This window comes from Mixophyes fleayi, chromosome 3 (assembly GCF_038048845.1).
Source record: "Mixophyes fleayi isolate aMixFle1 chromosome 3, aMixFle1.hap1, whole genome shotgun sequence".
Lineage (NCBI taxonomy): Eukaryota > Metazoa > Chordata > Amphibia > Anura > Limnodynastidae > Mixophyes > Mixophyes fleayi.
In genome coordinates this window covers 26510963-26799320 of record NC_134404.1, presented here as the reverse complement: position 1 = coordinate 26799320, position 288358 = coordinate 26510963, and the positions used below count along the sequence as shown (strand labels likewise).

Below are 288358 nucleotides of genomic sequence, written 5' to 3'. Positions count from 1 at the left end.
AATAAACATCTATGTGTGCTGGAGGAAGAAGGGATCCAATGCATTGGCTTGAAATGACTGGGTCCTGACTGGATGGCTTCCAACTTATCAAATCAGGAGCCCGTTTTTATTAAAAGATTGTGCTGAATCATTCCTTCCTTTAAAGCACATATAGCATACTTGCCCAATTTCCTGTAAAGTCCGGGAGACTCCCGAATTCCGGGTAGGTCTCCTGGACTGAATTGGTAGCTATTTTGAGACAAGTGAGGAGATGTATTTTTCAATGCAATTTTGTTGATGGCCTTGTATGTTAGTAGAAGAATTTTATATTGGATTTGTTGAAAATAGGCAGCCAATGTAGAGACTGACAGAGTGACTCAGCAGACGAAAAACGATTTGAAAGGAAAATCAATCTAACCGCTATCTGGGATCTCAGAGAGGACAAGAAATGAAAGTTGCCAAGTATGACATAGCTTTTATTGCAATTAACCTGAAGATATCGTGCTGATCGTACCACAATTAATGTAAATTATAGGAATTCCATTGATAGATTCAAAATATAGATTTAAAATATACTAGTGTGGGAAATGAGGGTGTAAAATTTAATGTGGAAAACCCTGTTAAACAGCATTGATGCCAGCGGCACCCCAGGGGGGGGGGGGACCCCCCAAGACTGGTTCACTATATGCTTGGGGTGGCTGGCGCCTTCCCCCGGGACCAGCCACTTTACAGTTTGAGTCTGTAGATAGTTTCTGATCATTTCTATCTGCACTGTTCACAGCACTCTCTTCCCTGATGTGTGTCTCCGCCCTTTCTCCTCTGATTTTTGTCCTCACCGTTTACTCTCCCACTGCCAGCATGTCTCATGTGTGCAGCAGCAGGATACAAGATACAGCACTGGATGAAGAAGGTAAGTGTGGGGTCGGGGGCAGTTTATCATGTATGTGTGTCACTATGTCACAATGAAGTGAAGGAGCTTTTAATGTAAGTGGTGGGGTTTAATGTATAAGTGCAATAGATCCATTGAAAACATAGCCTGCAGCAATTTGGTTTTGTTTTGATCTACATAAAACAGCTAATATTTATACTTATATATGTACATTCCAATTAAAAGTTATGACTAGAGAGCTATTGTAGTGAACCTGTATTAAAAATGGATTCTGGCTTGGAGGGACTTTTAATATAAGTGTGAGATATTAATTTAATAGCAAGGTGAGAGTGTGAGCTTTTAATTTATTGGTGGGGTGATGGTGGGGGATTAATAGTGGGGTTATGGCAGGTCTATTAATTTAGGGTGGGATGATGGGACTGTTCATTTAATGCTGGGGTGGTATGGGTGCTATTAATTGAATGTGTGGCTGAGTTTGGGAAGAAGAGGAGCTATTTCTTAAAAGTGAATGCTAGTTATTTACTGTTTATTTATTACATGTAAATACTATTAATTTAATGTTGGGGTTGTTTGGGGGTAAATGGGTCTTTATAATTAAAGGTGCCATTAATTTAATGTTTAGGTTGGCTGCTGGGAGTTCTAATTATCAAATGTGGTTGCTTTTGATTTGATATCGGGCTGCTTTGGGGAAGGGAGGCATACTGTGTTCGCTCATTGCTTGGATTTCTTTTTCATGTACCTGTCCTTTTCCCAAACAAGGACTCAACATTCAAGGATCCAGACAAGCACAACTGAGCTTAGGACACAAGCAGCAGCAACAAGTATTGAAAGCAGCAAGTACAGGTAACAGAGAGCAGGACAGTCTGCCAACTGTCCTGATTCTGGTGGGTCAGTCCAGATTTTGGGGACTGACACACTCAGTCAGGACTTTGTCCCAACTGTAGGGACAGTTGGGAGGTATGTCCCGCTTCCCACAGCTCTGCTTGTGAAGCTGGAGCTGCATGCACCTAACAGTAGTGCACACAGCATTGTCCATGTATATGATGGGGTTATCAAGAGTTGGAGAGCAGACAAGCACGGTCTAAAATTTAGCCACAGCCCCATACATGCTGGTCATGCCCACTGGCATGGAATCACCTCTATAGATATCCTCCATTGCCCCTGGATGATGCCACTGTAGTTGAATCTTGCAAAATATGGATCCTTTGTTTTCCTCTAAGAATACAACGGCAGATAAGTAGCCACTTCCCGCTCAGGATTGATGATCGTTTCCAGACTCCTCTTAATGTGGCTTTTGTGAGAGAAAAAAAAGAGTCTAAAGCTAAATGAAAGCAAAATGGGGTTTGGCAACTCCTCAAAACATAAATGTGTGTTAAATGTCAAACTGTCAAGCCTCCTATATCGGATGCATAGCTGATGCGTTACAAAAATAATTTACAGAGTCTGGGTCTGATTCATCAGGGCAAGTATCTGTCATCCGGTAAAACAGCCTTTTCTGTGCGATAAGTGGGGTGACCTTGGTGGGGAAGGGGCATGTGACCGTAGGCAATGTACAGTGTGGGCGTGCCACAGTAAAGCGCACTCAACCACGACAGTGACACACTACTGTACTGTCATGGAAACCCTGTACAATATAGATAAATCCTGCATTTGTTTATCTTTCATTTTGCGGCGGGTGATCTTCCGTTGAAGATCTAAATGCGGTCATTCCTTATGGGTCTTTTTTTGTTGCCAAGCCTGTTCCAGTGGAATATTTTGGGGTCTTTTGGACTGAAGAAAGAAGATTTTTTTCTTGGACAATTGGAATATAATTTATTTTGAGGTTTAATTGTTTTGAACTACTCCTGGACCTGGAATGTTTTTTTTGAACAGATATTGGACCTTGGATATATTTTGGTTTGCTTTGTGTTATGGTTTCAAGCCTTATTGGATTGAAAGCTTGCAAGATTGGATTCCATACAGACGAAGACATCAGATGGTTAGTGTATGGGTTATGATTTTTAATAAATGGATGCGGTTATATCAAGGGTTGTTTGTTTTATTTAGGCGGTTTTATTATTTTTATTAAAGTAATATGGTAATAAAGAGGGTATTGTGTTTTTTACATTTTACTTTGTGGTACTACAGGTTACAGTGGGCCCTGGGTGCCAGGACATGGTGGTACTTGTGGTTCTCGAAGTGCCACAATGCCATAGCTGCCATAGGTATGCAGGTGCTTGTAGTTCTACAAGCACCACCATGCTCATACTGCTAATGGCAGTTTGGGATGGCTGGGGCTTGTAGTTCCACCAACTAAAATGGTGTTTTTCACTTAATCTGATATTACACTCGCTGGGGTTGGTTTGTCTTTATGGCAGGCTGACCCCTGCTGTATGTCCCCCTGCAATAGTCCAAACTCCCCGGTTAGTTGGCCTAGTGCTGGTTTTAAGTAAAATTGGGGGGACCCCATGCTTTTTTTCCACCCAACTTTGCCGCAACCAGCACTAGCCTGGCAGCGCTAGGGTTAATACTGTTTAGAGGGGGGACACAGTAAAGAGCCGGTGGTTCAGGAGGTTGTAATGCCACCTGATCCACCGACTCAGCAGGCGCGGACAGGTACGTACGTACCTGCAGCGCCTATGTACTATAGAAGCCCTGTGCCCGAGTTCAACAGGCCATGAATATTGTGATCCGTGGCTTGATGAATTCAGGCACATGCAAAACCAAAATACAGGCGACATATTCTGAGTGCAGATTGCACTCTGATTACATGCCCTAAAGAATCTGGTCCTTTATGCCTTATATTTGTTATATAATCTGGCCATATGCTAACCATTGGCTATATAATGTAAGAAACTCACATTTTGGGTCTGATTCATTAAGGCACGTAAATTCCGATATATAACGTATTTGCATTAAAAATAGTGCTGTGCATGTCCAGAACCAGACCATACGCCAGTGAACACAGTAACATCCATTTAATCTTCTAGTGCGAAGGACCCTTACTACAGCCTACGATTTAATGGACAGGAAAGGAACAAGCCATATGCACATACTCAATGTATAGTAAGGGCGTGCCAAGATCGAGCTCACACAGTGAATCAAGTGATATATCAGTTTTTTCTATTTTGATTTTATACTGTCAGTGTAGGTACCGATCACATTTATTATATGGACACCAGTTTACTTGCTTACACTGAAAGAACCACTGTAGTTACATAGTGCATTTGCACTCAGGGCATACAAATTCCCTTGCTTCTTCTAAGGGTGCCTCGGCAGCTATTTAAAGCTTGCCTGCTCTGGGTTTCCATCAAAGAACTCGGTTTGTGTATAGTAGATGATCCCTTTTGCATTCTGCTACTTGTTAAAGTTAAGTATTGTAACTGATAAATGAAAGTGGGAGTATGAATTAGAGATTTGTGCTGACCCCCGTGTTTTGGTTCTAAAACTTCTCCGGGTTTTGATTTTTGTTCTGGTTTTGGATTTACTTAAAAATTATGAAAAATAGGAAAATTTATGTGATTTTTAGATGATCCTACTATTAATTACTGTTTATTAATTAATTTGTATTAATTACTATTTATAGCATTATCATTCTTTTACAGTCATTTAAAGTCTATTTTCTAATTATCTCTTCAACTGTCCAAATTTTTACGTATTTTGGCATTGGCTACAGTGAGCTGGCATGCTGATATTAGTGAGAGAGCCGCAGCACAAATACATGAAGTTTTCAAAGAAACAATCCCTATGAAAAATAATGGCACAGATAATTTATCTATATGCGGTCACTTAAAGCTGAAAATGACATTCTAGAGTTTTTCCAACTGATTGAACCAAGTAGTAAGAATAAGAGGTCATTAGATGGACAGCGGCATCAGTAGATATCAGTAGATATTTAGACAAGTAGATAGACAAAGGTGGGCTGCACCCAGAAGAAAAATGTTGAAACACTATGCACACAATACATTTAGAACATTAGAGGGCATTCATCATAGACAGTGAAGCTACAGTAAGAAGTGCTTGAATTGTTTGGCAGAGTTACAAAACCTTCATTAACACAAAAGAGAGTGCCCCGTGGCATATGGATCTTTCATGATATATAAATTACTGTAATAAACTCTCATTATGTTTGTGTAGACAGTTGTGTTGGCAATTTAGTTGGAAAAATGCATCCATCCACGGGAGACAAAGAAGACCGGAAAAAAAATTGATCATGGCTCAGAAATGCAGATTGATCCGATTGAATAATTAATCCATTGAATAACCCTAAATCACTTTCTACTTGCATCTTGTTAAAGGGAAGTTTTCTTCTGGCTCTAATAGCTTTAGGGGACGCTGAAGCAGGATATGTGTCATGTACGAATTGAGCCGACAGCTTGCTCACAAGGAGCTGCTTGAAGATTTGTGTCAGTTAGAAAGAAAGACATTACATATGACATATGACTTTTTTTTGTCAAAATATCCGTAGTTAAGTGGACAGCGGCATCAGTAAAAAATTTTCGACACGTATATTTAATTATAGGCAAAAATGGGCTGCACCCAGAATAAAATGTTAAAAGAACATGAACACTATATTTTGAAGTTAGGCAGCATGCCTCATGGAAAGTGAAGAGGCAATATGAACAACAGGTCCTTAGAGGGACAGTAGGGGCATTAGTAGATGATTTTACACAAGATGATAGACCGAGGACATAATGTAAAATAGTGTAAAATGTTGAAAATGACATGCACAAGATTGATTTTTCTTGCAAATCGTTATTCTTCTGTTGAATCACTCTGTATGTCTCTACACTGGTTGCCTGTTTTCTACCGAATCCAATATAAAATAATTTTACTAACCTACAAGGCCATCAACAAAGCTGCACCAACATACATCTCCTCTCTTGTCTCAAAATATCTCCCAACTCGGAAACTCCGTTCTGCACAAGATCTGCGTCTCTCATCCACACTCATTACATCCTCCCTGTCACGGGCACTAGGAGTTTTACCCAGAATTCGCCAGGTGTAGCTACACTCACCAGAGGTGCGGACCTCTGGGTAGTGTGGGGAATCAGTGGAACCATACAATAGAATAGAGGAAAGGAATGTCAATAGTATAAATGCTGAGTCTTGGCACCGTGGAACTGTGATGGTACAGCAGGAACACAGAACAACAGCAGGTCAGCAGCCAGGAGACTGAGCGCTATAACCAGCAGGGAGGCTAAGCCCTCCCTACCTTAAATACTGATAAGGACTAATCAGGAGCAAATCCATTAACAAAGAATGAACCCCAGCTGTGAAATGACTGAATTGCGCAAGCGCCCGAGCAACAGCTTGCCGTGTCGTAGCGCTAACTACATAAATACTTACACACGCGCCCACTATGTTTACCTGCCGGGACGCGTGAGGGGCTGGGGAACGGATAGGGGTGGAAGTGATGTCCCGGTCGTCATGACGACAGCCGAGACGAGGGGCAGTGAGAAGAAGCGAGCTGCAGCGGCTCGTGACATTGAGAGGGAATGACAGGAATGCAGCTACACATTAAGTAATGCACAATAACTGAAATGAAGAAAAAATGGAGCAGGAATCCTTCTGCTATAAAAGGCTCAAATAAGAGCACAAAAATAAGGAACAAAAACTACTCTGCTACAGCGTTACAATTACAAATAGTTTCAGGAGGGAAAAGAGGGAGAAGGGAGATTAGGTGATTGGGTAGAAGGAGAGGCAAGGGTAATAGAAGAGGATTTTAACCTTCGAGTGACACTAATACCTTCAGCTACTGTGGACAGACAGTTCATTAGAAAACACAATGTGCAAAGAGATCAACAGATGAACAAACCTTCCTGTAGCACAACATTTTCAACCTCAATGACTGCTTCCGTTGTCCAGTGACATAACTATCACACTGTTGTTCCTCTTAGACCAATTGGATCCTACTCTTTTTTTTTTACTGTGGAATGAGGTAAAATGTTTGATAGACACAATAACTAAGGTTAATAAGGCTTATTAAAATATTTTTTTCTCTTCAGTTATGACTTTCTCTGAAATTTTCCCTGCGTTAGTATTTGTAATCAGACTATCATGCATCATGTCTTACAACCTTTCTCTGTGACCACTGTGCCTGCCCCTGATTGCCATGCTTTTTTCTTTCTCAAGTTAATTACATGGGAATGTATTTTACTTAGGCTGTACTGTTTATTGTTCCATGGTTGGAATGTATTTACATGTATTTTTGACCAGTGAACTGGAGTTACTGGTTGTGTTTGTAGACCAACCTGTTCCATCTGTACACATTTAATTGAAGATACAGATAAGGTCCCTCAGAATTCTTTGTCTCGTTTAGCTAAAAAAAACTATAAGACCTGTATTACAGGACCTTTTGAAACAAAGTATAATTATTCCTATATTATCACATGGTAACACATCTAGGCCTTCTTTTAAATAACAGACAAGTATACTTATGTGTTTGCGCAATACATAAGAGTTGTTAGCAAAGATGGACTTCCTGTGTTTCCTGTTGTTTCCAAATCCAGCACTATTCAATTTCTAACCTGTATACAATCTAAGTTTACCTATTCCACAATGATTGTGCTTTGTAAGCTAGCAAAGCTGATTTTTTTGTTGCTCAGAAAGAAAGAAAGGCCTTTTGGGTTAAAACATCAGCTCTGTTTAACTATTTGGGCATTATACAGGACATTACTTTTCAACAGCGGAATGCTACCTCTCTGCTGAAAGAAAATAAGCCATTCTCAAGGTTCCAAAACTCATGACTATCTCCCAGATAAGATTTTTTTGTGATATGGAAGCATATTAGTACGAATTTTAAATTCTGTTTCCAATGTCAGACACTTTCAGGCTAAGACTCATACGAACAGCAATGAATCTCTCCCTTGGAACATATTCATCAAATAGGCACTTTTTTTGCACCTGCTCTGAGTCTTCAAGAGTACTTTAAAATGTTCACTCTTTGCTGTTATAATGCATGGAGATAAACATCTCCCTGTTTCTCTATTGCATGTTGCATAACTCCCCTCAATTCAGTAGGCTCTGGTTTCAGATTTTGTCTCAGAGCTGTTGCTGCTGCTGCAAGTGTTGTGGAATCCTCATCAATCTTATTCTGGGTTCACTACTCACTGTAGCTGTCCCATACTTGGTGGTCATTCTTATGTTAAATACAATAACATAACACATGTCCAACATCTGACTGACCAACCACAAAATTGTTTACAATCTTCTGCAAATATGGTTCTCACCAGTGTCCTGCAACTCTTATCTGTATCTATAGAGTTAGAGCTACGTAATTAAATGCAAACCGAATTGTCTATGCCAGTGATGGGCAATAGACAGCCGTAGGACTGCACGTGACCCTCTAAGCCTTCACCTGCAGCACACAGCTCCTTAGCGGTTTATTGCCAAATTTGTTTGTTATAGCATGTAACACTTCTTTAAAATGTCTGCTAATATGTTGCTACAGATATGTGTCTCTTTTACTAAATATATTGATTTAAATTATTATCTTTTATTTATAAGGAGCCACAAAAGGTCCGTAGCACTATATATATTTACAGTAGTATACAATAAACAGACAGCAACGATACATATCACATTCATATTACATGTAAAATAAAATAATACAAAGACCAAACATCTGATAATAATAATAATGATAATAATAATAATGATAATAATAATAATAATAATAATAATAATAATAATAATAATAATAAACAATCTGCTGATTAAAACATGTTGGTTGGTTTATAATATACTGCACTGCAGCCATTTACCCTCTGTCTAATTGGCTGTCACAAGAGCAAATCTGTAAACATTTGCAATGATTATCTGTATACATTTGGGAAGCACTTGTGCTCCAGTTCTAGAAGCTTAATATATTCTGCTTTTGCTATTATTAAATGCATTGCACATCTATAAAAACACATAATGTGGTTTCCAAAGGGAATCCCTTAGCTGACTCCACTGCCAAAACTGCTACTCTGTCTACATCAGGTCATGCAGAGTTATTTTACAACCACTGTTTCCTTTTGTCACAATAAAGGTCCCTGCTAGACTTCAAAATTAAGCTTTTTATTGGTCTATTTATCAAACAGTGAAAAGTGCAAAATCTGGTGAAAATGGAAGTTTTCACCCCATTTCGGGCTTTATAATACAGGAGCACACTTGATACCCTAAAGATATAGTAATCACAATAACAAACATTTGCATATTAAATTCTGTAATATCAATCTATAATGTAATATCTGAGATAAACATGAAGGGCCTGAATCATTAAGGAGAGCAAAGCATAAAAAGGAGTAACTTTGCACCTGGGCAAAACCATGTTGCACTGGAGGGGGAGGTAAATTTAAAATGTGGGGACAGATTTATAGTTGGGATAAGGCATGATCAACTTTAAATTTCAGTGTAAAAATAAAGATATCAAGTATTTATGTGCTAGATGAAAAAACAGCCAGTATTTAACTGATGTGCAAAATAATAAACTAATTTGAACCCATTGTAACATGGTATGTCCTGGAGAACATTTACTCCTTTTTTTGCCTTACTTTCATTAATGAATCAGGCCTGAAGTCCTGGGTGAACATTTTAAGCAATTATTGTTTGCTTAGCATTTTGAGAACTGTGACTGCCTTCATCCCACACAATAATTTATAGGTGTTTAAATTAGTTTAGTTTTCAGCTAGGTCCTACCAGCATAATCTATAACCTGTATGCAGTTGAACCTGAGAGAGGTGTGTGCTCATGCTATAGAAATGAATTATTGCCGCGGTATATGGACATTTAGGGGCATATTCAATTGTTTGGCGTGACCGCCGAAAAACGAGCGCTCTAAAAGTATTACCGTTAATACGGTAATTACTCGCTGAATTTCAGCGCGCAGCTCCCTGTAATCCTGTAACTATTTTGAACATTGAATTTGTTAGTTTCAGCGTTTGGACTCAATTCCCTCTGATTGTGTCATGGCAATAGATATATTTAGGGAAACAACATCTCCTATCGCACAAATCTTGCAAGTTTCCAGCCCCTCAGTATTAAAGCCAATTTAATACGCCAGTTACAGATATGTTTGGAAAAGATGATGGAGGGTCAATAAGGGCAACTGTTGCAGACTTTAGGAAAGTCATGGTTTAGAAGAGTCACAGGCATTCAGTTGCAGGGTAAACATAATGACTTGAAAATATGTTGCAAATGTGGTGATTTTCTTCTTTCTCCGGATTTCACGTGTGAAAATAAACCAAAAATAGAGAATATAGTGTAACCTGCACCAGAAATACACCCTAATTGATTTAAACTGACAACACATCAAATTCAGTAAACAAGTGATCTAAACCCCACTTTCAAACAAAATATAATGGGTCTAGTATATTTCTAAAATAATAGCAAGAGTATAATTTCTTATGATTAATGATGCTCAGGCTCGGTTTTCTGAAACATCCCCTATCCGAGAACCGAGTTGAGTCAGCTCAGTACTTTCCCACATCATCGGAAATAAAAAAATTGAGGCAAAACTTTATAGGTGCATCGTTGGATTTTGCGGGTTTTGGATTCTAAAATGAACCCCCTCCCTGAAGATCCGGCAATATTTCTCAGACAGACACAGGAGGGGTAGCAGCATTCTTGGCAGTCACCAGTGCCGTTGCTCAGCGCCATTGGTCACACAGAAACAGGAGGGGTGGCAGTGTCCTTGTCAGTCTCCAGTGCCATTGCTCTGTGCCATTACTCACACAGAAACAGGAGTTGTGCAGTGTTCTTGTCAGACTCCTGTGCTGTTGCTCCACGCCATTGGTCACACAGAAACAGGAGGTGTGGCAATGTTCTTGTCAGTCTCAAGTGTCATTGCTCAATGCCATTGGTTACACAGAAACAGGAGGGGTGGCAGTGTTCTTGTCATTCTCCAGTGACATTGCTCTATGCCATTGCTCACACAGAACAGGAAGAGTGGAAGTGTTCTTGTCAATCTCCAGTGCCATTATTCACACAGAAGCAGGAGGAGTGGCAGTGTTCTTTTTATTCTCCAGTGCCATTTCTCACACAGAAACAGGAGGGGTGGCAGTGTTCTTGTCACTCTCCAGTCTCCAATGACATTGCTAAATGCCATTGCTCACACAGAAACAGGGGAAGCAGTGTTCTTGTCACTCTCCAGCCACATTACTGAGTGCCATTGCTCACAAAGAAACAAACAGTGTTCTTGTCACTCTCTAGTCTCCTGTCACATTGCTGAGTGTCATTTCTCACACAGTGCTATTGCTCTGTGCCATCAATATGGATCCTGATCAATCCACAGAAGAGCAGAAGCACCATATAGCTGCTGGCACCAGTCATGATGATACTAGTCCCTCTACTGCATGTACTAAAGCCTATGCTAAAGTGCATAGTGGGTTTTAGTCAGGGAAACTAAAATCCAAAAAAGAAGCTTTTACATTTTTTTTAAAAAAAAAAACATTGCTAATAAAGAGAAAGTTAACTGTAGAAAAACATACAATTGCTAACATGCCATTTTACACACGCAGTGGCAAGGAAAGAATCAGGCCTTCGCTTTTCTGTATGAGTGCTAATCAGGGCCTGATTAAGGGTCAGAGCCACCATAGGCTAATACACTAGTTGCTGCCCCCACCCCACCAATGTGTGTGTAAATGTAAAAAGATATAGATATAGATATAGATATATTATAGAAAAATTATAATATCTAATAGCGCTCCACTTCTAACTGCTGCTTGATAGGTCACAATAGGAATTCACACTAATCCCAAAAAATCCCACAAATAGCAACAAATGCTGACAATGTGAAACCCTTCAAGCACTGTTATAATCTCTTTACAGAATTATAGAGAAATATACTTATTTTTGTTTATGATGATGTTCTCAAAATCCTTGATTCTTAACGATACTCTTCTCATATATCATGTGCATGAAAAAAGAGAAATCACAATAGTGCAATATAGTTTGAACATATAAACATATGTAACAAAATCCCACATATAATTCTTTGATGCTTTAAATCCCACACATTATTTTCAGCTTATCGCCCCCTAGTGTTGGGCTACTCACTGGAAGTCTATGGAAAATAGGGACCTTAATATCATTTTCTTTCCTTTTCTTCTTTTCTTTACAATCGTCCTCCATACATTATGATGTGCTCATCATATCATGAAAGGAAAAAAATAAAGTGCATCTAGTGTGCCACTTTGGATTTGCAACAGGATGAGGGGGATATTTTTGTAGCTGACGACAGCGGTAATGGAGATGTTGATAATGATGATGTTGTTTGTGTAAGTCCTGCATCAGTGGAAGCAGTTCTTACCAGTGATATGAAGAAGGCCATTGTCATGCCTAAACATAAGACCAGAAAATACACTTCTTATGTGTGAAATTATTTTTACCAAACTCCTGACAACAGTTGTCTAGCCATATGTATAGTTTGTAAAGCTACAGTCAGTAGAGGTAGGGACCTTAACCATGTAGGAATCTCATTCATGTTACACCAATTGAAGAGAGTTCATGGCAAGCTTTTGGGAAAATGAGAAACTTATGCTAAAAAAATAACAACAAACAGTCCAGCATCAGCTAGCTCCCTTCTCTCAGCTAGATCGCAGCACCTGCAATCTACACTTACAAAACCTTCCTCATCAATATCCTCACTAGTGAACGGAGTTAGTCCTGCATCCAAGTTGATAAGGCTAGAAAACTATTATCCAGGATTCCTAGAAAGAATTCTTAAACGTTAGGCCCGCTGCTGCTGCTGGGGGTGGATCTTCATTCCAGATGCAGACCAAGAAGAAGACTGCTAGTAGTTTACAACATTTCACTGTTAAACAATCGGTTACAAGAGGAAGCAAGTATGACAGCTGTCATCCAGTCGCAAAGCAGATCACAGATGCCATGGCGACTAAGCTAGTATTAGATCTGTGTCCAAAATCCACAATTAATGCAGCTGGTTTTAGACAGTTAGTTGAAGTATTCTGTCCCCTTTACCAAATTCCATTGCAACACCATTTTACTAGAAAAACAATTCCTCACCTCTAGAAGATTTTAAAAAAAATTATTTATTGTGCTACAAAATGCCATTCTATCCACTGTATACTTAACCACAGATATGTGGACAAGCAGAACTGGGCAAACTAAAGATTATATGACTGTGACAGCCCACTGGATTGGTGAATTGCCTTCAGCTGCAGGAACAGCAGCAGAATCTAATAAACAACGCCAGATTTTTCAGCGGCAGGCTACTCTGAGTATCACCGGCTTCACTAAGAGGCATACCGCTGACATCCTGTAAGAAAAACTAAGGAATGTCATTGCAACATGGAAATTCCCACTTGGATTCTCCTCAGGATATGTCATTATTGATAATGCCACCAATATTGTGAGAACATTACAGCAGGGTAAATTCCATCACATTCCATGTTTTGCTCAATCAACTTGGTGGTACAGAGATTCTTTGAAAAAGGACAGTGACATGCAGGAGATGCTGTCTGTGTCCGGAAACATTTCGGGACATTTTTAGCATTCTGCAACAGTATTTAGGAGATTGCAGCAGCTACAAGAACAATTTAGTTTGCCCTACCACCAACTAAAGAAGGAGATGGTAACAAGGTGGAATTCCACTCTTCATATGTTTCATAGGATGGACGAATAGCGAAAAGCCATCCACACGCAATCCATGACATTGGGTATGGTGTGGGAATGTATTTTAGTCCAGTGCAGTGGAGAATACTTTCTGTGTTGTGCAAGGTGCTGAAACCATTCAAAGTAGTCACCTATGAAGTGAATTCAGACACTGCTAGCTTAAGCCAAGTGATTCCCTTAATTAGACTTGTGGAAAAGCAGCTTGAGAAATTAAAGAAGGAGATGAAACAAAGCTATCACGCTAAATATGTCGGACTTGTAGATCAAGTATTTTATTCGCTTTGCTAGGATCCAAGAGTTATTAAGGTCTTGAAATTGGATCATTACATTTTGGCGATTGGTCTTGATTCTAGGTTTAAGAGCTATGTCTTCTCTTTATATCCAACTGACCCAGATCTCAAGAGATGCAATGAGCTCCTGATGAGCAGTTTGACAGCTCAAGTGTTACACGATACGACAACGTCTCCTCTTGCTGTTTCTCAGGCAACTAGTGGTAGGAAAAAACGTAAGCTTTTCCTAGAGACCCAGGGATGATGCAGATGAGTCAGCAGTACATTTTGACATTTGGTCTGGTCTAAAAGAATTGACCAAAGCCGTAACACCTCTGCCGTAATTCCACCTGGTTCTACTATCAACATCCAAAGGATGGTGGAGGATTATTTTAATGACAGTGTGCAAATATACACGTCAGGCAGTCCCTTTACATACTGGGAGGAAAAAAAGGCAAATAGGAGACCCATGTACAAACTCACTTTGCAATACCTAAGCTGCCCACCCTCCAATATGTACTCAGATAGAGTTTTCAGCACAACCGAGAACCTTTTCAGTGATTGGTGTGGGAGTATACTTCTGAAAAATTTGGAAAAGATGATGCTTATCAAAATGAACTACAAATTCGACAAGAAAGGTTTTTACAGGCAATTACATCAAGGTACAAAGATTTCTGTTATGGTGGATTCCAGCGGGGATGAAATAATATTGTGTGAGAATGATGTACACACTGATGAGGGTGAGGATGAGGCTGAGGATGATGACAACATCTTGCTACAGTAGAGTTCATTGACAGCACTGTTAGCTTAGCTGCCTTAAGCCCATTGGTAGCTTATTTTGTTGTGGTCCAAACAAACCAAGCACTTCAGCCACAAAAGTGTCAATACTTGTCGCTGAAGTGCTTGGTTTGTTAAACTGTACATGTCCATTTTAACATATTTCCAAGGACAATTACATCTTGCACTGTTTGACATTTAGGCCTTGGTCTATCATCTTCTGTAACAGTCGACAATTCAGGTGTCAACAGTATTAGTAGGTCACCAATTCACATGGTGGAGAGTATGATTAGGTAAACTATTCAAATGTGGACTGTATTATTATAGGGCTAGGTATATGGTTATACAGTTCTAGTACAGGGACAAAAACCAATCAAGGCTATATAATGGCATGAGAAGTGAAAAGTAATTAAACAGAAATTGAATAGACATGGCAGAAACATAAGAGGCAAAACAGTAGCAAAAACACAATATCAAACATTAAAGAGATGAAAGCAAAAAATCAAGAAAAGGTATATCTACATGACTGGATGTCAGTTGAGAATAACTGGACAAAGAGAAAACATAGGATCAGACAAATGAATGTCCATCCAGGAATCAGTTCAGGGTGGAGCAAGAATCTCCAATTACATATCAGCGTCTGTAATAAATGCCTGAGCATCATTCACTGTCATGAAATCTTATTGATCCTTGCTATGTTATTCATATTATCTCTCATTGGACAGATTAGATACACCCTCTCAAACCCAATGGAAGATATGTCTCCTGTGATTTGCAATAGCTTAGGCAGATTACTGGGCAAGAATGGTAGCAAGGCTGGGACTTTATTAGTTTCTGGAAAACCCTTGAGGTGAAGATTATTTCTCCATGATCAATTTTCCAAATCATCCAATTTATTTAACATTTGTTGTTGAGTTTTGAGTAAGGAGACAATGACACTCTTCTGCTGTTCCAGTTCATGCAGATTTTCTCCTCTGTGTAATTAACCTGTACTTGCTAAGCATTTTGAGAGACTATGTAACTGCTTATTCATCAGCAATCAACCACACTCACAAGATCAGATAGTAAATATATCAAGCTGTGAGTTTCCAGCGGGTTTGAAAAGTGGAGATGTTGGTCTTTAGCAGCCAATCAGATTCTAGTTAGCAGGTATTTAGCATTCTACAAAATGATAGTTAGTATCTGATTAGCTACTATAGGCAACATCTCCACTTTTCAAACCCCCAGGAAACACGCAGATTGATACATTCACCCCCTGGTCTTTTATATCCTGGATAGCTGCCATGAGCATGGTCACTTTCTAATGCATAAACGGTTTCGTAGTTTCCTTAATTGCTCAGATGGGTTCTTTGGATGTAGACTGAGAAGTTACTAGATTTTCTTCCAAAACATTATAAAAGTCTAGGATGTCTAGGATGATTGGACTCAGAAAGAGACAATAATTTACTTGGAGTATTACTTTACAGATAGGTGCTGTCACGATCTGACTCCGGCTGCTCTGCACATCTTCCATGTGGATGCTGCTTGCCTCCTGCAGCTCCTGTCTGCCAAGAACTATGTTGGACTTTGCCATTATATGTATCCAGCTTGCAGTATCACTGTTCTACCAAAGGAGCCACTGTGATGCTTGAATTCTTCTGGTAACTGCTAGAGCTAAGCTCGTTACTCTGAGTTGCTTAATACCTGTTTCTAGGCTTTAAAAGACTGTCTGTCCCAGCAGTCTTTGCTAGTTTATCTGTTGCCATTGCCTCTGCTGGTTTTTCTGTGTGTTATCCTTGATTGATCTCTTGGTATTGACCTCTGCTTGTTCCTCCATTTTGGCACCACTCCCTGTGACCCCTGACTCGGCATTGTTGTGACTTAACACTTGCTTCTTCCTGGTATTGTGGTGGACCGTCTGGCTTTGAATCCTGTCTTGTTTGAATCTTCTGTGTCACTGTGTCTGCTGTGCATTGCTCCCTGCTATCTGACTCCCATGTCCGATCCAGTCTTCTGGTTGTCTGCCCACCTAAAATCCCGAGTACTCCGCCCTGCAGACCACTACACTTTCTGTGTCCATGACTCCTCCGGTGCCTCGTGTCTTATGAGTAACCTGAGTCCTGACATCTGTGACTCATCCGATTCCTCATGTCTCCTGAGTAACCTGAATCCTGACATCCGTGATTCCTCCGGTGTCTCCTGTCCCCTGAGTACCGGAGTCCTCACATACGTGACTCATCCGGTGCCTCGTGTCTCCTGAGTAACCTGAGCCCTGACATCTGTGAGTCATCTGGTATCTTGTGTCTCCTGAGTTTCCTGAATCTTGACACCCGTGACTCTACCGGTGCCTCAGGCCTTCTGAGTACCACAAATTATCCGGTACCTCATGCCTCTTAAGTTGTCCAGGTATCTTGACAACCATGATTTAACCTGCTTCTTCAGCCTCAGAATCAGACTTGTCATCCGGCCTCTCAGCACTGACTCTTTGAACTATAATATTGTCCATTCTCTGCATCTTTGACTTACTGAGTTATCTTTGCTATTACTGCTATACGCTGCTGACTTGCACTTACCACTTTACCATTTATTGCATCCTGAAAACTGTGAAACCTGTATTAAATAGAAACCACTTTGTTCTGCTTATGCTCTCTCAGTGGTCTTTATATTGGGGATCCTGACAGGTGCACTGAGTGTGTAGAGGTAAAGCAGAATATTACCTCCGACTGAGCAGGTGCGTTGTGGGTTCTCTGGAGTGCTGTTCTAGAGATAGAACACTGTTTCAGTTATTTTGGTCTTGTGAAGCCTCAGCCATGGACATCATTCCAAGGTCTTGAAAAGGGAGAAAGACAGGGAAGATCTTCAGACACCCAGTAGATACTGGTAGCCACATGGCACAGATACACCGCAATGTCACAAGACAAAGGTTCTGAGGGGAAGGAGAGCAGGCGGCAGGGTCTTCTCAAGGTCGATATAGTAGGTGTTGGGCTCCTTTGTTGGAGCAGAAGGACCTCTGTCCATTCATGAGCACTTTGGTGACCCATGCTTAGTCAAATAAGATCCTGAATTGGAAGGACCGGAGCTCCTGTGAAGAACATCCGGCCATCTTGGCTCAAGCCATACCTCCCCAAAATTTGAATCTTTTTATATGTTGTTATGCTTCCTTAAGGCTGCTGACTTCTCAATTAAAACTACACATAATTATAATTATTATATATGGACTTCTGGGGAAATTACCTTTCTTTAACACCTGAACACTTGTTTAGAGCAGAACCGCCATGATAATATGAAACCCCTACTGGTCTGGTGTTTGGGCACTCACTTACTTGGGAACCATGATATCTGGAGGTAACCCACTCACTGTTGCCTTCCTCTACTGCTCTGGCTATGGTGTGGTTGGGCAACCATGACCAGACCTCTTCAATACATCCCAAAAGCCATGGACTCTTCCTCACTTGGTATAACAGTTACTCAACCAGAGTACTTCATCTAGCTCTTCCTGTGGGGATTCCTTTCCTCCAGAGCAGCCTGCTGCTTAGTTGCACTCTTGGGTTTGGGGTATTTTGCAAGGTGCCTCCCTTGCAGGGGACATCCTCCCCTAATTTAACTCCTTCTAGCCAGCTGCCTCTGCAGCAACGCCTCTCACAGTATGGGGGTCATTACAAGGTGGCTCTACACAGATCCATCTCTCACATCACATGTGGCTTCTAGCCACTCACCCCTTCCAAGAGTTTCTCTCTCCATCCATGCTTATCATCCAGGTAAACTTTTCCAAACACTTATAATAATAATAATAATAATAATAATAATATTATTATTATTATTTCATCACTGTTGTTAGGGTCTCTTTCCCTCTTCTCTATGGGCAGCTCCCATACACTTAGCCACGTTCACAACTTCAACACTGGTACCCCTTGTTTTAAAACTCTACCTCTCTCTCTATGGGGCTTGTACATAATTGGGGCGTGTAACCCTTTCTATCACACACCTTCTCAGGGGCACTTAATAAATTGGGCTCTTTGTGTATTTACACTTACTGGGGACTATGAAACTGCATCTTTATAGACTTTGATCGGTGAATTGTAGACGTTAATGAAAAGGTGGATTTTAAGGAAAGGTTTAAAGCTTTGCAGGCAGGCAGCTATCTGACAGTGCATGTGAGGGGTGGCACAGGAGAAATCTTGGAGGTGGAAATGGGAGGTAGTTACCAGAGACAAGCTGGGAGATGGATAGGATTGGAGATGTAGGAGGGGTGAGGGAGCTTTGTAGGTGAGTGTGAGGACTTTGAATTGGATTTTTTAAGGGACAGGTAGAGGGGGCTAGGTTAGGGGGGTTTGGCAGAGAGGCGAAGCAGAAGTGGATCAGGCAGAGAGGAAATTCAATGTAAGCATATTTGAAGAAAAAGGTACCAGTGGAGAGGGAGAGGTTAAAAATGTGTGTGAGGAGGATCCAGGAGTTGGGGGAGTAAGAGCAAAGGTGGTCAGAGGGAATGAGATCCAGTTGGCAAGAAAAGGAGAATGACCATGTACTTTGAAAGTGGTGTTCAGAGAATGAGATGGGCGTGTAAGACTAGAGGTGGGAGAAGACGAGGTCAAGTGAGTGAACAAGACATCAAAATGAATGGAGTAGAGGAGACAGATGTGATGGATATTGAAGGATGAGAAAGAAAAAGAGAGCTTAGGGAGAATCACACAGAATGTCACAAGTTGACTTCAGCCTTCTGCCATTGTCTGAGTTTTGGAGGGATGATAGTGAATCAGGAAACCCCTCTCAGATGATTATAGACCAAAGGAATAATTTTGACCTGTGCCATGGTTACATTCTGGAAAACCTCAGATTCTGTGGATGCAGCCATTCCTCTCCAATTGCGGAGGTCATAATGAAGTAAGGAGGGTCTACTTAATTGGGCACCAATTGCCTGAGATTCAACCAGGGTGTCGATCTTGTGATTTGTTAGTTAGGCCCAGGGTTGGCACAGTGGTTGGGCCTTAATCAAACTGATAGTCCAACTGAACCTACCCGTTCACTGATGGGCTCTCTATAACAGTCTGCTGTGATATGCTTGTGTATTCAGGCATTAAGACACCCCCAGATAGCAGCAAAGCGAGTTTGGAATGAGACAGTGCTGGGTCTACATGTTCAAGGCATGACAGCTGGTGGCATGTGCAAAAACAGGGAGTTGGAGAGCCATAATATGACTCATTTTGTTTCTTAGGTGCTCCGGGAACAATGGTGCAGGAGACACTCAAATATGAGTGCGGAGGACCCTGATGTTTTAGGATGTTAGATGGGTCTATTCAGGAGCTCCATAGGATGCATGTGATCCTTAGATCCCTTCCCCAAGATATCTGGGTGACAGGCGAATAGCAAATCAGAGTGTAACTGAATAATTTTTATTTGTTGCCAGTTTATCAATCTCAACAGTTTCTCCATGCAGTGAAAGATCTTGCCCAGGGTGTGATCCAGGAAGCTACACACCCACTTGTAAACTGGTCACCAGATTAAATTTTCTAGTTGCCATAACAACCTGGTAACCAAATTTTGTCAAGCCCTGATATATATCTTGTGATGTTTCTCTTTATAATGAAATTTCATTAGATTTGTACTAGACTTTTTATTTTAGCCTTTCTATATATGTCCACCATTCCTGGATGGAGGAATGGTGGACAGGTTAGCAGTGTAATCATTTTTATGGCTCCATGTTATGTAAATGTTAATAGTTTTGTTAAAATAATATAATTGCAATATAATACATGCATAAACACTCGTAATTATAGCTGTGAAATATATTGTTTTCTTTAATAGTTTCTGATGTCACTTGCAATCGAAGATAACAATGTCTTTCCCTATTGTGTTTATTTTACCTCATCTATAGTTAAAAAATAATATTATAGTAGTTTTATACCTAACTTTATGAGCATATATTTACAATAATATATTCATAATAATAATAATTGTAATAATATAGCAATTTGGTCTATTTTCTAATTACAATACCATGCCTATTGTAAGATACACTGTTCAGTAGAGTTCATCTAATATATAGTTGAAACCAAATCAATTCTCTAGTCTCCACTGGAGTGGACACTCTCTGCAAATGGGCAGACTACATAACTACATAACTATGATGACATCGGTAGGTTTGAAAATGTACAATGTGAAAAAATGATTGGGGAGAATTCTATGGATCAAGCAAACTGCATTTCAAATAAAACAACATTTTTTAACTCTTTAAAATTCATCCAATACTAGATGTTATATTTGGGTGTAATTATGCATTACACTATTTACTATTGCAAAATATAGCATTGAAGCCTAAATGCTTATGCTAATTAATATAAATGATATTAAAAATAACTGTATTATTTTGTTTAATACAGCTTGGTGTTATATAAAGAGCATGCTACATAGTCTCTTTGCAACTATACAATACACCACAATATTGTAAGACATAATAAAATCTAGAAAACGCAAGGTCAGGTCACATAGATAACAGATAAGATATAAGTGTGTTAGCTGTAAATGACATGCTTGGAAAACATTAACAGGTTAATTCTACCTGTTATAATGACTAATGTTAAACACACATTTTTGAGTACACTTGTAGGCTAATAAGGATTTGTGACGGTATTCACTTTATCTTTGACCAAGAGGACATCCTGCATCATTTAAGAAATAACTTCTGACCCTATTCATTGAAAATAGTAAATTTTTGTCAATTGGAACTACGTTACATTTCATTGTGAATAATTAAAACTGCTGTCAAATTTGACAAGAGACATCAGATGGACATCATTCTGCAATCCCCAATGTACAGAAAATGATAAAGAGAGAAGAAAATTAGTATACATACATACATACATACATATATATATATATATATATATATATATATATATATATATATATATATATGTATATATATATATATATATATATATATATATATATATTCCATAGACAAAAAAACCTTACGCTTTTACATGTACAATTAAGGTTCCTTATACACAATCTAAAGTGTAAGAAAACGATTGAAACTCATCAAGTCAAACTGCAAAAAGCAATGAAATTACGACGATTAAGCCAGAAACCTTAAAGGCGTGTTCCTTGCGCAATACAGACATGGTATGCCATCACATCCTGCGGTTAGCTGCAGATTCAGCACTATCATGGAGTGAGATTGCTGTCACTCACAAAATGCTGGAGCTGCTAATTCACAGATGGAGCTGTTAACTCAAAGAGGGACATGTCCAGATAACTCACATCTACTCTCCGCTGTTATTACCACTGAGTTTGATCAGTAAAAGTACCACAAAGCACTTTTGAATAAATTAACTGATGTCACTGAGGGGCGGGAGGTTTTCAATGGATTCTCTAACAGCTGTATCAGGGAGAGATTAAACTCTCAATTGAGAGCAGTGCCTGGGCTAATAGTACTACATGGTGCCCCTCCCATATCCCCAAAACAATAACCAGTACCCCTGTGGCTAGAAAATGTGGGTAATTTCTTCAGCTCAGAGATGAAAATCCCTTAGCCAGAGACTCAGCCATGTTTGTGCTCTCAAGTGAAGCCAGTCTGAGTATACCCAACACAAACCTCTAAACTGACATGTGCAACGTTATGAATTCCCCTATCTTTAAAATGGGCCATATTTTACCAAATTGTAAAAAAACCTATAACTTTCTCAAAATTTTAAACCCTCAAATGCACTCCTCAGCCCTAATAGCTTTCTTATAAAACAAACGGTGACATTTGCAAAACAGGAAGTGGAAAAAACGGCGACATTTGGAATTTTAGATTATTCCTAATTTGTCCTTTTGTATTCTTTTTTTTCTGAGATTTGGCTTGCGGCACCTATGGACGGTTCTTCACTCGCATGCCAAATTTCAGTTAAATAGCTTTAATACTTTTTAAAATGTAGCCCCTCAAACACCATGACCCCCCTCTCACAGATTTCTAATGGCAGAATGCTGTTTATTAGACGCAAACTTAATATAAGGGCACGACTGTGCCCTTATAATAAATATATATATAAATATATATATATATATATATAAATATATATATATATATATATATATATATATATATATATATTATATATATATATATATATATATATATCTATATACAGGGTGAGTCAAAAGTCGCAGTACACCCTTTTATTTCAAAAACTCTACAGGAATTTGGGAAACCTGAATACTCCAGTAAGGTATGGGTGATGTGGTCTATCTTTTACGGTATGTACCAAACATGGGCGCCATCTTAAAATCGGCCAATCGGCCCAATTCCTGTAGAGTTTTTGAAACAAAAGGGTGTACTGCGACTTTTGACTCACCCTGTATATATATATATATTGTCGAAGTCATATAATTGGATGAACGAAAGTATATTGGTTAATATTGTTTTGCCGTGCGATTGTGATCCATACGCCACGTAACACGTGGCATGGTGCGATCGCACGGTAAAATGCGCACGCACACGCACTATAACATTTAGTTTCACATATATAGTTATAGATTCCATTCCAATGTGATTTATGAGCTGACAGTATTTGGTTTATTATTATTTTATATATTATGATTATATGCACACTTTAGTGTTATTTAAGGTTCAGGTCATAATAAATGTGTTATGTCTGATATCATACTAATCCCCTTTACATTTTGTGACTGTCTGGTTCACTCTGCGAAGGGATCGCAGAGTGCATACGCAAGTTATTAATGTTAAGGAATTATGGACTATTAGGATTAGTAATCTTGGCGGGAAGATCAGAGCTCATTCCCTGGAGAGATGACCCCCTCCTTTGGATTCCTTAGATTGAATCAGCCTATGACCTGTTTACCCTGGAACCACCCTTGTCTGGACCTATAGAAGCAAGCTACGTCATCTCTATTGTTCACTGTGTAACACTGACTGCATATATAATCATAGCTGCACCACCACCAGCCTCAGTCTTCACTGATCACAGTATTCAAGGGTGAATCACTGTCCAGGGGTGCCCGTGGTTAGCGCAGCGAGCGCATGCGATAGCAGAGGTATGTATGTATCTTTTGGTATTGGCTGTACTGTACTGTATCATAATATAATAATGTATTGAATTGTTGACTATTTACATCTGCTAAAATAAATCACTGTGTGCATTAGAAACACAAAACAATCGCCTATGCAATGCTCATTTGAAAATGATAGAATTACTTTAATAATATATATATATATATATATATATATATATATATATATATATCTATATATAGATATAGATATATATATATATATATCCGTCTTTGTATCATTGCTTGTGTTGTTCTCTCTCTCTCTCTCTCTCTCTATATATATATATATATATATATATATATATATATATATATATCTATAATACAAAAGCCTAGCGGCGTGTGTTAGTCTGTGTGTGGAAAAAAACAAAACAAGCTGCAGCGCCACCTGCTGGGCGGAGTTATACACTGACCTACTAAATTCTTAGCATTATCTAATATATAAAAGTAAAAGCCTAGCGGCGTGTGTTAGTGTGTGTGTGTGTGGAAAAAAACATTTTCTCAGAAAGGGCTCATCCAATTAACCTGAAATTTGGTATACTGACATTATTTGACAAAAAAATTTGAATAGTGAAGTCAGTTAACTTCCATCATCCCCCCTTCCCCCTGTGGGAGGGGTAGTAAAGGCTAAATTTACGAGTTGAGGGCTCAAACTCATCTTCGTGAGGTAATTTTGCCTCATGAACACACATTAAAAAGGGCGCTTGCGTCGGGAAGTAACGCTCTTCCCCTGAGGAGGCCTGGGCTAGGCCCAAATGCATGACAAGAGCCTTTTTAAGACCTTAGGTAGCTTGATTTGACTAGAATGCATAAGTATCATGCACTGGTTAACTTGTATATATATATATATATGTATCTTTTATATATATATATATATATATATATATATACATACATATTTATTATAGTATTTATGTTGTATATATACAGAATAAAAGTGACATTCCCTATCCTTGCTGATGGGCTTATTTACATTGCATGCACTGCAATTGACCTAAATCTACAGGTAGTGTAAGATACGCCGAAAGTTAAATAAAGGAGTGATTACTTAGTGAATCATTAGTAACAATTTCAATGAACAATCTCTACTTTATTAGATCAATAAAAATATCCAATTCAACAAATGGACCTGCACATATTAAAGTCTATCCAACAGTTAGTGGACTATCGCATTCATTTAAGGGGACATTATTATTGTAAAAATTTTAAATATATATGCTTATTAAGTGTACAATTATAGTTGAAAGACAACAATACATAGATGGAGGAGAGCTAAGTCATATGGTTATCTGCACATTTGAGTGAACTGGATGTGGATATATGCCTAATTTACTGGTCTTAATGTGTGCCTCTATGCAATGGACCTGACTGGGTGTGGACTTCTTAAATTTGAACCAGATTGGATGGAACGTGTACACTATGAACTACACTTGAACACCAGTTTTATTTCAGAAGTGCAATGTAAACGTGACCCTCTTTACTTTTTCTGTATGCTGCATCGCTGAATGCAGAGAACAATTATGTCAGACTAAAGGACACACCACATTTTCAGACACAGTTTAACTTTGCCTTATTATACCCCAACTGTTATTCATATCTTTCATCTTGAATGGCTTAAGTTTTTACCTTAAATGTGGCTGCTTTCCTAAGACTATTTCTTGCTCTTTTTTTACTAGTAATTTTAGTAATTTACTTGGCTAACTTTGCATCAGCTCCCAAGTATTTAAATATGTGTAATTTTTCTATTTTCCATCCAGAAGTGAGTACTGTATTTCTCTATATTTCATCCTTGTCAATGCAAAAGGACCCTTTCAATTTGTTATTCATATCAATTGTTAAAAAGTTAGATATTTTGTCTGCCGACATTGTGCATAGAGTATCATTACTTATGATTTTATTAGCTATAGACTCAGGGCCCTCTTAAGAACCTCTTGGGCCCCCGGGCACGGCAGTGCACCGGGCCCCTATATATACAAAAAAAAAAAAAATGATTATATATATGGGCCCTGCAGCCCAGGGGGGCCCTCCGGAGGCAGAAAAAAAAAAACCCTGCAAAAAAAGAAGAAAATACTTACCGTGCTGTCAGCTGGCGATCCGGCTCCCTCCCTGGTCTCCTCCTCCGTCGCGCTGGCAGTGCATGTCGGGCATGATGTCATCACACCCGCCCGACATCCATTCCAAATGGTGGGGCCTATGAATTTAAGATGGAGTGATTGGTCCTTTACTTTAATGTTGGGGTGGTTTGGGAGCTATTAATTGATTATGGGGTTGTTTGGGGAAAATGAGGTCTATTTTATTAAATGTGATTATGAATTATTTAATGCCTGAGATTGTTATGGGAATTTGTTATATTTATTAAACGTAAATGCTATTTAATTTATTGCAGGGGCTGTTTGGAGGGAGGGAAATAGGTTTATTTATGAAATGTTTATGCTATTTATTGTCGGGGTTAGTTGGAGGGAAATAGATTTATTTATCAAATGTGAATACTATCATTTTAATATTTTGGGTGGACGGAGACCCAATTATAAAACGTTAAAATGTGGGTGCTATTAATATAACACTGGGACTAGTTGGAGTTTTCGAAATTGTATGTTCCCATTTTTTTAACAAATAGGGCCTCTAATATTCCAGGATCCAGACAACCAGCAAATGAGCTAAAGTAACTAACAGCCACAAGTGGTTAAAGTGACAAGAACAGGTAGGAGAGAGCAGGACAGTCCACCAACTGTTCTGAATCTTGTTCAACAGTCCTGAATATGGGTGACTGTTTCACTTAGGACAGTTGGGAGGCATGTCCCGCTTCACTGTGTACTGCTCGTGAAGACAGAACTGGGTGCACCTAACAGTAGTGCACACAGTATTGCCTGTGTATTTGTCTAAAATGATAACCATGCTACATCATAGGGGGTTACCCTGTCTAAATTGCAGAGGCCCCCAGATCCTTAATCCAGCTCTGGGCCTAGGCATAAAAATAAAAATGGATTAAGCAACACTAAAATAGCCTCTTTTTATATAGATAAATATATATTGTGCCAAAAACCACCCTTTAAGGATGGGCCGCTACTTATGGGCCAGTGCTGTGTGCTTGTCCCCCGAGCTAAAGTCTGCCAGCCCTCCCCTGAGTGGGATCCCCTGCCATAGTGGCAAACCGCCCCTAGGCTTATCAGCAGTGGGCTGAATTCCCTAGGGGGATTGGGCCTGCAAAAAAATGTGGTCCTTCCTACGTGTAACTAGCCCCATGCTACAATGCACTGCGCTTTACCCAGACCGCTGGTGCAATGGGTGTGGAGTAATTGTACCAAAAATACATAGGATAAACCATTTGCCAAAGGTGCACTAGAGGTCACAACATGCCCAGATCTAAGCAACTCACAGCCTGGATTTTCTGAAATCAAAACCATTTTGGGCAAAATTATACTGAGCAGTCATATATAGACAAGTATTGCTCCCTCTTCTGCAGGTGTTTGGTAGGTGCCATTTGTTCCCTGTTTTTGTGCTCTGTATTAAATAGCAATAACAATCTACCTATCACGTTTCTTAGGGAATAAACATATTTTATAAGCAGTGCATGTTAGCTCTTTATATTCACTGACAAAGGAAAATAAATGTCTCTTCCCTAGAGCATCATGTCAGTTTTATTATTACCACAGTCATTTGCTTTCATCCTCTATTTATTAATGTTTATTTGAGAAAGAATACAGTGACATTTTAAAACATGTAAAAAAAAATCTGTGTTATAAGGGTTCATTTAGAAAAAGAATCTGCTGCACTGAAAACTGCTTAGTGACATCATGTACCGATTTGATTTCAAGTTACACCTTATTTTGTCACATACAGTGATACAAAATGGCAGCATCTGTGAAACAGAAATATTTATACAGCCAAATTACTTACAGTCAAGACACTGCATAAATTCTTTTTTTGGTGGTAATATGTATCTAGATGTATGCTGAAGCACATTCACTTGTGGAAATGATGGTATTTACAGAGAGGCAAGGATTTGTCACTTGGAGGAGTTGGGACATCTCTTCCTAGCCACAGTGGTGCACCTAGTTGTTCAGAGTAATGCAGAAATGAAATTTAATTTTGCAGAATATTAATTTGAGGTGTAGGGATGCAATAGGCACAGTTTTAGGAATGTTCCTTGCTGATTGGAGGGGAGCACAGCCATTTCCACTCTTCAAAAAGAACTTATTGTACCAGCTTGGGTTTTGTACTATATGTCATTCCTAGCCATAGTACAATAAGGGCATATTAATGCTTCTTACGTACTATGTAGAGTAGGAAGCAATGCAGATACACCCATAGGAGGCATCTCTGTTGTGGGTGAGTGCGAGTGTGCCCCCACCTCAGAAAATCAAAGCAACCATAGTGCTGACAGGTTAATATTGGCAAGATTGAGGAGTCAAAAAGTATAGCCCCCCCCCCAAAAAAAAATTACCAGAAGCAGTACTATGGTTTGCCAGAAAGGGCTGGTGAAATTATAGCAGGGAAATCCACGAGGAGGGATCCCCCATGCTTACAGAGACAAACAAAAAGCATAATTTTGAGTATCGTGCACTACAGTTATCAGCATGCCAAGGCCACCATTAAATGGTGGGCATGTTGGTGCCTGTAATACTACTACAGCAGCATACCCATGGTTGCCAGGGAATCATCATCATCAGCTATTTATATAGCGCCACTAATTCCGCAGTGCTGTACAGAGAGCGCATTCACATCAGTCACTCTCTTGGACCTTACAGCCTAAATTCCCTAACATACACACACACAGACCAAGAGGGACTAAGGCAGGGTTTCCCAAACCCTGTCCTCAGGGCTCCCCAACAGTGCAGGTTTTCCATATCTCCTTGCTGGAGCACAGGTGTAGTCATTACTGACTGACACATTGTAACAGATCCACAGGTGGTCCTAATTATGTTAGATGTGATTCAGAAAACCTGCACTGTTGGGGAGCCCTGAGGACTGGGTTTGGGAAACCCTGGACTAAGGTCAATTTTACTATCAGCCATTAACCTGATTAAGCACCCAGAGGAAACCCACGCAAACAGAGGGAGAACATATAAGCTTCACACAGACAAATGCCATGGTCTGGAATTGTTGAACCACAAGTGTCAGCATATCTTAGCACCCAGGTCCCGTTGGGATCTGTAGTGTTCCAAGGAACAATGGAAATAAAACACACACACACACATACACACACACTGTAAAAATATTTTGCTCGGTCAGGATAATTGGCTGATATTAAAATTGACCTTAGTCTCTCTTGGTCTGTGGAATTAATGGCACTATATAAATAGCTGATGATGATGATTCCCTGGCAACCATGGGTATGCTGCTGCAGTAGTATTACAGTCACCAGCATGCCCACCACCATTTAATGGTGGCCTTGGCATGCTGATAACTGTAGTGCACGACACTCAAAATTATGCTTTCTGGTTGTCTCTGTAAGCAAAAAATATTTTAATTTAAATAAATAGACCATCTGACTGGACTGCTTATTGAGGAAGCATTGATGAGTTAAGATAAGCTGCTTGTTATCTATCTGTACACACATCATCTTTTCTTATATGGTGTGAAAGTTTATATTTATTCTATTACACCATAGGCTTGACTTTTTTCTGTTTGCCTTTTCCTTGTTTAAGTTTTTTTTCCATGTGTCCAATTACGGAAAAGAATCAACTAAGGGGTATATTTACTAAACTGCAGGTTTGAAAAAGTAGAGATGTTGCCTATAGCAACCAATCAGATTCTAGCTTTCATTTATTTAGTGCATTCTAAAACATGACAGCTAGAATCTGATTGGTTGCTATAGGCAACATCTCCACTTTTTCAAACCCGCAGTTTAGTAAATATAATCCTAAGACTCAAAGAGTTTTCAGATAAGACTGTTCATCTCATTACTTGGTACGCTGCTAATTTGCACTTTGTTTATCTGAACACTTACAGGGCCTGAGTCATTAAGGAACGCATTTGCTGGTTTTGTGCATATTGTTTGCAAAAATCACACTGCCCATGCTCAGAAACAGGCGATACACAACAAAACGCAGCCAGGTCCAAGTCAGCTTCGAGCACAAATGACACTTACTACAGCCAAAAATTTAGGGGGGGTGAACAGGGTGGAGAATGGGCAGATTCACATAGCAAATACACAATAAGGGCGTTCCATGCAGCCACGTCCAAGTCAAACTCAGGCACACACAGAAGTGCGCTGGTTTTCTACCATATATCTCTTACTCCAACTGGGTGGGCAGTTTAAGTTCCGAATACTAGTGCTGGCGGCTGAGTGTGCATGCGAAAACATATGTTTGCAATAAGGAGCAACTGTAAAAATGTATTTTATGTACTGTAGACATTAAGGACAGCCTAATAAATGTTCCTTCAAGGGAACAAAGAGATATAATTATTATTGTTATATTTTTAAAATTTCAATATATAATTAGGGATGTGCACCGGCGACTTTTGAGGTCTCGTGTTTTGTGTTTTGGATCCGGATTTTCGTTATTTTTGAGGTTCGGATTTGTCTCGCAAAACACTTGACGAAAGGTCTCGGTTCGGATTTAAGGTATTGGATTCGGATTTTTTTTGAAAAAAACATAAAAAGTTTAAAAATCAAGTTTTTGGGCTTATTTTCACTCCTAGGCTATTATTAACCTCAATAACATTCAATAACAAGCATTTCCACTAATTTACAGTGTATTCTGAACACCTCACAATATAGTTATTAGTCCAAAACGTTGCAACAAGGTATCTTTCTGGACTGCGTAGAGGAGTGGGTCACCACAATATATATTAAAAACCCTGAACTTTTATGATTCGCACCAATAATTGTACCTGGACTGCGTAGAGGAGTGGGTCACCACAATATCTTAAAAACCCTGAACTTTTATGATTCGCACCAATAATTGTACCTGGACTGCGTAGAGGAGTGGGTCACCACAATATCTTAAAAACCCTGAACTTTTATGATTCGCACCAATAATTGTACCTGGACTGCGTAGAGGAGTGGGTCACCACAATATCTTAAAAACCCTGAACTTTTATGATTCCCACCAATAATTGTACCTGGACTGCGTAGAGGAGTGGGTCACCACAATATCTTAAAAACCCTGAACTTTTATGATTCGCACCAATAATTGTACCTGGACTGCGTAGAGGAGTGGGTCACCACAATATATTAAAAACCCTGAACTTTTATGATTCGCACCAATAATTGTACCTGGACTGCGTAGAGGAGTGGGTCACCACAATATATTAAAAACCCTGAACTTTTATGATTCGCACCAATAATTGTACCTGGACTGCGTAGAGGAGTGGGTCACCACAAGATATATTAAAAACCCTGAACTTTTATGATTCGCACCAATAAATGTACCTGGACTGCGTAGAGGAGTGGGTCACCACAATATATTAAAAACCCTGAACTTTTATGAATCGCACCAATAAATGTACCTGGACTGCGTAGAGGAGTGGGTCACCACAATATATATAATAAGAAAACCATCAACTTGTTTGATTCGCACCAATAAATGTACCTGGACTGCGTAGAGGAGTGGGTCACCACAATATATTAAAAACCCTGAACTTTTATGAATCGCACCAATAAATGTACCTGGACTGCGTAGAGGAGTGGGTCACCACAAGATATATTAAAAACCCTGAACTTTTATGATTCGCACCAATAAATGTACCTGGACTGCGTAGAGGAGTGGGTCACCACAATATATTAAAAACCCTGAACTTTTATGAATCGCACCAATAAATGTACCTGGACTGCGTAGAGGAGTGGGTCACCACAAGATATATTAAAAACCCTGAACTTTTATGATTCGCACCAATAAATGTACCTGGACTGCGTAGAGGAGTGGGCACTGGGCACCACAATAAAATATATAAAAAACCTTCAACAGGTCTGCATTACACTACACATACGGCTGCTCCTCCATCCTCTCCATCATATACATGTTGGAGTTTTAGCGTGTGACAACCTCTTGTTTTTGATAATGTCAGTGCATTTGGAATATTTTTCAATTTGCCCCACACCACTGAATGTACTTTATCTATGATACGCATCTATCTATCTTGACTGCGTAGTGTGGTGGCCCCGGTACACAATTTGGTACCGAGGCCACAATATAATTAAAAAACCCTCCACGTGTCAGAATTCCACCAAACAAGTATCTGGACTGCGTAGTGGGGTGGCCCCGGTACCCAATTTGATACCGGGGCCACAATAAAATAAATACACCCTCCACGTGTCAGAATTCCACCAAACAAGTATCTGGACTGCGTAGTGGGGTGGCCCCGGTACCCAATTTGATACCGGGGCCACAATAAAATAAATACACCCTCCACGTGTCAGAATTCCACCAAACAAGTATCTGGACTGCGTAGTGGGGTGGCCCCGGTACCCAATTTGATACCGGGGCCACAATACCTCCTCCAAACATGCTACAGACAATTCGTCATTGAGATCCCATCAAGTATGTTAAAGACAGACAGGGTCCAAGTGTTATTAGTTGACTTTGTAAACAAAAAAACTGTCCCTGTTGCACATAGTCGTGCAATGAAGACTGACTTTTTCATTTAAAGGCACGATCTTTCAAGTGTAGTGTTTGTAAGTCTAAGTCATATTATACTTTTGGTAAAATTGGTTTTTTTTGTTCCTCTTTATGGTAATTAATTAGTAATAGAATTAAAGTAGGAAATAGAATTAAATAGAATTAAAGTAGGAAATAGAGTGGTATAGAGTTGTAGTGTGGTATAGATAGAGTGGTCCACACAATATAATAATAAAACCCTCAACTGGTCTGAATTCCACCAAACAAGTATCTTGACTGCGTAGTGTGGTGGCCCCGGTACACAATTTGGTACCGAGGCCACAATATAATTTAAAAACCCTCCACGTGTCGGAATTCCACCAAACAAGTATCTGGACTGCATAGTGGGGTGGCCCCGGTACCCAATTTGATACCGGGGCCACAATACCTCCTCCAAACATGCTACAGACAATTCGTCATTGACAGACCCCAGACAGACAGGGTCGTAGTGTTATTGTTTGACTTTGTAAACCCAAAAAAATGTCCCTGTTGCACTTGCACATAGTCGTGCAATGAAGACTGACTTTTTCATTTAAAGGCACGATCTTTCAAGTGTAGTGTTTGTAAGTCTAAGTCATATTATACTTTTGGTAAAATTGTTTTTTTTTGTTCCTCTTTATGGTAATTAATTAGTAATAGAATTAAAGTAGGAAATAGAATTAAATAGAATTAAAGTAGGAAATAGAGTGGTATAGAGTTGTAGTGTGGTATAGATAGAGTGGTCCACACAATATAATAATAAAACCCTCAACTGGTCTGAATTCCACCAAACAAGTATCTTGACTGCGTAGTGTGGTGGCCCCGGTACACAATTTGGTACCGAGGCCACAATATAATTTAAAAACCCTCCACGTGTCGGAATTCCACCAAACAAGTATCTGGACTGCATAGTGGGGTGGCCCCGGTACCCAATTTGATACCGGGGCCACAATACCTCCTCCAAACATGCTACAGACAATTCGTCATTGACAGACCCCAGACAGACAGGGTCGTAGTGTTATTGTTTGACTTTGTAAACCCAAAAAAATGTCCCTGTTGCACTTGCACATAGTCGTGCAATGAAGACTGACTTTTTCATTTAAAGGCACGATCTTTAAAGTGTCAGAAAGAGAGAGAAGACACAGGAGAGGAGAGTTGTAGCTGGGGACCTGGGGTGGAAGCTCCCAGGCTCCCCCAGCATTGCCTGGAAGTCTGAGCGTGGTGACTGAGCCAGGGCAAGGAATGTGTGCCCTGGATGAGGGGGAGAACTCCATGCCACTATAGTGAACCCAAGAGAGAGGGGGACACTGCACATGGAAGAGGCCCTGGAGTGAGGGCTGCTACAAGAGGCATGGTAGCTGTAGTGTCAGATCCTGAGGCTGAGAGTACACAGAGTGACGTGTCAGAGCACAGGAGACATTATCCCCGCAGAGGAGGGATGAGCTGCAGTTGAGAGGTCTGTTGTTGAAATAGGACATGCACACTTTAACAAACCAATCATTTCAGCGACAGGGCCTACCAAACAACTTTGACTGAAATGATTGGTTTGTTTGGGCCCCCACACCAAAAAAGCTATTCATCTCTCCCTGTACAGACTAAACAGGCTCTACTGAGGCAAGATGTCGTCCTCATCCTCAACCTCTGATTCCTCTCCCCCTACAGTGTGTACTTCCTCCTCATCACACATTATCAATTCGTCCCCGCTGGACTCCACAACCACAGGTCCCTCTGTAGTATCTGGAGGGCAGTGCTGTACTTCATTGAGGAATTGATTATTCATTTTTATAAACATCATTTTTTCAACGTTGTGAGGAATCAACCTCCTTCGCCGCTCACTGACCAGGTTCCCCGCTGCACTAAAAACTCTTTCCGAGTACAGACTGGAGGGGGGACAACTCAGGTAAAATAGAGCCAGTTTGTACAGGGGCTTCCAAACTGCCTTTTTTTCCTGCCAGTAACAATATGGACTGTCTGACATGTCTACTTGGATGGTGTCAGCAAAGTAATCATCCACAATTTTTTCTATTGTCACAGCATCCAATGCAGCGAGAGTAGACATGTCTGCAATGGTTGGCAGGTCCTTCAGTCCGGACCAGATGTTATCAGCATCCCCGCCAGTGCCTCTTTTGGGAAAACTGAGCTTTTTCCTCGCAGCCATAGATGTGGAAGAAAATGAGGGTGGAGCTGTTGGCATGTCACGGTCCTCTTCAGAGGACAATCTCCTGACCAGCAGGTCTTTGCACCGCTGTAGACTTGTGTCCGCCGGAAACAGAGACACAACATACGCTTTAAACCGAGGATCGAGCACGGTGGCCAGAATGTATTCCTCTGACTTTAAAAGAGTGACCACCCTCGGATCCTGGCAAAGCGTACGAAGGGCTACATCCACAAGAGCTACATGCTTGCTGTAATCGCAATGGCTTACCAGCTCCTCCCTCACTTTCTCCAGCTGCTTCTGCAACAGCCTGATCAGGGGAATGACCTGACTCAAGCTGGCAGTGTCGGAACTGACTTCTCGTGTGGCAAGTTCAAATGGCTGCAGAACCTTGCACAACACGGAAATCAGTCTCCACTGCGCTTGACTCAGGCGCATCCCCACTCCTTTGCCTATGTCGTAGGTGGCTGTGTAGGCCTGAATGGCCTTTTGCTGCTCCTCCATCCTCTGCAGCATATAGAGGGTGGAGTTCCAGCGCGTCACAACCTCTTGTTTGAGGTGATGGCAGGGCAGGTTCAAGCTTTTTTGATGTGCCTCTAGTCTGCGGTAGGCACTGGCTGAATGCCGAAAGTGTCCAGCAATTTTGCGGGCCACCGCAAGCATCTCCTGCACACCCCTGTCACTCTTGAGGTAATGCTGCACCACCAAATTAATGGTGTGGGCAAAACATGGGACGTGCTGGAAATTGCCCATATTTAATGCCCGCACAATGTTACTGGCATTGTCTGACACCACAAATCCCCATGAGAGTCTAAGTGGGGTAAGCCACTGGGAGATAATTTCCCTCATTTTCTCTAATATGTTGTCAGCGTTGTGCCTCTTATTAAAGCCTGTAATGCACAATGTTGCCTGCCTTTGCATGAGCAGCCATTTTGTAGATGCTGCTACTGATGCAGCTGTTGCTGTTGCTGCGGAAGGGGATGCATCTACCCAGTGGGCTGTCACAGTCATATAGTCCTTCGTTTGCCCAGAACCACTTGTCCACATGTCCGTGGTTAAGTGGACAGTGGGTACAACCGCATTTTTAAGAGCACTGAGGACACTTGATCGTACTTCTCTGTACATTTTTGGTATCGCCTGCCTAGTGAAGTGGAATCTCGAGGGGATTTGGTACCGGTGACACAATACCTCCATCAACCCTCTAAATCCCACTCCACTGATGGCGGACACCGGGCGCACGTCTAACACCAACATTGCAGTTACAGCCGCAGTTATACGCTTTGCAATAGGGTGACTACTATCGTATTTGGTGGTCATGGCAAACGACTGTTGGACGGTCAATTGTTTGGTGAAAGACTTAGCGGTCTTACGACTTCCCCTCTGGGAAGATGACCGACTAACAGCAGCAACAGCAGCAGTGGCAGTAGTAGGCGTACCGCTGCAGGATTCCTCGGATGAATCCCGTATTGAGGAGGACTCAGTCTGGCTGCTGACTTGGGCTGCAGGACTGAATCTGATGGAGATTGTGGAGGAAGTTGACGAGGAGGGTGTTGCTGGTGTGTATCCAACTGGACCACGGGATTTAGGTGTCCCTGTACCGATGAGGGTCCTAGCCCCAGTTCCTGAACTAACCACTGAACTATGAAGGTTATTCAGGTGACGTATAAGGGAGGATGTTCCTAGGTGGGCAAGATCCTTACCCCTGCTTATTTGAGCTTTACATAAGCTACATATTGCCATACATTGGTTGTCTGGATTTGGATAAAAATAACTCCAGACCGAAGAGGTGCATTTTTTGGTCTTCTGACCAGGCATGACGATGGGCTTTTTCATCCCATGGACATCAGCTGTTTCCCCCCCTGGTGCCTCATTTACAATAACCACATCACCATCCTCATCATCAAGTTCCTCCACAGCGCCAGCTACATCATCAATAGCCTCCTCCCGAGCCACCTCTTCCCGTACAGTGATGGGAAGGTCAGGCTTGACAACCACCAACACCCTTGGACTCGCCTTGGGGATTTGTGATAATTTCTCTTTAGAAGGCAGAGTTGTTTGCTGTTTTGTTGCTGACAGCATAACTCTCTTCAATTTTTTGTAGGGGGGGGGAGGAGGAGGAGGGCTAAGATCCGTGGGTGAAGCTGAACCACTAGTCATGAACACGGGCCAGGGCCTAAGCCGTTCCTTGCCACTCCGTGTCGTAAATGGCATATTGGCAACTTTACGTTTCTCCTCAGATGATTTAAAGTTTCTCTTTTTGCTACATTTTCTTAACTTGGGCTTTTTGGATTTTACATGCCCGGTACTACGAGATTGGGCATCGGGCTTGGAAGACGACGTTGATGGCATTTCATCGTCTATGTCATGACTAGTGGCAGCAGCTTCAGCATTAGGAGGAAGTGGGTCTTGATCTTTCCCTACTTTATCCTCCAAATTTTTGGTCTCCATTATATGTAGCACAAGATACTGCAGAATGTGTGAACTTGGTAATATTGCAGTACCAATGGACTTATACTGCTGGATTGGTTTTGCAAATTTGGTTATAATTATTATATATATTTTTTTTTTTTAATTTTTTATTTTTTTTTACTTTTTTTTTATTTTTAAAAAACTTGGGAATAGTGGGGAAATAACTATGCCCTTAGAAGCACAGAGCACAGGACACAGCACCACTGGACTGAACAGGACACGGCACAGGACCCAGCAGCACTACGGAACTCAGCAGGACAGAGCACAGGACACAGCACCACTGGACTGATACTGCAGAATGTGTAAACTTTGTAATATTGCAGTACCACTGGACTTTTACTGCTGAATGTGTGAACTTGGTAATATTGCAGTACCAATGGGCTTATACTGCAGGATTGGTTGTGAAAATTTTGTGGTAATTAAAAAATATTAAAGTAGTTTTTGGTATTTTTTAAAAAAACTTTTTTTTATTTTTTTAAACACAGGGGAATATTGGGGAAATAACTATGCCCTTAGAAGCACAGAGCACAGGACACAGCACCACTGGACTGAACAGGACACAGCACAGGACCCAGCAGCACCACTGACCTCAGAAGGACAGAGCACAGCACACAGCACCACTGGACTGATACTGCAGAACACAGCACAGCACAGCACAGCACAGCACTAAACAGCACAGCACTAAACAGCACAGCACAGCACAGCACTAAACAGCACAGAACTAAACAGCACAGAACTAAACAGCACAGAACTAAACAGCACAGAACTAAACAGCACAGAGGACCACCTAACACACCCTCCCTCTACCCTGATCAATGCCCGAGTGAAGATGGCGGCGACTAGCGGGGAATTTATAGGATCCGAGTATCGCGAGATCCGACAACGGGATTATGAGTCAGAGCCTCAGTTTCACTTTTGAATTTGGCGCCAATACCCGGATCTGTCTCGGATCCGACTCGGATCCGCAACGTTCGGGTGGGCTCGGATTTCAGAAATCCGAGCGCGCTCATCCCTATGTAGGGATGTGCACCGGCGACTTTTGAGGTCTCGTGTTTTGTGTTTTGGATCCGGATTTTCGTTATTTTTGAGGTTCGGATTTGTCTCGCAAAACACTTGACGAAAGGTCTCGGTTCGGATTTAAGGTATTGGATTCGGATTTTTTTTGAAAAAAACATAAAAAGTTTAAAAATCAAGTTTTTGGGCTTATTTTCACTCCTAGGCTATTATTAACCTCAATAACATTCAATAACAAGCATTTCCACTAATTTACAGTGTATTCTGAACACCTCACAATATAGTTATTAGTCCAAAACGTTGCAACAAGGTATCTTTCTGGACTGCGTAGAGGAGTGGGTCACCACAATATATATTAAAAACCCTGAACTTTTATGATTCGCACCAATAATTGTACCTGGACTGCGTAGAGGAGTGGGTCACCACAATATCTTAAAAACCCTGAACTTTTATGATTCGCACCAATAATTGTACCTGGACTGCGTAGAGGAGTGGGTCACCACAATATCTTAAAAACCCTGAACTTTTATGATTCGCACCAATAATTGTACCTGGACTGCGTAGAGGAGTGGGTCACCACAATATCTTAAAAACCCTGAACTTTTATGATTCCCACCAATAATTGTACCTGGACTGCGTAGAGGAGTGGGTCACCACAATATCTTAAAAACCCTGAACTTTTATGATTCGCACCAATAATTGTACCTGGACTGCGTAGAGGAGTGGGTCACCACAATATATTAAAAACCCTGAACTTTTATGATTCGCACCAATAATTGTACCTGGACTGCGTAGAGGAGTGGGTCACCACAATATATTAAAAACCCTGAACTTTTATGATTCGCACCAATAATTGTACCTGGACTGCGTAGAGGAGTGGGTCACCACAAGATATATTAAAAACCCTGAACTTTTATGATTCGCACCAATAAATGTACCTGGACTGCGTAGAGGAGTGGGTCACCACAATATATTAAAAACCCTGAACTTTTATGAATCGCACCAATAAATGTACCTGGACTGCGTAGAGGAGTGGGTCACCACAATATATATAATAAGAAAACCATCAACTTGTTTGATTCGCACCAATAAATGTACCTGGACTGCGTAGAGGAGTGGGTCACCACAATATATTAAAAACCCTGAACTTTTATGAATCGCACCAATAAATGTACCTGGACTGCGTAGAGGAGTGGGTCACCACAATATCTTAAAAACCCTGAACTTTTATGATTCGCACCAATAATTGTACCTGGACTGCGTAGAGGAGTGGGTCACCACAATATCTTAAAAACCCTGAACTTTTATGATTCCCACCAATAATTGTACCTGGACTGCGTAGAGGAGTGGGTCACCACAATATCTTAAAAACCCTGAACTTTTATGATTCGCACCAATAATTGTACCTGGACTGCGTAGAGGAGTGGGTCACCACAATATATTAAAAACCCTGAACTTTTATGATTCGCACCAATAATTGTACCTGGACTGCGTAGAGGAGTGGGTCACCACAATATATTAAAAACCCTGAACTTTTATGATTCGCACCAATAATTGTACCTGGACTGCGTAGAGGAGTGGGTCACCACAAGATATATTAAAAACCCTGAACTTTTATGATTCGCACCAATAAATGTACCTGGACTGCGTAGAGGAGTGGGTCACCACAATATATTAAAAACCCTGAACTTTTATGAATCGCACCAATAAATGTACCTGGACTGCGTAGAGGAGTGTGTCACCACAATATATATAATAAGAAAACCATCAACTTGTTTGATTCGCACCAATAAATGTACCTGGACTGCGTAGAGGAGTGGGTCACCACAATATATTAAAAACCCTGAACTTTTATGAATCGCACCAATAAATGTACCTGGACTGCGTAGAGGAGTGGGTCACCACAAGATATATTAAAAACCCTGAACTTTTATGATTCGCACCAATAAATGTACCTGGACTGCGTAGAGGAGTGGGTCACCACAATATATTAAAAACCCTGAACTTTTATGAATCGCACCAATAAATGTACCTTGACTGCGTAGAGGAGTGGGTCACCACAAGATATATTAAAAACCCTGAACTTTTATGATTCGCACCAATAAATGTACCTGGACTGCGTAGAGGAGTGGGCACTGGGCACCACAATAAAATATATAAAAAACCTTCAACAGGTCTGCATTACACTACACATACGGCTGCTCCTCCATCCTCTCCATCATATACATGTTGGAGTTTTAGCGTGTGACAACCTCTTGTTTTTGATAATGTCAGTGCATTTGGAATATTTTTCAATTTGCCCCACACCACTGAATGTACTTTATCTATGATACGCATCTATCTATCTTGACTGCGTAGTGTGGTGGCCCCGGTACACAATTTGGTACCGAGGCCACAATATAATTAAAAAACCCTCCACGTGTCAGAATTCCACCAAACAAGTATCTGGACTGCGTAGTGGGGTGGCCCCGGTACCCAATTTGATACCGGGGCCACAATAAAATAAATACACCCTCCACGTGTCAGAATTCCACCAAACAAGTATCTGGACTGCGTAGTGGGGTGGCCCCGGTACCCAATTTGATACCGGGGCCACAATAAAATAAATACACCCTCCACGTGTCAGAATTCCACCAAACAAGTATCTGGACTGCGTAGTGGGGTGGCCCCGGTACCCAATTTGATACCGGGGCCACAATACCTCCTCCAAACATGCTACAGACAATTCGTCATTGAGATCCCATCAAGTATGTTAAAGACAGACAGGGTCCAAGTGTTATTAGTTGACTTTGTAAACAAAAAAACTGTCCCTGTTGCACATAGTCGTGCAATGAAGACTGACTTTTTCATTTAAAGGCACGATCTTTCAAGTGTAGTGTTTGTAAGTCTAAGTCATATTATACTTTTGGTAAAATTGGTTTTTTTTGTTCCTCTTTATGGTAATTAATTAGTAATAGAATTAAAGTAGGAAATAGAATTAAATAGAATTAAAGTAGGAAATAGAGTGGTATAGAGTTGTAGTGTGGTATAGATAGAGTGGTCCACACAATATAATAATAAAACCCTCAACTGGTCTGAATTCCACCAAACAAGTATCTTGACTGCGTAGTGTGGTGGCCCCGGTACACAATTTGGTACCGAGGCCACAATATAATTTAAAAACCCTCCACGTGTCGGAATTCCACCAAACAAGTATCTGGACTGCATAGTGGGGTGGCCCCGGTACCCAATTTGATACCGGGGCCACAATACCTCCTCCAAACATGCTACAGACAATTCGTCATTGACAGACCCCAGACAGACAGGGTCGTAGTGTTATTGTTTGACTTTGTAAACCCAAAAAAATGTCCCTGTTGCACTTGCACATAGTCGTGCAATGAAGACTGACTTTTTCATTTAAAGGCACGATCTTTCAAGTGTAGTGTTTGTAAGTCTAAGTCATATTATACTTTTGGTAAAATTGGTTTTTTTTGTTCCTCTTTATGGTAATTAATTAGTAATAGAATTAAAGTAGGAAATAGAATTAAATAGAATTAAAGTAGGAAATAGAGTGGTATAGAGTTGTAGTGTGGTATAGATAGAGTGGTCCACACAATATAATAATAAAACCCTCAACTGGTCTGAATTCCACCAAACAAGTATCTTGACTGCGTAGTGTGGTGGCCCCGGTACACAATTTGGTACCGAGGCCACAATATAATTTAAAAACCCTCCACGTGTCGGAATTCCACCAAACAAGTATCTGGACTGCATAGTGGGGTGGCCCCGGTACCCAATTTGATACCGGGGCCACAATACCTCCTCCAAACATGCTACAGACAATTCGTCATTGACAGACCCCAGACAGACAGGGTCGTAGTGTTATTGTTTGACTTTGTAAACCCAAAAAAATGTCCCTGTTGCACTTGCACATAGTCGTGCAATGAAGACTGACTTTTTCATTTAAAGGCACGATCTTTAAAGTGTCAGAAAGAGAGAGAAGACACAGGAGAGGAGAGTTGTAGCTGGGGACCTGGGGTGGAAGCTCCCAGGCTCCCCCAGCATTGCCTGGAAGTCTGAGCGTGGTGACTGAGCCAGGGCAAGGAATGTGTGCCCTGGATGAGGGGGAGAACTCCATGCCACTATAGTGAACCCAAGAGAGAGGGGGACACTGCACATGGAAGAGGCCCTGGAGTGAGGGCTGCTACAAGAGGCATGGTAGCTGTAGTGTCAGATCCTGAGGCTGAGAGTACACAGAGTGACGTGTCAGAGCACAGGAGACATTATCCCCGCAGAGGAGGGATGAGCTGCAGTTGAGAGGTCTGTTGTTGAAATAGGACATGCACACTTTAACAAACCAATCATTTCAGCGACAGGGCCTACCAAACAACTTTGACTGAAATGATTGGTTTGTTTGGGCCCCCACACCAAAAAAGCTATTCATCTCTCCCTGTACAGACTAAACAGGCTCTACTGAGGCAAGATGTCGTCCTCATCCTCAACCTCTGATTCCTCTCCCCCTACAGTGTGTACTTCCTCCTCATCACACATTATCAATTCGTCCCCGCTGGACTCCACAACCACAGGTCCCTCTGTAGTATCTGGAGGGCAGTGCTGTACTTCATTGAGGAATTGATTATTCATTTTTATAAACATCATTTTTTCAACGTTGTGAGGAAGCAACCTCCTTCGCCGCTCACTGACCAGGTTCCCCGCTGCACTAAAAACTCTTTCCGAGTACACACTGGAGGGGGGACAACTCAGGTAAAATAGAGCCAGTTTGTACAGGGGCTTCCAAACTGCCTTTTTTTCCTGCCAGTAACAATATGGACTGTCTGACATGTCTACTTGGATGGTGTCAGCAAAGTAATCATCCACAATTTTTTCTATTGTCACAGCATCCAATGCAGCGAGAGTAGACATGTCTGCAATGGTTGGCAGGTCCTTCAGTCCGGACCAGATGTTATCAGCATCCCCGCCAGTGCCTCTTTTGGGAAAACTGAGCTTTTTCCTCGCAGCCATAGATGTGGAAGAAAATGAGGGTGGAGCTGTTGGCATGTCACGGTCCTCTTCAGAGGACAATCTCCTGACCAGCAGGTCTTTGCACCGCTGTAGACTTGTGTCCGCCGGAAACAGAGACACAACATGTCACGACTAGTAGTGGGTGTATGACTGGTAGAAGGTACCTGCTGTTGTTGGCGCAACTCAGAGGAAGGCGCGGAGTCTAACGTGCCCCTGGTATTCACCAGGGACCCCCGCAAGGAAGTATGTACTCCGCTGCAGGGACACGCAGGTCGCGGTCCTTCCTAGAGTCCACAGCGAGATACAAGGGGTTGTCAGACAGGCCGGTTCAGCAACGTTCAGGTAGAGGAGGTACAAAAGGGAGATCCAGAAGAATGGTGAGGCAAGCCGGGTCGGTAACGTTCAGGGAGTGCAGTACAAAGGCAGAATCCAGATAGGGGTGGTCAAACGGTCCGGGTCAAAAGGGTCACAAGCAGCACGAGGAATGTCAGGGACAAATACAGCAACTGGAACACACAAACGCTGGAGACAGGAAGACCTGATACTCTGGCACTGATTAGAGGGCAGGAAGAGGTTTAAATAGTGTGGAGGTCCAATCAGCATCAGCGCTGCAGCGCTGTCATACCTGCCGCCGGGAATCCTACATAGCGTCCCGTTGCCTAGCAACGGGGCGCGTCATACAGCAAGGGGTCAGGCAGGGGGAATCCGGAAGTGATGCGTCTGGTTGCATAGCAACCAGACGCGCGGTCAGGCAGTCAGGCGGCCGTGCGGACGGCGCCTGACAGTATACCCTCCTCTTCTTCCTCCTGTTTGAAGGAACTTTTTGAGAATTCTAGGAGCGTGAAGGTCCTGCTTGTCCACCCATGATCTCTCCTCTGGGCCAAATCCTTTCCAATGGACAAGAAATTGCTGTTTGCCACGAAGAATGCGAGAGGCCAAGATCCGATTGACTTCGAATTCAGTTCCAGAAGAGGTTTGTATTGGTGGGGGACGACAGGGAGGTCGATAGAATTTATTGAGTACCAGTGGTCGTAGTAGTGAGACATGAAAAGTATTATGACATCTCAGAGAAGGAGGAAGTTTCAATTTAAAGCATACAGGATTAATGACTTGCATGATGGTGTATGGGCCAATAAATCGAGGAGCCATCTTCATAGAAGGAACCTTTAGTCTTAGGTCCCGGGTGGATAGCCATACTTGGTCTCCCACCTTTAAGAGAGGAGTGGCCCTCCGATGACGATCTGCAAAGATTTTGTGATGCTGAGTAGCCTTGAGTAAAGCCATCTTAGTCTTAGCCCAAATGAGAGAAAACTCCCGATACAGAGTATCTACGGCTGGAACCGGTGAAGAGGACACTGGAAAAGGATCCGGAAACACAGGATGACTTCCATATACAATAAAGAAAGGGGAGAATCCGGTAGACTCATGAATGTGTTGATTATGGGAGAACTCCGCCCAAGGAAGGAATTGAGACCATTTATTCTGGTTGTCGGAGGTAAAACAGCGGAGGAATGTCTCGAGATCTTGATTGATTCGCTCCGTCTGTCCGTTGGTTTGCGGATGATATCCCGAAGAGAATTTCAATTCTATGTTCAATCTCTTACAAAAGGTTCTCCAGAAATGGGACGTGAATTGGACTCCACGGTCCGAAATGATCTCCTTCGGGCAACCATGTAGTCTGAATATCTCTTTGATGAAGATATCTGCCAAACGACTGGCCGTGGGCAGTCCAGTTAGAGGAATAAAATGTGCCATCTTCGAAAATCGATCAATAACCACCCAGATAGTGGTAAACCCTGCACTGAGGGGTAGGTCCGTAATAAAATCCATGGCCACACTTTCCCAAGGAGCATCGGGGATAGGGAGTGGACGAAGAAGGCCTGCCGGAACTCTTCTACAAGTTTTGTGTTGAGCACAAGTAGTGCAGGAAGCAATAAATTTACCAATATCGGCACGTACATTAGGCCACCAGAAGCGTCGGCAAAGCAGCGATGTTGTCTTCTTTATCCCAGCATGGCCGGCAATGCGGGATGAATGAGCCCACTGCAGGGTCTTGAGCCGGAGATGGGGTTCCACGAATGACCGGCCTAGAGGAGGAGAGGACGTTTTGGTCCTAGTAAGGGCTAAGATATTAGCAGGATCAATAATATGCTGAGGAACCAACGGTCTTAAACGATCGGAATCGTCAAATGAGCGAGATAATGCATCGGCACGTCCGTTCTTGGCTCCCGGGCAGAATGTGAGCTTCATGTTAAATCGAGCGAAGAAGGATGCCCAGCGGGCTTGCCGAGGATTAAGGCAACGAGCCTCTTGAATGAACACTAGGTTCCGATGGTCGGTAAACACAGTAACAGGAAATATAGCCCCCTCCAACAGATGTCGCCATTCCTCCAGAGCCGCCTTGATGGCCAGTAACTCCTTGTCCCCTATTCCATAATTACATTCACTAGGAAGAAATCGTCTGGAGAAAAACCCACACGGGTTGTGTGAGCCAGCCGGAGACTCTTGAAAAAGCACCGCCCCAATGCCTACAGAGGATGCATCTACCTCTAAGAAGAAAGGTCGTTCTTGATCTGGCTGGGACAGAACTGGGGCTGAAGAAAATGCTTTCTTTAACATTATGAAGGCAGACATGGCTTCCGAGGGCCAAACCCTGGGGTTGGCAGTCTTCCTGGTTAAGGCTGTAATGGGGGCTATAATGGTGGAGAATCCCTGAATAAATTGGCGATAATAGTTTGCAAAGCCGATGAACCTTTGAATAGCTTTAAGGCCTTGTGGCTGAGGCCAGTCCAGAATAGCTGACACCTTGGTGGGATCCATACAAAGACCTTGACCCGACACGATGAAACCAAGAAAAGGTACCTGGCTAATCTCAAACACACATTTCTCCAGCTTGCAGTAGAGGTGATGTTTCCGGAGTCTACGTAAGACCTCCTTTACTTGTTCCCGATGAGTCTTCAGATCTTTAGAAAATATTAATATGTCGTCTAAATACACTACCACAGAAGTGTACAACAGGTCATGGAAGATATCGTTAACAAAGGTTTGGAAGATGGCTGGGGCGTTGCAGAGGCCGAAGGGCATCACCAGGTACTCGAAATGTCCATCTCTGGTGTTAAAGGCCGTTTTCCATTCGTCTCCTTCTTTGATGCGAATCAAATTATAGGCCCCACGGAGATCTAGTTTGGAAAAGATTTGAGATCCACTGAGTTTGTCAAAGAGGTCGGAGATGAGGGGTAGTGGATATCGATTCTTGACAGTGATGCGGTTGAGAGGACGATAATCAATACAAGGCCGAAGAGACCCATCCTTCTTCTTGACAAAAAAAAACCCTGCACCCGCTGGGGAAGTGGATTTGCGGATAAATCCCCGTCTCAGGTTTTCTGAAATATATTGAGACATGGCTGACGTCTCTGGACGAGATAAAGGGTAGGTCCTTCCTTTGGGGATGGGTTGGTCAGGAGATAAAACAATAGCACAATCCCAGGGACGATGAGGAGGCAAGATCTCCGCTTCCACTTTACTGAATACATCTTGGAATTCTATATAGGCCTCAGGAAGGTGGGTTAGCTCGGAATGAGCCATTACTTGACATTTTGGAGGCAAGACTCTAGACAGACATTCAAAGCGACATCTTGAACCCCACGACATGACTTGAGCGTGGTCCCAATCCATCTGAGGAGAATGTTTTCTCAGCCACGGTAGCCCCAAGATGAGGGGATTAATGGACCTCGGCAACACCAAAAGTTGGATCATTTCGCTATGAAGTACTCCTACCCTCAACCGAACAGGAGACGTCACGGAGGAGATGGAGCCGTGAGTGACACGACTTCCGTCGACTGCCGTCAGAGATAACGGTTGGGGCAATGGGTTTAGAGGTATTTGGAGCTGCGAAGCTAGATCTGCCGAAATGAAGTTCCCGGAGGAGCCGGAGTCCACAAAGGCCGTGGTGGAAAAGGTACCCTTGGGGGTGCTCAGGATGACAGCCATCTGAAATTCTGGGGAATTTTCTTTAGAATAGGGAGCAACTGTGGATTCTCCTAAAACGGCCTCCCCGCCACCGTTTAGGAGGAAGAGTTTCCCGGTTTCTTGGGACAAACTCTTAGCAGGTGTCCCGGATCTCCGCAATACAGACACAGGCGTTGTTTGAAGCGTCTCTCCCTCTCTTCAAGGGATAATTTAGAGCGGCCTACTTGCATTGGCTCGTCCACTGGCAGGATGGGATTTTGGAACTGGGGTGCTAGCCGTGGTATGAACCGTTTGCCGGGAGAGCGTTCTTGCGTGCGCTCTTGGTAGCGCAAATCCACCTTGATGCACATGGAGATGAGAGGATCTAACTCAGCCGGGAGTTCTCTGGAAATTAGCTCATCCTTAATCCGGTCCACCAGACCTTGCCAAAAGGTTGCCACCAGTGCTTCGTTATTCCATTTTAACTCGGAAGCCAGGGTTCGAAATTGAACTGCGTATTGCCCCACGGACAGGTCACCTTGGCGGAGGTTTAACAAGCTGGTAGCTGCAGAGGCAACTCTTCCGGGATCATCGAAGACTTTCCTGAAAGCTTCAATGAAAGAGTTGGAGTTGTTAAGAAGTGGACCCCCTTGTTCCCATAAAGGTGAGGCCCAGGCAAGGGCTTGACCACTGAGGAGGGAGATGAGAAAGGCTACTTTGGTGCGTTCTGAAGAAAAGGCCCCTGGGTTGCACTCAAATTGAATGGCACATTGGTTCAAAAAGCCCCTGCACTTCTTGGGATCACCGTCAAACTTTTCGGGTGTCGGGATGCGTACACCGGAGGCCGCTGTAGAGACCGTAACCACACTGGATGCTGTGGATGCCGCAGAGGTTATGGCTGGTGTAGCGGGTGCAGCATTCTGAATTGTATCGAAGCGGGAAGCAATCCCTTGGACACATTGTAGAAGATGCGCTTGGGCTGCTTCTTGTTGCTCCACTCGTTGAGCCAAATGCAGGAGTAGGTCACGAGCAGACGGTTCACCAGACCCCTCCGTTGTCATGGCCAGAGTATACTGTCACGACTAGTAGTGGGTGTATGACTGGTAGAAGGTACCTGCTGTTGTTGGCGCAACTCAGAGGAAGGCGCGGAGTCTAACGTGCCCCTGGTATTCACCAGGGACCCCCGCAAGGAAGTATGGACTCCGCTGCAGGGACACGCAGGTCGCGGTCCTTCCTAGAGTCCACAGCGAGATACAAGGGGTTGTCAGACAGGCCGGTTCAGCAACGTTCAGGTAGAGGAGGTACAAAAGGGAGATCCAGAAGAATGGTGAGGCAAGCCGGGTCGGTAACGTTCAGGGAGTGCAGTACAAAGGCAGAATCCAGATAGGGGTGGTCAAACGGTCCGGGTCAAAAGGGTCACAAGCAGCACGAGGAATGTCAGGGACAAATACAGCAACTGGAACACACAAACGCTGGAGACAGGAAGACCTGATACTCTGGCACTGATTAGAGGGCAGGAAGAGGTTTAAATAGTGTGGAGGTCCAATCAGCATCAGCGCTGCAGCGCTGTCATACCTGCCGCCGGGAATCCTACATAGCGTCCCGTTGCCTAGCAACGGGGCGCGTCATACAGCAAGGGGTCAGGCAGGGGGAATCCGGAAGTGATGCGTCTGGTTGCATAGCAACCAGACGCGCGGTCAGGCAGTCAGGCGGCCGTGCGGACGGCGCCTGACACAACATACGCTTTAAACCGAGGATCGAGCACGGTGGCCAGAATGTATTCCTCTGACTTTAAAAGAGTGACCACCCTCGGATCCTGGCAAAGCGTACGAAGGGCTACATCCACAAGAGCTACATGCTTGCTGTAATCGCAATGGCTTACCAGCTCCTCCCTCACTTTCTCCAGCTGCTTCTGCAACAGCCTGATCAGGGGAATGACCTGACTCAAGCTGGCAGTGTCGGAACTGACTTCTCGTGTGGCAAGTTCAAATGGCTGCAGAACCTTGCACAACACGGAAATCAGTCTCCACTGCGCTTGACTCAGGCGCATCCCCACTCCTTTGCCTATGTCGTAGGTGGCTGTGTAGGCCTGAATGGCCTTTTGCTGCTCCTCCATCCTCTGCAGCATATAGAGGGTGGAGTTCCAGCGCGTCACAACCTCTTGTTTGAGGTGATGGCAGGGCAGGTTCAAGCTTTTTTGATGTGCCTCTAGTCTGCGGTAGGCACTGGCTGAATGCCGAAAGTGTCCAGCAATTTTGCGGGCCACCGCAAGCATCTCCTGCACACCCCTGTCACTCTTGAGGTAATGCTGCACCACCAAATTAATGGTGTGGGCAAAACATGGGACGTGCTGGAAATTGCCCATATTTAATGCCCGCACAATGTTACTGGCATTGTCTGACACCACAAATCCCCATGAGAGTCTAAGTGGGGTAAGCCACTGGGAGATAATTTCCCTCATTTTCTCTAATATGTTGTCAGCGTTGTGCCTCTTATTAAAGCCTGTAATGCACAATGTTGCCTGCCTTTGCATGAGCAGCCATTTTGTAGATGCTGCTACTGATGCAGCTGTTGCTGTTGCTGCGGAAGGGGATGCATCTACCCAGTGGGCTGTCACAGTCATATAGTCCTTCGTTTGCCCAGAACCACTTGTCCACATGTCCGTGGTTAAGTGGACAGTGGGTACAACCGCATTTTTAAGAGCACTGAGGACACTTGATCGTACTTCTCTGTACATTTTTGGTATCGCCTGCCTAGTGAAGTGGAATCTCGAGGGGATTTGGTACCGGGGACACAATACCTCCATCAACCCTCTAAATCCCACTCCACTGATGGCGGACACCGGGCGCACGTCTAACACCAACATTGCAGTTACAGCCGCAGTTATACGCTTTGCAATAGGGTGACTACTATCGTATTTGGTGGTCATGGCAAACGACTGTTGGACGGTCAATTGTTTGGTGAAAGACTTAGCGGTCTTACGACTTCCCCTCTGGGAAGATGACCGACTAACAGCAGCAACAGCAGCAGTGGCAGTAGTAGGCGTACCGCTGCAGGATTCCTCGGATGAATCCCGTATTGAGGAGGACTCAGTCTGGCTGCTGACTTGGGCTGCAGGACTGAATCTGATGGAGATTGTGGAGGAAGTTGACGAGGAGGGTGTTGCTGGTGTGTATCCAACTGGACCACGGGATTTAGGTGTCCCTGTACCGATGAGGGTCCTAGCCCCAGTTCCTGAACTAACCACTGAACTATGAAGGTTATTCAGGTGACGTATAAGGGAGGATGTTCCTAGGTGGGCAAGATCCTTACCCCTGCTTATTTGAGCTTTACATAAGCTACATATTGCCATACATTGGTTGTCTGGATTTGGATAAAAATAACTCCAGACCGAAGAGGTGCATTTTTTGGTCTTCTGACCAGGCATGACGATGGGCTTTTTCATCCCATGGACATCAGCTGTTTCCCCCCCTGGTGCCTCATTTACAATAACCACATCACCATCCTCATCATCAAGTTCCTCCACAGCGCCAGCTACATCATCAATAGCCTCCTCCCGAACCACCTCTTCCCGTACAGTGATGGGAAGGTCAGGCTTGACAACCACCAACACCCTTGGACTCGCCTTGGGGATTTGTGATAATTTCTCTTTAGAAGGCAGAGTTGTTTGCTGTTTTGTTGCTGACAGCATAACTCTCTTCAATTTTTTGTAGGGGGGGGGAGGAGGAGGAGGGCTAAGATCCGTGGGTGAAGCTGAACCACTAGTCATGAACACGGGCCAGGGCCTAAGCCGTTCCTTGCCACTCCGTGTCGTAAATGGCATATTGGCAACTTTACGTTTCTCCTCAGATGATTTAAAGTTTCTCTTTTTGCTACATTTTCTTAACTTGGGCTTTTTGGATTTTACATGCCCGGTACTACGAGATTGGGCATCGGGCTTGGAAGACGACGTTGATGGCATTTCATCGTCTATGTCATGACTAGTGGCAGCAGCTTCAGCATTAGGAGGAAGTGGGTCTTGATCTTTCCCTACTTTATCCTCCAAATTTTTGGTCTCCATTATATGTAGCACAAGATACTGCAGAATGTGTGAACTTGGTAATATTGCAGTACCAATGGACTTATACTGCTGGATTGGTTTTGCAAATTTGGTTATAATTATTATATATTTTATTTTTTTTAAATTTTTTATTTTTTTTTACTTTTTTTTTATTTTTAAAAAACTTGGGAATAGTGGGGAAATAACTATGCCCTTAGAAGCACAGAGCACAGGACACAGCACCACTGGACTGAACAGGACACGGCACAGGACCCAGCAGCACTACGGAACTCAGCAGGACAGAGCACAGGACACAGCACCACTGGACTGATACTGCAGAATGTGTGAACTTGGTAATATTGCAGTACCAATGGACTTATAATGCTGGATTGGTTTTGCAAATTTGGTTATAATTATTATATATTTTTTTTTTTTTTAATTTTTTATTATTTTTTACTTTTTTTTTATTTTTTAAAAACTTGGGAATAATGGGGAAATAACTATGCCCTTAGAAGCACAGAGCACAGGACACAGCACCACTGGACTGAACAGGACACGGCACAGGACCCAGCAGCACTACGGAACTCAGCAGGACAGAGCACAGGACACAGCACCACTGGACTGATACTGCAGAATGTGTAAACTTTGTAATATTGCAGTACCACTGGACTTTTACTGCTGAATGTGTGAACTTGGTAATATTGCAGTACCAATGGGCTTATACTGCAGGATTGGTTGTGAAAATTTTGTGGTAATTAAAAAATATTAAAGTAGTTTTTGGTATTTTTTAAAAAAACTTTTTTTTATTTTTTTAAACACAGGGGAATATTGGGGAAATAACTATGCCCTTAGAAGCACAGAGCACAGGACACAGCACCACTGGACTGAACAGGACACAGCACAGGACCCAGCAGCACCACTGACCTCAGAAGGACAGAGCACAGCACACAGCACCACTGGACTGATACTGCAGAACACAGCACAGCACAGCACAGCACTAAACAGCACAGCACAGCACAGCACTAAACAGCACAGAACTAAACAGCACAGAACTAAACAGCACAGAACTAAACAGCACAGAGGACCACCTAACACACCCTCCCTCTACCCTGATCAATGCCCGAGTGAAGATGGCGGCGACTAGCGGGGAATTTATAGGATCCGAGTATCGCGAGATCCGACAACGGGATTATGAGTCAGAGCCTCAGTTTCACTTTTGAATTTGGCGCCAATACCCGGATCTGTCTCGGATCCGACTCGGATCCGCAACGTTCGGGTGGGCTCGGATTTCAGAAATCCGAGCGCGCTCATCCCTAATTGTGAGGTGTTCAGAATACACTGTAAATTAGTGGAAATGCTTGTTATTGAATGTTATTGAGGTTAATAATAGCATGGGAGTGAAAATAAGCCCAAAAACTTTATTTTTGAACTTTTTATGCTTTTTTCAAAAAAAATCCGAATCCAAAACCTTAAATCTGAGCCAAAACCTTTCGGCAGGTGTTTTGCAAAAAAAATCCGAACCCAAAACATCACGAAAATCTGAATCCAAATCACAAAACACGAGACACCAAAAGTCGTCGGTGCACATCCCTAATTTTAATGGCTGTGAGCTTTACTCATGAATGTGCTCTATTATGAACACAAATATTCTTTATGAAAAGCACATCTAGAGAGGTGCTATTTATAACACAAGTATGGTCAGTTTTATGTAGTAATAAAGCCTTGCATGAAGGAATATTTTAGAATACATCTCTTTCTGTCAGTTTCAACAATTTGATTGCAGTTTGCATAATCTAGGAAGGAAATGTCTCATTGCTCATTAAAATGTGTAATTTACAGTATATTTCTAAAACTGCCAATAATCCTATGGCATATTGCATCCTTCAACATACCAGAAAATGAAGCAATTCAATAATGTTCTGCAATGCCCTAGGACTTTAGGGGCAAACACAGGACATTGATAAAAAAAAATTGTGCACGCTGAGCATAATTGAGAAAGTAAACATTATATATATATATATATATATATATATATATATATATATATATATATATATATATATTATAGGTGACATTTCGGTTTTACATCCAGACCTTTTTCAAGACAGGTTTTCATTGAACAGCAGACAAAACAAGCATATATGCGTCGACTATACTATAAAGGAACTGGATTGAAAATAAAGAATAATCTATCTGTTTTAAATGGTGAGTGCCTTCTCTATTTTTTGAACATGTGCTAGCTACTATGGAAATGGGAGATATTGTGGAGCACCCCAAAGAGGATTACTTGAAGATGTGAGTGCAGTTTTTTCCAATAAATATATATATATATATATATATATATATATATATATATAGCAAAATTAGTTTTCTTGCTCTGATAAAAAAGCACTCTTCTCTGCTTACTGCTTTTGTAGTCCTAACAGTGGTCAGTTTTCATATCCCATTCAATATTTGCATTTCCATGTATTCATAGGCATACTGTATGTTTACATACAGAGTTTGGTATGGGGTTTTTATTAGGGAGACCTTTTAGTCTGGAGGTCACATTGGTACAAATGATGTTATTATTAGAGATGGTCACTGATCCCCGTGTTTTGGATTTGTTTTTGGATCTGGATTACCTTCGTGTTTTGGTTTTGCAAAACCGCCCTTGCGTGTTTTGGTTTTGGTTTTGGTGTTGTTTGGTTTTGTTTTGCTATTTTTGAAAAAAATACAATTTTTTTGGTCTAAAATAACCTAATTTAGTGCTTCACCAGTTTCTTAGATAAGTGAGGTAATTCTAAAGATAATAAATTATGAAAAAAACAGTTTAATTCCTGGTAGGCCGTTCTTAATTCGAACACTTGTCTGCAGATTATACAGACAAACCTGGTTGTCTACCTCCTCCTACTTTGATTATTGGCAATGTAGCCATCGTCTTTGGGTGTATATTACACCCTCCACTTGTAGTTGAATATAAAAAAAGCAGCCAGCACAGACTGTGGAATTAGAAAGTAAAATTAAATGAACCACGGTAGTTTGGTGGCTATATATGCCCCCCCCCCCCCCCCCGCCCTCCACTTGTAGTTGAATATAAAAAAAGCAGCCTGCACAGACTGTGGAACTAGAAATTCGAATATACAAAGAAATGGACAAAGGCAGTTTGGTATCTGTCTGCATCAGATCCCCTCTCCACTAGGAGTAAAATAGAAAACTATTCAGCCGTTATATAATCTAGAATATAAATAGAAATTGAGAAAGTCAATTTGGTATCTGTCTGCATCATAATAATCAACATCCTCATTAGCGCCCTCGTCACCTACACAAATCTCCCCCTCATCCTCTTCCATTTCCAAAGTGGCATCCTCAATTTGTGTATCACTGGCTACACTCGGGCTGTTCAGGCACACATCAGCAGAACTGCTGAAAGGGCCCTTCTTTATGGGTACACTAACAGAATGCTCACAATTAGACATACCACTGTTGGATGGACTCTCCACAGGGATTGGTGTCATTTGTGAATCAGAGCAAACATTATCCTCTAATGCCTTACTGTTATCTTGCAGCTTGGCTTTGACGCGTAACAGTAGTTGTGCACCATATGTAGGCTTTGTAACTTTTTGGGATCTGCCATCAATAGCCAAAGGTGAAGGCCTCATTCTCTCTTTGCCACTGCGTGTGTAGAATGGCATGGTGGCAATTTTTTTTTATCGGCACTTAACTTTTGCTCAGTAACACTTCTTTTTCGCTTCAACACAGTAATTTTTTTTTTTGTTTTTGTTTTTTGGACTGATTTCGAAACACTGTGTAGTTTGACATCACCTTGCCCAGATGACGTACTGGGAACACTAACATCAGGACTGGTGACAGAACCTGGTTGCTCATTCTGCTCATATGTGGACTGCTTTGAATCAATTCTCAGCCCAAAGCACTTGTAGTGCTAAAAATTATTTGGTAAGATACTGCCGACAGATAGTAATTTTGACAGACAGAAATATTTATGCACAATTATGGGGGACACCCCAAAAGCACTGTGGAGTGCTAAAAATTATTTGGTAAGATATTGCTGACAGATAGTAATTTTGACAGCCAGAAATATTTAGGCAAAATAATGGGGGACACCCAAGAAGCACTTTGAGTGCCAAATATTGAAAAAGAAAAAAAACTCCTCTATCCTCCTCTCTTCTCTAGCGATTTTTGTTAGCACAATTGTAATCAGAATATTGTATTCTCTGTCCCTGCTCTAATCAGCCTGTGACTACACCCTGCTCTCTCCCTCTGTCAAATGGCGATGGATTGCTGTGAAGACGTGTATTTATAATATTCAAGTATCGCGAGAACCGAGCCCCGAGATCCGACAACGTCACGATGACGTTCGGCCTCGATTTGGATTCGGAACGGGCGGGAGACTCAGATACCCAAAGTTCGGTTGGGTTCGGTTTTCGGGGAACCGAGCCCGCCCATCTCTAGTTGTTATACATTCATGGTAAAGAGATCTAACCCACTGCAAGTCACTTTTTAACTATATATATATATATATATATATATATATATATATATATATATATAGGAATATTTGTGATACTATTTGTAATGGTTTCTAGCTTAATAAATACATTTTTATCTTTATATTTTAATATATGTTGTTTAACATTGGCTCATTCTCTTTTTAGTTTTATATATTTGAAGGTCTTCATACATTGGGGCATATTCAATTAGGATTCGCGCCCACTATTACGCGCGGCTGCACGGGTCCAGGTGCTGCAACATTGCGGGTGAGCACGGAAATCTGCAATGTCGCAATACCGTAACGACACTTTACACGCGCAGCAACGCATAATTGCGGGCACGAATCCTAATTGAATATAACCCAAAGTATTACAGACAATTCCTGAACGTGCGTGATAGGCAGCCACAAACGGGCCTATGCTAGCTATAGGCTCGAGCACCAAGAACCAGGATCACTTTGGTAGCACAAATATACCCGATAGCCAAATGTCAAGAGATCCAGTGTTTCCATGCTTGGATTCAGTGACCAAGTCATCTCTGGCTTCACTAGGGCCTGTAAACATTATATAGGATCATTAGCAGGCATTACACTCATAAGATGCAGGATTTTCATCTTCTGATTTAATTTATTGTGGGATACTGTCTAAGTTTATCTTTTTCGTTTTTTATATATTCTATTAAGTTCCTTAATATTGATGGGAAACTCACAGATTTATAGTTATCACATTCCTCTCTACTGAAATCTACCTTTTTTTGTAGTGGAGCTATTGTTGGCATTCTACAATCACCTGGAGTTATACCTGCCTGCAACAATTGGTGATCCCTTCTGGTTCCTTCCTAAAAGAGTATTTGCAAGTACCGAACAGTAAAATAGGTCATGGGCATTTCAATATAATCATGTAAAGAGCAATATATAATGCACAGGGCAGCTATGGTTGCATAAATCAGCAGATAATGGCGTAAGGTGTCAGTTGCATATAATTAGGCCCCTCAAAGCATTATGGGCCACATTCCCTGTAGTTATATCCCTAATTACCTACAATAAGAATTCCCTTCTTTCCCATCTGCATTTCATTACTGCTTGTAGAATGTCACATTGTTTGAGTTACATATATGCCATGTAGTCAAATAGTTATCTTTGATAAGCAAAGTCTCAGAAAGGCTTCAAGCCCTCAGTATGATGCTACAAATGTTGTGGCTCTTTTAGTGTGAAAGCAACAGCCAAGTCTCGTGTAGCTTATTAGACAGAGGTAAATTATAGTTTATTTATAGCCTTTAATGTGTTGAGCTCTTATAAGATAAAATAGAACCAATGTCGCATTGAAATCAGTTTGTCAGTAGCAGAACTTAGCAGTTTAGTGTATTATCCACAAGTGATTACGACAGTTGTAGAAGTACTGTTGTCCTTGTCGAATCTAAGTCAGATTGTTCACCTGTAAGTGTCAGTTTATCAGTTATGAGCTCATCAGCTGGAGAGAATTAAATACACTGCATGGTTTGAGTGTACAATAAACTCTTCTTTATTAGTTACAAGTCCCTATCTATATAGCAAAAATCACGTATTACAGAAAGCTATACTCCAAAAGGTTTTAACCACTCATGCTCCCTTTACACAGATGTTAGTACATTCTCTCATTATCACACAGGAAAACTCCCCAGGGGGAGTTGGCTTATCTCCTGTCTGCTATGTTCAAGGTTATAAGCATAGCCTTGCAAATAATGAATTACTCCCACAAAACAGGTGCATCTAATCTGTCTTTAAGCTATAACAGAACAAAATGGCTATAAGGCAACAAGATGGCGTCAGCTTAGCAAAATCACATTTCTAATTCTGGCCTTTTTTTTTGTTGTTGCTGCAGAGACCAGCTGTGAACGCGGTAAAAGTCATTTTAAGTGAGAATTTTGGAGACAGCATCTGTTGTTACTTCCTGCTCCTTGAAAAAGTGTATACATAAAAAAACCTATATAGTTATTATTCTTTATATATATATATATACATATTATTTTTGCATTGCACATGTTTATTTTCATTTGTAGAATGCATTCATTGATTTTAATCTTTAACAAGCACGTACTGCACTGAAAATTAAATTGGCACGTTACATTTAAATTATGTTTAAAAGTGCAATCTACATTTGCTCTCAGGACAAACCAAATATGACTTTGTTTAGACAAGACCAGGAAGAGTGACTAGTTAATCATGTTGTCTGGGATGGCTGTGAAACCAGAATGACTTTTCTTGCTTACATCACTTCCTTTGATTTCGCTTGGTGTGATTCACTGCGTCTTACAAAAATCATTCAGGCAAATGCTGTGATTTTGAAGTTGCAACTGTAAAAGAACAGTGAGTATCTGATTGGGAATATGTGAAACAAACCTAGAATTACCTTCTTAATCGTTTACACATCTGGCACATAATTGGGATGTCACAACTTTCATGCCTGCAGAGAATACTGTGCACAGTTCAGGATTAAACCTGTAAAACAAAATAGCACACAAGGTATGGACCATATTCTTTTTTAGCATTTTACAGTTTATTTTTATTCAGTTCTGTAATACATCAGAATATTGTTATCCAAATGTGAAATGTTTGTATTGTAACAATGGGATGCATTTGTATGACATTTTTGGTAATATGTGGTTCATAGAGGTGTTTGCTTTTCAATGAGTATTATGCAAAGCTAGAGAAATATAATAACATCAGGAAGTAAATGTATCAAGCTGAGAGTTTTCTGGCGGGTTTGAAAAATGGAGATGTTGCCTATAGCAACCAATCAGAGTCTAGCTGTCTTTTTGTAGAATGTACCACATAAATGATAGCTAGAATCTGATTGGTTTTTCAAACCGCCAGGAAACTCTCTGCTTGATACATTTACCCCCAGATTTGTCAATGGAGCACTATATTGTATATGTGTGTAAATGGTCCTTTTAATACGAACTAATGAGAAGATATAGCAAGTTCTGAAAACCAAGGACCTTTGTGTTTTGGTAATATAAAAATATAGAATAGAAATTGGTAAGCTATAGCATCAAATTATATTACTGTGTGAAAACCTGAGCACAGATAGAGAACAGATCGCAGGTTAAAGTGAGCCGAATATAAATCACAGCAAATCAAGAAATAGGTGTTACAAAAATGTATTTTGTATATTTTTCTGATTTAACAACTGTTCAAAATGTCTTATGCTTCTGTTTGCCCATTTGTTCGGTGCCATTTAAAAGATAGAACCGATTATTTTCATTATTACATGAGTGTCAGCCTTTGAGATTTTGCATTTTAATATGCCACATGTAGTGAAGAAGGATTGCTGACCACCAGTTAGAGAGAAGCTTATTGTGAGGTATGGTTTTTCCTTTTCCAGTTTTTTTTTTCTTCTGCTTTTGATGCAGAGTGAAATTATTTGACATTCTAAACTGGATTTTCTGATGTTTTTCACTGCACCAAGAACCTCCTATTCGCCAGTACAAGTATAACAATTGCAGCTTTCCAGCAACACTTTACTCATAAGTCGCTGCTTCCATATACATTAGGGCTTGTAGCTCTATAATCCCCATCATGTTATGTTTACTGAGTTTGATAATACCTTTTGCATTATAAATACCCCTCTCTTCTTCAATTTCTATTATTAACTTCTAAAGCCTATAAAATAATAAACTCCTACTGTGTATTTGTCCAGTACTAAAAAAAAATTACAAAAATTGGGAGTGCCCCTAGAAATTAGGGATAATTGGAACCTGTACATACAATATTCAAATGCAGAGATGTCAGCATAATCCATTTCATCTGAGATATTTGCCTGCTGCTATTTACCACTGACTGATTAAAAATGGGCTCAATTCATTAATCACTTATCTTAGAGAAGACTTTCATGTCAATTAATTAATTAATGAATGGATTTTGTTGTCACAAGCGGTTTCTAGGCTGCATGAAATTCTGACTTCTGATTCAATTATTGGATTACATTCTGGCATTATGATTTGAGTTAAATTGCAAAATGTAGTATGAAGCTTTGTTAAAATAAATCACTAGATTGACAGCTTTATAACTTTTAGCATATTTGGTAAAGTCATGTATTGTTACCAATTAATATATTATTATTATAATATTTGCAAAGTAGCCACTTAGGATGTGATTAACAGCTGAACGTAGTAGTTGCCTGTTTGTGTATGCACAAATATGGATTTGCACACTTACATTTATATGTCTATTTAAAATTACACACATCTCATGTTTTGCGCATGTGCAGAATTTTTACTTGGTAAGGTACGTACTTAAAAAAAACAACACATAACTCATAATTAGACACACCTGAAAGGGAACGCTTTACTTGTGCCCACATACCCGGCCTTACTGTACTACATTTGCATGTGAAAGCCTCTGATCTGCCTGTAGAAGTGCAACAGCAATTAAGTCTTAGAAACATGTAGCTGAAATTACTGGTGCGAGTGCACAGTGTGACTAGTTTTACAAAATGTGCAAAAAATTGTATAATCAAATAGACTTGTGTCCAATTCCAAATCAACCCCTTGGAGTCTATTTTAAACATATAAACCATCAAAAAGTTCACAAAGGCAAATTTATCTGATACCATACGTTTAGCTACATTTAAACCTGAAAACCACGTACCCACAGCTGTATATTATTATTAATTTTTAATTATAGGGTGCCACAAAGTATCCGTAGCACTGTACAAGGACAAACAATGGCACAGCACAAGGTGAAACAACACAGTACAAGTAACAGTAAGCACTATAACTCTGGGGGCTCAGGCACAGCAAGTAAGAGAGGGAGGGGAAAAGTTAGTACAGGCAGGTAACTTGGGCCCAAGAGGGTGGGCACGGATGACAGGTTAAGAGCCACTGAGGGGAGTGGAGAGAAGCGAGAGGAGACAGAGGTCAGAGGGACCGAGAGGAGGTGAGCTGAGTAGCTGGAGAGTGCACTTAAAAGTGATGGAAACAGGAGGTAGGAGAGCCCTGCTCAAAGGAGCATACAATCTAAAGGGAGGGGAAGACAGACAGACACATGGACGGAGACGGAGAGATGGGAGAAACGGAGATGGAGTCGAGGAAGGGGGAGAAGGGAAGAAGGGATGAGAGAGAGAGGTAGCCGACCAGTGGGAGGTTAGGCATGTATAGACACAATCTAGAGATTCATTCTAACATGGTCCCGGACAGGCCCAGGGAAAGGGATTTTTGAGTCCCTCCAGGCGAAGTTAGTCTGACTACACATGCCTGGTCTCTGTGGGGGAGTGACTTACAGAGCAGGTGAGAGACAGGCTGACAAGCAGCAGGGAAATGTACACACTTCCTCCCTCCCTGTCAGTAGCCAACAAGGTGCCTAGGCTGGCTAAACTGTTTTAATTAGAGGCTGAGCAATTGATGCTGCAGTCCACAAGTGGGCCGGACTAGAACTCCCAATCAGGTGGCTGTGGAGGAATTAGTTGGCTAGCAAGGTAAGAAAGTATGGAGACTTTCCAGAGTTAAAGTAAGTAATATGAGGAGGACCGGTAATAATTGTGCTGGGGGAGCATTATTGATAATGCTGATGGTGAATTGCTGATTATGCTTGCAGTGGAGAGATTTATGCTGATAGGGTTAAGGATTATTCTAATGGGGTTCATAATTATATTGATGAGGGTGATTATACTGATGGGGGATTACCTTGATGGGTGTAAATGATTATGCCTACAGCGGGGGTTTGACAATTATGCTGATGGAGTTTAAGGAGTATTCTGATGGGGGGCTTTAATGATTATGTTGATAGGGGCATTACTGATTATGCTGATAGGAAGGTTAATATTTATGTTGATGGTTATGCTAATGGGAGGCTTAATGATTATGCTGATGGTGGTTGATTATGTATTAAACTCATTAAAACCATAAGTTAACCTGTTTCTCACCTGAGTGAACTGGACAGTTTGCTGCTAATATCCAGAATTCTGTCTGGGAGCAGGATAGCATAGGGTCTCAGGGAGCACTGCGCTGCTGCCATTGTCCATTCCAGGGGTACAAGAGTTAAGTGGACAGCCACATTTATTCATTCATTCTTGTAGCACAGTACAATCAAGTGTTATCTGTGCTGTGTGCCCCATACCCTGGCACCACTCTCATATTCCTGTCTGTGGAGGTGGAGGCTATTAAAAATACATGAATTCATCTGTATGGTTGAAAAAAAGGATAAGCAGGTAAGGCAAGCCCAATCAAATCAAGTATTTGGTAAATGCCCCTAGAATCCCTGTGCTTGCCTCTCGCCGGCCCTCCATTACCTAGCATTTGCAATTTGGGCAGTACTGCAAGTAAGGTGGTTACAACCAGATTCTTGCTCAGAAACCAAAACAAAGATTTACTACAGAGTTCAGATTAATCTTGTCCGAGGTACTTCCTGGTACCTACAGTGTTTTTTGTGGAGGGGCCCAAGCACTCCTTTTCCAAACAGGCCCACTAAATTCATAAAATACCCCTGCTGAAGACAGTTGATGTGTACCAATAATTTAGATGTGGAATACTATTTTTAATACAAATAGTACTAGCAGAAAAAACTATCATGGGAACTTTTTACCCCAAGGACTATACACAGGACACATGGTCACCCCCTAAGGTTAGAGGAGAGGAAACTTCACAACCAGCAGAGGAAGGGGTTCTTTACAGTAAGGGCAGTCAAGATATGGAATTCACTGCCAGGGAAGGTTGTGATGGCAGATTCAATAGATATGTTTAAGAAAGGGTTAGACACATTTTTAGTGGAAAAGTGTATCCAGGGATACGACCGTTAATCAAATCAAGGATAGCAGTAGATATAGGGTAAAAATAGGACTGCAATATTGGGGTCCTGGGGGATTTTCACAATTGAAACAGTTTGGCGGTTGGATCAATTTCAAATATAATTGAGGGACTGCAGGAGATCCAAATAGGTTGAATTTGATGGACTGGTGTCTTTTTGCAACCTCATCAACTATGTTACTATGTTACTATGTAAAATATTTTACTATTTTCCAGTAAATTAAATGTATTTCTATTGCTCATTAGCAATTTTATTCCAGCACATTAGGCCTCTAAAAGAATACAGTTGAAGTAATCTCCCCCTTGTTTGTATTGGCTGAGTTTTAAGTTTGTTCACTTTTGTCAGCACACCCATTTTTGATATAATAATTCTTGTAATACCAGTTTTACAATGAATACATGTGGTTGACAGGAGATATCATGGGGAAATTTACTGAAGAACATATTTCTAAAAGGGGAAATGACTCTTAATTATATGTATAAGAAAACTTATGTTATGAATACTAGAATTATTATTGCACCTATCCCAGTTTTGTACAGTTCTTTTTACTGATTAACACAAAGCATTACCCATTTCTAAGAGATGCTATGTTTAGTTTTGTCTACACTCATAACAATAAATATATAAGGGGGTATATTTTCCCTTTTACTTCCACAGTTAGATGTTTATGCTGTAAGTGTTACTACGTTTTTACTTATCAGGCCTCAAAAGACATTTTCACAGATAAAGCTTCATTAAATTCATTATTCAGTTTCCGACCTTGACATCCTATAATTCATTTGTTATAAAATAAAAATTATAATATAATTGTGCTCCATCACAAGCAGGTTATATAGGAAAATGTTCTAATTGCAAAGATTTTCAAATATTTCACTTAAAACATGACTAGCAATACCATCAGTGTTTATAGAGCTTTTTAACTAGCAAACTATTTTAGCACTGCCCCAGAGTGGGGAAACATAGAGAAGCTCAACTCACTTAAGTATCTTATGAAAGATGACAGCAATTAACAGACATATGGTACAGTTTGCTTGGTGTACAGACTTAGGTCAGTAAGAGTGCTCTAGTTCAGTTAAAGCATTTTATGCAGATTATTTACTTCTAGACTTTAGAGTTAGACTTTGCAATTAGTCTCTTATGGGCAGCACAGTGGCTAAGTGGTTAGCACTTCTGCCTTACAGTACTGGGGCCATGAGTTCAATTCCCGACTATGGCCTTATCAGTGAGGAGTTTGTATGTTCTCACCGTGTTTGCGTGGGTTTCCTTCGGGTGCTCCGGTTTCATCCCACAATCCAAAAAAACATACTGGTAGGTTAATTGGCTGCTAACAAATTTACCCTAGTCTGTGTGTGTATGTGTTAGGGAATTTAGAGTGTAAGCCCCAATGGGGCAGGGACTGATGTGAGTGAGTTCTCTGTAACTTATGGCGCTATATAAATAAATGGTGTTGATGATGATGCAATTCATACCTAGTAACCTTAACCTTTTCACAGTGTGGTAAGATACTCGCCCTACTGCTATCACTTGTTGTTCAATTACAATAACCTGGGCTAATTTATTTTTTATTTTTATGTTACCTTATTCATTCCGCCCATATTATAGCAACAGGAAAGCAAGTAATAAACGCAGAACCACAGTTTCCACATATTGGGAAATATACTAGGTTGGCAACTATGATGGTTTTACTTGTTCTTTAATAACTGAATATTAAACAACCTGACAGCATTCATGAATAAATTACATATATACAGAAAATAGTTACATGTGTTGGTTTTCATTTTTCAAGCAACTCTATACATTTAGTTTATTTGGAATTACTGGAAATGTAGAAAACCCATTTGAATATTAGTATAAAATTAATTTCTAACTTTTAATTGTTGAACTTCTCACTAGTTTTTAGTATATTATTTGATAAGACATTTAATATTTTATATTTAGTATTGGATGTACTTCATGAGTAATTTAAACTCTAGGCAAAATACATGTTTAATAACTGTAGACAAAGACATTGATCAATCTAAGATGAACAATCTGGAAAATAAGCTTAATTCAATTTAACTCCACTCCAGAAAATTGTCTTAAGAATCTTATTTTTAGTGCAACTCTGAACAATGGATTTTACCCTGTTGCTGATCACTCAGCTTAGAAGAAACAGAGGATACAAAGCTCCTTTCAAAATGCCTTAAACTTTCATTATGTATGTTTAAAAAAATTAAAGAAAATTTACACCGAGGTTGTATATCATCATCATCATCATCATTTATTTATATAGCGCCACTAATTCCGTAGCGCTGTACAGAGAACTCATTCACATCAGTCCCTACCCCATTGGAGCCTAATATAGACACACACTCATACACAGACACAGAGGGAGACAGACACACAGACTAGGGTCAATATGATAGCAGCCAATTAACCTACCAGTATGTTTTTGGAGTGATATATATGAAGTGATGTTCTTTTTGCTTTCATAATTAACCAGAATTCACCACTAAACATAACATATCTGTTTCTTTATATAAGAAAACTACAACCAATATTTATAGATTCCATGTGGAGCAGTATAGAAAACGTGACAGTACTGAAGATATTATAAATTAGGCTATAATCATTTGTTGTGTCTTGTCATCTTTTGAACATCATTTCTTATTGAACCCCATCATGGTAGCTCAGGAACTACCTCAGGTTACCTATGGTGCATCAGGATTGGGGTGAGGGTTTTGGTGACATAGTACACTATTTGACATTGGTGGCCAGTGGGCAGCAGTAAGATGCAAGATTGTATTGTTGCATGCCACACATAGTGTCCTGACACTTGGATTTATCAAGCCAGGGCTCATTGCTGAGTCCTTGGAAACCACCCCCACCACTTCTAAACTAACTAAAACCTCCTTCATCGGCAACTTAGCGCTGCCAGCGAATAGTTGATCGGACCCCAGTGGCCACTGCGCATGCATGACTGAGGTTGCGCATTGTAATGACAACCCATGCACTGGTTCAGATGCACTTCTCCTGTGCCAATGGAATCCATTAAAATGGTAAACTAAAGCAATCTTGAGACGCTGTTGGTTTTTAAGGTTGGCAGTGAAAAGCTCCATTATCTTGAGAAAACAACTGTTTTCTCCATGTTTTTTGTTCTTGGGACCGTCATTTTTTAGTTCATCTATCATATCGTGATCCCACTTGGATTAAAAATGTCTATGCTCGCTGCAATCTATTATTAACTCTGATTGGCAGGAGACAAAGTGCTAAGGTTGCTTTGTATTGTTGCCTTTCTGTGTAATATATTTCTTGGGGCATGAATGCCATAGAATGGTTCTGTTTGTGCTGTAAGGTACAGTCCCCTGAGGAATTAAAATAATAATGTCTGAAAAAAAAAACCTATAACTAGCTTGAAGCTTGCAGGAATCTATAACAGATGTTTATAGGCACTGAAAAAGTATGAGGAAAATTTAAATTGGGCATACATCTATTTGAATGATAATTTTTTATGTTTAATTTAATTTGTATTTTATTGACCCTTAAAATATGTGATATGCATTTGTTTATGCTGAAATTGTTAGATGAAAAGTGTTGAAATGTGAAGTCATCCCAAGTATGCAAGTAGCACAACTTTCTCAAGTCATAACCATGTGTAGAAAATAAGTCATCAAAATTTTGTATTTTATGAGTAGTCATTAAATACATAACTCTAAGATAATTCAGTGTATATGGCAAGTGTCATACAGAGGTAAGGGAGTCATTTACATGTCAAATGACTCCAAAGTTCAATATGTCTGTGATATAATGTGTATTTGCTTACTCATGTTAAAAGGCAGAATTTAATATATGTAACATGGCTGTAGACTTTGACCAAGTAAATGTAAGTCACAATAGTTACAAAGTCAATGGTAAGAGATAACCGGACAGTTGTGGCATAATTTTTTTTACGGTGGAAAAGGCCATTCCACCAAGGTGGAAAGTTACTGCAACACAATCTCCTCTCTTGGTTCACCTTACAACAAAATATAATTTTGTACTGTATTTGGAAACTTATAATTTGCAGAATTTATAGTCTATGAATATGGCTAATGTTGCGGAATATGATATTTATTCTATTTACCATATAAGTATTAATATATATATATATATATATATATATATATATATATCTATATATCTATATAGATATATATATATATCTATATAGATCTGTCTTATATAACTCTCATATATGTCTTGAAATATATTATGCCAGACTTACAATTGGTTGGCTTATAACTAAAGGGTGAGATTACTAACTAATCCAATCACACATTTATATAAACACATTCATACGTATGTGTGCGTGTGACTGGCTCCTGTTTTAAAATAGAATCACTGTATATTGCTACAGTCCAAGGAATATATCTATGTGATAATAAATAAGCTATATAGAAAGATATATTATCTTGGCTCATTGACTATGCGGAAAATATTTGTTCAACCTTGAAGCCTGATACATATATGCAGTTTTAAAGTATGTATCTATATCTATAGCTTTAGTGACTTCAAAGTAAGTTAAAGACATGAAAACTCAACTCTCTTGCACTAATACATATATTCTAGGTCATAAAAATACAAGATAAGAAAACACAATGGTAATAAGTCTTCTAATTATTTACACTTCCTTAAGTACCTACATAACAAAAACACAAAACAAACCTATGTTACATACTGTACACTTGCACATATATATGAGATAAACCAACATCGCTAGTGTGGCTGGGTTCCCCAAGTGCCGTCTGCCGCACATGTGCTGCTGGCCATCTTGGAATTGACTCCTGTGCCGGAAAGCTTAATATCCGGCGCCGGATAGGTTAAATCACCGGCGCCGTATGAATGAGTCAAATATTTAAATGTATTTATGTAAATAAAAATGTACTATGCAGTGTGCGCTGTGGTGTCGCAGCCATGAAGGTTAATTCCCGGCGCTAGGTGCCGGGGAATATATAAATAAATGTAAAAATGAATGTATATAGGCGCTGCAGTGCTGGAAGGGTTAACCCCTGGCACTGGCGCCGGAAGTGTAGCTATGTGTATTTTTAATGTGTATAATGTAAATGTGTATTTAAATGTAGGATGTATGTATAGGTGTGTATAATAAAGAAAATAACTTACCATGTCCCTGGTGGTCCACAGGGGGCTGCAGAGGCCCTTGATCCTTTACACTCGGGTAGCCAGTTTCAGTGGCTGCCAGAGGGACTTCCACAGCAGCCTATTGGGATCAAATAGATCCAGGAGCTGCAGCGCTTCCTGGGGGTCCCAGGAGGCTAATTGCTGTCACATGACCTGGTCTCTCTCCCTTTCATACTACTTTTAGCCAGAGGGGAGAGCCAGATCCCGGAGCAGGGTCCCTAGAGGTAGTTATCAGCGGGAGATTTAAAAGATAAATCTTCTGCCTCAGACAGACAGGCACCAGAAGGAGAGTGGGCTGAGCCCCCCTACCCCTGGCAGCTCGTGGACAGGGGGAAGTACATTGCACTGAAATGTATTATTGTTCCATCTGACCTTCTGATCACTAGTACCATGAACTAGTGTGAATTTTCTTTATTAGGACGCTTGAGCTAATAAACATAATTTGCTTCAAGATCCTGCTTTGACAAATTCTTCCCTGCTGTAATTCCTGTATCCTGCAAATTAGACCCAAATCTAAGCCATTTTGTAGTTGTTCAGAGGTTTATAGTACCAGTGCTTTGTCCGCTACCTGCAGCTCTGGCCAGTGTGATAGGCCAGGGACAACAACCACAGTAACCCTTATCGGAAGGCAAGAAGTCAAGAGTACCAGCCCATGTGTACCAGCAAGGGGGTACACTAGCATGGAAAGTTACCGAGAAGTATGCGGTTATGGTAGCCACTAAGGAGTACAGCGGTGGCAGAAGGTTAAGCCCCTCCTACTGCGGTTAGTGGACGCATTTGGGATAACCAAAATGAGACAGTGGCAAGGCAAGCCAAACCGGTCCACAGCATCATTACAGACAGGGTGGCATAGACAGTCCATCCTGTCACAGCTACCTGTTTGCTGGTGTTTTAGGATCATTCACTCTGCTTCCCTCTAAGTTCAACTGAATCTTGCTTCAAAATGTCCAATATTTATACCATACCTCAATTTTCCCATAGTGTGTTCATTACAAACTTTGCCTTATTTATTTTTACAATAAAACAGTTTTGATCAAACTGGCAGGAGGGTACTATAAAATGTGGAATGTCTTTTCATCCATAATTATCTTTTGAGCTAGCTTTGATGTGTAAAATAATTAGTTCACTTGGGGTCCCAAATGTAAATATCAGTGACCTCTTGGTGGTAGCTAATTGCAATGGACAAACCTGTTACAGTCAACATACCTATTCTGAATTGAGTTCCAAATCTCAATACCTACTCAATATCAATAAAAAATAAAAAATAAAACTTAAAATAAAAATACAGATAAAAAAAATGAACTTACACCAAGGTAACAGGCAAATATGACTCTAATGATGTGAGAGTGAAGAGCCCAAAGGTCATATATAGGTTAGCCAAAAATCAGAAAACAATGGAAAAGAGAGTCTCTAATATGGCAATGGGGTCACAAATCCATGCTGGTGATAATAGTATGGGCACATAGAAACAGACCAATAATGCTCTTAGATACTAGAGCTACAAATAATGGACATGTCTCAAAAAAAGTGGAATGTCTGCATGTGTGATATCCCAAGAAAAGTATAAAAACTTACTGCTAATGACCAAACCAGTCAAACAGATGAAAAAAACGAAAACAAAATTTAATAAAATTAAAAAATAACAACAAAAAATAACCACTGAAAAAAAGTAGTACTATGCACTTGTAAGTATTGTAGACCCAAAAGTAGACATCTACATAAGAAAATGTCCAATAAAAATGTCCAATAAGAACATACAGTCACTCATGCTGGAGGTGGAAAACAAGAAATGTCCTTGGTGTGGAGAAATGACAGGAGATAGGCTCAGTGCAGCTGAAGAGTCGAAGGTGGGCAGCAGCCACAGCATCTCCCGTTGGAATATAGAGGAGGAGTCCGCGGTCCTTCTGCATCTCACAGTGAAACGCAGTGAGCACCTACTTCCTGGATACGGGTGGTAATGAGGTGAAAACAAGTCCCCAATGCATTTCATCTCTATCGAGACTTTCTCAATGGTAACAGGGGACATCAGCTCTGCTGGTCCTGTCTATCTCTGTCTCTCCCAGTGTGTCTCCTCTGTATATCTCTTTTTCCCCCTTTCTACAGCCCCTTCTTCTTTTCAGTCACTAGAAGACTGGATACAACAAAAATTAATCAGGGCCTAGGAATCACAATTAATAGTATATGGTGTTGGACCGCAGCTCCCTAAGATAGATATCTGAATCTATCAATAAACAACAGTAAGATAAAAAGTAAAGGGGCGCTGTATCCGATAAATTTAATAACATTGAATTCAATAAAATCACAACATATAAAATAAATGAATGAATATGTGCAGTGAACAACAACCGTCACATATACATAATAATAGTAAATATCAGAATTAATGCACATATCTATATCTCATCAACGTATATTATAATCATACAACTGGTATGTCAGACTCCCAAACCTCAGAGGCCAGAAACTACTATTGTAGATAATTTACTGAACAAATGGGTTGTTAATTAAATCAATAAACATATGAGAACAAAGAATGATGTATGTTTATTTATCCTTGTTCCGACTTAGAAAGTAGCACATGAGTTGAACATAAATATATAGAGAAAGTCCTTGAATTGCTCAATAACGTGCAGGTAATAATTGGAGCAAGATGCAACTCATAAATTCTTGAATTTGTTGATAAATAGCGACAGATAGGTTTCTTTGAAAAAGAGGATATACTTGCGCTCTCCCGATAACCACAATTGTCCACCAGCCAAACCGATTGATGTTAGCATGCAGAGAATCTGCAGCAGCAGTATCAATAGTCTCTATAAAGACACTTCATGTGCTTGGCGGCCGGAAAGGATCATACGGAGGCAGTCTGTGCGAACTCCACTAAATCCACTTGCTATATTTCTAGTTAATTACCCCGGGGTATATGAAGCGGACATCCGATATGTATCTCTCTGTGCTTGAGAGAGTGATATGTAATAGCAATTGTCCTGACGCATTTCTCCGTGTGTGACACGGTTTCATCAGAGGAATAATGTCTTTGCATTTATCACATACTATTTAAAGCCGATATGTAGATCACATGGTGATATCCGGCCAGTCAAAACGTGATTCCGATCATCTGTTTAATAAAAACCATATGTGAATGGAATTCATGTGGAAACCCTCAGGTTAACTATTATATGCATATTGGGAAAACTAATAATAGCTTCCCTAAATACAACCATCAAACAAACAAGTATAAACATTGCAATATACTCGCAATCTTAAACAGTTTTACAGTTTGACAAATAGTTACATTTAAATACATTTAATAAGAATAAATATAAGGAGTCTTGAATAACATAGTTCCAATATAAATACAAGTTAAAAACAAATATACAAATAATAACATCAATAGATCTTTAACCATAAGAGTGAAAAAATATATTTACGTAATGCCATTATATATGGCAGTTTGAATTACAGTCTCTTGAGTGTCCCGGTGGTCTCCCATCCAGACACTAACTGAAACTGTTCCTGCTTTGCTTGCTAAAGCAAACTGCTTGAGATCTAATTGGAATAGAGTAACTACAAGGAAAATACAATGAATATCCTATATAGAAGGTCAAAAAAGTTCTGAATTGTAAATGAACATGTGCATATATATGCACACATATCGAAACTTCTTACAAAGGTATTCACATAAATATATGTAAACGTCTATAATAATTATAAAAATTATAAAAAATATGACTTGGCACAGCAAGGGAAATTATATAATATAAAATAAAGTGGGGAAAGAAATAGCACTAAAATTAAATATTATTCAACTCTATATTGTCATTAAGACCTCAAGGAACCATATAATTGAATCTAAATATCCAATATGCTTCCCTACGGCACAGAAGGTTGAATCTGTCTTCCCCCCCTCTTGGGGTAATATCTATTTGTTCGATTGCTCTGATTTGAAGTCCCTCCAGAGAACCGCCTCTGCAGACATTAACATGTGATGACGAGGTGTGGGTTTTCACATTTTTAAGGATATTTCTACGATGCTCTGTAAACCGTACTCCCACGGAACGAATTGTACGTCATATATATTGTAACCCGCAGGAACAGTTAATCAGATAAACAACAAATGTAGATTGACAATTCAAAACTTTTTTGATAGGAAATTCTTGCCCAGAGGTATTAGAGACAAAAAAAGTACACTTATGATCTGCAGATATACAAGTCAAACATTTCTTCCTACCACAACGGTAAAAAACGTTCGGTCTAGTGGACATCCAGTTATTTGTTAGGGAAACAGTAAGTGATCCTCCCTTCCCCTTCTTTAAATCAAAAAAGCTGGGTGCCAGATGTTCTTTAAGGTTGCGGGATCTTCTAAAAACTACAATGTTGCCTCTAGAGACCGAGGAACTTAGTAAACCATCAGCTGTCAATATCATGGAATTCTTATCGATAATCTGTTTTATCTGACGAGCATAACTGTTCTGCTGTGTAATAAATACTAAGGATCTTCCATCCTCCCCTTCTTTTTTCCTATTTTTGGTTGGCTGGGCAAAAAGATTCACTCTCTCTATATCCTCTACATCTTCAAGGGCTCGTTGTAGCACCTTAATTGGATAACCTTGTTCAATGAATGATTGAAAAAGTATATTAGCATGTTTCTTAAAGTCATTATCAGATGAACAATTCCTTTTCATCCTCAGAAATTGACCCCTGGGAATATTATTCTTCCAGGGTCTAAAATGATTACTTCTGTAGTGTAAAAAATTGTGGGTATCAGTTGGTTTGGAAAATGTCTCAGTATAAATAATATTATTCCTTATCTTTAATGTGATATCCAAAAAAATAATAGTTGCATAACTAAAATTACTCGTAAACCATAAACCAAAATAATTAAAGTTAAGATGTGTAAGGAAAGAAGAAATAGAAGTGTCATCCCCATCCCAAACAAAAAAAAAATCATCAATATATCTGCTATAGAGGACCAGGTTCGCCCCAAACTCTGAACCCCAAATGCAGCTCTCCTCGAAAAGCCCCATGTAGAGGTTAGCAAAACTCGGGACAAACCTGGTCCCCATGGCCGTGCCCAGTGTCTGTAAATAAAATTGAGTGTCAGACAAAAAATAGTTGTGTTGAAGTATGAACCGGATAGATGATAAAATAAAGTCAAACAGAGGGCCATTCAAATCTGAAGAAGTCAAAAACGTCGAGACTGCCTCAATACCTTTATCGTGTGGAATATTTGAGTAGAGAGCTCCTACATCACATGTTAAAAATTGGTATGAGGACTTCCATTGAATTCTCTCTATAAGTTTCAAAAATGACAATGTATCCTTAATGTGCGACTTTAATAAAAGAACATATGGTTGAAGGTGTGCATCTACAAAATAAGATAAATTACTAGTTAAAGAGCCAACACCAGAAATAATAGGTCTACCAGGAGGTGCGTTAAGGGATTTGTGAATTTTGGGTAAATGATAATAGGTAGGGATCACCGGATGTGCTGGAAAAAGAAACCAAAAAGTATCTTTGGAAATCACATTATTATCAAGAGCCGAATCCAAAAGGTCTCTCAATTCACTTTGAAACATAGATGTTGGATTGGAATTAAGTCTAATATAAAACTTCTCATCATTAAGTTGTCGCAGTGCTTCCAGAACATAATTGTCCTTATCCTGAAGGACCAATCCACCTTCCTTATCCGCTGACTTGATTATAATATTGCGGTCTGTCACAAGATCTTAAATGGCTTTTCTCTCCAATGGGGTTAAATTATCTTTAAAAGGTTCAGTTGCTGCTTTTTTTGCATAATCTACTGAAATCGTCCATGGTAGTTTTATAAAAACTCTCCATGAACGGACCCTTAAATTGCAGAGGATAAAAGTTAGAGGAATTCTTAAATTTTTTAGAAGATTGTCCACCCTTTATATCAAACAAATATGTAGTTTGAGAATCATCAATATCATTCTCTTCCTTTAGGGATTCTAGATGATTGAGAGCCATCATATCATCCGAATCCAAAATAATAGGTGAACCTTCTATTTTTCAATCAGAATGGAAAGATGTGCTGAAGACTGAGGAATATCATTAAATATGCAATTAACTATATTGGGTAATGTCAATACATTCTGCTTTGGGACAATTGCAGAATGTTCTATGTCAGCTGGAGTTTGTAAAAGGTCTGTGACTAGTTGATGAGGTGTGACTCGTGTGTCTATAGCTTCTAATGAAGTAAATGGATGATTACATAGGACACAGGTCACATGTGTGATTACTTTTATGGTGATAAAATTCCAACATTTTTTAACCTTCAATTTCCTTTTCAGATAACTAAGCAGTGGGCTCCTTAAAGAGATATAGCTTATCTAACACTATGGTTATAAATCATTTGCTGAATCTGCAGATGATACTTGTATACATATGTAGCTTACTGTTGTTTGCTTCTCTGTTATATGAGTAATGTACTTACATAGGTACAAAGGTTGAATATCCTATAATAACCCAGTTTTAGTAATAGCTTTCATTGAATTAGTGCAAAGTACTCTAATAAAAGCAAATATCTATTTTTTTTGTCACTTGTGTACTGCCACACCTATTAACTTTAACATATGGGGCCTGATTCATTAAGGATCTTAACTTGAGAAACTTCTTATTTCTCCTGGACAAAACCATGTTACAATGCAAGGGGTGCAAATTAGTATTCTGTTTTGCACATAAGTTAAATACAGCCTGGTTTTTCATGTAATAAAAAGTTTCTCAAGTTAAGATCCTTAATGAATCAGGCACATGTAGTTTAACACCAGCATGTATGTTAAACTGGTCTATACTTACTGACATTTTCAATTTCATTTTACTTCAAAATCTCAAATATGAGCAAGTAATTTTGTCTACATTGCACCTGCTTGCATCTTTACTTTTCACACCATATAAGCAACAATGATGTGTTTCTCTACTACTATTTAATATCATTACAGTGTATTTTAATATAGACATAATTTTTAAAATGTAATAGCTAGACTGTTCACTCCAAACAATGGGCCTGATTCAATAAGGAACTTAACTTGAGAAACTTCTTATTTCAGTCTCCTGGACAAAACCATGTTACAATGCAAAGGTTGCAAATTAGTATTCTGTTTTGCACATAAGTTAAATAAGTCCACTGCATTTCAGCCCTGCCACAAAAGGACCAGCTGACATCAGGTGAGTGATTATCTCGTTAACACAGGTGAGAGTGTTGATGAGGACAAGGCTGGAGATCACTCTGTCATGCTGATTGAGTTAGAATAACAGACTGGAAGCTTTAAAAGGAGGGTGATGCTTGAAATCATTGTTCTTCCTCTGTTAACCCATGGTTTTCTGCAAGGAAACACGTACAGTCATCATAACTTTACACAAAAAGGACTTTACAGGCAAGGATATTGCTGCTAGTAAGATTGCACCTAAATAAACCATTTATAGGATCATCAAGAACTTCAAGGTGAGAGGTTCAATAGTTGTGAAGAAGGCTTCATGGCATCCAAGAACATCCAGCAAGCACCAGTACCATCTCCTAAACTTGATTCAGCTTTGGGATCGGGGCACCACCAGGCAGAGCTTACTCAAGAATCGCAGCAAGCAGGTGTGAGTGCAAAGACTGAAACATGACTGTCATAAAAAAAACTGTTTTCTCGCTTTTTATATTTGAGCTCTCAATTCAACAAAGGCTTGTTTCTCCATTATTTTGAGAGTTACCCATAATATGATTTATGGTTATATTATATTATGTATAATTGTAACAAAATGTTTTATTAGGATATTGTATTGGTGGTATATAATTCTCAAGGAGAGGATTTGTTTGCGCTTCCATCTTTTAGTCTATCTGCTTTGCAATAAGATTGATCACACAACAATCTTTATAGGAAACTGCATAAATTCTTTTCCCTGTTAATAGAGCGGTGGCTACATATTTTATATGATTAATGCTATTATTATAAGGATTATTTTGTTTCAATTTATTTAAATCAGCGCCCAGGGATATCCTCTTTAGTGTGGATATAGTGTTGTTAGGTGAGAGTGCATCTGCACGCACAGTGTGGTGAAGACTTTTGGAGGATGGCCTGGTGTCAAGAAGGACAGCAAAGAAGCCACTTCTCTCCAGGAAAAACAACACGGACAGACTGATATTCTGCAAAAGGTACAGGGATTGGACTGCTGAGGACTGGGGTAAAGTAGCTTTCTCTGATGAATCCCCTTTCAGATTGATTGGGGCATCGGGAAAAACGCTTATCTGGAGAAGGAAAGGGGAGCGATACCACCAGTCCTGTGTCATGCAACAGTAAAGCATCCTGAAAGCATTCATGTGTGGGGTTGCTTCTCAGCCACAGGAGTGGGCTCACTCACAATTTTGCCTAAGTACACAGCCAAAAATAAAGAATGGTACCAAAACATCCTGCAAGAGTAACTTCTCACAACCATATAAGAACAAGCAATGACTTTTCCAGCATGATGGAGCACCTTGCCATAAGGCAAAAGTGATAACTAAGTTGCTCGGGGATCAAAACTTCAAAATTTTGGGTCCAGGAAACCCCCCAGACCTTAATCCCATTGAGAACTTGTGGTCAATCCTCAAGAGGCGGGTGGACAAACAAAAACCCACAAATTCTGACAAACTCCAAGCATTGATTAGGCAAGAATGGGCACCATCAAGCGTCATCTTGAATGCTGAGATTCTGCCCAACCAGGAGACCATGTAGCACATCCAGATTGTTGTTAATGATATCAACTGGGTCTGCAGTAAAGAGAAATTCTTATCTATTACTGAGTCTAGTCATGGAGTTACCTGTATTGGTGTACAGACTTAGGTCAGTAAAAGTGCCCTAGCTCAGTTAAAGCATTTTATGCAGATTATTTACTTCTAGACTTTAGAGTTAGACTTTGCAATTCATACCTAGTAACCTTAACCTTTTCACAGTGTGGTAAGATAGGGCTGTGATCCCTAGTTGTAGGTGTTTAGTTTTCTCTAAACTTCAGTTGTATTACTGACAGATATAATTGACTGTTCATTTGAAATAAAATATTCACATTTGTATGCCACTTGCCAAGCCATATTCAAGAGTGTGTCCGCTTCATATTGAAGAGGGCACACTACCCACTGCTCAAACAATCCTTACTCTTAAAATATTATATTACATTGAATTGCAAACACATTACACAGATGACCAATGATTTTCATTATTATTATTATTATCAACTTACATGTAAAATTACATTTGAATTTAATTGGTCTCTAATCTATCCCCCCCCCACCCCATAGTCTGGTGATGCGCAGATGGTACATGGGTACCTACTTGTTCACTTTCTACTATGAGCTATGTTGTTGTAAAGCCAGATTATGCAGTAGACAGCAAACCAGCCCAATATCGAACACCTTTGCAGGGGCGTAGAGAAGCACACCACCAGATTTCTCAAGTAACTCGAACCTGGTCTTCAATTGTCCAACTGATCTACTGTGTACCGACCCGGCTTGTCAATTAACCCTTCTCCTGCTGAATCCCTGGCTTATCTGCATCAACTGATCTACTGTGTACCGACCCGGCTTGTCAATTAACCCTTCTCCTGCTGAATCCCTGACTTATCTGCATCAACTGATCTACTGTGTACCGACCCGGCTTGTCAGTTAACCCTTCTCCTGCTGAATCACTGGCTTATCTGCATCAACTGATCTACTGTGTACCGACCCGGCTTGTCAGTTAACCCTTCTCCTGCTGAATCCCTGGCTTATCTGCACCAACTGATCTACTGTGTACCGAACCGGCTTATCAATTAACCCTTCTCCTGCTGAATCCCTGGCTTATCTACATGAACTGATCTACTGTGTACCGACCCGGCTTTTCAATTAACCCTTCCCCTGCTGAATCCCTGGCTTATCTGCATCAACTGATCTACTGTGTACCGACCCGGCTTGTCAGTTAACCCTTCTCCTGCTGAATCCCTGGCTTAACTGCATCAACTGCATATAAAACATTATTTTATATGCCATTATTTTGTTTTTCCTGATTGTACATTTACAAGTAACTACTTTTTACCTGTTATTATTCTACTATTTATATGCCTTTATCTTGTTTTTCCTGATTTTATATTTACCAGCAACTACTTTTACCTGTTATTATTCTTGCCTATTTCCATTGTCCTTATTACCTCTCCTTCTATCATTCCTTGCCTTCCACGCCCTAATTGGTTATTGTCCTCCATCTTGCTATTGTCTCCCTGCTTATTCTTACCTGTTATCCGCTGTCCTTATTATCTTACTGTTCTGCTATCATTCTTACCTGTCTTCATTATCCTTATTATCTCACTGTACTGTTGTTCCATGCCCTCCACGCCCTAATTCGTTATTATCTTCCACCTTTTCATTGTCTTCCTGCCATTGTTCTTACCTGTTTTTCACTGTCCCCACTATCTCACTGTTCTGTTACTCTCTCTCCCTACTATGCCTCCCCGCTCTCACTCCATACCCATACTCTCCCCCCGCCCTACCTCTCCCGTTCCTCCCCGCCATCCCCCGCGCGCTGCTCATCTTGCTAACCTCATCCCCATTTCCCCCTCTCCTCTCCCCCTTTCTTCTGTGCCCTCTGGAATGCCAGATCCGTCCGCAAAAAGCTGACTGCTATCCACGACCTCTTTCTATCCAACTCCTTTAACCTGCTTGCCGTTACTGAAACCTGGCTCTCCGATTCTGATACTACTTCCCCCGCTGCCCTCTCCTATGGTGGCCTCTCCTTCACCCACTCCACCAGGCCTGGTGCCCGCCCAGGCGGTGGAGTTGGCCTCCTCCTCTCCTCCACCTGTACTTTTCATGTCATTCCCCCTGAACCCTCCCTCTCCTTCTCCTCTTTTGAAGCTCACTCCATCCGCCTCTTCTACCCCATCCATCTCTGCGTCACTGTCATCTACCGCCCCCCTGGCCCCACCTCCCTCTTTCTTGACAACTTTGCTAGCTGGCTTCCTCACTACCTCTCCTCCGATCTCCCCTCGATCATTCTCGGTGACTTTAACATCCCCATCGACAACACCACCTACCCTGCTTCCAGCAAACTGCTCACCCTCTCTTCCTCCCTTGGTCTCACCCAATGGACCCCCTCCTCTACCCAATGCCTTGGTCACTCCCTTGATCTTGTCTTCTCCTACCTATGTAATCTCTTCGACTTCTCCATCTCTCCCTTTCCTCTATCCGACCACCATCTCCTCTCCTTCTCTCTCTCCTCTTCTCCTGCTCCCCTCCCCCGCCCAAACCTACTCTGTCCATACGTAACCTCGACGCTCTTGACCCTGCCTCTCTGTCCTCCTCTCTCGATACCCTTCTTTCTCCCCTTTCCTCCCAGGCCTGCCCCAACCAGGCGGTCTCCCTCTACAATCACACCCTCACCTCCGCTCTGGACGCGGTCGCCCCTGCCCACTCCGTCCACCCCCGCTGCTCCAAACCCCAACCCTGGCTCTCCAAATTTACCCGCTTCCTCCAAAAATGCTCCCGTTCCGCCGAACGTCACTGGAGAAAATCCCGCTCCCTGGCTGACTTCCTCCACTTTAAATTCATCCTTTCATCCTACAGCTCTGCCCTCTCACTCGCTAAACAATCTTTCTTTAAATCCCTCATCTCTTCCCAGTCCTCTAACCCCCGCCGCTTCTTTGCCACCTTCAGCACTCTCTTGGCTCCCTCCCCTCCCCCCCTCCCTCCTCCCTGACTGCCTCTGATTTCGCCTCCTTCTTCTCCTCTAAAATCGAGGCCATCCGACTTGAAATCTCCTCCTCCACTCTCTTTTCTACCCCTCCCACTCTTCTGTCCTCCCCCCCAACCACCTTCCCCTCCACTCTTTCCGTCCCACCACCGGCGAGGAAGTCCACTCTCTCATTTCATCCTCCCCCCCCCACTACCTGTCCCCTGGATCCCTTTCCCTCCCACCTTCTTCGCTCCCTTTCCCCCACCACCTGCTCCTACCTCGCTCAACTCTTTAATCTCTCCCTCTCCACTGGCATCTTCCCCTCCTCCTTCAAACATGCTCTCGTATCCCCCATTCTTAAGAAACCTAATCTCGACCCTACTTCTCTCTCGAACTATTGCCCCATATCTCTTCTCCCTTTTGCCTCCAAAATTCTCGAGAGGCTCGTCTGCAGCCGTCTCACCTCCTACCTTTCTGAATACTCCCTCCTTGATCCTCTCCAGTCTGGTTTCCGCCCCCTCCACTCCACTGAAACTGCCCTGGCTAAAGTCACCAATGACCTCCTCTCTGCTAAAGCCAGGGGCCACTTCTCCCTTCTCATCCTCCTTGACCTCTCTGCAGCCTTTGACACCGTTGACCACCCCCTCCTCCTTCACATCCTCCAGTCTTTCGGCCTCTCCGGCCCAGTCCTGTCCTGGTTCACCTCTTACCTTACTCACCGTTCCTTCTCTGTCACCACCTCTGGGTCTTTCCCCCCCCCCATCCACCCTTCCAGTCGGGGTCCCTCAGGGCTCTGTTCTGGGACCCTTACTCTTCTCTCTATACACCTCCTCCCTGGGTGAAGTCATCAGCTCCTTCGGCTTCAGCTATCACCTTTACGCTGACGACACTCAACTATACCTCTCCTCTACTGATCTCTCTCCCTCCCTCATCTCTAGGGTGTCCGCCTGCCTCTCTGCCATCTCCTCCTGGATGTCCTCTCGATTCCTCAAACTTAACCTTGCCAAAACTGAGCTCATAGTTTTTCCTCCCTCTCATACCCCATCCCCTTCTGACCTCTCCATCACTGTCGACAACACCTCTATCTCCCCTGTACCCCAACTTCGCTGCCTTGGTGTCATCCTCGACTCCTCTCTCTCCTTTGGCCCCCACATCCTCTCTATTGCTAAATCCTGCCGCTTGCTGCTGCGCAACATCGCTCGCATCCGGCCCTTCCTCTCCCAAGATGCCACCAAATGCCTTATCCACTCTCTGATCATCTCCCGCCTGGACTACTGCAACCTCCTCCTCACTAGCCTCCCCGCTCTCATCTCGATCCCCTTCGTTCCGTCCTTAACGCTGCAGCTAGGCTTATTTTCCTCTCTCGCCGCTCCTCTTTTGTCTCCCCCCTCTACCTAGCCCTTCACTGGCTCCCATTCCCCTTCAGAATCCTCTTTAAGCTCCTCACACTCACCTACAAGGCCCTCGCCAACTCCACTGCGCCCTACATCTCCACCCTCCTCTCTATTCATGCTCCATCCCGCTCCTCCCACGCGCGTATCCAAGACTTCGCCCGCGCTGCCCCCCTCCACTGGAACAAGCTCCCTCCCTCCATCAGAACTTCCCCTAATCTGTCCAGTTTCAAACGGGCCCTAAAAACCCACCTTTTTTTTACTTAAAGCCTTTCTGTCTCCCACTTAACTTCCTACCTTATCTTCTGCCTCTGTCCCCCTACTCTCCCTCTCTCTCCGCGTCTCTCTCTGTCTGTCCACCCCTCCCCTTAGATTGTACGCTCCTCTGAGCAGGGCCATCTCTCCTCCTGTTTCCACCACTTCTAACTCTGCTCTCCAGCTACTTAGCCCTCCTCCTCGAGGGTCCTCCACCCCACGTCCACTCTCGCTCCCTTCTCCCCCCTGGGGGTCTCCCTGTCTTCCGCGCCCTCCTTCTTGGGCCCCGTCATTTGCGGATCCTCCCTCCCCCTTCCCCGCCCTCTCTAGCTGTGCATTGAGCTTACTGAGTTGCTGTGTTTACTGTACTGTGCTGTCTCCCATTGTATTGTAATTTTGTTTGTCTCTGTACGGCGCTGCGGATGCCTTGTTGCGCCATATAAATAAATATTATTAATAATAATAATAATAATAATAATAATTGTCCAAAGGTACATTCTATCACACCTCTAGTGGCTTTTTGTGCCTCATTATATTTGTGCTGGGCAGGAGTCTGCGGATGCAATAGAGGATTCATCAGCCAGGAGTGACACCCATATTCTGAATAACCGGAAATGGGACACATAAATTAGCTTACATTGAATGCACATCTACAGCAGTTAGCACATGTGAAGCATAACTCGGCATAGAGGACTGCTTCAGAATATAGTTGTCATGATATGAATAAGAATAAACACTATGGGCCTGATTCATTAGTGTTCTTATCTGCCGTTTTTTGCTTATCTTAAGCAAATCCACTCCGTGCATGCTCAGAAAAGGGAGATAAGAAGCAAAATCCACTGTGTAAGTGAATGAAAATCTATCTTAACTTCACTCTTATCTCCCCATTTCGTCTTAAAAATAAGCATCTTAACTTTTGCTCAAGATAAGATAAGATCACTAATGAATCAGGCCCTATAACACTATTATATGCCTGTTAGCATCACAGACCACCTGCACATTCAGGGAGTGGTAGTGATGGCGATTAATGAAAACCTTTGTACTTTGTTGAGATGGTCTCAGACCAATATGAGTGCAATTTATAGCTCCCAAGACATTAGGTAGCTCTGAGAGCCTATAGAAAGCTAACTTTAGCTCATGCCACTGTGACTCCTGACCTGGGAAGCACATAGATGTATGAGAAAAGGGCCTAAAAAATGTCACCTATGTTATCCCTACCACTTAAGGTCACAGACTGAAAGGAGCCTGAGGCTATAAAGTGGACAACACACAATAATCTCTACAGCCCAGACACTGCATGGAAGTGATATGTTTCAGGCTCCAAATCAATTCACATCTGTTCATAAAGCTCAAGAGGTTAGTGAAGTTGAAACATTTGCATTACTTCCTGATCAGACAGGGAGTCCAGGTTTAAACCAATGTCAAAAACATGGGTTGCCTGTGGTCTGCATGGCCTCCCTGGAGCTTGGGGCTGGTGTTCATCATCATCCTCCTCCTCCCTCCTTTCTGTCTCCATCACATGCAAAGCTGCATACATGTCAATTGAATGTAATTTCCTCAGGTCTTGCCACCCACAATCACCTATTTCATTTTGGCCATTTGGATGGTGGTTTGGTGGCAGTTTTGCAAACGCCAGTTTGGTAAATCCATCTGTTTGTATGTTCATCATTGTTAAAATCAGGATCGCGATTTATAATTTGTGGTTTTAAAAAATGTTTATTCTGGACGCTTTACTGGCTGGTCCCCTTTTAGTAAATGTGTCAGCTTTGAAACCGCTCTTTAGTGAACCTAGCCCTTTATGTTTAAATGTAATTTTATTAAACTTTTATAAAGTTACTTTTAAAATATTATTTTTTTCTTTTGCCAGCAATGCTGTTTTTGGGAAAATAAAAGAAACTGTCAATGTGAAGCTCTGATTAGGTAATTGTATTTGCTGTGGCTTCCATTCCAGTCTGGAATATTCAGTAGTTTGTTAGGAACACAGACTTGGCTGACCTTCTGACAAGGGCAAAAAAATTATAACCAGCTTTAGAAAATTCTAAAGCACAGGTGAATTTCCACAGCCAATGGTTGGATAATCTATTTTACACATACATGTAGATTGCTTGAATATACAAGCTGAAATGCAAATTGCATATATTTTCTACCATTGATTGTAAATTGCATTTAGAAAGCCTTGAAAATATGCTCATAAACATTTTTGAAAAAAATATTTACTGCAACAGTAAACATCACTGACACTGCAAACCACAATTTAAAGTCCTGTTCTAAGGACAACTGTATGTTTCATTTATGTAGGGTACCCTCAAAATTGAATTATGTTTGACCTAATCATCCATCTCTCATTCTATAAAATTGTCTCCCTTTGTTGTCTCCCATAGATATTTGGGTTGCTGCCACATATATAAATATATATATCATCCTCATCAACAACATTTGTTTATATAGCGCCAGTAAATTCTGTAGCAATTGGGAAGAAACATTAATAAAACAATACTGGGTGATACAGACAGACAGAGAGGTAAGAGTACCCTGCTCGCAACCTTACAATCTATGGGACAATGGGAGTTTGGAACACAAAGGCATGTGCTACATCATATTGCACATTGGACCAGCTAGAATGCAAAGGTAAAAAGTATTGAGTGGGCTGTGTGATCAGTCACACAGCAATGTTGGTCAGAGAGTTGTTGTCTTGTGTTAGCTATGTAGAGGGTGATAATAGGGTAACCTAGGGAGATTAAGATGGTGGTTGAGGAATATCATAAGCTTGCCTGAAAAGGTGGGTTTTCAGAGAACACTTGAAGGTTTGAAGACTAGAGGAAAGTCTTATTGTGTGAGGGAGGGAATTCCACAAAGTGGGTGTAGCCCGAAAAAAATCCTTTAACCGGGAATGGGAGGATGTGATGAGAGTGGAAGAGAGATGCAGATCTTGTGCAGAATGGAGGTGTCGAGTTGGTAGATATTTTGAGACAAGTGAGGAGATGTATATTGGTGCAATTTTGTTGATGGTCTCTTTAGTAGAAGAATTTTATATTGGATTCGTTGAAAACAGGCAACCAAGGTTTGCTGGATTTCTGTAGTGTTCAGATATATTTGTGTGGGAGAAGTGAGGGGGAACTGGAATAGGTGATATATCATCAGCTAATAGCAGGGATAGGAATTATGATGGTAAGATGGTTGTCCTGTTTGTTTCTGGCAACAGGGTGAGGCTGTTAAAACAATTAAATTTAAATAGGACAACAGTTCATGAGTGTTAACTAAAAGTGAGTAAAGTAATGAAGCGGGCAATGTGGACAGAGGTGTGTGTTGCAGGATGGGGGAGGGATTATATAGTCCCTCATTATATTACCATGAAAGGAGAGGAAGAAAAATAATTTGGCATACATTAGGATTTATGAGTAAAGTAGCAAACAATGAGGGAATTAAAAGAATTGCCTAGTTGCAATGTCCTGTGCATTCAGAGAAGTAGTGCAGAGTGAGGCGGCAGTAATTGTAGTTTATTTCTGGATGTCTGGATAACATGGAGTAATGATGTGGGAAGCCATGTGCGGGAGTAGGTGGAAGTGTTAAATGGAGAGTAATAAGGTACAGGTGATGGAGTAGCTGAGTTATTGCAGAATCATGAGAGAGGAGAGTGGTTCAAACTCAGTTTCATTTCTTTATACTTGTGATGGCAGACAAAGCCTTGAGTAGAATTGAAAGTGTAATGATGAGATAAAGGACTGAAGCAGCTGTAGCATGGGTAGGGAGTGGCTGAGTAAGTAGTACAGAAGGCTGATTGAACAGAGGGCATGTTGCAGGGAAAATAAACTGACTGATAAAACAAACTTTCATGAGCTGAGAAGAAAATAAGATCAGAGTCCAAAATAGTCTTCATGTTGTGTTAAGCTTGTAGCCAGGGAGAGATGGAAACATCAGGGGTGAAATATGGAGTTTCAGGTAAACACTGACTGTTGTCCTTGTGTAGCTGTGGTAATAGGCAGAATGTTCTTCTCCTATTTCCTCCTGTTTAACTTCAGTATATTTACATTTTTTAACACTTGTAACTATACACTTAGAGCTATACACACTAACTATGCAGCCATCACTGGCTTTCAGCCATTCTACAAGTAAATATATATATATATATATATATATATATATGTATATATCATCATCCTCATCATCAGTTATTTATATAGCGCCACTAATTCCGCAGCGCTGTACAGAGAACTCACTCACATCAGTCCCTGCCCCATTGGAGCTTACAATCTAAATTCCCTAACATACACATACACACACACAGAGACACAGACTAGGGTCAATTTGTTAGCAGCCAATTAACCTACCAGTATGTTTTGAGTGTGAAAGGAAACCGGAGCACCCGGACGAAACCCACGCAAACACGGGGAGAACATACAAACTCCTCACAGATAAGGCCATGGTCGGGAATTGAACTCATGACCCCAGTGCTGTGAGGCAGAAATGCTAACCACTTAGCCACTGTGCTGCCCCATATATATATATATATATATATATATATATATTCTAACATCAAACCTGTAGATTATGAAATGTGTAACAATTAATCATCTAGGGTATTTATAGATCACTGCCCTCATACTCTGCTTTGAGTAATAATTACTATTTTCATTCAAATATTATCCCAATCATTATGGGATTGGTTCTGTATACTATTCAACTATAACAATGCTGAACTAGAAGAATACAAACAATTATGTAAGAGTACCTGGCTCTTTATAGCTTCGGAGACCCTTTAAGCTGCCTACTTTATCTGTGACCATGATCCAACAGCAACACAGTGTTCTATGCAGATATATTGATTACACTTTTCCTAGCTGTTGGGCCAAGTATCTAACATCAACTGATATCGTTTCACAGGCTGTGGCTATCTTTTACACATTCCAGGAGGACTCAGACATTACCCCTTGTTTTTTAAGCAACTGCTGTATTTTTTTCTGGTTATGCACAGACCATCACATATTTTGGATGCTGCTTGTTCCATTTCAGTGTATTCAAAGCATGTCACACTACTTGAAAACTCCATTGATCTCTATGGGAGCATACATAAGTAGCACATAGTTTAACCATCATCGGGCTGCATTTGACACATTTATGCCAATGGCTCATTCATATTAATTACAATTAAGTTGTGTGTTACATGTACAAATGAATAGGCTATTCAAATGAATGAGCCATTGATATCAATGGAGGTCATAAGCACTGTTATTTTTTTCCCACATCAATAGAGATTAATTTGATCTAAATTTATGTGTGATAAGGCATGGAGTCCTTGAGTGTGGGAAACCACTTTTGATTGATTTACTGAGAGTCCCAGTCAATCAAGCTCACAGACATTCTCCAGTGATGCTCCCAGCAATGAAGTTCAAGTCATACTTTACTGAGGGTTTTGTTTCCTGTGAATTACAAGGATAAGATTTTCCTATGGATTACAAGAATTATTTTGGATTATATAATGAATATTTCTAATAAAATACACTAAAATACTGTGGATTACAAATTAAATTTCCCATAGATTACAAAAATTCCCCTGGATTACATTTTTCCCATTGGATGCCAAATTAAGGACGTCCCCTAGCAAAGCAGTATGCAAAAGGCATCTTATGTAGCTATCCACTCCCAACAGGATTTTTTTCTTAAATTGCACAAGTTACTATTCATAAATTCTTCACAGCCTCTTCCTGTCTTCCGTTATCATGATAATCACGCATGATAATTCCATATCGTCCAGTGGTAAATATATCTGTCATTGTGGTATTTTTGTAAGTGATTAATTGTTTGCTTGAATTGTCTGTGGCAATGTTCTGTTACGATACTATGCATATATTTCACTAACACGTTTATATAGTTGATTTTTTTTCTTTTTTTCTTATTCCTTTCAATTTTTAATAGATAAAGTCCTCAATCACTTCTCACAGAATTAGTGAGTTCACTTGGAAACCTCACCTGGACCATTTTTCTTTAGCTTGTTTGCAGCACTTTTGATATTATTGCTTCATAATGCGGTTGATTTGGATCTCTCATTTAAAGACTTTTATGGCTAGGATTTATAATGCATTTTACTTTTAATACTTTAGATTCAACTCAATTAACAACATAGAGTAACATATTTTCATTTACTTTTCTCTAGCAAACAATGGTTCATATTGAATCCCTTTAGATGATTTTATGTTCCTTATGTTTTCACTTGGATATTTACTAACGAAAATGTCATATAGCAGAATCCTTTTGTGTTATGTAACTGACATTTAAGGTGCTTCATCCTTTCATCTGTTTTATTATGTTTTGTTTTTTTATAGCTTTTCCTAATGTCATAATTTTAACTCACTAACTCACAACTTTCCTTCATTATATTCACATAATTGTGGTAGTGCACCAATTTGTTAGCACCAAACCCTTTCAATAACTCATTAGCCACTAACTTTCTTTTGATAATAGCAATAAACAAGCACCATGTCCCTCCCCAATTAGATCTCAATACAAGCAGACTGCTGAGCAGAAATATAAACCAACGAGGCACTAACACAAAGGGCTAGATTTACTAAGCTGCGGGTTTGAAAAAGTGGGGATGATGCCTATAGCAACCAATCAGATTCTAGCTTTCATTTATTTACTACCTTCTACAAAATGACAGCTATAATCTGATTGGTTGCTATAGGCAACATCCCCACTTTTTCAAACCCGCAGCTTAGTAAATCTAGCCCACAGACTCCAATTGTGTTTGTAAAATAGGTGGTTAATAATGATCATGTAGAAAACTAGTTGATAAAAGTAAATAAAATTAACATAAAGCTATACTGCATATGCTGCCCTACTATAAGGGCAACCCTTTTACATGTATCTAGGCAATCTATATGGTAAATAAAACACTGGGCACATCTGGCTTTTTAAAAAGTCTTCCTGAACTTCAACTATTGGAATTTACAATAGTCAATAGGTTTTGGTATGACGTGACCTGTTGTATTAGCAGTACTGGTGTTTCCATCCCTTTGTATACCCCTCGAATGTCTCTATCTGGGCTAAAGATGAAAATGAACAGGTGGTCTCATCAATACCTACTGAATTTACTTTCATTGACCAGAGTGGCAAAATAGCAAGGTCATGGATGGCTAAGGAGTGTCCAAGCTTTCATAACGAGTAGGCCTGGTAAACTAAGGTTATGAACGGCATGTGTACCTCACTAGAGACTGTGAAATGAAAAGTTTAGTTATCCTATGCTAATGACCTTGCTTGTAAAACTGTGAACCCAGACCTCTACATTTTTGTTGCATTTCCATATGCTGTCAATTATTATTCTGAAATATATCTGCAAGGATTGCAACCATGGCAATTTAATCATGATCATCATCATCATTTATTTATAAAGCGCCACTAATTCCGCAGCGCTGTACAGAGAACTCACTCACATCAGTCCCTGCCCCATTGGAGCTTACAGTCTAAATTCCCTAATATAGACACACACACACACACAGACAGAGAGGGGGAGACTAGGGTCAATTTTGATAGCATCCAATTAACCTACCAGTATGTTTATGGAGTGTGGGAGAAAACTGGAGCACCTGGAAGAAACCCACACAAACACAGGGAGAACATACAAACTCCACACAGATAAGGCCATGGTCGGGAATCGAACTCATGACCCCAGTGCTGTGAGGTAGAAGTGCTAACCACTAGGCAACTGTGTTTAATGTATCTTTATGTTGCATAACTCTCTCATGGTATAGAAGAAAATATACCATTGCATTATACCCATTATTTCTGAAATAACCTGGATACCTAATGAGGTTATACAAGATTATTGTTATTCTAAATGTTGGGAGAATTTATTGAGTATTTGCTTTGCTTTGCATGGTGGATACTTTCTTAGTGGTAACAGCAAATTATAGATACATATACAGTCATCTATATGACCCTAATACTGTAAACACATAAATTTGAGCTTTCTCATTTTTTTTTAATAAAATAGATTTGTGTAGAAGCTTTGTGAACTATGTAAATGTTTTCTTTATGAACTTCATACTCAACCTGATTAGGTAACTTTTAACTTGCCGTTTACTTCCTTATATTTTATTTTCAAATGAAAGATTATTAACAAAGTATTATCTATGACAACATTTTTCCAAGTTAATGATTTTTTTTATCATTCATTTTACAGATATATTATCGCTGACTGATTGTCTAGCACATACTGCTGTAAACAGCATCAAATGGCCTCAGGAGTACAAAAGCTTATCTCTTAGGTTGAAAGTTCTCTTCATTTGGTTGAGCAACAGAAAGGAAAAGGGGAGATCGGTAAAGCAAGGTTTGTACATTGTCTATAGTATACTCATGCTGTATTTACTTTGAATAGCAAGTAATGCGACTTTAGATTATATATAATAGAAAAAGCTAATACGACAGCAAAATATAAAAGTTTCCATTATTTGCTCTCTATCAAAAATGTAAACAGTTTAACATAACAGCACTTATTATTTCAGTAAGTGCAAGTACAGGTTAACCATGCAAAACTTAAGTCAAAACCCAAATGATGAAAAAAAATTAAGTATATACTTGTCCAGCATTTATATACACAGTAGAGAGGAGTGAAGGTGCAGTGGAATTTTGCACAGATCAAATTTTGCAACTGAACAGGCTGTTTTTCAGAGGTGTGAAGTTTTGGTGATACAAACTTTGAGTTCTGCTTTTGCTTTTACCATTTTTTGGTCATTTTACACTATATTTGGAAACTTGCATTTTTTTCCGCAATTTCCTGCCTATGAATTGAGATGGGACGACGACGGTCATTCAACAGTTTGGTGTGGTTGAAATAGGACTGGGTACCCTTAAGGCCATATTCGACCAGCAGGACGTACAACATTTTGTGGCCAAATGAGGAATGAGGCGATTATTCCATGGAACAGTTCTGAGTCTCTATATTACATTAAGCGCCTGACTACTAGCACAAATCAGTCCACATAAAAAAATTGAAATGCACACAGCGATATCCATCTTCTCAGGCTGACTACCAGGATGAGAGCCCTGACCAGCAGATCATCACACTCTATTGTACAGCAGACCTGTAGATGCTGAGATTCCTGGTACAAGGCTTGGAAACACACATCATTTCCCTGATACCATACTGTTTAATCAATGTTTGAAATAATTCTACCTCTGGGCTCTTTGTATGCAGATATTCAATATACTGCAAAATATGTTTTAATTCCATACATAGATTATCTAAATTACCAGTGTTATTTTTTTTTTACTGTTTACTGGTAAGTTTGAATGCATAAGCAATTGCATGTTTAACCAATTATAAATAAGAATGTTGCACATTAAGACAATCGGATTGGACAATAGAATTCAGACCAGTGACTTAATTAACAATGCAAGTAATTTGTGCATACATTTAGTGTGGCCTATCAAGTTTGAAAGTTCTATGCTTACAAAAAGTCTTAGTTCTATATGACTTTCAGTGCTGTTAAAATGTGGTTCTATTTCACCTCTCATATTACATTCCTTTGATTTCACTTAGGATTTTACAGGTAATATAATACCTGAAATAGTGACATGTAGACGTTTTATAACAGATATTATATTGGGTTCAGCAGTACGTACTATACAATACAAACGGGAAAGCTTGATATTGATAAAAGTTGAGGTAATATACTGTGGATATATTCTCAGTAGAAAAGAAGAAGCTGTGTTGTCTGAAATTTTTTTTGCAAATCAACCTTTGCAGAAGAATAGACTGTTTTTCAGAGTTGCAAAGATCCATTGATACAATTTTAAAATTTCTCTTATGCTTTGGTATTTTGTGCAGTACCATTCTGGTCTGTATTTGTACATTTGCATTTTGCACAATTTATAATGTAAGAGAGCTATTTGATTATCACTTTTCGCGGGAGATAATAGTTCTTCCAGAAAAAGAGAAAAAAGCCTTTTTCTTTTCTCTAATTAAACTGCCTGACTTGTATCCTTGCAGAGTAGAAAAATAGCATTGACTGCACGTGAGAAAGTCTATTCAATAAATTGTATGCAGTAACACCTCTCACCACTAGGCAACTCCTTTACATTAAACATTTGCTCACCATCTGAGGCTAAATTGTAAAGCAGTGGGATTCAAGCTCAAATGTACTTGAATTCCACTATATTCCATATAAAATCAGGCAATGTGCTCTTGCACTGCCAAATCCACAACCAGCCCCAGCTGAAGACAGCCTTCTATGGGGCTGAGATCTACAATGTTATGGACCATGTATGCTCAGGAAAGGTCCCTTGCCTTGCTCTATTGAGAGAAGAGTTGGGGGGGAGCTGGGTGATAAGAATGGCATTGCCATGATCTTACCCACATTTTGCTATGTTGGCCCTAATTCACCATATCGAAACATGGAAGATCTGACAAACAAGATGACAGTTCCAAAAAACACAAATGAAGCTTTTAATTATACATGCGGTGCTTTCTCCTAGATAATGGTGATGTTAAGCTCATTATTATGAACATGTTGATCATTCTGGGACCGAAGCTGCTGATAATAATTGCAAAGTGCAATTGTAAATGCCCGGTCATAATTTTGTTATAATTCCATGAAATTCCAAGCATACCATGGCTATGGCTGCCAACCATTACTGATGGAAGTATTAGACAGAGGGGAAAAGTTCATCAGGACACATCACAGAGCATTTTCCTTAAATGCCCACTTAGCAAAAATTATATCTTCAGAAATAATACCTTTCAGGTTTGATGAATCTGTATCATTTTGAGAATTAATGGCTTGTGCAAGTACCTATCCTCCATTATTTTTTATAGCAAGGTGTGCCAGCCTTTTATACAGACATTATTTCTCCTTATGTGGTGCTGCCTGCTGCCCCAACAGAGATTACAGGTGGGACAAATCTGAGCTGGTGTTCCGTGAATCACAGCAAATCAATGCATTGATTTGCATAGATTGATGATTGAAATCAGAATTTAGAAACAATTTTTTTTACAGCAAACCTTACACTCTATGCTGAAATTTGTCTGAATCATAGCAAACAGAATTTCTATGACTTCAGGCAAAACTACTGTATATTTTACATAACAATAATCGCAGTGTACAGAAACTGGATCTCAATATCTAATCTGTAATACAGCTTAGTCACACTGGGCCTGATTCATTAAGGATCTTAACTTGAGAAACTTCTTATTTCAGTCTCCTGGACAAAACCATGTTACAATGCAAGGGGGGCAAATTAGTTTTCTGTTTTGCACATAAGTTAAATACTGACTGTTTTTTCATGTAGCCCACAAATATCAACTTTAAATGTCCGTGTACAAATAAGTTATCAAGTATTTGTGTGCTACATGAATAAACAGGCAGTATTTAACTTATGTGCAAAACAGAAAACTAATTTGCCCCCCTTGCATTGTAACATGGTTTTGTCCAGGAGACTGAAATAAGAAGTTTCTCCAGTTAAGATCCTTAATGAATCAGGCCCACTGTCACTACTAAAATGATAACATGGTAAAAAGTAATATATGACAGACTATACCAGTAAAATTTTAACTAAATTAAAAATGAAAATGGCTGGTAACATTTGACTTATATTGAATAATGATGCAAATAATAACAGCAACTATACACTGGCTTAAATGCATATCAATGACACAGATGAGGGTGATCTTAAAAAGCTGTACTGTCATTATTCCATACACCTCATGCAGCTTTGGGAATAATTTACAGCTAGTTAAAAATTATAACTTTGTTGTTCAGTGAAAAAAAGGAAAAACAGTGGCAAGTTAGTTTCCTGAATGCGGAGAAACAGGTAAATCTGATTGTAAGCTGAGCTGCATTTTTCAGTTTATTAATGAATTTAGAAGTTTTATAGAAATAGTGATAACTAAACTAATAAACTTTAGAATTGTATTTTAAGTATAGCTGTCAGATCAAGGCAGCTCACATTCCATGACGATGCTGTAGGGATAGGTGGCAAAGTACAATTCCTGCCAAACAGAAGCCAGCCCAGGACTTCAGCTTTTCCTGAATATTTGTGTCTTATACATTTAATCACTGTAAATTCTAATGTGTCAAACACATTTTATAATACAGGGACAATTTAACTTGTGTGTGGTGAATAATAAACATTGTTGTTCATTATGTAAAAAGCATTAGATTGTCTACAGTTTACTCCAGGCCCAAATCTATATTGCAAGTATGCCTATTTTTCAGCAAATTGCTATTCACTGACATAGTTTCACTAACAAAAATCAGTTGCATTAACATCCTAGATCATAATTTATGGTGATTATAAAAATAATAAATTATTATCTAGTTTCTGCCACTATCACATGTTCAAAAAGATTTACACATTCAAAAATCACTCAGTTTTGTGTATATGTTGTTTTTTAATTGACTGTTAGGGGCATTTTCAATTGTTGGCGTTACTGCCTAAAGTAACGCGGCCCGCGCACTATTACCGTCATTACGGTAATAGTGCACATAAATGCCATAGGCAAACCGAGGGGGGGGGGGGGGATGGGGTTCCTAGTGCCTGAAAACCCCCCTCCAAGCATGGGGCACTGTATAATTGAGGTGGTTGGACCCTGCTCCCACTTCACACAGCTCTGCTTGAAAAGAGAGAGCTCTGTGCACCTAACAGTAGTGCACGCAGCATTGCCCGTGTATATTATGGGGATAGGAAGAGTTGGAGAGCAGCCAAGCACTGTCTAAAATTATTGCCACGCCCCCATGCATGCTGCTCACGCCCACTGGTGGCATGGTGTTGAAACCCCCCTCTGCAAATTCTGCGTTTGCCCCTGAATACCGTTATTACTGTTCATTTCACGCTGGATTTCAGCTCGCGACTCAGGGAGCTGCGAGCTGAAATCCGGCTTAGTATTACCGTAATAACGGTAATACTTTTTCCGGGCGAATATTCCCCTTAAAGTGGATTAAGGATTGCATAAACCAGATACTAGTTCCCAGATAATTCTAGTTAAGCAGAGGCAGAGGTAGTTGAGGTGGTTGACTTATTAAACTTGAATGTGTTCGTATTTTGTACAATAATACACAGATTGACCTACAACGACCTTGAAGTATCAGCGACTGACTAATCTCCACTAATCTCTAATATTGCTGCTAATTACAATTTAGTTTCAAGGGTCAGTTACTTTACAATGTATGCTTCTCAATATTATAGTCATTAAATCTCAAATGTCATTTTATCTTCTACTTTAAACACAATTAAAGATATACTTTATAAACATAGATGTTATTAGTAATTTATGTTAATTCCCCAGTCTATGTTTATGGTATACAGATGAGAAAATGGTAAAAAAATAAATAATTAAAAGCTATTTTGTAATGATTGACTTGGTGAGAAAAATGTATGTGCAAAACGTATGTTGAAAACCGTTCTGTTTTGCACATAAGTTAAATACTGCCTGTTTTTTCATGTAGTACACAAATATCAACTTTAAATGTCAGTGTACAAATAAGCTATCAAGTATTTGTGTGCTACATGAAAAAACAGGCAGTATTTAACTTATGTGCAAAACAGAAAACTAATTTGCACCCCCTTGCATTGTAACATGGTTTTGTCCAGGAGACTGAAATAAGAAGTTTCTTAAGTTAAGATCCTTAATGAATCAGGCCCATAGTAACTAATTTTATTCTACAATTTTTCATATATAGGATACACTATACAGATTTTCTCTTTAATCCTCAGTATTTAAAAGAAAACATAATAAACTGTAATGTGTATTAATGTGCCAATTATATTGGTTAGATTACCTTTTAGCTTATTTCTGCATAGATGGTGAATTAGGTTTATTGTTCTGTATGTACTTGCATTTTGTCATCTAGAATCCTTTTAAACCAATGTAAGATGCAATTACTGCACTAGGGTATTGGTCTGGAAAGCAGAGATTAGTTTTAATGAATTTTGTTGCTGGTGTACAATTAAACAGTAATGGTGCCATGTTGTACTTTACACAAGAATGAGCAGTTGGCTATACAGGGCCTTGCACTGTTTGTCAACCATGGCATGTTTCCTAAGTTTAGTAAGTTAGTAAGCATCCTGTGTCTCTGGGGATTATGCTAGAGATGAACAGTTGGTTTACTTATCATTGTAAATCACATGCTAAAAAGATCAGATTTAAATGCTAGATCATTAATACAGATGCTAAAAATAAACATTTATCAAAATTGATGGGAGTCTTAAGCATCAAATGTCATATTTTGAGTTTTAAAATATAATGTTAAAACATGCAGTTGTAAAGTCAAAGTGGGTACTCTGTATACATGTAAGCGGCCTAAACATCGAGGGGTTCATTTAGAGGTTAAAGGAACACATGTAGGAAAAAGATGCATGCAAGAAAAAAGTATATATGTTGAGTTGTACACATCTCAAGAAGTTTTGCGCTCCAAACATATTGTAAAATTGTGGCTTGACACCGCTAGTAGTAAATGCTAAAAAAAAAGCATGTTAGTCTGTTTGGTTCAAGCTTAATAGCTACATTGTATTGTATTTTAAACAGGTTTCCAATGTGAACACTGAATCTCAAATGCACATGGTGAACCTTGAACCATACTTGCCAACTTATGGCAAGTATGATCCGGGAGCCTGCCTGGGAATGTGGGCGTGCAGAGGGCGGGGCCCTGAAAATTGCGTCCTTTTGCCCCTTAATGATGCAAAACCTATCATTTTACAGCGGGGACAGGGACAAACACAGCAATTCCCTGTGAATCGCAGCGTTTTAGACCTAGTGAGCAGTGAAAGGGGCAGATCTGGGAGATTGCCACACTCTCCCGGGAGTCCGTGAGACATTCCGGGAGAGTTGGCAAGTATGCCTTGAACTCCAGCACAGTAATGTTTGAACTGCATAATCAAACCTGCTCAAATTCATAACCATACCATGACTCTTGAACAGCCAAATGTGATCGAACTTTGAACAGATTAAAATTATTCAAGCAACTTCAGTTACCTTCTCTCTTAGGTTAATCCAGAAGAGTGGGCAGGGGTGTCAGGCCCAGTATACTCATCACTCATAAGTGAGCAGTCTGTTCCCTGCTGTACATCAGTTTTCTAACTGAACAACATCACTTATTTCTGAGAGTTGATGTTGGTGGGTGGATGGGTCATGGGACAGGGCTGGGCAGGGTGATGGGACAGTGCTGGGCTGAATGAGTGGTGAGAAGGGGTGCTGTCCCGTGACTGAATAGCATATTACTCAGTCTGATTAGCCATACTTGGCAATTTATGGCAAGTATGAACCGGGAGCCTGCTGGGGAAAGTTGGCGTGCAGGGATAAGGGCCCTGAAAATCACGTCATTTTGGCCCCGATCCCGTGACGTAATGACACAAATTGCGTCATTTTACAGCGGGGGTGGGGCCAAACGCTGCGATTCCTGGTGAATTGCGATGTTTTGTACCTAATTTTGCCCACTTCACTAGGAAGTGGGCAGATCCGAGAGATTACCACACTCTCCCGGGAGTCCGTGAGACTCATGCGAAGTGTGAGAGTCTCCCAGACATTCCGGGAGAGTTGGCAAGTATGCGATTAGCATGCTGGTCTCTCTAGTATCCTTATTTAGCTTCCACATATCAAAGTAGCAATACCATAAATCTTACAAAACAATAGTTATAACCAGTAGTTGTTAAGGTTGGAGAAAAGTCATAGTGTACAACAAATACTCAACTAAAGCAGATTCCAGACTGTCTAAATAGAGATGGGGTAATAAATTCCTTCCTTGTAAATTATTATAAAACGATCTTTCAGTGTTCAGCACAATACACACTATATACTTTAACACACTTCACAGAAGAGTACCCAATGAGAGCAAGTAGTATGGATTGAATTTTGTTTCGTGAGATGCAATTTGCACCACTACTCTGCATGATAGAGCATGAACAAAATCAGTTAAAGGTTAAACAATGAACTTTTCATTTAAATATTTTAGAACTTTAAAGCACTGTTCGATTTTAATGCTCATTCTGCAGTGTCTTTTGATGCAATCAAAACAGATGTTATTTATTGCATAAACGATCAAATGTTCTATTTTGTGCTACATGAAAAAACAGTCAGTATTTAACTTATGTGTAAAACAGAATACTAATTTGGACCCCTTGCATTGTAACATGGTTTTGTCCAGGAGACTGAAATAAAAAGTTTCTCAAGTTAAGATCCTTAATGAATCAGGCCCTAAGACAAGTATAATAAATATATATAATTAATTATAGAGCCTTCTCTTTCAGATCTGCTATAATAAAGATATGGGGCTATGCTCTCAAGGAGTCAACCTATTATCAGGAGTGAGGATAGTCTCAGAATGCAGTCTGATTTACTGAAGCATTTTTCCCCCTATTGAAAGCTTCATCAAGTGTACATAGGCAGAGTTGTGCTTGGATGAGGAGTGAAGTCAACGCTGAAGCTGAAAAGCCAGATAAAGAGCAATGAGTACAGTTCTGCTACATGTCTAGTCTAGAAAGGCAAATATATTATGTAAGAATAGAGGGGATTGCAAACATAAATATACCATGGTCTGTCACTAAGGTAGTGACTGAGCTTTGGACTCTAAAGTTGGATCAAAAATTAAGTTGGGTGGTCTTTACACTAGAACCTGGAATCACTCAGTAACCAGAGAATCTGCTTTGTGTGTATCAAATTGGAGTTTATTGATACTCAGAGAAAGAGATAGTTAAGGCAGCGAGTTGTTATTTCAAGCAGTAGGATGAAATAGTACACCTATGTCAATGTGGCTTACAGTCTACTTTATTTAAGTGCTTTAAACAAAGTTTTTGTATAAGGTTCCTAGGAGCTTTCTGTGGGATTCCTACATGGGCTTAAACAGGTCTCTCCTTGTTGTCAAAGTATGTCTTAAATGATTAGACACTCCTCCTTTCAAACTATCAGAAATATATCTTAAATAATGATAATCACCCATAGGAGGGACAAACAGGTAATTCAGATATAATTATCATATTTGTGCAAATAGTATTGGAAGTAAATACGATGTTCAAAATCAAGCAAGGAACACATCTGAACATGTGTGTAGCTCACACATTGCAGACATTTATGATATAAAAGTGGACTCTAGAGGTTTACCTGCAGGCAGTGATGATGTAGACAGTTTATGCCTTCTAAGTTTAGCAAATTTAAATGTAAGATTTCTGGGAGTTTGTGGTCCTCTCATAAGTGAAGTGCGGGCAGCACAGTGGCGCAGTGGTTAGCACTTCTGCCTTTCAGCACTGGGGTCATGAGTTCAATTCCCGACCATGGCCTTATCTGTGTGGAGTTTGTATGTTCTCCCTGTGTTTGCGTGGGTTTCCTCCGGGTGCTCCGGTTTCCTCCCACACTCCAAAAACATACTGGTAGGTTAATTGGCTGCTAACAAATTAACCCTAATCTGTATGTGTGGGTTAGGGAATATAGACTGTAAGCTCCAATGGGGCAGGGACTGATGTGAGTGAAATCTCTGTACAGCGCTGCGGAATTAGTGGCGCTATAAAAATAAATGGTGATGATGATGATGATATTATTCTTTGCTGCCTTTTCAATACATTTAATCATCTTCTCAATCCTCCCACCCCGAACCCTCCATCTACTATCAGTGCTCAGGATCTTGCTACCTACTTCAAGGACAAGATTGATAAGATCAGACTAGAAATGGTATCCTCCTCCTCAACAAGCCATCAGCTCATTTCCTTCCCACTACCCTCTGACACCCTTTCTTCATTTGACCCCACAAATGAAGAGGAAATTTCTACGCTCTTCTTATCTTCCTACTCTACCTCCTGTCCTCTTGATCCTATTCCCTCGCAAATTGGTAGATCCCTGTCTTCTGTGCTCATTTCACCTCTAACTCAAATCTGTAATCTCTCACTCTCTACTGGCATCTTTCCATCACTATACAAGCATGCAGTGATTACTCCTATTCTAAAAAAACAAAACTCCGACCCAAACTCTCTCTCAAATTACCGTCCCATCTCTCAGCTCCCTTGCCCCTCCAAGCTTCTAGAGAGACTTGCCTACACTCGCCTCACACGCTTTCTTTCCGCAAACAACCTGTTGGATCCTCTTCAGTCTGGCTTTCGTTCTCAACACTCCACAGAGACTGCGCTGACCAAGGTTGTTAATGATCTGATCACTGCTAAGACTGAACGCCATTACTCTCTCCTAATTCTCCTGGATCTCTCGGCTGCATTTGACACCGTTGACCACTCTCTTCTCATACAAACGCTGCAATCCCTAGGTCTTCAAGACACAGTTCTATCCTGGTTCTCATCTTACCTCTCTAATCGCTCTTTCACTGTTAATTTCTCTGGAGCCACATCTGCTCCGCTTCCCCTATCAGTTGGAGTACCACAAGGCTCGGTGCTAGGTCCTCTGCTGTTCTCTATCTATACCGCTTCTCTTGGAAATCTAATAAGTTCCTTTGGCTTTCAGTATCATCTCTATGCGGATGATACCCAAATCTATCTATCCTCTCCTGATATCTCGACATCTGTGTTGTCCCGTGTAACTGACTGTCTTTCTGCCATTTCATCTTGGATGTCCTCTCGTCAACTCAAACTTAATCTTTCTAAAACAGAGTTAATAATATTCCCACCCGCCAACAAGAGCATACCTGACATTTCTATCTCTGTTGATAACATGACCATAAATCCCACCCCACAAGCTCGCTGCCTAGGTGTAATCCTTGATTCACGCCTATCCTTTGTTCCCCACATTGACTCTATATCTAAATCATGTTACATACATCTAAAGAACATTTCCAGAATCCGCACATATCTCACACAAGACACTGCTAAAACCTTAATTCATGCACTAATCATCTCCCGCATTGACTATTGCAATTCCCTCCTTACTGGTCTTCCCAAAAACAGACTCAAACCCCTAAAATCTATTTTGCATGCTTCGGCAAGACTGATTTTCCTTGCAAATAGCTATTCCTCTGTTGAATCACTCTGTATGTCTCTACACTGGCTGCCTGTCTTCTACCGAATCCAATATAAAATACTTTTACTAACCTACAAGGCCATCAACAAAGCTGCACCAACATACATCTCCTCTCTTGTCTCAAAATATCTCCCAACTCGGCAACTCCGTTCTGCAAAAGATCTGCGTCTCTCATCCACCCTCATTACATCCTCCCATTCCCGGTTACAGGACTTTTTTCGGGCTGCACCCACTCTATGGAACTCTCTCCCTCGCACAATAAGACTCTCCTCTGTTCTACAAACTTTCAAGCGTTCTCTGAAAACCTACCTATTCAGACAAGCTTATAATATTCCTCAACCACCATCTTAACCTCACTACCTTTAGCCTGTTACACAATTTCACACAAGACAACTACCCCCGGACCAACATTGTTGTGTGACAGGATCATTTAGCTTATGAGTCACCCTACCTTTGCAGTCTGGCTGGGCCAAGATGCAAAATGTATACTTAACCTCATGTGTCAATCTCCCATTGTCCCATAGATTGTAAGCTTGCGAGCAGGGCCTTCTCACCTCTTTGTCTGTTTTACCCAGTTTGTTTATTAGTTTATTACGTTTGTCCCCAATTGTAAAGCGCTACGGAATATGTTGGCGCTATATAAATAAATGATGATGATGATGATGATGATGCTGCTTTCTGACTGGCAAATGTCAGTCAGAAGCAAATATTTCCTCATAGACTAATCTCTGATATCCCTAGTCCTGTTAAAGTGATTTTTGCTAGATCCACCTCTGATGGACCGCTGGTAACTAGCACTGGTCATTGGCTGCATAAGAAGAGAAAGGCACAGAGTTCTTCAGTCAATGGTGTCGTTTGACGGCAACAATTTCATTGTAGGTTATTATAAAATCTGACTATTCCCCAAAAGCTTGACTTGCAAGGTGTCCTTGGTTTTAACTTCAATAAAAAAAGCATCTATTGCCTACACAGTGAAGATAGCCATTCTGGGGACTGAGCCACTATTTATGATAACGTAGCCTTTCATTTCACTAATGACATCACTGCGGTTCTTAATGACAAATATTCACTGATTTACTGATTGATAAAATGCATTCCAGTCCAGCCCACAAAAAAAGGGCTTACATTGAATTGTGTATATGACAGATAGGCTGATGTCAAAAAGGGAAGTACCGCTGCACTGGGTAATCGCTATTCCAATCTCTTAATTATTTGTGAGGGTCAATTTTCCCATAATGTTACTTTCGGATGGTGCACTCACACATGAAAATACTTGTATCAAGAAAATAATAAAGAAAATAAAAATGTGCTAATTGAGGCACTCAGCAATCTCTTTATAATAAAATATTAAATTCTTTATTAGTTTAATTAAAATAAAAATAATTCCCTACTGATATTTTATCAGTAGGGAATAATTTTTATTTTAATTAAACTAATAAAGAATTTATATTGTATTATAAAGAGATCGCCGGGATAGGCTGATGTACCATCATGCTTTCCTATCACTGAATTGATATACTCTATGTCAGATGAAATCTCCAGCTCACCATTAGATAGGTTGGAAAAATATATGCTCATGTCTCCAGAAGAGAATAATGAAAAGGTAATTGCAATAAATTGCACACATTTTTATTATCAATTGTGGATATATCTAATCATTCAACCTACACTATATTTTACAGATAAGAGTTCCACATTAGTTCAGAAATACCATTATTTTCAAAGGTATATACTTTTAAGGGCGAAGTAGTTTTGCCAGTATATAGTTTATCTCCTGGTTTGAAAACCAGGTAACTTCCTATTTAAGCCCAGAAGTATCAGAGTGAGCCAGGAGTCATACTGATGTCCGGATTACCCACTACAAATTACTTCTCAGCGATGCTAATTTATCAAATCGTGGACACTTTTGCACATGTATCTACAAATTTAATGTTTAATAATGACACATGTTTATACATGATATTGTTTTGCTTTAGTATGCTAGTGCTAAATAACCATTAAACATGTATTTAATTATGTTAAATACCTATATGATCATAATGTAGTAAATAAATATTATAATACTAATCTAAAACTGCATTACTGTTATATATGAACCGATGCATATCTAGGCATTTGTGGGCCCCATATCAAAATTTAAAAAAAACATCCACACTGGACACAGCAGGAGGTCTCATAGCAGCTGTGCCCCCTGCTACTTTGATAGTTATGTCTTTGATTTTTAATAGGATTTAATAGGTAGATAAAGTGGTCTTGACATTCAAGAATTTTATCCGCTACCAAGAAGTGCCATTATGGCTCATCTGAAGCACAAATCACACAGTACTGGCTATAAAGTATCAACCTTCATTGTGAATGTGATCTTAGTACGACTCTTGCCTCAATACACAATTTAATAACCTGTCTTTATTTTGTATTTGTAGTGTTATGTAGGAGACATCAATAACAATTATCTTTTTTTCTTTCCTTTTTAGATGGGGAAAAAAAGAAAATTTAGTTCTTTGGAGATATCACTCATTGTGATGTTTATTTTTGTTACAATTATAGCAATAGTGCTTGTGGTACTTTTTGCAACAGGAGAACCAGGACTCAAGGAAATAGGTAATGAACTTTTCTTCATACTGTTGGATATTTACAATCATGAAACTTGCTGTGTTTCCTTTTCAATTTCTTTGCTGCTTTATATTAATTAAAATTTTTAACACACAGTAGCATTTTCGTTTTTGTTGGCATTGAAGCAATATGACGCCAAAATAATTGAGAGCCAACCATGGTGTATTTTGTGTGTTACTAACTGAGAATTGGTGCAGTAATACATAGGATGCAGTAAGAGATCTCAATGCTCCCATTGCATGCTTCTCATTTGCCATGAAGTTATAGTATACCCTGCCATTAAAGGTTTCCTAATGAGAGAGATTCAATAACTTGTCTAACAAAGGTTGGTTTTGTACTGGTTCTTTGAATCGGCTGTAAAGTATAAAAATGTAGAAAGTTAGGAAATGATCAAACATTAGATAAATTTAAAGATTCTTCCTATATTTCAACAAGGTGAAAAGGTTTGACCATGTTTGAGTAGGTTTAATCATGTACGAGCCATTTCAACCATATTCAAGCATAATGGCTACTTTGTATAGTATTTTCAACAGTTATTCATGTGAATGACGAACACCAAATTTCAAAGTCAGTTTAAAAAAAAGTAAAAGTAAAAAAACTGTTAAAATGCTATCAAAAAGTACCAGATAAGCGTGAAAATACATCAGTTTATAGTTACTTTTAACAACTTTTTAAGAACCATAAACTGGAAACAGTGAGCAAGAACTGTGAGCTTTGAAATTCAAACTTGAAATTTCAAACTCAAACACAGCAATGTTCTCTGTTCAAGTTTAAAATCTGTTAAAAGTACTATAAAACAGCCATTTTATTTTCATAAAACTTTATTTTAAGACACTAACGTTTGCGAGCCTGGAACGCAAAACATAGCTGGATGGAATTTATGATCTTCAGTTATAAAAATATTTGTACCTGTGGATCCTAGATAAAATATAGAGTATCAAAATGTATTGACATCTTTTCATTTTCTTTTCATTTAAAATCTTTGAACATAGGGGTCTATTTATTTCATTAACTGACCCAACTATATTTTATTGATAAATCATGGAGACAGATGATTTTCTATTGCTCAACATTGATAATAAGTCCCATAGATTTACATTTTTTTCTGTAGCTGACTCAACAAACTTTTTTTAAAACTGACAAAAATGTCTTAATTTCCATGTAAATAAAGCATGATTTAGTTATTAAAATTTCCACCAGATCTAAACAGATGTTTTTGATCACTAAATGCAATTTGCTATGCAAGCAAAAATTCCATGCAAAGAGAGAATATAACAAGTATATTATATTTATAACTTCTATTATTTTGAAAAAGAAAACGGGTGTATCTGTGATAGGATATTTTGCTACTTTAAACTAAATTCACTGCTTGCTCATTGTGGGTATCAAATGCAATAAAATAGTTCTATGATTATATGAACTCTGAATTCTAGAAGGAACATTAATCTGAGATAAGATAGGCACGCTGTAAAAGGGAAGCTATTTGCTGATCTGAAAGCACAAAGGTCTAATGATGTGGCAAATATACGATTAATGCTAATAATATAATAACCATTTAATAAACTACCTTCATTATCACAAAGGGTTGATTCCAATTGGAACCCAGTTCTTAGAAATATAATTATATTGCAATGTCTGCTCTATTTACTCTGATTACCACAGTTTAATACAGGAAATATTGCATATCATATTCAAGAAAGGATTCCACAAAGTCTCAATAAAGATAATATGTATTCTTATTAACAATAGGTATTTTCAGTAACGGTATTTACACGTATAATAACAGTGTAGAACGCATAATACATTTTATATGAAATACAGTGCAATGCCAGATTCAACTAACTTATACATGTGTAAATGTGCCATATATCTAAGTTACTAAGCAAACATGGTCTATGTATATGTGTGTATATCAGATTGTAAGTCAGTGTGTGTATGCAATCAGATTGTGTGTAATCAGATTGTAAGACAATGTGTATGTAATACAGATTACATTGTAAGACAGTTCGTGTGTGAAGACAAGATGGAGGATAGGCCATGTGTGTGTGAGGACACAAAACAATTTTTACAAAATGGAGAAAGATTTACAAGATGGATGATATGGTGTGTGTGTAAAACAGATTGCATGATAGTGTGTGTGTGTGTGTGTGTGTGTGTAAGACAGACAGTATGTGTGAATGCATATGTTACCGTATTTCCCCATGTATAAGACGCACCTTTTCCCCTCAAATTTTGGGTCTAAAAAAAGGGTGCGTCTTATACACTGCCAGCGCTACTTACCTGAATGAAGGAGATGATCCCTGGTGTGAGGGTATGAGAGAGGAGCCCCCGCTGAACAGATCTGCGCTTGCAAGTTTCAGGTTAAAGGACCTTCAGGACCTTCAGGCGCCTCCCACATTCTCTGATGTCTCTGAGCTGTCAGTCACATGACCGGCAGCTCCGCTGACCACCGATAATTGAGCCCAGATGACCCCTGGTGTGAGGGTATGAGAGAGGAGTCCCCGCTGAACAGATCAGCGCTTGCCAGTTTCAGGTAAAAAGACCATCAGGTCCTTCAGGCGCCTCCCAGTCTCCGCTGACCGCTGATAATTGAACCCAGCATGTAGTATGGTATGTACAGCGCTGTGCAGTACCACTGCCTTCCTGTAACTGAATGTGGGACTTTTTGTAAACTCTGCTCCTCTAGACCTGATGTGAGATCTCTGACTAAAATCACAACCAGACAAGCCTTCTGCTTCAGTAACTTATTGTAATACATCTTTTTTTAAATTTTGGGCCCCAAAATTTAGGTGCGTCTTATACATGGGGAAATACGGTAATTGCAAGTGGTAGGGGAGATTGGGAATTGATCAGTCTACATGTTAGATAGGCAAAGGCGGCCTTGCAAAATGGAGTTCAGACCATGTGTCACTGGCCTTAGAACAAAGCCTAACTCACATGTCTCTCACATGGCTCACACAGGAGCCATGTTATAAATTAAATCTATCCAGCAATAAACTGCATGTACAGCACTAAATCTAAAATTGCATTTTCTTTCCACCAAATCTATCCAGCACTAGACTGCATGTAACAAACAGTATATGCAGAACTACAAAACCTTCCCAATTGATCGATGCTTACATTTCACTTTCTAACAAAATCTCATACAAACATCAGTACAAACAGTGCAAACAACACAATGTTTTTCTTAATCCTTCTAAGTCACTTTCTAAACACACTAACAATCTCACTTGTAGTCTTTTCAATCAACTCAAAACAGCTCACAGAGTAATCTTTCCATTCAAACTTTGCAGATAAATCAATCATTTTAATCTAACAAGCTATGCACTACCATTTTCATGCATTTGCTATACATTTACACTAAGCGGCAATAACTATAACCATACACTTCCATTACACAGCACTTGCTATTTCCATTAGCCTTTTTCAAGAAACTCTGGGTCTAGCATGTTACATTTAAACATCTTTCTAAAGCTGCACCAACATACATCTCTTCGCTTGTCTCAAAATATCTCCCAACTCGGCAACTCTGTTCTACACAAGATCTGCGTCTCTCATCCACCCTCATTACTTCCTCCTATTCCCGGTTACAGGACTTTTTCGGGCTGCACCCACTCTATGGAATTCTCTCCCTCGCACAATAAGACTCTCCTCTGGTCTACAAACTTTCAAGCGTTCTCTGAAAACCCACCTCTTCAGACAAGCTTATAATATTCCTCAACCACCCGCTTAACGTCACAACCTTACCCTATAACCACCCGTTACACAATTTCACACAAGACAACTACCCCCTGACCAACATTGTTGTGTGACAGGATCATTTAGCCTATGAGTCACTTTTACCTTTGCAGTCTGTCTGGGCCAAAATGCAAAATGTTGACTTAACCTCATGTGTCAATCTCCCATTGTCCCATAGATTGTAAGCTTGCGAGCAGGGCCTTCTCACCACTTTGTCTGTTTTACCCAGTTTGTTTATTAGTTTATTATGTTTGCCCCAATTGTAAAGCGCTATGAAATATGTTGGCGCTATATAAATAAATGATGATGATGATGATGATATTTAGCTAATACCATACAATTACCTATGTTACTAACTTTTCCAAGCACTTTTCCATTAAACACATCATTATATTGTCTTGATACTCTATGCTCTCACAAACAGAGTAATCAGAGAATGTCCCACACATTGGGGATGGGAACCAATTGTGATCTCTCCATATATATCAGCCCCTATCATTTATAGTTTTACCATCAAAACAGTAGCAATAAACAGTGTATACTATTACTCATACTTGTCTATTTCGTCATGTTCAAACAATTTACCACTGCCCTTTTGGGCCCATATGAAAACCATGCCAGGTCTTCAGATAAAAGTTAAAAATGTTTTTCCTTTTGATCCCTGTTTGCAAGTGAGTTAGAGTGAATCAATGAACGTGTGTTTCTCCCCCTTTACCCCCGAAGATGGGCTGTCCTAGTATCCTTTGCCTTTGGTGACGTAAGATGTGTTAATCAACTGGGAAAAGGGCTATCCTGCAATAGGACTATATAGATCATATTTCAAAGATAAACAAACTGGTTTTGCTAAATAGAATTCTAAATAAGAGGGCGTCTTCTCTTCATCACACACTCAGGGGAAAATAGCCTCACACATACAGCAATAGAAGTCATCCTCCTGCCACAATGTCTAACATGCCCAATAATATTCTAATTTATTTACTTAAATTTAATTATTACTAGGCATCACACTTGTTTTAGGACCACACACCCTACTAAATTGGTCCAATTTGAATCTCAGTGTATACTTTAAATATTTCCAGTGGCCAAAACTTAGATTGTCATGGGATAAATGGGTCAAATGTGTGTTCTAACTACATTACAAATGTTTAAGTAATAATCCCTTCAGAACAAGGTACTATTGGCCAATAATGTCCTGACTGGCAAAGATGAAGGCCTGAGGATGTGAGACAATGCTTAACTTCTTGTAGATGTAGAACACTGAGTGGAATAATTGTGGATTCACATGGTTGGAGGTGGCAGGGTATTGTCTGTGTACATCTTGTTTCTCTAATGCAAGTCTGGTAGGCTGTCCCAAGAAATACATTGAGGCATAAATTCAGGGTTCTGGTCATAGTGGATAGAGGGAAAACAATTGTGTGAAATATAAAAATGGATATATGAGAAATAATAAGTACATATGTAAAGGTATAACAGTGAATGGAATTATGCTTTGTGTATATTTAAGGAGATAATTATGTGTTTATATAATGTATTAGGTTAGTGAATGCAAGTGAAAAAGTGTATTGTGACAAAATAAGAATTTGAAATATCTAGAAATCAAATAAAAAATGTCTAGAATAAATAAAAAATTATAATAACAAATTAAGATTGATAAATGATAAATAATCAAAACATAATAAAAATAGAATAATATAAAATAATAAATAAAAAGGTAACAAGGCCAGAAATAATATATAGGAGTAAATATGCTGTGGAAACATGAGTGGTTAGCAGACAGTGTAATTAATCATGCAACTCAAGGGTATAGAACATATATGATTGTATAAAGTAAAATGTAAAATATAAAAAATAAATAAACAAGTTTTATAAATAAAATACATTCTAAAATAAATGAAAAATAAATAATAAAAATATATTTAAAAAATATTATAATATAATATCAATACAGAACATAAAATAATTGAAAAAACAATAAAAATCAAGACAATAAAAATAAGTAACTTTAACAAAGTTTCTTATGCTATAATTGGTACAAACATGTTTTTCCAAATGTGGGTTCTATTAATACATAAGGGAGAAGATGAGACTCTTGAATCTTTCAAGCGCCCCCTCAAAACTTACCTTTTCATGCATACCAACCCAGCCCAATCTTAAGACATTTCCCTCTTTCCTCTCCACCTGCTCATTCCACTCTTTTCCTTTCACCATTATTATCTCCATTTGCTATCCCACCCAATCATAAAGAACTCCCTCCTCTTGTTTTACATACCTCTTCCATTCACTTCCATCCACATTTTTTAATTTGTTTCCCTGCATCTCTTGAATGTTAAGGCTCGGTACACACTACAGAAAATTTCTCCTGATGCCATATCAGTAACGATTTTACCGATGACTGGAAAAAAAATCCTGATCAGCTTGCCAATTCAAGTATGCACACTATGTTTTAAAATATTTACCCTCAGATCTGTGCTCTTTATCAGTCATAACCATCTGCTGAAAAGATCATGACTCTGTAAATTCTATGGAGATCCTGATTGTGAGTGCATACACACTGCGGAATTCGAAGGACATTGTTCCATCGCTGAATAAGGATTTTAGTCCAGGTTTAAAAATCAAATAAAAGATACGATCAGCTTTGGAATGATAATTGCTCAACGTGGCAGTGTTCACAGTGATACAATATCAGTGCGAATAGTCTTTTATTCTGTGGTTGGCATGATAATTGGCTAAAATTAATCCTCAGGTCACTAAAGTACTGATTTTGCAACGTGGATCATAAAATCAATTGAACATTTATTGTCAACAATTACATAAATAAAAAATATAAAATATATAATAACATCATTCGGTATGCCACATCAGTATAAAACAGCCATCTGTATAGACAGAACTAAAGAGTATAGGTGCACCTATATTAATGGTAAATTTTGAATCCTTCCAAAAAATGGAATGGTACCATAAAATATCTTTGAAAACAAGTTCTTGTCAAAAAGAAGAGGTCTTGATGTAAGTCACATAGCTTTAGAGTACTCACAGTATTATAATTGGTATCGTAGTGGAATAAGCAATCATAAGTCACTGAGTTTGAACAATCCACGGTATTAATATGAAAAGCACTTCCTTACCAGTCTCCTGGAAATAGTGATATATCACCTAGTGTGTGCCTTGTCCGCCACGCTGACCGTACTCACTGATCAGCGCTATAGCTGAAAATTGCTCCTGCAACAGCTAGCTTGAAATAAAGTTCCTGTTCATTCACAGATTACCGTAGTAAATATCCAGCCTTCTATGGTCATTACTTGTGTACCAATGATCCTCCTTCAATCCTCCTTTATTAGCTGCAGTCTTTTCACAGCAACTGTAGCTGAAATGTTGAATGGCTACATTAGTAGCAAACAGCTTAGTACAAGACCTCTAATGTGCGCTTGCAAGGTTATAGCGGCTGTCACTCCAATCATTTAAGACGGCATACATGTAATCAAATGTATCTCTGATGAAGTTGCCCGCTGGCAACGAAACGCGTAAGATTGGCTCTAGATATTCTAGACATTTGATGTCTTTGTGACAAGAATTTGTATTCAAAGATATTTTATGGTACCATTCCATTTTTTGGAAGAATTAAAAATTTACCATTAATATAGGTGCACCTATACTCTTTAGTTCTGTCTATACAGATGGATGTGTTATACTGATGTGGCATACCGAATGGTGTTATTATATATTTTATATTTTTTATTTATGTAATTGTTGACAATAAATGTTCAATTGATTTTATCATCCACATTGCAAAATCAGTTCTTAAGTGACCGGATTGTCCCGGAGAACATTTACTCCTTTTTTTTGCCTTACTCTCGTTAATGACTCAGGTACTCACTCTTTTGGCACTCTCTGTCTCATCTCTCTTCATTCTCGTATTCTAATGTAGTAGATTTCTCTATTGTCTTTCTTATATTGATTTTTACTGATCCCATTGCTTCTCTTGCCCCTTACTTTTGTGTATATTGTTTTTTTATATTTTGCTGAGCTGTGGATTCTGTCACCTTATAAATAAACTGATGATGATGATGATGTGAGAAACAGCTACTATTGGGAAGGTAGATGCTGTGAGGCACACACAGACAGCCTATGTGTTAAAAAGAAGAGAGTTATTCTGATTCACACAAGTATCATTAAGGGAGCTGTTTAAATTGCTTGTGAGGGTATTTGTAAAGCAACTACAGAAAAAACACTGCATGGAAAGCTTTCAAAGCTGTATACAATATCAATTGCTTAGTCTATAATATATTGTATCCTGTTTCTCAAGTGATGAATACTGTTCTTATTCATATCTTAATAAATATGGGTGCTATCTGAGGAAGTAATTTATGAAGGGCAAAATGTAATCTGCTCTATGCAAAACTAGCTTGGGACCAAGCAAACACCTTAATTTGCGCAAATAATTCTAGACTTCCATTGTCTAGACTTCCTTTAGAGCAAGAGAGCGGCATTTGTGAAAGAGAAGATGTTTGCACAGACAGGGAGAAATATTTGAGTGGAGTGAAGGTGAAATTTTAACTTTGAACAGTGTATTGTTCAAAATGCAATTAAAAAACATGATGAAATAATTGATTTTTCCTCTATCTACTATAGGGTTTTTTTTGGTTATTATTACGTATTATTAGAATTTGGTGGTTCCCAAAGTCTGCGCCACAGCTCCCAGGGGTGCCGCAGCGCTGTCATAGGGGTGCCGTGGCCGGGAAGAGAAGGATAAAAAAAAATTACCAATCCAGCGGCTCCCGGGACCCAGCATCCTCCTTTCTCCTGCCGCTAGTCACTGAATGTAGGGCGTGATGATGTCATGCCCAACATTCAGTGAGAAGCGAGGAGGGAGGATACTGGGTCCTGGGCGCCGCCGGATTGGTAGGTTTTTTTTTCCTTCTCTTCCCTGCCCCTGGGATGCAGAGGGGGAACAGAGTGAGGGGAGATGCAAAGGGGGCACAGAGTGTGGGGAGATGCAGAGGGGGCGCAGAGTGTGGGGAGATGCAGAGGGGGCACAGAGTGTGGGGAGATGCAGAGGGGGCACAGAGTGTGGGGAGATGCAGAGGGGGCACAGAGTGTGGGGAGATGCAGAGGGGGCATAGAGTGTGGGGAGATGCAGAGGGGGCACAGAGTGTGGGGAGATGCAGAGGGTGCACAGAGTGTGGGGAGATGCAGAGGGGGCACAGAGTGAGTTAGCTGTAAATTATTCTTTGACAGAAATATAATTGAAAAAAATAAATAAAAATATTCTTTTACCTTGGATTTATGTGTATTATTTTTGCATAGAACTAAAGAAGTATTTCTGTCCTGACCTAAATACTTATAACGTTTTTTTGACCCAACTGCTTATAAAACGGGATTGCTCGGTAATTATTTTAGAGGGGTGCCTTGAAAAAATTACGGAGACTCTAAGGGTGCCGCGAACTGCAAAAGTTTGGGAACCACTGCATTAGATAGTATTAAAAATAAAAATATGAAAAATACAATGAATGGTAAGCCTCGAAGGTAAATGTAAATCCTCCAAAGCGAACTTCAACTGCAAATGGTGAATGCAATCTGCAAACTGTGTTTGCAGAGGATGAGTATAAGGGTTTGTACTTGGACTATTGGGTATGGTGTAATGCATAAGCATGCAATTAACTTATATTGATGTTATAATATTTCAATAAATAAATAATACTGCCTACATTTTAGTAAAAGCTATAACACTGAGATGTAATTACTGATATAACTAATATCATTATATTAATGTCCAAATGCTCTTACCCCCACCCCACAGCAAATGATAAATACATATATTTGTTAGTATTACTTTTACTTTTATTGAATTTTTCCTTAATTATTTTTCCCTGATGGAGATTTACAAGATCATTTTTAATCATTCCTATTCCCCCTTATGCTAAGTCTGTGGTTTAAATAAAACAGTGAAAGTCTCCCTGTTTTTTTTATTTTTGATGTGATTAAGTTAATAAATTAGTAGCTCAGAGGATAGAACCCTTATCTCTTGATACAGTCTGCTTCTTTACATTAAACTTTCTTGAAATGTTTCTGTTGAAGCTAAGAAAATAAGTAGGTTCTAACTGAAATGTAATAATTAAGATTAATTTTTTTTTTTTTTTTTACTTGCTCAGAAATAGAAAAACCCCCATTTGAACCACAGTGCCCGGCTACAGATATAAATAACAGGATAGACTGCCTTCCAGATCAAGTAGCTTCTGAGGTAAGCGTTTCTTTAAGTAATGGCTACCAGCTTTCCCATTTGTACCATAGCATTCTGGATTCAGGCATTTCTGGATTGCTTTGTTTCAGTGACGGTAAAAACCAGGCAAATTAGTGCCTGGTTGGTGCCATTGCAAACAACAGAAATCTTGTGGTGTCCTACAACTTAATAGACAGGGCCACTGCCTACAGCAACCCTCATTCAAGTAAATGCAATACAAATGAACTCATTTATAGTGCACACAGGGAGATTGATGCAGAGTTGGTCACAAAGTAGGAGTAAATTAAACAGAATACTGAAAACTAGTGTACACCATACACATCTCAAGATGTGTAAACCTTCGATTCTTCCACATATAGTCAAGTCCATAAATATTGGGACATCGACACAATTCTCATATTTTGGACTCTATACACTACCACAATGGATTTGAAATGAAACTAACAAGATGTGCTTTAACTGCAAACTTTCAGCTTTAATTTGAGGGTATTTACATCCAAATCAGGTGAACAGTGTAGGAAGTACAATGGTTTCTATATGTGCCTCCCACTTTTTAAGGGACAAAAGTAATTTTTGAGGAGCAAAGAAAGTAGCACGTCAGCAGCCAGAGACTGAAGCTATAACCGGCAGGAAGACTAAGCCCTCCCTGCCATAAATACCTGAAATGGCCAATGGGAGCTGGAGGCATGACAAGCAGCATTCCCCAGCTGGGGTAAACTAATTAATAGAAGATGCGCACGGTGACGCCCCGGTCATCAGGACGATGGCCGGTACGTGTCTGAGAGGCCAGAGTGACAGTGCCAAGCCGCCGCGGCTCGTAACAGAGCTCACGCAACAGCATCCGATTCAAGGTCTGGGCATCTCTAAGGTATTTGTTTTTCAGTCTTATCTCTTGCTCCATCTACAGGTTTAGTCTAAGTTCTGATTACTAGTGATGACAACTGAGTATGTATGCTAGAACATGTGTTTGCTATCAGGAGCAACTGTAAAAAGTAATTTTATATACAATAGGCATTAATTAAATCCTAATAAAAAATTTTCATGGGGAAACAATTAAAGAAAAATGTTTTTTGTTTTTTAATGTTTTGTCATATTTGTTTGTCCTTTGAAATATATTTTTATACGTTCAGAGCTCTTCCTGATATATAGCCCTTTTATTTAGAAGAATACTGTATGCAATGTCCATGATATTTATATTTGATTTTATTTAATCATATGTTATTCTTTTATTTATCATGTTCTCTAACTCTCTTAAACAGGTGTTCTGCAAACAACGAGGATGTTGCTGGATGCCTTATAATGAAAACTATGCACCTTGGTGTTTCTATTCAAACAGCCATGGATATGAAGTTGTTGGTGGCAAGATGTCCACCTCAAAAGGTAAAAGCTGGTATCTTGAAATACTACAAACCTGTAATGGCATGAGATACATTGTACATTTTAGTGAGTAACCTCACCTTTGTTTTTCTATAATGTTCAGTTTGTTTTTCTACTATTGGTAGTGATCCAGATCATGATGGCCGTGCAAAATACATTGTTGCTTTAAAAGATAAATAACAAATATAGCATTTCTATAGCTTGGTCATCAGTAAGTTTGAAAACAAAACTGTGGAAATGATGCAGTCATTACTGAAGTGACGTATTTGCTTGAGTGGTGCACAAATCATTCCCATTGCCTTAAAGAATATATGTTACTTATATGCAGGATTTGATGCTCATCTGAAAAGACTGCCTTCTCCAACTGTATTTGAGAAAGAAATAGAGGAGCTACACCTTTCTGCGGAGATACAGTCCAAAAATCGGTTTAGATTCAAGGTTTGTTTTTCACAAAAGTTGAAACTGAATTAAGCTGCTTGAAACTGAATAGATGGGCAGCACGGAGGCGTAGTGGTTAGCACTTCTGCCTTACAACACTGGGGTCATGAGTTCAATTCCCGACCATGGCCTTATCTGTGAGGAGTTTGTATGTTCTCTCCGTGTTTGCGTGGGTTTCCTCCGGGTGCTCCGGTTTCCTCCCACACTCCAAAAAAAACATACTGGTAGGTTAATTGGCTGCTAACAAATTGACCCTAGTCTGTCTGTCTGTGTGTGTCTGTATTAGGGAATTTAGACTGTAAGCCCCAATGGGGCAGGGACTGATGTGAGTGAGTTCTCTGTACAGCACTGCGGAATTAGTGGCGCTAAATAAATAAATGGTGATGATGATGATGATGATAGATATCTACTTTGTTGGTCTACAACAGGGCTGCCCAAAGTATTGCCTGACTAGGTGTTTTATGCAGACAGTGTTATGGTTCTGTTCAATACCAATTCCTTAATTACAGCCATAGAGCCAGACACGTGATGTAAACTATTTAAACTGTTTATTGCAGAAAAGTATAGTCCAGGGTAGGCAAAATAAACAGTAAACAGTTCAGGCTGAATGGAACAATGGCAAACAACAGGTAAATATTAATGAAATGCATCAAATAACTTAACTGAAACCAGCAACAGAGACACATGCAGGTAATCCAGGAACAGAGACACATAAGCAGGCTTGGGAATGACCAGCAAATGATTCTGGAAAAGGCAGGCATATATAGGCCACAGACAGGTGTGGATAATTAACTAGCAGTGCTAGTTAACCCCTGATAGTAGGAACGGCCGAACAGCAGCTCCTCTGGAGAATCACAGATACTGCAGGGTAATGTGCACACCGGGTAACAAGGCAAATCATAACACAGGGTAAAATGCACACAAAGAAACAAGGCAGATCATAACAGACAGCACAGGTTTTGTTCCTGTAGAATAGACTATTCTAACCATCACACTTAAGTTTACCAAGAAAGGACTTTCTGGGATACACCTGATGCTGCCCATCCTTCTGTGTGCTGTCCATTGAACAGTTGGTAAGCAGCTCGGGTTAGGTGGAGCTTGTTGGGAGGAGGATGGGTTGCTCCATTCCATATTGAACTGGGACAGGTGACTGAGAGGAAGCTAGGGTGGAAGAGGAAGAGAGCGGACAAAGTTTCTTTGACAGAGTGGGATTCAATGTGCCTTTATCATGCCATGTTGGTCTAGGGTGAGTGACTGAGTACTAGCCAATGTGTAATGAGGGTGTAAGCAAAGCTTGAGATTGCTATTAGAAATACTTTTCCAGATGCTGCCGGTTCCCTTTTGACTGGATATGGAGGTGATTTAGACATGAATGTGGCCTTCTTACTGTGACCCATGAATTCTAGATCTGTGAGTTTCATTTCTAGTATCAGCTAGTGAACCCCAGTGAATTCACGCAATATTTGAGTGTAAAAACACACTCGCCTATGCGTAAACCATGCCTGAATTTGCACAATCCATTCCCATACTCCTGTAGTTTTGGAGCTGGCTCTGTCCCAGTTGAGGTCTGCGAATCCTGATACAAAAAGTTTTGACACCTTTAGTCTACAACATCCCCCTGTCCCTTCAGACCTCTGCATTGCTCTTGTTTGAAACTGCTTTTGGGATTAGAGATTAGCTTTTGAACATATTTGTGTTTAAATTAGGTCTGTGACTCGATTCAACAATGCCTAATATGTAATAAATTATTATTATTATTATTATTATTATTATTATTATTATTAAATGTATTTTCTCTTGATTTCCTTATTAATATTACCTTCTTTTTTTCTATATAGATCATAGACTACAATAATAAAAGATTTGAAGTCCCCCATGAGCATGTAAAAAGTTTTACTGGAACAGCGGAACCAAACCCAAACTATAATGTTGAATTGGTAGAGAAGCCTTTTGGTATTAAGGTTGTGAGGAAAGCACCAGATGTCAGAGTGCTGTAAGCAATATATATATTTACATCCTTTTTAAATTTGACTTAAAAATATACTTAAATAATCATCTAGGCCTCAGTAGTCATAAAATTTGTTAAATCTAATGTCATCAGATAAATAACATATAACACATTTTACTTTAACATTATTTATTAAAAATATAAGCCATCATGAAGAGGCCATGGGCTAGATTTACTAAGCTGCGGGTTTGAAAAAGTGGGGATGTTGCCTATAGCAACCAATCAGATTCTAGCTGTCCTTTTGTAGAAAGTACTAAATAAATGAAAGCTAGAATCTGATTGGTTGCTATAGGCAACATCCCCACTTTTTCAAACCCGCAGCTTAGTAAATCTAGCCCCATATGTTAAAAAGGACTTGAGGAGAACTAGATGATTGTTATTATGTCCTGATATGTAAGAACGCAAATACCATAAATATATAAATATCATACATTAATAGTAAATATAGAGTGTCTCAGCCTTGGGGCTGCTCTATTCCTGTCTGTAATTAAATATTTTGTTACCATTAGCTAAGAATAAACTTTGGTTTTACTGTGTTCATTTCTATATGATGCATCATATTATGTTTTGAATTAACGTAATTATAGTCTATGCGGTATATTTACTAAGCTGCGGGTTTGAAAAAGTGGAGATGTTGCCAATGGCAACCAATGAGATTCTAGCTGTCATTTTGTAGAATGCACTAAATAAATGACAGCTAGAATCTGATTGGTTGCTATAGGCAACATCTCCACTTTTTCAAACCCGCAGTTTAGTAAATCTAGCCCTATGTGTTTATTCGTTAATTTTACAACAAAAATCATTGTACTTTAACAATTCAAAAATTAAATTAACCCGTTCTTTAGATAAACGGGGATATCTTTTAGTTTTGAATTTGGTATCAGCCTATATTTTTAAATACATATACACATTTTATATATTTTGTGCTTCACCAGATTTGACACTACCATAGGACCACTTCGGTATGCTGACCAGTTCTTACAGCTGTCCATTAAACTACCTACTGGAAATATATATGGTTTGGGGGAACATGTTCACCGGCAGTATAAGCATGACATAAACTGGAGAAGATGGCCTATATTTACCAGAGACTGGTTTCCCAATGGAGTAAGTACTTATTATTATAATCCCTTATTTAATGATTAGAAGCTCATTACACACTGTGTTTACAGTATATCAGGTTTACATGTAAGTAGCTTGCAGTTAGTAATTATAAGCAAAGCAATGTACCTGAGTGAGTCTACAAATGTGTTGCTTTCAATAAGAAATTATAAACAAGTCTAAGAAGGGCTTACTGTACCTTAAAGCTTGTTAAAGTATTATAGGATGAATTTATATATTTCTAATTAGTGCATATTTTAATTAATACACTAAAGTTTAGAGCAATAATTCTGTAAGCTTTAATTAAATAAAGTGTATCATGCAGAGGTTTAGGTAATTTAGGATTGCCAAATTTTTCAGTTGTAAAACGAAAGTTTGGTTTCCCATGTTAGAGCCTTATTAAATAATACAAATAAAGAAAGCATTGCTTTTTTACGTCGCATGAAAATGCTCCAGAAAGTAAATTATGTACTAAAACACTCATTATACTTATTAGAGGATCATTCAGTAGTCCCCAAACATATTACTTATACATGGGAAAGACCCCATTTTGCTCCCTTGGGAACCTGTAATTTGAAATGATAATTGCTCCAAAATTCCTGGATTACCAAAAATAGTTGGAATAGGGTTCAGAGTGCAAATGAAAGACCCTACCATATGGAAGAAGCTTTTTGTGATTCACTTTATAATTTTCTTGGAATGCCATTTGACATGTGGGTCTGATGCAGAGTTCGATGCAAAAGTTCACCTCTGCCGCACACAAAACACTTTTCTTTATGGAGGTGTATGTATACAGGCTACACCTATCTGCCTGTTGCACCTCTCTGTGCGTATAGAGGCAGATGGGGAAAGAAAGGGCTGGGCTTGAGTAACCCGAATACTGTAAGGGTGTAACACATACTTTATGTACTATCTAGAGGTGGAAGCAGGCGCAAATAGCCTCTTAGGCCCCCCTGGTGCAAGATCCATTCAGACAATGATGATCATCAGCAATGACCTTGCCCCTACTGTAAAATAAATAAATAAATGGTGGGGGAAAATAAGCACCCCCCCAAAGAAGAAAAAAAAGCTCTAGCACTACCAGCCTAGACTGGTACCGGCAAAATTGCAGACTAAAAGCCTGGGGTACCCCTGAAAATGCCAATACCAGCACTATGCCAAGTTCCGCAGCTGAAACATGCAATTTTTTTATGACAAATGCAGACTAAGACAACTATTTTGTGGAATAGTGTACCTTACGTCAGCATATGCCACCCCTGTCTGCATGTGCCTCTCCCTCAACCACTTCCTCTCTTTGTCCCTGCCTTCATCTTTGTAAACAATTTGCTCACTATAGTGTTATCATTACCAGGGGATAAATGTATGAATGTCCGATTTCTGCAAAGACTTGTAAAGGCAGGTTTGCCTTTAAAGGCAAGTTTGCCTTTACAAGCCATCGCCCCTTTAAATTTTACCTGCAAAGTCGCCGATTTCCGGCGACTTGCAGAAATCGGACATTCATACATTTACCCCCAGATGCACCTAACTAGCTGAACATGATCTATGCAGCATATTTCTTGCATTGCTGTCGAATTGCCACATTTGCTACATTTTATACTAAATGGTAGAATAACATATCTGATGCAGCAAAGAATTATATTTTTATATGCAATAAAATACTGTGTGACACTACTAATGTTATGTATTCCACAGGATGGTTATAACTTATATGGTGCACAGACATTTTTCCTGTGTTTGGAAGATGAAAAGGGATCATCATTTGGTGTATTTCTAATGAATAGCAATGCAATGGGCAAGTATTTATTTTTACCTCTGCTGGAAATTGTAGTCTGCCCATCTGATTAAATACACTCAACAATGGATATAATATAAATAGTTTAGTATCTGTTATCTGTGGTCTGCTGTGCGTATCCAATATTTTTTTATACAACATATGGTAAATTGCATATAATGCATTATACTGTTGTTCATTAAATGTTTGTCATGGAGCATATACTACTAATAATAATATTATACAAACACAGGGCCCCATTTAGTGTAAGGAGTAACCCTACTAAAAGATGCACGTTTGCACTTTGGCATAACTATGTTGCACTGCAGCAAGGCAAATTTAAAATTGTCATAATTTAAATATTTTACTTAAATCTCAGTGCTTTCAAATAAAAAACGTATTTCCTACATCATCCTCCCCAAGCCAATGTATGAACTTTGAAAGGTGATGTTGAAGCAATTCCTCCTGGATCTATCTGCGTCTTCGAAACTGTGGACCAACCCCTCCTGCTGCAGACCCTTCATTCTTTTATCTCTCTGGCTCCATCCTTGCATGGTTCACCTCATACCTCACCAACTACTCCTTCTCTGTGTCCGCTTCTGGTTCATCCTCTATCCCTTCCTCCCTTTCTGCAGGAGTCCCACTGAACTCTGTTCTCATTCATCTGCTAGGTGATCTCACTACTTACTTCGGTCTCCAATATTACATATACGCTGATGACATTCAAATCTACCTCTCTTTTCCTGATCTTTCCCTTTCCCTCCTCTCTCCTGTATCCGATTGCCTATCTGCCATCTCCTCATGGATATTCTCATGTGTTCTCATAATTAATATAGCCAAAACCAAACTCATTGTCTTCCCTCCTTCTAGATCTTCATCCCAACTTGACCTCTATATCACTGTTAATAATATTACCATCTCACCTGTTCCCCAACTCTGCTGCCTGTCCGTCACCCTTGACTCCTCCCTCTCTTTTGCCCTCTACATTCAATCTCTTGCCCAATCCTGTCGCTTTCTACTATGCAACATCACCTGCATCTGGCCCTTCCTATCCCAGGATGTCACCAAAACTATTATCCATGCACTTATCAATTCTCGTCTTGACTACTGTAACCTTCTCCTCACTGGCTTCTTCCACTCCCACCTTGCCCCTCTTTGTTCTATATTTAATAAAGCTGATAGACTTATCTTTGTGTCACACTGCTCTTCTTCTGGCTCCCCTCTCTGCATTGTCTTACCCTGGTTCACTTTCCCCTACAGAATCCTCTTCAAACTCCTCACCCTCACATTCAAGGCCCTCTCTCACTCCACAACACGATACATCTACAACCTCCTCTCCATACAAACTCCCTCCCGTCCGCTGCGATCAGCCAGTGACTGTCGCCTCTCCCTCACTCTGATCACCACATTCCACTCCCGAATCTAAGATTTCTCCTGAGCTGCCTCCATCCACTAGAATGACCTCCCTCATTCTATCAGGCTGTCCCCTTGCCTGTGCACCTTCAAACGGGCACTGAAAACTCACCTGTTCTTAAAATCCTACCAACATTCTGCTTTATTACCTCACCCTCTCTCAACGCCCATCACTCATTTACGCTCTTCTTGCTCTAGGTCCCCTCCACTGACTCCCCCTTCTGCCTACTGTGTTTGTCCTCCCTTTAGTATGTAAGCTCTTACCAGCAGGGCCCTTTTCCCCTCTGTCTCAATAAATATTCTTCTGCTCCAGCTACATTAGTACTAACTATGCTTGGAGCTTTTGGAGTCTTAATATTACTCGTTAATTGATCTGTGCTATTATACCGCGTATGGTCTAGGCTGCGGAAACCTTGTGGAACCTTATAAATAAAGGATAATAATAAAAACTCAGTAAAAAAAAATCTTATGATTCATGACATTCAAAACACTTAAAAAATCTTCAAAATATTCCCCAACACTCCAATCCTTATGCATGAGAAATAGGTTCATAGGTAATTGTTAAGTTATTGTGTAAAATAGGCATACACTCAGAAGGTTGATTTTTTTGTCATTAGGCTCGAAACATCTCAACGCTTCTCATTTAGCTATCAATAAATAACTTGGGTGTACAATTTCTTTCTACAGAAGTAATAATTCAACCGGCTCCAGCAATTACATATCGAACAATTGGAGGAATTCTGGACTTCTATGTTTTTGTTGGCAACACTCCAGAAGAAGTGGTTATGGAATATCTAGAGGTATATTGTTCTTTTATGAGATCCAAATGATTTTTGCTTCAGGGGATCTTTACAAGTGATCACTAGAGGAAAATAGTATTGCAAGATTTGTAAAATACTCAAATTATAAGCAGTGAGAAAAAAGACAGATTTTTCTGTGTGTGCTTATGTTGATGGTGAAAAAACTTTAACTAACTGTGACTCTAAGGGGCATATTTCTCATACAGCAAAAATCCCTATGGCCGGCAAAAACAGTTTCACCATATATACTATGATTCACCGGGGTTCCCCAGAAATAAGCTTCCCCGCGCTGCAATCCATCTTCAGTTGTCTCCGTCTCAGGATGGTGATTTCAGAAGAGAATCACTGTAAAAATGCTTTATTCTTTGAAGACTATCGTAAGACTCTACAGAATAATAAAGCAAGAGCAGGGGATTAAATAAGTGTTTAAAGCTGCTCTTTCACCTAGAAAACTGCAACAGTTTCGACCCTTCTCCCCATAACAGTATAATCAATATAATATGACAGTTACTACATGCGCCCAGGTTACTCCGGACTTCAGCTGGGAGAATGGGGGGACAACCACCTTTTCCTATGTGGCAGCGCAGCTTTTAACAACAGTTTCGTCTTCTTAAAATACATTTTTATTTCATACTTTGCAAAGAAATAGACAAGAACTGTGATTGGCCCATACATTGTCCTGTCAAATTCTAAAATAACAAAGTATGTTTAAAGCAGTGACCAATATTGCTTCAAAACGTTCCATGAACACATATTATTTGAATTAATGTGTTGCTGTATTTTCACCAACACGTTTACATCTTCCTTGCAATGGAAGTCTTGTCTTATTTTTCATGAAAATTGCTTTGTGTCACTGTCAACTACAATGCTCTAATGCTTCCTATACAAAATCCACAGTGAGGGTTAATGGTTCTCTAGTCTATAAATCAATATGTTAATCTTGTAATACATTTTGACAAGTCATTTGAGATGTCATGAATATAAACTGATGTAAATCTACATCTGTCTTTTTGTTTTAGTTTATTGGAAAACCATACATGCCGGCATACTGGACTCTTGGTTTTCATTTAAGCCGGTGGGGCTATAAATCCCTTGATGAGGTGAAAGAAGTGGTTAAAAGAAACAGAGACATTGATATACCATATGTAAGTAAACAAGGACACATACACCTAGATGTAAGCACACACATACTCATACACACGCATGCACACACATACACGGATTTCAGCTGTTTGGCCCCATAGGCCCGTTGATGCTCTGCACCATCTCCCCTCCATGCTGCAGAACTCTATGGAACCAGCATCCATCATGTTTAATCTGCATATCATAGATACACGTATTTTACATGTATTAAAATGATAATGGATTTTAAATATTTTTAGAAAAGTAGAACTTGTAAAATAATAAATATTGAATTACAGGAACTTAACTAAAAAATATGATGAGACAAGGGGCAACTTGCAAAGTGTAAGTCAAGAATATGAAGATACACAAAAAAATGAGGTTTAAAAATGTTAGATCTAAAATTGTGATCCAAGTTTGCCTGTGGTGTCAAGTATATCTGGAAGCGCTTCAATCAGCTGGAGAGAATTGACACAGACCAAGTTCTGTATACAAAGAATATTCTCTGATTTATTGATACAAAGATACAACATTTTTATAGCCTACTGAATAAATGAATCCTACGTCATAAGCAAACTAAGTATATGCGAAGCGCTACTGATTAACTTTTTCATGTATTCTTGAGGTGTTTACTTTCTCCCCCTTCTAAGGGCAGATGAGTCTATTATTTTTATCTCAAAGGGAGCTGGAGGTTCATCTCCTGTATGCAATGTCCAACATCAAGGGCACAGTTCCCACACTACGAGCTGAACATGAAGCTACTTATTGTTCTCATATCTTGATACATTCTTCAGGTGTTCTCTATGTCAGCTTAACCTCAAGGCCATGGGCTTACATCTTGTAAAACTGCAAATCAGCAAAAAAATGAACAATCTCTTTTAGCAAATAATATTTCTATGCAAGTTACAATAAATGACTGAACGAAGGCCTTATGAGGCCTTAACAAAAAATCATATTTAACAAAAGGAAGTTATCTATACCTAAATTCGCACCATATAATCCATTGGCGGATGCACTGTAATCGCATACTTGTCGACTTTCTGATGTGCCCCCTGACAGTTCCCATAGGGGAGGTGGGGGTTATGGAGAGATGGGGCGGGGCTTGGTGAATCGTGGCATTTTGGGCCCGCCCCATGGTGTAATGACGGTTTAAGTGACATTTTACATCGGGGCCAGGGCCAAAATGACGGCACTAATCATGTCCACTTCACAAAGAAGTGGGCAGATGTGGGGGGATGCCCTACTCTCTTGGAGTCCGGGAGACCTACCCAGAATTCAGGAGTCTCCCAGACATTCTGGAAGAGTTGGCAAGTATGTGTAATTGCATAAATGTAAATGTAAGATGAAACAATACAAATTTGTAATACACAATATTTCATTATTTTTAGGATGTACAATTTACTGATATTGACTACATGGAAAATAGAAAAGATTTCACCTACGATAAAGAAAAGTTTGCTGATCTTCCTCAGTTTGCTGATGATCTACATGCCAATGGTCAAAAATATATTATCATTTTGGTAAGTTTAGTGTAGAACAACTTGCTATGCTAAATAAGCTCTGTGTGCTAGTTAACACTGGTCTTATTCTAAATATGGTATGGCTAAATTTTGTTAGATTCACCCTAGTCCTCCATGTATTGAAATACATGATTAAGTGACACATTGTTAATTCTATGGCAGGTATTATTTTTAGTGTCCTTTAGTATAACAGACTTTTTGCCATCAAGTATGTTGGTTAACTTTCAGGCACACAAACCTGTGTGGTCCTTTTTAATTCACTGGCTTTTTAAGATCTATTCATGACACCCATCATTGGCTCCCAGAGTGTCTCTGTGTCTCCTATATTAATATACTGATACCTGGCCTTTGTGTTATTGTGAACTGTTTATTGCTTTATTTTACAAATGTTTTAAGCTGAAGTTTGCACTGATATGTGTTTGTGCTTATGTTTATAATCTTACTTACTTGTGCATATGTTTGCAATTCTAATTGCTTGAGTTTAAATTTCCAATGGTACATGCCTTTACTTATGTTTACAATGGTATATGACTGTGCTTATGTTTGCAAGGTTATGTGCCTGTGCTTATGTTTGTTTAAGTAGATTGTTGCAATTGCAAATATAGATACAAAAAAATGCTATTTTCACTTTGTATGCACCTGTATTGAACAAAAGTGCTGGAAACTTCCTTGGGTTTGGTTCTTCGAGCATATATTCTTCTATGCTATGGTGAAGTCTAAGGGTTAGATTTACTAAAAATTGTGTTTGGTTTCAGTTTTAAACCGCCGCACATAGTTGGCGGTTTAATGCTCAAAACTGCCTCATTTACTATAAGGTGGTTTGAAGCTGGGATGTTAAATAGCTGGCGATTGAAACAGCTTAGTTTAGTAGCCAAAACAACCAGAAAAAAGTTTTTTTTTAAACCTGCTTTTTGGTAAGTAAGCTTTTGAGCTAGTTTGTCGTTCAGAACATAAAAGGAAACACCATTGACTTTATACATAATATGTTATTAAATATTCATTCTATTCTTTCAGGATCCAGCAATTGCCAATACTCCATTAATAAATGGCCCTTATGAAGCATATGAAAGAGGACAACAACTAGGTGTGTGGGTAAATGAATCAGATGGGAAAACCCCTCTTATTGGAGAGGTACAGTATTTTATTACTATAATATTAAAAATGTCTAAACACACATATAGCAATTTTAAAGACATATGACTTGAGTCATACAATTTATGTAGCAATATTAAACATATTTAAAGCAGTGAGGGTTATTTATGAAGTAAGAAAATGTAAAGCCACATTGCAAAAGCTGCTTCTTCTTCTTTGCAATTCCATCTACCTATATTTGCATGCTTGTGTCTATTTATTATACATACAGTAATGATCTAGTGCTAGACTGTTTTTATACCTTGTGTATCCACCTTTAAACCTAATCTCTCTATATAATGTGTCCAATGTGATGTGCAGTAGGAGGAAAAAAGTGTGATTGAAACATTTGTCCCTTTTTTAGCAGACATTTTCTTGGAGTAAAGTGTATATAGAACAGTAATCACCAACAAAATGGCAGGCATTTACAATACAAAATGTATAAAAAGTAAATTCCCCAGTGCTGCTTACTGTTCAAATGACAGAGCCTCCTACAGATGCAACACTTTTACCCCTTTTATGGTGGCCCTGCCTATTGCTAGCAAGCTGTATTTTGACCCATCTGCATATAATCTTCTAAAGCTGGTCACCTCTGGCAGGAAGTTACAGAATGTGCTTCAATTATTCATTCAATAAATAGCTCAGCAACTGATGTTCTAGTCTAGGCAATCTTATATTAAGCACACTATTAATAAGTATGTTGAGTATCAGGGGCGCACGCAGGGGGGGTTTCTGGTTCTCCAGAAACCAATCCCCAAAGAATGGGGGCTAAACAGTGCCCCTACATAGCGGCACTGTACTGTACAGCAGCCGCAGCGCTGTCAAAGAAGCGTCCGCTGCAGTACTGTATTGTACTACAATACAGCACCACCACGGACGCTTCTTTGACAGCTCCGCGGCTGCTGTACAATACAGTGCCGCCGAAATGGAGCTGCTGCGCATGCGCGGCCGCATGCGCAGCAGCTTTCTCTATATATTTTTTTCGGGGAAGGACTCCTCCCCCTTAAAAATCCTGCGTGCGTCCCTGTACTCTATACCTATCTTGGCAATGCCCATAACTATTCTCAACTCTGCTCTGTAATTAGTGCCCAGAGATTAGTTATCTTGGCTCAGAAGTGGCCTCTTCATTTATGTTAAATTTTCCAAACCTAGAAATACAATTTACACATCTACAATATACACACATCTTAACATGAAGTATGGCAATTGAAAAAATAAATATGGGGCATGATGTTGTAAAGAAGAAAAAAAGAGGGCAGAAAAGGAAATGAGGATGAAGATACATTATTGTGGGCATCTAATAATATAAATTTTTCTATTGTATAGGTCTGGCCTGGAATTACAGTATTTCCTGATTATACTAACGATGTCTGTACAAAGTGGTGGACTGACGAATGTCTGAAGTTTTATGAAGAAGTGAAGTATGACGGCATATGGATTGTGAGTAAAATATTAAATGTGAATTTAATTTAATAGTTACAAATAATTAGATTTAGCAAAGCATGAAGTTACATTCAGTGCTTGTAGCATTTTATTCCTTTGTGTGTCAATATATTTTGAAAGTGACTATTGTTTATTTATGTACGATCCCATATGGAGACTACTGACAGAACTGGCCAGTGTATGACAGTTTCATAAGGCTTTATCCTATTTGCCAGGGATGCAGTTTGATCTATAAAAGTCATGGCTAAATTGAACATCTGGGACAGAAATCAAAATACAAAGTGTTCTGCAATAGATAGGTTTGGATGTGGGCAGCACGGTGGCATAGTGGTAGCACTTCTGCCTCACAGCACTGGGGTCATGAGTTCAATTCCCAACCATGGCCTTATTTGTGTGGAGTTTGTATGTTCTCCCTGTGTTTGTGTGGGTTTCCTCCAGGTGCTCTGGTTTCCTCCCACACTCCAAAAACATACTGGTAGGTTAATTGGCTGCTATCAAAATTGTCCCTAGTCTCTTTCTGTCTCCCTCTCTGTCTGTCTGTATGTGAGTGTGTGTCTATATTAGGGAATTTAGACTCTAAGCTCCAATGGGCCAGGGACTGATATGAATGAGTTCTCTGTACAGCACTGCGGAATCATATAAATAAATGATGATGATGATAAATGTAATACAAGGAGAACAAGTTACTTACTAAGAAAGCAGTCAGGCACCCTTCAGTATGCTGATATATGCAGTGCATGTCATTATTAGTTGCTTTTTTCTTTTCTTTCATAGTAATACAGAGTAATGCATCATTTTACATATGTTTTCGAGCACTGTTTACCTGTGAATTTGACATGACAATCAAATGGGCAATTTAGGACATAGCACTTATTTGCAATTTGCTTTGTTGGGACATAATTTTAATTTTTTTCTAACATTGTGCCAGGCTTGGTTGGCAAGATAGTGACTTCTGTGCTTCTTTGCTCAGCAGGTCAAAGCTATTTGCACCATGCCATTATCATCATCATCATCAATTTATATAGCGCCACTAATTCCGCAGCGCTGTACAGAGAACTCACTCACACCTGCCCCATTGGGGCTTGCAGTCTAAATTCCCTAACACACAAACACACAAAGACTAGGGTCAATTTGTTAGCAGCCAATTAACCTACCAGTATGTTTTTGGAGTGTGGGAGGAAATCGGAGCACCCGGAGAAAACCCACGCAAACACAGGGAGAACATACAAACTCCACACAGATAAGGCCATGGTCGGGCATTGAACTCATGACCCCAGTGCTGTAAGGCAGAAGTGCTAACCACTACGCCACCATGCTGCCCTACCCAGAGGCAATGTTTTTAAAGCAAGTTCATCAATAGCAGTAATGACTAATTACACCTAATTGTTGACATTCAGCAATCACACCAACACAATTAATACAGCAACATTTTCAACATTTTAAAAAGCAAAATTGATCTATTCAAACCACATCCCAATCTGCATGCACCTAGATTCAACCAACTATACTTCCACATTCCAGCTATGCCACACCCAATTTGTAATTGTGAACACCTCTTTTGAGATTAAAAATGGTGACAGTCTCTTCGAGTTTGGGAATATTGAGAGGTATGATTTTACATTTGCTGTTTTGACACTTTCCCAGATTTGATCATTTCCCCCCCTCATCCTCTAATGCAAATTACTGAGACATTTCCCTCAATTTATGCTACATTTTTTTCTACATTTAATGCTACAAAAATATCTTAACTACATTATACATTTTGTACATAACATTGTGAAGTAGTTTTATCATGTTGAGTATTACTACATGTGTTCAGTACAGTTATAGTAATACGAAAAATACTGTAGATACTATATAGACCACTGGATATGTTTTCCCAGATTGGGATTCTTTGACTTTTTTCCCCCAAAGTTCACATTTTATTAAACTGTTACGGTGTTTTGTTTTTTCAGGGGTTGTGTAGATGTTTTCCATGTTAGAAGTAACTGTTTAACATAATAAACCACTGTTATCAACTGTAAATTGCATTTAAAAATGTAAATCATAGTAGCATTGTTATGAGTAATGCCTTAAGGAGGGTCTAGTATACAATTATTAAAAAAACAAAAGCAATTAGCTTTGATGTAACTTTACATCATTGTTCGGTGTGTTTAGTGTAGTAGAGGAAACCCCTATTGGCAAGCAAAACTATTTGACAAATTGACACATTTATCCACATTGACGACATAAGCATCAGTTAATGCTTTGCACCATAGGAGATGCACATATTTGCACTGTTCTGCTCTACTGAAAATTATGGGTCTGACTCATTAAGGATCTTAACTTGAGAAACTTCTTATTTCAGTCTTCTGGACAAAACCATGTTACAATGCAAGGTATTATAAGTATTCTGTTTTGCACATAAGTTAAATACTGACTGTTTTTTCATGTAGCACACAAATATCAACTTTAAATTTCAGTGTACAAATAAGCTATCAAGTATTTGTGTGCTACATGAAAAAACAGTCAGTATTTAATTTATGTGCAAAACAGATTACTAATTTGCACCCCTGATCTGCAGTTTGCTCTTGACATAAAATACAAATTATACTACTATTCTAAATACTCTATAACCATATTTCCTGCTATTTTGAGTGTTTTGGGGTGTGGAATTATAGGAAAATAAATATTGTGAGTTAAATAAGTTAATTTAAATGTAATAGATGTAACAGATTACTAATTTGCACCCCTTGCATTGTAACATGGTTTTGTCCAGGAGACTGAAATAAGAAGTTTCTCAAGTTAAGATCCTTAATGAATCAGGCCCTATATGATCTTCACAGACTAAGTGATGGCACTCCAACTAAAGTCTAACCAGAACTGCAAATATGCAGATAATTTGGAAACTTGCTGTTTTAGCCCTAAATTAGTTTCATACTTGCATAGACATTGGCCATACTTACTACTGACACAGAGGTTCCTTGGGTGTCTTAAAATTCATTATTTTTTATATATTTTCAAACAGGATATGAATGAAGTCTCCAACTTTGTGAAAGGGGCAAAAGATGGCTGTGTTGTTAACAATTTAAACTACCCCCCATATACACCTGGTAAGATAATGTAAAATAATCTAAGAAACATTTAATAATAATGAAATGATTGCAATTAAAAGACAATAAGAGTTTGTTTTATTGATACAGTCCTCATTCACATATTAATCTTGTGTATGAAATAATTTAATTAAAAGTCATAAACAAGTCTTTTCTGTCTTTCTTTCACAAGTGAAGCTGTAGACCCTTTATTAATGCTAGGATTGCTATAGATTTTTCTTTAGTCATGTATGGAATCCTTATTAGAATAACTAAATTGAAATGCTAATGATTTTTTTCGCTCTTAGTAACTTGTCTAATCATTTTATGAAATCTGTTTCAGAAATTATTATTCTTTTTCAAATTGTTCAGTGTTTGTTTAAAGCTATTATGCATCTTACATCATCATCATCATCATCATTTATTTATATAGCGTCAACATATTCCGTAGCGCTTTACAATTGGGGAAAAACATAATAAACTAATAAACAAACTGGGTAAAACAGACAAAGAGGTGGAAGGCCCTGCTCGCAAGCTTACAATCTATGGGACAATGGGAAGAGCCCTAGTGCTATCAGCACTGGGCTAGGGGTCTCTAGGTGGGGGGGGCACGCTCGTTTTTTGGCGGACATCACTCCCTAGAGAATCCAGCCCAGGGCTGAACAGTCTAGGGTTGGTTAGTCATTATGGCAGGGGGACCCCTGCAGTGGGTCCCACTGCTATAGTGCCGCCAACCCTGGCTGGTTTGCCTAGTGCTGGTAAAGTGAAAATCGGGGGGACCCCACGCAAAATTTTCACCCGATTTTCACAGGACCAGCAGTAGTCAGGCAGCACTAGGGTTAAGCTGGAATAGAGGGGGGACCCCACGCTTTTTTTTTTTTAACTTTCTTCTATTCTTTACCATTTTGACAGCTGCCTGACAGGGCAGTGTAACAGTGATAGGTTTACAAGTCGCTGCTACAACACAGGAGAGTTAGCTAAACATGGGAATGTTTACATCGCAGCAAATCGCCAGAGATGACAAGCGATTTTGAAGATCAGTGTCAAAATCGCAGCTTGATACATTTCAGTTTTTTTTCACTAAAATTATGGGTTAACACCCGCGATTTGCCGTGATTTTAACACGCTGTCAAACTCGGACCTATATATATTTACCCCCATATATTTTTATTAAAAATAATAAATCCCCAATATACTCACCGCTGAAGTTTTCTTCTGTTGTCAGCAGCTTTTAATCCAAAAATGACCACCAAAGTCCAAAACAAATTTGTATCCAAAGTCCGGCTTGTTCAAGTCCAAAATAAATTTGTAATTTGCAAAGTCCATGCTTGTAATGTCCAAAATAAATTTGTAGTTCCCAAAGTCCATGCCTGTAATGTCACCAAACTATTTTTATCCAAAAGTCCATATACTATATATATATATATAGGTTTACATTCATGCCATCTTAGAATCCATTTAACTAAACAACCTAATACTAATAAATATCACAGAGTTTATAGCTGTGGATTCTGATTTAATTCTAGTGTTGGGTCATTGGGATTTTAAAAATTGCTATAAATAAATAGTAAGATGTGAGCAACTGCATTATGGATAAAAATAACAGTCAGTAAATGTAAATAAGACTGTTTATTTAACTGTGAATACATTTTTCCAGTATTGGTGATATATAATCACAAGTACAGGATCTCATTTAGAGTTAGGAGCAAAGCAAATAATGGAGCAATTTTGCACCTTGGCAAAAACATGTTGCACTGCGCTACAGATTGAGTTTAGCTCAATTTTAAATTATAGCGTAAATATGTGGCTATCCAGTAAATAATTTGTGTGCTACATGCAAAAACAGCCAGCATTTTTCCTGCTTTGAAGAAAAAAAAATAATTGTACTTCTCACCTGTGTTTAAATGCTCATCATTAGGCAGGGGCACACGCAGTAATTTTAACCCCCCCCCCCCCCCCCCCAAAAAAAAAATAAAATGAAAAAAACCCGAAAGCTGCTGCGCATGCACCCGCGCATGCGCAGCAGCTCCTTTTCTGCAGCTCTGTACTATCCAGCAGCAGCGGCGCTGTCAAAGCAGCATCCGTGGCGGTGCTGTATACAATACAGTACCACGGCAGACACTTCTTTGACAGCGCCGCGGCTGCTTGATAGTACAGGGGCACTTCTTTAGTGGAGGGGAGGGGTTTCTGGAGACCCAGAAACCCCCCTGCGTGCGCCACTGATTAGGCAGAATAAAAAATGTATTTCAACTTTTTTTAAACTGATCTACACTAAGATCTAAACTTCCCATTTTACATTCCTTAATTGATATTTATTTGTAAGCCTATTAAGCAAAATAGAAATTAAGCACTGATTATCATGTCACCTAAAAAGTGTTTCCAAAATATTTGTAATAGTGGTTGTAATGGTTAATGGCAGAGTTTGTCTGCAAATTGGCTTATTGATCACTGAGAACTATGAAGTTCATTTAACAGCCTAAAAGCTGCAACTCCATGTATCAAGGAATTAACAATTAACACACTTGTAATTCAGTCTTTTGTGAGAAGTATATTTGTGGGATTCTGACCAACAAAAATGTTCTTAAAGGTTTGTACCTGAAATGTATCTTTGTCTTTCTTCTAAAGCAATTCTGGATCGAGTAATGTATTCCAAGACCCTCTGCATGGATGCAAAACAATCTTGGGGAACACATTATGATGTCCATAGTCTGTATGGATATGCAATGTGTCTTTCTACAGATGAGTAAGAACTTGTTTTATTTTTTTGCTCAAGTTTATTACATTTCCATAGATGATGATGGGACATTATGCTGAAACAACACTTTTGTTCAGAGATTGTTATGCAGAATAAAAAATGATGTGCCAATTTCTGAAACATCCTACATTGAAAACGTATTGCAAGCATTCTGTTTTCCAAAAATGTTTTACCAAAGGGGGCACTGTTTCAATGTTGTGTATAGAAGAATCTACATTTTAATTTGGCTAGCCTATAATTCTGGAGTGGAAGAGAGCAGAGATTAAGCAAAAGGAGCAAATATGGCTTAGATCATAGGTTGGGACAGTTGCAAGGGTTCATTAGTGTGAATAATATTATCGGGGATAAGGTAAGCTCTAAAAAAGAGGTGGGTTATCAGAGAATGTATAAAGATTTGAAGACTGTGGGAAAGTCTGATTGGGCGTGGTAGGAAATTCCTAGTGATGAGGGGTGGTTACCAGAGACTCTAAAAGGTGCAGGTCAGAGAGAGATGTACGAGGGTGGGAAGGAGAGTATTTTGATATGATATTTGAGATGTATGAAGGGGTAGTGTTAATGAGGGCTTTGTAGGTAAGGGTGAGTAATTTAAATTGGATTTTGAAGGATACAGGAAGGGATTTGCAAAGTGATGCAGCAAATGTGGAGTGGTGAGAAAAGAAGAACAGTCTTGCAGCAGCATTTAGGATAGATTGAAGTGTGGATTAATGGGTGTCGGCAGAGCCGTAACTTAAATTTTGTAGCATCTGAGGTGAGAAGCAAAACTGATGCTTTCCTAGATCTCAATTTTAACCAAATGAACTTACAATTCATAAACTGTTCCCACCTTCAGCTTTGGGCCCTGAGTGTTCAGCACTCTTGCACAGCCCTAGTTATGGCCCTGGGTGTCTGGAATGCCAGATAGCAGGATGTTGCAATAGTCAAGATGGGTAATGATCAGAGAATGGTTCAGAGTTTTGGTGACATGTTGAGTAAGAAAAGGCGTTTTCTGGCAATGTTTTTAAGGTGGAGTTGACAGGATTACGAGAGAGTCTGGATGTGAGGAATAAAGCAGAGGGTGGAGTCGAGTGGGACACCAAGGAATCGGGTTTGGAAGACTGAGGAAATTATAGTGGTTTTGACAGTAAGGGAGATTTGAGGGGAGGTGGTGACTTTGGCAGGAGGGAAGTGGATAAGCTCTGTTTTGGAAATGTTGAGCTTTAAGTAGCATTGGGACATCCATGTGGAGATAGCAGAAAGACAGTTGGTAACACAAGATAACACTAAAGAGGAGAGGTCGGGGTAAGAGATATAGATTTGGGTGTCATCAGCATATGAGTGTACTGGAGGCCAAGTGAGCGAATTAGTGCCTCAAGAGAAGAGGTGTACAATGAGAAAAAGTTAAGTGCCAAGAAAAGAGCCTTGTGGGACCCAAACAGATAGCGGGAGCAGTTTAATAGCTAGGAAGTAAACTAGAAAAGAAATGTGTCATGAAGACAAATGAAGTGAAGGGTGTGTAGGAGAAGAGGTATTCAACAATGTAAAAAGCAGCAGAGAGATCCAGGAGAATAAATATGGAGAGATTAGTCTTAGACTTTGCAGTTAGAAGATCATTGATCTGTTTTGTGAGAGAAGTTTCAGTGGAATGTTGGGGACGGAAGCCTGACTGCAGAAAGTCGAGAATGGAGTTAGAGGAGAGAAAGTGAGACAGGCATTTATAAACTAATTGTTCAAGTAGTGTGGAGGCAAAGGAGAGGCAAGACATAGGGTGTAGTTGGAGAGAGAGACTGAATTTAATGATGGTTTTTTTAGAATTGGTGAGTTGAGCACATGTTTAAAGGAGATGGAAATGTGCTATTGGAGAGAGACAGGTTGAAGAGGTGAGCTAGAGGTGTGTATGCAGTGGACGGGGGAAAGGAGAAGTTTGGAGTTAAAAGGGTCGAGGTGTCAGGTTGTAGGTTAAGATGATAAGATGAGTGCAGAGACTTTGCCTTCAGCTATTGGAGAGAATTAAGGGTGTCTGTCTGTCTGTGTTTGTGTTAGGGAATTTAGACTGTAAGCCCCAATGGGGCAGGGACTGATATGAGTGAGTTCTCTGTACAGTGCTGCTGAATCAGTGACGCTACATAAATAAATGGTGATGGTGATGAAGGGTGGATTTGGGATTGTAATTGAAGGTGGGCAGAGTGGGTGGAAATATCTTGTCAAATGGTGTTGATTTTGTCTTTGAAGTAGGTGGCAAAATCATGGGTTGTGAGGGAGGAAGGGAGAGGAGGTGCAGATGGGTAGAAAAGTGAGTTGAAGGTGGCAAAGAGGCATTTTTGGGTTAGAATACTGGGTGGATTTTAGAGATTTGAAGAATGTGTTTTGGCAATTGAAAGGGCAGTGATTTAAGATGAAAGGATGTCTTTATAGTGGAGGAAATTGGGATAGGAACGAGATTTCCTCTAGTGGTGCTCTGCAGTGCGGGAGCACTTTTGCAGGTAGTGAGTCTGATAATGTGCCATGGTTGGTGGTTGAATCGTAAGAGACTGTGTGGGTAGCTGGAGCTGCATTGTCTAAGACTGCAGTGAATTTTTTGTTGTAGAAAGAGGCAGTGTGATTAGGGCAGGATAATGCAGTCAAAGGAGAAAATAGCTGTTATTGTGAAAATGAGAAGTGGTTTTGGGTGCAGGGGGGAGGGCATGAGGCAAGGTGATGTTGAAGGAAAGGAGGTCGTGGTCAGACAGTGGGAATGCCAAGAGGGAGTAACTAGGGATGGAGTAGTAGCAGGAGAAGACAAGGACCAAAGGAGGAAGTAAGTGAAAGAAGTTTAGTAGCAGAAAAGACAGTGGGATTATCAAGAGGTATGTTGAAATCCCCTAGCATTACAGTAAGACGGTCAAATAGTAGGAAATATGTGAGCCAGGCCGCAAAATTGTCAAGGAATTTGGAAACTGGACCTGGGCGCGATAAATTGCAGCAATACAAAAGTGGAGAGGATAAAATAGATGAATAGTGTGGACTTAAAAAGGAAGAGAATTAGAAAGAGGGTTCAGAGGGTAGGCTATGGAAGGTGCAGTTTTTAAATAGTAGAATGCCTACGCCACCACCTTGTCTGTTTCTGGGGGCATGGCTGAGGGAGAGTCCTCCATAGGAGACAGATGCAGGGGATGTAGTGTCAGAAGAGGTGAGCCAAGTTTCTGTAATGGCATGGAGTTTGAGGAATTTAGAAATGAATAGATAATGAATGGATGTAAGTTTCTTACAAACAGATCTGGCAATGCATAGTGCACAGGAGAAGGTAAGAGAGGGTAGTGGAGATATGTGGATAAGGTTGGCGGGATTTTAAGAACGGAGTGGATTGAAAGGTTTGGAGTGAAGCAAGGAACTTAAGCTGCTAGTGTGGTTTGTACGGATCTCAGGGTTAGGTGAGATTTCAACAGCAGCCATGAGAAGTAGCAGGGTGAGAAAGAGGGCATGCGAGGAGCATTTCTGAGTGTGAGGTTTATTTTTTATTATATAGGTTGGTGAGTGTGGTGGGTGCAGGAGACAAAACACTTCATTCTTGCAGACTATCTCAAGGGAGTAAAGGGAAATCATAATATCAGAGGGAGAAATAGGTTGATGGGGAAAGGAGAGAAGTTTGAAGAGAAGTGTGTTGACAGTGAATAGGAAAGAGTGTAAATTGAGTAGATGCATGATGGAGAAATGTGAGAGATGTGAATGAATGTATATTATCTAGGGTAGGTAATGAGAGAGTGGAAAGGAACAATTGATCCAAATGGTGCAGGGCAATGGAAGAGGTGAGGGATATGTTCCCGCGCTCTGGCTGGGATTAATAGAGTAGGCAGTTTATGCAGCATTGACACGACGAGGTCCAGGAGGATGCTGACAGTTGGGTGCAGAGGGTCCAGCAGCTAAACAGAAATAGCTACAGCAATCACAACTGAGCTTAGTGGACAGTTAAACAGAAGCTGAAACAGCAATGACAGTCAAGCTCTGTGGCTCCCACAGCTGAACTGAGATGATAGCTCAGTAGATTGTGAAACAGCCTTGTTTGTATAAAGTCGATCCTCAGTGCTGCTCTGACGTTGTCAACAGTATTCAGAAATATGCAATGCTTTATATTTGTGAAAATAAGGAAAAGTGAAAGTTTGGTCGCTGAGTTAGTGAACAGCTTACTCCAAAAGCCATCCTCATGTTGTTCCTTCTTTTTACTATTGGTACTATGCGATTCTCCTCATCTATCAGTATGCTGCCCAATGCCTTCTTCTAGTGTGCAGACATGGGTATATGGCTAATAGCACAATATTCATTATATGTCTAAAACCAATGTATGTACACTTATTCACTGAAGGTGGGTTTACAGATAACAAATAAAATAAACAATATTGATGTTTTTAATCATGGGAAAGTTTTATATAATTGTACACAAAAATGCATTCTCACACTAATGTTCTTTTACATGGTTTCCTTAAATCCATTGCAATCTGGCCAAGGAGTGAAAAAGGGTGTTGGGCTATTGCAACATTGGACAAGGTGCCACCATGAAATTGGATCAGAAATAAATATTACAGTCAGGCATTATACAAAGAGTGTGTAGAAACCCTTCAAAATCATCAACACTGTGGCAATTGCATCTGAGTTCATAAAGTTAGCATTTGTCAATTGGTACAGAAACTCCATTTACAGTTAGATCCTGAAGCTAGATACATTATACAAATGATAACATGACAACTACTACCATAATGCTATGGTCCCACTGCTGCACTAATATAATATGTGTAAGCATTGTCCAATATATATATATATATATATATATATATATATATATATATAGATAGATACATATATATATAGAGATATATATATATATATAGATATATATATATATAGATATATATATATATATATATAGATATATATAGATATATATATATATAGATATATATAGATATAGATATAGATATAGAGATATAGATATAGATATATATATCTATATCTATATCTATATCTATATCTATATATATATATATCTATCTATCATGTATATATATATATATAATATATATATATTTATATATATATATATATATATATAAATATATATATTTTTAAGAAGTGTTTAAAAAGCCGGAGGGTTGTGTATTATAAAAAAACAGCTAGATAATATTTTGTTCTCCAAATCTGAAAAGCAAGTGTGGCACTGAATGACATTTTTATAGACATATAAATTGATAGCTTTGTAAAGATTTATTGAAATTAAGGCATCATTGTAGCATAAATGTAATTAGGTAAGCAATTGCAGGAAACTACACTGTTCTAATGGTTTTTCAATTTCAGAGCCATCAAAGCTGTTTTCCCTGGAAAAAGAAGCATAATTTTTTCTCGATCTACTTTTGCTGGAGCAGGCAAATACTCAGGACATTGGCTTGGAGATAATGCTGCCAATTGGAATGATATTAAATGGGCTATACCAGGAATGTTTGAATTCAATCTTTTTGGAATACCTTATGTAAGCACATTATATAAATAAGCCTGCAAAAACAAATGGTCATCTATGGGAATTAGCGCTAAATTGTGTTTACATTTGTAAAACAACACGATCCCTTTTATTGCCAATTGGATGTTTCTGTGATAGTCACCGCTGAGAGTAGCATGGAAATAGGCAGAGATTACAGTACAGCTAAATATTTCAGTTCTATAACTGCATTGACAGAGTAGAGTCATTAGTAGTACTGTGGGCTGATACCAATGCACACAATACTGATGAACGGACATAATAAAAATACAAATAAGTAACAACAACACTTACTTAAATTGGGATTCACTCAAATATTTTGAATAAATATACAGTATCACCATTAGTAGCACAATATATTATTACAAACAATTCTTTGCACCTACGTCACCTGTTTACATCACACTTTTTGTAATGCATGAAAAAATATCCTAAAATTATTTAGCTTGAATAACTAATTTAAGTGACTGTATATTACCCATTTTCACCATTGAATGTATGAATATAATCATCTGGGGCCTGAATCATTAAGGATCTTAACTTAAGAAACTTCTTATTTCAGTCTCCTGGACAAAACCATGTTACAATGCAAGGGGTGCAAATTAGTATTCTGTTTTGCACAGAAGTTAAATACTGACTGTTTTTTCATGTAGCACATAAATATCAACTTTAAATTTCAGTGTACAAATAAGCTATCAAGTATTTGTGTGTTACATGAAAAAACAGTCAGTATTTAATTTATGTGCAAAACAGAATACTAATTTGCACCCCTTGCATTGAAACATGGTGTTGTCCAGGAGACTGAAATAAGAAGCTTCTTATGTTAAGATCCTTAATGAATCAGGCCCCTTATCTGCAGTTTGCTCTTGACATAAATTCCAAATTATACTACTATTCTGAATACTCTATAACCATATATCCTGCTAATTTGAGTTTTTTGGGGTGTGGAATTATAGGAAAATAAATATTGTGAGTTAAGTAAGTTAATTTAAATGTAAATCCTGGGACTGCCTTGTGAAAATGTGGACACATGTGAGTTCAATATACAATCTTATGTAGCATATTATGCAATGCTGTGTAGCAAATAATAAGAATACTTTTGGTATAATCACCATTTTTATTCCTCTTTAGATTGGTGCAGACATCTGTGGCTTTTTTGATGATTGCTCTGAAGAGCTGTGCACGAGATGGATGCAAGTTGGGGCTTTTTATCCATTTTCTAGAAACCACAATGCTGAGAACTACAAGGTAATATCTATTTTGAGTCTATTACGAACAAGATAATTTTCTGCAGGTTGTCAAACAGATTTGCTAGCAATATATACTATATTATTATATAATCATCATCATCATCATTTATTTATATTGCGCCAACATATTCCGTAGCGCTTTAAAATTGGGGACAAAAATAGTAAACTAATAAAAAAAACTGGGTAAAACAGACAAAGAGGTGAGAAGGCCCTGCTTGCAAGCTTACAATCTATGGGACAATCGGAGTTTGACACATGAGGCTAAGGCTAAGTCTACATTTTGCATTTCGGCCCAGCCAGGCTGTAAAGGTAAAAGTGACTCATAAGCTAAATGATCCTGTCACACAACAATGTTGGTCAGGGGGTAGTTGTCTTGTGTGAAATTGTGTAACGGGTAATAGGGTAAGGTAGTGAGTTTAAGAGGGTGGTTGAGGAATATTATAAGCTTGTCTGAATATAATATAAAAAAATAAATAATAATATAATAATAACACATTTAATATTACAATACAATTGTAATCTATGTATATCTATTCAGTGATACTTTTTATTTGAATTAACAAATGGGTAATTTTCCAAGAAAAGCTTTTAAGAGATTTTCTCCTTTCGTCAGGGCAAGCAGTGATCAAAAAGTCCCAAAGAAGGGAACACTCCTTATAGATTGACTAGAAAAATCAAGGAATTGTATTACAAGTTGAATTACTGCTATACACACAGTTAATTAAAAAACACTTTACATTTTATCTCAGCCACAAGATCCCGCTTCCTATGGTGCAGATTCCCTTCTTGTGAATTCGTCAAGGCATTATTTAAACATCCGTTATACCCTGCTGCCGTATCTTTATACTCTGTTCTACAAAGCACACACTACAGGAGAAACTGTGGTGAGGCCTCTACTTCATGAGTAAGTCTTTAAAAATTGGTTCATCTTTATAACTCCTGAAAGGAAATACTCTCAAAATAGTGAGGTTTTAAGAACATGTCATAAAAACAGTGTTTTTTTTTTATTAAACAGATTATGGGCTAGATTTACTAAGGTGCGGGTTTGAAAAAGTGGGGATGTTGCCTATAGCAACCAATCAGATTCTAGCTTTCATTTATTTAGTACCTTCTACAAAATGACAGCTAGAATCTGATTGGTTGCTATAGGCAACATCCCCACTTTTTCAAACCCGCAGCTTAGTAAATCTATCCCTATATGATATGTTATGTAGGTAGATTGTAGGCAGATATAAGAGAACTAAAGAATTGAAGCTTTGTGTGTATACACTTATTTATGACATTTTGTTGTATATTTTGGGTGAGAAGATTTTGTAACACTTATACAGATATATCAACTTATAATAATAATAAAAAATAATATAATAATATAATAATAAAAAAAAATGTTTGATCGATTAACCCTCAACTTTTATTTAAATCCTGAAAACCTCTGTTCACCTTTGTAGATTTTATTCTGATCCAGAAACATGGGCAATAGATCAGCAATTTTTATGGGGATCTGGTCTTCTAATTACACCTATTCTTAATCCGGTAGGTAAATACATTTTTTAATTAAATTAGCAAATCAAATATGTTGTCTTAACATTGTAGTAGTTATTGTTTTACAATTCTTGTTGCTATTATCTGCAGCATACAGTATACTTAGTGGGCAGAAACTTTGTATTTGTTAAGGGTTAAATTATTTATCTTAGAGACTATATATTCTTGGAGAAATGGGTTTCTCAACAGAATTATTTAAACGATGGTCATTGTCATTATATCTTATGCCCCCAAAAGAAATGAATTTGGAACCCTCCCCTGATTTTAGCCCAGGGGGCAAGACTTGACTCAACAGCCTATTAGGAACATTTTAAAGGAAAAAAAATTCAGATGGTCCAGTAACCCAGCCCATGGTAGCCCACTATGGGAGCGGACCAGGGGGCAGGTGCCCCCCTACCTCCCAGCCCAGTCTGCCACTTGATTGTATGGATCCTCTGTGGTATCATGGAAACCCTTGCAGGCTTCATATTGTGCACCGCTCATCAAATACAAACAACAACTGTATGCTGTTTTGTAAAAATATTTGTTTCTTTATTAATCTAGAATTCTGAACATGCCGATGCATATATTCCAGATGCGGTGTGGTATGATTATGAAACAGTAAGTGAATACTATAATCTATTTTAGATTATTTTAGACAAATTTTCTATATAACTAGGCAAAATATGACATTACATTGTATGTGTCCATTGTGTTTTCAGGCCTTGCTTTTCATGAGCATGACTATAATCTATGATAAGATAGTACTTTAGATGTTGTATTTGTGTAAGAACTATGTTTTTATGCAGTATAGTTCATAGAGCTCTAGTGCACATAAAGCGCTAAATAAACAGTGGCAGCAGATATACAATCCCAAAACAACTGCACACGAGTTGTAAAAATATAGAGCGATAATAATAAAATATGGGGTGTTTTTCAGCGCTACTGGAATCCCAAAATAAACAGAGCGATTACTGACTCGATATGTTGTAGAGGTTCAGAAAATTCCAAGGCCATGCAGATTTTCAAACACGTTCTAATGAAAATGAACTTACAATGACGATGCTGTCAATGTTCCCGTAGCAGGTACTTGTAAGGAAGACCGTCTTCTAATGCCAAGAATATCAGGTGTATATCGTATACACTGATGGTGCAAGGAATCTGCCTTTATCTCCTCTCTCAGCCAGAAATCGAGTATAAATGGGAGGAGAAATATAACAAAATCTAGTGTAGTACATTAAAACAATAACATTTATTAAAGATTAAAATCACACAGGACAAGAGATACAGTTGCCCGTACCAGATAGCTAATAGTAACAATCATAGAATAGCTATGTAAAAAAACGAGATCTCCAAATGATCGTCACCACGAGCCAGGTCACTGAGTTACCAATACTCCCGTCCTCCAATCATCGACGCGTTTCGACTAGAAAAAGTCTTTATCGAGGTCTCGATAAAGACTTTTTCAAGTCGAAACACGGCATCGTCATTGGGAGGTGAAGGCGGATTCCAGTAGCGCTGAAAAACACCCCATATTTTATTATTACCGTTATAATGTTGACAGTCATAATGTGGACATGTTATATATCTGACTACTTGCGCTGAGAGCTCATTTGGAGCTCTTAGGAGCTAGTATTGCATCACATATGAGGGTTTTTTATTTTGCCACAGCAGAGATCATTGGATTTATTACAGAAGAGACTGGATCTAAATACGAAATAAAGAAGGTGAATGAGGGTAGTGTAGGGGTGTTTTTATTTCAATTAAAATCATTTTTACACTTGTGTCTGTGTTTTACTTATATTTTTTACTGCCAGGGCCTGGGTTCCAGGCCCTGGCAGCCATGGGTATGCTGGTGCTTGTAATACTACAAGAACCAGCATGCCAAAACATTTAATGGCAACCTAGACATGCTGGGAATTGTAGTCCATAGGGGATAAAATGGATTTGTACATTTTATTTATCATTATTACCCCACATTCTGCCGGCTCAGGGGTTTGGGAAGAGCCTTAGTGCTGTCAGCACAAGCCTGGTTAAACCTAAGGTGCAAAGTCTGCTTTTTTTTTTTTTGAAGACCTGATCTCCCTAGGGAATACACCCCTGTTGCGACAAGTCTGTGGCTGGTTTGGCATTATAGCAGGAGGACGACACACTGCGGGTTTTCCTGCTATTTTCATCTTGAATGTCTACTTTACAACCCTGTCCACGTTTTGCATGTTGACATTTTAACTGTGTCGGCATTATGAAATTTACACATTATGACTGTCAACATTATGGTGTCAACATTTTGACTACATCCCCAGGGCGCATAGTAATGATTATTAACGACTACATCCCCGCGCCGTCTATGAGCAACCAAGCAAAAAGTAGTCACCTCAAGGCAAATATAAGGGTAAGAGTGGGAATACACAACTCTTTCCTCAATGCTTGCCTTGATACACGGACACCTCTGCTCTTAGCAGTATTGAATCTTGTACTAGTATAAGAGCCACTCATTGTCAGTTAATGAATATATTTTATGTAAAAAAAAAATAAAGAAATCAACTAACTCAAAATAATGCTGAAAAATGAAAAATTTATCAGTAAAATAATTACAGTTAATTTTTAACACACGTCATGAAAGTTTTAAATTCCACCTGTTCTCTAATTGTATACAAAGTCAAAATCAGGGGACTTGATACAAAATAGATGCATGCATATTGTTATAATGGAATCCTAATCCCCAACACAGGGTGAAAAGTCTTCATTTAGGAAGCAGCGTGTTTCCATGTACCTACCAGCAGACAAACTTGGACTTCATCTCAGGGGAGGTTGCATATTCCCCACTCAGAAGCCAGCTCGCACTACTGAATACAGGTATGAAGAATAAGCTTGATTGGCATTTGAAACAGTGACAAATATTGGCAGCACATGGCAGCAACAGCAGTCCTATTACCTGACCCAACATTTGTACTTTGAAATGACTATGTGTTGTAATTGTGCACCTGCAAAATGAAGGGCGCTCCGGTTTCCTCCCACACTCCAAAAACATACTGTAGGTTAATTGGCTGCTATCAAAATTGATCCTAGTCTGTCTGTCTCTGTCTGTGAGTGTGTGTCTATATTAGCGAATTTAGACTGTAAGCTCCAATGGGGCAGGGACTGATGTGAGTTCTCAGTACAGCGCTGTGGAATTAGTGGCGCTATATACATAAATGATGATGATGATGATGGTCAGCCTATGCAGGGCAAGACTAGCATTTAAAGCAACAGTACCATCATTTTCAGTGAAACAAGCAGTTAGGTGTAATTAAAATCAATGTTTATTCTCTTAAAAACAAAGATACGCCTTTTATCACAATCAGCCACTGCTCCATTTCTAGATGGGCCTCTGTCCTAAGCAAAATGCAGCCCACAGTACACTACCCACTAACTGCTGTTTACACCTTGTGTGATCTTTTTTCCATCTGTTTTCTTTCCGCCATCCACATTATTCTTCTTAATTTCTTTCCCTCTTGTCCTCTTCCCTTCTCCTCCCCTCAGTTGTTATCATCATAGACAAACCAAGGGGGGGGGGGGTGTTTCCTAGTTCATGTAAACCCCCCTCCAAGCCTGGGGCACTGTATAATTTAGGTGGCTGAACCCTCCTCCCGCTTCACGCGGCTCTGCTTGAAAAGAGAGAGCTGCATACACCTAACAGTAGTGCACGCAGCATTGCCCATGTATATTATGGGGATAGGGAGAGTTGGAGAGCAGCCAAGCACTCTATAAAATTATAGCCACGCCCCCATGCATGCTGGTCACACCCACCGGCGGAGTGGTGTGGAAAACCCCCTCTGCAAATCCTGCGTTTGCCCCTGATCATCTCGTAAATGTGCACTCCCAGGGCACGATTACTGTGAACTCTGTATAACATTTTACATTACCTGACATTTGTTTGATTGCATATTACTATTTCTGCACTCTCTTTGTATCCTTGTTATGTTTGCTTTGCGATGCTGTCAATAAACAGTATTTAAAAAACAAAAACAAAAAGCAAATTTAAGTTTTAGGAAAAATCAGTTACAATAGTAAGCATACAATGCCCTTGTTGCATAAGTGTGTACAACCCTAAAATAATATTTAGCAAAATAACCTTTAGAGTTTATTGTAGCATTGACTCGCCTGCAATTCTTCCTCAGTCTTCAGTGCAAAACAGTTCAACAGTTGTAACTGCGAGGGATTCACCTGTTCAGAGCCCTCTTTGGGTCATTCCACAGGTTTTCAATGGGATTGAGGTCCTGGCTATGACTGGGTCATTCCAAGACTTTGGGCCTGATACATCAGGGATCAAAAATGCTGAGTTTGTGTGTAAAATCTGCAAAGTTAATCTACGCATGCCCAGAACTGGACCAACTGAGTGGCCTAGTGGTTAGCACTTCTGCCTCAAAGCACTGGGGTCATGAGTTCGATTCCTGACCATGGCCTTATCTGTGTGGAGTTTGTATGTTCTCCCTGTGTTTGCGTGGGTTTCCTCCGGGTGCTCTGGTTTCCTCCCACACGCCAAAACATACTGGCAGGTTAATTGGCTGCCATCAAAATTGACCCTAGTCTCTCTGTCTGTCTGTCTCCCTCTCTGTCTGTCTGTCTGTGTGTGAGTGTGTGTGTATGTTAGAGAATTTAGACTGTAAGCTCCAATGGGGCAGTGACTGATGTGAATGAGTTCTCTGGACAGTGCTGCGAAATTAGTGGCGCTATATAAATAAATGATGATGATGATGATGACCAACACAATTAAACGCAGCAGTGTTCAATTGTTATTTGTACACAGATTACACTTACTACATCTTACGACTTCTGGGAGGGAACGGGGTGGGGAAGGGGCGTTTGCCCATAGTCAATGAACAGTAAGGGCGTGTCAAACCTACGCACGCAGCCAAGTCCGATTCAAGCTTTGTGTTTTAATCTCTTACTACAGGGATAGCCGAAGTCCTTACTAGTGATGACAGTCAGGACTTATACTAGCCCTTATGTGTCATCACTAGTAAGGACTTCGGCTATCCCTGTAGTAAGTAAACCTCTTGATAATCAATAGATTTATTTTCTGGTCCTGACTTGAGGACCTAATCTCAATTTACACAAAGACAACCTGTGTCATAATATACATTGACACAGTCTAGCAGTCAAATACAATTATACATTTCTATGCATCCATATAGAAACTATTTTTCTAGATTATCTAACATTGAACTTTTACATTCAAACTATTTGATCTTCTGTAATATATATATATATATATATATATATATATATATATATATATATATATATATATGCTATAGTATTTTCCCATTACTACCTATTAAATAATATTTTATTTTCATTTAAACAATCATCTATATGGTAACAGTCGCCCCCTTGTGGCCATGAGAAATTCTTATGATTGGCCACTCATTAACTAACGTTGTTGTTTCCAATACATTTTAAAACATTCCTAACCATTACTTTTTTCTAACCATAATTTTAATCATAAATGTAGCAATAATCATTGTGATATTTGTACTGAATAAACATTTCTAAAATTATTTAGCTTACAAATGAACAGGTTTATTTAACTTAGGAGCGCTCCTATTTCAGCTGCCTTAGAAATGTGACACCAATGGCCTTCTATTGACGAAGATACATCGCTATGATGTATAGATACTCCCAAGTAGAATATAAAAATATTCTTATAGTGTAGTACTTTTTAAAAATACATTTATTGTCAATCCCATATGGAATCAGAAAATAAAAACTTGCTATGACTACTCCCTTGTCAAGTAAATGTATTTTTAATTTATAGGCATATACAGGGAAAATAAGGTGCAAGTTTTTAAAAAACTTTATAATTTTTTTTTTTTATTGTTCCTTTAGCTAATTTCACAAAATTAATTCAACCCACAAATTATACCCCTTATTTTTTGTGCATCTTATAACATTTTCAGTGGTATCAACTTTGTGCATTTTATATGAGCTTTGGTGTATGCATTGAGCTATGTAAATAATTGTTATCACTTGATTTTTTTTCAGTCTTTTATATTATAAGTGATGGGTTAACACGCAATTCCAGAATATGTCAGTGCTTGGAAACATATGTTCTGATACTTGGGGCACTGTGGGAGAGATGATCTGATTCTTACTGCCTATCACTGGAGCTTTGTGAGGAATCAATTTCCCCTTGTGTCTTAGTAGTGACAGGCAGAGCCGTAACTTAGAATTCTAGCGCCTGGGGCGAGAAAGACAAATGCCGCCCTCCAAGCCCTCAATTTTAACTAAATTAACCTAAAATATTCCTAAACTGCGCCCCCCTTCAGCGTTGCGCCCTGGGCGGTCGCCCCTGTCGCACAGCCCTAGTTACGGCCCTGGTGACAGGTGTCTAAAATTTTTTGGGTGGGGAGTGACACCATTCTAAAATGAGTTTTACCAGATGGTGTGTTGTTAATGATCGTGGAATACGCTGTCTCAGACAACGCTGTCTCTTTTATCCATAGTTGCCCATAGCTGCTAATGATTTTCCGTTCAGATTCCAGTGTCAACATCCACTTATCCATTGTTTTCTGTGGAACATCAACTTCACTAAAGGCCACCACCCCCCTCTGAAATTTATTAATGTCTCATCCACTCAGGGGCGCACACAGGGGGGGTTTATGGGTCTCCAGAAACCCCTCCCCTCCGCTAAAGAAGTGCTCCTACATAGCGGCACTGTACTATATAGCAGCCGCGGCGCTGTCAAAGAAGCATCTGCGGCGGTGCTGTATTGTATACATCACCGCCGTGGACGCTTCTTTGACAGCGCCGCGGCTGCTGTATAGTACAGTGCTGTCGAAACGGAGCTGCTGCGCATGCGCACACGCATGCGCAGCAGCTCTGTTTTGGCAGCACTGTACTATACGGTTTTTTGGGGGTTTTTTGGGTGGGGGAAACCCCTCCTTAAAAATCCTGCGTGCTCCCCTGCACTAGTCATGTTACATAAAATATTGGAAATCTTGGCCTGGTCTCTAAGAATAAGGGAAAGGGTAACGGCTTAATCCAGAAGTCAGATCTGCATTCAATATACTTTTTAATTCCTCACTTGCTGCAATGTTTTCTTTATTTTGGTACTTATCAGTACATAGTTTAATGTCAATGTTACTCTTGCAATGAAAAATGTGTCAATGACTAACAAAAGAACTTAATGAATCACAGTGACATCTGCAGGCTAAAATACTGCACTACAATCTTTAATAAAATGCCTGATGATTTCTTGCTCTGTGTTTTATATAATAATATGTTGTATGAGTCACTTTTCCTTGTATTGTGCACAGCTAGAGACTGTTTGGTCATTTTAAAATAAATGGTAATATTTATTTTTACCAAAAGTGGTACCAGATAAATCAGTTTTAATTTAGATGCTAATTCATTACTTAAGTTCAGAACTAAGGACCTGATTCATTAAGGATCTTAACTTAAGAAACTTCTTATTTCAGTCTCCTGGACAAAACCATGTTACAATGCAAGTGTTTTTTCATGTAGCACACAAATATCAACTTTAAATTTCAGTGTACAAATAAGCTATCAAGTATTTGTGTGCTACATGAAAAAACAGTCAGTATTTAACTTATGTGCAAAACAGAATACTAATTTGCACCCCTTGCATTGTAACATGGTTTTGTCCAGGAGACTTAAATAAGAAGTTTCTTAAGTTAAGATCCTTAATGAATCAGGCCCTAAATATGTTAGTTTTAATATTCTATAGCTTGCTAACTTGCATTCTGATTTAATGTGCAAATTATATAAACAACTTTTAACTATCAATTTGTTTCAGTCGGAAAAATCCTCTTGGAATTATAATTGCATTGGATGATGCACTCACTGCCAAAGGAGAATTCTACTGGGATGATTTAGAATCTAGAGGTGAGGAAATAAATGTTAATGTTCCTTCTACCACCGAGAATAAAGTTGTCCTTTTTGTTTTGTTTTTTTATTTTAAAAGCAGTGAGACTTCCCCAAATAATTAATGTATTCAATTGTACATGTATTGAATGTTTCATTAGTAATTTTAATATAAAGTTGCTTTTGGGGCTACAAAAAACATTATACTTGTGGCAATGTAGACCAGAATGTGAAAACTTTTTCCATATGAGATTCTGACAAATTTCATTCTACATTTAGCTTCATCTATTGACCATAGATCTCCATAATGGCACCTTATTGAGTTTTTAATTTGCATACCCATACTGTTAATCAAGATAGCCAGATGGCAACATCTAGCAATTCTTTATAAGTACTTCAAAGATAAAGTTAGCACTAAAAAGTAAAGCAGTTGTGAGAATGTGTATGTGAGTAAAGGTGCTGCTAATTAAGCATACATGAAAAAGACTCCAAAAAGTTTATTTAAATGCTTTTATTCTGTGTTTTAAAAGACTCAGACAATATATATGCACATTAGGTAAAAAGATATATAAGCAAAAGGATAAACTAAAACACACAGTAAATTTGTTAGTCTTGCTCTAAAATAATTTACAACTCACTACAATATTTAGTTGCAAAGGGTCTTAGGGCTAGATTTACTAAGCTGCGGGTTTGAAAAAGTGGGGATGTTGCCCATAGCAACCAATCACATTCTATCTGTCATTTTGTAGAAAGTACTAAATAAATGAAAGCTAGAATATGATTGGTTGCTATAGGCAACATCCCCTCTTTTTCAAACCCGCAGCTTAGTAAATCTAGCCCTTAGAGTTTTAGAGCTTGTGTACAGTACTGTTTATGTATGTATTCAGCAATGTCTATTCACACAACAGAGAAGAATAATGACATTGTTTTTATTAAATGATAACAAACGCTGCTTTGTGGTAACATGTTTTTTCTCACTTCAGGCAAGAAAATTACGCACTTCTTTATTAAATTCACTAGTAGACGTATTAGGGGGAAAAAAAACTATATTAGAATACTAACAGCCCACATGATGTTAATAGTATGCGAAATAGAGGGCAAATCCATAACAATAATTGGATGATAACATATATAAATATTATTTTGTATATTATTGTATGGATCGTCACATAGTCATTTTTTTGATTTTGCTTTTTTTACTTTCCTAGGCGTCATAGAATCTGGCAGCTATATTTTATATAGTTTCTCTGTTTCCAATGTAAGTATTTATCTATTAATAATATAAAGATGATGTGGCAGAAACTGGAGCTGCAGAAACCCATTTGAGGTTCGATCAAATGCGATTTGGCCAAAATTTAGAATATGGAATTGATGCATCTCTACAAAAAAACAGAATGGGGGAGACATGTTTTATCTGGAATAGTACAGAAAAAAAGAAAAACTGAATAAAGTATTACATTTAACTTAATAAAGTTAACTGAGACAATTTGGCCATTGTTTCACATAAGAGTTAAATACATGCAACATAATTATAACACTGTCTCCTAAACCATATAAAACTGTACAATAAAACATTATTAATGCCAATCTGTACAGGACAAGATTAAGAACATGAAAACATTTTGCCAACATAAAATATGCAATGAACTGGTTAGTTTAATGCCTCTCATAATCAGTGCTTCTTTTAGAATGATTGTTTTAGTTATGTTTATATTTCAGAATATTTTAACCATGGAAGCAACAAGAGCAGCATACACTGACCCCAACAATCTAAAGTTTGAAGAAATAAAAATACTTGGACTTCCCCGAGGTAGTCAAAATGTCACAGTAAAGAAAGCTGGTGTTGTTCAATCTTCAAGTCATTCCTTTAAACATGATCATTACCAGGTAGGTAAACATCAGCATCTGCTTCTTTTTATGTCAAAGTATCCCATGGATGATCACAGAAAATGATGATCGGTATGACTGCCTGCAGTTCACCTCCATAACACTGGATGGCAGTATCTTTTATCTGCATTTCAGATTTTGCGAACTAAAACAAACATAAAGCTTTTCAATATAGATACAAATTAAATAAAAACTCTGGAAGTAGGACTCCTAAGTGACTTATAATATCCATATAATTGACATTATGAAATACATTAACCCACATATTATTATTATTAATTTTTAATTTATAGGGCGCCACTAGGTGTCCGTGGCGCTGTACAGGGACAAACAAAATTACAATACGAGGTGAGACAGCACAGTACAGTAAACAAGCACAGTAACTCAATGAGCTCAATGCTAGGGTAGGGGGAGGGGAGAGGGGAGGGTCCGCATACGACGGAACCCAGGAGGGAGGGCACGGGTGACAGGGAAACTCCCAGAGGGAGAGGAGGGAGAGAGAGGGGACGGGGGGGAAGAGGGTCCTCGAAGAGGAGGGCTGGTAGCTGGAGAGCAGAGTAAAAAGTGGTGAAGACAGGAGGAGAGATGACCCTGCTCAAAGGAGCGTACAATCTAAGGGGTTGGGTAGACAGACAGAGAGACACAGGGGAGAGAGGGAGAGAAAGAGGAATGGAGGATAACTATGAGGGAAAGGGAATGAAGGGGAAGAGGCACAAGAAAAGGTAGGAAGTTAAGTGGAAGACTGGAAGGCTTTAAGAAAAAGGTGGGTTTTTAAAGCCCGTTTGAAACTGAACAGATTAGGGCATATATCTATATATTCATATAGATATAGGTGAGGAGTCTGTTATGTCTGGACTAAGCATATAACAATAAAGATGTATGTCTAAACGGTATATATAGCATTCCTTGGGGTGTAATATTACAATGTAGCAATATACTCTTTCTGTAGCTATTGAGGGCTATGAGTGCTACTGCTTATGAAGTTGGAAAAGTGCTAGCATTGAAAGCACATATCTGACATCAACTTTATTCTTAGAGGCTACAGTTATGTAAACCACATACAGACTCTCTAATGTATTTGAAACACGTTTCTAATCACCCAGGCAAATGGGATCATTAGGCAACATGAATCTAATTGTACTCAGGCCTAGTTATGCATTGATTAAAGCAACCAAATTTGCCTTTGAAAATAGTACAAGTATGGCCAGATACCCACTGGCGCTTTTTTTAACACTAGTAATAATGCATGTCAAACATGATCAGTGTAGGTATCCCTGATGAAATTACCTGTGGTAAATGACATAGATAAATAAAAAAGTAAAACAAGATGCATTCTTAAAGCCGGCCAGAGTGGGTGGTTTCCAAGAAACAATGGTCACACGCATTTTACTAACATTAAAAACACTAGCAAAATGCATGAAAAATTACCGGTGAGTATGAGCTCTAGGGTTTCAAACATACTGACGTTAAAATTGTGCATTTTGACATTCATTGCTAGCACAAGCTAAGTATATGTAAACGGACGTGAAAATTAAAATAATTGTACAAAATAGGACACTAGCTATTTGCGTTTTTAGCAAGATCAGTTTATGGGTTCTGTTTCCAGGGGTAACTGGCTGCACTTACTATTCATCAGCCAATCAATATCACACATGTCCGGTTCTTGGACTAGCTGTGGTTACTTGAACCAGCCTTGGTTCAAGTAACTACAGCTAGTTTTGTTAAGCAGCTCCAGAAATAAAAAAAAACATAAACAAAAGTCCTAGCCTGTCTGACTCTATCTAATACAATATGGGATACTTTCGCTAAAATGGAAGAACCTAATGTCCTATGCACACAAAATAAGAGAACTTACTAGTAACAAAGTGCATTGTCTCTCAGCAGACATCTGACCTGTTCCCCAGTTAGTGAGAGACTGAGGAAACAGCCTCACAGCTTTTTAACAACACATACACAGGTGCAAGTCCTAATTAGCCAGGCTAGCAGGTTGAAAGATCTGAAATGGGCCTTATGAATAGAGCCCGCCCTTCTATCTTCATTCATAACCCCAGCAACCCTTACACCGGATTTTTCTGCAGCCGAAACCAATGTTTGGGATGCTCTTTCCTAAATAGAAACAATCTCCTTGGGCTTTTAAAACACATATGACAGAAACCTAGGACATACCTATTTGCCATTTACCACTTTCCTGGTGCTTTAATTTTAACTGCTTTTTTATGCTTTTTCCATTTAAGTTTGTCTGGCTAACGTCAACACTGAAAGAAAGCCGGTTCACTAAAAACAAGCATTTGCTTTAACAAGAAAACAGTCTCTTTTTTTGCCAACATGTTTAATATAAACTCAAACACAATGGAGTTTGAATGCAATTTTCCATGCAATGACAAATGTATTGCAAATGTCAGTGTGTACTGTATATAGCCTTAAGGCTATAATGCCAGCTGTTATTAGCTATACAGGATTGCTTGAAAACTTTTGCAAGATATAACAGCAGGAGGCTCAAGCCCAAAATGCAATGGAAGATACTTTATGAGTGACTCTGTTGACAAAAAAAAAACCTTACAAAAAACGTATTTGCTAAAATTGCCAGTGTGACATCTCGAGTGAGAATTGATGATTCCTGCTGTAAATGAGTGTTTGCTATGCTTGTTCGTGTGGAATACTTTTTAATGTTTCTATAGCAAATATTCACCATGCAAAAATAGGTTCATGAAGAACCATACATGCCCATGAAATATTGGATATAAAAAAAGCAAAAACACAAATAAAACTGACAGATTGAAACAAAGCCAATGTAGGAAAGAACATTAAAACAGGAAGTCAAAATGAGGGTTTAATGGCAGCTAAGGGTGAATTGGGCCTTTCAATTTTGAATGAGTTTTATGGCAAAATAGTGTACCCATGCAACGATAATTAAACATTTTTCAGTAGTATAATAAAAATGCATTGCATCTGTTTCCTCCTTATCTATGGTTTGCTCACCTTTCAGGCAAGTAGCATTTAACATGTAAATGGAAACACATAGAAGAGACAGTACCTAACAATACTCCTTGCAGCTTTGTAAAAACTAATAAAAAGATAGCTACAAAAGTTGCTTTCATGGGTCTGACTATCTTAAAACAGACAGATCAAAAGCATGGGCCTGATTAATTAAGGATCTTAAATGAAGAGGTATCTTATTTCAGTCTCCTGGACAAAACCATGTTACAATGCAAGGGGTGCAAACTAGTTTTCTGTTTTGCACATAAGTTAAATACTTACTGTTTTTTCATATAGCACACAAATATCAACTTTAAAATTCGGTGTACAAATAAGCTATCAAGTATTTGTGTGCTACATAAAAAAACAGTCAGTATTTAACTTATGTGCAAAAGAGAATCCTAATTTGCACCCCTTGCATTGTAACATGGTTTTGTCCAGGAGACTGAAATAAGAAGTTTCTCAAGTTAAGATCCTTAATGAATCAGGCCCCATGACTTTAAAAAAAATAGACCTGGAAAAAATGGGACCCCAATTTTACCAGCTATTTGTTCAGACCATAAAATCTATGGTCAAAACTTTCAAAACTATCCCATAAAATGATCACCTCATAACAGTGGGCCAAGCAAATTAGGACAATCCTACCGCAAAATACACAAATCTTAATTAATTGACCATCATTGTCTCAATTTTATTCATAGCGAAATATAAACCTTTGCTTTCACTCATCACTACTTTTAGGTCACAAATAAACATGTGCAAAACTGCAGCAAAAGTTTATACAAATTGAACCTTGCGTGAGAACAAGTTGTTGTGCAATGGTTTAAATTTGCAGTAATACAACCACTGAGCACCATTTTATGCAGGGCCGGTGCTAGGGTCCGTGGCACCCTAGGCACATTTACAAAATCGGGGCCCCCCGCCCGGCACATTTTCAAAATTGGTGCCCCCACCCTGCACACTTACAAAATAGTGTGTAAGTGTGCAGGGTGGGGGCGACGATTTTGAAAATGTCCGTCTTTTCTTACCTGCTTCTAACTTGCCTCCTCTCTGCTCCGTCTGCTCCCCTCCACTCACTGACACTATCGGGCCGTGAGGATGATGTCACGGCCCGACAGTCAGTGAGTGGAGGGGAGGAGACGGAGCAGAGAGGCGGCGGTGGTGGTGAGCAATAGTCCAATAGTGGAAAAAGAAATGTGAAATATGTTGCTAATCTCAACAAATAAGTTAAAACGTTTTTACATTCCACGTTTTTACATTGTTTGTGTGTAACAGAAGCTTTACAAAATAAGCATTGTGAGTTTTTGCAAAGAGAAAGGGGAACTTCTGGAATAATTAAAGCTAAATGGGAGACCAATCTGAAATGCCATAGGCAAACCGAGGGGTGGTTTTCGCAGTGCCCGGAAACCCCCCTCCAAGTCTGGGACACTGTATAATTGAGGTGGCTGGACCCTGTCCCCGCATCACACGGCTCTTTTTGAAAAGGGAGAGCTGTGTGCACCTAACAGTAGTGCACGCAGCATTGTCCATGTATATTATGGGGATAGGAAGAGTTGGCGAGCAGCCAAGTACTGTCTAATATTAAAGCCACGCCCCCCATGCATGCTGGTCACGCCCACTGGTGGCGTGGTTTGGAAACCCCTCTCTACAAATCCTGCGTTTGCCCCTGAATGCATCTGTTGCTTTATTACAGTCTGACTTGGGATGTTAGGCCTGATAGTGTACACACTTGGGGCTCATTTAGAGGTAAACATACATCAATTATTTTTATACAAGATACATATTTCAGTATGGTGCACGCACACCAAATGTATATGTTTATATATAGTTTTTCTTCTATATCATTGTCTTCTGTCTCTTTACGTATAGAGAGGCGGATATGAGACTGACAGATGTTGGCAAGTTTAGGTAGAGTACAGTAAGAGCGATTTCATGTAATTGTGACATCATTTGAGGAGGATGCTTTTTAAGAGACATATCTCTTGTGCGTGCTGGAAGGCTGGTTCTGTGATACACAATGAGGATGATGACTATCAGCAGCACTATCTAGCTGCTCTGATTGACTGTTGGCGTATTGACCGCTCCAGCTTGTAATACTTAAATCCTTAGAGCTGAAACAGATGTTTCCTTTTAATTTAATTTCTATTAAGTTTTATATTGAAAATGTGGATTTTGCATTTATTACTAACTTCCTCTTCTTTAGAATTCTGTTTAGCAAAACCAGTTTTCCTGGCTACTTGCACAAGCCTTCTGTAAATAATATATTTTAATTACAATCCCATCCTGTACAGCGACTCCACCTACCTTTGGGGTCCCGGTACAGGATGCACATGCAGCCTTTCTCTTCACAAGCTGGACACTAGCTGCTTTTATCTCCATTCCACACCATGGACCAGAAAAGAGAAGGATGTTTTCATTGGGCTCTCTGGGCTGTGGTAATATTTGATCACCAGGGGATATTTAAATGATTAATTATGCTTAAATGTTCAGTATTTAGAATACTTGTTAGCACTCTAAGTAAATAGTTTGAAAGTGAGAAACTGGTTGCTTTACATTGTTTGTAAGTGAGAAAATGATTGATTGGAAATTGCTGCTTAGATGAGAAAGATTACATAGCACTTGTAATGGAAGGTAGTAATTTTCTCACTTAGAAAGTGATTAGAATGGTCTTATAATGGTAGTCAGCAGAATGTGTGTCTTTGGTTTGCAGATGTTAAAATAAGCGTCTGTGGCGGTGCTGTATTGCAACAGACGCTTCTTGGACAGCGCCGCGGCTCCTACATAGTACAGTGCCGCTATGTAGGGGCACTTCTTTAGCGGAGGGGTTTCTGGAAACCCAGAAACCCTCCCCCCTGCGTGCGCCCCTGATAATGGCTGCTAGACATAGAGATGTGTGGACTTGTAGTAATAGAATGTATTATTTTTGTAGTTAAGAACTGGGCTTGTTGCTATAGATACAAAGGTTGAATAGTATTATTGGAGTTTTAGTAATAATATTGCTAACACTGATTGTATTGTTGAATATGGACTTTAGTGTGTCATATGCTTGTTACACAGTTTTGTGTGTATTAGGATTAACATATCTCTATTAACATATACATATAGAAACACGAACGCTGAGCAGACATATTTCACTTGCATACATTATTTCCACACTCGCATAATCATACATGCATTTACATATATAGTACTACCATGTTAAATTAGTGGCTAAATGATATAAGACTCATTCACACCTCGATAAACTGTTGACGTCGGCAATGCATTGTATTTGATGTAAATATATTATGTATTCTACTCTGAGTTATTATATGTATAAACGACTCTTAATGAAATACCTATTGATGGATTTAACTAGTAACATTAGTTCTACAAGGAAACTAAGTAATGTGCAAATGTAATAAGTGGGTTAACAATGGCTATATCATTTGTATCTGTAGGTTCTACACATAACAGGTCTCCAGCTGGCACTGGGAGAATCTTACACTGTGGAATGGGACCAGCTTGGCCCAGTGAGTCTGAATGATTCCGAAAAGTTTGACTGCCATCCTGAGCCTGATGCTAATGAAAGCAAATGTATTAACCGTGGCTGCATCTGGCAGGTGTGTATAGTAATATAAAGTTCTGAATTATACTGTAATGTAATACAATTGTGATGCTAATATGTTTATACATTCCTGTATAAATGATGACTTCTGATGTCAGTGCTTACAGTCAGTAAATTCTGATGTCATCATTTCAGTGTTCATTAGGAAAACTTGTGTATTATAAGGAATAACCCCCCCCCCCACACACACACACACTGTGGACCTTTTACTTCATTTGGTCAAGGAACTCTTGAGTGACTTCTAATATTCTTCTATTTGACAGCTGGGAGTAGAATGGTACAAAAGCTCACACTGGAAAGAGGGTGCAAAAGTACAAAAACAAAGTGATTGGTTAATATTCTGGGGCCTGATTCATTAAGGATCTTAAATGAAGAGGATCCCTATTTCAGTCTCCTGGACAAAACCATGTTACAATGCAAGGGGCGCAAATGAGTGTTCTGTTTTGCACATAAGTTAAATGCCGACTGTTTTTTCATGTAACACACACATATCAACTTTAAATTCCAGTGTACAAATAAGCTATCAAGTATTTGTGTTTTATATGAAAAAACAGTCAGTCCATTAGAAGGACAGAGTACAAGTCCAGAGTAATTATGGGAAAGTCTAAGGGCTAGATTTACTAAGCTGCGGGTTTGAAAAAGTGGGAATGTTGCCTATGGCAACCAATCAGATTCTAGCTATCATTTTGTAGAATGCACTAAATAAATGACAGCTAGAATCTGATTGGTTGCTATAGGCAACATCTCCACTTTTTCAAACCCGCAGTTTAGTAAATCTAGCCCTAGCTGTCATTTTGTAGAAGGTACTAAATAAATGAAAGCTAGAATCTGGTTGGTTGCTATAGGCAACATCCCCACTTTTTCAAACCCGCAGCTTATTAAATCTAGCCCTAAATGTGATAGTATGCAGTACATTCAAGTGACGTTTTCACTTTTGCAAGTTATGCTCTTTTGAGTAACATTAAATAATCCACAACCATCACACACAGCATTTGTACAGCTGGGCTATGAGATTGCTGTTTGGGACATCTCCTCTACTCTTTTTCAAACACACACACACACACACACACACACATATACATACACACACACATATCTAGAGTAGTTTATGCCTTTAAAAAATGGATATAGTCATTCTATAAAAATTAAATGTTTACATGGAAAGTTATTTGTCTATATTTCACATTTATATGTTTCAGGAGTCCAGCACTTCTGGCATACCATATTGCTTCTATCCTGAAGACTTTGGTTACGTTGTTGAGAATGAACAGGTCACAGCTACAGGTATCACTGTGGATATCTCGTTGGGTACCAGAATGTTACCACGTTACAGTAAAGCCACCTCTATCAACAATCTGCGTGTTGCAGTAACATTCCATGAAAACCATATGCTCCAGTTCAAGGTAACTGACAGTGTTAAATCGTTGGTGGTGGCTGAGGAGCTTAAGATATAGCATTCCATCTGTCCCATATCTTCTAAATGGAAATGTTATTTTTCTACTTTTTCATTATATTCCTGGTTCAATTACATTGACAGAATAAGAAACAATAATTTCAGACGACTTTTTTTTTTACCATTTTTTAAACCCAAAATGATACAAGGGGTGATTTTTTATGGACAGACCCAGAGGCTGGCTGGCAGAATTTAGCCTGGTACGCAAGCATACACAACTGGCGCATAAGTATTGGCCCATACTTAAAGAGTGGTTTTCGGTACAATATATGTATGTTTATTAATATATATTGCATTTTATTTCCTTATGTTCCTTCCCCCTACAACACCTGGGGGGCTGGTATATATTTATATCATATTATATTAATAAATTATTTAATATTGTTATATTACAGTACTGAACACAGGGGCTGTGCTTTAAACAACTGGGGGTAAATGTATCAAGCTGAGAGTTTTCCAGCTAGTTTGAAAAACCAATCAGATTCTAGCTATCATTTATTTAGTGCATTCTACAAAACGATAGCTAGAATCTGATTGGTTGCTATAGGCAACATCTCCACTTTTCAAACCCGCCGGAAAACTCTCAGCTTGATACATTTACTCCCTGATGTTTTTGCCAGCAAAAGGGCTTGAGCAGAGCGCTGGGTGTCACCCGGGTACAGAGCTGGATTAAGGCTCTGGGGGGCCCGGAGCACTTAAGACAGGCATGCCACTATTCTGTCACATAGTTATCATTGTAGACAAATTTTAGACAAATACACAGACAATACTGTGTGCACTATTGTTAGGTGCCTCCCCACAACATTAAAATAATAGTATTCACATTTCATAAATAGGTCTATTTCCCTCCAACCAGCCCTGACATTGAATTAATGGCATACACAGTTAATAAATAGACCTATTTTCGTTCAACCGGCCCCAACATTAAATTTATAGTATTCCCAATTTATAAATACACATATTTCACTCCCTCCAAACAGCCCCAGCAATAAATTTTAAAACTCATCCCCACATTTAGTTAATATCCCCAAACCACCCCATCATTACATTAAATGATCCATCACCCATCTTAAATTGATAGGCCCCACTATTAAATTAAATAGCCCCACCAATTAATGAAATTGCCCCACCATCACCCCACAAATAAAATAGCACCCATTAAATAAATAGCCCCCACCTGCACTCCACCATTAAATTAATAGCCTGCCTCCCACATTATGTTAAGAACCCCAACTCACTTCCTCACACATTATATTAAAATCCCTCCCTCCATTCCCTCACACATTATATTAACAAACCCCTCTTCCCTCACACATTATATTAACATACCCCCCCTCCTCTGCCAGTTTTGCTGTTCTGCACACATGGGACTGTGCCTGTCAAGCGATGCACTTCCAATGTGACACTGGGTCTCTTATCCCGATAGGAGGGAGCCACACACAGGGGGAGGGAGGCAGGAAGGGACGGATCATAAGATCTGCAGCCTAAAATTGGAAGGTGGCTGATCCCGAAGGAAGGGCAAACCACCAAGTACTATACTGTCCCTGCACCGGCCCAAAATGACCTTTGGCTGTACAGTTCAGCCCGCCCCTGGACAGAGCAACCTTCGTGTCACTTGCATAGTCTGGTTTTCAGTTCAAAAATATGAATCCTACATATAACAATTACTGAAACTTAAAACAATACATCATGGTACTTTTAATTACATTTACGATGCAGTTCATTCAGACATGTAAAATATCTGTCCAATTTGAGTACAGTAAACATTTTATACTTAGCATGGACAAATACCCTGGACTACATCTTTAAGTTTGAAATTGACAGATTTGAAGATATTAATTCATACTATTTTGTTAAGTGAAACTCCAGAAGAAAGTTGTTGAAAAACAATTTTAGACTGATTGACAAGCACCTCGGCCTTTACCCATTACCGAGTAAGATTGCCATCCTGTCTCCTCATTTCATAGTGTTTTCTGCTCTGGATATTTATGCAAAAAAGAAAACATGAGTATTAGTTTAACATTATTGTTTCCTTTCCATAGATCTTCGATCCTAACAACAAAAGATATGAAGTCCCTGTACCATTGAATACACCCAACAGTCCAAGTAGTACAGAGCAAGAGCGGCTTTATGAAGTTGTTGTTGTTAAAGATGGGAAATTTGGACTTCGTATCATCCGGAAAAGCAATCGTGCTGTTGTGTAAGTAAAAATGAGTGGTCAACTCCCATGTGTCCCAGGTTTCCAAGGACAGTTTTAGTTCCAAGAAAAGATTTTACCACCAAAAATTCCTGCCTTTTATTCATGTTGAACTTTATTTTGCATCTAAAATGTATTTTTGTGTGGCATTGACACTGTGACCATAGTTCATATGACATTTATGCCTCAGTTTTGTGCAGCTCACTGATAGTAATAGTACAGCATTGGCTAAAGAGGCTACTGCTCATGCATCTTATGGGGGTGTTACTGCTTGGACCAATAGGAAGCCACAAGATCTGTGTTCCACTTGGTTACACCCCTGTCTGTCAGACCTATTTGGTTAATTAACACTATTAAAAAGAGCTGAACAGGCTCTGATTCATTACCAGAAACAGAGGAGTCACAGAAAAACTTGTTTCGGCATGCAGTTCCCAGGAATTTGCTTATGGGAAAGAACGTTTTAATGGGAGCCCCACATATGCAAAGATTGGACATGTGGCAAAAAAATACTACTACAATATGTGATAGTGGAGGACAAAAAAATATAGGACAGTCAGTCAATACCTGCTGTAGTGCATGTGGCTCAGTAATATTCTGAGAAAAGTTTGAAATTTGCAACCCTTGTAGTAAAAGCAAGGATAGGCCTAGCCATTGCACAGTTTCTGTTGATCTAAGTGGTCCTATACTCGTAGCAGTGCAGCATCCAGGAGGCAATGGCATCTCTGACATCTAGGCCAGAAAATTGTCATCTTGATGCAGTTGCTCTGAGAAACTACAAATAAAGTTCTCATTCATCAGTAGAACCAGTATAAAATTACTGTTGATCTACATGTGCTTACTTGTAAAAAGAAAATGTGTAATGTTTAATCTACTTTCTTTCATCAGCTGGGATTCTTATTTGCCTGGAATGACCTTTGAAGACATGTTTCTTCAGATTTCCACCCGTCTTCCCTCAGATTATGTCTTCGGACTTGGGGAAACTGAACATAAAACCTTCCGACATGAAATGAAACGCAGACCTATAGGACTATTTGCTAAAGACCAGCCTCCAGGAGTAAGTATATACTAGACATTATTGGTATTATTATTAATATTGCATGTTTGTAAGGCGCCATGGTGCTCCACAGTGCCTTATAGTAGGGGAAACAGGATATGCAAAAAGAGGGACATGCAGTGTAGACAAAGTAAATGCAGACATGACAACAAAGGGTTTGGAGGGCCCAGTTCATTAGAGGGCTTACATTCTAAGTGGAAGAGGGCACAGCTGAAACAAGAGGAGGAAGTGTGGCTCAAACTGGAGATTGGGACAGTTGTGAGGGTGCAGTAGTGCGAGTAGAATCATCGGGGATAATCTTAGTTCTAAAAAAAGAGATGGTTTTCAGAGATCATTTAAAACTTTTAATGCTCTTGGAAAGCCCGATCGGGTGTGATAGAGAAAGTAGGCAGAAGCACGGGAGAAGTCTTTTAGGTGGAAGTGAGAGATGGTTACCAGAGACGAGACGAGGCGCAGGTCAGCGGTAGATCTAAGAGGGAGGGAAAGTATTTTGAAATGAGATATGAGATATATGAAGGAGTGATGTTGTTGAGGGCTTTGTAGGTAAGGGTGAGTAATTTAAATTGGATTCTGGAGGACACAGGGTGACAATGCAAGGATATGCAAAGTGGTGCAGCAGATGTGGAGCTGTGAGAGAGGAGCATCATTTTTGCAACAGCATTTAGGATTGAATGAAGTGAGGATACATAGGTGTCGGGAATGCAAGATAACAGGAGGTTGCAGTAGTCAAGATGGGAGATTATGAGAAAATGGATATGAGTTTTGGTAGCATGTTGAATAAGAAAAGGGCATATTCTGGCAATTTCTTTTTAAGGTGGAGTGGACAGGACTGGGAGAGAGTCTGGATGAGAGGAATAAAGCAGAGCACAGAGTCAAGTGTGACACCAAGGCAGCAGACTTAGGAGACTGAGGAAATTGTGGTGTTATTGACAGTGAGGGAGTTTTAAGGAGAGGAGGAGATTCTGTTAGGGATATGTTGAGCTTTAGGTAGTGTTGGGACATCTATGTGGAGATAGTTTAAAGACAGTTGGTTACACAAGATAATAATGAAGGGGAGAGGTAAGGGGAAGAGATATAGATTTGGGAGCCGCAAGAGTAGAGCTGATACTGGAGGCCAAATGAGCGTATAAGTGCCCCAAGAGAAGAATTGTACAGTGAAAAAAGTAAAGGGCCAAGAACAGAGCCTTGTGGAACCCCAACAGATAGTGGAGTAGAGGGGAAGATGTGCCAGAGGTGGAAAAACTGAATGAGCGGTTCGATAGTTAGTAAGAGAATCTGTCATGAATGTAAATAGAGTGAAGGGTGTGTAGGAGAAGAGATTGATCAACAGTGTCAAAAGTAGCAGCAAGGTTCAGGAGAATTACTATGGAAAATTTACCCTTAGACTTTGCAATAAGTAGATCATTAATCACTTTTGTGAGTAGCAGTTCTAGTGGAATGTTGGGGGCGAAAGCCTGATTTCAGAGAGTGGAGAATGGAGAGAGAGTGAGACAGGCAATTGTACAGTAATCACTCAAGTAGTTTAGAGGCAAAAAGGAGAAGAATAGAATGGTAGTTGCAGAGATAGGCTTGATCAAGAGATGGTTTCTTCAGAATTGGGGAGATGAGCACATGTTTAAAGGTGCATGGAAATGTGCCAGTGGAGAGAGACAGGTTGAAGAGGTGAGTTAGAATTGGGCATGCAGTGGGGGAGAGGGAGCGGAGAAGTTAGAAGGGAATAGGGTCAAGGGGACAGTTGTAGGGCGGGATTATGATATGAGTGCAGATATAACATTTGATTTATGAATGTAACTAAAATAACATTCATATAACTACTTTCAGGGTTAATTCATTTACTTTTGCAATTCTACTTATTTACACAACGCTGTGTGTGATTATATAAATAGTTTACAGTGGGTATTCTGCAATTTCTCTAACATTAAAGGTCATTGATGTATTGCAAAATATGGAATTGCAAAGCATATCCTTTGCACCGAATTGTCCACCACTCTTAGAACATGGACCATTCTCACATTCCAGAGTGTGAAGCTGCCACTACAAAAACACTCTGACTACTTTAGTGATATTGTGGGTTGAGCTTTATATGTGCATGGTGGAATCAGTTAAAAACTTCACTTCACAAGTCTATGCTACTACCACTTTAGGAGAACTTTTTCATTAATTTCATTTTTTGAAAACAAATAATCCTTCGGTACTTTTTTTGAGAGAAGCATGCTCTATGGCCACCTGAGAACCAGTGAATCACCCCGGTAAATGCACCCTTGCGAACACCCTTACCAACTGAATTCTAATTTAAGTAACTTGTTCCACAAAATGAAGTTTCAAAATATTAATGCAAAGTTAGGCACATAAGTGCACCTAGCCTGCGTTTGGCTGAACTTCTCTGATCTGCACAGGTCCTGCTTTCAAATCTTAAAATGTAAGACCCCTGCAGGTGCAGCCATATTGATATGCAAATCCATGTGCTTCCCATGAAAATGGGTTCATTCACAAAATAAGCACATGACATCACAAAAAAAATAAAAATCTGTATCTATATACGTTTCAAGTGGCTTCCTGTAATCCCAAATTCAGCAATATTTAGTAAGTTACAGTGCTGATAAACAATTAATCTTCGGATGTAAGGCCCGTAGCGTGCCTTTATTTTTGTGTAAAATAGCTCAGCGCATGCTCAGAAACTGACTTTATGCCAGTGACCTCAATTACAAAAAATTCATGTTCAATGTAAATGACACTTCCGACTGCCAACAAGTTGAAAGGCAGAACGGGGGTGGGAAGGGGCAGATGCACATAGGCAATGTACAGTAAGGGTGTGTCAAGGTCGAGCTCACTCACATTAGTAAAATTCAAGTTTTGATGGGACTTGATTTTGCACATATGCATTGTGCGTATACTGAAGGGTGTTCTGTCTGTATGCATATGGCAAGTAGCATATAGTCCGGGGTACTTATACCCATATTCAAATGGAAACATTTCTTGAGATCTGCTTGTACTTAAATATGTGTGTACATGCATGCAAGTTATGTCTGATTTTTTTCAAATGCAAGTTGCATTCACATTGCGTTTGAAGATGAGTCAGGCCTTTAAATTCTAATGCTGTTTCAAATCACTGATGTAAATGTTATTTGTTATATTCTTTCAGGATCATATCAATTCATATGGTGTTCATCCATTTTATATGGGGCTGGATAATGATGGCAATGCACATGGAGTACTTCTGCTGAATAGCAATGCTATGGGTAAACACTTCGTGATTAACTTTTTACTTTTCTGAATCTTTGGATGTATTATGGGCAGCACGGTGGCCTAGTGGTTAGCACTTCTGCCAGGCAGCACTATGGTCATGAGTACGATTCCCAACCATGGCCTTTTCTGTGTGAAGTTTGTATGTTCTCCCCGTGTTTGCGTGGGTTTCCTCCGGGTGCTCTGGTTTCCTCCCTCACTCCAAAAACATACTGGTAGGTTAATTGGCTGCTATCAAAATTGACCCTAGTCTATCTCTGTCTGTGTGTCTCCCTCTCTGTCTATGTCTATGTGTGAGTGTGTGTCTATATTAGGGAAGTTAGACTGTAAGCTCCAATGGGGCAGGGACTGATTTAAATGAGTTCTCTGTACAGCGCTGCAGAATTAGTGGCGCTATATAAATAAATGATGATGATGATGATTATGCAGAAAGAGCCAAATGAAATGAATATTCTAGACATAAAAAGGGTGGAGGAAATGATATAAAAATAAATAAAGGTGTTGGGAGGAGAGGTGTTTAGTAGATAACGGAGGGAGAGTAAGTGATGAGCTAAAGAAACTATTACACCGGGCCAGTGATTTTGATAACAGTTGACAGGTAGTCATGGTGAAGCAGAAAGAGTAAGAGCCACACAGTGCTGACATACCCCCAAGAAAGGACACTTTGGGGTATATTTACTAAGCTACAGGTTTGAAAAAGTGGAGATGTTGCCTATGGCAACCAATCAGATTTTAGCTATCATTTTGTAGAATGCACTAAATAAATGACAGCTAGAATCTGATTGGTTGCTATAGGCAACATCTCCACTTTTTCAAACCCGCAGTTTAGTAAATCTAGCCCCTTGGGTCTATTTATCAAAGTGAGAAAAGCCCTATCACCGTCAAAAATGACAATTGCATGAGGAAGCTTATTTAAAAAGTATTGAGGTCGTCATGAAGGTGATAGCAGAAGGCATTACATTATTTAAATGAAGCATCTTTTATGTTAAAGAATATTTTTTTTAAATGTCTACTCTTGCTGATCCATAGTTCAACATTGGAGAACAATTAACAAGTAATGTATAAAGAGGATAAGAGAATTATGTTATAATGTAGGCATTGCCACACCAGACTACAAGAGAGAGCCGTTACATGTTCCATCTGTATTTTAAGGTTTAATCTAGCCGTCAGGGGCTGCCTTGGCTGGGAGGCAGGTGGGCATATGCCCCCCAGGCCAGTACCATAGTGGGCTCCCTTGGGTCACTGGGCCACCTGCATATTTTTCTTTTGAAATATTCCTAATAGATTGCTGAGTCAAGTCTTGACCCCCAGGCTAAAATCTGTCAGCCCTCCCCTGCTGGCCGGTAACTGGTGCTGGAGCTGAGGCTGGTGCTGTGTCTCTCACCACTATGTTTATAACCTGTTAACTTGTGTGAAGCTGACAAGTAAATGTCCAGTTTACATTATAACATATATCTTTTTAGCTAAAAGACAGTGCTATCACAGATGACTAGCAGATATGGAATGACTACAGGTATACAAGATCCTGGTGCACAACTAAGAATAGACATGAGGGGCCTGATTCATTAAGGATCTTAACTTAAGAAACTTCTTATTTCAGTCTCCTGGACAAAACCATGTTACAATGCAAGGGGTGCAAATTAGTATTCTTTTTTGCACATAAGTTAAATACTGACTGTTTTTTCATGTAGCACACAAATACTTGATAGCTTGTTTGTACACTGAAATTTAAAGTTGATATTTGTGTGCTACATGAAAAAACAGTCAGTATTTAACTTATGTGCAAAACAGAATGCTAATTTGCACCCCTTGCATTGTAACATGGTTTTGTCCAGGAGACTGAACTAAGAAGTTTCTTAAGTTAAGATCCTTAATGAATCAGGCCCGAGAAGAGAGCCTGGTCTAAATGTCAGTTTAAACGAGGTTACAGCAGTCAATGTGGGACGCTAGAAGAAAGTATATTAGTTGTTGAGTGAAAAATACAAGATGAGATAAGCAAACCCAAAAAAATAATGCAGTGAAAAATGTTATTATTTTATTATCAATGTTTTTTCATCACAGAACCCCTTTTTCAAGACCGCATTTTTATTGTGCAATTGAATTCTGATTGAAAACTTTATGTCATTTAATGCAAAATGCAAAGAAGATGACATTACAAACGATTGTTAATTAAACTGTTACTAGCCAAGGCTGAGCAAGTGACAATGCAATAGGCACAGCAATTGAAGGAAAGGAGTTTTAATTAGTTAGAATAGAGTTTTGTTACTGTAAAGGTGGTCAGGCTTTGTAATTCTCTACAAATGACTGATGATGGCAGACACACTAACTGGATTTACAGATGCCTTTCTTGAAATAATGGCATCAGTATTTATTAAATAACATTATGGTGGTATCTGATCCGGGGAATTAAACTTGCCATTTATGAAGTCAATTTGTTTGCTTATTTATCAGGTGTATAATGTAAGCACTGTGGTGACTTCTAATGGCAAAGTCATAAAAGAGAAATATTTCTGTGATACACTAATTTGTCATTTGCAAGATAAGCTCACTAGTGTATGTTTAGAGACTGTTACATAATTTAGCTGTTTCAATCCAATTTATCATGATTGAGTCAGATGTTGGATCATTACTGATAATACTGATATTACTTATTCAATAGTCTATTGTTTTCATACATAACATATATATTTTCAGATCTGACGTTACAGGAAACACCAGCATTAACTTATCGCACTATTGGCGGGATTTTGGACTTTTATGTAGTTATGGGTCCCACACCGGAGGTTGTTGTCCAACAATACACAGGAGTAAGATGCTGTTCATTAAAACTTTTATTTTTTTTATATAACTTTTATATTGCCTCAGTTTTCTAGCTTTTTGTTTATTTTCCTTAGCTCATTGGTCGCCCTGTTATGCCAGCCTACTGGTCTCTGGGATTTCAGCTTTGCCGCTATGGGTACAAGAATGACGCCGAAATATCTGACCTGTATAACGAAATGAAACGTGCTCAGATTCCTTATGTGAGTTAAATAATTGATTGCTGTTATTTACTTCAATGAACCCAATGTATTCACCTTAAATCAGGGTTTCCCAAACCCAGTTCTCAGGGCTCCCTAACAGTGCAGGTTTTCCGGATCACATGTGACATAATTAGGACCACCTGTGGATCTGTTACAATGTGTCAGTCAGTAATGAATACACCTGTGCTCCAGCAAGGAGATATGGAAAACCTGCACTGTTAGGGAGCCCTGAGGACTGGGTTTGGGAAACCATGCCTTAAATAATTGATATGTATGCCGCGAAATGTACAAAGTTCTTTTACCGATAGATGCGATACTGATACTAACTATGTTTGAATATTTCACTTAAACAAACAGAAGACAAAAAATATATAAAGGGCAGTTACAAAGAGCAAAATGGCTGTTATGCAGTACTAATACAGCTTTGGAGCTGATGCGCCACTTGATTTGAGTAGATGTACCTATATATCTACTGGGGGCAGATAGGTCTTAGGGTTTCCTATGCCTTATACTTGGACCACTGGGGTAAAGAATTGCCACTTTCATTAGTTAAACTGGCCACCTCCGACCAGGGGTGACCAGAAGAGTCCCAATATTTTTCAGCTCAGATTTGTAACTTCTGATGAGGGGACACATTGGTTTTTGCACTTTTCCAGGCTGGGTATGGTTTTCACTATAACAGGGGCACCTCATGTTCTTGGTTTCACTTTTATACTAGAATCCAGCCCAGACCGTATAGCTCTGGGGCTGTTTGGGAAGGTGAGCAAGCTGACTATTTTTTTTAATTATTTTTATTAATAGTAACAGTTCACTGTGCATGGGGACTGGCTTTATTACAGGTGGCAATTTTGCATGTGAAATATTAATAATTTGCGTGATGTGAATTTGGAAGGTTCTTTCTCAATCACTGAAGGCATCAGAGATCTCTTCTTTTTAATATAATTTACACAAACACCTGATAGCATAGTAAAATTTGTAGAACTTGGTTAACTATGACCCTTTTATGGTGAGAAGCAACATTAGGCTAAAGAAACTTTGCATTTTTGAATGTATAATAGACTCTTTTCTTAAAATTATTATGCTTTCGACTATCTTACTTGTTGAAGAAGGCATCATTTTGTTTTCGCATGTCACCATCATCATTTATTTATATATCGCCACTAATTACGCAGCGCTGTACAGAGGCTGCACTCACATCTGTCCCTGCCCCATTCGAGTTTACAGTCTAAATTCCCTAACATACACATACAAACAGAGAGATTCTAGGGTCAATTTGGTAGCAGCCAATTAACCTACCAGTATGTTTTTGGAGTGTGGAAGGAAACCGGAGCACCCAGAGGAAACCCACGCAAACACGGGGCGAACATACAAACTCCACACAGATAAGTCCATGGTCAGGAATCAAACTCATGCCAAGTGCTGTGAGGCAGAAGTGCTAACCACTAAGCCACCATGCTGCCCATATATTATATAAATAGCTGTTAATGCAGTACTTAGAAGATTCTTATAAGTAAACATAGCTAAATGACCATATGTATCTGTAAAACATTCCATTATAGTCCTCATCTTATATATTGCTATACGGCAATACTTGCACCATTGCACTCAAAGGGATCACAATCACAGACTGCAGTAAGTACCAGGCAATGTAGACAGTTAGAAAGTATGAACATACGAAGTTCATGAGCAAATGGTAAAAGCAAGAGTGAGAATGCAGAATAATATTACATTCCTGTTGAAATTGGACCCCTTTGACCTAAATCAAAAATGGTAATTTTCAACTCTGAATATCTTCAACAAAAAGTCATATGTTTTTTTTCTACAATTGGGTTTATTTACATAGGAATCTCTCTCTCCCCATTGGTATATTTCCATCACTATTTAAGTTCGCATTTCTCCTATTCTGAAAAACATAATATCAAATTTTGACCCTAACTCTCTCTCAGATTACCGTCCCATCTATCAACTCCCACGCCCCTCCAGGCTTGTTTACATTCTCCTCACGTGCATCTTTTCCTCACACATCCTATTGGACTTGCTTCAGTTAGTCATTTGTTCCCAACACTCCACAGAGACTGCACTGACTAGTAGTTAGTCCTAAATCTAAAGACCATTACTCACTTTTAATTATCCTGAACCAGTCTGCTGCATTTGACACTAATGACCATTCACTTCTCAAACAAATGCTTCTTTCCCTAGGCCTTCACAACTGTTTTGTTCTGGTTCTCATCCTACTTACATCCTTATTTCCTACATCCTCTCTGCTTCCTCTATCAGTTAGAGTCCCAGAAGGCTCACTCCTAGGCACTCTACCATTCTCTATCTCTACCACTTCTCTTGGAAAACGAAGAAGCTCCTTTTGATTTCTGTATTATCTCTATGTGAATGGTTACCAAATGTATCTATCCTTTCCGAATTACATCTGTGTTGACATGCATTACTGAATGTCTTTCAACCATTTAATTTTGGATATCCTTTCACCACTACAAGGTTAATCTTTTAAAACCTAAGCTAATAATATTCCCACCACCCATCAGAAGCTAGCTAGCCGACATTCCTGACATTTCTGGTGACAATATAACCATCAGCACTACCCCTCATGATTGCTTTCTAGGTGTCATCCTTGACTCAGAACTGTCATATGTTCCTCACATCTCATCTGTATCCAAATCCAGTTACATACATCTAATAAAAAAAAAATCCAGAATACACACATATTTCACAACAGACACTTCAATAATCCATTATCTCCCAAATTGGCTTTTGCAATTCCTTTCTTACTGGTTATCCTCTAACCAGATGTTCACCCTTACAATCTATTTTGAATGCAGTGGCTAGACTAATTTTCTTTGTAAAACATTGTTCTACTGCTGCTCCACTCTACATTGGTTACCAATATTTTACTAAATACAATGCAAAATATTTCTACTAACATACAAAGCCATAAATGAAATTGCATGAACATACATCTCTTCACTTGTTTCAAAACATCTCCAAAATCGAATCCTCTTCTCTGGACACGATCTGCAACTCTCATTGAAAATAAATTCCTGCTTCCATTACCATTTACAGGATTGTTTTCAGGATGCAATCATTTTGTGTAATTCCATCCCTCACACAAAAAAGTCTTTACTGTAGCCTGCAAACTGTCACACACTGGGCCCGCAGAGCACTTGGACGGAGCCCGGCGCACTTTCCTGTGTACCCCACTGGCCTCCTTTTCTCCAGCGCTGAGCGCCATATCTTGCTCATGGCAGGAAGCATATTGGATTGCATTTGCAGACCCATCTTTTATTAATTTCACCCTCCAGTCATTGGTTTAATAATTAATCCTTACAGACTTTTTAAGGCACCTGAGCCCCTCTAGTGGGGCCAGATCTTTGAGTTCCTCTGCCTAATCAAAATGGTTCCTTGTGGCTTCCTATGTGCTGTGTCTACAGCCTAAAGCCATCACCTGGTATCCCCCTCCATGCTTCCTAGGTTACCTGGACCTCCATGCTATCTGTGCCTGCAGACTATCACTCCATCTGATAGCCAGCTCCAAGCTTCTCAGCTTACCTGGACCTCCATGTTACCTATACCTGCAGATTATCACTGCCATCTGATATCCAGCTCACAAACGTCTCAGCTTTACCTGGACATCCGGACAACTCCTGAATGCTACCATCTAATATTCAGCTTACAAGCTTCCCAACTTTACCTGAACATCTGGAAACCTCTGGTAGCAGACTATCACTACTGTCTGGCATCCAGCTCACAAGCCTCCCAGCTTTACCTGGATATCCAGACAACCTCTGCATGCAGATTATCGCAACCATCAGCATACCTTGACCACCTGTATCCGCTTCTAGATCCCTTTGTTATGTCCAAGTGGTCTCACTTTGTACCCACTTGGAGGACTGTGAACTGCAGGGCAGAATCAGCTAAGGCCAAACCTCCTTGTGGAGGTCCCTGTTGAACACCTTCCCTTCGTTAGACACCTCGTCTCACAGTAGGGTAGCGTTAAACCAAGAAGATCACAAGGATCCGAGAGAAAACCTTATTGTAACACAAACCTTCAAACCTTCCTTGAAAACTCACTTATTCAGGCAAGCTTAGTAAATTCCCAACCTACCATCTTAACCTCCCTAGGCTATTCTTTTTGATCATCACCCATCTACACAGTTCACAAAAAGCTGGATCACATAGCCCCACTAAGCTCTTTTTTATTGCAATCTCATTGTAATCAGGCTGGATCAATAAGCAATATGTGACATTTAACCTCATGCCCTATTTTCTTAGGCGAACAGTACCCTGTAGTGTTATTTTTACTATGTTTGTTTCCATTTGTAAAGCACTACAGATATGATGTTACTATATAAAGATTCAGTTAATAATCATAATAGTGATAATTTTTTATACAGATAATTCTATAGGATTTGCAAGCTTTCTCTCACCACTATGCTCTGTTTATATTAATAAATATAAAATCTAAGTAATTTAATCGTTTCTTGATTCTAAAGGATGTCCAATATGCTGATATTGACTACATGGAGCGTCAAATGGACTTCACGCTTGGTGCTAACTTCTCAGGATTACCAGCTCTGGTTGACCGAATAAGATCGGAAGGAATGAAATTTATTATACTTTTGGTGAGTGATGTGTATATAAACAGAGAATGAGATGAGAGAAGGAGAGAGAAAGTAATAAAGAGATAATACAACATGTTTAATGCCAAAACTGTACTATAAATCCAATATCATAATACCTGTATTCATGGTATTTGAGCTCAAACATTTTCACTTACTAATCAATGTTTAGTAAACTGTTGGAGGATTGTGATTCAATACTCAAATGCCTAAAGCTTACTACCAATATCATTACTTTATTCAAGTCTATCAGTCCTCCTCCTAACTTCCTTGTCCTGGCTCTCTCCCCCAGTTAGTATCACCCAATTTGTGTCTCCCCCTTCCCATTAGGATGTAAGCTCTCATGAGCTGGACCCTCTTTCCTTGTGTGCTCCTTCTACTGTTCCTTCACCCTCTGTACCTCTTGGCCAGCTTCCCTAGCCCTGTTTTCTTAAGCTTTGGCCTACTTCTCGCTGATTACTACCATCACTTTCACTATCTGTCCCAGATATAATCTGATTTGCTTTACCCTGTCTCCTGTGTTTGTATATAATTTTGTATCATGTTGTGTCTTGGTTCTGTTTTCTGTATATGTAATGTACAGCGCTGCGGACCCTTTGTAGGTCCTTATAAGTTAAAGATAATAATAATAATAATAATAATAATAATAATAATAGTATAAACTATTATACAATGTTACATACTATGGACCTGAGTCATTAAGGAGGGTAAGGGAAAAAAGGAGTAAATTTGATCCTGGACAAACCATGTTATAATACAATGGGTGCAACTTAGTTTATCAGTTTGCATGTAAGGAAACTACTGGCTACATTTTCATGTAGCACACAAATACTTGATAGCTTTATTTTTACACTGAAATTTAAAGTTGATTTAAGACCTGACCTACCCAACTATAACTCTGTCCCCACATTTTAAATTTGCCTCCCCCTCCAATGCAACATGGTTTTGTTAAGGTGCAAATTTACTCTGTTTGTTTTGCTTTGCTCTCTTTAATGACTCAGGCCCTATATGTTTTGAACCAAGTACTTTTTGTATTTTAAACAGGTAACAAGACTTTGGTTCCAAATATCTTACATTTCCTAGAAAAGTGTTTACTTTTATAACTTTTGAAAATACATTTGTGCAGAACAATTGTCAGCTCTTCATATACACAGATTCAGACTCTCAGCCATGTAGTGAATAAAATAGAAGAATTATAAGAATGCTAGGTTTTAGACTTCACCTTATACACTGTCCATTCTCTATATTGGGTATATAGCAACTTTTGCTGCATAAAAGTAAAAGAACCACAATCTAAATAATTTACGGGGCAATTGTGTTTGAACTGGAGACGAGCAGTTAGGTTTAGATTGGGAGAAATTCATTGGAACTGCATTTTGTGGTACAAGTTTGAACAGAGCTCTGAGTTTCCAATGAGAAATTCAGATTCTGAAAATAAGGCAAAAACATAATTTCGGTTACATTTCAGATTTTGAGAGTTTTGAACCGAGATCTTCTATATATAGCCCTCCTTCCTGTTCTCAGCTGCCATTTTAGAATTGTTAGCATGTGAGGATGATGTTTGTTGCAATTGTGAGCTCATAAATTGGGTTGTTTTGGAATTCAGTCCCTCTAGTCTTAAAATCTTCAAGGGTTCTCTGACAACCCACCTCTTCAGGTTAGTTTATAAAATTCCTCAACCAGCCTCTTAAGCTTGCTAAAGTACCATATTACCACCCTCTACACAGTTCACATGAGACATGTGTTATTCTATGCTTAATCAACCCTCTGACCCATGACCCGGTGGTTATAGTAAAAACAATTGCCACAACCCCGACAACCAGGATACCTACAAATAAACACAGATTTGAAAAAAAAAATACCTTAATATAAACAGACTTTCCTAAAAAGTAACGCTGCACATCTCCGATGGGTGGATCAAGTAATTCCGAAGGCAGAGGTCTCCAGCACATTAGTTCCGCGTCACTGAACAGTGCGACCTTTAAGGCAGCAATGTTGGGACCCCACAGGTTAAGTGTTTCATTAAACACTGTCTTCGGAATTACTTGCAGTCAGCATGATCCACCCATCGGGAATGTGCAGCGTCACTTTGTAGGCAAGTCTGTTTATATTGATGTCGGGTTTTTTTTCAAATCAGTGTTTATTTGTAGGTATCCTGGTTGTCGGGGTTGGGGTACCTGGAAAAACGTACCCAATCCCTCCGGCTCACATTGCTGTGTGAGTAGATCATATAGCCACTGAGCACTATCTACATTTGCGATCTAACTGGATCAATATGTAATATGTTGCACTTAACCTCATGTATCAAACCTCTATTGTCATATAGATTGTAAGTTTGCGAGCAGGGCCCTCTTACCTCTCTCACTGTAATATCCAGTCTCGTTCTATTACTGTGTTGTTTTCAATTGTAAAGCACTACACCATATGCTGGCACTATATTAATAATAATAATAATAATAATAATAATAATAATAATAATAATATTTAATATTGGTTACACATCTGCTTCTGATGAAACGGCTCGTGTAGCAGAGAAACGCATCAAGCAATTAACTGGCCGGATCATACAAGTGCATATTCTCTCTATTCAAGAGATTTTGACGACTCTAATCACGGATAGCACAGGCGTTTTTGACACTCTACCAAACGCTATCAAGCGAGACACCTTTTTTCCTGCAAGGTATTCCACAGCTTAGCACAAATATTTTCTCAATATACAAGCGCTCATGAGCAGGACAGTTGAGTCTTCTGTTCGATCCGCAAGCTGCATTAACCAGCATCCGGAACAAAGCTGAATCTATCTGGGGATCTGGTCAAACTAATCCCTGCTCCATGGGCTGGAGCCGAAAGAAACTGTGTTTCTGTATATAAGTTCCGAGATGGCAAATCTCTCTGATGTGTAAATGTGATCATTGCTGAATCCAATCTATTCATTAGATTTGTTTATATAAACATATACATCTACCCAATACTAATGGCGATATATGATCTCCAACAAGTATGTTATAAGCTCTCTTTTGAGAATATATGCAATTCAAATTTATAACGTGCTTTCTGTCCTATAATATGCATGACCAAAAGTGATATATATATTTTTATGTATTTATTGGTGTTATAAATGTTATATCAAGCGCCCACTATTTGTCTACATATCTTTTGGCTACACATATACCTGTTATTTGGCATTAAATACATTTTGACATTTTATCTAATAATGTTATGCTAAATTACTAATTATGTGTCTTTCATCTATAGGATCCCGCCATTGCAGGAAATGAAACAAAGCCTTATACAGCTTTTGATAGAGGTGTCGCAGATGATGTGTTTATCAAATGGGCAGATGGAAGTGGCATAGTGTGGGGGAAGGTATGTATAATTATAAATTGCTTAGACCAGAAAGGTTAGTAACATTAATTTTTGAAAATAAATAAACTTTACAAGTATAAGCCCTGTCCATAACTCTTGTCTGGACAAACATCCTCACTCTATCATCCACCTTCTAATGCTTCTCACTTCAACAGGGCCGGATTTACATATTTACACCATGCGGTGGTTGCACATCCTTCCCACAGTTCCTTCCCATTCACTGGCATCTCATCTTTTATGTAGAACATAGTTGCCTACTCTCCCGGAATGTCCGGGAGACTTCCCAATTTTTGGGAGTTCTCCCGGACTCCCGAGAGAGCAGGCAAAAATCCCGGATCCAGCTGTCCCCGTTGCTCAAGATGGTGGGAGCGGGGGTTAAACGCGTCTTTGTGGCCCTGCCCCCTTCTGCGATTGGCTAGAATTGCCTAAGATTGACAGTGGCGCAGCCAAACGGCGCACCATGCGTGGCCACGCCCCCTTGATGGACCCCCTCCCAGACAGCTGCCTTCAAAAGTATGATGTAGAACTTTCTATAACGTTTAACGATATTACTATACACAAATAATCCCCTTTCCAGTTAAATGGGTCCTTTATAGACTTATAGTTTTACTACCTCCGCCCAGTCTTTTTAACATTTTCCCACCTCAATTTAGCTCACATTAGTTAAGTTTCCTTCTATCCATAAATATTTTTTAGTGATGAAAAAAAGTTTGATATTTACATTGTTCAAGAAGTCACTGTGTACTTAGAAAGACCGACTGCCTCTTTTAAAACAAGTATGATTATTCTTAACCAGTGTCTAGAAATTGTATCCGTATGTGGATTATTTAAAAAAATGAGATGTTCATGGTTCATTGATGTTCAAACCTGCTTAATTTTAATAATATGTTAACATTTGTTCATTATTCTTCTCCTTTAAGGTTTGGCCAGATTTGCCCGACATCTATGTTGATGAGTCCTTAGACTGGGATACACAAGTTGCGGTAATAACATTTTACTAACACAATAAACTTCAGCTAAAAACAACACATTCAGCATTATTCATAATACATCCAAGATATTCTACCCCGGCTCTGATTACCAGTAATGCAACTTAAGCTTATGTCCAGAAGTTAGTGACAGTTGCTTTCAGAGAAAGGGATAGGCATATGTACATGGTTGCTGACAATGAATGTGATCATGTTTGTGACAGCTGAACATGAGTCAGGAAATGACACAGTGCTGATGACCTTACATAATTTTGATGTGGGAATTATGTAAAATTGGCACTTGGTTGGGAAAGATGTAAAAAGTAACACAAAGGATATAAAACTGAAATATATATGTATTGTTCTTATCCTTCTTTTGTTATTATTATTTTAGCTTTTCAGAGCTTATGCTGCATTCCCTGACTTTTTCCTTGAACGGACAGCCAAATGGTGGCACCGGGAGGTTGAAGAATTCCGACAAAAACATATTAGGTTTGATGGACTCTGGATAGTAAGTAAACCTAGTAATTTAAACTAGTAGTAATAACACAATATGTAAAAAATATATAAAAGTGATAGTTAACACATTTTATAAAGACATTAGCTGTAATATTTATTTTAGTTTTGTTGTCTTCTAACTGGATAAAACAATAAAAGCACTTAGATTTGCGGTTCTGTGAATCTCTGTAATATAGTCACCATATTGAGTGTTCTACATCATAAATCATAATGCATGCGCAGCAGCTCTGTTTCGACAGCACTGTACTATACAGCAGCCACGGCGCTGTCAAAGAAGCATCTGCTACTTGAGGGTACAGACTTGCAAAATTTGCATATAAAGCATTAACGTGGCACATAATCAACCTTCCACACACATTATATTATTGCTAGCTCTTTGTTTATATTAAATGCATAGATAATTGTGTCAATATTTACAAACTAATTTATTGTAAATGTGTTTTATATCTAATGTTACTCTTTTTTGTCATATACATTATTTATCCATATTCATGAGTTAAGACTGGTAGTGAAAGATAGGCAGATACATGTTCACACAGAGAATATAAGTAGCATAAGGTATGGTATACTCTAAAAACATTTGTAGTACTTAAATTGCAAAATGTGAAAGAAACTTATTTACTTCCACACAAAATATGTAATATGAGATAAAGAAATACACTTTATTTATTTGTATACACACAACGATTTAGACCATTAGTTAGGTAATTTTCGAACAAATAACCACGCAACATCTGTCGGCTGATGATGGTGATTTGACTATGTACCAGGGATATTGACTGATCTATCCTTGCACTGACAACCTGACATGCATATCTCATGTAAAATAGGGGACCTCTTAATAAGTTGATTGTAGGAGCTGATTCTCATAGTGTATTTGTGGTGAACGGATTCCTAAGAGTAACATTGGAACGCACGGGTATTTCTGTATATAGATAAATAGTTACCTTTGGGGTTTGGACTTATAAGTTTCAATTTGGTTCACTTGACCACTCTTGACTCGTCATTTCTCCTGACCTAGCTTATTGGCTTGACCCATCGATACTGCAATGACACCCCTCCCCACTCCCCCGGTAGAGAGGCAAAGACCCAATTCACAAACAATAATGGTGACTCTTTAGAAAAGAGGCGTCTAAGGGGAGATATGATTACTATGTACAAATATATTAGGGGTCAATACAGAGAGCTTTCATGGGAACTTTTTACCCCAAGGACTATACACAGGACACGCGGTCACCCCCTAAGGTTAGAGGAGAGGAAATTTCACAACATGCAAAGGAAGGGGTTCTTTACAGTAAGGGCAGTCAAGATGTGGAATTCATTGCCAGGAAAGGTTGTGATGGCAGATTCAATAGATATGTTTAAGAAAGAGTTAGACAAATTTTTAGCGGAAAGGTGTATCTAGGGATACGACCGTTAATTTAAAATGAAGGATAGTAGTGGATATAGGGTAAAAATAGGACTGCAATATTGAGTCTGGGGGGATTTTCACAATTGAAACAGATTGGCGGTTGCTTACTCTGGATTAATTTCAAATATAAGTGCAGGATCGCAGGAGATCCAAAATAGGTTGTACTTGATGGACTGGTGTCTTTTTTCAACCTCATCAACTTTGTTACTATGTTACTATGACTCAAGAAATCAACATTTTAGAGAAATACTATCCAGTTTTATTAAATAGCTATGGAATTTAGTACTTCAGTTCAAAGGGGATTATAAATGAATTGAAAAGGACTCATCTTCAATTATACACCTCAATAAATTACTATGACATTACCTTACTTCATCTATAATACCCATCAATAAGGTTCAATAATTATGTAATTTGAAAGCTATTCACCTATCCTTTTGTTAACAAATATTGTAATGGTAATATAACTGATTATGTACCATGCGTGTGAGAAAACAATAATCACTAAACTGATTTACTATCAATACTTTAAGACTATTGCGTGACATAAGGAGGTACCTCCAATAAATAACTGTAACTCATTTGTAATTGTGTTATAGTCGTTAGTATTGTTATGTATGAAATACATAGGTATATATATATATATATATATATATATATATATATATATGTATATATATATATATGTATATATATATATATATATATATATATATATACAGTATGTATAGTTCCACAAATTGGTAAAATATTTGCGGTGGTGCACATGTATTCTTCTAGCATTGTGACCGGTTTATTATGAAGATTACAAATATCACAAATTGCTACAGAAGCAAGTCAATTTAGTGTGAACATAGATGCGTGGCCATTTTAATATTGGCTTCTGGTTGATGTATCGTAGCAGCCGATTCATTTGGGAGTTTATTGTCAAAGTTTGGTCTTTGGTCCAGAAAAAAAACAAAAAAGGAAACACTGTTCCCCTATTACAGTAGAGCCTTGCCGCTAATTTATATAAGTAATCTCTGATCAGGAAAAACAGATGATGCTAAGCTATGATAGAACACTCAGGCAGCAGCAGAAAGGAAGGTTCTAAGACGGCAGTTCAAAAACAAAATGACAGTTACTCCACTCAACAGAGCTTTCACTTTGACTTCACTGACACTGGTCCTAAGAGCAGGTTTTTATTCTCACACATGCCAGTATTTCATACTTGCCAACTTATGGCAAGTATTATCCGGGAGCCTGCCGGGGACGGTGGGTGTGCAGGGGGCGGGGTTTCAAAAACGTGTAATTTTGGGGGGACAAACCTAGTGGGCAGATTCGGGAGTTTGCCACACTCTCCCGGGAGTCCGTGAGACTCACGCAAAATGCAGGAGTCTCACGGACATTCCGAGAGAGTTGGCAAGTATGCAGTATGTTTAACTCAGTCTCTTTATCTCTCTCTCTCTCTCTCTCTCTCTCTCTTACTCTCTGTCTCTCTCTGTCTCCTCAGCACTTGCCTCACACTAACTGCACTGACTTCTCTCCTACACTCCTTGCCATACTCACATCTCACTTGCCTTTGCCTATCTGTCAAAACTGTTCCTTTTTGCTGGCTTACTCTGCTTGTAACCGAGCTCCACTCCCTTTTACTTACAATTCTGCGCAGCCCCAAAGGCTCTCAGGATATGTATTTTTCTTTCACTACAGAGCAACTTGCATATGTGCAGAGTCACATGATCACAATCTGCTACACTCAGGCAGTGTTTCTCAACTCCAGTCCTCAGGACCCCCCAAGCAGTACATGTTTTCCATATCTCCTTGCTGGAGCACAGGTGTAGTCGTTACTGACTGACACATTTTGAAAGATCCACAGGTGGTCCTAATTATTTCACTGGTCACCTGGAAAACCTGCACTGTTAGTGGATCCTGAGGACTGGAGTTGAGAAACACTGTGGTACAGGGACACAGGGTTATTTTAAACAAACTATAGCTCTATACTTAGCACATACATAGCAGCAGTAATTTGTCCAGTAATAATATGTACAGAATTATTAATACATTCAGCAGTAGTAGTACACCTAGTTATTGTACTGTGCCCTGCAATTGGTGGAACAAAATAAATGTGGCCAGTGACATAACTAACTTTTGGGGGGTGTTACATATTTAGATTTGTTTCCATTACTATACTGTGTTTAATCCCTGAAATTCCAGTACATGCACATTTTCACTTGAAAGCAGTTTGCAATAAATATGGTAAAATTGAATTTATCGTTCTTCTTTATATTAGGATATGAATGAGCCAGCCAGCTTTGTACATGGATCTGTACATGGTTGCAGAGACGAGGCCTTGAACAAGCCTGAATATATGCCAGGTAGCAATTCATTAGTTATACTTTCATCAAACTTTTAGAAAATATGACACATTATGTTGGAAGCAGTGCTCAAAGTTGGCTATAGTGTGCCTGTTATTACCTATTCTCCCCACTTTGGCTGAAGCTAGTTGCATGCTCTACAAGCTTTTGCTTATAGAGCACGCTTCCTTTTCTGTCCATAGTGTTGGAGAGTGGTGGCCATTTTCTAGCAGTGCACCTGTAAGTAATAATCCACGTTCTTGAGAGGGGTGGCCATTTTCTTGTAGTACAGATTTTTGTCCTGCTAAATAAATACATCACTGAATTTACTTATTAAATTTTGTGTGCAGGAACATCTGAGAGCTCAGAATTGCCTATCTGCATCTTTATACTGATAATTACAATGTTATTTGGTTTAGGGTTTAATATTTTGTTTATACCACTATTTAACTACAAAATGTAAACCATGTACTTTGTTGCACTAGCAGGGAATAAGATGGTGATGTGGGCGTAGTGCCACTTATTACTGCCATAACCCCAGGTAGTTTGACAGTAGTTAGAAAATCTGTTTTATTATTTAGGCCATATAAGTCCTGTGGGTAAATGTATCAAGCTGAGAGTTTTCCGGCGGGTTTGAAAAACCAATCAGATTCTAGCTATTATTTCTTTAGTACATTCTACAAAATGACAACTAGATTATGATTGGTTGCTATAGCCAACATCCCCACTTTTTCAAACCCGCAGCTTAGTAAATCTAGCCCTTTGTGGTTATTGCTTGTTGTAGATTCAGTAGATTATTTTTGATTTAAGTTATATATTATTATTTTTTTAGCCTTGGAATCAAGAAATATGGGATTATCGCACAAGACTTTATGTATGGATAGTCAACAAACCCTTCCCGATGGAACAAAAGTTAGACATTATGATGTCCACAATTTATATGGATGGTCACACTCTAAACCAACTTTTGAGTGAGTTTTTATGTTTACATGTTAAAACTTACATTTAAATAAGTTATATTAGTAGCATGCAGATATAGGTATGCACAACAAAACACAGTGGGCCTGAGTTATTAAGGCACACATACCAAGTGCATCATGAATGTGTTATATTCCACACGCAAATTGGCTCTCTGCACTCCTGAAGTCAACAAGGAACAGATCTAAAGATATGCGAGTTGTAGACTACAGTATGTCTATGTGTAACATAAAATCTCAAAAGAACAAACAGAAAAAAAGCAATTTATGTTACCCGTCAATAATATAACATATATCTATATATCTATATGTATATCTATCTATCTATATATATATATATATATATATATATATATATATATATATATATATATATATTTATTCCCTTGGACATACTTAACAGACATTTTTACAGCTGCTCCTCATTGCAAACACATGTTAGAGCATGCATACGATACTGACATCAGAAGGACTCAGGACTTAGACTAGCCCTATAGATGATGCAAGACGTACAGCAGAAGAACAAGTAACTTTGCAAAGTCCAGAGCTTGATTTGGGCGTGGCTGCATGCGCTCAAGGTTGCCACGCCCTCCATGTAAATCAACGACAACCAAACGCCCCTTCACCGCTCTGTTCACTCAACGAAATCATAGGCTGAATTAAGTATCCTTTGCTTTTGAAGATGGAACGGACAGGGCTGCGTTTACGGACATATCTCCCAGTTTTAGGCATGCGCAGTGGGATTTTGTGTACGCTACGCTCAAAATCAGCAGATACGTGTCTTAATGACTCAGGCCCAATGTGTAAATTATACAATAATGGATAATAGTGCATCATTTTGAACTTATGGTATCTGATGTATTGTGGCTGGCCACCTAATGGTCTAGGCAGAGTAGGAGGTCGGCTTTTTAGATGTTATGCTCCTCAACATTCCAAATACATCCAGTGGCGCTGTCAGGGAATGTTTGCAAATTCAATGCTGCATCAGGGGGGCTGGAGATAGACTGCATGCCTTTGGAGGCTATTTACTTTCAATTTGGCATCAATCACTAGTGTGTAGGTGAGAAAAAATGTTATTCACAAATTGTGGTGGCATCTGTTGTCCCATAGAAAATAATACAATTGTGCTTTCATCACATGTCATGGGCAGCACGGTGGCTTAGTGGTTAGCACTTCTGCCTCACAGTGCTGGGGTCATGAGTTCCGACCATGGCCTTATCTGTGAGGAGTTTGTATGTTCTCCCTGTGTTTGCGTGGGTTTCCTCAGGGTGCTCCGTTTCCTCCCACTCTCCAAAAACATACTAGCAGGTTAATTGGCTGCTATCCAAATTGACCCTAGTCTGTCTGTGTGTGTGTGTGTGTCTGTATTAGGGAATTTAGACTGTAAGCCCCAATGGGGCAGGGACTGATGTGAATGAGTTCTCTGTGCAGCGCTGCGGAATCAGTGGCGCTATATAAATAAATGTTGATGATGATGATAATGTTTATAACCCAAGCTTTTAACTGCCTCACACAGGAACCAAACTGTGATTCAATGCAATTTCAGGGTTTATTGATTTTTATTGTGATACAGTGACTATTCAATGTAATGCAGCATAGTAAGAGGATACCTATAAGTTTACGAATCAGATGTTATTCCAAAATCACTGACTGTCCTGCATTCAGTACACAAAATCTTCACTAAGATCATTTAAGTACAAATATTGACTAATTTTTTTTTTTTCTAGTGCTCTGCGAAATATTACAGGAGAACGTGGAATAGTTATCTCTCGTTCTACATATCCATCTTCAGGACAGTGGGTAGGACACTGGCTTGGTGACAACACTGCCGCTTGGGATCAAGTTGATAAATCTATTATTGGTAAGCAATATGTCCTACTGAGAAAACATTTTCTAAGGAATGGCTCAAAAGTTTATCCTTCTGACTGTAAAATAATAAAACGTGTTGTATGACCCGGTTCGGTATCAGTTAGTTTGGCTGTTGGCTGTTGTTTTACTTCTCTGTTTTATCAACAACAACAACAGCATTTTATGATTGCGAGTTCCAGTGCAGGTAACAAAATCCGTATAATGACAATGCATTTTCTAAAGAATTTGCCAAGCACTTGATTAAATAATACTTCTAAAACAATAAAACTTACAATGGCAATACATTAAAGATAAATGTTTTATTTTTACTTGCAGGCATGTTGGATTTCAGTCTTTTTGGCATTTCATATGTAAGTAAAAAGTCGAACAACCAAACAATTGTTGTTTTTTATGATCAGGAATTGTGTTTTAGTTACCTCCTTGCTCCTCACTCAGTGACAATGAACAATATTTTTGCTCTGATCATGTAACATGAAACATGTTCTATTTGCCCATTTTTACTTACTTTTATGAATTTGAATGTTTCACGTTTTCCTCTTGTTAAGATATTAAGGGCCTGATTCATTAAGGATCTTAACTTGAGAAACTTCTTATTTCAGTCTCCTGGACAAAACCATGTTACAATGGAAGGGGTGAAAATTAGTATTCTGTTTTGCACATAGGTTAAATACTGACTGTGTTTTCATGTAGCACACAAATACTTGATAGCTTATTTGTACACTGAAATTTAAAGTTGATATTTGTGTACTACATGACAAAACAGTCAGTATTTAACTTATGTGTAAAACAGAATACTAATTTGCACCCCTTGCATTGTAACATGGTTTTGTCCAGGAGACTGAAATAAGAAGTTTATCAAGTTAAGATCCTTAATGAATCAGGCCCCGTCTCTCTTAATTGCGGGCAAATCGCTTCTCTCACACCTTTCCTAACATTTGCTAGGGTATACATATTTATGATCTAATGAATAGAAACAGTATAGAAAAAAATGTTACAGTATATTTTCGAGGATGTATATTTATCATGTGAAATAATAGTGGGCAGATTACTCTTTCTCTCTATAGTCAAAAATACGATACAGTTATACTTAAACAAAAATGTATGTACATAATCCTGTTAGAGCTGCTGCATGATCTTCCCAGTCATAGGATTTTGTTCTGTTTGTATAAACCACCCCCCATTTAAGCAGTAGTATAAATCCAGTCAGCATGTTGTATATTCCTTCATGCAATAAGTGGCAGCCTACTGCTAAATGAGTGTAATGCAGCCTCTGATTGGATGCGGTCATTATTCTTATCTTTTATTTGTAAGGCGTAGCAAGGCTTCTGCAGCGCTGTGCAAGGGGGGTTAGAACTGAAACAAATTAAATAAGTACATACAGATAATACTAATGGATACAGAGAAGTAGAATAATAAGTGCATGGATGCAATAAACAGAACAAATTGCACAATTATATGTTTGAGCCTGGTTGAATGGCCTGTGGGATGGAATTTTAAGAGACTGCATATTTATATTTGAAGGTGGGTTGTTCTAGCTGGCAGTATACAGTAGTTTTGTGTACAGCTTTAGCTCAGGGTCAATCATTTAGTTCTAGACGTGAGGGGTAGTTGGTGGTCCTATTTGTTACATGCTACAGAGAATAAAAGCTGTCAGGAAGAAATAGTGAAGTGAAAAGAAACTGCAAATCAGGGGCAAACGCAGGATTTGTAGAGGGGGGTTTCCGCACCATGCCACCAGTGGGCGTGACCAGCATGCATGGGGGCATGGCTATAACTTTAGACAGTGCTTGGCTGCTCTCCAACTCTTCCTATCCCCATCATATACATGGGCAATGCTGCGTGCTCTACTGTTAGGTGCACACAGCTCTCTCTTTTCGAGCAGAGCCGTGTGAAGCGGGGGCAGGGTCCAGCCACCTCAATTATACAGTGCCCCAGGCTTGGAGGGGGGTTTCCAGGCACTAGTAACCTACCCCCCCTTGGTTTGCCTATGCAAATGTACATAATGTTTGTATACTTGGCTCCTGCTCTTTTTCTATTCATACCGGAGGTACAGTAATATGGAAAAAAACTTTAGTAAAGTAGTAGAAAAACATGTAAGAAGCTGGTAGCCTTTTCTTAATGTGCAGCCAGGTAAATGTAAGCATACACATGAAAATTCTCCTGAATCATGAGAACATAGCTTAATTTGCATGTTGTTAGACTGTAGCGATATCATTGTATATTATAGATCTTTTCCTTAACAGATTGACGACAGCCAGATCCAGAATGACCAGGACTCTGCAATTCATAAAATATATGCCAAAACTATCTAAAATATAAAAAAGGGATTTTTGTATATGACCAGATTTATAAAATAGAGATGCAATATTTATTTAATCATTTTCAAAATATATAATTATTTACTGATCATAAGTTGAAGAAAAAAAAATAACTGGTTCCTATTTTTTTTATTTAGACTGGAGCAGACATTTGTGGATTCTTCCAAGATACCACCTATGAATTATGTGCCCGTTGGATGCAGCTTGGAGCATTTTACCCATTTTCAAGAAATCACAATGGAAAAGGATGGATGGTACATTATACAAACATTAATAAACTTTCATTGTGTACTTATAGAACATGCTGAGCCACATTTAGGCCCTGATTCATCTAAGGACAAAAGCCCATTTGCATGGCCTATCTTGTGTGAAATAGCTCTGCGCATTCACCAGGACAAGACTTACGTCAATGAACAGAATTGCATGTAAATCATGTCCTAACTCAAATGACACTTAGGGCTAGATTTACTAAGCTGCGGGTTTGAAAAAGTGGGGATGTTGCCTATAGCAACCAATCAGATTCTAGCTGTCATGTTGTAGAATGTACTAAATAAATGAAAGCTAAAATCTGATTGGTTGTTATAGGCAACATCTTCACTTTTTCAAACACGCAGTTTAGTAAATATACCCCATAGACACTTCTGCTGTCTACAACTTGAAGGGCGGAACAGGTGAGGGACGGGGCAGATAACCTAGACAATGTACAGTGAGGGCATACTGAGAGCGTGCCAACGCACCCGATTTAAGTTATGGCTTTCTCCCATGTATGTGTTTTTTAAACGTTTCATTTGCACCAGCTGGTGCAAGTGCCCAATGATAGTCATGACTAACATAGCATTGTCTCCCTTTTAAAAACTACACATATGCTTGCCACTAGATAGCACAGAACATGTCTATGCAAGTAAGAGAAACTATACAAATGGATTGTATGTACAGTGCACATTAAGAAACATCCTGATATATGTATTTAATGTAAAAAAAAAGAAAATCAAGCACATATGTTTATTAATGATTATAGTATTATGAGTTGTTCATTTATTTTATTTTATAAAAAAAAAAATTGCATTCTGATGGGACTTTATATTGCCCATATGCATGTGCTAGTCCTGTACTGTGTTCTCTCTGTTTACATATGGCAAGTCATTTTTAGTTAAAGCGCACGTACACCTACATTGAAACGAAAATGCTTGTATTTGAATACGGACAAACGTAAACTCAAGTTTCGTGCTCATTTTAAAAATGCTACTTTTGTGCAGGTTTTGTTTGAAGATCAATCGGGACCTTTATATCCTCAGGAAAAGAGTTGTTGATGCTCAGAAGGCTGGAAAGGGTTTCACAGCTATTACTAAAGCAAAAATCTGTGTATTAAATATTTATTATTTTATGTTTATATAAGCTTTACAAGTTAGAATATGATCAAGTTACATTTCAGGTAAAGAATAATGTATACAGATCACTTGTATGATTCATAGATTATAACTGTCATACAGATGCAGGGGCGCACACAGGATTTTTAAGGGGGGTTTCTCCTCCACCCAAAAAAAAAGAGAGAGTTGCTGCACATGCGCCCGCGCATGCGCAGCAGCTCCGTTTCGGCAGCACTGTACTATACAGCAGCCGCGGCGCTGTCAAAGAAGCTTCTATGACAGCGCCACGGCTGCTATATAGTACAGTGCCGCTATGTAAGGACACTTCTTTAGCGGAGGGGATCCTTCACAGTGGCGCAGCAGGGGTGGTTTCTGGGTCTCCAGAAACCACCCCTCCGCTAAAAAATGCCCTACATATCGGCACTGTACTATACAGCAGCAGCGGCGCTGTCAAAGAAGTGTCCGCGGTGGTGCTGTATTGAATATAGCACCGCCGCAGACGCTTCTTTGACAGCACCGCAGCCGAAACGGAGCTGCCGCGCATGCACCTCTCTAGGTTTGTTTTTTTTCTGGGGGTGGAGGAAACCCCCCCTGAAAAATCCTCAGTGCGCCCCTGCTTCAATATGCTGTTCTAATCAGTAGCTAATGTCGTAAAACCCATAAAGCAGCTTGATGCTTCTGTGCTCCCTGCTTGACAACAGGGTTGCTATAAATATTATGGGCAATTTTATGATACCCAGGTGTAGTGCCATTACTAATGTTATTACACATTTTCTTTTTATTGTAGAAACAAGATCCAGTAAGCTTTGATGCAGCATTTGAAGACTTATCAAGAGATGTCCTGAATATTAGATACACCCTTTTACCTTACTTGTACACCTTATTATTTGATGCTAATACAAAAGGTTCCACTGTGGTGAGACCACTGCTACATGAGTAAGTAGCTGATTTCATTGTATACTGTATTATTAAACACCTAGGGGTAAATGTATCAAACTGAGAGTTTTCCAGCGGGTTTGAAAAACCAATCAGATTCTAGCTATCATTTTATTAGTACATTCTTCAAAATGATAGCTAGAATTTGATTGGTTGCTATAGGCAACATCTCCACTTTTGTCACCGGAAATCCCTCAGCTTGATACATTTACCCCCTAGGTATTGTGTAACCTACCATTTAACATTCTGGGACATTTACCATATATAATTTGAGAGTTGTGGCGGTTTGTCAATTGAAACAACAGCTTGAAATAAATAGAATTACTGAGTACTCCAAGGTCTTTGAGTTTATGCGTGGTAGACTTGTGTTGTATTGCACTTTAGCCTGTATTATTTAGACTTACTAACTATTTGTAGTAGCATTTTTGGAAGCACTTTTCTGTACCCGAATAGGGACTGAATAGCTTCTGCATTTGTGTTACTACTGCAACTAAAATATTTTTCAATATTTTTCAGTGTGATAAAAATGTATAATTTTAAAAATCTTTCAAGTTTTTGTCCATAATTGCATTATTCTCACGTGAATGTGTTTGTAGCACAGCATCACTTGTAGTAGAAAACAGATTTGAATGTCCATCCAGAAAGTAGGTTATTTCAGTTGATGAAGAATAGTATGTTATGTCAAGCAGGTTTTAGCCCTGTTAATAAAACAAAATGTATATAATTTTTTTGGGAACCATGTTATCTTTCTTCATTGGTCTCTGGGGCATAAAGGTAACAAAAAGGTAACATAGGTTAATTGGCTGCTATCAAAATTGACCCTAGTCTGTGCTTCTGTCTGTGTGTGTATGTTAGGGAATTTAGACTGTAAGCTCCAATGGGGCAGGGACTGATGTGAGTTCTCTGTACAGGGCTGCGGAATCAGTGGCGCTATGTAAATAAATGGTGATGATGATGATGATAATCACTACTGGAAAAGTTAACAAAGTTGAAGCCAGTGGTGATTGTGTTCTTTCTAGCACATGAAACAAATAGGTTTCCTTCCAGTCATGCACTTTCTAAAGGTTTAACAAGCCACTTGAGACTTATTGATCTCATGATTCAGCATCAGCTAAAGTACAGTTTTTACAAGGAGATCTCTGCCTGAAAACAATTGCAACACTGTACTTAAGTACATAAGAACTATGGGCCTGATTCATTAAGGATCTTAAATGAAGAGGTATCTTATTTCAGCCTCCTGGACAAAACCATGTTACAATGCAAGGGGTGCAAATTAGTTTTCTGTTTTGCACATAAGTTAAATACTGACTGTTTTTTCATGTAGCACACAAATACTTGATAGCTTATTTGTACACTGAAATTTAAAGTTGACATTTGTGTGCTACATGAAAAAACAGTCAGTATTTAACTTATGTGCAAAACAGAAAACTAGTTTGCACCCCTTGCATTGTAACATGGTTTTGTCCAGGAGGCTGAAATAAGATACCTCTTCATTTAAGATCCTTAATGAATCAGGCCCTATAACTTCAACATACTATGATTGAAATTTAAAAAAAGTAAGGTTAGCCTTTTATGTATGTTTTAAAATGATTTGTCAAATTCTTCTAATTAACAAACAATAGACAGATTAAATGATCACATGAAACACAGTTTTCATTATTTAAGTAAAAAAGTGAACGTGGACAAATTAACATGTTATTTAACAAATGGTTTTTTTTTAATATGGTGTTTAGTTTACTGAAAAATGTACTAAAATTGCTTGAAGATGATGATAATAATATGTTTTTTATTTAACTTTTTTAAAAATAATAATTATTTTACAAAACTTAATTTATTTATATTTAATTAATCAATTAAATGTTAATAAGGTTTTTAAGAAAAAATTTAGAATTTTCCATGAAGAGATGACTGTGAATTCTATATATCTACATGTACATGTTCTAAACTTATAGAACAAAAAAAAAAGTTGGATTTTTTTTTTACTTTTTATTGTTTATAATAACTTCTCTTTAAAAGACTTTTTTAGTTTGCCTGCAATCTGTAGTTTGCTTTGCCTACAAATCAGGAGAATTATTCACTTTTTCAACTCAGCAAACTTTTATTATGAAGGGCTCAATTTACTAAGCTGCGGGTTCGAAAAAGTGGGGATGTTGCCTATAGCAACCAATCAGATTCTCGCTTTCATTTATTGAGTACTTTCTACAAAATGACAGCTAGAATCTGATTGGTTGCTATAGGCAACATCCCCACTTTTTAAAACCCGCAGCTTACTAAATCTAGCCCTAAGAGTTTTCACCACAACGTTGAACTACAAGGTTATTTAGTTGACTTGGTTCAACGATGTAGCCTATATAGTACAAAAGTTTGCATTTATGCTTTGTACCAACCTCATCCTCCACAAATTTAACATATGATAAGCTCAGTCTTAGTCTATTATGGACATTGCAGATATGCAGCCTAATTCTGACATGCTCCACAAATGTTTGGAACTCGCTACCCCACCTCACTCGACTCTTCCTCAATCTTCAGTCAAAACTCATCTTTTGTAGCTCATTATTCCTACCACTTCATGACCATGAGCCTGATTAATTAAGGATCTTAACTTCACAAACTTCTTATTTCAGTCTCCTGGACTAAACCATGTTACAATGCAAGGGGTGTAAATTAGTATTCTGTTTTGCACATAAGTTAAATACTGACTGTTTTTTCATGTAGCACACAAATACTTGATAGCTTATTTGTACGCTGAAATTTAAAGTTGATATTTGTGTGCTACATGAAAAAACAGTCAGTATTTAACTTATGTGCAAAACAGAAACTAATTTGCACCCTTTGCATTGTAACATGATTTTGTCCAGGAGACTGAAATAAGAAGTTTCTCAAGTTAAGATCCTTAATGAATCAGGCCCCTTGTTATTTATCACCTTCTCTCCCTTCGCCTGCTATCTCCATTTTCTCCCAGTTGTTCCTGCTGTCTCTCACCACCCCTCCCTCTAGAATGTAAACTCTCACAAACAGGGTCCTCTCTACCTATTGTCCCATGTCTGTCTACTGTCTGACTGCCTTGTACATCCTTTTATGTATTTTGCTGCACTCTGTATGAGTCCCCATAGTATTAATCACACTCATTTGTGCTACTTATGTGCATCTATTTGTTACTTGCTTCTGTATCCAGCGCTACGAAACCTGTGGCACCTAATAAACAAATAATAATAATTATAATAATATGAATAAAATAAGTGTATATCCTAAATAAGGCATGCTCATAGCATATATAAAGGTATAGGTTGCCCATTTTAAAAAGATGAATTGAGGTTGTAAAAGCAATAGAATGAAGTACACAATGCTCCTTTTCATCTGCTGCCTGTCTCAATAAATATGCCACCACCAGTATCCCCAAAAATATTTTTATATCAAAAAAATTTCTCTATAGTTGACAACATAAAGAACAAAGTAGAGGTATTATTGTTGTATTTAGATAACATAAAAACACATACAATGTGTTGGAATTATAAAATAAAGTAAAATAAAGGTGCTATGTCAAATCAACCAGCCCCAGAATATGGATATCAGGGTGAGAATAGGTCAATCGCCTTCATATCACCCCATGTGATTGCACTCACGTTACAAATATGTATTTGCATCTTTAAGAAATGTTGTGAAAAGGCGATCTTCTGTAATTATTCTTAGACGCCCCCATATGCTGATCGATAAACAACTCAAGTCTCCCAAACCACATTGTAGGATATCATGGGCAGCACGGTGGCTAAGTGGTTAACACTTCTGCCTCACAGTGCAAGGGTCATGAGTTCAATTCCCAACCATTGCCGTATCTGTGTGGAGTTTGTATGTTCTCTCCATGTTTGCGTGGGTTTCCTCCGGGTGCTCTGGTTTCCTCCCACACTCCAAAAACATACTAGTAGGTTAATTGGCTGCTATCAAAATTGACCCTAGTCTCTTTCTCTTTCTCTCTCTGTCTGTGTATGTTAAGGAATTTAGACTGTAAGCTTCAATGGGGCAGGGACTGATGTGAATGAGTTCTCTGTACAGCGCTGCAGAATCAGTGGCGCTAAATAAATAAATGGTGATGATGATATCAAATTTATTCAGAGAGGAAAAGACAGCAAAACAATTGAAGTTTAAGACTTTTATAATTCAGCATAAATTTCAACTCTAGTTACTGTTGTTTGGTTTACTCTATTTAAATATGAAATCCCAATAACAAATTATTTTACTTTTAGATTCGTTGAAGACAAAAATACATGGGATGTGTATAAACAATTCTTGTGGGGACCAGCGTTCATGATCAGTGCTGTGCTTGAAAAAGTGAGTCAAGTTTTACCCTCCATATAAACGTTTAAGCTTAATATGAAACAGTCTGATTGTTCCAGTCAATTTAAATTACCATAACAAAAGCTTTTCTTCAGCACAACTTTTTAATTGTATTTAGCTATTTAATAATTTATAAATGATTGTTTATTTAAGTAAGTTTGAAATCCAGTACAACTTTTCAGATCCTACTTGGCTTGGCATGTGTGCACCATTTATCATTTCACCTTGGTTTTTGACAAACTGTAAAGATTTGGGGGTAAATGTATCAAGCTGAGAGTTTTCTGGCGGGTTTGAAAAGTGGAGATGTTGCCTATAGCAACCAATCAGATTCTAGCTGTCATTTTATAGAATGTACTAAATAAATGATAGCTAGAATCTGATTGGTTTTTCAAACCGGCCGGAAAACTCTCAGCTTGATACATGTACCCCTTGGACTGAGATAGCAAAAATCTTTCTAGTTCCCATGGTGACTGTACAGAGATTCTTCTTCCTCTTCTCTGTATTTATGAATTAATTATAGTATTCAAGTGACATTAATTTATGTACCATGCAACAGTTAAAAGTGTATATTTTCACTGTGTGGTATTGTTAGTAGTGTAGCTTTGATTGCGAACACATATGTTTGCACCTAGAGTGTTTATGTTAATAAAAAAAAACAATACAAACTAGTACCTGCTTGAAGTCAGCAAGATGCTTTAGAGTTTATTGCCCCTGGGAGAGCGAGCAGATCCTCATCATACACTAACACTGCAGAAGCTGCTATTACACTCCATTTACAGCCAATCAATCTAACTCTTCTGCAATTTACCTATTGAGATATTTTTGGCACTGAAATGCTTGTTTGTCTCTTCTGACAGTATATAATCCAATACATTATATATCCACATACACTAGCGATTACAGCAAATAAACCAATATATGTAAAAAATCACTTATGTGTGTCTCTTTTTAATCCTAGGACGCATTAAGTGTAAATGCCTATTTCCCAAATACAGTTTGGTATGATTATCACACGGTAAGTATGTTTGTGAATACACCTAAAATATTTATTAATTAAAACAAGGACAATTAACACAGTATGCATATAACATAGACACATGATTTGCTACTAAGTTGCCAAAAAAGGTTAGGTAGTCCTCTATGATGAAATGACCTAGACCAAGGGTGTCCAACCTTTTAGCTTCCCTAGGCCACATTGGAAGACGACGAGTTGGTTTGGGCCGCACATAAAATACACTAACGATAGCTGATCATCCAAAAAAACAGAGAAAACATAGTTAATATATAAAAACTACTTGGAAATGAAGTTAGCATGCGGCCCGCAGGCCGCATGTTGGACAAGCCTGATCTAGACCTCAATCTTTCAAAAACTGAATTAATAATATTCTCACCCAAAAACAGAAGCTTCCTGCTTCTATTTCTGTTGATAACATGACCATAAATCCCACCACGCAAGCTCGCTGCCTAGGTGTTATCCTTGACTCATAACTATCATTTATTCCCCACATCAACTCCATATCTAAATCATGTTACATACATCTAAAGAACATTTCCAGAATACGCACATATCTCACACAAGACACCGCTAAAACCTTAATTCATGCACTCATCATCTCCCGCATCGACTATTGCAATTCCCTCCTTACTGGTCTTCCCAAAGTCAGACTTGAAGATTGATTTTCCTTGCAAAACATTCTTGCTCTGCTGAGCCACTCTGTCAGTCTCTACATTGGTTGCCTGTATTTCAACGAATCCAATATAAAATTCTTCTACTAACATACAAGGGCGTCAACAAAATTGCACCAACATGCATTTCCTCACTTGTCTCAAAATTATCACCCCACTCGACACCTCCGTTCTGCACAAGATCTGCGTCTCTCTTCCACTCTCATCACATCCTCCCATTCTCGGTTACACAACTTTTTTCGGGCTGCACCCACTTTGTGGAATTCCCTCCCTCGCACAGTAAGACTTTCCTCTAGTCTCCAAACCTTCAAGCGTGCTCTGAAAACCCACCTCTTCAGACAAACTTATAGTATTCCTCTACCACCTTCTTAATCTCCCCTATTACCACCCTCTACACAGCTAACACAAGACAACAACCCTCTGACACACACTGGTACACACATAGCCCACTCAGTAGTTTTACCTTTGCGTTCTAGCTGGTCCAGTGTGCAATATGATGTAGCACATGTCCTTGTGTTTCAAACTCCCATTGTCCATAGATTGTAAGTTTGCGAGCAGGGTTCTCTTACCTCTGTCTGTATGTATTACCCAGTATTGTTTATTAATGTTTGTTCCCAATTGTAAAGGGCTACGGAATTTGTTGGCGGTATATAAATAAATGATGATGATGATGACTCCTTCCCAGCAGATGGTCTTCCAGGGACTGCTGTTTAACAGCCAGCAGAGGGAGTTCCTTCCAAAGAAAAAATCCTCTTCTTACTTGAATTTGTGAAGTCTATTTTAGCTTGCAGACTGGTCTTGGGCTCACCTTTGCCTAAAAGTCATATGCTGATGATGATGCTCTCCACTTTTAAGGCAGTGTAATTTGCACGGGTTCATTTGAGGGAGTCCAGAATAAACTCATTTAGAAATGAAGCAAATTCTAACATAGTCTAACCAGACAGTTTATTAAACTGTCTCCATGACTGCCCTGATTCCTACCCTGGTGTCTGACAAGTGACATCCTCAACAGAAGGTGCTCCTTCACCATTTGGGAATGTATGTTGGTGACTACAGACGCATGCCTTCTTCTTTTGTGGCTGTCACTCTTCAGTGCCTTTTCCGTGTTCTTTGGACCCCAGAGGAGTCAAAGCTTTTAATAAATGTTCTGGAACCCAGAGCGCCCTAGTCAGAGCATGCCCATTCTTGTGAAGAAGGAGAAGAATGCCATGCTATTGGCATACCTCCAAGATTGCCCTGTGCATGAGAAAAACCAGCAGGCTCACACAATGGGCCAAGTAAAACATTCTGCGGTGTGTTCATCCCAGTGGTGGGGAACTGGGAAGCAGACTTTATCAGTAGACACTTCATCTTGTGAAATGATCCCTTCACCCAGAAATCTTCTGTCAGATAGCAGTCAGGTGGGGTCAACCAGATGGCATTGCAGATAAACCACAAGGTGGAGCGCTTCAGGTGAATGGATCCAAAAGTGTTATTTGTAGATGTCATGTCGATACCTTAGGACTTCTGTCTGATTTAACTATTCCTTCTGGTAGCTATACCTCTCTAAGTGCTAAAGGAGGTAAAAAGAGGTGACTCCGATGGCATGAACTGGCCGAAAAGGTGTGGTATTCAGACATTCTCAGCATGGCAGAGAACCAGTTGTGCTGTTTGCATCTAAGACCATACCTACTAATTCAGGGACATTTGCATAATCAAAGTTTACCTGGGCTGGCTTTAGCAACATGTCTGTTGAAGCCATGACTCTTACAGCTATAGGGCTTCCTGGACAATATGATTCACAGTATGGTCAAGCCTAGAAGGCTGGATTCCGCCAAGAGTTATCACAAGATCAGAAAGATGAATATCTCCTAGTGTGATCTGGCTAACGTCACCGCAAGGAGAGTTTCATCAACGTAGGAATAGGTTCTTTACTGTAATGGCAGTTAAGCTGTGAAACTAACAGAATTAACAAATGGGTTGGATGCCTTACAAGAAATGGTATAAAGCTATAATCAGCAGAGAATATTAAAGGGGTAACTGATCCAGGGAATTTATCTGACAGATACTTTTGCTGTCATACTTTGCAAGTCAAATATAGAGCATGGGGCGACAAATAATAATCACCCCCTTTTTTTTTACCTCCCTACTTCCTAGATTGGACTTTGGGCACCCTCTTTTTTTAAAAATAATTAAATAAATAAATGAATAGATTGTATTTACTCACTCTTTTTTTTCCTGAAGTCTGTTCAGCAGATGCAGGGGGCTCTTCAAACTTCTTCTCTCTTCTCAAATGGCTGCCCAAACGCTCCTCGGCTTCTTCACACACAAGAGGGGGGTGGAGCGGAGCAGTGCATGCTGAAAGGGGCGTTGGGAAATAACTTTACTCACACTGTCTGTCACTGACAGTGTGAGAACATGGGCAGAGGCGCTGCCGAAGAGAGAGATCACATGATCACTGACTGCCATCAGTGATCATGTGCGAGTGAGGCCATTACAAATCAGCCGGTGCCACGCCGCCGCTGCACCTCTGCCCCCAAACCGCTGACTAGATTAGAATATCTAGTCAGCAGAGCCTTGCATGGGTGCAAGCAAATACCGTAGTACTTTACAATTGGGAACAAAAACAGTAATAAAACAATACTGAGTAATACGGACAGAAAGTGAGGTAAGAAGGTCCTGCCCGCAAGCTTACAAGCCACCTTAATCTGTAACTTAATAAAATTTAATGTGGAAAATGTGTCAGCCAGTACGGTTGCTCAGTGGTTAGTACTTCTGCCTTACAGCACTGGGGTCATAAGTTCAATTCCCGACTATGTCCTTATCTGTGTGGAGTTTGTATGTTCTCCCCGTGTTTGCATGGGTTTCCTCCGGGTGCACCGGTTTCCTACCACACTTTAAAAACATACTGGTAGGTTAAGCGGCTGCTAACAAATTGACCCTAGTCTGTCTGTCTCTTTCTCCATCTGTCTGTCTCCATGTGCGTGTGTGTATATTAGGGAATTTAGACTGTAAGCCCCAATGGGGCAGGGACTGATGTGAGTGAGTTTTAAGAGAGTACAGTGCTGCGGAATTAGGGGCGCTATATAAATGGTGATGATGTTCATTTATTTTTAGGGTATTAAAGTTGATAAACAGAGTGATTGGAAAGTGCTGCCAGCACCAATTAACCATATTAATCTTCATGTGCGAGGTGGCTACATTTTACCACAACAAGCTCCTGCCTTCAACACAGAGTTTAGGTATGTACTAAATTTTCTTAAAAAACTATAAAAACACAAGGTTCACCTATTTCTTAAGAATAAAATCCCAAATACTGTATAAGGAAGGTATATACATGGATTTGCACTGCTCGGTCACTTAAACGTTTTCAGTACAAATTAATGTTGCTGCTGTCTGTTTCCTGTTTTTGACCTTGGCCGCAATTGAGTCAGTGTAGCTAGAAGTGAAGAATGTGCTCAAAGTTTCATTGAGCCAGGCAGCATATATTTTTAAAAAGCTACCTGGTTCTAAAGGTCAGGGCAGTACATATTGAACAAGTTATATTTAATCGTGTCCACATGAACCTTGATTTGATTAATCACATGCCTGCCAGATGACAATTTAGTTGCCCGCCTGAATGGTCAAATTGCATTAATCCAACTGTTCATGCACAAGGCTGAACATACAGATTACCATGCAAAAATATGTACCCATACTTCTGTGACCGCGCACAGTGAAACTTGTTTTCTTTGTCATCAGGGGAGGGCTGGCAAATTTTAGCCCCGGGGCAAGTCTCGACTCAGTAGCCTATTTTAAAGAAACAAAAATGCAGGTGGACTGTGAACCAGCCCAAGTTAGCCCAATAAAGGACCGGCCCAGGGGGGCGTCTGGCGCCCCAGCCCAGCCTGTCCTTGTTTGTCATAAAACCCAATAAAATCTAATTTTATAGGAATGGCTTAGTATCATGAGCATTTATAATTTTTCAGCACGCCCACAGTACAGTAGTTGGTCAGTTTTTGTTAAACATTATCAAATTGTCCAACCAAATTAAACCAGCTAGTTGTCAGCTTAATACTCAATTCTTGTTTTTCTTTTTTAATAACTTCTTTATTGTTTTGCCTATTTTTTTAATAGTCGCTTGAATCCAATGAAGCTTTTGGTTGCTTTGGATGACAATGAAAATGCCCATGGACATCTTTTCTGGGATGATGGTAAAAGCATTGGTAAGCTCCCATACTTTGCAATATTATCATTTAATTACATTTTTGTTTAAAATTAGATCAGTGCATCGAGTAGTATATGGATATGGAATACATATGCCAAACGAAGAGTATGGAATAAGTTAAATTCAAAGTGAAAGATGTCCCATAAAGTAACAATTTGTAGAGTTGGCCACAAAAAAATGTGAGCCAAACTATGACATCAAATTTGTGGTTGTCCAAGTGTATTTTGAGTTAGAACATGTGCAACTTGTAATCTAGGTTATAGATGCGTCCATCACCTTCATCGTCAATATGAAAAATAACACAATGCCTACGGGACGTAAAATCACATGCATCCTAAATGTGTATATAAAGAAGTAAGAGCATCTCTAAGGGACATGTTTGACTTGGTCTACATGCCCTCAACTTACATGTGAATGACCTATTGAAAACACATTGGGAGGGATCATTTTACTTTTAACTTTAGTAGAGTGGTTAAAATGTATTTTGAGGACAAACAGCATGATATATTTTAAACTCAATCAATAATCAAGTTGTTGCTTGACGATTATATACTATTTTCTTGTACAGTTTGGCTAGTTCAAAATATTTTGCTGTGCAAACCAAAATATTTGACAAATATAGCCATCCTCAGTTAAAAATACATCACATACTTACTAATCCTGGGCCTGATTCATTAGTGATCTTATCTTGTGCAAAAGTTAAGATGCTTATTATAAAAAGAAACTGGGAGATGGATTTTCATTTTAACTTAAGAAATTCATCACTTACGCAGTGGATTTTGCTTCTTATCTCCCTTTTCTGAGCATGCACAGAGTGGAATTGCTTAAGATAAGCAAAAAATGACATATAAGATCACTAATGAATCAGGCCCCCTCTTTTTATTCTGGCAGTAATCTTCAATTACAAATGTATTTATTTTTCTATTTAAATTTCTTACAATAAAATTAATTCCAAATGCTAACCAATCACTTTTTTATGCATATATGTATAGCCCCTCAATTGTCTATGAAGAATGTTGCAAGCCTCAAATGATACATACTCTATACTAGTTCATTATAATGTCTGTGTGTGTCAGTGAAAGATAAATATTTGTAGGACATTCATGATAGTGTTATAATCCACTATACCTTTTTTTCAAGATTCAATTGAACGAGGCATCTACATTTTGTATGAATTCCATGCAAGCAATGTAAGTATATATAATGTATATTACTATAGAACTGCAATGTAGCTGTAAAAGTTTACCATGATGTAACCCTGAAATAGTAGCAGACAGAATGAATGACAAACTGACACAAAATATGTGTAAGAACATAAGTTAACAAAAATATAAAAAATATGTTTACTTAGCTTCGATAAAGTTGATAACACATAAATGATTCTTCAGCATCACCACATGGAGAATCAACTTTCAGTGAGCAGCCTCCAGGTTGAATCATGCATCCTAGGATTATTATGGGGAAACTAGCAAGGTGTTCTCCTGGGTGTGGTAGGGTTTTCCGGCTGAAATAAATCTGACACTGTACAGCCCGACGAAAAAATAGCGATGACTAAAACCCCGGTAATGGCCAAATTGCGACTTGCATTGTGACTGACGAGTGCTATTTGAATTCTCTCTACCTCAAAAAAACGGCCTTGCAAAACGTGAACGGTAACAAATGACGTCATTTGTAATGGTCCGAATGGAAACTGCGGTTGCAATGCCTTTACCCACAGCATGGATAATGTAATCCGGGCTTGTAGTCATCACTATGTTTTCATCTGGCTGTAGAGTATCAGATTTATTTCAGGCGGAAAAATAACTACCACCGGTTCTCCTATTAGGGAACTGTAGATAAATAATATCTTCACAGTGCCCTCCTTTTATAGGTATTTGCTTAAATGAGAATAAATGTTGATGCAAAATGAACTTTAAAAAGTAGATGGCAGTATAGCACTACATATACTGTTTGTATGATATATATTAACTGTAATTAATGTATTTGTTGTTTTAAATTCAATAGAACTTTGTAATGCCAAACATCCCTTATTTGTTGCCTTAGATTGCAAAATATCAGTCTAATGTCATAGGTGGCAAATTCCTAGACTTGCTACATATAAGCTTGATCTCACTTTAATCATAATTTATAGCAGTGTTTTCCAAACCCAGTCCTCAGGGCCAGGGCCGGACTGGGACTAAAAATCAGCCCTGGCATTTAAAGCACACAGGCCCACGTGTTGTGGGCTCCATGCACTATATTGTTGCACACTGATGCTGGCGCAATACAACATGATGTAGTATGAGTGGGTGTGGGGGGGTATTTATTTCTCCTAATGACCCTCAACATTACATTATTAGCACCCCAATTACATCAATAAATACCATGACAATACATTATTAGTACCCAAATTACAGCAATAAATAACCCCCCACACACACTCATACTACATCAATCACCCCCACATTTCAACAACCGGCATCACCCCCCACATTACAGCAACCGGCATCACCCCCCACTGGCTCTCACCCTTTCTCCCAGCACCCCCTGGCTATCTCACCCCCTTTCCCAGCACCCCATGGCTCTTCCACACTCTTGACCCCCCCCATGCGAGAATGAGGGCACCCCCACGACCCCGCCCCCCCCCAAAAAAATCGCGGCAACCCCTCCCGTAAAATCGCGGCACCTCCGCGACCCCCCCCCTAAAATCGCGGGCACCCCCCCCTCCTCTTCAGTAACAAAAAAACAAAAAAAAACAGGAAATTCACCAGTGCACCAGTGCACAGCATAATGGGGGATGGACCTGAGGAGCGCGCAGCAGAGGTGGCTGGTTCCTGGGGGGGAACCAGCCACCAAAAAGATGGGAGGAGTCGGACCAGCCCATCCAGCCATCGGCCCTTCTGGAATTTGCCAGAAGTGCCAGGTGGCCAGTCCGGCCCTGCTCAGGGCTCCCTAACAATGCAGGTTTTCCATATCTCCTTGCAGGAGCACAGGTGTATTCATTACTGACTGACACATTGTAACAGATCCACAGGTGGTCCTAATTATGTCACATGTGATCCGGAAAACCTGCACTGTTAAAGAGACCTGAGGACTGGGTTTGGGAAACACTGATTTATAGTGATTTTTTTATAATATAAATCCATCCTGTCACAAAGCATTATGAAAGACTGATAACTACAAGCAAAAAGTAGCTATAAACAATCAGAAAAAAAGGCTACAACTTTGAATTAAACAATTTATAAGAATAAACAAAGGGGGGTTTAGCTAACAGTTCAAACCATGCACAAATCCCAATGTAACCACTGGCATCTCCAATCACCCACAATATTCATACCACAGACTACTGCAATACCCTGCCCTACTCCGAGATCACTAATCATCTTCCAAACCTCCTTAGATGTAATAAGCAAACCTTTAATTGATGACATGACCTCCAAATGTGCTACAACTCTAATGTGTGTATACACAGGTCTGCTCTTTATATCATCATCATCATCATCATCACCATTTATTTATATAGTGCCACTGATTCCTCAGCGCCGTACAGAGAACTCATTCACATCAGTCCCTGCCCCACTGGAGCTCACAGTCTAAATTCCCTAACACACACAGACAGAGAGAGAGAGACTATGGTCAATTTTGATAGCAGCCAATTAACCTACCAGTATGTTTTTGGAGTGTGGGAGGAAACCAGAGCACCCGGAGGAAACCCACGCAAACACAGGGAGAACATACAAACTCCACATAGATAAGGCCATGGTCGGGAATTGAACTCATGACCCCAGCGCTGTGAGGCAGAAGTGCTAACCACTAAGCCACCATGCTGTATTCCCCAAAGCTTTGTTTCCATGAAACAGAAACCACTCTTGTTATTCTGCAGGACTGGACCCTCTGAATTATGTGCTGTATGCCAGGCACTCCTTTCATTCACAGTGCAGGTGTCAGGTAGTGTTGCAAACATGTCACCTACATGCTATATATTGCTGCAAACTAATATGTAATACACTTGTAGCACTGACACTTGTACCATTAGGAAAAGCATGGCATTTAATGATTCCAAAATTCTGTGCACCTCCCATACAGCATCCAGCATTGAGAATCCATGGCCATAGGACCACATCATCATCATCATCATCATTTTATTTATATAGCGCCACTGATTCTGCAGCGCTGTGCAGAGAACCCATTCACATCAGTCCCTGTCCCATTGGAGCTTACAGTCTAAATTCCCTAACACACACACACAAACAGATAGACAGAGACAGACTAGGGTCAATTTTGATAGCAGCCAATTAACCTACTAGTATGGTTTTTTTGAAATGTGGGAGGAAACCTGAGCACCCGGGGGAAACCCACGCAAACACGGGGAGAACATTCAAACTCCACACAGATAAGGCCATGGTCAGTAATTGAACTCTTGATCCCAGCGCTGTGAGGCAGAAGTGCTAACCACGTAGCCACCGTGCTGCCCACAGGTTCTCCTTTCAAATGTAATGCATGTAAGGAACTAGGGATACCAGGGGCATAAGGGCCAGCTGAATATACAGGTGTATTAGTATCATCACAGGAGAGAAGGTACCAGAGATTGACCTATGCAATCAAAAAGAGAGGAAAATCATTATATATCTGTATGTGTAAATTAGATGGTACGTATTTGTGTATAAGTGTATATATGTCTAATATATACACTTATACACTGTGTCTAGGGTTGAGTGTGCATATGTCTGTGGGCATAAGAATACAAGGGTGACTGTGTTAAACACTGCAGTCTGCCAGTGGAATTCTATAGCTGGTCGTGGATGTGAATTCTTATTTGGCTATGGAAACATCCAGTGTCAGAGTGGCCCAACGGGACACCGGGGAAATCCTTCTGAATCAAATATTCTAAAAAGAAAAAATTGAGACATTGCCTTTATCAATTATTCATTTATCTAGTACATTCTAGAAAACGATAGCTAGAAACAGATTGGTTGCTATGAGCAACACCTTCATTTTTTTATTTTTCAAAAGGTTTGATAAATCTACAATCTTACCCCAAATGTTTATTAACTGCTTTTATAAATACATATATCATACAAAATTGGTTTTGATCTGTTAACCATATCTCTCTCTCAATGATGAATGGTCCCAGAAAAGCTATTTAACGGAGTCCAGTTAAAACCATAACTAAGTAATAGTAGTGATCTGCTATTTCTAGCATTATAACATCAATTGCATGTGATATATAAAGTTTTCCTATATTTCTCTGAAGCATAATACTTACCTTAATTGTTACCATGTTAATGATTCTGGGGCAGCAATGTAAGCCTATAGATTGTAAGCCTGCGAGCAGGGCCTTCTCACTTCTTTGTCTGTTTTACCCAGTTTGTTTATTAGTTTACTATGTTCGTCCCCAATTGTAAAGCGCTAGGGAATATGTTGGTGCTATATAAATAAATGATGAGGATAAGTGTACAGAGTGGATTATACTAGTATGCCCCATTGCAGTTGTTGTGGCTATTTGTGTGCCAAGCTAAGAAAAGTGGGTGATCTAAAGAAAAGTATTATTTTTGTAGTGAAAACACTATTTTGGTGTTAACCAAGTGAAATTGTATACCTAGAAAATCTTTTCTAGATATTTCACAAACAACAAATCACATGTACTTGCTAGTAAGCAAAAAAGATGTCTGAACAAGCTGTAAAAGTGTAATAAACACTTTTAAAACTGATATTGTCTATCTGTTTATGTGATATCAATTTTGAACTGTAATCTATTGAACTGTAACTGTAAACTGTAATCTATTGATTGAACAAAAATCAGAAGCCTGACTAATGTTATCTGTATGTATTTATTTCAGAGTTCCATTACCTTGGAAGTAACACATGCCAACTACAAGGACCCAAACAATCTGACATTTGATGAAATTAAAATATTTGGCTTGTCAAAACCTCTCACGAATTTAATTGTGAAAAAAGATGGCGTAATACAACCGTCTTCCCATCAACTTTCATATGATGACGTTAACAAGGTAAATATATCATGTCCAGAAAAAGATCGGGTAGATCTATCGGAATGGCTGTGAATTTACCTTTGTTGTTTATTAAATATTAAGAATTAATCTGTGGTACAATACAGAACATTTTACGCACATATATTCTGACACGCAAAACAGTAACAAACTCCTACAGTATCTAAAAGGGCACTTTCAAAAGGTCTTGTTTCTAAGAAACTGATGTCTGTTGTTTCAACTAGCCTGCCCCTGTTCATTTAGCTTTGTTCAGCAAGTTTGCTTCAAATTCTTTACAATTGACCTGGTGGAAACACTACATGGTAGATGAGAAAGACAACAACTCAATTAAAAGGATAGTTTGGGCACCTTAGTCAAGTAGTCAGAAGATTTGGACACTTTGCTGAAAATAGTATGAGGCTGTTGGAATTGGCCTCCTCTGTAAATGTACCCATGGATGTTCCTAATAATTATTATGGTGACAATGTCTTGGTGCAAAAACTAAAGGTTAGTTACAGATCCTAAGAAACAATGTTGAAAGTGTTGGTCTTTCCAGTTATAAATAGAATAAAAGAGCACCTAGCTGAGCTTAAGGTTACTAATTCATTCATATATAATGTGGGCTATACCGAGCGCGGGTTTGTTTTTTCTCTGGTTTTGTTTCAAAATATTGCCTTATTGTCATACCAGCTGTCCATCAAGCCTATTTAAGGCACATTTGGGTGTGGCTCACAAGCCAGCCCTTGTTAGATGTAAACCCCTATACCTGGGAGGTGAGTGCATCTGATTTTAACTGCATTTTAATGGTGTTTAAAGCATATAGGTCAGTGTAGGACCTGCATATAATGAGGTGCCCTTGACATTGGGATGCAGGCTTAAATGTTTTGATCAAAATATGAACTAATACCTCATGTTTTCATTTTGCTAGACATACACAGATATGAAGTGTTCAGGATAAGCGCTGACAACTGTTTTTTTGTTTTGTATACATATATGGGCATTTATATTGCCACGCAGCTGATACCACCTACAATATGCGATATATCGAGCGCGAGCTTATTGCCAAGCAGCTGGTACCATATATAATGTGGGATATACCAAGTGCGGGCTTGTTTTTTCTCTGGTTTTGTTACTAATTCATTCAGGCTGAGCCCATGTTTAGAGGGAAAATATTACTTCAAGTGGGCAAAACTGCTGCTAAGAAAGATGCATACACAAAATATCTGAGTCTGTTGAAGAGACTTTAACATCAAATAAATAGTTCTACAAATCATTATATTATCTAGAATTTAATTTGTTGACAGCTAATAAGGGGTATGCATCCACAACTAGACTCTTTTCTAGATCGCAAGATCTCATGAGCAAGATTCACCACTTTAACTATATTATCTGACTTTGAACTACAATTCCTGTTAGTTAGTGATAGCTAAATAAACAATACCAATAATTGATAGCGTTAACCTGATGTATTACTACTTTGAAAACAAGCTAAGAAAATGTGTTGATTATTCTCTCCCCACTGCAGATTGGTCATGTAACTGGTCTTAAACTACTGTTTGGAGAATCATACTCTCTGGAACTCAATAATGATAATTACAGATTTAACTGTCATCCTGAGGAAAATGCAAGCCCAGAATCTTGTGCAAAACGTGGATGCCTCTGGATTGTATGTACTTCAATGTTTTTTTCAGAACTGAAATAATATACATTTAAGAAATTATTAATAGGAAACTGTTAAACGCCCCTATCAACTTCATCTTGTCACAGAGAACTTTTAATTATTTTGCCCAATTCCTACTAATTAATCCTTTCAATTAATATATGTTTAACCTTTATTCCTTACCCGGCCTACTCATTTTAGTTTCACTTTAAGCCCTGCTAATTCTCTCTTCATTCTGCTCCATTTTATTCTTCCACAAGTTTAATATGCAATAAATAGTTTCACTAACCTATAAATGCACTTCCAATATAAGTTTTTTTAATTTACATTAATTAGTTTACTTTAGCATTGACCTACAACATTTTACCATAGAGGCTAGAACTGCTATAGCTTGTATGGACACTCAACTGTCACCAAAAATAGGGAAGACAAAGAAAAGTTTAGGTATTAGGAAAACATTCTTGGAATGTAACCATAGAATAAACTGAAATACATATATTCTAAGTTGTTGTTTTCTCTATAGCAATAAATTCATAACTTTGATTTCTGAAGGCCAGACAAAGGGCCTGATTCATTAAGGATCTTAAAATGAAGAGGATCCTTATTTCAGTCTCCTGGACAAAACCATGTTACAATGCAAGGGGTGCATTGCACATGGTTTTTGCACATAAGTTAAATACTGACTGTTTTTTCATGTAACACACACATATCAACTTAAAATTTCAGAGTACAAATAAGCTATCAAGTATTTGTGTGTTACATGAAAAAACAGTCAGTATTTAACTTATGTGCAAAACAGAACACTCATTTGCACCCCTTGCATTGGAACATGGTTTAGTCCAGGAGACTGAAATAAGGATCCTCTTCATTTAAGATCATTAATGAATCAGGCCCAAAGTTCTTAAAAAAACCATGGTACAGAGCACACCCATAGTCCTTCAGTAGATATTCTGCTGAGATTATTTCAGAAAAATGTATATTACTCTTAGGTACAATTCATTGCTATGTATATTTCTATGACAATATAATGTTTATTATCACATATCCAATGTCATTGTGATATTTAAAGAGAATAAACATACACGTTTGTGTATATGTACAATCTTCTGGAAGTTGTTTCAGATTACTTAACCCAAGAAGATCTGAGTGTATTTCTGTTCCTTCTGGTCCCCACTCAAGTTACTGTTTTATTTTCACCAGAATAACCTGTGTGTTCATTAGCTTAATAGACATATTTAAAGTTCTTAAGGGTCATTTACTGACAAAATGCAAAGACGTGAAACCCCATGGCAACCAGATATTTGCTATTACTGTCTATCTTGCTCTAGTTAACTCAATGCCAACTGCTAATTGGCTGCTCTGGTGTTTCTCTACATTTGCAAGTTGTAAGTTGTTAAATAAATAACTGTGATATATTAATACTAAATTGCCTTTTTGTGCACAAGATGAACCTTATATCTTCTCAATAGTAGACAGGCGCGGACTGGCATATTTCAGCCCGGGGGGCACACAGGCGCCCGCATCACATGACACGCATCGTGTGTCATGTGATGCGGCCGCCTGTGCGCTGACGCGGCCGAATCCCGTGTCATGAGATGCGGCCGCGGGTCAAAATCAGGTAAGTTTCCATTCCGGCCGGCCCTGCCAGCGCAACTGAGCAGCCCGGGGGACCAATGCCCCCCGGGCCAGCCCGCCCTTGATAGTAGATTAGTGTTGCTCTATTGATGTTGTAAAAATACAATGTTGCCACTTCCTTTTTTATTTCTACTAACAGTAAAAAATATTATGCTTTTTTAAAATCTTCTTATTTCTTTAAAGCACATTTCTTTTCTTTGTCCTTTGTTTTGACTGTTTTGCTTTGGTTTACAGGCTGCCACTTCTTCTAATGTTCCGTACTGCTTCTATCCGAGCACTTTCGGTTATACTGCCAGCAATGTGCAAAGCACAGCTACTACTATAACAGCACAGCTACAAAATGCACAGTCATTTATACGTTATGACATCTCTCCACCAATAAACAACCTTCAACTTACAGTTATATACCATGAAAATAATATGCTACAATTTAAGGTAAAACTTTCTTTGAATTGATTATTTTTTTATATTTTCTAACAGCATACATATGTCAGACACATAATCCATGTTTTACTTTCTCAATACAATTACCATGCCTTTAAATCCCAGATACGCTACAGGTGGAGTAGCGTTCATTTCAGTGAACAGTGCAAACTGGTTAATGAATGTGAAGAATCTGTGTTGTCTTGAAACAAATCACGGATTATGTTAGTAGTGAATAGCTTGAAATATTCATAGTAACTGAAAACATGTTTTATACCATTGAGCACCAGTTACTGTCAAAAATTCTACCCTATCTGTACATAGGCAAAACGAGGGGGGGAGTGCCCGGAGACCCGCCTCCAAGCCTGGGACACTGTATAATTGAGGTGGCTGGACCCTGCCCCCGCTTCACATGGCTCTGCTTGAAAAGGGAGAGCTGCGTGCACCTAACAGCGCCACGGCTGCTATATAGTACAGTGCCGCTATGTGGGGCACTTAGTTAGCGGAGGGGAGGGTTTCTGGAGAACCAGAAACCCTCCCTGTGTGTGCCCCTGGGCATCCATAATAATTATCTATTTGCCATGACTTATATGTATCACTGTTAAATCATCTAGAGCTAATCATGCATATGAGATACAATAATATAATTATGTAAAACTTGTAATTGAGAAGGGCTGTTTCTTTAAGTAAATTATGACAATTTTAAAAAACAAACTGCTGGAAAACACAATACAATATTTCCTATGTGTGTACCATACACAGTATATATACATGTGCTGTGTGTGCAGTCCTGTTCTTCTTAAATGAGCTCAAATCACTGCTTCAGTTTAAATTACTTAAATGAAAATCAATGCTAAAAATTAGTGGCTGCAAACAGTACAAAGTTAGTATACAGCATTTACTAACGTATGTAAAAGTAAACTGTAAGCATGAAACATGATGCTCAATCGTTCAATTAGTGCTCACACATTTATGCGTCTAACATAAAGTTTCTCTACATAGATATATGATCCAAACAATAAACGATATGAAGTTCCAGTACCGATAAATACCCCGAGCAGTCCATCAAGTACAGAGCAACAGAGAATGTACGATGTTGAGGTTGTTAATAATCCTTTTGGAATTCAAATTAGAAGGAGGAGCACTGGGACAGTCATGTAAGTAATGGTATCTGGTTTGCAGAAACTATATATACACTGTAAGATATTTATATCACTATGTGCTCATAAAGCAAACTACTCAATGTTAAGATGCATTATAACATATCATTCTCGTAAACGCCTGCATTCTGTTGCTCTGTTCTGGTCAACTTGAAGTTTTGCTATGGAAGGAAGACATTATTTCTGCACATAAGGGAATGACCTTTTCAATGCATATTGTAAATATTGATAGGCAGATGTATATATAGTTTGGTATTTGAAAACCTCACATAACAAATAAACATACTAACTTGCAATTTGCTGAACCTACAAAACATTGACTATATAACACTGTAAAACTGTAATACTATGGTACAGTATATTTTTCAGTGTTTCATAGTTTAATATTGACATATTATTGTTGATTTGTTCATGAAATCTGAAGATGGGCATGTTTTGAATAATGTAGCTTAACTCCAAGGGTAGGCTGGGCTGGGGGTCAGGGGGGTGCATTTGCCTCCCGGGCTGTACCCATAGTGGTCTGCCATGGGCTGGGTCACCTGCATTTTTTTCTCTTTAAAATGTTCCTAATAGGCTGCTGACTCGAGTCTAACCCCACGGGCTGATATTTGGCAGCTGTCCCGTGTTTAACCCCATCTTTTTAAATAAAAAATATAAAAAAATCTCTTGCACCCTGATGCTGGCCACACATTTTGATATCATAGTTTATGTCCCCATAAGTACTGCAGTGAAAATGATCAGACCATTCTATAAATTTGACATTACTATAAATGTGTATGGTAGATAATCATGATCAGCCTGTGTGTATGGTCATGTTCTGACTGCATTAATAAACCAAGTTAAAAATAAAAAGCAACATTGAGCACTTGGTCAGACTGACAGGATTGAAACATGACCTACCTGACTGCCTTTGTTGGTGACATACACTTTCTATTAGAGTGTTTCTAAATGGCACTTGTCTCCCTGCTTGTTTAAAATGAAGGGCCTTCCTTGATATATCCTTCGTCTTGTCAAAATTATGGTCACTTATATCAGACATGCCTAGAACTTGCTCATTGGCCTCACACCAGACCAAGATGCAGTTTTTGACAGCTATTAACATACATGTTCATGTCTGAGTGATTTGCCAGAATGCTAGATTGTAAAGAATACATCCCATCTAGGGTTTTACTGTATGTCAATGCACATTAAAAACAATTTAATTACTAAGGGCCTGATTCATTAAGGATCTTAACTTGAGAAACTTCTTATTTCAGTCTCCTGGAAAAAAACCATGTTACAATGCAAGGGGTGTAAATTAGTTTTCTGTTTTGCACATAAGTTAAATACTGACTGTTTTTCATGTAGCACACAAATACTTGATAGCTTATTTGTACACTGAAATTTAAAGTTAATATTTGTGTGCTACATGAAAAAACAGTCAGTATTTAACTTATGTGCAAAACAGAATACTTATAATACCTTGCATTGTAACATGGTTTTGTCCAGGAGACTGAAATAAGAAGTTTCTCAAGTTAAGATCCTTAATGAATCAGGCAATAAATATTTTCTGTCCATTGAATAATGACTGCTTTCATGTGTTATTGTTCTTTTCTGGCACGTTTTCAGACTTATATGATAAAACTCTCATATACAAAAAAAAATTTTTTAGTAAACAAAAACCTCATGACTGTATAACATGTTGAACAAAAACATATCCATACAATTTGCATGAATTTCTTATATTCTCCAGCTGGAATTCTCAAGTTCCCGGATTCACCTTCTCAGACATGTTTATTCAGATTTCCAATCTACTGCCCTCAGCTTATATATATGGACTTGGAGAGACTGAACACCCCACATTCCGTCTAGACCTCAACTGGAACACCTGGGGATATTTTGCAAAAGACCAGCCTCCTGGAGTAAGTAATCAAATGAAAACACCATAGATATGTGACTCCCTGTTACTGTGTGGTATTGTAGTGCATGGGTAAGTAGTGCACCTCCTTCTTTTGCTCCTGCTTCCAACATATGCAAACTCCCATTTACTTCAGTAATCAACTGTTACTCAAACTCATGCAGAGAAACTAATTATTTCTCTCACCCAGGGACAGCGTCTCTTCAATTTTGTGTGAAGCTCTGACACCTTCTTGTGTACATCCTCTTCTGCAGGGATATCACACATATGACTTTGCATAGTATAGACTCTGAAACTCTTCTGTGTACTCTCAGACTTATCTCACCCCCCCTCTATGGGGTCAGTATCCCTTGGGCTCTGGCACTTCCAGTGTGTGTCCTCAACAATGGGCTCTGCCACTCTTTCCTGGTCCAACTCTCAGAACCTCCTGGGTCACCATTATTCATATACTGACTATATGCTTCTTCCAGTGATCCTGTTTCTCTAGGGTCTTCCTCAGCAAACTCTTTATTCTCTAATGCTGCCTATTCTTTAGGAATGATTTTGTAATATGGCCACGCTGCCACATGTCATGATTCCTCTTTCTATCTCTGTGATCTTCACATCACTAAAGGCAGTCACACTGCTTTGGAAGCACTCCACTCTAAGTTGGGGTATTACCCCTAATTTGAGGAATTTTGGGGGTATGCAGGCTCTCTCCTGGCAGCTTAATGACAATTAGCCACAGCTCTGCACCCCAGAATGCCAGGGGGTCTAAATAATCCATGAGTTCTGATGTCATCACTGTAGTTGTTCATTAGCATAACTTGTATATTTTAAGGAATAATGCACCCCTACTACTGTAAATTGTTGTGAATATTAGAAGTCCCATAGGAATTATGTATTCTATATTCTGTAGCCAGGCACTAAGCCTATAGCTGCGTGCTGTTATATGGTCCCATAACTCTTCAGTTTTTTTAAATGTCCATATATTTTACTATAGGTATATATAATTTTACTTCCTATTCCTAAACTTTCCTGGCTTACAAATTTAGATTCTATAATGCTTGGATGATAAATATCACATGCAGAACACAAATGGGTGAGTTGCAGCACATTTCAAATCAAGATGAAATATATAGAATATATTTTTCTACATAACCGTCCCCAACTACAGATTTCTCCTGGCAATGGATGGAAAGTGCAATTTTTTTGATCTCAGAAGTAGCACATATTCCAGAATTGCCAGGACTAACCACCCTCCCCCATATATATATAAATTCCCATCCTCTCCTCCCAAGTTCAGAATTCCATGACCCCAATCCACCCCATTATATGTAAATATGTACATATACATTATATGTTTTTATGTACATATACATTATATATATATATATATATATATATATATATATATATATATATATATATATGTACATGGGTAGCTCAAAGGTGTTTAAGTACACAAAAGGGTCTTTACCCACTAAATTTAGGCTTTGGAATTTATGGCTTTGGGAATTTTGGAATATAACTGAGCTTTAATTATCAAGAACCTTACAGCAACTAACACTGGTTTAAAGAAAATTTAAAAAAACTCTAGCCCCCATCCAGCACACTGGTTCACTTATTGGCCCCTCATTAACCAGTGGGCAGTTTGGCTAATTACCTGAACACAAATATACAGCCCTTTTATTTTTGAGTTCCCTACTTAGGCATTGGGATCAAACCCCCCTATCTTCAACTAGTTCTTTAACTGATGTCTCAGACCTTCTGCAGGATACACAACAGCCTCACATTTGGACCTTCTTCTGATCTCCTCAATGAACCTTCTCCTTGGTGCCTCACTGGGCTAAGCCCTTTATTGAGTTCTAGGTGGGTGTGGTCACAAACTTTTCCAGATCCTGAAGCAGTGTGATTTCCTTTAAGTTCTTCTATAGGGGGAGGTGGTAATTCTAGTAGTACATACTACTAGTAGAAATATCAGTGCCTAGAGGCTTTGATAAAAATATTTCCTAACAACAGATGCTTATTTACTGATGGATTTACCATTTCTCACATTATTTATTTGAGCTTAAAACCCTCATTCACTGTGGGCTAAATGTTTTACAAGAAGACTTAATTCTATAGTTCCCTAAAATACATTATTATAGTTGCTAAAAGCACAATGACTGTTTGCAATTTACATTGGAATGTGTCTTCTGGTTTGGCTGACATGCACTTCACAACGCACATAACTTTTAGCTATAGAAAAAACTGTCAAATGTGTTTTGAGATAAAAGGGAGAAATGCAATTTAAGTCCAGGGGATAATTCTATCAAACTGAGAGTTTTCCGTCGAGTTTGAAAAACCAATCAGATTCTAGCTATCATTTATTTAGTACATTCTACAAAATGATAGCTAGAATCTGATTGGTTGCTATAGGCAGCATCTCTACTTTTCAAACCCGCCAGAAAACTCTTTGCTTGATACATTCACCCCAGATTCTTTTCCAAAGTCATAAGGGCATATCTTTTGTGATTTGATACTGAGCAGATGTTTCCAGTTGACAGCAATGGAGATGTCATTGGAAGACATTATTCTTGATGTTTCTGAGATCGCAGAATATGGCATGTGCTTGTTTTTCTATGTCATTGCTTGTGCAACATTTTTAGACATGTGGCCTTCCTTGAAAGTCAGGATGAAATTTTCTCATAAACCCATGTCATATTGTGGTCATATTGTGGTCAAACTAAAAGCACAATAGCGCTCGTCAACATCATACTGAAAAATGCAAAGGCATTTCTTTGCTAAACCTGGAATTTCAAATTTTCCTTCTTTAGATCAATCTTATGTCAATCCATCACATTTTAGATTTTACTCTCTGTTTCCCACAAAAACAAATGCTAGGTTTTGAGACAAAATATATAGCAAAACATTGGTTACAGTTTTGCTGTATTAAATGAAAGTACTGAGTAAAGCTTAAGAACGTGTCTTAGTAAATGTTTTATCATAAGGGAGCTGATAATACCAGGATAAGTGTCTAATGTCTATTTTGGAATCTACAAATCAATATGACTGCAAGCTGATAGTCACAGTTAGATTTACGTAGCAAATCATTTTAATAATAGCTGTTCTAGGCACTAATAAATTTACAATAAAATGTCATTATAGTTTCCAGCAATTATTACCAACATACAGTTATATGCAGTATTCTACAATGGAATGTATACTAAAGATCACAGTTTTTGTACTCTACAATAATGCGCAGAATTTTACAATTATTTTTGCTTAGTATAGATAAATAGAGGCAGGACCTGTCCATTACTGTTAACCAGGGAATCCACACTGGACTACAAACCTAAGGCCCCATACTCACTGATGGTTTTTTTTTGTTTGCCTTAATAAATGCTAGTACACGCAAATGAAACGAATTTGACATGAGTTTGATTTATATACGGTTTACATATATTTAGAGGCATTTACAAATGGGCTTATTCTGTGTTTGTTAACCTGCGTTTTATGGCAAAACAGGAATCTTTCCTCTTCCTTTAACCAAACACATGTGTGTATCACATGTGTATACACAGATGGGTAGGCTGAAAGTTATTATTATTCATTTTGAACTAAAACCAAAATAGGTTTCCTGGTTGACCTCTGTCTGACATTGGACAAATAGATCAAAATTGTTTGCTATGGATCTCGTGTTAAACAAAAATCATATGATGTTCCACAGATTTATAGATTTAAAGGGTAAGCTCAATTTACATTGCGTTATTTTGATGCCTTTATTTGCAGTACAAAGACAACGCATATGGAGTGCACCCCTTTTACATGGGACTTGAAGACGATGGCAATGCTCATGGAGTTTTCCTGCTAAACAGCAATGCAATGGGTAAGCTCAATGTTGTGTATTCCATCACTTTCATACATATGATAACATCATTGCAAATTATGGTAGTAGTGTGTTTATTAATCGATGCATCTATTATTCTTCTTCTAAATGTTTTTAAAATCTTTTAGTTAAGCTAGGTACACACTACACGGTTTTCGTCCTATAATCGGCTCAATCAGCCGACTTACGACCGCTCGTTCAAAAGTCGGGTCAGTGTGTGTAGTGACACAATGGTCGAAAGTCTGCCCAAATGGAAGATTGTCGCCTCATTTGGTTGGTCGTACCATTAAATATTTTTGTTCCAATCTCGTTTCCGTTGTGTAGTGTCTATAAACTTCCGACCGATCCACGACAATTCTCAATCATTGCTCACAACAACATGGCTGTAAAAAGTCGCTAAAGGGACGTCCACTCTTCCCTTTATCGTCTTAAACAAGGCTAGTGTGTATGCAGTCCATGGACCAAGCGATCGGACCATCGATTGCATGTAAAATCGATCTACATAAAAAGTTGATGGAAAATTCTGTAGTGTGTACCCAGCTTTAGGAATCATTTTGGTCTGTTGTCAATTATTTTTGTTATCTATTGTTCAGATTTTTATTAATAATATACTTCCATTAAATTACTTTCATGTTGGCTACAAATTAAAAATATAACAGGCTAAATAAAATATTGCAATGATGTCAGTAGTTGTTAACTTTAGTGGCAAGACACAATGGGCCTGATACAAGTCCCTTTGTGCACAGAATCTTGTGTGAAATAGATCTACACCTGCTCAGAAACGGACCTTGCACCAAGGAACACATTTGCAGGCAATTCTTCTGTGAACACAAATGACACGACTGCCTATAACTTGAAGGGTGTAATGGGGTGGGGAAAGGGGCGGACGAATGTAGGCCATGTACGGTAAGGGTGTACCAACGCAGATGTGGCCAAAGCAAGTGTTTTTTTGTAAGTGCATGTTTATTAGCTGTATCATTTACACCAGTTACAGGGCAGGCGTAAGCGCCTACTGATAGTGATGACTGTAATGGGATTGCCTTTATTTTAAAAAATACATGTATGCATGCCAGTAGATAGCAAAACACATTTGTATGTAAGGAAGAAAGAATATAAAAATGCATTGTATGTATAGTACATATTAAGAACATTTTTATTTATATATTTACTGTTAAAATGCCCCAAAAAATATTTTTTTACAAATATTTTTATTAAGGAATATAGTATTAAAAGTTTTTAATTTATTTTATAAATATTTTTTTTTGCATGTGTTCTGATGGGACTGTATAATGCACATATTAATGTGGGTATCCTGCATTCTGCTCTGTCTGACTACATACAGCAAGTAACATTTAGCCAGAGCATAGTTATAGCTAGATTCAAAAGGAAACGCTTGGATACTATTGGAACTACGCTCAAGTTCCCTGTTCGTTTGTTTTTAAATGCAAGTTCCATGCAGGTTGCGTCCGAAGATGATCAGGTCCAATGAGTTTTCAGCGTAGATGTGGTTGGGGTTTCGCCAGAAAGTGTGGGTGGTTTTCTCAGAAAGGAAACATTTGGGCTGAGTTTTTGCAGAACAATGCATGGCTTATTTTGACCTGATTTTACCTTGACAAATGTTGGATGGTTTGTTTAATGAAAACCCATGTTTTGGGTTGCATTTACAATTTCTACCCTAGAACTGAACAGTCACGATTTGAGGGAACCTATCCCACGTGTTAGAACTTTAGTCCCAATTATGTGACATTTGGGAGATTACATAATTTAGTGAATACATTTATATATAATATTTATATCAGCTATTATATTCATTTACAATTCCCCTATACAAATTATCTGGAAAAACTTTACAAATGGGGTCTTTATACTTTTGTTATTATTTTGCTATTATTTATCCAACAGCACCAGGCTTTACAGCCCAGCTCACAACATATCATAGGCAGCACTGTGGTTTTTACAAAGGAAAGTACTGATAACATTTTTTACAGCCATAATATTATGTAGTACAAACATTATTTCTTCATTCAAAACTAAAATAATGACAAAATAAAAACTCTGGTAAGAGGGAAGCAAAGCTCAGATGTGGGAATTAAAAGATGCATAACTCAACACTGTAAAAAAAACATTTCTCTGTCACCTGCTGTGTTCAATATCAGTAATGGTGTCAGGAGAAAATAATATTTTTTACTGATCTATATATTTTTTAATGGTACATGCAATTTTTTTCTATTTTTTTTGACAGCTTGTACATTACTGACATCTGTCAACACTGACTCCAGATAATCCTGTCAGAATCTTGACAAGACTAACTTATTTATACATCCACATGACACTGGCACATATCAGTAAACATATATTCACAGAAAAACAGTCTCCACAGATTACTTGCTGTGCATACATATGACCAGTCAACAGTACAAACATTCAGGGTCACACGCAGGGGGGGTTTTTGGGTCTCCAGAAACCCCTCCCCTCCGCTAAAGAAGTGCCCCTACATGGCGGCACTGTACTATACAGCAGCCGCGGCGCTGTCAAAGAAGCGTCCGCGGACGCTTATTTCACAGCGCCGCGGCTGCTGTATAGTACAGTGCTGCCGAAACGGAGCTACGTGCACCCCTGACATTATAGTATTCTTTGTGTGGTAGGATTCTTTATTTGTGTCATATCAGCAGGTAAAATTCAGTTTTTATGTTTACCTGGCTGTTTACTGAGAAGAAACAGCCATTTTGAGGGGTGAACCAAAATTGATTTCACTGGTTGCTTGCGAATAGATAAGGGATGCGTTTTGAATAATTTTGCTTCAGCATCCAAAAGGGTAGCTTCCATTTTGCGTAGAAATAGCTACACTTCAACACTCTAGTGCTGCCAATCACAACATGGAAGTATGATGGCTTGTTGCCGTACTGTTTTCACAAATTTCATTTTTATGGATGTTATATATATTCTATTTCAGATATAACACTGCAACCAACCCCAGCTCTAACATATCGTACAATTGGTGGAATTTTAGACTTTTTCGTCGTACTGGGTCCAACACCAGAGATGGTTGTTCAGCAGTACACTAAAGTAAGAGTGTTCATTTTCACAATAGTTACACCACTTAAGCTTTATAATGTCCTAATTGTTTTTACTTTGATTTCAGCTTATAGGTCGCTCTGTTATGCCAGCTTATTGGTCCCTTGGATTCCAGTTATGTCGTTATGGGTATAAGAATGACGGTGAAATTGAACAAGTGTATAATGACATGGTCGCAGCGCAAATTCCATATGTAAGTCACTATTCAGAAGCATGGATAGAAAGGAATAACAAGTTATATAAAAATAATCTTACAATAAGCTAATAATATTTTTATTTTATCTCACCAGCTGTATGTGCATCACAGTTAAATGAAGATCAGTAAAGATAACTAAAATGTGATTAAAAAATGTTGCATGGCCACTTATAGCAGTAGACAAGCACATGCTTGGTAGCGTAGTTTTGCATGACATCGAAGATATAGGCTTTCCAAAATAGAACATATAGCTAATGTTTGTTATATGCGGCTCAATGCGGCTGCTCGACTCATCTTTCTCTCACGCCGCTCCTCCTCAATCTCCCCTCTCTACCACGCCCTACACTGGCTCCCCTTCCCCTACAGGATCCTTTTCAAACTCCTCACCACCACTTACAAAGCTCTCTCCCAGTCTACTGCCCCCTATATCTCTAACCTCCTCACCATTCACATTCCGGCCCGCTCCCTGCGCTCGGCCAATGACCGTCGCCTCTCCTCTACTCTGATCACATCTTCCCACTCTAGAATCCAGGACTTCGCCTGAGCTGCCCCCCTGCACTGGAACGTCCTCCCTCGCTCCATCCGTCTCTCTCCCAACCTGTGCTCCTTCAAACGGGCACTTAAAATCCACCTGTTCCTTACAGCCTACAAATCATCCACCTAACCCCTTACCCACTCTTTTCGTTTTCCCTCTCTCCCCTGGCCCCTCTCTTCTCTCCCCCTGCTTCACTGGCTCCCTTTCGTGCCTGTTTTTGTTTCATCCTCCCTTAGAATGTAAGCTCTTTTGAGCAGGGCCCCCCTCCCCTCCTGTCTCCATACCAGTTCTTCTGCTCTGTCTTTACTCCATATGTCTTCCTGGAGTTCCTGAAGCATTGGTACTTTGTGTTTATTGTTCTGTACTTTGTCACCCTGTTTTGTACTACTGTTTGTACTATGTATGGCGCTGCGGAAACCTTGTGGCGCCCAACAAATAAATGATAATAATAATAATATATATAGTTAGGGTCATTTAAGAAAGTGCAAAAAACAATAACAGTCAAATACTATGTGTGCCTATTTTTGTGCAAATGTTTTCAGTTTTGAACATCATGCATAGTTTTTACCTTTGAAAAGAGTTGGGGAAATGGTGCATTCCTCACAGGATTATATTAATGATGATTTAAAGAGTGCAGAATTTGCATCATCTCATCCTACCCATCACTGCACCATGTTCCATCCAAAAGTACATGATAGCATGAATCTCAACTTGCATCAGTAGACAGGGAGTGATGTCATGATAGATATCACTGCAATTCTCCACCGCTGAGCAAGTAGTGTATTGCATCAACATGCACCAATGGGTGGACTCGATAAGGGGAATCTTGGTGCTTCCAGTCCCATCTTCCCCAGTGATCTGGGAAAATCACAGTCATTCTCAAAAGTCTGGGAGGACTTAAAGAAATCCTGGAACCTCCATTACATTCCGGGAGAGTTGGCACGTATGTTCTAAAGTTTAGTTTAAGACAGTTTGCAAAATATACTTGTAAACTACACATCCAGTGACTGATGTCAACCTCTTTAGTGAATATACTGAAGCATATGGTTTTACATATGGATATATATGTCACCGGGACACAGAGCTAGATTAGTGTGGCCACAAGCTTAGTATATTGTATGTGGGGGTACTGTAATCTGTGGACACATAACCGGTATGTAATGTGTTTAGAGACAAATAGGTGCTATTTATTATGTATGGGCACAGGCTGGTACAATAATGTATTGGCGTATTATGGAAGTGGATCACTGGATCAGTGGATGACTAATGTGTTTGAGGGCACATGGCTGGTATTTTATATATAAGGATACTGGTTGATATAATATTCTGTGTGCACAAGACTGGTATGCTATATGTTCGGGAACATATGGAACATTGCTGATAGAATCTAATGGTCATTTGTGCCTGTAAAATATAGAATTGTTTAAAGTTTTCATGCTACTCTTTAAAATTACATAATTGCTGGCCTCTAAAATTTTATCCTTGTTTATATACTTTGACTATACAGGATTGTATAATAGAAACAGCTGAACATATTTAATAATACTTTATGCTGTATTTAATTAAACAGTTTTATCAATGGTAGATCCTTCCTAGGAGTAGAGCTGCCGTAAGTCCTTGAATTTCCTATGGCAGTCCAAATTTTTAGTTATGAATTCATAGAATTCTAGACTTAATATATAACTCATACACTCTATATACTTTCATCATCATCATCATCGTCACCATTTATTTATATAGTGCCACTAATTCTGCAGCGCTGTACAGAGAGCTCACATCACTCCCTGCCCCCATTGGGGCTTACAGTCTAAATTCCCTAACATACACACACACAGAGAGAGAGAGAGAGAGAGAGAGAGAGAGAGAGAGTAGGGTCAATTTGATAGCAGCCAATTAACCTGTTTGTTTGTTTTTGGAGTGTGGGAGAAAAATCGGAGCACCTGGAGGAAACCCACGCAAACACAGGGAGAACATTCATTAATTAATTAATCAGAGAGCACATATATACCAGACTTTTTTTTAATATGGATGCTCAAGAGGGGCTGGTAATTAGGATTTGTTCTTTAGTTTCAATGGAATGGCACTTCTACATCCATGCACACCTGTGCTCATATTAATGAGCTTACCGATATCATATAACTATGTGAGAAAATATTCAAACACATAAAGTGACACATTTAATAAAGACTGATCTGATATCTCCCTATTCTCATGGTGAATATATGACATACATGTGGACCAGTATTTTAAGAAAAAATATCAAAACGTTGACAAAAATAAAGCTGATTCTAAAGGCATAATAGGCTGGTCTTGAAAATGATCCCTTTGTACTTTCCACCATATGCATATCTAGCCAGACGCACAATCATGTAAAAGTGGGCACAGTCCCAATTTGCAGTTCTCAGATTGGAGAGTAGGCATGCACTCAGTTGTAGCAATTTAGTAAATCAGGTTCAGTATGCATTGGTATTCCTTTTATGTGAATTGAATTCCTTGTAAAGGATGTTGTAATATGTACTTTGTAATTTAATAGCCCTATATCATTTAAATTACATATTACTGTGCACTAAGTATGTATTCTCTTCTCACAGGATGTGCAGTATGCTGACATTGATTATATGGAGAGACAAATGGATTTCACTTTGGGCAAAAACTTTTCAAGACTCCCTGACATATTTGATAGAATCAGATTAGAAGGAATGAGAGTTATCATCATGCTGGTATGACCTATGTGTAGTATTGGTAGATTAGTTATATTAGAATTGTAATATTATTTGAACAAGCTCATGCTACGCAGGAATCTACAAATAACTGTGTATTTCCACATCAGAGCAATCTGGTTTATATACACTATACAAGGTCATCTCACTGAAGCACAGCAATGACAGTGATTATGCTTGGTAGCTTCAGGACTATGGGCATGATTCATTAAGGATCTTAACTTAAACTTCTTATTTCAGTCTCCTGGACAGAACCATGCTACAATGCAAGGGGTGCAAATTAGTATTCTGTTTTGCACATTAGTTAAATACTGACTGTTTTTCCATGTAGCACACAAATACTTGATAGCTTATTTGTACACTGACATTTAAAGTTGATATTTGTGTGCTACATGAAAAAACAGTCAGTATTTAACTTATGTGCAAAACAGGAGACTGAAATAAGAAGTTTCTTAAGTTAAGATCCTTAATGAATCAGGCCCCATATCTTTAACTTTCAGATATCAAAACATATGACGGGTCTATTTTTACTTGTTTTTTTGTATAATTTTAGATCTCTTCTGCCATAATGGTGCAATGCTAGCAATTAAAACAGAATATTTACATCACTTCAATGTAAGAAATGTGTAAGAAATGTTGGTAATTCTTAGAACAAAGCACATGCACAACCAATTTTAGTTTTGATGGGAACCTGCATGTATATCATGTACAGCTGAATGTATAAATAATATGGGCTGGTCGTTCAACGCCGTCCCCCATTCATTCCAATTTCTAGCCAATGGGTATGGGTAAATCATACGGCTGTATTATTTTATTCCAAATGAAGTGACTGCATAGGGGAGCTGTAAAGAGCTACTGGCCACAAGCCCTGAGGTGTATAAGGCACTTCTCCTAGTCAATCAGCTATTTTATTCTTTTTTTATTTTGTATTTTTTTTCAAATCTCCTTTTACGTTTCCTATTATTCCACAATTTCAAAGGGAACTAGGATATTGCAGATCCACTGCCATATCATCACCAATACCTCACATCACGCAGCCCACAGTGGTTTAATCCCACTGAGAATCACAAACCATCACTTGTGACCACAGCAAACAAATGGGAAGTACCGTATTTTTCGCTCCATAAGACACACTTTTTCCCCCCAAAAAAGTGGGGGAAAAAGTGTGCGCGTCTTATGGAGCGAAAACTGCAAAAATAAATAAATAAACGGTCACCCATTTGTGCCAGCTGGGCGCCAATCCTGCGACAGAGATCCTCGTCCACATCCGACTGCGCCTCGGAACAAGACTCTCTGAAGGACAAATGGCCGTCTGTCTCCAAGTCGTCATCTTTATCTATAATGTGCGTCAAAGACTTCAGCTGCGTCTTGTACTCGGGGTCCGAAGATTTTTGATACTCCAGTAAGGAAATAAAGACCAGTTCCACCGACATGTTTATTACGAGGTGCCTCCAGACACACCCTTACCCGACATTATAAGGCGGCACACCCCTGTATATCAATGTGATGGTGGTCGGAGGGTGCAGAGAAAACCGGATCGGAGGGTAGGGTGAGAGGATCCCAGTCCGGCGGGCTGCATAGGTCACGCCATACGTAATTTTTTCATTACATATCCTGAGGAAGCCCCCACTGCATGGGGTGAAACACGTTGGCTACATTGCACACCAGAATATTTTTTTTCCTGTTTTCCTCCTCTAAAAACTAGGGGCGCCTTATGGAGCGAAAAATACGGTAGATCTTTTCACTCAGTGCTGACATAATCTACTTGTGCATGGTTACAATTGTATGATGTTCCAATTGCCTTGCAATGTTAATATATAGTGCTAAAACATAGGTTTAATATCAGAATTGATATATTAAAAATAAAATCAATAATTAAAAGTAACAAATTAAAGTTATGTTTCATATATAATTTATGTTCATGTTTTTTTTAGGATCCAGCAATTGCAGGAAATGAAACAGAACCATATCCGGCTTTCACTAGAGGAAGGGATCAGGATGTGTTTATTAAATGGGATGATAAAAGTGAAATTGTATGGGGCAAGGTTAGTATGAATTTCAAGGAGAAAAGCAGCATCTAAAAATATGTATATTGTATATATACATATGTACAAATATAATGTATACTGTTATTAAACATTTCTACTGCTTTTTGATAAAAATAAGTATACATTTAAATTGTTTCCAATTAAGTGCTGTAGATTTTAGTAAAAATATATCATACATTAAATGAGTTTGAAAAGATAGTTAACTGGGCTGTAATACTTGTCTCCTTTCCCTATTCAGTACAATCATACTTGCCAACTTTTCCTCGTTGGCTTCAGGGAGATCCCGGGGGAGGTGGCGTGCGGGGGCAGGGCTTGACAAATCGCATCATTTTGGCCCCGGCGGGGTTAAGATGACTCGATATTTGCGTCATTAAGTCCCACCCCCCAACACTTATCTATTGCAGAGGCGAGAACCGGGAGGTTGCCCTGCTATCCCGGGAGCCCGGGAAGTCTTCATGAAATCCGGGAGACTCCTGGGCAGTCCGGGGGAATAGGCAACTATGTGTTAAAGAAAAGCAGCTAATGAATCTCTAGAGACCGAAGTGTCTTTTACATATCTGTCTCCATTACTGAAGTCATGTCTCACCTGTCAGTCTTTGATTAAATCTTGGTCTCTATGAAAATGGCCACCACCATAGGCATCAATACATTGACATAGGACACAATTTCTTAACTGTGTCATCATGCCACAGATGGTGAAGCCAACCATGTCTTGTACTGGCTCAGCTTTAGGGAGAATGCCAGACTTTTCAGGGAGTGAGGGAGATCACTCTTATTTCAGGGAGTCTCCCTGACATTCAGGGAGAGTTGGCAGGTATGAGTACAATTGTTTATTATTTTAAATTAATTGATATAATGTTGCTACCCTATCTAAAACAGTTAAGTTCAATGTGAAAATATGCTTTTAAACCATACAAATTAACAGATAACCAAATTGTGTTTATAGGGCACTCAAAGGATAAAGGATTAATATAAAACATAATTAAGGTTTATTACTATACATTAATTATGCTTTTAAACCAGTCAGCAGAACAATGAGGAAAAGTGTATAGTCTGTACTGAAAGTAGTGAGCATATATCACTTCTGTTTTGTATCTAAAAAGCCCATTGTTCATTAAGTAATACACCGCAGAGGTTATAGCGAAAATTTGAGTACAGATAGAACAATTTTTGTGTCATTTACTGCTTCTGGCATAAAGTATATATTATTAATTGGTTGTATGTGAGTATAGTGACTATGGCTTGAGGTAGGCTTCTGCACTGCAGACACATCGTATGATGCACATAACTCAAAGAGAGTAGTACTTATTGCTTGGCATACCAGTGTGTGTATGTACACCTGCCAGTCGTAAGATATGCAAGTGGTAGGTGTATGTTTTAGTACACAATGCAGAAATGGCATCACCCTACTCAAAATGTTTGAATACATTTGTACAAGTATGGTAAAGCAATCATATACACAAGAGAGAGAGAGACATTTTTACATATATGAGAAATTAAATAACTCCACATCCTTTGTTTGTCCTTTTAAGAATTAAGGGCCTGATTCATTAAGGATCTTAAATGAAGAGGTATCTTATTTCAGTCTCCTGGACAAAACCATGTTACAATGCAAGGGGTGCAAACTAGTTTTCTGTTTTGCACATGAGTTTAATACTGACTGTGTTTTCATGTAGCACACAAATACTTGATAGCTTATTTATACACTGAAATTTAAAGTTGATATTTGTGTGCTACATGAAAAAAACAGTCAGTATTTAACTTATGTGCAAAACAGAAAACTAGTTTGCACCCCTTGCATTGTAACATGGTTTTGTCCAGGAGACTGAAATAAGATACCTCTTTATTTAAGATCCTTAATGAATCAGGCCCTAAATGGGATTTGGTTGCCTTTCCTACAGCACACTGTATGGAAATGGATAGTAAGTAATGCGAATTGATGGCAGCTAATTAATTTAATTATTTGCTCTAAGCCTACCAAAATGCTGATCAATGTAATGCCATTAGCTTTAGGTCAATCCACAAACAGCCAATCAGAAGCAGCTAGATAGTGCTGTTGATAGTCATCATCATCATCACCACATATATTTGCACCAGCCTTCCAGCACCTGCAAGAGATACATCTCATGGCAAGCATATCTTTGCCATATATAATTGAGTTGCAATTATATGTGGCGCAAATGTATTTCCCTCCCTGTATCATCTCCCCTAAGTAATTGTAAATTCAAGATGCGCAATAAACGTGATATGAATGTGTGCATATGTTTTTTTTGTGTGTGCATGTGCAGTATGAAAATTCATATTGTATACTGTTGTGTGTCCAACTCTATATGGTTCCTACTGTTTATGTAAGATATTATTGCTCCATCCGTATGTACATGATGTTATATATGATAAAGCATATTAAGTTTAGAAGAGTGTTCAGAAATAGCAGTTAACAGTCATCAGACCACCAGATATTATTAAACATTATAACATTATTAATTGTTTTTTTTTATGTCAGGTCTGGCCAGATTTGCCTAATATAGAGGTTGATGACTCACTGGATTGGGACACACAAATCGCTGTAAGTATTGTAAGCGTCTTCCACAGTATAATGCACAGAAGTTCTAAATCTGAGTTTTAAGAATATATTTCAGCGCCATTAACAGTACTTAAGAAAATGAAAATACTTCTACAGGTAATTGATGATGTAGTTAGCCCTAAATAAATGCACACACAAGCCAATCAGACTCTTGGCCTGAATGCTGAACACTTTGATCTCTGTATAATTTGGTCACCATGCTTGTGACCAAATTGGATTAATCTGTTTCAGCAACGCTGTAGCTGCATCACTGGATTAAATTGGACCCAGTAGGTGTGACTCCATACACCACCTGATGGTGGTAATTGGGTAAATATATGTTTCTCTACTCGAGAAGGCTATCTGATTGATCCTGATCCGATATGGATTAGGATCGCTACTCAGTTTGGTGACAATTTGGTAGAAACGACTAAACTGGCCATCTAAATTGCTGCATCCACAGTAGTACAGTTTTATGTTTACTATATCTCGCATTAAACTTCAACATAAAGTAATATTTTACTATTATTTACTAATCTGTGGTGAGAAATGTGATTTTGCTAAGCTGACGCCATCTTGTTGCTTTATAGCCATTTTGTTCTGTTATAGCTTAAAGACAGGTTAGACACACCTGTTTTGTAGGAGTAATTCATTATTTGCAATGCTATGCTTATAACCTTGGACATAGCATACAGGAGATAAGCCAACCCCCCCTGGGGAATTTTCCTGTGTGATAATGAGAGAATGTATTAACATCTGTGCAAAGGGAGCATGAGTGGTTAAAACTTTTTGGGGGCGTAGTTTTCTGTAATACGTGATTTTTGCTATATAGATAGGGACTTGTAACTAATAAAGCAGAGTTTATTGTACACTCAAGCCATGCAGTGTATTTAATTCTCTCCAGCTGATGAGCTCATAACTAATAAACTGACACTTACAGGTGAACAATCTGATTTAGATTCTACAGTGGCCATCGCAAAAATATCTACCATAGATGTGGATTAGTTCAAAAATTTTGTTCATCCAAAGAGAAAATATATTGTATATAAAGCCACTATTTGTGGCATACTTGTTTATCTCCGTCATAAACGTAGAGCAAAGGTGAGAGACAAAGCAGAGCAAAGTCATAATCTTTCATTTAAAATTCAATGACGGCATACCTGTCATATTAAATTTATATACTTTCACAAACAGATATAAACAGTTGTCAAACATTTAAAATAAAATGAATCAATCTTCCAAGTTTAAAGGTTAGGCTACATGAGCCAGAATTGCACACTTATCAAAACTGTATGAAATGTACCTGATAAAAATGTGACTACTGGCCCTTCATTGGGCCAAAATGTTGCATGCCCCTGCAACAGTTAACAATGATGGTAGTTTATAATGATTGCTTCAGGCAAAAAAGACAGCAACATGTTGATTGTGACTGATGATAATTAAGAAAGGGACATAGCTTTATTATTTCAAGAATACATATCTAAGATGTTCACGTGCCTGGATAAACATTTTACTCAAATGTTTGCACATATCTATTTGTTGTTAGAAATTCAGAGCTCACGTGGCATTTCCAGATTTTTTCAAGAATGAGACAGCTGAATGGTGGAAGCAAGAAATGAAAGACTTTAGAGAAAACTTTATTCGGTTTGATGGTATTTGGATTGTAAGTGTTGCTTTTATTTGTCTTATATTGAAAACAAGTGTTAATTGTGCATATTTAAAGCCTACATTTATATAATCATGTTTTAAGTATCATACATTATATCAAATGATTTAGCTGTTTAAATTTGTGCTCAAATAGTGAAATTCTACTTGAATACAAATAAATGCTCAGTGATTTAATTTTCTTAAATTATTGTTACCCGCTACTTGTAATGCTGTTTTTCATTTCATAGCTTGCAGAGAGTATTTTGCTCTCAGATTTCCCTTTTCTATTTTAAAATATCTGTTTTTACATGCAAAATATTTAGCGTATATAGTTTATATATAGTAATGTAATAGTTCCAGGCCAAAAGAATCATAAAACCTAGAATGTTGACAGCCTATTATATATAGCTGCAAATAAATGTACTTTCTTAACATGTGGCGCTGCATGCTATTTTAGGTGTATATTACACTATGCCTTTTTACCTTTTACAAAGCTAGTGTGAGTTTCCGTGTAATATAAACCACTATTAGGCAATACCACTGCTGTAGTTGTTATGCAAATACCATGTATTTTACATTCTAGGATATGAATGAGCCTGCAAGTTTTGTACATGGATCAGTCAATGGCTGCAGAAACCAGACCCTGAACTATCCTCCCTACATGCCATGTAAGTTATAAGGTTTATAATCATTTTTGACACAATTTTAAATATTAACTATTTAACATTTTCATCAATTAAGATTATACTTATTGTAAAATATTCACATGATTAAAATATCTATGAAACCATAATATATACAGTATATTAGTGAATTAATGCATAATAGTTTAAAAAATATTGAAAATGTATATAAAACATCATATATGATTCTGTTTCTTAAAGCCATAGTACGCATATGATATCAAAAAATGTAATAAACATAACATTTTTCCTTAAAAATGATTTACATTACTGATAATACAAAAGAAGTTATCAATATATTGATATTATAAATATATATATATACACGCATACATACAGTGGTTGTAGTGGCGGTATGGAAAATATTTTGGGGATGTAAGTGAATGTAATACAATTAAATCAGTAAGAGAAGTGGCGGTATAGCACTGTATACACCTCCATCTTGACCACTAGGGGCCAAGATGTACTGAAACAATCATTGGGCAGGGCATGAGTTAGTAATGCATAATTATCTTCTTTCATTAAAATTTTAAAGATATTTTCATCACTGGTCTGTTATAATTACAGAACAACCGTGGATCTGTTTCTTGTTTTTATCAATATGGACTTTGCAGACTGTTGAATATTTTTGAACTGTATATATATATATATATATATATATTAGTGGTAAAAAGGTCTATTTTCCACATCTCTCCTGTATAGGGACAGATGAGGTCCCAGAGAATCTGCAGGGGAAAGCTGTGTGCAGGGTTAAGCTCTTACAGACCAAAAACCCTAGATTTAATATACACATATGGAGATATGGTTTAATCAGCTAATTAGACCAAAGGGAGGAGCTTTGTATATTTAAGCCTGTCTTTCCATTATACAACATGACTGATGCTGGGCAAGTTGGCCAGTCGGTAGAGAGCCACACTGTTTATAGTTAGCATTAGTGTCACCAGGAGTTGTAGGCAATGTGATATTGCTTACTAGTGTCATCCTGACAAGTCTGAATGCTGTTATTGTGATGCAAACAATAAAGCATCATTGGATTTGAAGCAAGAAGTTGTTTGTGTATGAACAGACTGACACCTAAGTGTGTCAGTGTAGCAAGGTGTCAGAATTTCTACAAGTTGTACCATCGGGGATCTGTAAAGAACAGCCAACGCACAGTTGTCCACTCCTGCCTGTCTCTGCCTGTGGAGAGACAGACAGGAGTAATATTTCTGTGAACTGTTCAGCACTTGATGTTTTTTCCAAAGAGAGCAAACAATTTGAAAATTGCTGGGCGTTGTAGTGCCATACCAGTTGATTCACTGAGCTGTGAGTTGAGTGTGGTCCAGAAAAGCTTGCTAGTTGCCTGTGTGGAAAGCTAAAGTAATTGTTTTTTTTTTTTCAAAGAAAGCAAAAGTTTAAAATATTGCTGAGCATTGTAATACCACACCTTGGTAATTCCCTGAGCTGTTAGTTGGGTGTGGTCCACAGAAATCTGCTGTTTTACTTGTTTGGAGGTCCTACTTTGATGTTTAAGGTTGCAATAGAAATCAAATGTAATTGCTACCAGGATAAATTTCCTGTACTTTAGCCAATATTGGCAAAAAAAAGAATAAAATATGTCAAAAAGAAAGTTTGAAGTCTCCCTTTACAAGGCAGCGCCGCTTTAAATTTAAGTGCTGAGTTGAAGAATCCGGAGGTTCATACATTTACCCCCAGGTGACAAAATAACAGTAATATTTATCAATATTTCCTTTTTCCAGTCTTGAATTCAAAAGACATGGGATTGCATCACAAGACTATATGCATGGACAGTCAACAGTTCCTTCCAGATGGCACCCCGGTGAGACACTATGATGTCCACAATCTGTATGGCTGGTCCCACGCTAAGCCAACATTTGAGTAAGTCTAGTTATTGTAATTATATTTTTGTAATAAAACACAGGCAATGCAATTTAACATGTGTTGCAGATAGGTGTGCTTAATAATGCTGAGATATTTTAGAATTTAGAGAATGTCAAGTACTGTGCTTTATCTTTGTTCTCTTCTCACCATAATTGTGCACAATCTCTGATTTTACAACAACTATGTGGTTGAGTAGCTGTTTACTTGATCTTATTGGCCCATAAGCCTTTAGAAGAGAAATGAGGTACAGTCAGCATTATCATGCTTTAGGACAACCCCTCATTATAAATTGCTACTCCTTCCCATAATAACCTGTAACATTGCACTGTGATGCAGATCTTTGTGGCATCTTATAAATAAAATAATATTAATAACATTGACTTATTGTACTTGTGTTACTCATACTTGCCAACTCTCCCAGAATGTCCGGGAGACTCCCGCATTTTGCGAGAGTCTCACGGACTCCCGGGAGAGTGGGTGGCAATCTCCCGGATCTGCCCACTTCACTAGGAAGTGCCCACTTCCTAGTGAAGTGGGCAGAATTAGGTTCCAATCGCAGTGATTCCCGGTGAATGACAGCAGGGGGCGTTTGGCCCCGCCCCCTGCTGTCAAATGACGCATTTGCATTATAACGTCATAGGGGCGGGTCCAGAATGACGTGCATTTTGGAGCCCGCCCCATCACGCCCACCTCCCTCGTCAATCTCCCGGAAACCAACTTTCTAAAGTTGTTAAGTATGATGTTACTCATCCAAGGCTATATGTTGCCAGCTCTACTTTGTACAGTTAAAAAAAGACTCAAATAACTGTGAATTGACTGGAGAAGTGGGAGAAGGGTCATTTGAAAATAACCGTTTTCTAAGGTAGAGATGTATTTATAGTGTTGGGTATATTTCATTTTAAATACTGCTATTCTTTTTTGTCATTGAAAAATACTACTCTTTTTTTTCCCACTGCTGTTCATTATTTCTGGTTAGCGGAACACTGTTTAAAGGGGTCTTTTTTCTGTTTCATACATTTGAAAAGCAGCAGATACAAATTGAAGGCATTTAGTCTATACAAGCTGTTCACTATGTTAGGAAAAGGGATAACTTGTGCACCTTAGATGCTGCATGCTAGCTCCTCAAATCAGATAATATCCCTTACAAATAACTTGTGATCTCCATGTATCTCTAAGACATTTAGTTCTCCTGCCTATTTTAGTCTACCCTGGTAGCATGACATCTGATGTCCCTTAGAGCATGACAAAAGCACAGAGCTGATGAGATGAAGACAAGGAGGTGGAGTGAATGTAGTAGTGTAGTGCTCTTTAATTTATCACAGATCTCTGCAGACATAAAATATCCAAAAAACAAGACATCACATTGTCTAAAATATAATAATTTCTGCTTTGAATGCAAGTTACAGTATTATTTCTCAGCTTTCTTTGCTCAGTCTCAACACAGTAAATCCTGTCAACCTGTGTTAGTAAGAGAATTACCTGATGACACAAGTAGTTGGTCATAATGACTCATATCACATTTTAAAACTTTAATCTAAATATTGGTGTTCTTAGAGCCTTTTTCTGGTAGAATTACCTGCTGATTACCTTCTGATTACTTCAAGTAATCAAAACAATTCATCTAAAACATTTTGCCTCAGGTACAGTGATAATTAGAAACATTTATAATAAAAGGTATTTTCTACCAAAGAGCTGAAGTGCTGGTTGGTTTATATAGCATTTTTGTATTAGCAGCTACAAGCTTAATATTGCCAAACATAAAAGCACACTTTGGGGCGTATTCAATTGTCAGCATTAACGCTGAAAAACGAGCGCTCGAAAAATCTTAGCGTTAATACTGTAGTTTACTCGCAGGATTTCAGCTCGCAGCTCAGGGAGCAGCGAGCTGAAATTCCGCAAGTAATTACCATATTAACGCTAAGATTTTTCGAGCGCTCGTTTGTTAGCGTTAACGCTAACAATTGAATACGCCCCTTTGTCTTGGAACTGCTGTATGCACACAGACATACATTGCACAGTGATTCATTCATTTTCTTAATTCTAAAGGAAACTAGAATCTATGCTAATTCTCCTTTTTAAAAACAGTATTTTGGCAGTTAATGTAAGATGTAATAACAGTACATTAGGAATGTTTAATTTTCACTTCATTGAGCAAGAAAGAAAAAAGTAAGATAAAGTATTTTATGGGTATCTATAACCTGAAAATCCTTGCTAATTTAAATATAACTGCAATGAAAGAAAATATCTAGGTCACTTCCCTTTTTGATTGAACGTAGGATATATTTGGCAGAGAACAAATATTTCATTATTAACCAAGATGTGGAAATTGTGAGAGTGCAATAACTAACCTCAATATTTCACTCATAAATGGATATTAAGTTATGTAAAGTTTGTGACTGATCTGGTAAGATAGATGCTAAAACTAGTTTATTTCCATTGGGGTGTAATAAGTGCAGGTAGAGCAAAATGCAAATACTGGTGCCTCTTCTTTCAATAACTATACCTTTTTACTAAAGGTTAGTTTCTTTGGTAAACTACTTATACCCCATTCATACTGCACCAAAATCCGGGGTTTTTGCCGGGGCGAGCTCAAACGACCCGGGTCTTGGTGCAGTATGAATGGTACAAGTCAAAAATCCCGGGTCTAAAAACCCGGGTCTTCAACCCGGGATTTATCGAGGGGTAATTCCCGGGTCGGACCCGGGTTGCCTGCACTATGAATGGTGCAACCCGGGTTGCACAGAAAACAAGCTGATTGGCTGTCTGCCTGTCTCTGGAGGATGATGTCATCGGTGGGAGCCCGTGGAAGAAAAAAAAACCAGTCACCTTTCAATGACATCACCATTTTTCAGCCAATGAAAACTTCTCTGGTAATGACTCCCACAAATTGCCAGGGCACAGACTTGTGCAGTATGAATGGGGTCAACCCGGGAAATTCCCGGGTCCGAGGTGCAGTATGAAAGGTGTTTCTGAGCTGGGACGCTCCGAGCCCCGGCAAAAACTCAGCTTGAAAAACCCGGGATATTGCCGGGGCGGCAGTATGAAAACGGTATTAGTGATAATACAGTTTGATGCTCCTTGGAACAGTAGCACAGCCATGGTATGCCAATTCAAGATTAGGGATGCAATGAAGCCAATGATGTGGTACATTCAGGACTGAGGAACACATCTTTAATAATCAGAGTCAATAGCAAAATAAGCTGGTATCTGTGTTGCAAATAAGACAAGTTAGAGACAAAGATAGTTCACTGCCAAACAATAATCAATGTAGCAAGGGAAGTAGACGTAGTATTAGCTAAATTGAAGCAGTTCTAGACAACAGGGATTTAGAGAGTGGTAGTCAATGGGAAATTACAGAGGGTGAGTAGTAGGCTAGAGAGAGGGGAAGATATTCTCCTTTCTCAACTACCCGTCTTCCCTGCATACAGATAAAAACATACTTAGCATTAAAGTCCTACCTTGTGGCAAGAATAGTTAAATAAAATATTCGGAGTTTGGTGGAGATTAGTGGACTATAAATAATATGTTTAATTATATAAGTTTACAGACCATCGTGAAGTATTCGGAAGATTATCAAACTAATAAGGAAGTCATTCAGTGATTACCAAGCTCCTGAAATTATCAGTTAAAGAAGTCTGTTGATGATAGGAAAATTATATGTTCATTACTTTATTGTCAGCAAGTTTTGATGGATGACTTTGAGTTAATTTACTTATGGCTTTCTCTCATCCATTCCATCTTGGGTCATCTCTTTCACCATGTACACAAGGGAATAATTTGTGACTATGACAGGGCCATCAAAATACTTACTCCGTTCCTGATCTTGCTCAGTAACTTGCACTTCTTCATGAAAATATTGTACATTGCTAATAAATATCTAATTAGAATTGTGGATTTATATAGAACATATTAAAGCAAAATAAAAACAGAATAAAATCTTTCACCTTCTACTTTACAATTACTTGGTTTATTATAAGTATAATTATTTGTTATATTTTCTATCCTAAAAGTGTTTTGCGCAACATAACTGGAAAGAGAGGAATTGTTGTCAGTCGCTCTACATATCCAACAGTTGGGCAGTGGATAGGACATTGGCTTGGAGATAACACGGCTGCCTGGAACCAGATTGATAAATCTATTATTGGTAAGCAACTTTTTAAAATATGTGTAAAATAATCTTTGCTGAGTTATTTGTGTCTTATTGTATAAGTAATAATGCAGCTTTGTCTGTTGGAATATTAGCATCTATGAGTTATAAATCCCTGACGGTGCACATGTAAGCCACACTCCTGATTTTTGTTTTCCTTAATGACTAAATGTTAGAAATTGCACTGCCTCATATGTAATTAAGACGTATAGGCATTTATTTAGCATAAGTCACACTAGACATGTGTCTAAGAGCAGTACAGACTGGGAGTCTTCTCCCTGCACTAAGTATATGTCAAGTTGTATTATCTCAAAGAAAATTAACTTAAGGATTGAGGAAAAATCTAGATTTAAATGATGTGGGGACATCCTAAATTTTGGGGGAAGGTTTTAATGAGGAACTCAACTTAACTGGAGAGGGAAGGAATAATGCAGGCTCTTAATACTACCTGATTATTTGTGATAGGAATTGTCTGGGCTAAAAGAGTTACATGTAGGAGATGGGGTACAGGGTTAAGACACCAAAGGTTGTATGCCACATGCTCTGTAAATAAGAGATATCTAACCCATGACTAGCTCTTAATGAACCACAAAGGCATGCTGACAGTTGTACACAGTCACAGGTTACCTAAGCTTTGGATAGTTGTCATATTTTGTATTGTTTAACTGGTAAAAAAATCAATGTTCATCATCATCATCATCATCATTTATTTATATAGCGCCAACATATTCCGTAGCGCTTTACAATTGGGGACAAATATAGTAAACTAATAAACAAACTGGGTAATACAGACAAAGAGGTGAGAAGGCCCTGCTCGCAAGTTTACAATCTATTGGACAATGGGAGTTTGACACATGAGGTTAAGTCTACATTTGCAGTCGACCCAGCCAGACTGCAAAGGTAAAAGTGACTCATAAGCTAAATGATCCTGTCACACAACAATGTTGGTCAAGGGGTAGTTGTATAGAGGGTGGTAATAGGGTAATGTAGTGAGGTTAAGAGTGTGGTTGAGGAATATTATAAGCTTGTCTGAAGAGGTGAGTTTTCAGAGAACTCTTAAAAGCTTGTAGACCAGAGGAGAGTCTTAATGTGCGAGGGAGAGAATTCCATAGAGTGGGTGCAGCCCAAAAAAAGTCCTGTAACCGGGAATGGGAGGATGTAATGAGGGTGGATGAGAGACGCAGAACGGAGTTGCCGAGTTGGGAGATATTTTGAGACAAGAGAGGAGATGTATGTTGGTGCAGCTTTGTTGATGGCCTTGTAGGTTAGTAAAAGTATTTTATATTGGATTCGGTAGAAAACAGGAAACCAGTGCAGAGACATACAGAGTGATTCAACAGAGGAATAATGTTGCAACTGCATCATGTTAAATGACACAACAGTATACAGTTTAAACAATATTTGCTTATTTTCTCTAAAATAAATGTATCCTTATTTTACAGGTATGATGGAGTTTAGTCTGTTTGGAATGGCATATGTAAGCAAACATTTTTTATTTCTTTCACTTATACACAGCTTTATTGTAAACAGCGTTGACTAATACATGCATTGTGTTAATTTGTGCAGACTGGTGCAGACATTTGTGGCTTCTTCGGGGACACTACATATGAACTTTGTGCTCGCTGGATGGAGCTGGGAGCATTCTACCCTTATGCTAGGAATCACAATGGAAAAGGCTACATTGTATGTTGCTTCAGCATGGACAACTTGTAATAAAAGACCCAAATAGAATAGTGATGTAGCACTAAAGAGTAACTTTCTAACGATAAGTTCAAAAGTGCATTTCATGTTATTCTAATCACTGAAAGGGATAGTAATATCAACATTTTGTAAAATTTAGATTAATGTGCTAATATGTTTGTAATTAGGGTCTATTGAGTAAGTGCTGTAGACACAACTTAATTATTAGTTAACTATTGAAATTTATTTTGTCATTTTTATTACCTTATTCTTAACATCTCTGTATAATTTCACTGTGCTTCAAACAATAGATGCATTATCTGGATTATCACTAATTATCTGATAATCTCTCAGTAGCCTTGGAACTGAAGCCCAAGTGGATGCAGAAAAATACTACCCAGTGATTTTAAGGCTCTTCTAGAGACACAGTGGGCAATCACACTATGATTACAAATCAATAACACAGATGGAAAAACATTACTTTGATATTGTATTATTGCAATATTGGTATTGGTATCACAGGATGATACCATTTATATTTAACATGTCCTTTATTTATTTGGCGTAAGCAATATAATAATGTTATAACAGCCAGATGAAGTCCATTTGGTATAGGTGTATCACCCTTAAAAGACTCTGGTCCAGATATTATCAGGGGGTAAATGTATCAAGCTGAGAGTTTTCCAGCGGGTTTGAAAAGTGGAGATGTTGCCTATAGCAACCAATCAGATTCTAGCGGTCATTTTGTAGAATGTACTAAATAAATGATAGATAGAATATGATTAGTTTTTCAAACCCGCCGAAAAACTCTCAGCTTGATACATTTACCCCCAAATTGACTATTGAAAACCCCAGGCCTGACTATTCCCAAAGTTACTGCACCAAGCATATTTGGCACAATTCGGATATTTACTGATAATTAACATGATTATTTTTATTACGCTCCTTACAAGATTTTATTATATGACTTTAAATTACATATATTAATGCACTTACATTTCTATTTCTTCAGAGACAAGATCCTGTTAGTTTTGATGAAAACTTTAAAACCCTTTCTAGAAATGTTATAAACATCAGATACAAACTTTTGCCATATCTTTACACCTTGATGTTTGAAGCTCACACATTGGGAACCACTGTTGTGCGCCCCTTGTTACACGAGTAAGTGCTTGTGTTTTTACTTTATAATGTTTTTACTGTTAATTCTATTTTTAATATTCAATTTCTTATGTTTAGTTAATTAATTAATTTGCCTTATGATTGGGTTAACAGTTAACTAACAGTGGTTGTCTATCAATCAGATTTACTGGCTGACTAAAAATGATCCAATTGAATTTTCAAAGAAAAGGTCATTAGATTGGCTTTATTTGGAAAAGTGATGGGGATATGGGAAAAACAGATAAGAATACTTATATTATATGGTACATTTAAAGGTAAAGAGTAATAAAATATATAAGAGTTAATCATGGGTGTCAGTATATCACCAATGTGCCTTGTAAGTGGTGCTATAGCTTTGAGAGACCTAGCAAATTCCGTTGCACTTTATAATTGGGAACAAACAGTAATAAAAGAATACTGGGTAATACATACAGATGGAGAGGTAAGAGGGTCCTGCCCAATAAGTCACTTTTTTGTGGCTACAGATTTCTAGAGTACTTCTGGGGGTGAGAATAAATAAAAAAACATCTGTGCAACATGTGTTATTACTGACTATTTACTTACTATTATTTTAAGCTTGGTTCTATTTTAGTGAGTATTTTCATAGTACTTTAACATGAAAAAATAAAATACTAAATACTGATACTAAATAATACATAAATACATACTAATACTTTGCATGTTTGAGGATACGCTCTCTTTAAGTGCTAATCATATAGGGCCTGATTCATTAAGAAAAGTAAGGCAAAAAAAAATGAGTAAGTTTTCTCCTGGACAGAACCATGTTACAATGCAAGGGGTGCATATTAGTTTATTATTGTGCACACAAGATGAATATTGTTTGTTTATTCATGTAGGACACAAATACTTGACAGCTCATTTGTACACTGAAATTTAAAATTGATCTAGGACATGCCCTACTCCAATTATTAATCTTTCCTCACATTTCAAATTTACCCCCTCCCCCTTCAAAACAACATGGTAATGCCAAGGTTCAAAGTTACTCAATTTTTTTGCTGTACGTTCTTTAATGAATCATTACAATAACATTTCAATTATTGCCTATTGCCTTTTAAGACTACCTATATTTACCCATATTAGTACATTAATATAATAAACTATTTTTTTATTATGTTACCAGATTTATCTCTGATAAAGTAACATGGGATATCTACAAACAGTTCCTTTGGGGTCCAGCACTTCTGATCAGTCCAGTTCTTGAGGACGTGAGTAAATTTAGATTCACAGTGTAATTTTACATAATTATGCTTTACTCTAAAAACGTGAGGCTGATGTACATTAGAGGAAATAATGTAACAATGACAGATAAAAGCAAAATAGACTAACCACTTTAACCAATGATCATGTTTGATGTTTTTTTTTTTTAATTAGGTGCAGATAGTACATTATAATTAGAACATTACCAAGAAATGAAATGGTGTATAAACTAGAAAGGAAATATGCAACATAGACATTACAGCTAAAGCTGAAACAAATATATTGCTGTGTGCTAGAAGATGGTGTAGTGTTCTGTCTTGTGTTTCCTTCAATGTTACAATAGCTCATCAAGATACTTCAGAAGTTGTTCGCTGCACACTGTCATTTTCTATAAAAACTGTGTTATCCTCTCAGCAAGATTAGAGAATGTAGCAGAACTGAGTTAATATACCCATGTATCCTATTCACATCTATAAACAGACGTCTGTAGACAGCTTTGCATACAGGTTCTAGTTTTAGTACTATGTTAGGATAATGGAATAACTTGGTATGAAAGGAGAAAGCTCAAAGGTAAATTGACAGTGAAATTGCACGTCTTTGCTTTCTCCCATTTAAAGAAAAATTCCTCAAACTGTTAGTTGCAACAAAACTCCTGGTATATTATATTTCTGGCATTTTTGTATAGAATTCACTCGTGCGGTTGCCAATAAGTGCCAGCGTTCATGTGGTAGTCAAGTAGTTAAGTGATAATAACAAAGAAGCATCTGACACATGTACACAGTGCTTTTGGTCCTTGTACAATAATTGTGTGGATGCAGTATAGGGAGACATTGTTAATTTATCTTGTCCCACTCTAAGGCCACTGTGGATGAGAATGAGGCTCAAGAGGAGGATGAGGATGAAGATAATGGGCCTGGTTCATTAGTGATCTTATCTGCCGTTTTTTGCTTATCTTAAGCAAATCCACTCTGTACATGCTCAGAAAAAACTCTGCTTAGAAGCCAGGCAAAATGGAACATTGTATCATTCTATCCACCAGCCAGACTGGATTTAATCGCTATATATCCTATCGACCAGACTTATTTCTAAAGCGGTGGCCACACATTTTTCCCGGACGATAGATGCGAGTTCTTTCAGAGGTAGTCACCTAAGAAACTAACCCCGGTCCGTTTGACACTGTGGCCCTGTTCTTGTTGGAATTAGGAACTGCATTTATGGGCTTATTCTAGCCAGAGTAAGATATATACTGTAAGCCACAAGCAACAAAGTTAAACTTGTAATTGTAAATGTATTAACGGTTATAAGGGGATCCTGTAACCATATTTGTTTTTATCCATTTATATCCAGTGCACTGGAACTATGTTGTACAATTAAATGTGCCATACAAACGTCTTACTGGCAAACTTGCATTTCATCTTATGGGAAAGGGTATGCTAAAGGCATACAAAACATATATTTTATCCTTCAATATCCATATCACTGCGCCAGGGATTAATTTTGATTTTCAGAAAAGGGAGATAAGAAGCAAAATCCACTGTGTAAATGAAGAATTTCTTAAGTTAAGATGAAAATCTGTCTTAACTTTACTCTTATCTCCCCGTTTCTTCTTAAAAATAAGCATCTTAACTTTTGCACAAGATAAGATCACTAATGAATCAGGCCCAATATCATTTCATTTGTCAAATGCAAGTCAGGTCTAGTAGTGTGAGCACAGTGCAGAGACCTTGATTTGTTGTGTGAAAATCCTTAGTTCATCTTATTGGAAGCTTACGATATAAATAATGCTATTTTGAAGTAAGTATACAATACCTTTTTCACACTTTATTACCCACATTACATGCTGCTTTTCTATTTTATTTAAGAAACAAAGATCAGTGGATGCATATATACCAAATACTCGTTGGTATGACTATCACACGGTAAGATTTTTAAGTTGACTCATTCAGGATCTAAGTGTATGTTTAAGTAAATGTTCCTAAATGATAACTTTTTGTATGAACATAGAATATTTAAAAGTATCTAATATACCAGTGTTTAAATGTAGCTGATGTTATTGTCCCTTCCTTTATAAAACAAATGCAAATGTTATAATGCAGAAAACACTTCAGGGGCAAACGCAAGATTTGTAGAGGGGGATTTCCACACCATGCTGCCAGTGGGCGTGACCAGCATGCATGGGGGTGTAGCTATAATTTAAGACAGTGCCTGGCTGCTCTCCAACTCTTCCTATCCCCATAATATACATGGGTAATGCTGCGTGCACTACCGTTAGGTGCACGCAGCTCTCCCTTTTCAAGCAGAGCCATGTGAAGCGGGGGCAGGGTCCAGCCACCTCAATTATACAGTGCCCCAGGCTTGGAGGGGGTTTCCAGGCACTAGGAACCCCCTCCCTCTTGGTTTGCTTATGCACTTAATATACATATAGATAATGATGGTATTAGTCTATTAAGACCTCCCCAGAACTGAAAGACAGCAAAGTGTTACTAACCGGTGTTATGTCCAGATCATGTTAGTCAGGATAGGGTTGCATGTAACAAAGACACACCCATGATGTGTGGTGGGGAATGTAGGCAAGTGGGAAGCCACAGACTTACAGTTAGATAGTGGAAAGAGCAGGATACCCGTCAGCACAGAGTAGTGATGTGTGTCTACTTTTAAACATATGCAGGGATATTATGTATTTTAAAACATCACAATATGACACAAAGCTCAAACATCTAACTGATTTACAGTATAATCTCCCTTTAAATCTTTATTTGTATTCTATTGCAGGGGAATGTAGTTACTGAAAGAGGTAAATGGGTGAATTTAGCGGCTCCCCTTGAGTACATTAATCTTCATGTTAGAGGTGGACATATCATACCCTGGCAGGAGTCAGCAAATAACACTTTTTACAGGTAAGTACAAAACATGTACATAAATTACTAATTTCAGTATGTTAAAGAGATATATATCGCACCAGGTAGACAAATCCTCTTTTCACCATAAACATCCCATTTATATGATGATATAGTCAATCTGTGTTGATATGGTTTTGAGGACAGGTGCACCCACACATTGTATCAACTTTTAATTTGTGAAAGAGAGAGAAGAATTGTGATAAAGGGGCACTCTTGTCTAAATTAAAATTTATAAATCGTTATTAATGTACATTAAAAAGATGTCCCTATATAAGGAACACTTCATGTTAATAAATACAATAGAAGAATAGCGAAATATTTAAAAGATGAAAGCAATTGTGTAATGATTGTGATAGTAACTGCTAAAAAGGTAGTTAACCACTACCCAAGTACGTCGCTACTTATTGTATGGGAAAGATAATTTAGATTCTGATAAACATATATAATATTCCCACACTGCCTGCTATATATAATGTAATGGATTCACTGATTGAACTACCAATTCATATAGACAATGAAATGTCAGTTTTATAATAACAGCTCCTTACTGAGTTCTTCCTAATTGGTATGAATAAACAAACTTTGTTTGTGTATGGTAACTCAATTGCACTGATTCAGCCACACTATCCTAGCTATACATAAAGGTGTTGCTAATAACGCTTTGTACTTGGTATTACAGACTCAATAGTTTGCTGTTATATAGCGATTATCTTAATAGAATAAGCGATTATGCTAATAGGATAAGCGTTAAGACTTAGCAGGGTGGCTGAATCTAATGAAGTCAATATCTATATAAGTAAGCAGGAGAGCGGCGCGCTATACTGCCAACGTGCGTTTCGCTATCTGTCTTTCTCAAGGCAGTGTGGGGATATTATATAAGTTTATCAGAATCTAAATTATCTTTCCCATACAATAAGTAGCGACGTGCTTGGGTAGTGGCTAACTACCTTTTTAGCAGTTACTATCACAATCATTACACAATTGCTTTCATCTTCTAAATATTTCGCTATTCTTCTATTGTATTTACTAACATGAAGTGTTCCTTATATAGGGACATCTTTTTAATGTACATTAATAAAGATTTATAAATTTTAATTTAGACAAGAGTGTCCCTTTATGCCAATTCTTCTCTCTTTCACAAATTAAAAATTTATTTCAGTATGTGTCTTATCTGAAGTTCCTTACACAGCATAATATTATTAAACCTATTTGAATGTTAAAAATGTACATTTTATAGTTACCAGTAATTTTTGTGAATGAATCGGTAGAGTAACCCCTGATCTCAGTGTCGATAATGACTTCACAGGACCGGTGCGGTTTCAGATAATTTATAAAATGGGTATCATGCCTTGTTCCCCAAATTGTAAGCTAACCCAAGTGCTAGATAATCTGGGCTGGTTTTCACTATAACAGGAAGACCACAGAAGTTAGGTACCCCTGCAATTTCAAAAATCAACCTTAAACTTCATGGGTTTGTAGCATATAAAAATCAGCATGTTTTCCCCTTCCTAATATGTTCCAGCCCTGTGGTGTGAAAAGCACTGAGCCTCTTTGTGGTACCACTGGGCCTTAGGAATGGGGCTGGGACACCTAAAGTTGTAACTTTGACACCCCAGTCTTCTAAGTATAATGAATAGGAATCCTTAATTGCATTGTACATTATACCAAAAAATGTACAGACTCCCCAAACACCACACAGATAGGGCCCTGAAGTGCTAACCACTGTGGCACCGTGATGCCCATACTTATTTTCTTAATATATAAATGACAATCTACAGGAGGATCTAGTTTGTATCATTGTTTACCATTGGTTTTTAGCTTTATGTATGTCAAGGGGCTTTTAAGAAAAAAAAAGGGGGGAGATGTGGCAAAACTATTGAATCCAAAAACTTTATCAATAATTGTGGCCCAGTTCAATCACATTAGTGACAATGCCCGGAACTTTGATCTTATTATCAATAAGAAATACAAGGTTAAAGTGTATAGAATGTAGAGTATGATATCCATTTAATATGAGCTTGTTGTATTTGCAGCCGTAAGAAATTTATGGGACTTCTGGTTGCCCTGGATGATGAAGGCAAAGCTCATGGCAATCTTTTCTGGGATGATGGAGAAAGTATAGGTGGGTTAAACAACTTAAAATAAAATAAAATTAGAAAATATGTATTTAAATACTAAGTAAACATAAGTAAGGTTTTAACATTTTTTTTCACTCAACTGTATGAGTTGCAACAGCAGGGGTCTGATTCATTAAGGAAAGTTAAGCAACAGTAAGTAAGTAAGGCAAAACCATGTTGCATTGAAGTAAGAGGCAAACATTTAAATTGTGATGGCAGATTTATAGTTGGGGTAGGGCATGTCCTAGATCAACTTTGAATTTCACTGTACAAATAAGCTATCAAATATTTGTGTGCTACATTAAAAAACAGCCAGTATTTTCCTTTTGTGCAAAACAGAAAACTCGTTTGTACCCCTTGCTTTGTAACATGGTTTTGTCCAGGAGACTGAAATAAGATACCTCTTCATTTAAGATCCTTAATGAATCAGGCCCCAGGTTATTGTGAAGTTAAGCAAATCATAGCCAAGGGCCTGATTCATTAAGGATCTTAAATGAAGAGGTATCTTATTTCAGTCTCCTAGACAAAACCATGGTACAATGCAAGGGGTGCAAATTAGTATTCTGTTTTGCACATAAGTTAAATACTGACTGTTGTTTCATGTAGCACACAAATACTTGATAGCTTATTTGTACACTGAAATTTAAAGTTGATATGTGTGTGCTACATGAAAAACAGGCAGTATTTAACTTATGTGCAAAACAAAAAACTAGTTTGCACCCCTTGCATTGTAACATGGTTTTGTCCAGGAGACTGAAATAAGATACGTCTTCATTTAAGATCCTTAATGAATCAGGCCCCAAATGAGGTAAAGCAAAGGCAAGATCTATAATATGTGCCAACATTACTACTAATAATTTCTTTTGCAGATTCAATAGAAAAGCAGAATTACTTCCTGGGAACATTCAGTGCTGATAAGGTATGTACTGTTCATATTGCTAGAAAATAATTTCTTACTTCAGTACAATTTTTAGCAGAAAAGTAATTTTTTCTGCTCTAGTTATAGATCTATTAACCAGAATTATTGGGGCTATATAAATAATGTTCCTGTAATTTGGAGCAAATAATCATAAAATTTACGAAAACACATTTAAATAGTTCACCAATTGTTTAAAAGAATTTCATCATAGTAATTATAATACTTTATTTATGACAAAGTAACAAAATGCAGCAATAGATTACTTTTATACTTTCAGTATTCTGTAACTTTCTGCATAATGTTGTAAAGAGATCCTATTCCTGAAATGCATTTACAAACGTTTATTCAACAAATTGTATGGCAAACACAAAATCTTTCCCTAGCAAACATATAGTGCAATATAGAATTAGAGACCTTTCCTTCTAAGATTTGAAGACAAGTTATTATCAATTGAATTGAATAACTCTTTCGATCTACACATTGACATTTGTGTCATTTAATCGCTTATCATCATTGTCAAATTTATCCTGCCAGAGCTTCTCATATAATGGGAGGAGGGGAATAAGAGTGAGGTATTCATGTAGTGGAGGTTAGAAAAATAAATAATGCTTTTATGATCAGTGGTCCTTTAATCCGTCAGTGTATTGTCATAAGCAACATTGCTAAGGACTAGGGGCCTGATTCCCTAAGAATCTTAACTTAAGAAACTTCTTATTTAAGTCTCCTGGACAAAACCATGTACAATGCAAGGGGTGCAAATTAGTATTCTGTTTTGCACATAAGTTAAATACTGACTGTTTTTTCATGTAGCACACAAATATCAACTTTAAATTTCAGTGTACAAATAAGCTATCAAGTATTTGTGTGCTACATGAAAAAACAAGTCAGTATTTAACTTATGTGCAAAACAGAATACTAATTTGCACCCCTTGCATTGTACATGGTTTTGTAAAGGGACACTTAAATAAGAAGTTTCTTAAGTTAAGATCCTTAATGAATCAGGCCCCAGGACTGCTATGTGTCTTTTACAAAACATTGTACAGATGCTGAAGATGGCATGCTTAAATTATGTTGTTGCACTAATTCTTATCAGCTGGGAGGCTTTTCCGTGATCTTGTAACTTTTTCTGTAATAACAAATAAATATCCTTTAAAAAGTTTGTACGAACCTGGCACACTCCATAATAACCCTACGTAGTTGTGGCATATAAGTGAACTGCACTAACAGTGCTTTATCATGTCTTTTTTTTTTTTATTAAACACTATACTATATATTTATAACCCACTCCTGCCCACACAAATTAAAAACATTGCAATATAGACATTCATAGTTATCCACATGATGGAAAGCAAAGGTATTCAAATTATCCAAACATGAGCCTCGTATAGTGGGCATATTGTTTGGCAGGTTTGCTTTTAGTTCAACAAAAATAGGTCACAATATTTATTTAATTGTGACAACAGCACTACAGACACATCATCATCATCACAATTTACTTATATAGCACCACTGATTCCGTAGCACTGTACAGAGAACTCATTCACATCAGTCCCAGCCCCATTGGAGCTTACAATCTAAATTCCCTAACATGCACACACATACATACAGACAGACAGAGAGGGAGAGACTTGGGTCAATTTTGATAGCAGCCAATTAACCTACTTGTATGTTTTTGGAGCGTGGGAGGAAACCGGAGCACCCGGAGGAAAACCCACGCAAACACAGGGAGAACATACAAACTCCACACAGATAAGGTCATGGTCAGGAATTTAACTCATGACCACAGTGCTGTGAGGCAGAAGTGCTAACCACTTAGCCACCGTGCTGCCCCAGCTCATAACACTTATATTGGTCTAGCCCCATTGCATCCATCCCCATAATCATGAAACTAGAGAAGACACACACCACTCCCTTTTTATTGGCCCTAACAAATCCTTACTCTCACCACCTTTTTGTTTCGCCCATGACCCTGCTTCCCACACAGGGGTGTCATTTCTCTGTGGCCGCTGAGTTAGATAAGCGACATATTGCCCACCATAGGGCCACTGTCCGCACACCTCAAAGTAACAGACATCTCCCTCACTGGGTACGGGATGGTGGGAGTTGTTATAACTCACTGACCAACAAAAAAAAACAGACTCCTTCGGTCAGAGGTGCCTACTTAAAATATCAATAAAGTTTTTTTGTGTTTTTCAATGTGTACTCTGTATGTTTAAAAAACTGTATTGAATACTTAATTTATATCTTCCCTCCCTAACCAAATGTTTCCACAGAATATTGTAACAAACACAATATCTATGAATAATTACCTATCTCAGTCAAATCCTCTACATCTTGGACATGTTTACATTTGGGGCCCTGGAACAAATGCAAAAAGTGTTTCAGTTACGTATAATGGTAGCACAGATGTGATTACTCATTTTACAGCAGTTAATGAGGTAAGTAAAGAGCAAGACCTTTAGAATAACATGAATAGTTAAATATTAGTACAATTAATAATAACATTAGTCAATAGGAGGTTAAAAAAATAATTTATAGAAGATACAGGCCCTCATACATAGAAACAATGCTAGAACAGAACTGACATTTGGGGAGGGGATGCAAGATAATTTAACATCCTGGGGGGGGCTTAGTCCTGCCTTCAGATTATTTATTTTGCCAGCTTATTTCTAGAGCTTGTGCTTGCAGCTGTAGTTGTTAATGACAGATCTTTTATTTTATTGCCCCACTGCCAGCTTATTACTACAAATAAAAATAGAGCCAGCCACTTTTTGTCAATGGCTGCCCCCTGCGCTACCAACAAAAACAAATAGGACAACTGCCCCAGTCAAACTAAATGACACTGGGATCTGCCGTAACAACTATCAAAAAGCTACCAAATTTCTCCCGCCAATGTGAAGCCAAACTGTTCTAACTGACTGCTACAGCACAAAAATGATAAAATTATTGAAAACTACTGTAGCCATAGAACTTGGTTCTATTAAGAAAACTATGCAGTCTCTCTTCTTCACAATTGATCATCATTGGAGAGGGGGCATGACTGTTTGAGGCATGAGACATATGCTATACATATGGCTGTATGTATGTATAGATCTGGAACTTTGATGGGCTCTTTACTAAGGTTGAGCGTGGAGCTGTATACAATGAGCATTGTACTGTGGTGGGCATGAGACTGACAAGAATGATAAGCTGGGTGTGTATATTGTAGGATGTATATGGTGGGCAGTGGACTGTGTTGATTATGAGAGTGACAAGACTAACAACCTGGGGGTGTATATTTTAGGATGTATCAGGTGGGCAATGGACTGTGGTGTGCATGAAACTACAAGAGTAATAAACTGGGTATATGTATTTTAATACATAGGTAGTGGGTTGGCCATGAGTCTGACAAGACTCATAAGCTGCATGTATATAATGTATTATTTATATGGTGGGCATTAGCCTGTGGTGGCCATGAGACTGATAAGTTAGGCATATGACTGTATATGATGGGCATGGGACTGTGGTGAGTAGAAGTTTGATATGTTGGGTGCAGTTTGAGTTTAGTTGAGATAGTTTTATGTACAGTTCTAACTATAATGGGCCCTAATCATGATGCATGGCCCTGTTAATGATTTTACTATTCATTATATTTGATTATTTATTAGTGATACAGCTCACTATTGCATTCAGTGTATTAGTGAATCCAAGCTTTGTACAGTGGTGATAGTTGTGGCTATTAGTGAAGGTAGAATTGCAACTGCTGGTGGTGCACATGCCTGGAATCTGTGTGCCACAGTGTTTGAAAAGTCCAAGTGAATTTTTAGAGCTTGTGTGAACACACTTCTCATGGCCATCATAGCTATAGCAATTATGACCCCTTATTTTTTGCAGGTCATTGTTTAGTTAATTACATTCTAACCCCAATTTTAAGTGTGCAGCTACATTTGAGAGCGCTGACCATTTCACGTTCAACCTGAACAGATTCATATTATAGCGTCCATTTAGTGCAGTCGGACAATCACTACACACATTGCCAGATCACAGTTATTGTCTGATCATATTTTCCATTGGCGCTGACCATTACTGTTAGATCCTGATCAAAATAGGCTATGTAAACTACTGTGTGTCTGATTTAGAAAATGTGCTGAGCTGTCAACCTGCGTCATTCCCCCATCACCCTTTGTCTGAGTTCAGGCCAAGTTCTGTTAACCTCTCTGTAGGTAATGTGGAAAAAATATAGCCTTCTAGACACCATTTTGCTGTATGATATATCCAGTGCCATGTCATGCCACCTAGCCAATTCAGGGAATTTGTAAAATAAAGCCATCGTTTACCATCTACACAGCATATCACAATTCTAAGCCTGTAAAAGCAGTGATGATCTTAGTTGGTTAGAGAGTTACAATGATAGAGCAAGTAAATGTGCATTTAAGTATATTAGCAGTACATACTGGAAAATGTAATACAATTTCTTTTTTTCCAGGTTTTAGAAATCCATCTAACAGACAAGCAGTATAATTTGGAACAACAATTTACAGTTGCATGGCAGATCTAAACCAAACGATTTCCCATTTCTGAAAGTCTTCTCTTGAATAGGATGCCCCGAAAAATGGCATTTCATAACTAATCTCTGCTTTGACAGCTTTTTTTATACTAGACATAATTTTCTATTATCTTCTTTGACAAAATATGTATTGCTTAACTTCCTGTTCCATAGAAAAATATTTTAATAAATGTACTTGACTATAAAGTTCTCGAGTTTTTTTATTTGTTGTAAGTAAGTACAGTTTGTATATAGCATGTGTAGCATCAGAAAAACATTTCTACATTTTCAGCTCATGAAAACAGTTCATTTGCTTCATATACTATGTAACTGTAGCTCATTAGAGATACCAAAAATATCTGATCTATTACCACTAAATCCCGTTAGATCTTGAGGTCTACAGTCCTCCTATATGTTCCAAGAAAAACATTAGTTTATTTGCAATTAAAGTATATTTAAAATAGTTGTATTCTTATTAGCATTATATTTATGTGTACCATAAACCCTATCAATGACTAATACATGCTGGGCAGTGATACAGAGGATTTCACTCTGAAGCGTTACTAATTAATGCTATCTTTCATGCTATAATTCACTAGTAACCTGATGTCCTGCCTACTAACAATTTTCACATAGACCATAAGGCATTGGTTTCATGTTAGAACTTTTTCAGTCTTCCTTGGTATTGCTAAGTTCACAATATAAAACAAAAAAGAAAAACTATACATGGCACTAAAAAATCTATAACGCCCTATTTTACCTCCAGATGCTGTTGTATTGGGGATAGTGTCACTCTCACTATTTGATAAAAACCACATATAAAGAAAATATACAGCGCAGAAGGGAGGGCACACACAGTGTGGAGTGGTATAAATAAAACAGTATAATATTTGTAATGGTAAGAATAAAGATATATGAGGTATCCAAGGGAATTACAAATATCAATATTTATTTCTCAATCTCAAATAAAATATTAAACATACAAACATATTAAAACATGAACACATATATGTCCCAGCATGAAGCTATTGAGCAGGAGGGTGGAGGCCTCAAGCACATATCTGCTTACAACACTGCTATTTCATTTTGCAGCAATATTCGGTCATCCTCAGTGATCCTAATGTTTTTCCTTTCTTTTCCCATTTCTAATTTACAATGTTCCGAAAAAAAGGAAGTGACCAAATAAGATGGAAATAGTTACCAAAACCATGGTCACAGTGATATTAGACCACCTAAAGGAAATGGATACGGCTATGGCTGCCCAAGAGGATGCACGTCTACAAAGATTCATGGACAATGAATGCGAGGTCCAGGAATTCTTTATAACCCAAATCATGGGTATGCAAGAGCGTATTTGTCATGGTCGGCTTACTGGAAATAGATCCCTAGGCTCTGCTGAACATAGCTAGGTCCACCCACGGGCGCGTAGTCTAACAAGCAGGTGGTTTTCACCAGGAACCCCTGCAAGGAGGTATGGTCTTAGCGGCACCATACCTGCAGGTCGCGGTCCCGTAAGTGAACAGGAGAACGAGGTGGAGGAGCCAGGTGAAGCGAGTAGAGACGAGGGAACCCACGGGTAGAGGTATAGACATAGGAACAACAATAATATATGCTGATAGTCAGCAGCCAATGAGTCACTAGGAGAATAGGTGCTCTGCAGTATAACAATGAGAGAACAGGAGCTGTCACAATGGTGTATGCAAGAGTAGGTAATAGAGATACTGGAACAGCGGAAGTTCAACACTAGACATAAGCTGAACACACTGGAGAAGCAGAGGTAACTCAGGACAACAGCTGATGAGTCATAGATGTAGTTGCGGCTTTGGGAGGAAGCAGTGAGAGAACAGAGGCTGTCACAATGAACTACACTGGAGATGGTAATAGCGGTACTGGAGCAGCGATAGTTCAACATGGCCAGAGACTGAGGACAGACTGAAGTAGCGGAGGTAACTCGTAGTAACAGCTGATGAGTCACAGGTGTAGTAGCGGCTTTGAGTGGTAGCGATGAGAGAACCGGAGCTGTCACGATAAAGTACACTGGAGATGGTAAGAGAGGTACTGGAGCAGCGATGGTTCAGCACAGGCCATGAACTGAGAGCAGGCTGGAATAGTGGAGGCAATTCGGAATAACAGCTGAATGAATGAAGAGTGTCTGACGCTGGAACATGGCAGTTTCCAGATGAATGGAATGCAGGCAACGAGACAGGTACTTTTTGCAGGACATGGAGCGTTACAGTATTCTCCGTGAGAACCGGGATTATATGATGGGTTGCCGGGATCAACTCCTGCCAAGAATGCAGGGGAATGCACAACCCCCATACCATGTAGAGGCACCTTGCTCCGTGTATAACAGAGGCCAACAAATGTTCCCCCCTAACTCAGGTACTCCAACAAACACCACACATCATCAAACACAAATGGCTACACATAACCTTTACTACCCACCTACTACCCATTATCAATAATATCCAACTACTGTCCATAACCCTGAGTACACAGCAAGTCAACCAAAACAAGACTACCCACATTACCGACAGTTGAAGGTAATGAAATAATATTGTGGACAATTATAATTTTGTTATTGTCTGAGTGTAAGGCAACAATATGTTTATTGTTATTTAAAGTTAAAAAAGTTTTGTGATCTAAGCAAACATTGAAAGAAAGTGTAGACTTTCACTACTGTTTGCGCACGTGGGTGCGTACATTCATGTGTTTTTTTACTATTGTTATATTTTTGCAAATCAGCACTTTATATATGTACATATGAGAAAATATGCATCTGTAGAAAATAAATATTATCTTTACAAATCCCTTGTTTGCTCTACTCAAGGACAGATTGGCGGTGATGATGGCACAAATGAGTTCTGCAGAGGTATTTGTGCGTTCTAGGTCATAACTCGAATAGTCTACAGAAAGCACTGAAAGTTCAGACTCCTGTACATTCCATTCTGGTAGAAACTGATTTTTCTGTATTTCACAAATATTGTGTAAAATACAGCAAGCAGCAACTACATGGGGCATAAGTTTGATGTCAATGTCATTGCGCTTCAATAAACACAGCCAACGTGCTTTTAAGACATTTTCAACCACCATCTGAGCTGAGCTGAGGGTATAGGTGAAGCGAATTTATTCCACAGACAGTTGATGTTGCTGTGTGAAGCCCTTCATCAACCATCGTTGCAAAGGGTAAGCTGCATCCCCGATTATGTGTACGGGGATCTCCACACCATTCACGAACTTTGATTTCTGAAAAGAAATGTAACACCTTAAATTTCAGTAGTGCCTTACAGAGAATATTGGAACATTTAATAGAATCAGTACACCTATTAATCTTTCAATCTATAATGTCTAGCTCCAAATACAAAAAGACGTGAACATGCTACCCAAATGTTGGTTACAGAACAAAATACACCTGCTGGTATATGTTTTAAGTGTATTTTGAAAGCAGGACATCTAGGGCCTGATTCATTAAGGATCTTAAATTAAGAAATATCTTATTTCAGTCTCCTGGACAAAACCATGTTACAATGCAAGGGGTGAAGATTAGCTTTCTGTTTTGCACATAAGTTAAATACTGACTGTTTTTTTAATGCAGCACACAGACTATCCAAGAGATGGATAATTGTGACCATGTGGTGAGATCTAGTTGACTTGAGCAAGAATGCGTGGGAAATTAGCCTGAAAAATATGGTGGAAATGTTTATAGAGGTATACCCCAAGATATTTAATTGTCTGAAGGAGTCAGTTAAATGGGAAGGAGCACTCTAGCAATGATTTGTCAACTGGGGAGATGGAGAAGTTCAGGCCTTCTGTCTTGTCAGTGTTGATCTTCTACGCTGAAAAATTACTATCTCATCCAAGAGAGGAGGAATGGAGGTAGTTAGCAATAGTCATCAGAACATCGTCTGCATAAAGTGCTATTTTGCGAGTAGAGGAACCTACCAGTATGCCCGCTGCTGATTAGCCCAGATCCTGGCAGCCAGGGGCTCAATCATAACCACAAAGATGAGGGGAGAGGGGCCAGCCCTGTCGTGTGCCATTGGAAATGGTAAAGGGGGTTTAAGTCAGGCACTTTCGCCGAGGTTGTAGCCAATGGGGAGCAGTACAGGGCTGAAATTCCAGTCATAAATTAGCCCGAGAACCCCATTTCTCCCAACACTACAACCATAAAAGACCAGAAAATGTGATCAAACATCTTTTCAGTGTTGAGCAATATAAGTAGAGAGGAAAGCTTACCCCTTTGGATTGTGTGGATCAATTCAATTACTCGCATAGTGTTGTCAAGGACTTATTGCCCCAGAATAAAACCTACCTGGGTCAGGATGAATGAGGCTCAGTCTAGAAGTCAAAAAATTTGCATACATTTTCAAATCCATGATAAGAAGTGATACAAGCCTATATCTTCCCCGGGTTTGGGATAACAATGATATTACCTCTAGTAGTGGCAGTGTCAAAAGTGGCCCCAACCAAAATTTCATTAAAGAATGGTGTTCGAGTAGGGCCCAGGTCACCACCAAATTTTTTATAGTATTGTGGAGTAAAACCGTTAGAGCTTGGGGCTGAAGAGGCTTTTAAGGATTTTATGGCCTCCAGTAACTCAGACAGGGTAATGTCTGAGCTTAGGGAGGATTGGTGCAACGAGATGATCATAGAAAGAGGGGTAGTTCATTGAAAGGCCAACTCAACACCCTCCTTTCCCTTAGGGCTGCTATCGCCATGCAAAAACTATTTCATTATTTTACACAAATCCATCTTTTTGAGATTTAGGTTTACAATATAATTACTAAAATAATATAACTATTGCATTATACACAAACAATAACAACCATTAACACATTCTGACCAAACAAAATTGTGCGTGTATTTTTTTTTTTTTAATAAAAAGTTGTAAGCCTATTACTAATTTGAATTTATTATTTTATTTAGACTTTATGATATTTTTCCTAAATGTATTGATTTATCTTTTTGGTTAGATGAGCAAAGATCCTTAGGTTTGAATTGTGAAGCGATTCAAAATATTTGGCCAATAGTTCTATTTTTGCTTAATTGAATCACAAATGTTTATATTCCTGGCTCAAATTAAATATATTTTAAAGAATATTTTTTTATGATATAAAATTTTTAAACCAAGTATTTTTTTTTAAAAAAAAAAAAAAGACAATTTTGCTGTAAATTATTTTATTTTCAGTGCTACCTTAATGAACTGATTTAAATAAATAATTTAACTCTATTCTATTACTTGATTCTGTCTTTTTTTTCCATCAAAACCTTAATATCATTTTAGCACAAAACTATTCTATGCATAAAATCTTCAGAACTGAGCTCCAAGGGTGAAAAAAATTAGCAAATCTACCTCGCTGATATACAATGATTTGATGGAAAGCACAAGAGCAAGCCATAAACATAAATGGATATAAATCAGTAAAATTTTCAGGAAGGCATGTACAGACCAATTTCTTAAAGTAAACCGTAGGTAAAAAAAATCCATTTACTTTAGATAGCAGTTCATTTAATGTATTTTTTCCTTAGTAGTCTGATCTTGGGTGCGGGGCACAGCACAAATGGAATGGGGCATTGGAGGTGTTACGAATCCAACCGCAGGGTTTATGTCCAGCTCAGCTCCAGGAGGAGCTTGGAATGTGAAGTTCTGCAACAGCCTTGTAAAGAAGATGAATAGCTCCATTCTAGTCATGTTCTCACCAGCACAACTTCTTTTACCTGAAGAAATGAGAAATCATAAAATTATAACAAAATTTATCTGATATCTGTTATCACATATTTTGCTAGTATTGTAGTAGTTTATTGCTATAGATCAAATATAGCAATACATAAACACATACTAAATTGAAGATTAATATAAAACAGATCTTGTGAAAGAACTGAGAGAATTTGTACTTGTGGCATCAAAACTTATGTAGGGCTGTAAAATGTGACTTCACCAACAGGGCAGATTGCCATTCCTGCTTAAATTAATTGGCATGAGTCAAACAGGCTTATGGATAACATTTGCACCGGGTATCTTATCAATGTACTCTATACTCCATGGAATAAGTATGTCTGAAGACAGAGTCAAATAATATTTGCCACATTTGACTTATGTGTCAAAACCTTGCCACTGCTTCAGGCGAACGTCAGTTTGCTGCCAACAAAGCTTGCAACTTGGGTCTTTGGGGGTAAGGGCAGCAAAGGATAAAGATACAATGAGAGATATATTATGAAAGTAGAAATACTGTAAATGGAATAAAAGAAATGCTTCACTAGTTCTTCCTTCTTTTTGTCATGATGATTTAAGTCAGGCCTGTCCAACCTGCGGCCCTCCACATGTTGTGAAACTACAAGTCCCAGCATGACCTTCCAGCTATCAACTGGTTGTCTACCGGCAAAGCATGCTGGGGCTTGTAGTTTCACAACACCTGGAGGGCCGCAGGTTGGACAGGCCTGATTTAAGTTTAATTACCAGCTGCAAATGGCAAAAATGCTTCATTCTTCACAAAGCGTCCATTAGAGTCCAGGAAGTGTTGAGGGTAAAACTCGTCTGGTTTCTCAAAGTGAGCCTCATCTCGGAGGACAGAAGTCAGTATCAGGAAGACGTATGTCCCCTGAAAAAGGAATACATTTTCAAAATTCTAGTTGAGTAAAAGTCAACCTAGAAACTCTCATCATATTGTCTGTAGTATAATAAAATAAAGCACATTTTTTGAGATGTATGTTTATATTCTAAATTATGTAATGGAGAATAAATAAATGTATTTCTATCTGGTAATTGGTGGACATTCGCTGTACTAACAGGGGGTTTTAATGTTTCTCCAGATTTATTTAAAAGTGTCACCTAAAGCAAAGTCTGAAATAAGAAGTTTCTCAAGTTAAGATCCTTAATGAATCAGGCCCCACATTCTTAACCATTAACTGACTGCATATTCTGTACTTCAGACATCCATTCTTTTTGTTATTTTAAGAATAAATACAGGTTGCACCTTAACAGTGAGTCAATGCATATATTTGTTGCTTACCTTTGGTAAAAAATAACCCTTGAATGTGACATCTTGGGCAGTAGCATGTGATATAGTTGGTACTATGTTAGCAAATCTTTGAATCTCATGGATAACGGCATTTGTATAGGGCATTTCCTTCTGATGCTCTGTGTGAGGTTCTGCCAACCCAATGACTTGTTCTATTTCATTTTGAACATTTTCTGTAGTCAACAAAAAGGGGGAGATAGACAGCATTAGCTGTACTGTGAACAGGAAATCATCATCAGGTTATCCATACATGTCCATACTTTAACAATTCAATGCAAATATATTGGATTACAGTAATGGATTGTGTGAGGCAAGCATAAGCAGTGTACCATATCATTTTTATGCCAATTTTCATTCTCATTTCTCTGACTCAGATGTTTAATTGTGCAGTACATTTTTTGAGATGAGCCCAGTACTGCATGGAAATAAGCACTGCCATTATTACTAGCACTCCGAGTGCTGGAGAAACCACTTGATTCTTTAATCTCATCATTTAAGGAGCCACGGTTTGTCAGTTTACAGCACAGATACTTGGTGTCTCATATAGAGTAAACTAAAAAGTGCAAACTGCACCAGTAATTGTGTTGCCTGCTTCTAATACAGCCAAGAAACATTGGGCAGCTTTATTTTAAAATTGAAATTTAGAGTGGAGCCTGGATGTGCCTCCTCTCAACTCTAAATCTGTCACAGTTCTAGCAGATAGTGAATTCACTTTCTTCTACCTGGATTAGCGCTCGCAGCAACAGAAGCGCAGAGTCTAACGAACCACCGGTCTTCATCTGGGACCCCCGCAAGGAGGTTTGAGCTTAGCCACAGGTAAATTCGCAGGTCGCAGCCCTCTGTGCTGCCCCAGATGAGACAAGCTGGTATCAAGTGCAAGAGATTAATCAATGTAGCCGGGACTGGTACACAACGGACTGCAGAATGCCAAATCAGGAAGACAAAGAATTGTCAGAACAAGCCAGGTCAGCAACAATTGGGAATACACAGTACCAAATGACAGGCAGAAGAACAGTCAGGATCAGTCCTGATCAGGATACACAGGAGTGAGCCATAAGTTGCACAGTAATGCTATAGTAAAGGTATGAAGCCTAATACTCTGGCACAGGCCTGGGCACTGAGCAGGTTTTAATAGCTGAGGTGTAGAGCAGGGCAGATCACAGGACAGAACACTTGATCACAGGTTCAGAGCTCTTAAAGGGCCATGCGCCTTCTGTTGTGCAAAGTATTATTATGACTTTTGCACCTGGAGAGGAGGACTGAATAAAGTGAGCGTGGAAGACAGCGAGTTTGAAAAGTAACTGCTGGACTTCAATGTGTGGCAAAATCTGACCACATAATTTAAATTTGGTGAAAAAATTATAAATTACACCTTTTAGTTGGATTAACTCCTAACTATACAAAAGGCCCGGTGTGAACATGTGAAATGCTTGTTGGGAATGAGGGAACACTCACAGGAAAATATAGCAAAATAAAGCAAAAAAAACCTTTCCATTAAATATTTGCCTCATTTCACATGATTTGCTGGATAACTTTGGCAAGTTTTCCCAGTTCTAACTCAACCATGCCACACAGCAGAATGAAAGGACTTCAGTTGTCCCTGCTCTATTCAGAGTTTTCAAAATATGTCAAAAGCTATTTACAAATACAGTACAGAATGACATTTCAGGTAATGATTAAGCAAAAGCAGAGCCGTAACTTAGAATTCTAGCGCCTGGGGCGAGAAAGAGAAATGCCGCCCGCCCAGGCCTCAGTTTTAACCAAACTAACCTAAAATATTCCTAAATTGCGCCCCCCTTCAGCATTGCGCCCTGGGCGGTCGCCCCTGTCGCACAGCCCTAGTTATGGCCCTGAGCAAAAGAACAACAGAACCACAATTTTTGCTTGAATAACACTTGCTCCACAATTATTCTGTTCCTTTTTAGTTTGTACAAATGTGAGGAGGTGGGGGGGAGTGGGGATGTCCGATCATCCAAAACGCCAACAAGAGAAAAGAGCCCCTATTCTCGTGTGCCCGGCACTCGTTTTACTGTAAGGAAAAGGGGAAAACTAAGGGAGGGGCAGCTCCACAAGATGAGTGCACCACGTGAACAGCCGTCGCCGGGCTATACTGACAGAAGCGGATCTACGACGGCAACTCCCTCTATCCCTGCGGCTTCCCACTCGCAGGAGTCTTCCGAAAACCTTGTCTGACAACCAATGCCTGTAAAACAAGGCAGACCAAGCCACACAGAAAAATAACTTCCCCAACACCCCAGGTACCCACCAAATCCTGATGGACCAATACGGGATGCACTTTGCCTTTCTTCACCTCAAACAGAATCCTCCCACTCTAACGTCCTCAGCCGTCCGGGTCCACTGGAACTCTGTCACCCCACAGGCCTCCGCCCCCGTGGCCCGAGCCCCGGCTGTTATTCCCGCCACGTACTGGGGCTCAGGACTTTAGGTGCCTTTCCGGACGGCTGGATAAGCTTCGCAAGCCACTATTCATAGTTTATCTACTTACTTTCAAGGGACTAAAGTGTCCCCTACACTACTCAGAGACCGAGCGTCCCACTCACTTAGAGGCCTGCGCCTCTCTACATTGAAGGGCCTTGCGCCCTGCTACGCTCTCAAGGGCCTACCGCCCTTCCTTACTGGGGCCTAAACCCCAGGCTAGCTTAAGGGCCTAGTGCCCTGCCTGCACCAAGGGCCTAGTGCCCTTCTAACCTTCAAGGGTCTTGTGCCCTGCAAGGGCCTTGTGCCCTGCTACAGCTTTCTTTTAGGCCTTGTGCCCAAATACTATCTGTCAGGCGCCGTCCCTGTGCCACGTCTCCCGCACAGGGACAGGCGCCTGGCTCGGTCCATAGTCCGTAGCCTAGCAACCAGATGCACTTCCGGGGTCACAGCAGTCGCACGTCCCGTTGCTTAGAAACGGGACGCCATCCACAGTCTCCGGCGGTGGTGTTCAGCGTCACCACCGCAGATAAGTAGCCCAGCCCCCTTTCCCTATTTATTCCTGGCTCTGGCACCTAATGAGTGCCAGAGTATTAGGTCTCCTAGTCTCCAGCATAATAGTATATTCCTTGTGCCTCCCAGTGTATTGACCCGGCTGCGTCCCTGACTACTTCGGTTTCTGGATTCCACGTGTATTGACCCGGCTACGTTTTGACCACTCTCCTGTCTCCCGTGCTCCCGATACCTGACCCGGTTAGTTTATTGACAACGCTTTGGATTTCCCTATTACTCCTTCTGATACGCATGGCTTGACCCGGACCGCCTGACTCCTCTTCCATCTCGCACGCTTCACTGGTTGCTTCCTCTGAGGACCGCGACCTGTGTGTCTCCCGCAGCAAAGTCCATACTCCCTTGCGGGGGACCCTGGCAAAGACCTGGGAAACGTTAGACTCTGCGCCTCTTTGGTGAGTAGTGCTGAAAACAGTAGGCTACGCACTCCTAGTTTCATGACACTATCACTGGAGCCTTGTGCCCCAACTGTCTGTTTATGGGGCCTTGTGCCCGCTGTCTATGCCTATGGGGCCTTGTGCTCAGAAAGGACCCTACCTAGTCCTATCTGCGGCCAGGCCTTGTGCCCCCTATCTGCGCTACAGGCCTAGTGCCTGAATTGCCCCCGAGCCTTGTGCCGACCTAACGGAGTATGTTTATACTCACCTGCTCCATGCAGGAAACTAAGCTTCTCCACTTGTGTCTCCGCTGTCTTCTTAGCGGGGGCGCTCTTTGCCTTTACAAGGGCTCCCCGCTGGCGAGCTCTTCTTGGGCTTGATCCCGGCGCCTTCCGGTGGCAATCGAAAGTGAGCCCTGATTGGCTTACTTGCCTGCGTCCACCGGGACCTGCAAGGAGAGAAGAAGAATACTCACCGCTGGAATGGTGCATAGCTTCCTTTTTCCTTCTTCGCCCTCTTCACGGGCACCTCATCTGCGGGACACCTCTCCACACTATAACGGACTGTTCAATCATATTCTATGCTGTTCTATTATATCCTGATATACCGCTCCATGACTGATCTAGATTTTAAGCTCTCATGAATATATGATCTTCTCTACTTTCTGTCTTATGTCTGCACCTTCTCTGTCAACATACGATCTTGTTATGTTTCTATGTAATTTTGTATGATTTGGTATACTGATTGTCCGGAGCTGCAGAGTTTTGACCACATTTATGGAACCAATCTGGCTAATGCAATTGTGTGCGTTATGTGATAATAGGGGAATATTGAGCAAATTACTGTAACCATTTTAGAATGCAATGCTATGTAATGTTATACAAAATCAAGAAAGACGACAAATACACATAGCATTACCCTCAGCAAACACCTCTATAAGCTGGGAGCAGGTGCCAATTCCTGATTTATGCTGAAAAATTGCAGCGCAGAGACCATGGTTATACTATAAATATAGAGCAAAAGCACACAGTTTAAGACACACATTTTTATGCCAATATAAGCTCTCCAGCTTAAGGTAAAAAAATATAAAAAGACAAACTCTAATTTTAGCAGTGTTCTCTACGTGCACTGGCTTTAGAAATCCCACCTGTACAAGATGACAGTCATGTTTGCAAATTTTAAAATGGCACCTGGAACATTCCTGTTGCGCGCATGCATTTAATGTGTTATTAAATATCTCATTGTACCATGGTATACGTGTAAAGTGTGACTAGTTATCTTACTTTGAATCTCAGGGTATTTCATCATTAACAGAAGAGCCCATCTCAAAGTGGTTGAGGTTGTGTCCATTCCAGCAGCAAACAAGTTGCTGATGATCATTGTTAGATTTTCATCAGAGAAATAGTTTGTAGATTCTTGTTTCTCCTCAAATTGATTCAATATAAATGTAATTAAATAATTTCAAAACTAAACTCAGACAGAAGGACAGATATTCAGCATAAAGGTTATTTAATAAGTTCATCCATAACAATGAAATTATACTGTGCATATCTGCATCTACACAAGCTTTATATTCTCATCCTACATCTATTAAAGTCAATGGAGACTTGTTTGGGATTAGAAATGGAACAAGACAGGGTTGCCCCTTATCCCCAATGATTTTAATCTTATGTATGGAAGCCTTAATGCGGTCCATAAGAACGAAATTGGACATATCTGGACTGCGGATGGGGGATAAAGAATTTAAACTAGCACTCTTTGCAGACAACGTTTTTGCTATCCTCACAAAACCGGTAATCTCAATCCCGAACCCAATGTCTGCATTCCGTACCTTTGGAGAAATCTCCAACTTTAAAATCAATTACTCGAAGTCGGTGGCCCTCAATATCTCAACAGCACCAGATATAGTTGAAGGTCTGAAGCCTGCATTTCCATTTGTCTGGCACCCCACCCAACAAATACTTGGGGGTGATCATAAATAGTAAAAAAATATAACGTATCTAAGATCTACACAGATAATTTTTTGCCAATTAACATGACCATCCACAAAAATCTGAGAGACTGTCTCCCGAAGTGAAAATGAACCTTTACTTACTACACGCACTTCAGATTCACACCCCCACCTCTTGTTTTAATGACCTGCATAATGTTATAGGACACTTTGTTTGGAGAGAGATGATCTTGCTTGAAACATGACATTCTGTACAAGCACAAACATTCAGGAGGTTTACAGTTACCAAATTTCTCTACCTACCACGATGCAGTCATGTTGCATAGAATAATGGATTAGACGAGAGGAGAGTCAGACAAACAGTGGGTTTGGATAGAGGGATATACAATACACACACCCATTAAAATATCTCCCTGGCAACCGCTGTTTCCCAACATCCGTCACTCGACAATTTCTCCTACCCTGACTAAATGCTTCAGACTACGAAACGCCCCACATATATCTACGCTAAACTCAACCTTGACCCCACTCTCAACAATCCAAACTTCCCATCTGGCCACTTGAAACAGGCTTTCAAACACTGGACGCAAGCCGGAGTCTCCTGTGTTGACCAGCTGGTGGACAACTCTGGAATTATCTTGTTCGCTGATCTTCAGATAAAATGGGAACTACCCAAAACAGAGATATGGAGACACCTACAGTTACGACACTTTATATGCTCCTCAGGTGTTCGCAAGATGGCAAAACACTCAGGCAGTTTGAGTCCTTATGCATAACACCTCAGTATCCTAGACATACTCGGTCCTCCATATATCGAATTTTGATTTAATACTCTTAACGCACTACCCAAATTCACTAGAGAATGGGAGCGCGATTTGGGGATCATCATCCCCGACCGGGATTGGTGTGACATTTTCCAGCTCACCCAAGCTAGTTCAGTCAGTGTATGGGTGATTGAAATACAATATAAAGTGTTGTCCTGGTTGTACCGTTGTCCCAGCCTACTAGCCAAAATGTTCCCTGGCTTCCCAGATCAATGTTCACCGGGCACCCTGCTGCACATCTGGTGGGGCTGCACAACTCCTAGACCCTTCTGGGACTCAGTTTTACTTATCACCAAGGCAATCGTGGGAACAGAGGTACCCAATTGTCTAAAATATTGACTACTTCATGATATCAAATTAACCATTTCCCAATATAAAAAATCCACCTTGAAGTACCTCAGCAGTGCGGCAAAGGCTGTGATACCTGTCCACTGGAGATCCCCAACACCCGCTTCTATTAAAGAATGGTTTACTCATTTGGACTAGCATATGTCCATGGATTCCGCAGTTGATAAATACAGAGAATATTACCTACTATGGCTTGAATGGATCGAATTTAAAGAGACTCTACATTGTATACCCAATGGAATAAATAAGAAGCAAACCCCCATCACCCCCTTACCTCACTTTGCCCTCCCCTCTTTCCCTCTACTTTCTATCCCCTATCCAACAAAGTAGCTAAACAATCACATCCCACCTGGTTTGTTCGTAAAATGTTTCCAACAGTCCTGCAAGTGGGACTTATCACCAACCTTCCCAGTTTGATGAAAAAGCCGCTATACTGGTGTTGTCAAATGTTTGAATGGTGCTACTTAACATACAGCTCACAGTACTGTTTATTCTGTTATTTGCAAATGCTGTTTCATTTTTAATATAAAAAAAGATTTTATAAATAAAAGAATAAGAGATCATTAGATGGATAGTAGCGCCATCAGTAGATGATTTTACACAAGATAATAGACCAAGGGCATACTGTAAAATAGTGCAAGATGGATTTGTCTTTGGGCCCACACACCTTTAAGCTGAAAAGGACATGAACATAGTTTAACAAGCTAAGCATGACTGCCACTTTTGCTGAAGTGCTTCATTTGTTTGGGCCCCCACAAAAGCTAACATTATGATTGTTGGGTGTTGATATGTAGAATAGATAGGGATTTTAACAATTTACTAATGCATGGGCATTTGGCTAGCAGAGGTCATCTTTCTCAATGGTGAAAATGTTATCACAGTCATCAACGTCGTCAAAAATGTTTAGATCAATTACATTGTCATTTTACAAAGGAAGATACACCAAATAGTTATCTGTTAGGCAGCATGTGTGACATACTGGAGAGGGACAGTAGCCAGGAATAGCTAGTGAACACAACACATTGCTTTATTTTCCACCCAATCAGAAAATCCTAGCCACCCACATGAGTCCAGGCTTACGATCTTGATTTGGCAAACCAGCTGACCCAGTTTCATTTGGTCACAGAGGAGCTGAAGAGTTGGCCACTCAGATAGAACTTAGCTACATAGTCTCACTGCTCCACATTTGAGGAAAGAATGACTTTGGTGGACTGCGAAAGTGTTTCAGACTGTTCTTTGCTTCATAGTGGGCTGCAGCCAATCCACACTTAAAGGGCAGCCATAGACCAGCTGTTCCTTCACAGAAGGATTTTTTGGCCATGACAGCTGTTCTGTTCGAGCTGTATTTGACTATGTAATTAATAATTACATTTTCATTTTACAAAAGAAGAAACACTTTAGACAATATGCAGTCTTTTGTGTGACCAGTATCACTTGTCAACATATCCGTAGCCGAGTGGATAATCATAACAATGGCATTTCTAGGGACTGAATTACTTTTTCTTTAAGCTACTGGTACAGCTGAGGAATTGCTGTACAGGAGCCTCGGAATAGAGATTGAATATTGTTGCATGGACACATAACCACATCTAATATGAGGAAACCTGATGCATTGATGGCAGAAATTGGAAGCAAATCCAATGCCAACATAGCTGTCATGAATTTAGTGATGCTCTCTGTAACAAGATGCAGGCTGTCCTTCTTGGTTCCTCTTGCAAACGCTTGCTTCATAGACAATTGTTTAAAACTATGCTAACTCATCTTGGTCACCATCTGTATAAAAGAATCACCCCCAGCAGCATCTGTAGCGCGTAAGGATGCCTCTTGGGAATAATGAAATCGAAAATTGTATGCAGGACTAATAAGGAGGTTGAGGCTGAAGGTGTTGACTGTGAAGATAGCATGAGAAGCCTATCTATTTGGCTGCTAGCTGGTGCTAGGCTGCTTTTTACTATACACAATTCTGAACAACCAGGTTGTGTGTGCAAAGCATGCTACAATCAATATGAAACAGTGGCAGAGCACTGGCTGATGGTCATTTTACACTAGTAAATAGCTGAAGGTGGGCTGCACTTAGAATAAAAATGTTAAAAGACTATGCACGCAATACATTTTTAACGGTAGAGAGCATCCATCACAAACAGTGAAGCGACAAGACCCGAAGAAGAGGTCATTAGACTGACAGAAGCATAATTAGATCTTTACATAGACTAAGGTGGGCTTTACCCATAAAAAAAAACAAACTTAAGACTACGCACACAAAATTTAGACAGCATGCCTTGTGGAAAGTTAGGAGGCAGTAAGACGTAGCACCTTGGTTTTTGCCCTCTTAATAAAGTGGTCACTGACGGCCTATCAAAAAACTGGTAGAAAATCAATTGGAAATTTAGAGATAGAAATTAAGAAATCTCTGTGTGTCTTGTGGGATGCTGCTACTCAAACTCCACCAACTTACTGTCTTTTACTTGTCTGATGGTAGGGAAAATCAAAATTCTAAAGCCCATGGCATGAGTTGTTACCTAAGATTCTGCTTTACTTCAACACAATCATCATCATCCTCCTCCTCTTTATCTTTTTCATGTACAACATGTAAATTTTTGTAGAGAAATATGTGTTTTTTGAGGGTGCTGCTGCTTAGACTCCACCAACACCCTGATTTTCCCCGCTTAATAAAGAATATGTCACTGACTGCCCCTCACAAAAATTGCTTTGACTGGTAAAACAATACTTTGAATTCTAAAAGAAAGAAATTCAGAAATAAATCTGTTTTTTTGGGGGGGATGTTGCTCACAGTAATACAGCACCCTATGTCACACTCACTGATACTGTCCCTCACACAATTGGTTTTAGCTTCAAACATTTTGTATTTTAAAAGCAAGAAATCTATTTAGTATTTGTTTTTTTAGTCTGAGCTACTCAGTCATACAACAACTGCACCCTGTTTTTATTCACTAAATTCAAGTTCAGATACTACTCAGTCTAACCTTTCTGGCACCCTAATGGTCAGTAGCACACAATTCTAGCAGACTGATCTCTATATAAATAATCTCTGCAGTAATATGACAGCTTGCTTGCTATCTAAATTGCCTATTTCACCCTGTCTAGCGCTCTCTAAACATGATTTTCATAGCAGAGCACTGCAGCCAACTACCTCTCTACATGCCAGCTCTTCTAAAATAGTAGATAAGAACAGGAGGGATGACTATAATGCAAAAGATATCGACCCAAATCTCACAAGATCCGACATTTTCCTGCAAATGACATTTTGTCTCGTTTTGAGATCCGAAATTGGCGTGCGAAACAGAGGCAGCTTGCAGACCACCTCTGATCCCCAAAACTCAGATCTGTCAGGTTAGACATAATCCGAACCACACATCTGGTATGCAGTGAAACAACAATCACAAGCTGCGATCAAGAGATTGTGTGATTGGTCACACTCTTACATTCATCTCCGCAGCCATTTATTATTTATCATAATTTGCATAGCCAATTTTTCAGTCAACAGTCAATTAACATACCATGTATGTCTTTGAAGAGTGGGAGGAAGCTGGAACATATGGAGGAAACTCAGGCAAACATGAGGAGAACATACAAACTGAACACACACAGATAGGACCCTGGTTGACCATTGTTAACATTAATTTGTGAAAGAACATGTGGCAGACTCTGGGGCTCTGGATATGGGGACAGTTTTATCCAAAGCATTCAATAAACAGAAAATTGCAACAGTGTCAACTACTGGATAAATTAAGGTTCAGCACCTGCAGAGGAACAACCCCATAAATATAATGTAATTATTTTTTAAAAAAATATAATTGCAAATTTTGATGTATAATATAACAGAAGACATGTGGATGATACAAGTGCTTATCAATGTAGACGATAGATGTCTTCCCTCATTATAACCATGCACAGAAATTCTAGTAAAAAACGGTTGCTTTATTATTGATGCCTGAAAATGCTTTTGACTCACACACACACACCTACCACCAACAACAATTGTTATTCCACTGGCTTATTATTAATTAATTTATCATTCCCCAAACCTGTTCAATTGTAGCTCATTTGGACAGGGCCATCTTTTCCTTCTGCGTAATGTCACTGTATGTTAATTTTCTGTGTCTAGATTCCCTCAATGTACAGTGCTGTGCAATATATTGGTGCTCTATACAAAAAGGATTTTAGAAAAAAGTATTGCATTTAGACATTGACAGTTAGGTAAAGCATTAATACCTCTTGTTGCTTGATGAGAAACCTGTCGATAAGAGTTCTTTCGTTATTTATGTCCAGCTCCTGCTTGCTCTTTGTGATTACCTCTTTGATAAATGTTTGTGTCTCTAGAGAATTTTCAAGTATGGCTTTGTGACTTCCTGGTAACCAGCTCATTAGAGATGGGAAAGTATTGTACAACTAAGAGGAAGAAAATGGTAATTAATAGTGAAAATACCTAGTTTCAGCTTACATCAAAACAAACATTCTTTTCCATTTTAAATAAAAAAAAGTGTAGTACAGTTGGAGGCAATTTAATTGAATTTTGGTGAAAAGCCTTGGAAGAGTTTTATTTAATATGGGAGATGAAATACCTCAGTGGTTAGATCAATGATGCCAAGAGGCTTCCTGTAGGTGTCAGCGTTTCTTCTGACAAGTTACTTTTATAAATAAAGAGAAATAGAGGAGGCCTTCCCTGTGCTGCCCTAGATATGTAGGAGAGTGAAAACAGCCAATAGGAGGCGGTACAGGATAAACCTAAAATCCATTAAACATCAATAGTCATGAAAAAGTTCTTCAAGGTGCTATAAAATAGTGATGTAATGAAAAGTGGTAGAGTAAAATCAAATAAACATGCATTGATTGGGGACCATAGTACAAATGTAGCTTCTGGCGAAAAGTTTTAAGCAACATAAACTACGTCAAATACAAATAACAAAAAACAAAATCTGACTATTTGATACTAACATTCGACAAGATCACATTTATCCCTGAGGAAGCTCGATCAGACAAGTAAAACACGATGATTGTTTACACCTATTCCAGTTTGCATTAATAAGTTTTGACTGTGCTGCCCATCTATTGAAGTGGAAAAACATTAATTTATTTATCAGGACACAAGCGCCAGCTCACCGCTAACCGGCACCCGGTACGGAGTGGAAGAGATAAGTGAAACTAACAGAGTCACCTGCATACACATTGGACATATGAGAAGCTGGCTTCAATCACCCTAGCTTCGTTAAATATAGGTGCCTGCACCTACAGCATTGTACACTAGTGGACCATTGTCCATACTATTTCACTATCCCCTGGATCTTTTGAATCACGGAAGTAATGGGCAGCTCACTTTGCTACAATACTGACAGAAGATAAGACCCAGTCTGATTATGACTGTTCTCTCAATTAGTCATTAATTCTTTACTACTAAGGATATGTACTATTAAGTAATTTTACATTTCATAATTTTCCTCTTTTCTCATTATATTTTTTACTCATAATGTCACTTGTGTCAATTTACACTTATGATTACTATTTTTCACCTAATTGTTTTTCATATTAGTCTGTATTGACCTTAATCAATTTTGTTTTTCACATTCGATTTATCACCTTTTAAATACATAAGTATATTAAACTCATCAAGGAGCAACAATTTATTTGAATTTATATTTACTATGTAAATTAGTGATGATATCACATCAAGCATTTTAACAAACTGATTATCACTAATATGTTGTATTTGAATAAATACATACTATTAACAAATTAATTGGCCAACATAGTCTGTACACTATACCTCCTACCCATATGAGATTATGTAACCTGTTTAAATGCGATCTTATAGACAATAACATGTAAGGATTGAAACCTATAACAGATGCATAATATAGTCCAATTGATATTATTAATAAAATAATTTAATAATATAAGCAGCATGCGGCACTATCCACTAGAATTAGATTAATTCAGTTAGATATAGACGCGATTCCACCAATTAAAATGTACAAGAGGCGGAATCTAAAGAACACTTGTTACTCACTGGCGGTTGGTCCTGTGAATCATATAGGATATCGCGTCCTCAAGGATATGTATCAATAAGTTATTCCATGCATAATAATTCTTTTCCCCTTTTCTTCATTCTATTTTTCTTTATTTACAATGTCACATCAGTTATTTTACACTTATGACCATCAATTTACACCTTATTGTTCTTCAAAATCTGTCTCTATAGACCTTAATCACTTTTGTTTTTTATATCTAACTTATCACCTTTTAAAAACACATTAGTACACTAAACTCATCTAGGAGCAACAGTTTATTTGAATTTATACTCACTTTGTAAACAGTGGTGATATCACATCAAGTATATTAACATACAAGTTAACTGCGATCGTCCAACGATCGTCGCCTCTCTTCCCTTCTGATTACCTCCTCTCACGCACGTATCCAAGACTTCTCCTGCGCCGCTCCCCTCCATTGGAACAAGCTCCCCCGCTCCATCAGAACTTCCCCTAATCTGTCCTCTTTCAAACGCACATTAAAAACCCACCTTTTCCTTAAAGCCTTCCAGTCTCATGCCTAAACTCCCACCGGTCGGCTACCTCTCTTTCTCATCCCTTCTTCCCTTCTCCCCCTTCCTCGACTCCGTCTCCGTTTCTCCCGTCTCTTCGTCTCATCCATGTGTCTGTCTGTCTTCCCCTCCCTTTAGATTGTTCGCTCCTTTGAGCAGGGCTCTCCTACCTTCTGTTTCCATCACTTTTAACTGCGCTCTCCAGCTACTCAGCTCACCTCCTCTCAGTCACTCTGCCCTCTGTCTCCTCTCGCTTCTCTCCGCTCCCCTCAGTGACTCTCAACCTGTCATCCGTGCCCACCCTCTTGGGCCATAGTTACCTGCCTATACTCACTTTTCCCCTCCCTCCCTCTCTTTCATGCTGTGCCTGAGCCACCAGAGTTATAGTGCTTACTGTTACTTGTACTGTGCTGTTTCACCTTGTACTGTGCCATTGTTTGTCCTTGTACGGCGCTACAGATACTTTGCGGCGCCCTATAAATAAAAATTAATAATAATAATAATAATAATAATAACCCGTGCATGATACTCATGCATTCTAGTCAAACCAAGCTACTTAAGGTGTTAAAAAGGTTCTTGTCATGCATTTGGGCCATAGCCCAGGCCTCAATCACCAACCACTCCCCACTGTCACCCCCGGCAACCACCAACCACTCCCAACTGTCACTTCTCCTTCAAGAAATATATATATATTTTTTTTTTAAATTTTTATAAACACTTTTAACAATTAACAAATTAAATTAACAAATTAAAAACATTGTAGTATACCAGATTTCAGCCCTTTCTGAATTTTTTTTTCCACACACACTAAGAATTTAGTAGGTCAGTGTATAACTCCGCCCAGCAGGTGGCGCTGCAGCTTGGTTTTATTTTTTCCACACACAGACAGACTAACACACGCCACTAGACATTTATATTATAGATAATACATTGGTGATAACCAGTTTATTTAAAAAAATAAGTAATATTCACAAAAGAATCAAATGACTTAGTCTGTACATTATACCTTCTACCTATATGAGATTATGTTACAAGTCTAGACGCGATCTTACAGACAATAATGTGTAAGGATTGAAGCCCATAACAGATGCATAATACAGTTCAATTGGCACTATCAATTTAATGATATAAGTCACATGTGGCACTATTTACTAGAATGAGACTAATATAATTAATTCAGATGGATATAAACGAAAATCAACCAATTAAAAAAAAATATAAGAGACGGAACCACAAGAAAACATGTCACTCATTGGCGGATGTTCCCGCCAATCATAAAAGATACCGCGTCTCTGATTGGTTTAACGAGCTGACATCACTCTTCAAACCCCATACTGGCAATATATAGGAACTGCCAGACCAGTCTGTCGGCTTGCCTTGATTAAGCACTGCCCTGCAAAATGCGCAGGGTAGTGCAGGGTATTTGTAGGTCAACTACTATAAGCCCTGAGATATTGAGGAGCACTTAGAAGGCAGATAGCAAAACACAAACCATAGTCTGTCTTCATGGATCACGGCTCTCGGATATAGCGCAATCTAGCTGGAACAGTCATTGCAGACAGGACTGTTTCCGTGACAATTTGCTCTACCATCCCTGGTCAGCTATGAGTATTTAGGAGGCAGATAATACAATACCTCCACAGACTTAGCATTATATAAACATAGACCATAGCAATTTGGTCAGACCATAGGGATTAGCTATATGATCAATATTACTATACTTAGATTATTTCCTTATCACCCTAAGTGATATACTTGCTCATGGCTATTTAAGCCACAAATATTTGAATATTAACCTAGTATATTACTTTATATACTGACCTCTTAATTAAGCTTATATTGGCTTCATATCCCCATCCTGCTAAGACAAGTGAAAGCTACATGTGCACCCAGCAATTTTAATTATCATTTTATATTTTTTGTGGGTTTCTGTTAAATTTATAATTAATAAAAGTTACATTTTATTGGATGTATATACATACTACCAATTTAGGGACACTCAATGCACCTTGTTTAACAAATCTCTGTTCTATATTTTTGTTTCATATTATATTTGCGTTTAAGGTTGTACCCCAGATATAAGTGAAAATTGAGGAATCTTTTCCCATGAAAATTATATCAACTGGGTAATTTTCCCACAGTTGGTGCGATAGAACAACCTTTTTCTCTCTGTAGAAGATAAGACCCTGACAACCATTTCTCTGAACTACAAGAAAGAACTGCCTGGAATGCAATGTGATTTTTTTCCTTAGCATCATGTAGTAAAAAAAGAATTCCTGTTAAACAGCTCTTATGGATTGTATTAACAAGACATAAGGAAGACCCAAAGATGGCCACGGTAGCTGTCACTCTGCAGAACTGTAATTCACTTTGCATATATTGTAGTCAGTCTATTCTAAATATCACATACCGTTTTGCTTTAAATATCAGAGTGAAAGGACTTTTATCATCAGTATCTTTATAAAGGAGCATTTAATACCTTGCATTTCAGTTCAATCTTGAATCATATGTTACATCTGGCTAATGACTATAACTCTACACCAGGCCTGTCCAACCTGCGGCCCTCCAGGTGTTGTGAAACTACAAGCCCCAGCATGCTTTGCCAGTAGACAACCTGTTAATAGCTGGAAGGGCATGCTGGGACTTGTAGTTTCACAACATCTGGAGGGCCACAGGTTGGACAGGCTTGCTCTACACCAACCTGGTGAGCGACTTTTCTGCCCTGCAGATACCTTTACACCTACTATTATTATTATTATTATCATCCTTTATTTGTTAGGTGCCACAAGGTTTCCGCAGCGCCGCACACAGTACAAACAGACTATACAGAGTGAAACAGTACAAAACAATAAACAAAAATACCAGTACTTCAGAAACTCCAGGCTGGCTAATGCAATAAACACGGAGCAGAAGAACAGGTAGGGAGACAGGAGGGAAGAGGGCCCTGGTCATGTGAGCTTACATCCTAAGGGAGGGAAAACAGAACAGGCACAGGTGGAGCCAGATGAGGCAAGGGAAGAGAGCAAGTGGAGAGCGAGTGAAGGAGATGAAGGGGTTATGTGGATGGTTGGTAGGCTTTAAGGAAGAGGTGGGTTTTCAGCGCACGTTTGAAGGAGCACAGAGTAGAAGAGAGGCGGATGGAACAAGGGAGGTCATTCCAGTGAAGGGGGGCAGCACTATATGACTTTTAGTTTACTATACCTGCATCCACAGAGATAAAGTTGTACATGCCTTGGGATCCAAATTTTTAATTTTATATTTTATTATTTGTATTTGATGTAATTTATGTTGTTTAACACTTCTGGCCGGAAGCTACATTTGTACTAAGGTCCCTAATAAATACATGATTATTTTACTTTACACTACCACTGTTCATTGCATCACTATTCTGTAGCACCTTGGAGAACTCTTTCATGTCTACTTCTATAAATATGTAGATTTAGTCTTCAATTTGTATTTTTATGCAGGTAGATAGAGACTTCAGGATTGCTTCTTTATGTTTTTCTATAGTTATTTATTATTTGCATGTTCCAAACTTTAACCATGTGCACAATTACGGCTACATTATTTCCATTGATTTATTTGGTACAGATGGGATGCATTAGGGGCTGGGACCATGAAGAGGAAAGGTGTTGGTGGGACATTTGGACAGAAAAGGGACATAGGCAGTACACAATAATGTGTAGAGACATGGCCCTGCTATGCTTGATCTCATTGCTGTAGAGAGCGACAAATGTAGACAGGGATATTTCCTACACACACAATTTCTGGCTGTTTAGCGTTAGGACAGGCTTTGGCAAAAGATTTTTAGGTGGAGCTATGCTAGCAGTTAAGGTAGTTTGAGGAACAATGGAATGGGACCAAAAAGGTCTTCAGAGTAATTGCAGTAGGTGAGGGAAGAACAATAAAGTTCTACAGATATTGCAAATGAACTTACCATGACCATAGGAGATCCCAAAAGTTTTACGTTTTCGGTTATTAAATGTATTAGTCTCAGAAATACAGGATCCTCGTAGTTAAAGCGATGGCCAAGAACTATGGACATCATTATATTGGCTACAGCCCCGTTCATTATCGTGAAGTTTTCAAATGGTTTTCCTAGAATTAGAAAAAAAAATCTCATGTGAAAAAACATAAATTGTCTATGTAACAAAGATGTAGCTTACACAATACAAGATACATGATAAGTAAAGATGGCTATTACTGTTAATTTATATAGCATCAACATATTAAATGATGTCTTATAGTTAACATTTTAACCAGCCACATCGATATCTGTCACGGTAGAACTTAGTCTAAACTTAATTCCACAGAAACACACACTAGGGTCCATTCTGTCATAAGCAAACTGAAAGGAAAGCAGAGCACATGTAGGAAATCTACACAAACATAAAAATACCACAGAGATAGTGTCCTGGTTGGAATTGAATCCATGGGTTTATCAGAAGGCAGTAATGCCAACTAAAACTCCACAATGCCACCAATGTGTTTGTGCTAATATCACACTCATAACTTAAAAAAAAGTAATATTAGGGGGGGCATGGCTTGACAACCATGATAGTCACACACTCATTGTGAGAGCTTTGGTCAGCTCCAATTGCAAAAATGCAAACCAATGGCTATCCAGCCACAGATATTTTAAAAAGACTGACTGACCTATCAGCCACAAGTGATCAGCTACCCACCGGTTCCAATAATGTGAGAAACAAAGCAATCAAAAAACATGGCCTAGCTCTCCCCTTGGAGCAGTGGATTGGCTCCAAATTGGATTGGGTATGTTATTTCGGCTAGTAGAAACCCAACAACACTTTCCCCGACAAGGATTGGGTGACCGTCTGTTTCCCAACACCGTTGCAATCTCGAATGTTTATTAAACTGATTTGCAAGAATTCTGGTCAGATAACATGCCAGCACCTACTTTCTTACATTACACCATTAACAACTCCGATAATCCCGTCGCCATGGTGACTGATGTCATGAAGAGCAGCCGCCTTCTTACGTCTTCGTCATTGCTTCAAGTCACTTTCAACAGTAGTTGGCATCGGGGATCCTCGCTAAGGAGCCCTTCGGAATCATCATGTCATGGTAAGTTTTGTCGGAGTAGTCAGCATCGATATGCTGACTACTCCGACATGCTGACTACCTATATGCTGACTACCACCGATCCTTAACACCTTTCAAGTTACAATGAAAGTATTGCCAGCAAGCAGTTACCAAGAAATGAGGTACAAGTTCCTCTCACCCACAAAAATACAACCAATTCATCTTTCGTCAGAATGATCTTTTCCAAAATGTGGGTATGCAGAAGCCATCCTTTATCAACAACTAATACAAAACTTCTGGGGGGGAATTGGCAAAATAATGCATCACCATTTTGTTAGATACTTTTAGGAGCCCTTTACAATTGGCATTCAGGTGGACTAAACACATCTCCTAAGAGCAGATAAGAAATTGATAGTCCTGGTAGGTGTGGGTTCAAAAGCCACACTACAGAATACATATACATATACACAAAACATGTCCATTGTTAGAAATGGCAACAACAAGATTACTATTTCTTTTCAAATTGGACTGGTTTGTAACACATTGCTGAAAGCTCCTGATACTGACACATGTTTCAGTGTCTGGGAAAAGTTGTATGAATCCTTTCACTTGCCACCAAACTAGCACATACTTCATGGTACTTCAATTAAATACTGACTGGCCAGCTTTCCATATACATAAAGTTGACAATTACAAAACATCCGGAAACACAATATATATCCCTCCACAACACAAGGCCTTACATTTCTGAAGCCTAACTCAACTGGATGGATGGGTAAATAGATGAATGAATGGATGTTGTGAAACTAGTTGAGTAGACATTATTTTTACTGTTGTTTATATTTTAATTGTTGCTTTCATGTTTTCTCCCCTAATTTTCCTCATTTTAAACTTATGTTGATCCGAAACAAACTTTTCTATTATGACTTTTTATAAATCTGGTATACTGTAATATCATGAGTTAGCTCAAATAACATCTACATAAAAAGGAAACAAATGGCTTGAAAATCTGGTTTTAGGAAAAACACTTGACACCTTTGATTTAGAAGACTGTTTAATAAATTAGATCACATTTAAAAGTAACAGAAAAGGCTTTAATTGAAATGCTGCATGTTTTGTTACTTATTCCAACTGTTACCATTTCTTCTACTAGGCAATGATAAAACTAGTTTTGAAAAAAAAAGTAAATCCTAAACCTGATACCAAAGTAAAAGTTACATCCAAGAGAAAAACTAAAAAATGCAAGTGCTATTTTGTTAAGCATGTTCCTTTCATAAGAAAACTAACCACCTACTTCTACTTCCCAAAACGTATTTTAATATCTGTTTCTAAATCTTGTTAAACAAAACACAAATCTTTTTAATGCATCTTGCAGTCTTTTCTGTTCCCTGTTTAACATAACATAATGTAGCTGACATTTTATTTTTCTGTTTGAAATATATCCCATTTTGTTTGTTTTTTGCCTGGCTGGTCATGCTACAGTTTTTTCTCGAAAGCCCTTATTTACTTTTTTCAAATAATAGCCCAAATTCTGACTGGTAGTTAAATTAACACAAAGGTTCAAAACATGACCTGTAGAGTGGACTCAGAAATGACTAACCTCCGAAGGACTTAAACTTCTTTTCTAAAATGGCGTATTCTTCATTTATCTTATTTTCAAGTATCTTCTTCCCCATCCCATAGTCTCGTAGTGTTGTGATAGTAAATCGTCGCATTACTTTCCAGTTCTCACCATGAGCAAAAAGAACACCTGAAAAGAAACTAAAAGGAAAAAAACAAAACCAATAAAGGACCATTTACAATGCTAATAAAGAATCATCTAGTGGCACAAAAGGAATTGTTCCCTATTGGTACATCACACATTCTAAAGCTATTTAAACATGATTGTGAATTTTCCTTCAGCATGTGTAATGTAACTTCTGGGGCATAACTCATTAAGGAAAGTAAGGGAAAAAAAAGGAGTAAATGTTCTCTGGGACAAACCATGGTACAATGCAAGGGGTGCAAATTAGTTTATTATTTTGCACATAAGTTAAATACTGGCTGTTTTTTTCAGTTAGAGCATAAATACCCTGATAGCTTTATTTTTAAACTGAAATTCAAAGTTTATCTAGGACATGCCCTACCCCAACTATAAATCTGTCCCCACATTTCAAATTTACTTCCCCCTCCAATGCACCATGGTTTTACCCTAGTGCAAAGTTACTCCTTTTTTATACATTGCTCTCCTTAATGACTCAGGCCCCTGGTCTCTAAAACCTCCCTTCACCCCAACACGCTTTGGGACCTGATTGTTTGACAGGACTGCTAAATAAAAGGAATATTCAGCAATTTTTAAATATTGGGACTGTGAAACATGGGACCGGGAGGCTGCCAGAAAAATAGAGATGGTTCAGAGGTGCAAAACTGCCCAAACAACATGCTCGATAAACTATTTTGCCATTCATACCATAAAAGGAGACACCATTGACAGATGAATTATGGGGGCAATCATTATTTGTTAATTAAAGTGGGAAATTAATTCATCATTAACTTATGGCGCTAAATTAATCAATTTATTAAAAAGGACAAAATGATTGTTCATTATATTAGGGGAGGATATCATTTTATTGCCAATAGGGCCAATAGTTATTTATGGCATGAGTAACACTTATTACTTCATGCTGGAGACCATTTATACAGCAAACTTGTGGGGCTACAAGTACCAGCATGCACTTATATCCATGTTGGCACTTTTAGTGCCAAAAATGTGTTGTATAAATGGTGTCTCTATCATAAAATATTAAGTGTTGATAATGTCATAAATAATTTTAGCAATCCGGTAATCTTGCACCCTTAATATGACAAATTAATTTTTATCCTATAAAACGAAAAAATTATTTGGGTCTATAAATTAATGTTAAATTATTTTTTACTATGAAGTGCAGGTATGCCAACTTTATGTTACATGTTTATAAAGACATTGCTCCCGAATACGTTTTTTTTAAAATAATATTTACATCTCCAATAAAAAATCTGTGCGATATTACACATAATTAATGGTACATACCTCTTATTGATGTAAAGTTTCATTGCATTCTTCTGCCTAAACATCAGAAATCCTCATGTTGTAAAATAAAGCAGAGATAACATAAAAACAATTGATGACAAATCTTATAGTGCATAATAAAATTATTTCCTTTTTTAACTATTCACTTTGCTCCGTAAAATAGATACTTCAATATTACATAACTGTAGAATTGGATTACATTCATTGCTATACATGTGAAAGTTTATATTATGGGAGAGTATTTTGGAAACTTGTATCTGCGAAATTTACCCAAAGCCTGTGATTGCAGTAAGTGTCCTCAATTTGTGGGTCACATGCAGCTTTTTTAATAGCAATTATAAACAGACCATGAAAATCCATTGCCATCTGCCATTTTACCATGATGATCCAGTGCCTTTATTTTTATAAGACATGCCAACATCTTCAGAGATTAAAAAAACACTTATCTTAATAAGGAACAACAATGTGTCAATGTAAGGAATAAACTATCATGTGTACTTTCAAATGAAATTCCCTTTATCACACCAATGTACTTTACTTTCATAACATTCAATTTCACACTTGAAATAAGATCAGAATTTCTATTAATATTAACGGTAACATTATATCCCATTGATAGTCCCACTGTCTCTTCTGCCACTAAACTTCTTTAACCTGAATTCCTTCTTTGGTCTCTTCCAGTGGACCTCATCTCCCACCCACTGTGATGTAACCTCCCTTGACATTGTCTTCTCCGGCTACATCTCTAGGTTCTTCTACTTAGCCTTCCCACTCTCTAATTACAACCTGCTTTCATTCAGCCTCACCTTGCCTCATGCCCTCCTCCATGCACCCAAATCCACATGTACACAGCAACACCTAAGTAGTTAATCCACTTCTCATTTTCAATAAAACAACTACTTTCTCTTATAACTGCATTGTCCTTATCTTATCAGGGTGCATTTTTGTACAACAAAATACTCACTTCAGCCTTAGACAATGCAGCTCCAGCTTCCACATACAGTCTCCGATGATCCAAACCCCAACCATGGCACACCAAACAGACATGCTACCTGCAAAACTGCTCCCTCACTGCAGAGCGCCACTGAAGGAAGTCTCAATCCTATCCAGATTTCCTTAAGTATAAATTTATCCTTTCATCTTACAGCAATGGCCTTTCAATTGTCAAACAAATATACTTAATATCTCCAATATCCACCCAGTCTTCTAATCTACATTGTCTCTTTGCCACCTTCAACTCACTTCTCTGCCCACCTGCACCTCCTCCCCTTCCTCCCTCACAGCCCATGATTTTGCCACCTATGTCAAAAACAATATTGACACCACTGGACAAGCTATTTTCACATGTCAAATTACATACAGCACCCACTCTACCTACCTTCACCTACACTCCCCAATCCACCCTCAATTCATTTCCTCCAGTAACTGAAGAGGACTCTGCACTCATCTCAACCTACAACATATCCTCTTGACACTATTCCTTTCCAACTTCTTCTCTCCCTCTCCTCCACTGCATGCCCACCTCTAGCTTAACCCTTAAACCTGTCTTTTTCCACTGGCACATTTCAATCCTCCTTGAAATATACGCTGATCTCACTCAGAATTTTTAGGATATGTCCTTATCACCTGTAACAAATAATGCACTAATCCTTACTTATCATATGGAACAACACCTTATAGTCATATTGACTGAAAACAAAAAAGTTACCATATCCCTTTATTATTCTGTGAAAAATGGGTATATCCGGTCTTTCGGAAAACTCCTCAGCATAATTTACGAGCGCATCTTTCACAGTCTCATAGCCACACAGGACGACCATCTTCTGGATCCCTATTTGTACACTGAACACTGAACCATACTTCTTAGAGAGCTGCAAAGGTGAAAAAGTTAATGATCAGTCTTCTCCAGGGAATTTATACAATAGTTCACTTTTCATTTTAGAGAAGCACATCCCAGCCTTCCAAGAGATTAGCAACAAACTACAGCCTTCAGCACTCTACAAACAGCAGCAGCCCTCGGTGTTCTGAGTGGCAGCAGGGATGATGAATACAGTGAAAGTGGAATAACATGTTAGATGTTACTGTGGGCGGACAAGTCTTTTCTGATTAGCTGCTGGTGGTGAATACAATGTCCAAGAGCCACCATGCATGAGGCATACCATATACTGACATGCAATATATGAATATGTTGTCTAGTGAGTTTGTTATATACTGGCATGGGGCATACTGTATGTTGGTTGAGGAGTTTGCTGTGTTCTGGCATAAGGCTCTACTGTTTTATGAAAAGTAACTATACTATATAATGGCACGGGGTTTAAGCTGAATACCATCAATGGGCTTGTGCTGTGTACCGAAAAGTCAATAAAAAATTCCAGCTCACTAATCCTTTTGAATAATGCTTGTAGGGTGCGTCAGTATATGTGGGTAATGAAACTAATATAAAGAAAGGAAAATAAAAGGAAGGGAAGGGATTTGCGGAGATACTTTTACAAGATAAGACAATAGTGCATCATATACTGAAATACGCTCTATTCCAATGGTATGTACAATTGACCATCAGTCGCTGACAACAATTCTGACAATCCTTTTAGTTGTATCTACAGATGTAACATGCTTTACCCTGGAATATTATGCTGCCATTCTTGTAATGTGCTGTGGCTCTTTAAGAAATCTTTAAGAAATTTACAAGGCTGCATTACTCCTTAGAATACACAACTTTTCCTAATGAACACTGAGGTGATAACATCAGAACTCACTCATTACACAGATTTGTCTCTACATATACCCTTATACTAACATCACTTGTGTATTTATAAATAAAACATATTTTAGTGACATACCTCTATTAAGGTTCTGCATGGTCTCTTCAGATTTAAAATGTGCATATTTCCAATGATCGGTAGTGGTTTTGGTCCTGGTGGAAAGTTTTGGTAAAGATTATCTTTTGAGCCATGGAAAATATTTACTAAGAACAAGCACAGCAGAATCAGTAGAAGAATCGTCACAGGATCAGTAATGAACATGACTTCAGCAAACCTAGAATGAAAAATAGAAGAATTCATATGATGTCTGCAGTACACAAGAGCAGTTTAGTAAAATAGTCAAGATGATTTTTATTTTTAAATTAAAAGGATGCACCTATTGTTTTTCTTACTAAACTGAATCATTTAATACCCGTCATGATAATCCCCCACACCAGGTCCTTTTGAAAACAAAAATCAACACAAATCATAAAAGTACATTTTAACCTTTTTATACACTCTCTAGCCTAATCATGATAATTAAGAAAATAATATATTAATGTAGTCATGAGCAATCCCAAAATCTGAAGTTGCTTTATATAACATGGCTTACAGGAAATCACTGGGTGTAAGCAAACAAAGGGTTAATGTATTTCAATGTTTCCTTCAGAGGTCTGGCTTATGTCACCTGGCTTTGCTTTGATTGTTTTTTCCCCAGGATTCCTGGTGTCACAGATGTGCAGATGTACTTTTTATTTATTGCCCAGTCCAGAGATCCTAAAAACTAGAAATTCCTTTTGGCAAGGGTCATGTTAATTTAAAATTGATATTCCATTATAGGTATCATTTCCCCTAAATTACACTTATATTGTTCCTTCCATCCTATCAGCCAGGGCAATACTAGGGTAAAATCTCCAGGTGAGATGATTCCACTTGGGAATGAGAGACAAGTGTATGATGAAGAGTATATAAAACTATCTATTATATTATATTTCATTTTATAATATATATCAGAATTCAGCCATAGTTGAATGAGGACAGTAACTTGCACATATAATCTCTTCCCCCACCTGCTACTATGGAACTTGTGAATACCTGAGAAACAAGTCTTGAGCAGTTGGTCAAATTAGCATATGAATGCTGTGATCTAATTCCAGTGGAAATGTAAACTCCCCCACAGAAGAAAGGTTTTTGATACATGTTACACAAGGAAGAAACGTAATTTTCCTGCCCTGCTCCCAATGTGAGAGGACTTAGCTGATGGAGACTGCAAGCTTAGTTCCATGGAGGTCTGTATATGGGGCATTGAAAGGCCCTGACTGGCAGGAAAAATGTTAGAATGGAGTTTTGAATGGAATGAATGAAAGGTGAGTGAATATAAAAATATATAGTTTGTAATGTGTTTTTGAATGGAAGGTGGTCGAATCTGGACGCATATGTGGTAGAGTATATGAGAATGAATGATCATTTGTCGTTGGTTATATGGAAGTTTGTATACAGTTGGTAAATGTGAATGGAATTGTCTGTGTTTAGTGCAAGAGTAATTTGGAGTTTGTGTTGGTTTTAAAAGTTAGACTTCAGTTTGGTATGGATAGTGTTACACAACTGCATGCCTTGTAATAATCTTGCAATGCTGTGTAGATTTAACATAGATAATGGTATGGTGTTAGTCTCATTTGTATGTGATTAAGTAGTCTAATAAGAACTGGACCCTGTTGCTATGAAAGTTTCATTGGCAGTAAATTAGGCCATTACAAGGACATGTGATTAAGATGGCTGACAATGTGTTGACTCCTGTAATGCTGTACAATTCCTGGAGTTCCTGTTAAATTTTGGGATGGATTGTTGGTTTTAAATGGTAGCAAATGTGACTGTTGCAAAAGATATTTAGAATAGATGTCTTGTGTAAAATAGATATTTGTATTGAATTTACAAGTATATTATTAGATGTTTAAGAACTGAGCCCTGCACATTGATTGTATTGTTCAGGAATTGGTCAGAATGTTAAAAGGTAGTTTCTAATGGAAAACTTTGAAATAACAGGATTTATACTTACGATAAATCTCTTTCTCTGAGTCCATCTGGGGGACACTGCTTAACCATGGGGTTGAGTAGGGAGGGGAGGAGTCTGGCACCTAAAGAGTTAACTTTCTTCCTGCTGATCGCATATCCCCCCACCAATTCCCCACATACCTCAGTTTGATTACCAAAGCCCTAGGACGAGAGGCCAATCAACCAAGATACACCACTCAACAGAGGGGGGAGTCTAGAGAAAAGAAAAACAACGAAAAAGGGGGGGACCGCAGTGTCCCCCAGATGGACTCAGAGAAAGAGATTTATCGTAAGTATAAATCCTGTTTTCTCTTTCATCCATCTGGGGGACACTGCTTAACCATGGGGACTTACCAAAGCAATCCCTCTGTGTGTATCTAGCAAAATGAAAACATGACATATTATTTCATATTGTGATCAAAACATTTAAGCTTGCATGCCAATGTCAAGCGCACCTCATTCATTATATGCAGATCCTATATATATATATATATATATATATATATATATATATGTATATATATATATATATATATATATATATGCCTCCAACAGCTGGACAGACACATAGATATACTGAGAAGAGAGACAATCTGAGAGGGTGCACTATTTGTCTATTAGAGATGAGTGAAATTTTAGAGCATGGTGTTGCTTTATGATTTTTGCTTCCACTGGAATTCTCCCTTGTTATACCCCAACCACATCAAAGAGCAGAATTAATTGACACCCTTTTGAGCCCAGTTCTTTACACCCCGCAAAATGCAGAACATGGAATTTTCAAATATGGCGAGGATTGCCGTTTTTTTAAGCAAGAGAAATGTAAATTAGTAGTATTAAACTTATTAGTCGATTTAATAACACCTAAACATATAATATGTGTATATAAAGTGCACACATCTTAAATATGAATGTTTATGTTAGATTGAACTTGCCACACATTGGGGTCTTAGTCACATTGACCTTGTTCCCTGCCATCATATCATGCTTATCATTGTCTTTCCTGGTAACCTACGGCAGTCTTGAACACCACTTCTTCATTTGTAAACAAACTCCTAGGGGTAAATGTATCAAGCTGAGAGTTTTCAATGTTTGAAAAGTGGAGATGTTGCCCATAGCAACCAATCAGATTCTAGCTATAATTTTGTAGAATGTACTAAATAAATGAAATAAATGATAGCTAGAATCTGATTGGTTTTTCAAACCCACCGGAAAACTTTCAGCTTGATACATTTACCCCCTAATGTTTGTTCAGCTGCATGGGCGCAGCCATCTTGGATTCAGTTAGGTGATCTTTTCAGCCCAACCAGATTATAACAGCTGTGATCACATGATCTGTGCCACAAATAGGTATTAGAAACACCCTGTTTAAACCTGCTTCTGTGATCTGTTCATTGCCAGAACACAACACTTTCTGCATTGCCAAGTTATCAGCTCTCTGTAAGTTCCCTGCAATTCCCAACTGCTCATCTTTCTGCAACAATTGTGCATTCATCAAGAGTGCTTACCTCAGCAAGAACTTTGGGCCTGATTCATTAAGGTTCTTAAATGAAGAGGATCCTTATTTCAGTCTCCTGGACAAAACCATGTTACAATGCAAGAGGTGCAAATTAGTATTCTGTTTTGCACATAAGTTAAATACTGACTGTTTTTTCATGTAACACACAAATACTTGATAGCTTATTTGTACACTGAAATGTAAAGTTGATATGTGTGTGCTACATGAAAAAACATTAAGTATTTAACTTATGTGCAAAACAGAACACTCATTTGCATCCCTTGCATTGTAACATGGTTTTGTCCAGGAGACTGAAATAAGGATCCTCTTCATTTAAGATCCTTAATGAATCAGGCCCCTAGTGCTTATTCTGTAGTGCCTAAGATTTTGCCGGTATCATCTATTCTGGAGATGGTTTTGAGTCTCTATGGCTCATTTCCAGTTCAGTGTATCTGTGTATGGATTCCAGGTCTGTGGTCTCACAGTCCTTAATTCACCATTCCTAGTCACGGATCTGAGTTTTGAATTCCTATTTCCAGTTCCAGCTCATTATGATCTGAGTTTCTGTGTGTTACACATTCTGAGTTCCTAATAGTAGGTTTCAGTTCTGTGTAGCTGGGTTGAGTTTCCAAGAACAGTTCCAGAGTGTTGTTATGGCGGATTCCAGTTCTGTACTCTGGCTCAGACTCCGGCCCTAGACTCCTATCCTGCTTGTGGTACTCAGTGTGCTCCAGATAAGCAGAGGATTTATAAAGTCCACCAGTTCCTGTTACAGTCCTGCTTCAGCAAGGGTCCTGAATTGGATAAAATGAAACAGAAAACCGTGACAGTTTTAGAGGTGAGAGGACATTTCAGATGCCAGTTCAGGCAGCAGAATGGCTAATAAAACTCTGACATTACTTAGGATGTGCCATTGTTTGAGTATCATCAAATACTTTTAATATAATGCATTGTTCTCATTCCATTTGCACTTTTGATGGAAAGTGCATTTCTAGGCCCACTTCAATGAATCTATTTATAACATTCAAACACAAAAAAATTACACTTATAGACAACTCTGATGTCAGCTCACTATTTCATAGCATATCTTGTGTGAAATGCCCTGTCGCAAACAGATGCGCTTCCCAGGGCAGCTGATTTGCCTGATTTGGTAAGGCCAAAAGAGGTGAGTTGGCAGAAAGGAAATTTTTGCAGAGAAAAAAATCCACTTCACCAAGTGGGTCCTTTGGAGAAGTCTGCCCGAGGGCAACAATATGTATTGATAATTCTTGATTATACTACACTATATCATGAGGCAATCCCATTACAGAATATTAAATCAAGTACTATTCCAAAAGAGTCTCTATGAATGTACACTCGACTAGGGGTCCCAAAACGGATTTGTGCATGCTGTATTAATAAAGGAGTTGGGTAAATTGCTAGGGATACAAAGACTACAAACCTCGGTTTATGACCCGCAAACAGATAGGTTGATTGAGCGGATTAATAGGACCCTTACGCAATTGATTAGATGAGCAATTGCTCAGGAAAAAAGAGATTGGGATACCCTGTTGCCCTATCTCATGTTTGCAATAAGGGTGGTGCCCCAGGTAGCAATGGGATTCAGTCCCTTTGAGCTTCTGTTGGGAGACAAACCCGTGGAGTTCTGGATATCCTAAAGAAGGGTGGGAACAGCAGAGTCCCAAGGAGTCATATATATTACAGTCTGTGGTCCAATTGTACGAACAACTTCAACAAATCAGTCCGTTGGTAAAGCAACACCTAACGGAAGCACAGGGATGGTCGAAAGAAGGGTTATTACCACTGAGCCACCTTGCGTACTTTTAACCCAAGTGACAAGGTTCTTGTCCTGGTAACAACTCAAGAAATCAAATTGTATGCACATTGGCTAGGCCCTTATGAGACAATAGAGCCCATATGACTAGTCAATTACCGGGTACGGCAGCTCGGTAGCCGGCGAAAAGAGCAAGTCTATCACATTAACTTGTTAAAGGATTGGGTGGAGGACACCCCGACATTAACGATGGATGCAGTAAAAACTGTGGACTACATAGTCCCTGTGGAGTCTTCCTGACGGCGACTCAGGGAGGGCAACCGTTAGAAATGGTAGCTTGGAATAAGGATGTTTTCCCGGCTATTCCAGGGCGCACCAAGGTAATTGAACATGACATTGTCACCCCATCACGAGTTATAGTTAACCAACAACAATATAGAATACCTGAGGCAAGAAGGGCTAAAGTAAAGTGATAGGTGGAAGACATATTGCAAAACGGTATAGTGGGGGAGTTCACCAGTGAGTGGAGTAACCCCATAGTCCTTGTGCCAATGCTTTCGGAGGCCATCTGCTTCTGCAATGATTTTAGAAATTTAAATAAGGTGTCTAGGTTTGACACATATCTGATGCCTTGTGTGGATGAGCTAATGGAGAATTTTGCCGTAATCAATATCTGACTACCCTAGATTTAACAAAAGGTACTGGCAGATACCAAAAACTACCTCAGCCAAACCCAAAATGGACTTTTCAACACCTGAAGGGCTGTTCCAGTACAGTGTATTGCCATTTGGCCTGCTTGGGGCAAAAGCCACTTTCCAGCGGGCAATGGACAAACTACTAAAGCCTTATCAGGAATACGCCACCAGTTACCTTGATGACATAGTTATTTACAGTCAAGTCTGGGAGTCCCATCTTCCCAAGGTGGAGGTGGTTTTTGAATCATTAAGACATTGCGGCCTTACATCAAATCTCCTTAAGTTTGCACTAGCCATGGCAAAGGCCAAATATCTGGGTTATGTGGTTGGTCGGGGGAAAGTAAAACCCTAGGTGGAAAAGGTAGAAGCCGTGAGGAATTGGCGTAAACCAGAAAGGTAGTCTCAACTAAGGACTTTCCTGGGGTTGGTTGAGTACTACCATAATTTATCACAAATTTTGCTACCCGTGCTGCCCCACTGACAGAATTTCTTAAAAAGAACAGATAAGTTAATTTGGTCTAAATCTGCGGAGGTCGCCTGGGAAGATTTAAAAAAAGCCTTGTGCACTGCATCGGTTCTATGGCACCTCATTTTAGGGAGAGGTTCTTACTTCAGATAGATGCTTCCAGGATGGAGCTGAGGGCAGTATTGTCCCAGAGGGTGAAGGATGAGAAGAGACTGGTTCTTTTCCTCATCCGTAAACTTTGGTAGAACAGAATGTTTGGCCATTAAGTGGGCAGAAGAGGCACTCCGGTACTACCTACTTGGTAGAGAGTTCACCCTGGCTGCTGACCATGTCCTTTACAATAGATGCACACCAATAAGGAGCTAAATGCCAGGGTCACACGTTGGTTCCTGGCGTTACAACTTTTCAGCTTTATGGTGGAACATAGACCTGGGGCTCTGCACATTTATGCCAATGCCCTGTCTCAAAGAGATGCACTCCCCAGGATGGCCGACCCGCCTCATTTAGTGAGGCCAAAAGAGGTGAGTTTGCAAAAAGGACAGTTTTGCCAGGAAAAGAATCCACTTCGCCAAGTATGGCGAAGCTAAGGAAAAGCATCCTGCTGTTACCTTAAGGAAGGATTTTGCTTACAGGTGCACAAAATGTGTGTGATTGCTGAGGTGTGTTTGTTGAGAATAAAAATAAATAAAAAAATAAATGGGCTGTGGAATTAGTGGCGCTATATAAATAGCTGCTGCTGATCTAGGGGGTGGGGTTTCCCAGGGCTGAATGGCAGACAAACGATAGCTAGGGCTGGTGGGTTTAGTTAGTGTCAGGAAGCCATGGAACATTTAATGATTGTGTTAAGGTGTTGTTGTGACAAAATAAAACAGCAACTGGTTAAGAAGACTGGAGTAAGGAGTCACTCATTTGGCAATTATTACAATACTGTAACAACTAGTAGTCACTACTCTTCATTCTCTGAAACCCAATTGATCAGCACACAACTCTAGCAGACTGATCTCTAAATAAACTGCAATAAAATCACAGGCTTTGCTATATAAATTGCCTCTTTCACCCTGTCCAGTAATCGACAAGTGATTTTCTGAGCACAGCATTGCAGCCACTCTCCTCCCCACAAACTACCTCTTTAAAAATGGCAGATGAGAACAGGAGGATGGGCTATACATAAGAGATATTGACCAAAACTTACAAGATCTGACATTTTTCTGAAAATTATGTTTAAAACTTGGTGAGTGAGGGAAAACAATTCAGAAAAATTAGACATTTCAGTCTTGATACACCCCCTCATGATAATTTACACATTTTTGTATATGGCAGAAGATTTTAAAACTTTTTTCCACATAGCTCTCACCCCCCACCTTTGGAGTTTAGCTGTCAATAAGGACAGACTGATCTCCCAATTGTCACAGGTCTTTCGAAGTGAGCTAGGGATTTCCTGAGATCGGGAATGTTCACAGGAGCTGAATTCTCACATCTGCTAGTTCAGCTTAAGTGGCTAGAAGGTATGCACATTTGGGCTTCAAACTCCTCCAAGATACTTATCCATTCTTGTTCTGGCTAATTTCAATAGATTGACACTTGCATAGGTTTCAGGCTCATGTCATTTAGCAAACCACACATTGAGATTACATTACAAGGTTACATAAAATATTCACATTCAACAATCAGTCATTAGATATACTACATAATCATCACACAAGGCATGAGGTAATTTATTTTTTTGCCACTTCACCAATCTTTCTTACATATAGCCAGTCAAGGACATGGCGCATTAAGAGGAGGGCAACAGGCATCAACCCATCCGAAACCAGCAACTGGTCCACTGTTGATGGCTCAGGGAGTGTGTTTTCAGGCCATGTGTCAGTCTCTTTGGGATGTCAGATGCTGAAGTGGTCTGTCGCTATTGGGTCC

General features: G+C 38.8%; 2 protein-coding genes across 5 annotated transcripts; one reads left to right on the top strand and one right to left on the bottom strand.

Moving 5' to 3' along the window:
* Positions 1-57526: 57526 nt before the first annotated feature.
* On the top strand, positions 57527-249260 carry LOC142143417 (maltase-glucoamylase-like). The gene is made up of 72 exons (XM_075201251.1): positions 57527-57746; positions 88688-88834; positions 101926-102052; positions 111952-112040; positions 113300-113420; positions 113746-113855; positions 115694-115848; positions 116799-116970; positions 118657-118756; positions 120836-120948; positions 121968-122093; positions 123459-123590; positions 124605-124721; positions 126048-126161; positions 129172-129256; positions 131861-131978; positions 137292-137463; positions 138601-138717; positions 139469-139623; positions 140168-140252; positions 140805-140861; positions 142972-143096; positions 148042-148130; positions 149318-149367; positions 149829-149996; positions 156413-156574; positions 157779-157982; positions 160075-160232; positions 161115-161283; positions 164426-164522; positions 167221-167333; positions 167421-167546; positions 172049-172177; positions 175430-175540; positions 176461-176523; positions 176903-177019; positions 180708-180792; positions 181604-181742; positions 183476-183609; positions 183933-183967; positions 186073-186189; positions 188090-188238; positions 192480-192564; positions 193529-193585; positions 197353-197477; positions 198352-198440; positions 199583-199632; positions 204262-204432; positions 205937-206077; positions 207941-208141; positions 209132-209286; positions 211022-211190; positions 214940-215036; positions 217990-218102; positions 218179-218304; positions 221434-221562; positions 223497-223607; positions 226114-226176; positions 227720-227836; positions 228404-228488; positions 230243-230381; positions 234395-234528; positions 235974-236008; positions 236098-236214; positions 237224-237372; positions 238511-238595; positions 240450-240506; positions 241360-241484; positions 243521-243609; positions 244474-244523; positions 246797-246961; positions 248989-249260. Exons 3-72 carry the CDS (start codon positions 101926-101928, stop codon positions 249058-249060), a joined length of 8106 nt encoding a protein of 2701 aa, XP_075057352.1. The 5' UTR covers positions 57527-57746; positions 88688-88834; the 3' UTR covers positions 249061-249260.
* Positions 249261-249976: 716 nt separating this feature from the next.
* LOC142143419 (cytochrome P450 2K1-like) lies at positions 249977-280282 on the bottom strand. 4 transcript variants are annotated; one of them, XR_012689522.1, is made up of 12 exons: positions 280062-280282; positions 278930-279092; positions 277222-277273; positions 275773-275933; positions 273067-273227; positions 266807-266983; positions 260734-260875; positions 256059-256240; positions 255506-255647; positions 254541-254766; positions 252991-253206; positions 249977-252294 (listed from the first exon to the last, which is right to left on the bottom strand). XR_012689522.1 is itself a non-coding variant. In XM_075201253.1 (11 exons), exons 1-10 carry the CDS (start codon positions 280242-280244, stop codon positions 254558-254560), a joined length of 1572 nt encoding a protein of 523 aa, XP_075057354.1. In that variant the 5' UTR covers positions 280245-280282; the 3' UTR covers positions 249977-252294; positions 254541-254557. The 4 variants fall into 4 exon arrangements, 3 of the variants coding, with proteins under 3 accessions (XP_075057354.1, XP_075057353.1, XP_075057355.1); XM_075201253.1 differs by lacking the exon at positions 252991-253206; XM_075201252.1 differs by lacking the exons at positions 249977-252294; positions 252991-253206 and having other exon boundaries at positions 254210-254766.
* Positions 280283-288358: the final 8076 nt, after the last annotated feature.

What these genes read in the sequence shown, in the direction of transcription:
- LOC142143417 (XM_075201251.1), top strand. Translation starts at nt 101,926, where the DNA reads ATGGGGAAAAAAAGAAAATTTAGTTCTTTGGAGATATCACTCATTGTG. An exon ending in TTAAACATGATCATTACCAG is followed by an intron (nt 149,997 to 156,412) that starts GTAGGTAAACAT and finishes TTGTATCTGTAG; the next exon opens with GTTCTACACATAACAGGTCT. An exon ending in GTGAAATTGTATGGGGCAAG is followed by an intron (nt 223,608 to 226,113) that starts GTTAGTATGAAT and finishes TTTTTATGTCAG; the next exon opens with GTCTGGCCAGATTTGCCTAA.
- LOC142143419 (XM_075201253.1), bottom strand. Translation starts at nt 280,244, where the DNA reads ATGTTCATTACTGATCCTGTGACGATTCTTCTACTGATTCTGCTGTGC. An exon ending in CATGCAGAACCTTAATAGAG is followed by an intron (nt 279,093 to 280,061) that starts GTATGTCACTAA and finishes TCACCTTTGCAG; the next exon opens with CTCTCTAAGAAGTATGGTTC. An exon ending in CAGAATAATAAAGGGATATG is followed by an intron (nt 277,274 to 278,929) that starts GTAACTTTTTTG and finishes TTACAACATGAG; the next exon opens with GATTTCTGATGTTTAGGCAG.